The 217,588-nt window shown below is 52.7% G+C and overlaps 5 protein-coding genes and 2 long non-coding RNA genes across 15 annotated transcripts; 2 read left to right on the top strand and 5 right to left on the bottom strand.

Annotated features, from left to right (window-relative positions):
* Nucleotides 1-8,953: 8,953 nt before the first annotated feature.
* On the bottom strand, nt 8,954-15,975 carry FXYD2 (FXYD domain containing ion transport regulator 2). Of its 2 annotated transcripts, none has more exons than XM_019469032.2 (6): nt 15,834-15,975; nt 11,446-11,484; nt 11,188-11,262; nt 9,499-9,535; nt 9,281-9,311; nt 8,954-9,147 (listed from the first exon to the last, which is right to left on the bottom strand). In XM_019469032.2, exons 1-5 carry the CDS (start codon nt 15,850-15,852, stop codon nt 9,287-9,289), a joined length of 195 nt encoding a protein of 64 aa, XP_019324577.1. In that variant the 5' UTR covers nt 15,853-15,975; the 3' UTR covers nt 8,954-9,147; nt 9,281-9,286. The 2 variants fall into 2 exon arrangements, with proteins under 2 accessions (XP_019324577.1, XP_019324576.1); XM_019469031.2 differs by lacking the exon at nt 15,834-15,975 and adding an exon at nt 13,301-13,396.
* Nucleotides 15,976-24,021: 8,046 nt separating this feature from the next.
* Nucleotides 24,022-54,452, bottom strand: FXYD6 (FXYD domain containing ion transport regulator 6). 7 transcript variants are annotated; one of them, XM_053900428.1, is made up of 8 exons: nt 54,291-54,452; nt 29,593-29,655; nt 28,960-28,998; nt 28,779-28,853; nt 27,927-27,963; nt 27,195-27,244; nt 26,637-26,679; nt 24,022-25,339 (listed from the first exon to the last, which is right to left on the bottom strand). In XM_053900428.1, the coding sequence occupies exons 2-7, from the start codon at nt 29,648-29,650 to the stop codon at nt 26,651-26,653; spliced, it is 288 nt and encodes a 95-aa protein (XP_053756403.1). In that variant the 5' UTR covers nt 29,651-29,655; nt 54,291-54,452; the 3' UTR covers nt 24,022-25,339; nt 26,637-26,650. The 7 variants fall into 7 exon arrangements, with proteins under 7 accessions (XP_053756403.1, XP_053756400.1, XP_053756401.1 ...); XM_053900425.1 differs by having other exon boundaries at nt 28,960-28,995; nt 54,291-54,400; XM_053900426.1 differs by lacking the exon at nt 54,291-54,452 and adding an exon at nt 53,857-54,031 and having other exon boundaries at nt 28,960-28,995.
* An 18,349-nt stretch (nt 54,453-72,801) lies between these two features.
* Nucleotides 72,802-101,721, bottom strand: TMPRSS13 (transmembrane serine protease 13). Of its 2 annotated transcripts, XM_053900424.1 has the most exons (14): nt 101,189-101,721; nt 91,081-91,276; nt 89,970-90,074; nt 87,540-87,578; nt 87,322-87,444; nt 86,291-86,420; nt 83,945-84,037; nt 82,890-82,933; nt 81,436-81,598; nt 80,431-80,603; nt 77,418-77,516; nt 75,288-75,430; nt 74,996-75,148; nt 72,802-74,309 (listed from the first exon to the last, which is right to left on the bottom strand). In XM_053900424.1, exons 1-14 carry the CDS (start codon nt 101,207-101,209, stop codon nt 74,283-74,285), a joined length of 1,509 nt encoding a protein of 502 aa, XP_053756399.1. In that variant the 5' UTR covers nt 101,210-101,721; the 3' UTR covers nt 72,802-74,282. The 2 variants fall into 2 exon arrangements, with proteins under 2 accessions (XP_053756399.1, XP_019324571.1); XM_019469026.2 differs by lacking the exon at nt 87,540-87,578 and having other exon boundaries at nt 101,189-101,718.
* A 27,177-nt stretch (nt 101,722-128,898) lies between these two features.
* LOC109278737 (uncharacterized) lies at nt 128,899-133,163 on the bottom strand. The gene is made up of 3 exons (XR_002085812.2): nt 132,995-133,163; nt 130,428-130,541; nt 128,899-129,817 (listed from the first exon to the last, which is right to left on the bottom strand). It is a non-coding gene; the product is annotated as an uncharacterized LOC109278737 (long non-coding RNA).
* A 9,160-nt stretch (nt 133,164-142,323) lies between these two features.
* On the top strand, nt 142,324-153,853 carry IL10RA (interleukin 10 receptor subunit alpha). Its single transcript, XM_019469024.2, is given in 8 exon segments — nt 142,324-142,478; nt 144,259-144,379; nt 144,972-145,156; nt 146,048-146,214; nt 146,834-146,984; nt 147,827-147,948; nt 151,149-151,352; nt 151,354-153,853. Coding segments are annotated over 8 exon segments (1,737 nt in total). The 5' UTR covers nt 142,324-142,411; the 3' UTR covers nt 152,074-153,853.
* A 10,901-nt stretch (nt 153,854-164,754) lies between these two features.
* SMIM35 (small integral membrane protein 35) lies at nt 164,755-181,876 on the bottom strand. The gene is made up of 6 exons (XM_053900635.1): nt 181,794-181,876; nt 168,205-168,464; nt 167,896-168,012; nt 166,883-166,916; nt 166,093-166,225; nt 164,755-165,429 (listed from the first exon to the last, which is right to left on the bottom strand). The coding sequence occupies exons 1-5, from the start codon at nt 181,874-181,876 to the stop codon at nt 166,126-166,128; spliced, it is 594 nt and encodes a 197-aa protein (XP_053756610.1). The 3' UTR covers nt 164,755-165,429; nt 166,093-166,125.
* Nucleotides 181,877-205,136: 23,260 nt separating this feature from the next.
* On the top strand, nt 205,137-216,166 carry LOC109278574 (uncharacterized). Its single transcript, XR_002085726.2, has 3 exons — nt 205,137-205,274; nt 214,440-214,662; nt 215,416-216,166. It is a non-coding gene; the product is annotated as an uncharacterized LOC109278574 (long non-coding RNA).
* Nucleotides 216,167-217,588: the final 1,422 nt, after the last annotated feature.

Raw genomic sequence — 217,588 nt, 5'->3', positions numbered from 1 at the left:
CCTTTTTATTCCCATATTCCCGCCCCCCACCACTTCCCATCACCAGGGATTTTTTTGAAGCAAATTGCATGCGTTATATAATTACACCCGTAGATCTTTCAGTGTGCATCTCTAAAAAAATGAGGCTGAACCCTCATTCTCAGTCACCACACTTTACGTGTCCTGGCTGAGAAGGAGCTGTGGCCAGGTATGGCCCCCTCCCCCCACACATACACACGCACTGGACGTCAGGCTAGCCACTGCCTAAAACAGCTGAATTTGTGCCCCCTGGGTACAGAGGCATTCGGCTCACTGGGCAGCCTGTCCCAAAGCCCTCACCTCACGACCTGGCCAAATGGCCTCTCTGGGGCTCCTCGGACTATCTTGCTGCAGCCGAAGCCCCTGCCCTCAGTCTAGCTCCCGCGGGGGTGGAAAACAGCCGGATGTGCTGGTCTCCTGCCTAGTGTGGCACAAACCTAAGTCTCTCTTGACCAGCCTAGACCCAGCCCCCAACCCTGGCCGCTCCTCTCATCTCAGTTCCTATTTCAAGATGATGTAAGGTGCCCTCCTCTGCCTAGGAGGGAATGATTCCCCATCCTGCCCAGGCTAAGAGCGAGGGGTGTGGAGGAGATGTGGCTGAACCACCTGGATTCAGTCCACAGTCAGAGATCCACTCATGAACTGGGAGAACCATGTCTCGCTTTCCTCGTTTGTAAAATGGGAGCATAACACTGACCTACCTCACTGTGTGTGTGTGTGGCTGTGAATGTCCAAAGAGATGGTCAAGTGTTCGCTGTAGATTTGTTTGGGTAGGGGAGGATGCAGTACCTGCCATGGCCAGCAGGTGTCACCCAAAGACCGGCAGGACGCGGCCAGGTGGGCAGGGGGCCACTCCCTGGAGGGGATTATCTTTCCACATTAGATCCAGTTGGACTTGGGGGAAGTGGAAGGAAGTTTAGTCTGTGAGATTTCTCCTTATAAAAGTCAATCTGGGGTGCCTGGGTGGCTCAGGCAGTTGAGCATCCGACTTCGGCTCAGGTCACGATCTCGCAGTTTGTGGGTTCGAGCCCCGCGTCGGGCCCTGTGCTGACAGCTCGGGGCCTGGAGCCTGCTTCAGACCCTCTGTCTCCCTCTCTCTGTCCCTTCCCCGCTCATGCTCTGTCTCTCTCTCTGTCTCTGAAAGATGAATAAACGTTAAAAAAAAATTTTTTTTTTTTAAAGTCAATCTGGGTCTGGCTCTTCCCAGAGTTAAAAAGTGGAGCCTTACCACCTTCAAAGCATGCTCGCAGGAAAACCCCGCAATGAGACAGGCCTCAATAGCCCCATTTGACAGATGAGGAAATTGGGGCTTCAAGAAGCGAGTGACTTGCTAGAGGGGAGCAGCCACTAAAATGACAGAGCTTGGCCTTCTGATCCCATATTCCGGGCACTCTGCGGAGGCACATCCTCAGAAACCAAACCTCTATGCGGAGACCTGAGAATGACCGTCCTTGCCCCTGTGGAAAGCGTAAAAGGTATGGGTGCTCCCAAAGCCTTTGACGTGTGATCTGCCGACCTCCGAGTGCATCCTCCCTCTGTGAGGCTCAGATTCCACTGTTCAGTGAACTAGATCAGTGGCTCCCAAACTCAACCACACGACTGCACACGCGTGCACGCACACGTGCACGCACAGGCGGGGCAAAGGAGACAGAGAAATCCCAGGCTGCAGAACCAGGGATCTACATTCTACATTTCCCAGGTAATTTGTATGTAAGCAGCTTAGCGTGAGACTAGGGGCTGGCATCTGGGAAACGCTAGACTGGAAGAATCTTTCACGGGTTTATGTTCTGTCGTTTCATAAAGAATTTCCACTTAAGCTTGTCAAAACCCCTAACACAGTGCCCGGCACATCACTTGATATTCAAATACTTCAATATCTTGCTGAACGAGCGACCGAAACAGTATGCAGTCCCCAAGTCAATGAAAGCCTTGGTTGACATTGCTTCACCACTCAGTTAACATCCACATTGTGTTTTTGTAGCATTTTATGACATGTTTGTATACATGATCTCATTTGACCTCTAATGAGTTGAGTACTATAGTCCCCGTTTTACAGAAGAGGAAGCTGAGGTTCAGAGACACGAAGGGGTTTGCCCGGGGCTGCCCAGCTAGTCAGTGACAGACCCAAGCTTCGAACCCACGTCTGTTCTGCCCCACTTCCGGGGCCTCTCCCATGGCACGATGCCTGCTTGATAGCGTTTTCACTGCATGGTTTGAGAGGAGGGAAAATATCAGATCTAGAAGAGAGTCGGTCTTCCTAAACTGTCAGGAATTACCTCAAATTTGGGGAGAGGTGACATCAGGAATTTGTCCAGAGACCCCAGGGTCTGGAGACATCCTGCCTCATCTGCGGAAGGGGCTCGGTGCCGAACTCCAGGGAGGGTGGACAGGTGGCCCAGAACGTCGGCGCTCTACTCCCCGGAGAGGGCGGTTCGGGAAGGGCAGGAGCCTGCCTCCCCTTCTTCTGCCTGGCCTCCGGGGTCAGCCATCCAGCTGCCTTCCCACCGCCGGGTAGTCTCCACGGCCCCACAGACCCCTCCGTCCACAAGGCTCTGTGCAGGGAATCTGGGTATCTGCCTCCCCCTAGTGCCATGAGAGGGGATGGGGCACCGTGGGCCTCTGTGTTCCCTCGAGGCTCAGAGTCTCTGCCCTTATCCCACGCAGTGCCTCACACACTCACTCCCTGCCCCAGCTGTTTCCACCTCGGCCTCTAGAGGAGAACTACTGGAAGGGGATGAGCAAATGGAATCCTCTGACCCAGGCCCTTACTCTCAGCCGAGGGGCCCAGGCCCAGAGAGGGGCCCGCAGGGAGGCAGGGTGCCTTCAGCCCGGTACCCAGGTCTCCCGCTGCTGGGGCCACACCCCCGTACCGTCTGCCAGGCCCCTCCCCAGCTCCAACACCACCAGGAACGCACACGCACGCGCACACGCCCTCTCTCACGCACACACGTGCCCTCACACTCAAAAATACACCAAGGGGAAACCTATCATCAAGCCCCTTTTTTCACAAGCCCTCCCCGGTCCCAGCACTGGAGCCAGAGACCCCCCCTCCACTCGTCTCAAAGGGACTGGGGCACCCACAATGAGCTGGCCGTGGCCCAGGGGTGGGACCTCCTCGAGGGTGGACCAGGCCACGTCTGCGTGGTGCTAAGGTGTGTCTGAAGCCAGGGCCTCTGGTGGCACAGGCCTCTCCTTGAGACCTGGCGAGGGTGAGAGCGGCCCCGAGGACTCCTACCCCTTGATCCTCTTGAACAGTGTCCTGAGGAAAACACACTGAAGAACAAAGAGGAAAGCAGTAAAGGGCTGAGGAGCCTCGAGGGGTCCGGGAAGGGGCCACGGATCCAGTGTTAGCACCGAAAGAGCCTCAGCAACAATCATCAACAGCCTCAGCTCGTTAAAGACTGGTCGGGAGCAAGGAACCACGGAGAGTTAGGAACCGTCTCTCCACTGGGGAAACTGAGGCTCAGGAGGGACTTGCCCACAGTCCCGTTGGTCACAATTAGCTAAGCCAGGGTCTGAAAGCCGGGCTGGCTGGTCCCAAAGCCTGTGATCTTAACCACGATGCCAAGGAAGAAATGCTGGCTGTCCCCTGGACAGGTCCGCGGTAGGACTTCCTGAGTGACCACATGCCCACCACCCCCCAGCCACCTGCCCGGAGGGCAACACTCAGCAGCTCTCCTGGCCCCTTGGGGGAGCGGGAGGTGGTAGGGCCAGCTGCGGGTGGTCACTCGTCACTCATTCAGCCCTCTGGTCGGCCAGTCATGCGTGCATTCCACACACACTTCGTGGACACGTACTACGTGCCCGGGGCAGGCTGGGCTCTGGGGACTGGTGGGTGAACCATCAGATCGGGCCGCAGGGCAGACAGACGGGAAGGGATGGGGCCCCCCAGCAGTCTCCAGGGGTGCTGAGGAGGACAGGTCAGGAAGGGTCCAGCTGTAGCTGAGACCCAGCAGGGCCTGTCCCACGCACGCCCTGGGCAGGCATCTGAGGGCTGAGGCCACTCCCCGATGATGTTATTAACTGTGTCGGAAGCCTATGGTCCACGGACATGAGACCTGAAATATTATTCACTTCAGAGCGCAGGACACTCAACTCCCCACGCAGGCTGGGTTTGGCACGACTCTGTTCCTGATTGATAGGCCTTTCAGGAAACAAAGACCACGAGAGAATTCAACATGCTCCTGGCTCGGGGCCAAGCCGGCCTCATCTTCTACGCTTTGTCAAGTGCGTCTTTTTGTCTGCCTTCATCACTTACAGGGTGCCTCTGCTTTAACTACCAGGAAGAGGAAGCAAGTGTGTATTTGTGGGGTGTGTGTGTGTGTGTGTGTGTGTGTGCATGTGCATACAAACACCCAGCTCCCCCTGAGCATGGCTCTCCCGGGGGCTGGAAGGAGCAGGGGGTCAGCTACAGCTCCCGCACTTACCCTTGCCCTCAGCCCCCTGACTTTGAAGCCCATGCCTGGAATGTCTGTCTCGTGTTTGCATTTCCCAAAGCCAAGTCCAGAGACGGACTCGGCTCTTCTCAAGGTCACACAGCAGGCTGAGGGCAAAGCTGGCAGCGAGCCCCGTTCTCCGCCTTTTCCTGCACCGGCTGCACCGGTGACGGTGACGTTCTGGGGCCACAGCCTGCTGCCCCAGCTGGAAATTTCCACTCCTCTGCCCTTCCTCTGCCGCGCTCACCTCGGGGACTCCTCCTAGTGATACCAAAGAAGCCCTTTGGGGAAGCGACAGAGAGAATTTCTTGAAAAGGGAACCAAGTTTAGAGCTCTACAGACAAACAGCAGCCAGGAGACCCTGGGGAGGCAGGACTCTGGAAGGTGACACAGGGTCGGAACAGGCAGCCCAACAAGGGAGAAAATCAGACGCCAAATCAGAGCTTGGGGATTGCCCCACCCGCACCCCGTGCAGCTCCCTCCAGGCACGAGGCCGCCCACCGGCACCTGCGGGGAGAGCCCCTGACTCGGGTCGCCCCTGCCATCTCCCCGAGCCCTCCAGGGTTGAGGCTGAAGCCCCGAGCGCCAAGGTTCCGAGTTCTAAGAAGGATGTCTTTCCAAGCCTTCAGTCGCTCGACTGCAAACACGAAGTGTCCCCATTGCGGGAGGGAGGCCACCGAGGCTGAGCAGGGGGCTTCCCTCCACGGCTGGGTCACCTGGGTGCCCGTCTGGCTCCCGCAGGCTAGCCCGGGGCTCAGTACTGTCCTCCCAAGTGGCCCTGGCTCCAAGGCCCTACCTGACCCATGTTCCCAGCCAGGGACTCACCACCATGGCAGCAGCGGTGGCATTTGCGTCTGATCTCCCTCCAGCCTAGCGTGTGTCAGGTGGACGATGAAGGGGCGCTCCGCTGCCACCGCCCCAGAGGCCTCTGCTGAACCGCAGTTCAGAGCTCGGCTGCCTGGGGCCACAGATCAACAGGGAGGCCATTAATCTCTCCAGCGGCAGCCCGTCCCCCACCCCCGCCCACTGCCCCAGAGCTGGCAGGAACAGGAGGAGCCCCTGGGGGAGGACTCAACTCCCCTCTCGGCTCCGGGCCCTCTTCAGCAAGGCCACTACCCCCCCTCCACCCTGTCTGCCCAGAGACCCCACTGCCTCTGATCGAGGTGGGACCAGAGTACATGCTTACGGTGGCCCATTTACGGCACCCGTCCTGGATCAGCCTGGGAGAGTTTGGGGTTGCCGGGGGCGCAGGGGAGTCCCCCAAGGTTTAGAAAACCCAGAGGCCCATGCCAGGGGCACCCTCACTCTGGAAAGGAGGTCAATGCCTGCAGGATCCAGGGACCATTCGGTGCAAGCCGGCAGTCCCTGTGATGGGGAAGCCAAGTGCAGGGGGCCACCTAGCCAGAATGCCCAAGAGGGGATCTCCCGCCGCTCCCCACCCTGGGCTCTTTCTCGGCCCCCACCCCACACATATGTGAGCTCCCCATGCGCCAGTGTGCAGAGGCTGGGTGAGATCGGGCGTTGGGCACTCCAGCCTGGGGCGGGGGCGACGCGAGCTGATGGGGTCCCCGCCCTAATACTGCCTCTCCTGCCCTCATGCCCCACTCTTCCTATGCACGGAGTCCGCGAGGAAATGCCAGGGCGGAGCAGGCATGGGAACAGAGCCCATGGCCCTAGGATCCAAGGCCAGCACATACCTTTTATGCCCTGAAAGCTCCCTCTGGAGGGTGCTGGGGCGAGGCTGCCTCTGGGGCAGGGTGGCGCTGTCGGCCCGCGAAGCAGGTCCAGTTTTCTTGGACCCTCGGCGTCTCCACCCCATGTGTTCCCCCTGCCTCCCACCCTCCTCACCGCCCTGGCTGGGCCCACCTACCAGGCCAGTAACTTGCAGCTGGGCCTCCGTGACAAATCCACCTGGGGGCGGGCTTAAAAACTACCAACATCTCAACAGTTAAGTCAGAATTTCTGTGGCTGGAGTCGAGAGGAGCGTGCTCTGCCTCTCTCAGGTCCTGCTCATGCCATTGATTAACTCACACCATAGGATTAGAGGCTTCATGGTTACCTCAAGCACTGGGGAAGATGCACAGACCGCGTTGGATCCCTACCTTCCGGAAGGAGTGAGAGCTCCAGACCCACAGCCAAGAAGCACCCCCAGAATAGGGCAAGTGATCTACCTGCAGGATGTGCAAACAGAATGAGAAGAGCTCCCAGCTTTCCCAGGAAACCAGGGCACCAGGCAGACCGTTCAGGGGGGCCTACTGTCAGCCAAGGGCCTTGGAAAGACAAGAGTTGAAAAAGCCAAATTCGAAGGTTTGGGCTGAGACACGTGCTCCCCCGGGTGGTGATAATGGGAATTGCATCCCCTCGGACCAGGCGTTTTGTTGTTGTTGCTGTTGTGTGATGAAGAGTAATTCATCCAATTGTTCTTTGTGACTCAAACCATGTCTGAATTGTGAGAAATCCCAAAGTGAAGCGAAAGTCAGTAGCTCCCAGCCCATGTGAGCTTTGTGGACAGGGAAGGGAAAGGGCCCTGACCAGGAACAGGTCACAGACCTCAGAATGGCACTTGGGTCCATGGTTCTCAGCCCTCGCTGGTCTCCAGAACCGGCTGGGAGCTAGCTACGCATCAGTTTTCACCCACCCCAAGATTCCTATTCAATATTCTGGAGGGAATGCTGGGTGTCTGGGCTCTCTGGGGTGTGTAACCCGGGACCCAAAGGAGCCTCAGTTTTCACAAGGGTGGACGGTTTGCGGCCAGGGGTGGAGAGGGGAGCGGTTCACCTGGGACCATTACCCCCGTGGAATTCCCCTCCCAGCGGGCACCCTGAGAGGCCCGTGTTATAGAACATTCTAGAAGTGTAACTCCTCCCCACTGCTCGTATTCCTCCCCAGGTGGCCCACAGACCTGGAACACCCCCTCTTCCTGTCTGTCCTGCTGTTGCATGGAGAAGCTTCAGGAGGCAACCTCCTGTGGAAAGCGCCCCTGACCAGACCTCCCCCAATTCCCGTTCACTTCTCCCATCATCACCGGTAGCTCGAGTCCACGCCCCATCTTGTGTATGGAAATACTGAATTCTATTTAGGGGTATGGCCTGTCACATTTCCTTTGTCGTCGGTGGGCCCCCATCTGGAGCAGGTGTTGCAAAGACCTTGGCCCCGGCTTGTAAGCGGCCAGGCTTTCCTGGTCTCCCTGGAACGTGTCCTCCCGCCAGCCCCTCTCTCTTTTCCCTCAGCTCTCCAAGCCCACAGGGGGTCAGTGGGGCTCTGCCCACCACCCCCAGGGGTCAGTGAGAAGAAAGCTGGACCAGTCACCGGAGACCGGGTTTCTAGCTCTGGCCCTGATCCAGGCGGGCTGCGTCACCTGCACAAGTCACTGCCTTTCCCGGGGCCTCAGTTTCCCTCTCTGAAAAGTGAAGCTTGTCTGTTTTGCTAAGGATCTTCCGTGTTCAAACCTCCTGCGATTCTGCGAGGGTCGGGGGGCTTCAGGGCCTGGGGGCCGTGGAAGAAGACAGAGGACTCAGTTTGCAAATGGAACGGTGGCCTGCCTGCCTCTGGCCCCCAGACACACCCTGTTCATTTTAAACTCCACTAACGTGCTGCTGTCCGGGCTCCCCTGCCTGTTCTCTCCTCCCTGCCCTGGCATGCTTGCAGGCCCTGATGGGACACTAGGTGGTGCCATGATCCTTCCCTTCTGTAGGGGAGAGTGGAAGAGGGAAGACAGGCTCCTTCTGAAACGGCCAGAGGGGACCGTGCTGTGCTGCAAGGAGGCCACAGGCATCAGGAAGTTGGGCACTGGTGGGAGAGGCAGCCCGGCACCATCTCAGATCAAGTTGTCCATGGACGGCTGCCTGCCACCGTGGACGGGGCTGGAGGAAAGGGTACCAAGGGGCCCCACCGTCACTGTGCACCCCTCGGCCCTGGGATTCGCCAAGGTAGCACCCCTATACGTGGATGAGAATAGGCCCAATGGGCGTCCCCAAGCCTCATGAGTGGAAAGGGCGCGGCCTGAGCTCAGCGCCAAGGTCGGGAGGCGGGTAGGGAGAGAGTGTGCCAAAGCCTGTGCCAGGCCCCCCGGACCCGCCCGGCCTGGCACGCTGGCGCACGTGTGAGATGGCAGGGCACATGCTGTGGTCACAGACAGCTCAGGGCACGTCTGTGGGAACCCCCAGCAGAAAGCTCCAGTAGCAACATCCAGGGCCTGAGGCAGAAACCCAAGCAGCACCCGATCATCGCTGACCTTCAGACTTCCCGGCTGTCTCTCTCTCTCTCTCTCTCTCTCTCTCTCTCTCTCTCTGCCTTGGGAAGACAGGCTGAGTCCTCTGCCCATGGGGCTCGGGGGGCAAGAAGAGGCCTGCAGGTGGTCCTACGAAACTTCCTGCTTTAATAGGCACGGGCACCTGAGCAGTTCATTGAAAACCGGGAGAGACCAGGCTGCATTGCACCCCAGCTTGGAAGGGCGAGTTGGTCGTGGCAGGTATAGAGGAGGAGGGAGGGACGCCAGGGAAGGAGCCATCTCTGAGGCTGGCTTTATTATTAACAGGAGGTGGCCGAGAGGTGGGAGGAGGCCATGTGCACCCAGGGGTCACACGGAGCCTGGCGCTTCCTTCAGCCGAGGGCCTGGCAGTGCTGGGGACAAAGGTCTACAGCTCAGGGAAGGCTTCCCAATGACCCCAGTGCAACGGGGGCACGGCAGACTCTGAAAAGACAAAGATGGGATTTGGGCTGTAGTGGGGGCCGAAGCAGGGCCTTTTGTTTCATTCCTGATTCATCGACCTTTCTCTTCGCAGCCTTCCCTGGCTGGCCCCCTCCCCTGTCCCTCCCCAACTTACCCATCATTACAGCTCATCTTCGTTGACTTGCCTGGGGTGGGGGAGGGAAAAAGACAGGTGAGAGGTCAGAGGAGGAGGTGGTGAGTCCGGGGGGATCCCTGAGGTTGGGGACCCCCCTTCAAAGGCCTCAGAGACCAAAACCCTTGGCCTGGCCCTCCTTCCCATCCCCCTCCACCCCGTGTCCCTGCCTCACTCAGTTACCCTGGGCAGACACCCACCGGTGTTTCTTTCTGCCCCCACAGCGGAGTCTTTTGCCTGGAAGAGAGAAAGGAGGTGAGTTTCCCTCAACCGCTCGCTTCCAAGGAGACCCTCCCTTTCCTCCCTCCCTCCCTTCTGCCAAAGCCACAGGTGACTGTTTCTCTCTTCACATATGGCGGGGCCATAAGCATTCAGGGGCCCAAGCCGTTCGGTCAGTCCGTCAACAAACATTTGCCGCAGCGGATCCATGGTAGGCTGGGCACGCCGAGAGCAGTAGCCGAGCCTGGGCCATCGCGGTGCCCCCAGCACCAGGGCTGGGCACATAGTCGCCGCTCAGTAAGCTCTTGGAGGAGGATGACTGTGAGGCCAGAGCCAAGATCTCTGCTCAGGCCTGTCTGCCTCCTGCAGCTGTGTGCTCAACCACTATACGGGGCTGCCCTTGAGACACCTTCCGGATGAAGTGGGGAGACCGGCCATGTCTGCAGACCGAAGCCTTCAGATGGGATGGCACCGACCATGGACGGGTTAGAATCCCAGGACACAGGACTGATTGCGTTTCTGGGTGTGTTTCTTCCGGTTGCAGCAAAACAAGCCAATAAGCCTTTACTAAGTGCCTGCTGTGTGCCTGCTGGGGCCGGGCTGGGGCTGGGAGATATACAAGGACCCTTCGCTCCCCCAGAACACTCTATGCCTATGCCTGAATGCTTTCTTGGCTGCCATGTCTTTGGGTGATAGCCCTGGCTTTATCAGTGGGATCGTCCCCATTTAACAGATGTGCAAACTGAGGCCCGGGGAGTTGGGGATCCATAGTAAACTAGCAGTGGGTCCTGATGCCTCTGGCTCCCAGCCTCATTTGCTTTCCAGCAGTGGGCGGGGGGTCGGGGGGGTGGGGAGGGGTGGGGGGGGGGACAGCTGAACCCAGCTCTGCTCTGATTGGCTGTGGAACCCAGAGCAAATTGCTGCACCTGCCACGGTCAGTGGTTTTCATCTATCAAATGTGATAGTCTTGACCATCCCTCAGTGTTGCCCAGAGGATTCAATGGACTGAGATGGGGGCGCCTGGGTGGCTCAGTCGGTGGAGCGTCCGACTTCAGCTCAGGTCACGATCTCACGGTTTGTCGGTTCAAGCCCCGCGTCGGACTCTGTGCCGACAGCTCAGAGCCTGGAACCTGCTTCCGAGTCTGTGTCTCCCTCTCTCTCTGCCCCTCCCCTGCTCATGCTCTGTCTGTCTCTCTCTCTAAAATAAAGGTTAAAAAAAAAATAAACGGACTGAGATGTAGCTCATGCCAAGAAAGGAAAGTGACCGGATCTGGTCAAGGGAGGCGTCCATTGGAGGTTGGTTCCCTCCCCTTGAACCCCGCGGACACTGCGGTGTCCCAGGCTGGAAGAGCCTGCCCTCCCATCTCAGCAGCTCCTCCACTGGCCACCAGAGGGCGCACGTGAGGAAAAGGGAACTTGCTCTGGGTGGTCCAAGGACCAAGTAGGGAGGCATCCCGGGGTGCCTCTGTCTATCAGGGTGCCCACATCCTGCATGGGGCAATGGAGGCGAGCGGAAAGACTCACTTCCCTTCTGGGATCTGGGAAGGGAGTGAGAGGGCTTTCCCCCACCCCCACCTGGGGAACCAGCGCCCAGTGGCTTTGAGAAGAGATGAGGCTCCATGCAGCGCCTCCCCCCCCCCCCCCGCCAGCATGAGGCCAGCCCCACTCACTGAGGATGATGATGAGCCCCACGACAAAGGCCAGGGCAGCAAAGATCAGGCCTCCATTGCGGACGGTCTCGTAGTCTGAGGAAGGAGAGGGCAAGGAGGTGGGATGGGTCGCCCCAGGCACCCCTCCCCACAGCCCACCCCAGCAGCAGCCCCATGCTAACAGGGGAAGATGGGGGAACATAACTGGGGGATGCCGGGACCCGGGCATCCGTGCGTGGTGGGCAGAAGAGGGGCCGAGGAGGGACCCACCAGGCCTACCATAGTAGAATGGGTCCACGTCCCCTTTGGGGTCGCCACCTGCAGAGAGAGCCAGAGGCAGGGTGAGTCTGTCGCAGAAGCAGTGGAACTCACATCCGTCCCATCCGTCAGCCCCAAGTAGCCAAGTGGGCAAGAGGAGGCTGGTGGGCCTGCTAATGCCACTGCCAACGGGGACATCTGTCCTGGGCTGCTTCAGATAGAGTCACCTTGGGACCAAATACCAAGCATCCAAAGCAGAGCTCTGTGCTGCCTGTGGGGGCCTCTGGAAACCCTGCGGGGTTGGCTCTTTCCTCTCTTTGCTTCCTACAGTAGTAAGCAAGGCCGAGGGAGACATCTCCCATTAGACTCACCTCCACGTGACTTCTTAGTCCCTCTCCATGTGACTACTGAACGCCTAGCACATGCCTAGCGACATTCATGCAACGAATGGAGAGGCCCTTAACATTCACTGAGCAGAAGGGGAAAACTGAGGCCCGGTCTGGAGACTTGTTTAAAGTCCCCACCAAAGTTCGAAGCAGAACTGGGTCTTGAACTCAGGTTTCTAGATTCTTCTCGCTTATGTTTCTATCCTCAACGGGAAGCAAATCCTTTGAAGAGACATTAATACATAGTGTTTACCACATGCCAGGCCAAGGCTAACAAAAGATTAGCTCATTTAGCCCTCAAACAACCCTATGAAGCATTAATATTATTCCAATATAATCCATAAGAGGACGGAGGTACCGAGGGGTTAGGTCACATGCCATAAAGGGCGAGAGCTGGCATTCGAACCCAGGCAATGGGTTGCCAAGAATCGAGGTGCTTAACCCCTTTGCTACATTGCCTCGCAGATGGTCAGAAGGAACAAGATGTTTCAAGGTCGAATATGGTCCGGTCCCTTGCCTCCTGTGGTGTTTCCCCACCAGGGGTGGAGCTCTGCCCCCCAGCCCCGTAAACAGAGCACACTTGTCTTTGGGCAGCCGGGGGGCACCTGGCCAGAGCTTTGCTGCCATGGCTGAGGGTGGCCCCTCTGTCCTGCCCTGCTCCAGCCCCTTCTGGGCAGTAAGTAAGCCGTGCGTGAGGTAGAAGGAAGGCACAAGTTGTCACCTCCAGTGGCGTGCCGAACCGTGCCCTGGGTCACGGTGGGGGGCTTTGGGGCCTGGTGAGCCCGGTTATCCCCAGGGCAGCCTCCCTGGCCAGGTGGGGTCAGTGCCTGGGCCCACGGGGGTGACTGCGGGGGCCCGATCCTGCCCTCCTGCAGGAGCCCACCAAGGTTGTCTCCCAGGATCCGGTTCGGGTCTTGTTCAAGGTCACATGGGGGGTGAGCGCCAGAGCCACTACTGGCCTGGCGGCTCCCCTCACCACATCAGGAAACCATCCATTTGGTGAGCCCACCCCCCTCAAAGCCCTCATCTTTCCTAGGTCTGGCTCAAAGCCCACCGTGGTCAACAGAGGCCCCTGTTAGCCTCCAGGCCCGAATCACCCCCATGGCAGGATCCTTCCAGGGGTGTCCCAAACTTGAGGGGCTCTCACCCCAAAGCCAGCCTGGCCCCCTCCACCTCCTGCTCCGAGCTTGGATAGTCCCCCAAGATGCATTGTACCAGGATAGGTGCATGCCAGGAGGCCGAGACAGAAGCTCACCCTCACCCCCACCCCCCAGCGCTTCCCTGGCCGCCGAGGCTCTGCCTTCAAGCAGAGTTAAGGCAGGATCCTCTTTTCAAAGAAATTGTCTCGAAAAATCCTCTTAGGATTGGGTGGCAAGGGTCGGGGAGGGGCGCCGGGGACTCGGGAAGGCAGGGGGCAGGGGTGCAACTCATCCCTCCAAAGGTGGCCCAAGGAGAGACCACCTGCTTCGCACACGTTCGCACACACTCACCGTCGTCCGCCAATAGCCCTGCCATTTCCCTAGCGGCCTGGGCTGGTCTCCACTGCCCTCTTCTGCCTCTGCTTTGGGGAGAGTGCCGGGCCGTGGGGTGGCCAGGGGTGAGGTGGGGGCATTAAACATTAACAGTGCCGGGTAATATTTACCCCAGTCACAAGAGAAACCCTAGTGTGAGCGGAGGGGCTCCCTCCGAGGCACGAGGAGGTGAGGGGGCAGGCAGGGGCAGGGAGGGGCTGGCTGGGCTCCCAAATCCTCCCAAAGGAAATTTCCAGAGACAGGGCGGGGAGAGGTAGGCAGGAGACATCGTGGCTGGGGCTGTGGCGACGGGGAAGCGGCACTTTCAAAGTTACGTTCAGTGGATTCTACAGCTTGGGGGACGATGTCACGGGGCCCCCAGAGGCCCCCAACCCCAGCAGCCGCCCACCTCACCAACCACCGTGGAGATCACTGTTTCAGCTGCTATTTCTTACCCGGCATTCAGGGCTCCCCTGAGGGGGTCCCGAGGTGCCCGCCCCTCTCCCACCTCAAGGCCCGCGCCGAGCCCACCGTGCACGTTCACACCCCCACGCCTGCCCACTCCTGTTCTTTCCCTCATCCATCAAGGCTGCCTCTAGCAGCTCGCACCTCAGCCAGAAAGGCTCCAGCCATCCCTCACTAATCTCTCTCTTCCTGCCGCCTCTGGCATTTTCCTCCTACAATCCGGTTGCTTCCACACCAGCTGCCCAGGTTGCACGTAGGCTCCTTCAAGGAAGGGGCCAAGTCCTGCCACGGGGAGAACGTCTTGCCTTTATAATTTACAAAGGGCTTTCCTAATTATTATTTCCTTGTGCCTTGTGTGAGCTCCCATTTTACAGATGAGGCACAGAGAGGGTGGGGCCCTGGCCCGAGGACACACAGCCAGTGACGGGCAGAGTGGAGAATGACAGGCAGGCCTTAGGCTTTAGGGGTCAGGTGCTTCCCCACATCTCTGAGGCTGCCTCCCCACTCTGTGGTGGCCTCCTTCGCCCCGGGGACCCCAGGGCTGGGTACTCCATGGCTGTTCACATTCCCGGCTAAGTTCTAGTTCACTGCGCTGGCCTCCAGAAGAGGCTGATGCTCCATGGGGCCAAGGGACACAAGCTAGCAGTCAGTGTCCACCAAGGAGGGGTTGACCCCTGTCGAGTTCCTGAACCTCTCTGTGCCTCAGTCCTCTCGTCTGTAAAATGGGACTGTTCCCTACCTGAGGGATTTGTGGTGAGGAGAAAGGGAGAAAATGCACGTAGGGAGCCGGGCACGGGACCAGATACACAGCAGGTGTCACTATTGTCACTGTCGGATTTGTGCCGACTAGAGAAATAGACGGCATTGACCTTTTGTTGAACGTCAGCTGCTGGTCACAGGAAAGCCAACTCCCCTCCAGTGAAAATTAGCACGGGGTGAGACGGAGAGAGAATGTCATGACCTCGCAGACCAGGAGCCCCGACACCCATTCGGCAACCTTCAGCTTCCAGAACCAAGCGATGAATATCCATGAGGATATTACAACCCAGCTCGTGCTCAGTAGGGGCCGACCACGTGTCAGGCTCTTTAAACGCACTGTCCCACTGAGTGCGCGGTTGCTCCGTTCTACAGGTGAAGAAACTGAGGCTGGTCATTTGCTCCTTGTAACGGCCCCTGGAGGTGGCCGGGGAGGTGCCGTGTCTCCCACTGGGCAGCCCAAGAAGACTGAGGGGCATGGAGCTTGAGGGATTTAACCGAAACCTCCCATTAGTAACAAAGCCAGGGCTGGAAAGCCAGACCCCCAAGGCTGGGCTCCCAAAGCTACCGTCACTCTCCCACACAAGACACCGGTGCCCCTTCCTACACATTCTCCTGGAATCTTGGTGCATTTTGTCTGTCTCTGTAAGTTATTGCGGATTCCATCTGGAATAAGGGGTAAAAAAAATAGGTGGAAAGTTAGATAGATGATAGATAAATAGATAGATAGACAGACAGGGGAAAGAGTGAGAGATGGTTTCAGACAAAAGGGGAAATCAGAAAAACAAGTTGTCATCTGCATTTGTAACTCTAGTGTGCAAGGCTAACCCTGTTGCAAGCAAGTAATGAAAATCAAGTCGCATAATCATCGCAGCTCTGAGGTCAGGGAAGTATTATCATCATCCCCATTTTATAGGTGAGGAAACTGAGGCACAGAGAAGTTTAATACCTTGCCAGAGGTCAGGCAGCTAGGACGTGGGGAAAGCAAGATTTAAACCCAGCAGCCTGGCTTTAGAATTCCTGCAGATGAACAGGAGGAGAGACAGAAAGGGAGGCTTCGGGACCAGCTGTCTTCCCAGCCCCAGCGGCACAGAGACTCTCAGAGTAGAGATCACCACGTGCCCAGGACTCCACCTTGAGATGCCCTTGTTTAGAAACGCTGCCTGTCCTGGCTTCTGCTTCCCCCCTATCCCTGCACTTCTGGGGAGCAGGTGGTGCCCCTGAACGTGATGAGGTAGACACCTGCATCCGATTCTGAGCAGGGGGGAGGCATGGGGTTGAGGGGACTCACCCAGGTACCACCTGTCCATGGCAGGAGCTGCCGGCTGTGTCCTCGGTGGGAGAGAGCAGTGACGTGCTGGTGGCCAAGGACCTGGATGGAAAGTGCGGCCCTCCCTCCCTCCGCGCCCCTGCGAGCCCAAGCCCACAGGCAGGAAGAGACAGAGTCAAGGAGGAGGGACTGACAGGGGAGCCTTCACCTCGCGCCTGCCTGCCCCTTGGGGCGGGCTGGGGCGGGGATCCACGTGAGACATTCTCTGAACTCCACCGGGCACCTGAGGAAGGGGGGAAGCTGGGAGCCACAGCAAAGCGAGCCACAGCCTTCGGGCCCTGTGTGCCCGGGAGAGAGGCCACAGCCAGTGCCCTCCAAGCTGCCCAGGGTGCCTGCAAAGGTCACCCTAGGGGCCACTGAGGGAGATATTCAGGGCCATTTGTGGATCTCTGTAGGCCTTCACTCAGCTGAGCCTCCTGTGTCCTTAGGTAGTAGGCAGAGAAGGGAAGCAGCTGGGGGCCCGGGGGCCCGGGGGCCGGATGGAGCAGCTCCACGGCAGCCTGCCCTTCCTCAGCTGGGCCCCCTCTCGTAGCCCCCGGTGACTTCCCGCAGGCTGTGACATCAGACCTGCCCGCCCCACCTCAGCGGCCCAGCCGGAGACACCAGCAGCCCTCACGAGGCCTCGGGGAATGGCCAGAAGACAGCACTTCTGGTCCCAGGGAGATAGATACAGGGGGCCTGTCCCCAGCAGGAGCCAGGAGCCCACACAGGAGATACAGAGCAGCCCCCCAAGCTGGCTCTCCACCAAGTCTCTGTTCCCTGGCTCCAGTCAGAGGGCAGCCTGCCTCTCTGTCCCTCCTTAGCCATATCTCCTGCCCCGAGGGGACGACTGACGACCCTGCCCCACGCGAGAGCCACCTCCAAGCTGGAAGACCCCGGGGGAATGGAGAACCGGGGGCCTGGAGGGGCGTGACCTGGAGGGGCTGAGGTCTGTCCTGAGGGCCCTGCTCGGGGGGGCCCAGCTGCTCCCACGACCAGGCCGTGTCACACGTTCCCAAGGGGAAACCTGCACACTGAGCTCAGGGCTGCCGAGCAGAAATTCCCCAAGCGGGCCGCTTTGGGAGATTCATACATCTCGGGGCTAGATGACATTTCGGAAGCTACCTGGTCCAAACACATCGGTGGTTCAGAAAAGTGAAGATCGCAGCCGGAAGTCCCTTCCCACCCTCCCCCAAACACACACACACACGGACACAGTCTGCATTACCTACCGGACCCCAATGCAGTGAAGGAAGGCATCTGGATCCCAAAAGGAGACCCTGTGTCATGAACTCGCTAACTGGAAAGAACCTCCAAAGTCATCCCGCCCATCCCCATCACTTACAAAGGGTTCACTCTCCTACTCCAACCCTCTGAGGGCTCGGGATATAAACCAAACTCCTTTCTTTTACGACACTCCTTAATCTGCCCCTAACGACCTCTTTGACCTTGACTCCAACGTTCCCGCCTTTTCTCTCTCCTCCAGCCATACCAGTCTCCTTGATGGTCTCCTAACCCTCCAGGCGTGCTCCTGCCTCAGGACCTTTGCACTGACTGTTCCTGCTTCCTGAACACTCTTCCTCCAGAGAACTTCTGGCTAACCTTGCTCACATAGTTCTTCATAGATTGACTCAGAAGATCCTTCCTGACATCCCGATCTAAAATTTCACACTCTGAGGGGCAGGCACCTGGGTGGTTCAGCCGGTTACGCATCCAACTCTTAATTTCAGTTCAGGTTATGATCTCATGGTTAGTGAGTTCAAGTCCTGCGTCAGGCTCTGCCCTGACAGTGTGAAGCCTGCTTGGGATTCTCGCTCCCTCTCTCTGCCCCTCCTCTGCTCGTGCTCTTTCTCTGTCTCTCAAAATAAATAAATAAAGCTTAAAAATACATATATTAAAAATATAAAATAAAAATAAAAATAATAAAATTTCACACCTACCCTCTGCAACATCTCAAATTCCTTCTTAGTTGTTTTGTTTTGTTTTGTTTTCTCTCTGGCACTTACCATATCTGGTGAGTTACCAATTATTTTCCTTATCGTTTTCTGGTCTTTCTTCCAGCTAAAAGTTGAGCTCCAGGAGAGCAAGGATTTTTTTTTTTTAATGTTTATTTATTTTTGAGAGACACAGAGACAGAATGCGAGTGGATTGGGGCAGAGAGAGAGGGAGGCACAGAATCCGAAGCAGGCTCCAGGCTCCGAGCTGTCAGCACAGAGCCTGACCCGGGGCTCGAACCCACGAATCGTGAGATCATGACCTGAGCCGAAGTCGGACGCTCCACCGGCTGAGCCGCCCAGGCGCCCCTGGAGAGCGAGGATTTTTGTTTGCTGTGTTCATTCGTCGATTCCCAGTGCTTACAAAAGGACCTGGCCTGTGGCGGACCCCTGGCTTTGTTCAGCGAATGAGCAAGGCCCAGAGGTGAAATCCTTTCTCTAGAGGCACGGGCAGGCCTCGACCTTGCCTACCGCAGCCTCCTTCTCTGAAATCACTTGCTCCGTAAGAGGCGGCAGGAACTAGGGAGCCCCCACGGAGAGCCAGTGGGTGGCCAGCCACCCCCACACCTTGCCAGCACCTCCCCCGGAGTCCTCCTCGGGGACATCCCACCCCCAGCTCTCCGCCCGGAGCCCTGCGGCGATTTTGAGGACAGTGTTTATTTCTCCTCTCGGGGGAAGGCCGAGGCTGAGTCAGGAAGGTCCACCCTTTCTTGCTCACACCCAAGTCCTCCCTCAGACTTCTCCTCCGCCTCCAGCTGAGGTCATCGGCCTGGCTGACACTGGGGACAGGGAAGTCCCCCTCTGAGACGCCCTGCTCTTCATCAGGGAGCCCCCGGCTCCTTCCGCCAGCGGCCAGCGGTCCGCACCACGCTCAATCCCCTGTGCACCCCCGCTCTTCACTGTGGACTCTGTGATGCTGGGGGAAGGTCACGTCTCCGGGTCTCCTTCTTCCCGTCTGTAAAATGGGGTGGCAGCACCTACCTTGCGTGGTCGTTGTAGGAATTGAGAGGATGTGGGTAAAAGGCCTGACCAAAGAAAGTCCTGATATATGGTCGCTTCGCCAGCCTCACCTGAAATGGCCTTCCAGGAGGCAAGCACGCTCACTGGAATCCCTGCCCCGGGCTCAGACCCCTGCCAAGATGGTCCCTGAAGCAGGCTCCCAGAGCCCCTCCCCCGCCTGCCCCTCAGCACAATCTCTGCCAGCCGCCCCAGCCCCAGGACCTCCAGCCTTCCGTCCCACCCCTTTGCGACACCTACACAGCATTGCTGGTCGCTGCCGGGGTCGGGGTCGGCTGCATTTCTTTTCGTCATTCTCGGGATACGGAGCCAAAGGGGGTGGGAGTCCCGGAAAGGTTCCGGGGCAGGCAAAGACCTCCCAGCCTCCCTCCCTTCGTCTGAGTGTTCCAGGCTGGAGCCAGAGGGCGCCTTCCAGCCACCCACTGCCTTCCTCCCAAGCCCCACAGATCAAGGCGATCTTCGGGAGGTACGAAGAGGTAGCCCCGAGTCCCGGGTCCCTCTTCTAGCACTGTCACACCCAGTGGGACAATGTCCTTGGGTGCCATGCCTCCGTCTCCCTTGTCTTCCCCAGGCAGCCTTCCACCCGTGCCCTGAATCTTCAGTCTCAGGGCAGGAGTCTGGGTGGTCGCTCTGGAGATGGTAAGGTAAGGAGGTGGCACGCTGCAGCACTCTCCGCCTGGGGCTCCCCCTCCGCCAGCCTTCCCAAGATGGGGTTCTCCAGCTCCACCGGCCCTGCGTGTCTAGGGGCTGCACGTCAGAGTGCGCGGCCCCGGCCTCGAGGTCCCCAGCCAATCCTCCTGGTGTTGGCTCCCAGCTGGAAGGAAGCCAGAAACCGCTAGAAAGCTCTGTTTCCGGGCTGGGGTCGGTCTTCAGCTGCATGGCATGCACGGCCCCTTGGCAAGGAAGGTGGCGGCTCCCAGGACCCATCTGTGCTGCCCAGAGTTCCCGAACCCCAAGGAGCGTGGGTTCCTGTCTCCTGCCGTAGCCTCAGATGCCAGGGTCACCGGGGTCTTATAAGGCGAGGCCAGGGGAGGTGGGTCCTGGAGGGTCCATTCCTTAAGTCTTGGCTTCAAGATGACCTGAGCCGTGGGGCACACAGGTCGTGGGAGCTGCCAAAGGGCAATGTACTGTGAGAGTCAAGGTCACCGAAGCTTTCTGCTCCCTGAGCTGGTAGGGGATGGGGACGTCCACTTCTGTTTCTACAGCTGGTGACGAGGGCAAACCTGTTTGACCCACCTCTCCCACAGTGAATACCCTGGAGAGAAATGCATTCTTGACTTTTCTCAGAACTCAAGTCTGGGCTTGACCTAGACTAGAGGCTATTCTCCCCAGCTGCAGTCTTCACCTCCTGGTAACCCCATTCCCCCTTATCTCTGAAAAATAGCTCCAGGCTCACCACCTCCAGGAAGACCTCCAGGAGCAAGCCCACCCTCTCTGCTCCTGCCTTTCCTCCACAACCTTCTGGATTACACGGGCAGGGCCCAGATGGCTCATATCTGGCTTTATAATCATCTTTGTCCTTTATTTGGCTGAGCCTGGCCTGTGCCAGGCCTCAGCTCTTGGTGTCTGTTAAATGTCAGTCTGGTGGCCAGAAATCCCTCCTCGGTAACAGTTCCGTCCACTTCATGGATCTCGATAGTTCTGAAGAGCTTCTGCCTCCTGGATCTGCTCTGTTCCTTCCAGTGACTCGGCCAAGCAGGTTTTGTGGTCCCCATCTCACAGAGGAGGAAATGGCAGTGTTACGGAGGCAAGTCAGAACTCAGGCCCAGGTCTCACGGAAGGGCCACCCTGCTTTCAAAGAAAGGATGCATAAGGAAATGGTGGTAGTAAAAATGTTAACAACACAATACCCACGTGTAGACTCTTCAAAGGGTTTCCATGCCCGTCGTATCACTTTGACCTTGGGAGGGAACGGGATAGGGACCGGTGGACCCATCGCACAGGTGAGGAAACCGAGGCTTCCGTGGCTTTCTCAGGGTGATAACTGGGGCCCAGCTTACCCTATGGCTAGGAAGCCTTTCATTTTGCGAAGACGGTCACAGAGGTGCTGGCGTCTGCCTGAGCTCACACAGCTAGAGAGAAGAGGGGAATGCCAGAGAATGTCCTGAGCCTCCTCCTCCTCCACCGGCCTGCCTCCGAGCCTGGCTCTGAGGCAGGATCCCACTCCCCTGAGCAGTGCGGGAGACCCTCCCCGCAACAGCCCCGACCGGCCCACGTCCTCCATGACGTCCCATCCAGCATCACCTCCTCTGCCATCCCTGCCTCGGCAGGTGCCCCATTATTGTGCAAGCAGGCACAGGGCTGGAGCCGGCTCCATAAAATCAACAACCGGTTGGCTTGAGCTGGCTGTCTCTGCCCCCCTGGAGTTCAGCTGTGACAGCAATGAATCACACTAATGGCGAGAGGTGACATTCTTCCTCTTCGTGGCCCGGAGACAGGTATTTCCAAAGCCTCTCCCCTGGCTCAGGTAAACACACCTGATCTCTCTCTCTCTCTCTCTCTTCTGCTGGGGACAAGGTGGGGTGAACCAGACAGAGCTGGACCGCTCTCCCACCCTGGCTTTGCCCGGCCACCCCTGCCAGCCCATGATCCCTGGGAAGGCAGAGCCCTCCTCCCCAGAGGAAGGAGAGAAAGAGCCCAGTGACCTTGGCATGTGCTTCAGCCTGGCATCCCCCTCACCCACCCCACCCTCCCTGCTGCTTGCACTCTGCCTCTGACTCTCTTCCAAGAACAATTTGGCAAGTTCCAATCCACAACCTGCAAAAAAAAAAAAAAACCCAGAATGGGAGGGAGGGCCACAGCCTGGGGGACCAGTAGGCAGAATGACCTATTTTTATGTGGTATTAAGTAACACAAACACCTCTGTGCGCAGACTTGAAAATCTTTGGAGTGGGATCCCTGGGGAGGGGGGCAGTAGTTGGGAGGTAAAGCGTGCAGGACACCTGAGATCACTGTCCGAGGCCAGGGGATTCAGCATTCCCTTCCGGGAAGTGGCACAACTGGTCAACTTTCCCATATAACCAAGTTATACAGTTCCTATATCCAACCAAATGACAGACCTCAGTCACCTCTCTGGGGACGAAGTGGACGGGTAGACAAAGTCCTGCCAGCACAGAGCACTGGTCCAGAAGGAAGACACACACTAAACAGCAATCCGTGCCTGGATTCTGGAGTCTTCTTCCCTGGCCCTGCAGTGCTAGTCCAGAGAGGGGGAAGGGGTTCATCCATGTCGGGGGGGGGGGGGGAGGGGGAGCGGAGTCCTCGACTGGAGCCCGGACCTGGCCAGATTAGGCCGTCCTGGGCAGACTCGCAGAGTCCATTTTTGCCCGGAGGGTCTTGAACACTGCCAGATGGACAGCCACTCCGCTTGGGGATTGTCACAGCTGAGGGAACCCAGGACTCCCTCACACGAGGCCAAGTTCTGCCTCCTCTCACGTACACCTGATGGGTCTAAGCCCTTTCCTCTGCAGCACAGAGTGAGCCGGGCTTGGAGCTGGGCGGGCCCGGGCTGGACTTTGGCTTTGCCCCTCGGAGCACAAACTCAGGCCAGTCTCACCGAGCCACAGTGTCCCCATCCGTAAAATCAGGAGACCATCAGGTAGTGCCGTGAGTTCTGAACGAGTTGATCTATGTGACATCGTCTGCCCCGTGTTTGGTAATAGCATGTGCTCGATGTATTAGCTGCTTTATTTAGTTATGAATAATAATATTGCCATCATCTTGATCACCAGTTCCTTTGACTATTCGTTATGTGTCTTGTTTCCAGGCCACAAGACCCTCCCCAGAGCACAGGCTAGGTAGCGTATGCCCTGAAGGGCCAGCCAGGCTCCAGATGTGGTCGCACCGTGCCAGGCGATCCTCTCCCTGCCCCTGGACGTCAGCCCTCCCCTGCAGAAGGAAGCCAGGCCACATGGCGTGCCAGAGAGAGCTTTGGTGACAGACAGCCCAGGCCGGGTTCCTGGCCCTTCCATTTCGCAGCCGTGTGACCTCAACCAGTCACAAACATTTCAGAGAATCTATAAAGTGTGAACATCCTACCCACCTCAGAAATGAGACTGGGTTATCCGGGGGAAAGATGAGCGGGTGTTGAGAGTCTGGCAAAGAAGGGAAAACTATTTTCTAGAATGCCCTAGAGTTGATAACATGATTACTATGAGAAAAACCCGAATCTCCCCCATTATACTTCCTCATACTTATTTTTAGAGTTTAAGGTTTTATTTTTAAGAATGAACGTGGGGAGGTACCCACCATATTTTGTGTTCCTGGGGCCCCGGAGGGTCTTCATCCGGCCAAGCTCTGAAATTGCTGCCAGCCTTGTTAATTCCCTGACCCGTGAGCGTTCCCACAAATGGTGCTCATTAGCTGACTTAACAAACTTTCGGTGTGACCGGAGATGGTGTAGCCTCCACGATCACTGAGTTGACAGCGTGGAGCTTGATCTCAGCGATAAGCCCCAGGTCTTTTCAAAGACCTGGGGGGACACAGGGCAAAGGCAGGTGCGGAAGTGTCCCAGGGGCAGCCAGGGGGGTGACTGGACCCCCGAGTCCCTCAGGACCTGCACCTGCCAATTCTGCAGCCCGAAACTACTCACAGACTCTAGATGGACTCTGAAGATTTGGGGGGGCGGGGTGAAGGCGTTCCAGGCACTCTTACCTTAGAACGAGACACAGTCCTTGTCCACTAGGAACCGTCTCAGATAAAGACACACAAAGCACGTAGAGAGGACGGTGGGCAGCAGCGACCTCGGGGAGAATCAGCCTGCATCTGTGTTTATTTGGCCAACAGCACTTTTCCAAAGCCTGAATTGCAAGGTCTTTGGGAGGACACTGTGGGTGACCCCTGGCCCCTATGAGCCACTATGGACACCATCCACGTGGCCTCCACAGTTTTGTATTTTTTTTTTAAGTAGCCTTCATACTCAACATGGAGCCCCATGCAGGGCTTGAACCCACGACATGCGTAAGGTTCAGGTCCTGCCGCGGGCGCCCCGACCCGGGAGCAGGGGGAGGTGGGAGGAGGAAAGGGGGAAGGGGTCCAGGGGGAGGGGAGGAGCTAAGCTGGACCAAACAGCTGTCACCTCCTCCCTCTGACCAAGGACCGAGTCCCTTCGGCCCTACAAACGCTCCAGCTCTCTGACACAAAGGAAAGCACTTCAGAGCCACTAGGAAACAAATGGTGTTTTATTCCCTTTTGTTGTGGAGAGGATCGATCACAGCACGGAGGACAGCGGCCCGGTCACGGCGGCATGTCTGGTTGGATGCCACGAGAACACGATGGATGGGAGGGGCGGGGTCTGCTTGGATTTTCCATCCCGTGTGACCTTCGACCTCTTGGCAGTTCCCTCCGCAGCAGGGCTGTGCCCACCTGCCCCGGGTCTCTAAGCCACGTGTAGCCGCTGCACTTGCGGCTCTAACCAGTAACAGGTGGAGCAAAGGGCTTGGGAGCCATCGCTGCTCCCTGACCAACGGGACGCAGGCAGAGAAGCACAGGACGCCTCCTCTCCCTGCTGCTTTGCTGGCCCCCACAGAATGGAGCCCCTCAGCCACTGCCTACCAGAGACCTCATTCAGGGACAGGAGTCTGAGTCCAGAAGAGCCGGGCTGTAGCTGGGAGTCTGGGAAGCAGGGAAGGTAGGAGAGAGGAGCAGGGTTCCAGAGCCCATGGGGTTATTGCTGAGAAGATATGCAGGGGGCACGTTCCCCAGGGGCAGACTAGAAGCCCGGGGCCCGGGATCCCGGGCTGCTCTGCGACGGTGCAGGGCAGATGAGGACCCCGGGGTGGAAGCCCCAAGAGGGAAAGGACCGTGGAAGGGGCACAGCCTGCCTGGAGGCAAAGCTGGGCTCACCAGCTCCTTGCCGTGAACCTCCCGATTGCCAAGAGACCCTCAGAACAGACCTGGGTCCGGACTAGAATACAGAAGCAAGGTTCTTGTGAATGAAGTGAAGAGAGGCCAAGAAAAATGATCACGGAGGTGATGTAAACCTTCCCAAGTCCCAAGACAACTGGAGACCCCCGCCCACACCCCCTAGCCCTACACCCACCCCCAAATCAAGAGAAGGGACTGGTCTCTCAGGGAAAAAGCGGACTCCCGGGAGTGGGAGATGATGGGGGTGGGGGCCACAGGGGAGCAGGGAGGGGCTGACGGTGACATGGCTCAGCACCCACCCGGGAAAGCGAGTTCAGGGTCACTAAAATACAACATCATCCACAAACAAGCAGCCACAGAGATCACAGTCATCAAACACACACAGACACGTCACAGGACGTGGACGAGACCGCGGGCTGCGGGCAGGAGAGGCGGGTGTCAGGTGCATCGTTAAGTTGAGGATCGTGTTCCAGGGGACGGCAAAGGGGCAGGGGGACACACACACACTCTTGGCTTCTCCTGGGGAAAGATCTGCCTGCTGAAGTGGCCGGTGTTCTTAAGCATCAACACTTGCGTCTAAAGGTTCAAGCAGCTCCTTTCAGGTTCTGGGAGCTAAAGGGGGAGAGAATCCAAATTAAAACTCAACTCTGCCTCCTTTCTGGCGTCTTTACTGGCTGTCTCCCTGCCTTAACGCAGCACCTGTGCCCCCCTGAAACTCGCAGGAGACCCACTCCGAGCTCACGTCCCCGGTGACACAGGAGGACGAGGCTGAAATGCAGGGAAAGGGGGAGGGGCCTGGGAGGGGGAGGGGGGCCCAGGGAAGCGCTTCTCCCAGGAAGGCTAGAACCTGATAGACATGGAAAGAAAATTGTTAAACCCGGGGTTTCTATTTCAGGACACCCCCAGTCGTCGCTCACAATCCCGAGACCTAAGAGAACAGGGTTTCTGAGGAAGTCCTAGTTTAGGAAAAAAAGCAAAAAACAAAAAACAAAAAAACCCAAGCCTCCTTCCCTTGAGCCTCCCCCCACTTGAGCCAAGATCGGACCTGCCAGTGGCCATGAATGGACAGAACCCCGAGCCACCAGCCAGGACACCTGACTCCTGGATTGGCATCTAGGGCCACCTCGTGTGTAGGAGATCACTGACCTTCCCAAGCCCCATCTAGGAGATGGACAAGCTGAGCCCCGCGCTGCCCACCCACGAGGCTGTTGTGATAACACGATCTTGGATGGCTGATCTCTCTGACCTCAGTTTCTTCATCTATAAAGTGGGGCTCAATCCCACCTGCCCTACTTGCTTCTTCCGGTAGGCTCAGGCAAGTCTGTGCGGGGCAGCATTTTGAAAACTAAGACATTTAACGGCAAACACTCTCCCGTGTCCCTACAATGAACAACGGAAGCAAATGCTAAATACGGTGCCCCTTACAGCTGAGAACTGAGAACGGCTAACGTTGGCATCGGGGAAGGGGGAGATACACTATTCTCCCTAGTTCTGTGTAGAGTTAGCAAGTTTCATTCTAATGTGTTAATGTTTTTTAAGCGGTCCTAAGCTACTTTCTGAACCATCGCTAAAAGCCATTATCTTTGAGCTACCCTGATATTAGGAGGAGTTCACGAACTGTCATTCTCTCCCAAGTCCTGCCCCCATCGCAGGGAAGGTGACCTTCCATTAACCTGGCGTCTGGTCATACAGAAGCAGAAGCCCTATTCCCCAGCCTTTCACCGCGCATGTGTGGTGCCCTCAGATGTTTCCGTCCATCTGTCCCGTTGCCCTTTCAGACACAAGACTCGCCAGCCTGGCTCAGAATAAACGCTGTGCCCGCTGCAAAAGCTGGCCCAGCACCTCCCTGAGGAATGAACAGTGACGGAGACAGAGGAAGACACGGGAAGACAGGATCCTACCTTCCTACCTGAGGGCTGCACCTCAGTTCTCTGCTTTCTGGGGCTCCGTTGCTGGAAAAAAAATGGAACAGATTGCAGTGAACGGACCCCTCACCCCCACGGGCCACCCGCCGCAGCAGCCGTGCCCAGGCCTGACGCTGGAGGAGTCTGAACTGTGCAGCAAAGAGGGGGCTTGGCAGGATTCTGAGTCAGACAGACTTGCTGGTTATAGGAATTGGGTACATTCCTTAACTTTTCTGAGTCCCTGGGTTATCGAATGCGGATCGTGAGCCTCTGTCACGGGGCTGTGCGCACACGAAGGGGGCTCTATGAAGCACCTGTCTCGTGCCCGACACAAAGCACATGCCCTATAAACAGCGGCGGTCAGGGGTAGCAGCCGGTTTGGTGGAGATGAGGGGACGGCCCAGAGCAGGGGCCCCGGAGACCGCTCTCCCCGCACAGACACAGGAGCACGTCCGGTTGGCTCTAGGGAGGCCACGGTGTCTGACCACCATCCCTCCCGGAGCCGTCCGAGGACCCTCCCCCATTGCTTCTATCCCACCCGGGCCGGTGGTCGTGACCGCTACCATTTGCAGTGATGAGGTTCTCCACCTGCACCTCCTCATCGCCCGGAGCCCTGCAAGAGAAGGAGAAGCTTCCGTCGGCGCTCTGTGGGGCAAACCCGCTGTCCCTGCTGGGGCAGGGCCGTCTGGAGCAGGCCCCTGAGAGTCACTGGAAGGCTGTGGCACTCTCCACCAAGGGGCGCGTGGGGCCAGGGGCGGGGGCGAAGCTGGGATTGAAGGGGTGTCAGGGGAACTCGCAGGCACCCTTCAGTGCCGGCCCCACTGAGCGCTGGGAAGGAGTGGCTTGGGGCCCCCTGGGGGCTGGCATCCTGTCCTGCCAGACTTTGGGCTTCTGAGGTCCACTGCTGCCCCTGGTTTTTGTGGTAGAGTAATGGGGTATGGGGTGGGGGGAGAGGTGAATGACGGAGCCCGAGCTCCTCCTCAGCCAAAGAGCCCCATGCACAGGTGACCAGCAGGGACAGCGTCGCAGGTCCTGTAGAGACGAGATGGACCTCCCGAGAGGCTCTGAGGCCCTCTGCTTCCCTTCTCCCAAGCCCAACTGCCTCAAGGGCTTTCAGACGCGTCCAGCACCTTCTTGCTTCCCTCCCCTCCTCAATATACATCAGAAGAGAGCGAGGGGCTAACCCTCCATGCTTTGCCCTCGTGTTCGCCGGAACATGCCTGGCACACACCAGGGGGCCCCGCCCTGTCCCCTCCTAGCGTCACCTCCGATATCCACAGACAGGCCATCCTTACCGGGGCTTCTGATTGAAATTGCATTTGCATCTGCGACCTGAAAGGCAAAGAAACCACCCGAGGTCACGCTCCCGGCTTGAGTTCAAGGTCACGCTCCTGGTTTGACCACAGCAAAGCTGCCACAGGGGGCTACATAAAAAGCACAGTTATATGTAGCAATCCTCTGTGGGAGTAGGGTTCTTCTGAGGTCAAGGGTCAACATTCAAATGCCTGGATGATGGCCGTACCACAGTCTGCTTGATCGGGCAAGTGCAGAGGGCTCCGCGCGGCCCGGGCTCTCGTGTGCAGAAAACAAACGCGGGGGCACCTCTCTCAGAGCACTCTAAGGACAGCTCCTTGCTCTCTCCTGTGACTCCCCGACCTCTGCCTACTGGACACAGCACCAGGACAGCCACCCTGCCCTTTCTGATGACCTTGTTTTCATCAAACATTTATTTTATTCACTTTTCTTTAATGTGTATCTATTTTTGAGAGAGACAGAGACAGAGCAAGAGCAGGGGAGGAGCAGAGAGAGAGGGAGACACAGAATCGGAAGCAGGCTCCAGGCTCTAAGCCATCGCCACAGAGCCCAATCCGGGGCTTCAACTCATAAACAGCAAGATCATGACCTGAGCCGAAGTCAGACGCTTAGCCGACTGAGCCACCCAGGTGCCCCTATTTTGTCCATGCTGCCCTGTTTTACTGAGCACTTACTATGTGCCCGCACTATGTTAGGTGCTGGAGATAACAGGGAGAACGGACCATCTCTCTCTCCCCCCGAGAGAGCACGGCCGGGCTCCTACACCGTTCTCCACTCCCCCCGGCAGCTGCAGACATCACTCTACAGAGCCAACAGGGAACGAACAAACTTACTCAGGATAAGGAGAATCCCCACGGAGAAGAGCACCACAGCAAACACCAGTCCCCCGATCCGCAGAGTCTGGTAGTCTGCCAAAGGAGCAGAGGTGACAAAAGGAAGGGAAGAGCACGGCTTCCCGTCCCTGGGCGGGGCCACACCTCCCCCTCCCCCCCCAGGGTTACCATCACCGCTCACCATAATGAAAAGGGTCCTTTTCCTTCTCCTGCTCAGCTGCTGAAAAAATAAACGAGTGTGGGCAAGAGGAAGACAGCTGCATATCTGGTTCCCTAATACCCCACCAGTGTCACTTCCCACAAAGGGACTCCTGGGAGAGAGAGCCCATTAAGCAGAGGTGCCTGGGGAAGCACAGAAGGGCCTGCCCACTAAGGCCAGCCCGAGAGCAGAACTGGGTACCACTCAGAGCCCCGGTGCACAGCACATCTACATTTCTTGCCCCTTTGTATTGTTACATTACCCCCCAAAGGCAGGGTCTATTAGCCCCCTGTTACAGGTGGGGAAACTGAGACCAAGGAAGAACATGTGACTTGCACAAAGCCAGAATCTAGACACTGATGAGCGGGTCTGGCTCCCAAGGTTCAGGCAAAAAGTCTACAGGGATCTGGAGTGCTTGAGAGCTTAAAAGTAGAGCCTGCTGGACCCTCTGGGGAGAGGTGGGCGGGCTGGAACAGGGTCTGTGAATACATGCTGCCTTCCAGCAGTTTCTCTGCTGACTTCAACGGGGACAGGGGAGTCACTGATCAGACATGGAGAATCTGAGAGCCCCCCAGCCCTATGTCCCAAAGGGCCAGGACCTGGAGGGGTACTTACCACTGGCCAGGACGCTGGGAGCCAGCAGGCTGCACAGAAAGATCAGCACCACCTCCATGGCGTCTGGGGACAAAGGAAGGAAAGTGAATCTCTGCACAGGAGACCCCCCACCCCAGCTCTCGGCCGGGTCAGGGGCCGCGTAGGGCTCCCGGCTCTATTCTGAGTACCCTCCACACAGTAAAAGTTCAAGCCACAGAATGGAAGTGGCTGACACTTACTGAGCTCTTACAGAGGGCTCCGCACGCATTAATTTAGTTACTACAGCTGCCTACTATGACAATCAGTAGGCGCAATGACTGACCCGTTTTGCAGGCGAAGAACCACAGTTTAAAGAAGTTAAATGAGACTCCTGATAGTGAGTGGCAGAGCCCAGGTCCTAACCCCTCCACCACGCTGCCTCTCTGGGGCCGAAGCCGGAAAACCCCAAGGCTTTGGTGACGACCCCAGCTGCGCCCGCCTCTCCAGGCCATCCTTCCGGGACTTCCTGGCCTGGTTCCCCACGGCCAACACCCACAGTCGGAAGTTCGTTCTTCTAGGAGATTAAATGGGGCGGGTAAGCGAATGCCTCTCCAGCCCAGCCAGCCCGCCAGGTGGGGCGGGAGACTTGCTGTTCGCTGGTCTCCGTAGGGTAAACCCTGAAATGCCAACAGCTCTCCCTTAAGCTGCCCCCGACACCCTCACCTCTAAGGTGCCCGAGCCAATTCTTCCTCCAGTCTTAGTTCATAATCCTCCAGAAAGGCCGTTTGGTCAAACAAAGGCAACGTGCAGACCGGTTCTGAGTGCCAGCATCCTGACCTTCCCCTTCTGTTCGTGAGCTCATCGAGCCCCTGGACTCTGGGGCCAGGGGTCCCAGGATGGGCCATCCGGATGGAGGCAGCGGGCGGCCAGGGACAGATTTCAGTGGAGTCACACGCAAGTCACTCCTGGGCTTAAGGAAGTACGTTTGGTGAAGAGCCATCAAGGAAAGGCAGAAAGAAACCCACACCAGGAAAGCGCAAGGCTGTCTGTCTTCCTCCGGGGGTGGGACTGGCAGTGGTCTGACCCCCCCCCCCCCCAGACCAGTTTCTAGTGGCCAGGACCATGCTGGCCCTGAGGGATCGCCCCCATTACTTGCCAGTCCCCACGCAAGCATCCTCGGCTGCCCTTCACCTCTCGGCCACCAGGGGTCAGAACAGCTGCATCCAGAGTCGCGCTGAGACCCAGCCGGGGACTTGGAGAGAGCCGCTCAGTGTTCATCAAAAGGCAGTAATTTGCTTCTAATGCCATCTCCTCTATTATTTGTGATTTTTTCCAATTTTACATAAGTTTTACATTTTATACGTATAAAAATATATGTGTCACGCCCGCATACATAGTAATAAGATGAACACTCATAACTTAAAAGCTAGAACTTTACAAGCACCTGCTACATTTACCTACATTTTCCTCCAAGTCGTCCCTCTGCCTCACTCCCAGAGGTAAACAGTATCCCGGACAATGTAAATCCATACATTTTTTTCATCATTCCCTTGTTCTTCCTCAAAGAATTTTTTCTTAATGAAAGATAAAATTCACACATCATGAAACTCATCATTTAAAAATGTACAATTTTCGGGGCACCTGGGTGGCTCAGTCGGCTAAGCGTCTGGCTTCAGCTTCGGTCATGATCTCACGGCTCGTGAGTTCGAGACCCACGTCCTGTCTCCCTCTCCCTCTCTCTCTCTGCCCCTCCCCAGCTCATGCTTTCTCTCCAAGTAAAAACGTCCAAAAAAATTTTTTTAGTAAACACAAAGCACGCAATTCAATGGTTTTGGTATACGCACAAACCTGTGCCACCATCATCACTAACTCCAGAATATGTTCATCACCGCAAAAAGAAACCCCATACCCACTAGCCATCGGTCCCATTCTGCACCCCGGCCCCCAGCCCCTGACAACCACTGATCTACTCTCTGCACCTGTGGATTCACCTATTTTAGACGCTTCACATAAAACAATCATACGCTATGTAGCCTTTGGTGTCTGGCTTCTGGGATTTAGCATCACGTTTTCAAGGTTCATCTATGTTGTGGCCCGTGTCAGAACTCCGTTCCTTTTTATGGCTGAGTAATATTCCTCTGTACGGCTATCCCTCCCATTGTTCTTCAAAATCTATCCGTCATGCACATATTATCTTAATAAGATGCGGGTGGTGGAGCTTTTTTGAGCTTTGTAATGATCATACTATGTTGTTTGCAGTCTTCTGGGACTGGCTATTTTTGTTCAACATTGTTGCTAAGATTCACCCATTAGGACATGTAACCTTCGGTTCATTTCTTTCCAAAGTTGTGTAGTATTCCACTGTGCAGCTTAATTATCACGTATTGGTTCATTCTCCTCTCAGTGGAGATCTTTTTGGCTTTTCCCATTTTGTGGGATTATAAATAATGCAGCTGTGAACATTTTTATGCGTGCTGCACAGCGTAAGACACTTTTTCATTTTCTTTTTTTTTTTTTTTTGCCATCATTTTCACACGGAATACTTTTTACGTCGGAACCCAGTGCAAATACATCTTCACGTATACCAGGGATAACAACATCACAAAACAACTCTTAACCTTAAAATGAATGATGCCCTCTGACAGTTTCTGTTCTGATTCCCTTTTTAAAATAAAATGGTTAGACCCACTAACGGGTCATACTGCAGTAGGAAGATGTATATTCTACAGACAGGCCTAGGAGTGTGGTCACTGGGTCGTATAGTACAAATTGTCGACCTCACAGAATACTTTCGGATTGTTTCCCAAAGCGGTCATCCCCGTTTCGACACCCCACCACACCACCTGCGTGACTGTGCCTATCCCTCGGCATCCTTATCCACACTTGATGTGGTCAGCCTGCTTAATTTCCACCAATCTAGAGGTGTGAAATATGGTCTTAATCTGCTCGCTCATTAAAGGAGTCGGGCTTCTGGTCCTTCATTGGTCACGTGTCTTTCAGGTCTTCTGCTCACTTTGCAAATGGGTTGGGCATTTGCCCAACATCCCTGCATCCGAACCCGTGTCTCCATTGCTACAACTTGACAGCGATCTTCCCGTGCGGTAGGAGAAACTTCTTCTCTCTTCCTCTTCCCCCTCTTCCTTCAGGAATACCTTCCCTCCTCTTTGTCTTTCGCTCTTATATATACATTTTAGAATCAGCCTCTCAAATTCATCTGAAGCTGTTGGGATTCACACTGGAATTGAGACAGTGGATCTGAATCTTGAGTCTCCTATCCATAAAGGAGTCTTGAGACTCCTATCTCGAGTCTCCTATCCATAAAGGAGTCTTGAGACTCCTATCTCGAGTCTCCTATCCATAAAGGAGTCTTGAGACTCCTATCTCGAGTCTCCTATCCAGTCTGCCTTTCCATTTGTACATCCTTTTCAACGTCTTATATTGGTTTTATAAATGCTTTCATGTAGGTCTTGCACATCTCCCATGAGATTTATCCCTAGGTGCCTTATACTTCTTATTGCCATTTTAAATGCAATCTCATGTGTGTTTTCTAATTTTCGCTGGTACACAGAAAGGCAATTGAGTTGTACATATTGATCTTAAATCCAATGATCTCACTAAACTCTGTTAATATTTCTAATAATTTACTTACAGATTTCCCCTGGGTTCTCTCTGTCGACATATCATCTGCAAATGATACAGTACGGTTTCTTCTTTGCCAGTGCTTACACTGTTGGGTTTTATTTCTGGTCTTCTGTACTGCTAGGCCTTAGAGTAAAATGTAGAATAGAGGCAGTAATACAGGACACATACACACACATGCAATCTTATTACTGGTTTTTATTTTTTACTTGTATTTCATTTGTGTGTGTGTTTATTTTTAATTCTTCCCAGCTTTACTGTGATGGGACACCTAACATTGTGTTCGTTTAAGGTATGATGATTTGATGCATGTTTGTGCTGCCACATATTGCCACAATAAAGTCAGTTAATACCTCCATCACCTCACATAATTACCTTTTGTGTGCATGGTGAGGAACGATAAAGAAAATATGGCGCATATATATATATATGTATATGTATACATATATATATATAATGAAATATCATTCATTCAACCATAAAAAGAAGGGAATTACTGATTTTAAATAGATTTCTTCTAATGTTTTATAAGTCCCCCTGTAATCCTGGCTTTCCAAGATGTTTCTGTTTTACATTAATTATGAATGAATGTTCTGGATCTATAGCTTTTAACCTTTAATCCGTCAACGAAGTAAATTATGCGCATGGGTTATCTAATGTCAAATCATCCTTACACTACTGGGATAAAACCAATGTATTATTGTCTTCCTAATAAATCGTTGGATTTGGTTTGTTGCTATCTTGTTGAGGTTTTTGCGTTTATGTGCGTAAGATTGGGCCGTAATTTCTATTTTATTGTGTTGACCTTGCCCGGTTTGGGTATCATGATAGTCCTGGCCTCACAGAACAAGTATTTCCTCTCTTGCTATTCCCTGGAAGAGTTTGCAGAAGACAGAAATAATCTGCTCTGTGAACACCTGGTAGAATTGTATGACTTAGTCTTCTCTTTGTGGGAGGATTTTCAATTGCCTTTTCAATTCATTAATGGCCATGACACTCTTCAGATTTCTCTTCCTCTGGAACATATTCGATGAATATAATTTTTTATAGCGATTTGCCCTTTTCTGCTTTCAAATTTATTATCAGAAAGTTGCTTATAGCATTTTATACTTACCCTTAGAAATCACTAACTTCTGTTGGATCTGTAGTTATGTCTTTTTCTACATTCCTAACGTTGTTATTTGTGACGACTTTTTTTTTTTCATCAGCTCCACCAGATGTTCACTCATTGTATGTCTTTTCAAGAACCTGCTCTTGGTTTTGCTGATCCTTTTTACTGTGTTTTAAATTATCCTTCATTCTGCCTTTACATGTTCTTTGGGTTCATTCTATTATTCTTTCTTTATATTTATCTTCTTATGTTGGATACCTGGTTCATTAATATTTAGCTTTTCTTGTTTTCTTTTTTTTTTTTAATTTTTTTTAACGTTTATTTTTGAGACAGAGAGAGACAGAGCACGAACGGGGGAGGGGCAGAGAGAGAGGGAGACACAGAATCGGAAACAGGCTCCAGGCTCCGAGCCATCAGCCCAGAGCCTGACGCGGGGCTCGAACTCACGGACCGTGAGATCGTGACCTGGCTGAAGTCGGACGCTTAACCGACTGCGCCACCCAGGCACCCCAAAGTATAGTGATTTTAAATTACTTTCATAATTGACTGCTAACTGAAATGCACTGTGGTCAGAGAATGTGGTCTGAGGATACAGATGCCTCAAAATGTATTGACCTAATATATGGTTAGTTATTCTAAAAATTATACTCCATTTATTAGAAGACTGCGAATTCCTTCATTGTTGGGAAGAAAGTTTTATGTGCCTATCAAATCAAGATTATTAAACTGTGTTGTTTAAATTCCTACACGCTTTATTTTTTCTGACTGGCCCCTCAACAATGGAAATAGGTGCTTTAAAAGATACCTCTATGAGGAAGGATTTATATATTTATCCCTGTGTTTCTTATAATATTTAACAGAAAAATTAGAATTGCTATATTGTCCTATGGGTTGGATTAAATTCTATTTCACTTTCCACCTTCTTGTGTCCTTATGTGTTGTACGTATATTTTATCATCTTGTAAATGGCAAAGACCTAGATTTAAAAAAAATTTTTTTTCTTAATTCCACCTGATAATTTTCTATTAACTATCAAGTTTAGCCCATTAATTTTATTGTGACTATTGACATATTTGGTCTGATTTGTTTCTCTTTTGACCTTTTTTTTTTTTTTTAGATTTTTTTTTTCTTATTCACTTTCTCCCTCTACTGGTTAAGAAATTATACAAGCTATTTCTAGTCATTTAGTGGTTACCTTTGGAATTTTACCACGTGTGTTGGCTACAGACTGAATGTTTGTGTCTCCCAAATTCATATATTGAAACCTAATTCTCTATGGGATGTATTTAGAGATGGGCCTTTGGGAGGTGATTAGGTCATGAGGGGGAGTCCTCATGAATACCATTAGAGCCCTTACAAAAGAGAGCTCTCTCACCTCTCCCCCCAAGTGAGGCCTCAGTGGGAAGATGGCCATCTGTAAACCTGCTTTGCCAGCACCTTGACCATGGACTTCAGCCTCTAGAACTGTGAGAAACAAATTTCTGTTGTTTGTAAGTCCCCCAGTCTAAGGTACTCTGCTGTAGCAGCCTGAGCAGACAAAGACAGTCTTCGATTTAACAAAGTCTAAAGTTAAAACGTATCAGAGTTACTGGGTATAACACCCTTCCGGAAAAAGGCAAAAACACAAATCACCTCCCTCCTAATACATGTGCTATTGTACAAAATTTCAGTTCCGTGTGCAATTCTATGACATAGATATTAGAATGTATATTTCATGGAAACATGTTTGTCTAGATTCCCTCGCATGTGTGGTAGCCGGCCTTCAAGACGGTCCCCACTACCCCCTGGTATTGCATCCTTGTACAGCCCCCTTCCACACTGCACCATCTGTGTGACCAATAACATACGGCAGAATTGACATGTCCCTTCCAACAAACAATAGATTATAAAAGGCACTATGGCTTTCTTTTCTTGCTTGAGCTTGCTCCCTTGCTCTCTCCCTCTCTCCAACTGCTTGCTTTTAGGGGAAAAGGCGTCTGCCGTGTCGTAAGGCTCCTCCAGCATCCCTGCCGAGAGGCCCATGTGGCAGAGGACTGAGGGCCTCGGTTCAGAAGCCCCCCAGGAAGGAGACCTGCCACAAACCACGTAAGTGAGCCTGGAGGCAGATCCTCCAGCTTCCACACGATCCCCGCCCCTGGCTGACAGCCTGACTGCAGCCTCGTTAGTGACTCAGAGCCGAACCACGCAGTCCATCTGCTCCCTCGCTCCTGACCTCGGGAACTGTTTGAGAGAACTAATGCTGTGGTTTGAGGCTCATTTGTTATGCGGCAGGAGATAACCGATACGTTGTAGTTACTAACTGATTTCTTCATGATTCTTTCTGCTGAACCTTAGCCATGCATCAAGACCTTTTCTTCACTCCCGAAGAACATCTTTTCACAATTTTCTTTAACAAAGATCTATTACTTACAAACTCAGGTTTTGTTTACTGAAAATGTTTTCATTTCACCCTTCCGGCGGACAAACTCTTAGGGGAATCCCAGGAATTCTGACCTCCTAGTATTCCGGCCTTGGTGTGATGCCCTCCCCCTGAATGGGGACCGCTGCTGGGACTGGCTGCTAGCCAGGAGAGGGGCTGTTTTTTTGGGGGGGTTTAATGTTTAATTTTTAGAGAAAGAGAGACGGACAGAGTACGAGCAGGGGAGGGGCAGAGAGGGAGGGAGACACAGAATCCGAAGCAGGCTCCAGGCTCTGAGCTGTCAGCACAGAGCCTGACGCAGGGCTGGAACCCACGGACTGCGAGATCACGACCTGAGCGGAAGTTGGACGCTTAACCGACTGAGCCACCCAGGTGCCCCCTTTTTTAATTAATTTTCTCAATAGGAGAGGGATTTTTGGCAACAGGGTCCCTCCTAGGAGCAGGAAAGACACATGTTAAGGGTTCCAGGGAAGCAGTTACTGCCATGCCTTCCCCTCAACTCCCCCCCAGATCCCTTTCACAGCTGCTGAGGTTCAAGTCCATCCTACAAACACACACTGAATTCTAGAAAGAGCCACACTCTTCTGGGCTCTGCAAGGGATACGTGGGTAAACAAGATACAGCTTCAGCTTCCAAGGACTGGCAGGGTTTGGAAGCAAAGGGCTCGAGTACCTCAGCAAGTGCGAAGAGAGCTTCAGGAGACGTAAAGACTACAAAGGAGGGTCCATCGGGGCAGGGAAAGGGGGAGCTGGGATTACAACACCGAACCTGGGACGTTCCCATGGAGGAGCTGACATTTCAGCTGGACCTCGGAAGGAGGATGGGACTCTGATGGACAGGGGCAAGAAGAGAGAAAAGCCAGGGCTCCCTGGCAGAGGAAATAACATGAGCCAAGGCAGTGAGAAGGACAAATGGGAGGCAGGGATAACAAACAGTACTCAGTTCAAGTTCAGTTCGAGTTGAGCCTCGAGGCACTTCCTTGGATGGTGGCTGCCTGAAGCGGCCACCTCAGAAGGATTCTGAATGAGGTCCATCAGGAGAGGGGGCCTGGCCCCATTGGTAATGTCTGCGTAGCACTGGAGGGCCCGGGACGGCCATCTGCCAAGTATTGGCCATTTCTAGAGCAAGATACCCTCCAAACAGTGAACGATCCTGTTGAGCGAGGCATGAGGGGTGGGCGGTGAGAATTCTGAGAAGTCAGATTGTGGAGGCTCTCGAATGCCAAGCCGAAGAGTAAAGACTCGTCTTTGTGTTCCGAAGAAAACATTTCTGATCAAGTTACAGTGTGCTGAAAGAAATACGGTTACAGATTTGGAAAGCGACCAACTCCCTGTTCCTCCAACCTGCTGCCCAGGCCCGGCCTCCACCAGCCACACCTCAGCACAGGCCTCCTCGGGGCGACTCTCGGCCCCTGCGCCCACTTTGTAAAGTCTCGTCGGTACCGTCGGCATTGCCCCTGAGTCAAGTGGCCAAACACACACACACAGAGCCTCTGCAAAGACACACAATGCCCTTCTCTCACGGCCGCACCAAGAAACCCCAGAGGGGCCTCCCCTCCCTCCCACACGACCGCCCCTGTGTGTGCCACGCCCTCCCAGTTACCACACATTTCATCTCTCCCAGGAGGGAAGCAGGGCCGTCTGGGGCTGGCTAAGGGTGGGTGAGAGAGGGACAGAGAAAGAGGCAATAGAAGTGAGAAGTCTCATTTCCGGGCCACAGAGTCTAAGGAGTAGATGGAAGAAAGGAGGGAGGGATCTCTGGAAGAGGGAGAAGCAAGGCTGAGTTGGGCAGAGCTGGGAGAAAGGGTTCAGGAAACCACATTAGCCTCCAGATGCGCGTGCGTGAAGCCCCGGAACCCTGCCTGCGGGGAGCCTGAGGACCTGGCTCTCAGGACAGTGGGGGGAGGGGGCGGGGGGCGGGGTCCTGGCCCCCTTACTCTGCTGCTCCCCAGCTCTGAAATTCTACACCATCTAGACCACCCTTCCCAGGGGGGGGGGGGGGGGCGGGGGGGGGTGGAATAGGACCAGCCACGTTTTGCTTCCTCCGTGGCCCGTGGCATCTTAGGAGAAAGACTTCAGGTTTCCACTGGTGGTTCTTCTCCTCCTTTCCACGTTCACAGTCACCTCTATGTCGGTAAACAGCTGACATTTCAGGTGACAGCAACCCTTCCACGTTAATTTCGCTCCCCGATCTTCCTGCCTTTTGCACAGTTGCTTTCTGCATGTGCGGGAGAAAGCAATCAGAAGAGTTTCTCCGGCGATTATCTTTCCATTCTGAGTCACATAATTTCACATAATTGCTGGGTAAAAGCTGCTCAGAAAAAGAAGCCACTAGTTGATGATATAGCAACATATGCTCTATTATTTTTGATTCCATGCAGCAGCGAGGTAGATCAGAATACCCAGTTCTATTGTGAAAATAACTCCGAAACAACCTCCCTCTAACGCGCACAGCCTCCAAATTACAGTGGAACTTGATCATCTCACGCGCATGCCTCTCTCCCTCCGCCCCTAAAGCCTCGAGCCCTCGAGTGCATCTGGCCTGCCTGTCTTTCTTCAGGCTCAGCCCATCAGAAACATGCCCAGAGGGATCACTGACGCCGGAGTCCTGGCAGGATCCCCAAAGAAACATGAGCCCCACCCCCCACTCCAGACAGGACATGCTGGATGGGACCCGTTTACGGGGCCACAGAATGCCTGGGCCCCATTGTTTAGGCCGACTGGTCACCCTCGACTGTGTAATCAGATGCCAGGGGACACGACTTAGCCTGTGATGTATCCAGATCTCTGCAACAAAGAAGCCCGTTAAGAGAAGATTCCACTGTGTATAAATAGGACAAAGCCAAGATGTGAGGTTTACCAGATGGAGCTGGAATCACAGCATGCCAGGGTCAGAATGATTGAGATAAAAGCTCTTACTTCTTATTTGAGGAGCCCGAGGCCCCAGCAGAGCAGTGATGCGGCCAATTCACACAGCTAGCCAGGGCACAGAACTGTCTGCGGCTCCCGTCTGAGGCTCTGGTGGGCTCGGATAGGGAGACGGGCAGGCCAGGCCTGCAGGACAGGAGGCCACGAAGGCAGCCGGGAAGGAGATAGGAATGGGGTTGCACCAGAGCAATGAGAGGGGGTGGGAGGGAAGCACCTGACAGGCTCCTCAGCTCTCCATTAGAAGACCACCTTTGACTGAGGACATTCGGGGGGGCAGCGCCGGCTTCTGGAAGGCGAGAAAGAGAATCACGTCCAGAAAGACCTTCAGGAGGCTTGGAGCCCCACTCTTAGTCTCTCAACAGGGGGGCAAAAAACAGGAAGGCAAGAAAAGAAAAATTAACAGTCCTTTCCAATTATCCCAGCCATGCCGTGTGGCTGATCTTGGTGCAGGTGGCTATTACCTATAGCCTAGATCTGAACAGCCTGAGGCTCGGCGAAGGACCAAAAAGAGAAAAGGCCCAGGACTAAAAAACGTCAAAGACAAACTGGTCTGATTTACTGACAGAGAGGTGGGTTCTTCAAGTTCCTAAGACATTGGTAAGTCTGACTGTCAGGAAAACAGGACCGGACTGTCTGATCTATTTGTGTCAAGATCGTATTACAGACGGGGCACTGGCCCCAGCAGCCTTTTCAGGCCTCCTTCGCCTGGGATTCTGTGAAAGGGTCATGTGTGCACCTCATGAGTGGTACCGATGGTTCCGATGACACGTGCTAATGGATGGGGCTCGGGGAAGTGGCCAGCACAAGCCAGCAGATAAAGCCCACACCCGTGCTGTACCTTGAAGAGAACGTAGGTGTGATAACGCCTCCGTGCTGGAAAGACTGGAATGTTCTTGATCCTCTCGGGCACCCCTTCCACCACTGAGGTCTCCCTGCTTCCCCATCCACGCAGGGACAGCCAGGCATTCAGACACACCCCCACCCCCTTTCACACACAGAGACCCTGTCCTCCCTGCACCGCTCCTCACCTTTCTGCTTCCCACCCCGGATGCTTTGGCCTAAAGCTCTCTCGGGCTTTTATGTGCCAGAATAAAGAGAAAGCAAAGAACAAAAGGACAGTCATCATCTACTTGACAGCTGTGTCTGGAAGAGCTCAAGGGGGCACTTTTCCAGGCTCCGTCCTGCTGAGCCCAGAACTCCCTTGGCTCCTTCTCTGCCACGCGGCTGTTTGCAGGATGGGGAGGGCGGAGGGGAGGGGGGGGGCCGGGTTTGCTCCTCATCTCATGTTCCACGTGACCAGTGAACCTGGAAACGGCCAGGACCACACTGTGGCCCCAAACCGCTACACTCCGGCCTTGAAGCTCCCCAACCACAGGACCCCCGGCCCCTCCCCCAAGCTTCATCATGTGTAAAATACATCTTGGGCCCTCTTCGGGGAAGCTGCTCAAAATCCCCCTTCCTCATACAGCCTCGTGACATAGCTGCGGCCTCCCTACCCGTAGACGCCTCTGTGCAATGTGCAGCCCATTCCCCACCCCAGGCCAGGGCGCCTCGGCCTCAGGTTCAGGTTCACGCCCACGAGCCAAGGGCGACAGAACACGGACCTCCTGAAGAGGGACGTTCAGGCCCGGAGTTCTCCCCGCAGCTCACACATGGCCCAGTCCCCACTCACATCACACACCTCTCGGGGCGCAGCCTTGACGGGAGCGTGAAAAGGAAGGCGGAGGAAAGACGGGGGAGTTTTCGAGGTGGTAGGAAACGGTGAGCTCGGTGGTAGGAATAAAGAAGCAAGGTGCTGGCAATGGGGGGTCGGGGGCTGGGGACAGAGGCCTGCCGGCAACATAGGAGTCCTTCTGTGAACCCCATGGAAGGCAGTGTGAGGGATGGAAAAGTCTGAGGTGGAAAGCCCATATCCGAAGCCCAGTCTTGGGGCCTGGAGTGGCATAAGAGGTGATAATAATAATCATGATGAGTAGCCTAGGAAGTATATATTACCATCAAACCCATTTTAGAGGCAAAGAAACTAAGGTGGAGAAAGAGAGGTCCCCTGGCAGGTGAGAGCTGGATTCCAGGCTTCAACCCAGTTTTGTGGGCTTCCTGCTGGGAGCCCAGAACTCATCCCAGGGGAGGGCCACCTATACTGCGGCTCCCTGGAGGCAGGGGAGGGGCGGGGGGGGCACCTCCCCAGGCAGCTGCCACTCTGTTCTTGCTCCTCCCCCAGCCTCTTGGGCTGAGCTCTGCACGGGGGCCACAACAGAGGGCGCTCCTGTCTCAGGGTGAGCCTTTACCAACCAAGCTCCCCAGCGTCTCTAGCTTCATGCATATTCATACAGTGAACACACAGTGCCTGCCAGCTCACCCCGGAGGGAGAATTTATATTCCCTTGTTGGACAGAAAGCTGTTTACTCAGGAGGGTGATTTTTTTTTTTTTAAACAGATTACAGAATTGCACAGCTGATGAGGCTGCATTTGTGCCACACCAAGTACTGTTCTCAGTGGTTTAAATATACTAACTCATTTAATCCTTACAGCGGCTCTAGGGAGTGGCTCTGATTTGGATCATCCCCATCAGACAGATGGAGAAACTGAGGCCAGGGAAGTTAAGTAACTTGCCCAAAGTCCCAGAGCTAGAAAGTAGCAGAGCCTGGATTGGAACCCAAGTAACGTGGCTCCAGAGTCCCCTCCTTGAGCCACTCTACTCACCTGCCATTCTGCCTCTCAGTGGTTTTGTGGCCTTGAACAAGCTACTCTACCTCTTGGAGGCTTTGCTTCTGAAATGTAGAACAAGGGTAACGACATGTATCTCAGGAGCCATGAGGATGAGAAGACATCACTTTTGTGTGTCGACAAGTACACTGGTCGGCCCACGCCCTTCCCTTCTGAGAAGGGTATCTCCTTTCGGAGGGGAGAGGGCGCCTCCCCCACCCCAACCCTACAGGTCTCCTGGCTAAAAGGAGCAGGTCTGAGACGTCAGTGGTCCCCCAGGGACTGTCACTTGGTGGGAGCAAAGGGAGGAAGGGTCAAAGCAGCCAAGCTGTGAAGTTGGGGGGGGGGGGGTGGCGGGAAAGCCTGTAGGGGAGTCAGTTCACCTGCGGGAACAGAGGAGCAGGGAGAAGGGAGAGGGAGCAGGTCAGGGCTGGGTGTGCTCCAGCCCCCCCAGCTCCCACACCAGGGCTGTGCATCTTGTGGTTTGGCCCTGAACGGGGTACCTGCCTTGTCTAACCAAGCTGGAGTTGGCCTTCCGTTGTTTGCACGGGAAAGAGCTGTCAGGTCAGAGTCGGGTTCCAGGCCGGGCGAACAGAGACTGCTCATTAAGCATCAGCGGCTGACAGTATGACTACTGTCACTCCCCAACTCCTTCCTCAGCTTCCCCTCCATTTTCTTCTACCCTCTCGTGGGAAATGGGGAAGAGAAAGAGAGAACGGAGCCAGGGAAAGGGCCCTGGTCCCTTCCTCTCACTTCCCTCCCTTCCTCCTGCAGCCACCCTCCAACCTCTGAAGGCTCCGGCGTCCTCCTGACCGGTGGGAAAGGGCCCTCGGCCCTCAGAAGACACAGGCAGGCAGAGAGGGGGTCTGGGGAGGCCCCCCAGAGCCACTGCTTTCTCTCGCCCCAAGAAAAACTGCCAGTGTCATCCAGGGCCACAGACAGGCGGCATGGGGGAGAGCGGGTCTCACCGGGGCAGCCGGAGCTGATGACACGTCGGCCACCACAGGGCAGCCCCAACCCAGAGACACAGCAGCATGAGAAACAGAGGGCCCAAGGTAGCAGAAGAGGAAGGAAATCCCAGAGGAAGAGAAACTGAACAGGGGAGGCACCCAAAGGGAAGTTCGAGAGGAGGCTGACAAAGGAAAGACCCGATGAATCAACCAAGCGAGGTTGGCCAAGGGCAGTCCCGGCAGAGACCAAACGTGAGGAAGAGAGACAGAGAGACACAGGTGGCAAAGCAGAAAGGCCGGGACTGCTGTGAGACGAGCCAGTCTGCTCTGCAGAAACACCAAACAAGTCTTCGTGCCACCGTCCTCCCTGTGAGGCCCTCTCTGGGCCTCCACCCTACCCCTGCATGCCCTAGGCTGGGTGCTGAGACTCACAGGCACAGGGTCAAGCACACTCATGCCTCGGGCAGCCCTAATCCCCCTGCCTCTTGGGTTGAAGGGGCGTTGGGACAAGGTACACCAGGACAGAGACTCTTCCACCCTGGACCTCCGAGTGCACCTGCGGCTGCTGTCAAAGAAACGGGGAGCACCCTTCCTGCTCCCGATCCCCACCCACGGGGGGCCGAAGGGGCCGAGGGTGGCGATGGCGATGTTGATAACATCATTTGCAAGACAGCCTGCTTACCAGACGGTTTCACAAGCACCAGCTCAAAGGAGTATCACAACCACGTGTGACGCTGGGGAACCGGCCATTTTACGGACCAGAGGAGGTGAGGCCCGCCGTGACTCGCCCGCGGCCCCGCGGCAAACGGTATCGGCTCCTGAGTCTCTGGGGGGCCGAATGCTGACGGTGCCCTTCCAACTCTTGCTGCCTCCCTGGCCAGTGTGGCAATGCGTGGGGACTAAGGGAGATGAAAATACTGACCCTGACCCCACGCCCCAGCTGGGCTCATTTGATGGGCGTGCTCTCCCCCCAGGCCAGAGGGGAAACACGGGTAAGCATAACGCAAATTAAGTTAGATAGCTGTGTTTAACTTCCGCACGCACGCGTCATGTCACTTTCATCCCTCACAGCGGCCGGCTCAACTCTGCGCTGTCCACTATGACCGATGTCAGGGGAGGGCTGGGACCCCGGAGCCCCCTGGGAGGAGAGGGGAGGCCTGGCCTGTCGGCCATCGCCGAACCCCGGCTCACAGTTCTGCCCCTTCACCCCCAGCTGACGCACCCTCATGTCCCTCCTCAGCCCCCACCGCCCACAGCAGCTGCCGGGTACCCTGACGTTCTCCGGCCCGCGAACATCAGCGCCTTCATGCCGCAGCCGGACAGTGTCCCACACGACCCGCAGGTGATCCCGTCCATCAGAGCTTGGGGAAGCCAACAGAACTACCAGCCCAGCCCCCAGCAGCCTTTCAGAGCGGGCTGCCAAGCTGCAGATCCCCCCCCCCCACTCCTTTTTTTTCTAGAATGGCTCAGAATTAGATCAGGGTATAGAACTGAACTAAAGACCACCCCTCCTCAAAAACAGATCCACATCCACAACATTGTCCCACGGGAAGATGCTTTAACTTCACCAAATGCTTCTTTTCAAATACTATCCGATCCTAACGGTCGCGTCTATTTCAGCCTGCATTCTTAGATCAGATTGCTTTCCAGACCGCTGAGATCGGCCTGCATTTAGGCGGAGCAAAGAAAAGTAAGGTTGGGACGGGGTGTAACTTGGGAGAGAATGGCACTATTCTCCTTCCGGGAATCAAATTAATACGGCTTTATTGATGGCCTGCTTTTGCCTGGGCAACTTAGTCATCACCGAGGGTGCGACACACCCAGTCACTGCCTCCAGGAGCTTACAGTCTAACAGAATTCACAGGGTCCCCCCTGCCCCCCAGCCTCCACACTGCTGTCGGACCTGACAGCTCTTTCTAGGGCAAACAACATGGTCCCAGCCATGCTCACTCCTGCAATATCTCTACGATCTGGCCTTCTCTCTCTCCCCACTCTCAAAATCAATAAACTTGAAAAAAAAATACAATTTATATGAATAAATAAATAAATAAATAAATAATAGAAACTTTTTGGGGAGCCTGGGTGGCTCAGTCAATTGAATGTCTGACTTGATTTCAGCTCAGGTCATGATCCCAGAGTCATGGGATCAAGCCTTGCATTGGGCTCTGCAATGGGTGAGGAGTTTGCTTAAGATTCTCTTTCTCTGTCCCTATCCCCTTCTCATGGTCTCTCTAATTTTTTTTTTTTTTTAAAAAGAAAGAAATGTTTTACTGTGGCGTATAAATACCTCTAAGTCTATCCATTTTCTACCCTTCCGGTATTTTCTCCCATACTTTCAGCTAAGATAGTCGACTCCTGTTTCCTGCTGTTCCCACCGCTTGGAATGCCCTTCCCTAAAGCAAAAAGAATATGAAAACAGAGAGAGACAAACCCTAAGAGACTCTTAAGTACAGAGAACAAACTGAGGGTTGCTGGTGGAGTGCTGGGTCGGGGGTGGGGGAGGATGGGCTCCACGGGCAAGGGGCATTAAGGAGGACACTTGCTGGGATGAGCACTGGGTTTTATACATAAGTGATGAATCACTAAATTCTATTCCTGAAAAACATTAATTAAAAAATAATAAGATTTAAAAAGAGAGAGAGAGAGAATGCCCTTCCCTAATGTGCAGCCAAGGTTGAAAAATGCTGTCTTTGTCCAACGAGCTCTCCAGCCTACGGACTGAACTGTATGCTTCTTTCCCCCAGACTCAACGTGCACCTGTTGCCTGTCATTGGCACTGATCCGGCACACCGCACTTTCTGTTTCAGGCTCTCTTTAACAAGGCTCTCCTAGCTGAAAAGTCTCTGTGCCACCCCATGACTTGCAAGAAACTGAGGCCGGACAGCCAGCCAGTGAGTGCTAGCTGACAGACGGATGTTTGAAGGAGCACAGCTGTAATCGCCAGGCCCTAGAATTGTGTCGGGGAGGTGTGGGGGGCACCGAAAACCCAGCCCTATCAACAGCAACCGTGATGATTCACACGGATCGCACGTACCCTTGATGTTGATGTGGCATGATGAAAATAGCATTCCGCCTCTGTGATTTTCCTCCCCAAAACCCATAAGCCCGGTCGAGTCATGAGAAAAAAGTCAGACAAATCCGAGGTTGAGGGGTATCCTACCATATGGATGACCAGTCCTCCTCAAAACTGTCAAGGTCATCAAAAAAAAAAAAGGCAAGTCTGAGAAATTGGCACAGTCCAGAGATGCCTAAGGAGACAAGACAACTGAGTGGAATGTGGTATTCCAGACAGGATCCTGGAACAGAAAAAGAACATTAGGTAAAAACGAAGGACGTCTGAAGAAAGTATGGACTTTAATTAATAGCAATGTATTAGTAGGGCACCTGGGTGGCTCAGTGGGTTGAGTGTCCAACTTCAGCTCAGGTCATGATCTCACAGTTCGTGAGTTGGAGCCCCACGTTGGGCTCTGTGCTGACAGCTCAGAGCCCGGAGCCTGCTTTGGATTCCGTGTCTCCCTCTCTCTCTGCCCCACCCCCACTCACGCTCTGTCTCTCTCTGTCTCCAAAAATGAATAAATGTTAAAAAAATTTTTTTTTTATTTCAGTTAAAAACAAAACAGCCCCCAAGCCCATCCCATCACCTCCCACATCTGTTCACCCTCCTGGCAAGCAGGGTGCAGCCCTGTGCCCTGTTCATGACGTCTGACGCTCCTGTAACAGAGGCCAGGCTTTTACAGCTCGGAAGCACAGAGCCAAAATCCAGCAAAGGCTTTTAAAGCTGCATTTAAAACAAGTGTTTTGGGTCTAACCAGAGGTCACTGATGGATCTGCGGCCTCCAGAGGAAAATGCAACCTGTTCCCTTGATTTGCATTTTAAATGCCCGTCAAATAAACAGTAAACATCAATTATTCGGTTTAATAACCTAACTTGAAATGACTGGCCCCTTACAAAGTTCCAAAAAGGGGCTGATGAACAGAGAGCACTCTAAGCCTGGGATTAAGGAGACGGCAGAGGGCAGTGACACTGTCACAGGCCCAAGGGGCCTGAGTTAACTGAATTCCCTGCACTGCCCCAAGGCGGCTATAAGCATGACAGGGCACCTCGGGCCCAGACCATCATGCTGACACTTCCCAGGGTGGCCCCTTCCTCCTGAATCCCTCTCATTGTCTTGCGGGGCCTCCCCGAGTATCCCCCTCTCTGGGTCTGCCCCCACCCTCCTTCACTCACAGAGGAGGGCGCCCCCACAGCGGAGGGCGGGAGGCTGAGCCCACAGGTCCCTGTGACTCAAAGCTATTTCTCTGGAGCCCAAACCCAATCTAGCCTGGCTGCACAGGGGGAGTGGGAGGGACAAAGGTCCTTTATTATGTAGAGAGGACTTATTATTTCAACCCAGAGGCACCTTTATCTTTAACATGGAGTTCCTTTGGGGGAAGAGACACACAGTCAAAGGAAAAAAAGAATGGACCACGCAAAGAAATAAGGCCCTTTCCTTGGAAAGGGATACACAGAGTTCACAAAGCACAAACACAGCCCTGGTTTCTAAAAATTTCCCTGGAAAGACCCCAAGCTGACCCACCAGTGGGGGCCCGGTGCCTCGCTGGCCCCCGCTATCCCTGCCAACTGTGACGATCCTCACGATGCCATCCCAGCCACTGCCCCAAGAGCTCTTCCGGACAGGACAGCCCAGAGACACAGAGCAGGGCTGTGTGGCCGACTCTGGCACAGGCCAGGGACACAAGTTGCCCAGAGTCAGGGAGCAGGACTGTTGCCTGCCGGCTGCAAGCTCAGAGGGCCCAGGCCCCTTCCCCTAGGGGAACTCGATCTTGTTCCAGGGAATCTAGACGGTGGGCGGCATCGCGCAGGAGCCCGGGGCCAGCCCCCCCGCCCCGGGCAGGCTGGGCAGACGTGAATGAGTCAGGCCAGCAATGGGATCACCTCCTCCACATGCCCGCTGACAAAGACCCATTCAAGAGAGGCCAGACAAGCATTCCCAGAGGCAGAAACAGAAACTCAGAGCAGCTGCCAAGGCCAGAGGCCCACAGCACCCTGCCCACGGTCAGACCACAGTACCAGGCAGCTTGGCCAGGCCCCTTGCCCTTCCCCATCCAACAACCCAGCTCCTGGAAAGCACAGCTCTGGCCTGCACGTCCCAGCCTGCAGGGCGCTTTGAATGTACTCACATCGTCTTGTTTCGCAGTGGCAGGGGTGGGGGCATGGGGACAAACCCTGACCCCAGGGAAATCTGCCCTGCCTCCAGATGGCAAGGGTGGGTACACGTGCACGTTCGGAGGGTTTATACAACCTCGTGTGCCTCCACTCCAGGAAGCACACTGTCCCCTCCCTCCTGCCACAAGCCCTCGTTCCCCTGTTCCCGCTGAGCCAAGGCCCCTACCTCTTCCCACGTATGCACTGCCATAACTAGTGTGTGTCTCCTCCATCAGACTATGAACTCCCTGGGGGTGGAGGCACACGCTAGGCATCCTCGGGGCTCCAGCACTCAGCAAAGCAGCCGCTCAGGAAATGTCGATTCCCCACTGCATGGATGTTCCGTATGATTATCCCTTGTGGTTATGATCCAATCCCAGCTCAGAACAACCCCGGGCACCTGCATAGGCTTCTTCAGGAATTTAAAAACTTTCTCAGCGCCCCTCCCTTCCACTGCCTCATTTCTGCTCTCTGGGGCTGTGTCAAACCCCACTCACCAAAACGCTATGAGTCAGCTTCCCTCCGCTGACCTCAGACCTTCGGCACCCTCCAGACCCCGGATGGGGTCGAATTCTTGTTTTCTGGATTCTACCAGGGGAACCGCCCCCACTGCGACGGCGCATGGGCACCAAGGAACGCACGCCTTAGGGACACGCAGGATGCATTCCTGGGTCTGAGCGACTGGCAGGGAGGCAGTTCTGCAGGACAAGTGGGCTTTCAACACCTCCTGGTGGGCGAGGACTTTCTCCCATATGTTCAGTTCACACATGCTCACTGGACTTTCTCCAGGTGCCCAGCACCATGCCAGGCACCGTGTGGGGGACAGATCCTGCCTTTGAAGAGGTAAGGAAGGTGGAGGGGAGACGGCGGGCCTCGTACTCTAGGCGGAGAGTCAACAGGGCATTCAGGGGGCCCAGGGGGAGAAAAGCACTTCTGTTTACTGGGAATTAGGAAAACCTATTTGCAGGAATGAGCACTGGAGAGGAGCCTCGGAGGCTGATGTAACAACAGCGAGTTACTCCATTCCCATAATAATAATGTCATCACTGTTATTATCGTCATAGCAGCTAATATCTCCTGCTTACTACATGCCAGGTGCCGTGTGAAGCACCTTACACAGCTCACCTCCGTCATCCCCATGCTTGTGTGACAGATAAGGAAACCGAGGCCTAGAAAGTTAAGAAACCTAGGAGGCATCAGAACCCAGATTTGAACCCAAGTCCGCGCGCCAGCCTCTGTTCGGCAGGCCCGAGGGAGGGCTCGTTCCGGGTAGGACCTGAGCACAGGCAGACAGGAGGAGAACACAAGGCCAGGGATGCCCCACCTGGGGACAATGCCCGGTGCATGGCCACACCCAGGTTACGAGAGCCTCAGTGCTGATGCCCAGGCACCTGTCCTTATTAACGGACCACGGAGAGCCACGGGAGGTGTGACGTAGCCAGACTCCATCGGCGGGACCACCGGTCAAGTGGATCCGGGCTGAGAGAACAAGGCAAGGGACCGTCACAACGGTCTGGGTGCCAGACTGCAGCTGGGTGAGGCGAGAAGGGGTGTGGGGACCTGCGAGCACGTGCCCACGGGAGAGGGATGGCAGGTTACGTATGTGTCAAAAAGGGAAAGTGCGTGCACGTGTGAGCCCACGTGCGCATGAGTGCCGGGCCCTTCCGGCTGAAGATGGCTGCAGAGCCTTCCTGATGGGAGGAAAGGACGGGACAAGGCGACTGATCAAGGTGAGCAGGAGGGCTCTGAGAATGAGAAGCTATTCTTTTCACGGCTCTGCTGGGTCCTGAGATGCGGCCTAATGCATCCAAGGGACTCTGCTGACGTTTGTTAAAAGGAGGCCCAAGTCAGATATTCTGAGGGAACAGTCACATTCCCATGGCCCAGCCTGGTCCCCAGGGTCCCAGCCCCCTGCCTGGACTTCGTGCTCCGCCCCCCCAGCCGCTCTGAACATCTGAGTAACAAATGTGTTCCTGTGTGGGATCCAAGCTGACTTCAGACTTCCCCAGGTCAAGGTCTCACCTCCTCCCTCCTCTTCCAGAGAAGAGACGATGCTGACAATTGGTTCCAGACTTTTGTCTCAGCCAGAGAGATTTTGCTTTTCATCAGGCACAGAAAGCCCTGCTCAATTCCCGGGGCCACGGCCACAAGCTGGCCAAAGGCTCTCCCTCTCGGGGATTTCACAGACCCACCAAATGGTGGCCCCGGGTCTCATCCTCTGCAGAGAACACCTCTTTCAACCTTCTACCCAGCCTGTTCTAATCCTGGCAGAACAGGTAGACCAGTGTCCAGGAGGGGCTGGCTCCTACACCCCGAGAGAAGAAAACCCAGTTTCAGTGTCTGGGGCAACTCCCGTTGGACTGGGTGAAAGGGGAGGCTTTCTCCAAAGGAACCAGAGACCGGACCCTCTCTTGCTCAGCTCAGCTCCAACCCTGTATTATGAAATAATGAGCACAATTTGGCACCAGGAGAGAAAAGGGCTCTCAAGATTGTATAATCTACCAAAATTAGAGGAAGAAATGGTTTAGAAATCATGGAATCGAAACCCCTTATTGACAGAGGTGGAAACAGAGGTCTAAAATTTTGGAGGCTTTCACCTGCCTGAAATCAGTCTAAACTATTTTTGACTTTCACCAGAAGCCCAGTTTGCATCCAAAAGGGTATCTGTGGGATGAATGCACTTGCCCTTGGGCCAAAGCCAGGACTAGAACCTGGGTCTGTGCCTCCAGGCTCATAGCCTTTATGCTTCAGGCTCTCTGCCTCCAGGGACTGTGCCTGTCACGACTGGTTTGCTTCCTCCGGGGCGCTCAAGCACTGGGGCAGAAGCAGGTGGGTGATTTGTTAGACAGTGAGTCCTAGGGGCCGCCTGGCACAGTCTGTCCTCCAGATGGCAGCCAGCTAAGTCCAACAGGGCTGCGGGGCAGGGGAGCATGTGCTCTGGTTTATGGGGGATCCAGGTGGGCTGACTCACCTAAGGCTGCGGGAAGTTTCCAGGGTCTAGGGAACTGCTCCTTCTCCCCCCTCTCCTAGCCACACCCTCCAAGAAAATACAATAGAGCAGGCTCTTGGCTCACTCAGGTACCCGCCTTGGGCACCTGCCCTTTGGGGAGGGATAGCTCAGTCCACCAAGGATTGCCAGCAATAGAGAAAAGAAGGCAAGAGATGTGGGATGGGAGTGTGGTGTCACAAATCCTAGCTGAAAAGTCAGAAAGCCTCAGCCACCGCTGGGTGTGTGTGTGTGTGTGTGTGACTTCTGAGCCTGTTTCCTCGTCTTCACGACGTCCTGATTGGATGTTCCCTCAGGGCCCCTTGTGACCCTCAGAAATCTAGGATTCTCTTCTTCCTCACTCTAGTGTCCCTAGTAATTAATACACAGTAGGTACTCAAAACAAGTCACTGAATGAATGAATGAATGAATGAATGAAATGGATACTCCGTCAGTCCAAAGTGCAAGCAGAGGCCGGGAAGGCAATTCTTCCCTCTGCTGTCCACCCAGGTGTTCGCCCTGAACACCACCGAAGCCACGGGTCTTGGAAAAGCCCCAGCAATGCAGGAGGCCTTTGCAAACTGGCTTCCTCTCCCAGATGCACAGATGCGGCCGGAGGGGCCACAGGAAGCGGGGAAATGTGCCTAAAGGAGAGAGGGTGGCCTGGACCCCCAACAGGAGCAGATCGCCGGACGCGTGCCCTCTTACCGCCTGGCTCCTCTCCTTCCAGCCCCTCCTGGCCCTGTCTCCACTCGGTCCTCTTCCTGCCCTCCCTGCACCCCTCCCCCCCACTTGCTCCCTCGCTCAGCCCTACCACCCGTCCTCCCTCCTTTGTGGAGGCTCTCAGCCCTCTGCTGGTCCCGGGGCTGCCCGATCCTGTTAGCCAGGAAGACTCCGGGGGGCTGAGATGAGACCGCCAGGGTGGGCCAGGAGCCTCAGGCTTTCTCAGGGTCCGGGGAAGGAAGGGCTTTAAATTCTGGTTGTGTGCTCAGCCTCTTGAGGCTAGGACCTAGGGGAGGGGCTCCTCTCTGAGGGAAGCTGGAAGTTGCGAGTGCATTTCTCTCTACCTCCTAACCCGGCGTCCCCAGGGAGATGTTTCCTTCTGGCCTTCCCTGGGCCTTCCCTACACACACTCCCGCACAGAGCCAGATGAGGCAGGAAACTGCCCTCTCTCTTCCAGCTCGAGACTTCTCTCGAAGTACTGTGTGTGTGTGCGTGTGCGTGTTTTCGTTGGTGTGAGAGCACACGCAATGTGGGAGTGGCATTGAGGGTGCTGTGCAGGATGAACTGGGTGTGCACGCGGTGTATCTGCGGGATGAGATACACGTACCTGCAGTGTGTTCGAGTGCGTGGCACGACAGAACGCGTGGTGCGTGTGTGTGAGGGAGTGTGTGCGGGGCGGTATGCACGGATATGCACGGATATGCGTTTGGGGCATTTGGGGCACGTTTGCGGGGTGTAGTGGGGGGCAGCTGGAGCGAGGAAGCCGCTGCCTGGGTTCCAGGTGGGAGCTGTCTACCCAGGGTCTCCGAGCCAGTGAAGCCAGGGATAACCAGTCTCTAGGCAACCATGTTGGGGGGGGAGGGGACGCGATATGGAGGTGAGGAATGGGCAGGAAAAGGAGGGAGGCTGAGAATTGAAGAGGGGTTTCCATGGCAACTGCCAGGGAGGTCACGTGCGAAAGGCTAAGTTGCGGAAACAGATACACACATCCACGCATCCACAATATGAGGGCGGTGGGCCCCCGGGGCGGGGGTCCTTCCGTAGAAGACGGGAGCTGGGCACTGACCCATCTCCGAACCTGGAAATCCGGGCCCAGCCGGAGGGCCCAACGCCAAGGAGACAAAGGAAGTGGAGGAAGAAAGAGGCCACAGCCCCCCCCCCGCCCCCCCATGTGTGGGGTTTGGCAGCAGGGGCCTGACCGGGCCCAGTTCTCCAGCACCGCCGCTCCCTGCGCCCACCCTCGGGTGCTTTCCCGACCAGCCACCACTTGTAAGAGCCAGAAGCAAGCGCCAGGAGCCAGAGCCCCCTTCCAACTGTCCACGGAAGCCCAGCAAGACACAATGGGGGAGGCTCAGCCAGGGCCGGCCCTGCTGGGGAAAGGGGCTGGGCGTGAGGAAAGGAGAGAACCCGGGATAGGGGAGGCCCCCTGGAAGAAAACAGGACTGGATAAACAAGAAGGAGGGAAAACAACTGATGCAGACATTCTCATGAATCCACGCTGGGAACCCCAGCCCTTCTTTACCTCCCCACCCCCCCGCCGCCCCCCAGCCCCTTGCCCACCGTCCTGCCCCAGCCCCCACGCCACCCGAGCACCAAACCAGCCGTCCCATTTTGCATGGCTGCGTGTGTCTACACTCGCCTCCAGCCACGTCCCCGTCTTCACATGCCCACGCTCCACTCAAGTGTCCACGGCCGCCCAGTAACAAAGGGGAGGCTCCCGCTAGATCGGGGTGGGAGCTGCCCCTTCCCCTTCTCCAAAACACCGTAGCCCCACGCCCCGGGCAGAGGCGAGGGCGCTGCCGTCACCGGCTTCACCCGCACCGCCTGGCGGGCCTCCCCCGCGAGAGGCCACGCTCCCCTTCCGACGCCCACCCCACCACCCCCCCACCCCGGGTTTACAGCCCCCAGCGCGTTCCCGCCGCCCGGGCTGCCGGGGGCCCTCGGGGGCCGCTCACACCCACCGAAACAAACAAAACGCGGCAGCTCCCGGCGCCGCCGCGATCGGTCCCCACCCCGGCCTCCTGCCGTCCTCGGAAGAAGCGCCCAACTTTGCCTCCCGCCGCCGCCGCTTACCTGCACAGCGCGGGCCCCTCGGAGACAATCCCCGGAGGACGCACGGAGTCCGAGGAGCTGGGAGTGGCGGGGCTGGGGGCAGGGCGGTGGGAGAGGCTCTCGCGTGTTTCCCGCCTCCCCTCTTGCGCAGGGCTGGGGCGGGCGGGAGCGGCGCGGCCGGCGCGGGTGGGAGAGGGGGGCGGGGCTCGGCCGGGCCGGGCTCCGGGAAGGGCCGCCGCGGTGTCACCGGGGAGCGTGGCGCGTCCGGGGTGAGGGAGGGCGCCTCTCGGGGGGCGGGGTGGGGTGGGGGTGGGGGCAGGCCCCGCTCCAGAAGCAACAGGAGACGGCCGCCGAGGGGGCGGGCCCGCGCCCGGGATCTGCCGCCAGCTGCTGCTTTTTGGTTTTCCTCCGGGGACGGTGGGAAGGCAGCGAGACAAACACAATGACAGAGCTAGTGTCTCTCCGAAATAGTAAACCGAGGGGAACGGGGAAATAACCCAGCACCAGACACAGCAACCCACGTTAATTGGGAGCCTTGGCAATTAGGGGGAATGTGTACCGAAAGCATGAATGGCTGTGTCGTAGGCGCCTGAGCCCGCCCTGGTTGTAGCTGTCATTTTCAGCTGGAGCCAGGTGGGGGGCGCTCACCAGAGTGACAGGTGTGCTGCCTAGAACCTCCTCTTCAGGGCCCCTCATCCTGGTCCTGCCAGGTCGCAGGACTGCCCCCCCCCCCCAACCCAGTCCTCAGGGTCCAAATTTAAGATGACATCTGAATTTCAAGATGTAAATCCTGGCTCTGCGACTCTCCCCGGGAGGTAGCCTTGAGCAAATCGCTAAAGGAAGCTCCTGAGCCTCAGTTTCCTCACAGATGACGATGGCTGGGTTACACTCACCTCCTGAGAGGCTTAGCCCAGGAGCTCAGAGTGAGTGCTCAATAGTCCTGTACAAAGGCCCTGAGGCAGAAGGAGCAAGCTGCTCACTCCTCAGGGCTGTGAGCAGCAGGGCTTATAAGAGGGGACCAAGTCAGGCAGGGGCAGAAACTAGAAACACACAGTAAAGGCTGGCTGGCCACACAGTCGTAGCCAGGAAGTCACGTTGCCTGCCATGAGGCTGTCAGGGTGAGAGGGGTTTCCTGAGAGAGACTGGTTGTCCACACCTAGGCAGGACCACAGAGACTTTCTTACAGACCCTGGGACAGAGGGATATGGCCAGGAAGAGACCCAGCCCCACCTCCAACACCCCCAGCTCCCAGCCTCAGTATTTTCATCTGCAAAATGAAGGAGACTAGCTAATTTTTAACAAATGAGAAGTTCTCAAAATCCCAAGGCAGGACATACTCAAGAATTCAAAAAGGCTCTGCACAGATGTGGACACCATCAAGGATTACTGAGAACAAGTGGGTAGCCCCCCCTAAGGGAGACCGGCAGGGGGACAGCTCCGACCCGTCGAGCACAGGACCTTGGACAAAACGGACATGGTTCTGGGACAGTCCCCAAGTTCTGTGGGTGCCTCCGAAAGCTAAAACTCTAAGGCTGGCTCCGATCCTGCGAATCCACGGGTCTTGACGGGGACCAAGTAACCTTTCTGTCCCTGTCTTTTCCTCTACAAGTGAGAACTTGGTGACAGCTGTCCTCCATTGTCTTCTGCTTTCAGTGGGGGGGAGAGACGAAACCACTCGTCTCTCGTGTCCTTGGGCACGTGTCCTTGGTAGGTTCGTGTCCTTGGGCAAGTGGACTCATCCTTCCCAGATGCCCTTAAGTGCTGCCTTTGGGCCATTTCTCTGCGCTGCTTTTTCAAAGTCCCTACTGCTGGAGACACATCAAACCCAGGGCTTGGCACACCTGTTGGGGAAAAAGGAACCCCAAAGCCAGGTCACCTGGAGTACCAGCCCCTTTTCTGCCAGAGAACTCCAAGGTGTTTGGCCACACGACTTCCTGGGGACACCTGCCGCCACGGCTGCCTGGCAAAAGGCTGCAGAGGGAGAACAGGACCTCCGATCACTGGAGGAAGGGCCACGGCTTGCCTCTCAAATGGTGCTTCTTCACAGTCCCTCCAGGACCACTGAGGAAGAAGTGTGGGGCGGCGTAGCTACGATCCCGCTCAAGCTTGTTCTAGGAAGGGTAGCATCTCCCTCCAGGGGGAGAAAAGAGGCATCCAGCCCCTATGAAATGTGGGCGTGAGTCAGAAAGGGTCACCAGCTGTGCTGTTCTTTCAGCGCATTTATTGATGTGAGGAGCCACTCTGCCCTGGGCCAAGCTCCAGGATCCAACAGTGAAAGGAAAGTCAGGGTCCCTCATGGCTAATGGGTGAGATGGATATTTATCAACTAGTCCTACAAATAAGTGTGCAAGTAAAACCTGGTCCAGAGCCCTGAGGATGTAGCATTTGAAAAGCAAGCCAAAGGGTCAGGTGGTGTTAAAAGAGAGGAGGTGAAGGAGCCAGGAATTGGAAGGACAGACAGAGTGGGAAAAGATTCTGACATACCAACAGAAGCAACATGTGCAAAGGCCCTGAGGCAGAAGGAGCACGGCACGGAAGGAGGCACGGTGGCCCTGGAGCAGGGGTGACGGGTCACAGAAGGAGACAGATGCCAGATCAGGCAGGCCTGGTAGTTCCTGGGCAAATCCAGCTTTTATCCTCAGGAAACTGGGAAGCCACTGAAGGGCGGTAGGAAACCCAAGCGAGAACTGGGGAATGGGTAGCTTAGGATGTAGGGGCCCCCCCTCAATGAGGAGCCAGGGGCTGTGAGGAGAGCGGTGCCCGTGTAAGGCTGAGACACGGGCCTGGCCCCCAAATGAAGAGAACCCTGTTTCTCTAAAGGCGCTGGAAGCAAAAGGAGAGAGCCGGGCAGGGGTGCACGGCCATGGTGGAAGTAGGACAAGAAAGGACAGAAACCGTTTCTAAAACGCTCCCCGGGCCTCCAGAATCGGAGGCAAAAATAGCTCTTCAGCGTGTCGGCACCAGGGCCACGCCGCCACTGACCGGAAGTGGAGGGCCAGCAGGGAAAATGAAAGCGGCAAGACCAGGAGTCTCGGGGAGAGATGCCCCACCTCTCCTAGCAGGTACCCCTCCAAAGTGGCTTTTGAGGTACCGTTTCATCCTGGGGTGCAGGCTGTAGGCTCAGAGCAGCTCCACCAAGTGCTACTTTGGATCCTTTCACGCTCACTTTGTACCTTATTGTTTAATGTTTATTTATGTTCTGAGACAGAGACAGAGCATGAGCAGGGGAACTCCTTGGGGTCAGCCCGGCTCTCGCTCCATCTGAGACCCCCGTGTCTTGCCTGGTGACCCAACCAGCCAACCTCTCCAGATTCATTTTGAACACTTTCTTCCCCCACTCTCCCAGCGATCTCACAGCCTAACCCAAGCCTGCAGATCTGCCCCCCCACCTCCCCCCGCCCCCCCGCCACGCACTGGTACCCCGGGGGCCTGCACCACACGTGTGCCCTGCCATTGTTTTGTCCTCTTTCGCAAGGTGACGGGACGGGACGGAGTAGCGGTGTTGTTGAGGCCACAGGTAGAGGAGAGGTGAGCAGTGAGCCTCACAGGGTTCCCAGGCCAGGCCGTCTGCAGAGTTAGAGCAGGAGACCCTGGCACTGACTTTGGGGGTTGAAAAGCAGGACTTCTCTGCCGATGTGTGGAGCCGCAGGGACTGGGGAGGATGTCAGACACGGCAGGTTCCCCAGACCAGATCGTCGCCTTTTTCTAACCGAGGTGCCTGTGCTCTGTGTAAACTACTCATTTTCCAGACTCTCTAGGGGTGTCCATGTGACCCAGTTCTGGCCCAGGAGATAGCAACAGAATTATATTGAGTAAGAATTCTAAGAAAGACATGTGACTTTCGCCCCTGGGCCCTTTTCTTCTCCCTCTTCCTCCTCCTCCTCCCCCTCCCTTTCCACCTCCTCTTTCCCCTTTCCCCCCTCCTCTCCTCCCTCCTGCTTCTCTACCTCTTCCTCCTCACCCTCTTTTGTCAGAAACCTGGGCGTGATGCCTGGAGGTAAAGCAGCCATCCTGCCCTCCAGAGTTGCTGTCACCTGAGAAAATTCAGCTCCCATTACAGAAGATGGACCGTAGCTGGTTTTCTGTTGCACGCAGCCAACACAGTCCCAACTTGTCCAAATAGGATGGAACAGCTGGGGGGAGACAGCCTGGCATCATGGGAAAGCAGAAATTGAGCCCGAGCGAAACTTCCCCCCCCACCGCAGGATCTCTACCTGTCAATCCCAGCCCCACTCACACACACGTGACACATGCTAGCACGTCCAAAGAGAAACAGACACCAGCCCCTCTCTTCCTGGAGTCGGTCCCCCATTTTCCCCTCCCTTAGCTACCTGTACCTCAGGATCTTGATTTTTGAGAAAGGGAAGAAAGCAGAGGCAGGCAGAGTGGGGGAAGTCTGAAACAAAATTTCTCCCTGTCTTCCCACAGGAAAACTATAACATATGTCAGGAAACAAGGCATGCCAAAGCATGCAAGAGATTTGTTTCTAAGTGAAAAATCCACCCCAGTCCCATTAGTCTGGAGAACTAATTCTGCCTGATTAACTTAAACTTGTCTTGTAAGTGTGAAGTGTCGCCTCGAGGTGCCAATCTCTAATTATGAGCACGCCTCTTCCAGAGCCGCTCGCTCGCTCGTTATCCAAACGGGGCACATGACCACTCCTCCCCCCAGCCTTTCCACTCTGCAAATATGCACCCATTTGTCTCTTCCCAGCGAATGCAAATGGGAGAAAACGAGTGATGTTGCCCTTTGGAGATAATGACGTTGGAGATTCAATACATAATGGCTCCCTAGACAAGACCAGAATAGATCCCGGTTTCTGCTTTCCCCTGTGCACAGAGAAGCTGACAGCCTTTTAGCATAAGCAGGCGTCTGAACTCCCCACCCCTCCCTGAGTGCCTGGAGCCAACGTTTGCGGGGCGAGGCACCTGTTTATCATCACATACTTTCTTCCAACCCCCCCCCCCCCCCCCGGATCCAGGCTCAGAACAGAGGCCAGAAAGAACCACAGGGACACAGCAGGCGCCTCCATTCAGTCTTTAGACCAGCCCCGCAATCAGACGATCCCCCACGAGCCCAGTCACGTTTCCAGGCTGGAAAGCCTTGAATCCGCTTTTTCTCTGTTGCATCCTCCCCACCCAGCCCCTCCCCAGAGCCCAAGCGAGAGTTGAGGGAAGCAATAAAATGTTTTGGGGCTGGCTGGTTTGCTGAACTTTATAGGGAAATCATGCAAGGCCTGCAGATTAACTGCCACGAGAGGAGAACAACTTCCCTGCAGGGCGAACTCGGGGCCTGAGGATAAAACCTCATTTCTCCCAAGGAGCAGACGGCACCAGCCCGAGGCCCGGCATCCCGGGGCTGTGGCTGGCCTGTCGCGGGAAGGGGGTTCATTTCGGATGACAAGGGGCACCCAAGAGGGACGCCGAGCAGGTCAGCAGACCGCTTGCCTCTCTCGTCGGTTTCTAACAGACCCTTGGGTCCACTGGCTTCTCCATCTCTCTCAACCCTCCTTCCATTCCGTTCTCTCTTTGATGATGTCGTTCATGTAATTGCCTCCCAGACCAAAAGCATATTTGATGCCCACCGTTTAAAGCATTTTCTCTATTGATTTTCACTTTTCAGGTCTCGGATGGAACCTAAGATGTGGCTGACGGGAGGGGATAGGCCTACAACTCTCACCATTCTGGCCATTTATCCTAATATTAAACATTTATAGAGCCCTGGAATGCAACTCCTCCCTGGCACAGTGTTTAAAAGAGAGTGTGCAATTGTCTTCCTAAGTTTAACTCAGAAACTTCAGCTTCCGAATCGGGAGGAGGAACACAATGATTTTGACCCAGGGAATCACCTAAGCTGGGTACCGTTGGACGGTGAGTAATCTGAAGACAGGAAGGGTGTCTAGTTGATGTTTTCTGTTTGTTTATTTTGTCTTTTGGGGGGAGTTGTTGGTTTTATATTTTATGTTTTTAACACCCATTCCCTGACACCTGCCAATATAATTGGTGGATGATCAGTATTTACTGATGCAAAAGATTAGAGTGATACTGACAAGGGGCTTCTAGGCGGCTCAGTCTGTCGAGCGTCCGACTCCAGCTCAGGTCATGATCTCACTGGTTCATGAGTTCGAGCCCCGCGTCAGGTTCTGTGCCGACAGCTCGGAGCCTGGAGCCTGCTTCGGATTCTGTGTCTCTCTCTCTCTCTCTCTCTCTCTCTGCCCCTCCCCTACTCCCACACTCTCTCTCTCAAAAATAAATTAAAATTTTTAAAAATTTTTAAAGAAAAAGAGCTGTAACTTCTGCCGTAGGTGTTTGGAACACCTCCTCTTGGAAGCCAGCGCCTTAGAAGAAGTCAGACTACCCTGCTGGAAAGAGATGGAGAGAGACCACATGGAGAAAGGCCTGAGGTCACCTTGGACGTTCCCATCCCAGCCGAGGGCCACCCGCTGAGCGACCCTGACCACCAGTCACTCAGCTGGGCCCTGCCCGAATTCCTATTCCTCAGATCTTGAGTAAATAAAATGGTTCTTGTTTTTTTAAACCATTACTTTGGGAGCATTTTGTTTTGCAGCAATAGACGACTCAGGCAAGGTGATTAGGCCCCACCCCAGGCCCATGAATCTGATTCTCCAAGAACGGGGCCTGGGCCTCAGCTTTTTAACAGAACCTGCCTGGGACCGGGAAAGAGCTGAATACCCCCGTGAACTGCTTCGTACATGGCTCGCAGACTCAGTGGGTCTGAAGTCCCGGAGTGCACAGGAGCCCGGAGCAGGGACACACACAGCGAGAGAGACAAGGCCACGTCTTGGAAGAAACAGGGCACGAGAGAGTTCTGCGTGCAGAGCTCTGAACAGAGTCACAGCATGGATATCTGAGCTGGATGAGACCTATCTCCCAGGATTTCCATGTCATAACTGAGGAGTGAGAAAAACATACACTTTCTTAAGCTCATGGTAAATACTTAAATGTTAACTAAGCCATGTACTTGTGAATACCTATTATTAATGTCCCAATTAATCCAGGGTAAGAGAAAAGATTAGAATAAGAGGTGGAACTAATCTACTGCCTTCCTGGAAGAGTTGACCTTTGAAGGAAGAGGATGGAGGTTTGGGGTAGAAGAGTGAGCCCAGGCACAGAGGTTGGAATGAGATTGTGGCAAATACAGCGTGAGCTACTTGGCAGGTTTAGAAAGGCCTGCTTGGGGGGGAGGGGGGCGCCTGGGTGGCTCAGTCAGTTGGGCGTCTGACTTTAGCTCAGGTCACGATCTCGCAGTTCGTGAGAGGTCACGATCTCGCAGTTCGTGAGTTCGAGCCCCGCGTCGGGCTCTGTGTTGACGGCTCCGAGCTGAAGTCTGCTTCGGATTCTGTGTCTCCCTCTCTCTCTGCTCCTCCCCCACTCATGCTCTGTCTTTCTCTGTCTCAAAAATAAATTTAAAAAACATTAAAACATTTTTTAAACAAAAAGAAAGTAAGTAAGAAAGAAAGAAAGGCCCGCTGGGAGGGAATAGGGAATTAGAAGATTCCATCCAGGGTCAGTTTTCTTATCTGCTTCCTCCACCAGCCGAAGAGAGACAGGGCTGGCAGCCGCCCAATTGGGAGGGCCTATGATCCGGACTTCCTGAGTCCCCAGCTGCCCCCCTGTGCTGCTAAGAAAGCTGACTGGGACCTGGGAGAGAAGTGGCCCCCAGAACTATTTCTGTGAGGCCAAGTCTTCTCAACCCAGTGTTGGGGTTCTTCTCTCTCCCCTTGTCTCCCCTCGAAGCCCAGCCCCCCTTTTATCATTAGAGGAGGCCGAGATACCACCCAAGCGAGTTTATTTTTGTTTCCCTTTCTTCCCAAGAGCTGCTGTGCACAGAGCACATAACTTAAATGCTCCCAGCTGCCCTCTGCTGAGGATTGAACAAGACAGAAGGGATCCTGCTCGTAGTAGGAGAGGTCAAGGCCAAGCAGAGAGAAGAACTACCCCTCTGGTCAGGGTGGGCAAAATGAGTGAGGTTGGTAAATTTCTTTCTTTGGCAAATAATTCTCGCCCAGTGGACAAATCAGTAACGCTGTCTGCAGTTTCCACGCCAAAGAACAGGTTCTTTCGGACAAGTAGTAAGAGGCTAGTAGAATGAGAATTGGATAGTCACGATTTAGAATCCAGGACTGCTGGTCTCGAACAAGTTCAAGACTTTTCTGAGTGTCCGTTTCCTCATCGGGGAAGGTGGTGGCAACGAGAGCCTTCATTCCGTGGGGTTGTCGTGGGGACTGATGGAGAGAGCACACGGAACACACCTGCTGCGATGTCTGGCAAGGGCAGTTACTCAACGAACGTCTATTTCGTGACTTCCTGCACTAACTGCACCCGCTTTGACTAGCCCCACGATACGACTCCATCTTTAACTGACACCTGCTATGGACCTAGCAGATGCCAGGCATGAAACTAGGTGTGTTACACACCTTGTCACACAGCAACCTTGAGAGCTAGGTGTTCCTTACCCCCATTTCCCTGTGGCCCTCTTCACGGTGAGCTCCACCCCGTGGCAGCCGTTGTGACAAAGCGACAGAGGGAATGCAGAGACACAAGACAGCAGCGACTGCGGGGTCCAAGGAACACGCCCTGGGCTTCGGACCTCTGTACCTTTGCAGATCACCAGGACACCGGGTGTTCCAGGAGGGAGGAAAGCACCGCTGGCCGCCCCAGCTCTCGGGGACCCTGATCAACCCAACTGAACTCCCTGAGCTGGCTCGGGTAGTGCGGCCAGAGAACTGCGTCTCCAGGAATTGACACAAATGCCACCGCCAGCTGGAAGTGAGCGTTTCCCGTGAGGCTGGCACAGCGCTGATGAGTTCCCATGCATCACCTCCCTTAGCCCACACAGCAGCCCTGCGATGAAGATCCCGTGATCACCCCCATTTCCGAGACAAGGAAACCGAGCCCGAAAGAACTGAAGCAGCTTCCCTAGCATCTCTGAGTTGATAAGGGGCCGAGCCAGGACGAGAATCTGGGTGCAGATCGGATACATGCTTGGGGTTTTGTTCAGTGAAGATACAACCTTAGTGCCTGGCTTTCGGGCATCCTGGACCCTTCTTCCCATGAGGAGATCCTGCTCTCTGGGGCTCCCACCGTGCATAGTCCTATGTCACAAGGACACCGTCTCATGGCCACCTGCCACCCGCACCCCCTGCCCTGTGTGGCCCCAAGGCCCTGGCGCCCACCCCACCCTCTCTGTCTCTCTCTCTCTGCACGCCCAGTGTCATTAGCCAGGGACTGGCCAGAAGTTGTTCTCTTTGCCCTGGAAATCTGGTTAGGGGCGGTGCAGGGAGGTATTTTTCCACTCTGAATAAGCCATTTCTCTTGCTCTCCCATTGTGAATTTCCTGCTTTCTGCACCATTGAGATTAAATTTCTGTCTGTGATAAAAGAAGGGCGCCTTGTGGCTGCTCTTCCCGGGGACTGGTAAGAAATAGGGGCTCAGCTGGAGACATAGCCGCCTATCATCGTTATCATCATCATTTAATTTCTGCTAAGTGCCTCAGAGTGACTGCCCTGGACTTGGGAGTGCTTTGAGAGGACAAAGCCGAGAAGATGGAAGGAGTTTCCTGCCATGAGGACGCCTATATGCAAACCTCCACCTGCGAGTCAAATATCCCAAAGCCTCTCACGCAGGTGCATCCTGACAAACACATCCTCCGGAGTGCTTCTCAAACAGAAGTGCAGACCCAACGGCCAGGGGTTGAAACACAAGCTGCTGGGCTCCACCCCCGGGGGATGTGGGTGCTTCTGGTCAGGGGACCACATATGGAGAAACCGCATCCTCGTCCACCCACCAAGCTCTGAGATAGTCACACATGTGCTCAAGTGCACGTACACGTTCAGACATATGCGACCAGACACAAGGTCCTGCCACCCCTTTCTGCGTCCTTGGGCTCCACTCTCCCCACTCATTCTCTGGGCTCCGGCCTCTCCAGTCTTCTTTCTTTCTTCAGGCTGTACTCCTCCTGCCTCGGAAAAGGCAGGAATGTGGGGAATGGCAGGAGACTGTCCTGGCAAGATGGTTCCCACTGAGGGTAAAACCAGAGATCAAAGCTTTCTCTCTGCCTGCAACACGCTTCCTGCTACTCTATGTCTAGTTAGTGCCTCCTTACCCTTCAGACCTTAGCTCTAATAGCCTTTTTTCTTCTTCTTCTTCTTCTTTTTTTTAAGTTTATTTGTTTATTTTGAGAGAGAGAGAGAGAGAGAGAGAGAGAGAATCTCAAGCAGGCTCCATGCTGTCAGCTCAGAGCTCCGTGCAGGGCTCGAACCCACAAACCGTGAAGATCGTGACCTGAGCTGAAACCAAGAGTTGGGCACTTAACCGACTGAGTCACCCAGGTGCCCCTCTAATAGCCCTTTTCCAAGGAAGACTTCTCTGATTTCCTCTACTACCCTGGCCACCATCACCAGCCCAGGGCAGAGCCTCGTTACAGGTGGTCACATCTTCACGTAATTTTTCTTCACGCTGTTATGGTAGTTGTTTTTTTTTTTTTTTCTTTTTCAAGTATGTTTGACCCCGTGAGAGATGGGATCATGTTGAGCTTCTCACAGTTACAGCCCCACCTGAATGTCTGCCTCGTGGTAGATGCCCAGAAACATTTGTTAAATGAATAAATGAACGCCCCCCCACACGTGGGCAGCTCACATACACACACAGGTATTGACACGACAACACATTCACATGTGCTTTCATGCTGCCCTTAACATTCTTTGAAGAAGAGAGTAGCGCACTGGGACGCTGTTGGAGGTATGGAAGTTAATTCAGCTCTCCTGGAAAACCGTGCAGCATTTTGAATGGAAATGTAAACAAGCCTCCTTATTGAAATTTACCCTCAGAAGATCATTGTTTCGGAATGAAGCAGGTGCAAAGAAATTCACAGCAGCAGTGTGTATAACAGCAAACTCTGGAAACCAACTACTCCTCCTCGGATGTCCACTGACAGATTGATACATCTGTCCAATGGAATATCCTGCAATGGTTAAAGATGATAATACCCATGCCTTTGGGAAAGGTGCTTATCTCCTACTGTTGAGAAGATGAAATCAAGAAACAAAACAATCTATAAAATATGATCCTACTGGCATAAAATTGTAGCCCTCTCTATGGACGCATGGAGTTGTAGCATTTTCCCCAAATGCTAATACTATTTACCTTTGGAGAGTCGGATTTTTTTTAAAAAGTTTTTAAGTTTATTTATTTAAGAGAGAGAGAGAGAGAGAAAATGAGCAGAGAAAGGGCAGAGAGAGAGAGAGAGAGAGAGAGAATCCTAAGCATGCTCTGTGCTGTCAGCATAGAGCCCAATGTGGGGCTCAATCCCAAGAACTAGGAGATCATGACCTGATTGGAAATCGAGAGTCCGACGTTCAACCGACTGAGCCACCCAGGCACCCTTGGATGGTGGGATTTAAGGTGATTTTTACTTTCTTCTTTGCAATAGTACCTATTTCATAATGTTGTTGAGAGATTAAATGAGATAAAGCGTGTGAGGATGCGGAGAGTTTATCACACGATGCTTGTCACAAATAAACAGTTCTCTTTACATTATTTTTATAGTTTCCAGGATCATTTGGATTTTTAAAAACTCTCCTGTAGTGAGAGCTAAATTATAAGATAACAAAAACAACAAAGCTTTAAAAAACAGACCAGGCGGGGGGGTGGGGGGGGGCCTGGCTGGCTCAGTCCGTTGAGCATCCAACTCTTGGTTTTGGCTCAGGTCATGATCTCATGGTTCATGGGTTCGAGCTCTGCATCTGGCTCCACACTGTTAGCCCAAAGCCTGCTTGGGATTCTCTGTCTCCCTCTCTCTGCCCCTCCCCCACTAATATTCTCCCCCCCCCCCCCACACCGTCTCTCTCTCTCTGTCTCTCAAAATAAATAAATAAATAAACTTAAAAAAAAATAGACCAGGCTGGAAAGGGCCAGTGAGGGGACACCATGATAAATGATAGGTATATGTCTTCGACCTCTACCTCCAACCCCAGCATTTAACATGGTTTTGGGTATTAGTAAGTGCTTGTGACAATTTGTTGAATTCCACTGGATTTGGAGCATCTATTACTCAGAACTATTAGAAGGTTTATCAGAGAAGAACCTGATGGAGTACTGATCTCAGTCCCACCACAAGGCAGATCCCACCCAGACTCCACCGCTGACCTTGAGGGCGTCAGCCATGCTTCCCCAATGGGGCAGAGTGATCCTGTTTTTCTAACTAGAAGAAGAGCCCTCCCCTGGGATTCAGTAAGCCCAAGAAGTTAAGGAAATGCAAATCCCCGCTCTTCTTTCTCCCACCCACTGAGCTCTTCATTAAACTGCAATTAAATTAACATCTCTCTTCTTCAACAAGACCCAACCTCACCGCATACATAAACTGACGAGACTCTCGCTTCTTTAGATGAGACATTATTCACTTTTTCCTGAGTGTGGGCCGTTAGAGTCAGATGAAGACATGGTTCCAATAGCATTTCCGGGAAGTAACTATCCAAAGACAATACTCGCAGATTTCCATTTTTTGTCTTCGGCTGTCTAAGGTAGCAGTCCTCAAAGTGTGGGGGTCCCTGAGACGTTTTCAGGGGATCAGCAGGTCAAAACTATTTCCATAATAATACTATGATGTCAGTTGCCTTTTTCACTGTGTTAGCATTTGCACCACCAAAAGCAATGATGGGCAAAACCATTGGCTCCTTCTCATGAATCAAGGCAATGACACCAACTCATACTTGTAGTCGCTGTTGCCTTCACGATTACACAGTTGCCAGTTTCACTTAGGAACATCGAAGCAGCAGAGATTATTCATGACTCGAATGTATTCATTTGTTTAAATCCTAATCCCCAATACATGTCTTTTTAATATTCCGTGTGAAAAAACTGAAAGCAGTCCTGCTACACACCGAGATGCTAAGCTCGTTTCGAGAAAGAGCACTTGTAAGTCTCAGCTGCAGGCTGAACTAGCCACTGTTTTCATGAAACACCATTTCTACTTGAAAGATTGACAAACTATGATTACTCCAACTTGATAGTTGGCAACCATTTTCTCGAAAATGAGCAAAATGAGACTGTCACCTCAAAGAAAACATCTGGCAATATTTGCTACTAATGATATAAACTTACAATTGAAAATTCGAATTGTGGAAAATTTGGATCCTTCTCCACGAGCTTCCCAATCCTTAAAGGCTTTTCTGATGAGATCAGGGGTGATATGAACAGATACTATTTTTTATATTGTAACAGAATGTATCAACATTTGGAAGATGTTCATAACTCAGAACCAATATTTTCCAAATGAGCAATGTATGATGTTATACAATCAGGCATGGGTAAGAGACCCATTGAGAGTGCAACATAGACCAAGAGACTTTAAGATAACCAAGCACAAAACGTTCATTGACAGATTTCAGATTCCACATTGCAACTGACCTTTACAGAACTGCTACTTGTCAAGTTTGTGTCTAGTGTCACAGTAATCACAATCACTTGAAAGGGCTACTAAAATACTCTCACTTTTCAACTCCATCTCTGTGTGAGATCAGATTTTCTTCATATATTTCATCCCAAATAATATATCACAAAAGATTGAATACTGAAGCAAGTGTTAGAATCCAGCTAGCTTTCATTAAGCCAGATATTAAAGAGATTTGCAAAAGTGTAAAACACCTTTTTTTCTTCTTTAAAAAATAGAGTTAGTTTAACAAAATTATTATTTATGTTAACATGGGATTAAATACTTAGCTATAAGTGTAATGACATAGGTACGGGGTCTGTATACTGAAAACTATAAAACCTAAATGAAAGAAGGCAACAAAAATCTAAAGAAATGGATGACATACCATGTTCATGGTTTGGAAGGCTCAATAGTTAACATGTTAATTCTCTTCAAATGGAGTACAGATTTACCACGATCCCAATAAATATTCCAACAGGATTCTCTGTAGATAGAAACCAGCTGGTTCTAAAACTTGTGTGGAAAAATAAGGAACTAGAATACCCAAAATAATTTTGAAAAAAAAAAAAATTTGGAGGACTCACCCTACCCAACTTTAAGACATACTGTAAAGCTCACAGGGTGGCCTTGGTGAACGAACAGACACATAGACCAATGGAATAACATAGAGTCTGGAAACACACCCACACAAATGTGCTCAATTGACTTTCTGACAAAACGAAAAGGCAACTGGATGGGAAAAGTGCAGTCTTCAACAAATGATGCTGTTACAACTGGACGTCCATTCACAAACAAATGAGCCTCAATCTAGACCACAACAGTATCCAAAAGTTAACTCAAAATGGGTCCTAGATTCAAATAAAAAAGCATAAAACACCAAAATTCTTAACAGAAAACATCAGAGAAAAATCTTTGAGTGCTTAGATTTGGCAAAGTGGTCTTAGCACAATCCGAAAAGAAAAAAATGATAAATCGGAATTCAGCAAACTAAAAACTTTTGCTCTATAAAAACACAATTCAGAAGATGAAGAGACAAGTCACGTAGGGAGAAAATATTTATAAATCACATACCCTACAAGGACTAGTATCTAAAATAGATAAAGAACTCTCAGAATTCAAAGGAAGAAACAAACAATCCAACAAAGAAAGAGGAAGAAGATCTGAACAGACAGATGCTTAACCAAAGAGGATCTTTGGTAACACGTAAAATAGATGCTCGCCATCGTTACTCATTAGGGAAATGCAAATTAAAATGAGATACACCTCCACACCCATTAAAATGGCTACAATAGGGGCGCCTGGGTGGCTCAGTCGGTTGAGCATCCAACTTCGGCTCAGGTCGTGATCTCACGGTTGGTGAGTCCGAGCCCCGCGTCGGGCTCTGTGCTGATGGCTCAGAGCCTGGAGCCTGCTTCGGACTCTGTGTCTCCCTCTCTCTCTGCCCCTCCCCCGCTTGCGCTCTGTCTCTCTCTGTCTCTCAATAATAAATAAACATTAAAAAAAAATTTTAATGGCTACAATAAAAAAATATGGGCAATACCGATTCCTGGGAGGATGAAGAGCAAATGGAACTCATATTTTACAGGTGGGAATGCAGGCTGGTACAAGTCCTCTGAAAACAGCCTGGCGGTTTCTTATAAACATACGATCACCATATGACCCATAGTAATTTATCCTGGGGGAGTGAAAACTTAGGTTACGTGAAAATCTGTATACAATTATTAAAATCTATGCCCATCTTGGTTTCTGCCGTGATCTTATCAGGAAGGAATGGCTTTGACTCAAAAGAGAATTTATAGGCCTTTGTGCGATGTTTACAATGGAGACAGGCCTGAACTGTGTCTGTTATAGGGCTTTGAAAGCTGAAGAGAAGGGAGCATGAGCCTGACCCGGGGAAGGGGGCGGGAGTCTTGAGAATAGAGGTACAGAGGTACAGAGAGGGGCAGATTTTTAAGCTACTGCCTGTACCTATAAAATCCTCTGAGGGGCGCCTAGGTCACATGAGGTCGGCTCGCCCAAGATCACACAGCTAAGTACGTGGCGTAGCTGGAGTTTGTACCCCCCGGGTCCCTCGATTCCAACTTCTGTGCTTTTGCCACTAAACCACAGGGTAATCGGGAGGAATTCTAAGAAGATCCCCAGCCCCCTCCTTGTAGGAGAAATGAAGAACTTCTTTCGAGACTCGGGCCTTGGACAGGGGAGGCATCCTGTTATGTCCACATTTCAAGTCCCGCCGGCAGGAACTGAGCCATGGAGGACCAAAGACCAGGCCATACCCTCCCCTTCTCCAAGGACTCATCTAAGAAAATCTCTGTCTGGACAATCCAGGCGGCTTATCTGCAGAGAATGGTCCTCCGTGTTTGGAGTGGACCCATTGTAAGACCCGTATGAGCTTGCTGCCTGGGCTGGGCAGCAGATTTCCAAGGAACGGGAAGCCCGGGTCAGGGCAGAGGAGGTAGAGAATGAGCGGCATGCGACTCTTGGAGCCACCCACTCACACTGAGGAGACACGGAGGTGTCCTGAGGTGACAGCTCATTGTGGCACGGGAGGGCCTCCCAGGAACCATCCGCTTGGGACGTGGGTACAAGAGGAGTCAGGGGGCCCCCTCCCTTTCATAGCTCATAATTCATCCTGCGTTTCTCTCAGGTTCTAGAAACTGCAGGAGCTAAGCCTCTGGTCATGTGACTGTCCGAGGGGTGTGCCCAGCCTTCTCCGTGGAGCTCTCCCGCCCTGCCCCTCCCACAGCAGAGGCCTGGTGGAGAATGGAAAGATACAGCGAGCCAGGCGGCCGAGCCTATGAGGTCACAGCTAGGGGAACCCTACCCGACTGTGGAAAGCGGCTTTTAAAATCACACAGCTTGGATTCAGGTTCGGCGCCCCCACTCAGTAGCTGTGTAGTTTGGGGAAGCTTATTTGGCTTGCCTTGGCCTTTGCATCCTCATCCGTAAAATAGGGATAATAACGATGCCTACCTCACGCTTACAGGAGAGAAGAGACGTCAGGGGCTGAGCACAGCATCTGGCACATAGCGAACATTCAGCGAGTGTTAGCGTTTAGCATCATTATCCTCTTGATTCTCATTACAAGGAGCTCTCCACCTCTCCCAACGTCCCCCCATAGCACATGAGGACATCGGCTGAGCAATTCTGGGAAACAAAAGCCCTTGGGAATCTAACCAAACTCCAGAGGCAGCTGGATGGGCAGCGAGGCTGAGGCTCTAACTGGCTCTGTCCCCAAACAGAGACTGTCCCACCCCCCCCCCCCCGAGACACTCACTTGGCCCCGCCCTCCCTTTCCCAGAGGAAATTCAGCAGGCAATGGAGTTGACAAAGCCGGAGAGCCTGACTGGTACCCGCAGATGCCTGGGAACCAGGCACTGACCAGAGGACAGTGTCACCAGCAACCTCCCCTACCTCCCCATCCATACACACACGCACCATCTTCCTGGAAATTCTGGACCAATTTGGAAAGTCCCATCACCCCCTTCCATGATTTTTATGGCCTCTATAAATGTCCTGGACCTAAGGGGTATTTTTTTCTTTTCCTTTCAAAAGAAAAGGCCTTTTCTCTACCTCATCTCTCCTCCAACACCCACATCCCCGTAACCCTACAAGTCGCTTCTGTCCTAGGAAGCCAGGCAGAGAAGGAAAAGGGTCTGGTTTCTAAGGGGAAATGAAAATAAATGGCTTACACTTGAACTCTCTGCCACAAGGCCTGGCTTCTGGGCTGTGACCCATGAACGTCTGGTGGGCGCAGACAGCTGGTTGTCCTCCAACATGAGGGCTTGCTCTTGCCCGGGGACCGACCAAGGACTGCATATCCCTGTCCCCCTTCACCTGGGGGGCGCCTACATGTCGACACCCACAAAACGGGAGCGAAATTGACACATTGCTGCTGGCCCAGAGCATCCTCTTCTCTTTCCTCTTTCCCGTGACCAGAAGCAGGTGACAAAATCATGAGGTAGAAAGAATCTGAGCCCCTGAAAAATAATGCAGGAGGAAGCCACCCACTGATCAGACACCCTCCCTGGAAGTTTAGATCGATGAGAAATAACCTTTGGGTTAAGCCACTGAGGTTGTGGGGAGCCGTGGGATCTACGGGGGTAGCTGCGTTACCCCCACTGCTGGCACACTAAGCCTGGTGGCTGCCCCTCCCCCACGCCTTTTTGTCGGATGGAGCGAGAAAAAAATGGAAGGAAGGACTTCCCCTCACGTTGGTATGAGAGAGTAAAGAAGACACATCTGGGGCACCTGGGTGGCTCAGTCGGTGAAGCGTCTAACTCTTGATTTCAGTTCAGATCATGTGGGATCAAGCCCCACGTCGGGCTCTGCATTGACAGCGTGGAGCCTACTTGGGATTCTCTCTCCCTCCCTCCCTTCCCTCCCTTCCCTCTCTCCCTCTCTCTCTCTCTCTCTCTCTCTCTCTCTGCCACTCACCCACTCAGCTACTGGCCACTCATCAGCAGGACCACAATGACGGAGGTCAGTATATCAGATGCAGGAAAAGTAGGTGCACAGCTAGGAGGGATAGATCTTCCAGAAGCCAGTGGGACCAGCTATCTGAGTGTCTTGGAAATAGTGGAGTAGGCTTTGGGGCTTTCTGGTAAACATGCCTCTTGCTGGGCTGACAAAGGCAGAGGCAGAGGAAGAGGAAGAAGGGAAAAAGGAAAAAGGACGAGCACTGGATCGTCCTTCATCCACCCCATCTGCTTTTTTGTGAAGGTTTACCTACTTTTTAAGATTCATTTCAAACCTCACCTCCTCCGCGAAGCCCTCCCTGACCTCTCTAGGTGCAACTGGGAGCTTCCAAGCATGGCGTCCACACTCATCCACCTTCCACCGGGTCACAACCAAGAGTTCCTGAGGACACTGTCATCATCTTTGTACTCCGGGGGCCTGGCGTGGGTACCCAGGACAGAGGAGGTGCTGATATGGTGGGGAGGTGGCCGGCTGGCTAAATATATATGCGGAATCCACAGCAGAGGAACCCAAACTAAGAACCCAAACTGAGGCTGTCTGGGCACTGGTTGGGGAATCTCAATTTTCTACGAAGGGGATCCCTAGAACATCCAATAAGACATTTTTCGGGTCACACAACTTTTATTGCTGAAAACTATTGCTGGGGATGCCGTGGACATGAACGTTGCCCTCCCGGACCCTCGACCTCGATAGCATGCAACCAGCCCCCTCGGGCTCTGCCCAGCCTTGCTCTTCCTGGGCGGTCTAGCCCCCGGGCAGCCACCTGCCTGAGCTGGGCTGGGCTACCCTGCTTGGACCCTGCCTCTGGGAGTCCTAGTATCACCAGGCGAGACCCAGGAACGTGAGGAGAACTGGACGGGCCAGGAAAGGCTGAGGGAGGCCCAGACCTCGAGCTGACACGGAGGCCAGGCACACTGACAACTTACAGGAGCACAGCAACTCAGATCCTTCACGATGGCTATCTGGAGGGCCTGGGGACAGCGTCCACCCTCTCTCGATGGCGGCGTTCGTGTCCGTGCTGTTTCTGAAGCAGCTGAGAAACTGAAAGGCGGAGGGGCTGAGAGAAACTGGCAGGTCCGGGACAGCGCTGGGTATGAGGGGTATCTGTCCACCTGGACTGTCCCCGGGCTCCGACGCCCACGGAGAAGCAGCAGCAGCCATTTCTTCACGCCCTGGGTGTAGCCCTTGGACGCAGCGACAGTCGTGGCTCTCTGTGATGACCTGCCCGCCAGCCCACGCGAGCACGCAGTTCCCTAAGCGCGCCAAAGGGGCTCCTTCCTCGGGTCCCTGGATGTCAGGAACACTCAGCAGGACTCTGGAATGGTACAGCCCCCAAGAGTCTCTTGGAATGTTTGGGGTGACGGATGTTAGCTCTTCAGGCTCCTGGAAGTTTTGGAGAATCTTTAAAAATACATCTACTTCCATTTCTTGAATATAAAAATACAATAAAAATCTGCCCCAGTAGCCTGTGACCACACAAGGCCAGCTGTCAGCCTGGGCAGCCACCGCTCAGTCAGCCCTCCACACCCAGGGCACCCGCAGGAGGCCTGAGAAAGGGCAGGATGCTTGTAATGCCGAGGGGGGACACCTTCCCGCCGAGGACGGCCCCGGTACTCCGACGACACCCGCAATCCATCCCAGGACGGCGGCGATGCTGGTGGCTTCTCAGTCTGGGCTAGTCTCTGAGCCAGGGCCCGAGGAGCAGGAATTTCTGATGTGATCTTCTAGGCCCTTCCTCTGGGCGCTGTCTGGGCTCAACCTCCTCCATCCGTGACGGACGCCCTTACAGGAAGGTCCACAGCGCCCAAACTGTTATCTCCAGGTGCTTTCCAGCCTGGGGTTTGGAAAGGGCTGACAGCTCTCCTGGTTTCTGGAAAACCTTGGGAGAGCAACTACACACACACACACACACACACACACACACACACACACGTGTGCACATTCACAGAGGCAGTAGACAGCGGAGGTGGGAGTGACGCAGGTGCCTCGGAACCTTTGGCCCAGATGACACTGCAAATGGCCCAGTCACTTTGGCCAGAGTCTTTACGCAGCCAGGGCTGTGAGGTGGGACAGGACAGCTGCTTAGGATTTCCGGAAGCGCACCTCACTCTGAGGAAGAGAACAAGGGAGAACAGGGTGAGGGTGGGCCAGGAATACAGAGGCCGAAGGTGGGGGTCCAGAGCCTAAAATCCAGTCCAGCTGTCACGGACACTGTTCCTCGGAGACAAGCAGCAACGAGGAACCATGGAAGCAGAGAGACCGACCGGACTGGATTTCCAGAGCGGCCACCCAAGCTCTCTGTTCTGCCCTCGCTCTGGCAGAGGAAGGAGAGGGGAGCACGGAGCTCCTGCTTTACAGCCAAGACAGGAGGCTCAGGGAAGGTAGGGGCTGAGCGGGGGCAGCAGAGGAGGAGGTAAATCTCCCTCCTCCCCCATCTCCATGAGACTAACCTCCTGCCAAGGAGGGAGGCCGCCTGCACACACCCCTCCAACTGGCTGTGTGAACTCACACCCTGGCCATTCCGGGGAGAGGACGGTGCTCCCGGGGCCGGCACCCAGCCTGGGCCCACCCCTTTTCAACCCCTCAGAGGAAAGAATCTGAGGGACAGAAACACGGGCAGCTGGGGTCGGCCTACCATTCGACTGCTGTCCCGTCCCAGTCTTCTGAACACCCCAAGCACAAGGGGGTGAGGGGAACTCTGCCGAGCCCCTGGGGAAAGCCCGGGCCCTCTTGCAGGCACCCCACCTTTGGGAGCTCCCAGCCTGCCCCGCGCAGCGCCCCCTGTAGGCTCTCACCTCCATCTTGCTGTAGATCCAGGGGAGGACTTCTGTCACTTTGGTATACACACCGGGCTTGTTCCTCTGGCCACAGCCTGTGCCCCAGCTAGTGACTCCTGCCAGGTACCAACGACTGTTCTGCTCACAGACCAGGGGCCCCCCGCTGTCTCCCTACAGGGGGTGGGGGGGGCGGGCAGGAGGGAGCACACATTATCAGCAGGGGAGGGGAGGCGGTCCTTGGGCAAGCGACAGTGGGCACCAGATTCTCACTCCAAACCCAACACCCCAGCCTTCTCCCAGGCAGCCTCACCTGGCAGGAGTCTCTGCCTCCCCGAAGGTCCCCAGCACACATCATCCTTGGGGTAAGGTAACTGTCATAGACCAAGAAGTCATTGCATTTCTTAAAGTCAATGAGGTTGACCTGCACCTCCCGGAGGAAGGGGGATGTCTTCTCTTCAGTGAAGTAGAGTCGAGGAAAGAGAAGATGGGAGGGAGTGAGACTTCCGGCAGCTTCCCGGCCTTCTAGCCGCTCACCCCCCCGACCCGGACTCCCAGCTTCCTGGAAGCGGAGGGCACCATTCCCACGGCTGGCCCCCCAGCACGTACGGACGCACACACACTCCCACACACGTAACAGAGACATACACGTACGTACACGTTCAAACTCACAGCCCACGAGGCTGCCTGCACGCTGCACAGCGCCTTTCTGTACTCAAAGCACCATCAGATCCACCATTTCATTTGGTTTTCAGGAACTAGGTGCCCGGAAGAGGCGCAATGAATCCGTTTACAGTTGGAGAAACTCGTGGCCGAAGTTGCGACGTGCCCACGGTCACACGGCTGGTCAGTTCTGGGGCCGAGATCAGGACCGGGCTGCTCCCGGGCCGGTCACCGCTCCATCACACTGAGCAAGGGACCAGCGGCTCTGCCCCCGGCAGCTAGCCAGAGTCTAACAGTGAGGCCAGCCAGGTGCTCTCGGGCCAAACGTAACCGATCTTTCGGAGCCGACATCGGACGAGGCCACTCCGTCCGTGATGGCGGGGAAGCCACCTTACTCTTGTTTGAGCATAAACGAAACTAAGGGAGGTTACTGCGCAAACCACCAAAATACCAAATATCCCCTCTCCCAGCCAGTAGGAGTGGCTACCGCTTATTCACCCATCAGAGCTTTCGACTCAGTTTATTCTTAACTCCTAGAGGACACTATTAAGATACCCAATCGTGGAATTACTCCTGCTTCCTGAAAGCATCCAGTCTGGACAAATGCTCCGTTTCTCTGAACCTGCATCCCCAAACCACCCAGGTCCTATGATAAGTCCTGTCTAGCACTCTGTTAGTAAGACTTTCACGGTTCTCCATGGTACATGTCCCCCCTCAGTGCAATAAGCAAGGAACCCAAGGTGTTCACAACTACGGAGGGCTTCCCGGTGGGCTTGGCTGGAGGGCACTGTCGCACCAACCGCTTTGACATATACTTGGGGATATACACCCCCACCTTGGGTTGGTTTACAGGCTTTTACTTTGGAACGCTCTGCGCAAAGCTGTTTAGGGGGACGCAGGCACCTGGTGTGGTCTGCAGCGATGGAAGGACCTGAGCCACGAAGCCTACGTGGTCTGAACACAGGCTGCACAGTGTTGTCAGTCCTGGAAATAGTCTGTCTTTTCCCGTAAGGTATGTGAACGAAGCGCTGGTGCCTCCTCACCGGGAGGTGGCACCTAAGAGTTCGGAGGAAATAAATGTCCAGGCCCGTATGTACGGACCTGTGTATAAACACGCCTTGTGTCTACGTACAGGATAGCTTTCTGAACTTCCGTAGCTGTATGCAAAAGTAGCTGAGATTCGTTAAGCCTGTGTCAACAGCTGGGATTTTTTTCACTCGTACATTTGGGACTTCTCCTTTCGGTTGACTAACGCTGCCCGTGCCAAGACGACCTTTTTCTCTTTTTTTTTCACTTTTAAAAAGAAATTCAGAATCATTTCAGTTGAATGGGGGCTTTTTCCATGGAAGAGTTCATCCAATGGATACAAAAGTAACAACTGAGGGGCCGCGAGCAAGCCGCGCGGTGTGAGGCGGGAGAACCGTGTTCTAGCCTCCGTTCTGTCTGTTGGAAACTACCGGGGTGACCGTGGGCAAGTGACTTAGCCCCGGAGGTCTTCGGTTTCCTCATCTGTAAGATGGGGAGATGGGGTCGAGGGTGGACTTCGCGAGATTAAAAGTTTCTGTTACGGGCTACCAGAGAGTCCGCCTTGTGTGGGAGTGAGGTGAACACGCAGACATCCACACCCAGGCCCCTGAATCCATAATGCCCAAACCCTCATCTAGATAGGCCCTCCTCTATATACCCCAACACATCACCTCCACTCACTCCGTACAGATGCGCACGCACACACACACACACACACACGCGCGCACACCCCCCAGCATCTCTGTCCCCTCACCATCTGTCTCCTTGGTCTTGCCAAAGCCTGTGATCCAGCAGGTCTCATTGAGGCTGAAGGTCTGTCCATGCATAGGGAGGCAGGCAGGGTGGACATGAGCTGCAAGGAGACCTCGAGACATCAGTGCGGGGACAAGGCCGGAGATTTTGGTTGGGATGGCAGCTCCGAGGGACGGGAGTCCCAGTGTCCTAGGACCCTCCTCCTTGCCCCCAGACTGGTTCTGAATCTTCTGGGCCCTTGAACTGACCAGGCAAGAGACTCGGCCCCTTCATCTTGACCCTCCAGCCTTCAGGGTACTCCCAGAGTCCCTCAAGCATTCTGATTTCAGTGGGTGCCCTGTGGACAGAAGCATAGGCCTTGGAAGCTCCCCTGTGCCAAGCCGATCCTGGGTGGCCACACATCTCTCCCTTCTTAGAGCGGCTTTCCTGGCTGAGCCTCCTCCGTGCCCGTCCATCAGAGCAAAGAGCAGCCACAGGCTAAGTTGCAGGCATTCTCCCCATGGCATCTCAGTGATGTGTCCAGCCTGGTCTGGGGAGAGCACCCACTGGGTGGTCAGGGCCTGAGGCACTCCCTCCAGGTCAGACAACCTCTCTAGGCGGGAAGAGCACAGCCCTAGAGGCACAGACCGCAAAACCACTGCTCACTCGCTCCCGTGCTCAGAAACATCTAGAAGGTGTTGTTGGAGATCACTTCACAAGCTCTCTCTGAGGACTGGCATCCTGAGGTAGACCAGGGCATGGACCACCAAACCCCAATTTGCAAGAGGAAATTCTCAGGTGATAGAATGTTTGCAGTGTCCTCAATTGTTTGTTATGCTCACTGCAGCCTCCTGCATCTGGAACAGTGCCCAACCTGTGCAACGTGCTCAACAAACAGAGCAAGGAAGAAAGGAAGGACAGACACGGAGGAAGGGAGGGCGGGAGTGAGAATCAATGCTAGATTCTTCCATAAAGCGGGCTTTAAGTTTTGGTGTCTAACACGTTCGTCTGCTGGAGAGTAAACAAACAAAAAATAAATGAGGGTTAAAAAAAAGGGGGGGGGGCGCCTGGGTGGCTCAGTCGGTTAAGCGTCCGACTTTGGCTCAGGTCGTGATCTCGCGGTTGGTGCGTTCGAGCCCCGTGTCAGGCTCAGTGCTGACAGCTCAGTGCGGACAGACTCAACTTTGGATTCTGTGTCCCCCTCTCTCTCTGCTCCTCCCCCGCTCATGCTCTGTCCCTCTCTCTCTCTCAAAAATAAATAAACATTAAAAAAAATTTAATAAAAAAAAATAAATGAGGGAATGGCATCAATTAACCAAAAAAAGCAAAACCTAATTTCTTAAAATATGCTCATTTTTAAGATGTAGGGTCTTAAAAACATGTCACACTGTTATACATCCCGCTCGTTTTTATGGGGGGATTACATGTATCAGTGAGTTTTCGTAAGTTTTCACCGATGGTACCGTGACTTCAAGGTGCTAGGCCTGTCGAAGGAGTTGGAGAAAATGCCTGATTTCTAAACCCAAACTCAGGGCACATGGTCTGACCAGAGGACTACATAAATCTAAGCTGTGCTTCTCAGACTACACGTGTGCTTCCTGCCCAGGGGCCTATCGGAGTCCGGAGAGGGGCCTGCCACGGTCTGAAAAGCACGTGCGATATCGTAATACCTTTCGTTTGGTTTTACAAATTACTTAATTTGATTTGGAATTCCAAATAACATTTAAGGGGGGTTGGGGCGGTTGGAGATCTGGAAGCTTAGCCAAATGGAGTCTGGGTTCGGCAAGGTCGGAAAGGCCCATCCTGGTCCTGCAGACCTGACTGCCCCCCTTTTGGGTGGGCGTGAGGGGCAGGGCAGGGCGGGGGCAGAGGAATGCCCCCTCACCTCGCAGTCCCAGGCTCCACAAACAAGGCTGGAGGACAGGAAGAGGGCAGGGAGGGCTTGCCCGCTGGGTGGCTGGGTGGCTGGGTGGTGTGGCTCTGGACCGGCCCCACCCAACTGAGCTCTGCTGTGGTTTCCTCCTCCTCACCCCACTCTGATGACCCAGTGTCTGAGTCATGACCGATACCACCTCTGTAATTAATGTGCCAAGAAAGACCAGCTCACGGGCTCAGAGCACCAGAAAGGCAGGACTAACCAGAGAGCCCTCGGAGGCTTCTGGAGAGCCTGATGCACTCAGCTATCCTTCAAGGAAGCCCCATCTGTGCCACCGTGGCTCCCCCAGCCGTCCTCATCATCACGTCATCGGCCTCTGGGGACTGTCTGTGTGGGTCACCCATTGTTCGATTTGAATAGAATTGAACTGCAATTGTGCAGCCTGTTACTTAGCAGCAGACACACTGTAAGTACTTGGTAAGTTTGCACAGGAGAGAGTGAATTAATGAATGAAGCCTCCTTTGATCTCCTGACAACTCCGAGCACGTCCTTCCTCTAGTCAACCCCGTGGCAATCCACTTTTGGAATGTGTTCTCCACGGCCGTCATAGCAATCGGCCAGCGGAGAGCCCAGGGCAAACGGCATTGCTAGGGAGGGGGACCCTCCTGGATCCAGTCCCGGAGCGGCCACTTACTACTTCATTGCCTTGGGTAATCTTCTCTCTGGAAAGTTCCATCTCCTCAAAGGTAAACCGAAGCGAGCAAGAGTACCTGCTCTACAGGACTGGCTGTGAAGAGTTTAGTGTTACCGCAGATGTAAAACGCCTACCACGGTGCCCGGCCCCTAGCAAGTGCTCAATAAATACGCATGAAACAATTCAATCTATGTACTTGGACTGAGACCAGTATCCAAGCCTTGTCTCTGTCACCAGCTTGCGATGCGAGATGTGTCATTTGGGACAACCTTATTTCTAGCCTCTGGGCCTCAGTTTCCTCAATGGTAAAGTAGAGGTGTTGCAATAAATGACCCCTAAGAGCCTTTGACCGCCACCGTGCTGAGGCTCGGGAACCCCAAGAGGGGTGCACGGAGGCCACAAGGCTGGGCCCTGAGGGTCGCCTGGAGGAGCCGGGGTGGGTGTGACCGGTGTCGATCCACTCACCAGACAGGGTCAGGGGCTTGGAGAGCCGCATGAGGGCAATGTCATAGTCGTCCTCCTCGTCCGTGTAGTTGCCATTGATGATGATCTGGGAGATGGAGGCCGCCGCAGGCAGCTGGAGCAGGTTGCTGGTACCCGCGTAGACCTTCCAGCCCTCCAGGATCTTCTCCCGGGTCCTGCAGGAGCCACAAGAGACCGTGGTCTGGTGGAGCCCAGTGGCAGCACCTGCTACACCCAGGGAGCCGCGGCCGTGGCTGCAGCTTACAGGCAGGAGGATGGACGAAATGACCTCTAAGGGGAGCCGTCTATCCCAGCCCAGGGCTCCAAACAATCCCCTGCCTCCACAAGTCCCTCGTGAACCGGCCACTCTGCACCTCCCAGTAATAAAGAGAGGGCACGGGCACAAGCTGTGAGCATCTACCCCCACCGCCTCCTCGTCATGCCACCAAGTTTCCTACAAGGTGGACAGGCCACACCTCGCACAAATGGATCTGCCAGAGACTCACTCGCGACTGGGGAAGCCAGTGCCCGCCCCCCCCCCCCCCAACGCCCTTTCCTGCTCACCGGCTCAAAGGGACAAGCCTGGCTGGTGACGGTCAGAAGCTGACTGTTCCACCCTCCCTACAATCCCCATCCCTCACTTCCCGGATCCGCGTTCCCGATTCCTCGGGCTCCCCTCCTGTAAGTTCCTGCTGCGGGAAGCAGAGGCCTCTTCAGGGGCAGGTTCCCAAGCCCTTGTGTAGGCCCGCCTCACCCTCCCTGGGGGTCATCAAGGTTCTTTTCTCATTCTGGGCCGAGCTCGGAACCAGAAGCCCCAACTCACACTCCCCAGGACGAAATCGCAACCACAAACCACGGCCCCGGCCGCACCAGTGGCGCCTGCCCTCGGGGGCCGGGGTCACAGCCCAAGCCCTCCTCTGCGGACCGACAAGTGAGTCTGCCATCGGGCCCTCCTGGGGATCCCCAACCCGGGAGGCACGGCGTCACCGCCCCCCCTCGGGTACTTACACAAAGAAGCAGTGAGCGGCGGTGAGCACCCACTGGGCGTCGATCAGCGTGCCCCCGCAGATGTGCGTGGTGCCATACTGCAGACTCACTTGCCAAGGCCACTTGCTCTCTGGGGCCAGCGCCCCTCCCACGATCCGCCCGGTCATGGCCCTCAGTCCACAGTCTGGGGACAGGCAGAAGAGACAAACCGTGACCTCTGCTGTCCTCAGAGCCGCCACCGTGCTCCCTGGATCCAGGGCGGGCTCGGGCAGCCTCATCCTGAGGGCACCCACCCGCCCACGGACACTGCTTTGCTCACTTCATCTGATGTGGCTCGGCTGCTTCCTGCCAAAGCAGAGCAGTAGGTCAGACTTCTGGGATCACCCAGCACGAAGTTGCATCCTAGGCAGGTTCCTCTTTCCTGCCACTCACTCCTTCTCTCCTTGGCAAAGGCTTACTAAGTGCCTGAAGCTTTGGGCACCGTGCCAAGCATCAAGGTGGTGACGGTGAACCCCAAGGCTGCTATCAGGAGGTCGGGGAAGCAGACCAAGTCTGACATGACCCTGAATTGATGGGCATGGTGACAGGGACCTCTATCATTTGCAGACAAAGGAGAAATGAACTTTCCCTGCTGTGCGGGTGGGTCTGTGCCCACATGGCTCCCCAGTGGGTCATTCAGGGCTACTGGGGACCCTGTATGGATCCCAAGGGAACATTTCCAGAAGGAGCGAATCGTGCCCCCAAAATTGTGGACAAGGAGGGCAGTCCCCAAGTGTGTTCAGACACGTGTCCTTTTTTCTTCGAAAGGGGACAGAGTGAAGGACCAGCAGCGATCGGAGGGGGTGGGCACTCCGTCTGTAGTCCCCGTGGCTGCCTGCCCAGGGGAGCATCCCTACCTGGTCATTACAGAGAACACAGCACTTGTGGGCTGATTCATGGCTTGGGGTTTGGGGTCAGACCCGAGGTTGGATACTGACTCCCCACCTACCGGCGGTCTGCATTAAGCAAGGCAAACATTTCGGCCTCTTATCAGTGAGCGGACAGTAATGGCATCTGCCCCGTGAGAATCCCACGCAATCGTGTTTATCGAGAGCCCGGTGCCTTATGGCACAGAAGGTACTCAGTAAATGTTGGCCCCAGATCTAGTTCCGCGTCTACTGATATGGGAGCTTTAAGCTGGTCCAGACTGGCTCTCCCAGTCCTTCCCACCACCCAGAATCCATGAGATTTGAATGGCTTCCCTTGTAGGAACAAGGTTGCTGAGCTGGGCAGAGTCAGGACAAGGGCAAATGCTACCCTGAGACTGTCCCAGTGCCTTACGGGGCCTCCAGCCCTGAAGCAGTCCTGCTAGTTAAGACCATCTTCCTGGCTTGGACCCCCAGGGCTGACCATCGCCCCCAGAGAGGTCCCACCCCTCTGCTCCCTGACTCCCACCCCACACAGGCCACAGTCCAGGAGGAAGAGCATCTTCTTACGGGAACACTGGAGAGAGACATACTGCTGGGAAGGGCATTCAGACCTGCAGGAAGAGACGCAGAAGATGTGAAAAGGGCACATTAAACACCTCCTCCAGGAAGCCTTCCCTGGTTGACTCTAAGTTCCTATCCCGTCTCCTTTGCATCAGATAGAGATTCTGATGTCCCTCCCAGAGAGACAGACCCTTCTAGTGCTTTCTCCAGGAATGGGGATGGCTCAGCGCAAACCATCCCCACTCTTGTCCCCACCCCTGTAGATGGCACACATTTGCATAGATCCGTGTCCTCTGAACTCATGACTTCATTGCCCCAGCATCTTTCCACAGCTGAACAGGTGGCCTGACCCTCCCCTGACAGTTCCTCAATGCTCTGCCGGCCCCGTAGCACGCAAAACACCTACACAAAGCAGGCATCCAGGGTACGGCTGATCCACTTCCCTTCCTTCCCCCCCCCCCTCCCCTGCCCTCCCCATCCCTTTTGCTCTGGAAGTCTTGTTTCTTCTTTCCCCTCCCCAGGGTAAACACTGCTAGCTGCTGGAGCCTCCCCTTGAGTGGGGGGTGGGGTTGCGACAAGGGCAGAGCCACAGTGCAGAGATGACAGAGGGCAAGGCCCAGGAGGGGGCCAGTGCTTGGCAGTGGAGCCTCCCTGTCCCTGACCACAGGCACCTGGCACTCCTGCTCCTGCTCCCTACCCTGCACCTGCTCACCCCAGTGACGTTTCTCCCCCGCCCCCCACCCCAAGCCCCCTCCCTGCAGCAGCTTCCAGCTCAAACACCTGGCCGCCTGGTGGCCCCAGGGTTCACTCGCGGTCTCCGGCAACCGGATAAACTCTGTGCCACCCCTGACCTTGAGGTGCTCTCGGCACCGAGCTTCAATCGGAACTTTCAAGTCAGGAGACAGGTGGCAAATGAGGACTGTTTCTGGGATGCTCCTGACATTCGCGATGGGTTCCCGGAGGCTGGGTCCCAGAAAGGCCAAAGGAGAGGGGGTCCCCGACTCAAAGCGCTCCGCCGTTTCCCTGCGCACAGGCAGGCAGCCTGGCCTGCCCCACCGCACCTGTAGAGGCTTTCCTGGAGGGTAGAGTTGTATTTGGAGATTGAGAGGCTGCTGGTGAGATCCCTGTGGGCCACCTCGGTTGTCCGGTAAGCACTGTAAGGGAGGGGACGGAAAGAAGAATGAGCCCCCCTTGAGACAGACCGCACCCTTCCCAGTCCCCGGGCATGTGTTAGAGTCCTGCTGGGAGAGGCCAGAGGCGGCTAAGGCCCAAAACGCTCAGACCCGTCCCACGTAGTCCACCACTGTCCCCACTAGCCCTGTGCGCCAGCCCAGTGGTTTTCAAAGTGTGGTCCCATCCCACGCCTGGGTGGCTCAGTGGTTGAGCGTCCGACTTCGGCTCGGGTCATGATCTCGCGGTCCGTGAGTTCGAGCCCCATGTCGGGCTCTGTGCTGACAGCTCAGAGCCTGGAGCCTGTTTCAGATTCTGTGTCTCCCTCTCTCTCTGACCCTCCCCCGTTCATGCTCTGTCTCTCTCTGTCTCAAAAATAAATAAACGTTAAAAAAAAAAAAAAAAAAAAAAAAAAGTGTGGTCCCATCCCGGACAGCAGCATCAGCACCGCCTGGGAACTTGTTAGAAATGCAAATTCCTGGGTCCTCTGAACCCTAGACCTACTGAACCAGGAACTCTGGCCCCGTGTTTTTAACAGGCTCTCCGGGTGATTTGGGTGCACACGCAAGTTCGAGAAACACTGACCCGGCCCTTCTCTAGCCAAACTGTGATCCACGGGCCAGCGGCAGCCATACCCCGGACCTGCTGGGCCAGACTCTGCCTTTTAAAGATCCCCACGTTATGGGTTTGTACCTTAAAGTCTGAGAACCTTGTAGTCGCTTACCAGATCTCAGACCACAGTGTCTATAGGCATCACCTCGGGGCATTTATGAAGCAGGGTCTAAACCCCAATCCACAGATTCTGATTTTGGGGTGCATTTTAACAAGCACCCCAGGCGATTCGGATGCGGGGAATGAATGGATCACTATCGGTGTGGCACTTCTGCGCACTTCTAGAACACGATACCCCTTGTACGAGAGTGGGCCTTTGTGCGTGCCATTCCTCTCCCTGGGGGTTCCTCCGTTCCCTGCTGTCTGCCAGGTGCACCCTCTCCTTTGCCCTTATCATTACACATCACATTGTACCATGGTTATTCGTTCGAGCCTCTCTTGCCCACACCATACCGGAGATTCTCTAAGGGCAGGGATCTTGTCTGGGGGCCACACGGTCTCTGGCCCATATTAAATCTCAATTACATTCTTTGAATAAACGCCACTATCTACTGAAGCCCCAGGGAGGCTCAGATTTGCATAAGGCCTCACAACTCCATGATGAAAGATGTGTATTATCTTCCAGCCAGATCCCTTGGGTCCCTCTCTGATGATCAGAACTCTGAGGCTGAAGTGAGGGCAGAAAACAGGTTCTAAGCCCCAGCCTCCGAGCCCCGCTTCTCAAGGTGCTTCTTCTACAGAGAGTCCTCAGCGACATCCTAAACCCCTCTCCCCACGGCCTCACACACCTTGGTGAACCCCCCAAAGCGCAGACCAGCAGGGAGGACGGAGCTGGCTATGTGGCCTGCAAATAAGGGAAGGATGGGGGACCCCTTCAAGCAGGAAGGCTGTCCTAACCCTACTCCCCGCCCCACCCACTAGCATCAGCTTTGGTTGGAAATCTTGAGAGCCAAAGATTCTAAGACTTTACCTGGCCACACCTGCCCGTCCCCTTCCCCCTTTGATGCGTTCCAGCTCAAGCCACAACGGCTGTAGCTCAGAGCCCCAGCCCCTCATTCCCAGCCGTGAGGAGAGGACAAGACAGGCCCCAGAGCCCATCCCCCTCACAGGGCCACCGCGACCATTAAATGCGATCACTGGACACAAGGCCACTTCGATGCAGAGAACCGGGCGGGAGTGACCTCCTCCTGCAGATCTACAAATGATTGCTTTGGCCTCGTGGGAACAACTTACCCCCAGGCTTGGGCTCCCGAGGCCACTGTCTCTGCCTAACTCAAGAGTGTCCTGAGCTGGTGCTCTCATCCCGGGTCCTCGAGGATCTTTTTTATCTTCTTTTTTTAATGTTTATTTATTTATTTATTTAGAGAGAGAGCAGGTACAAGCTAGTGGGGGAGGGGCAGAGCAAGGGACAGAATCCCAAGCAGGCCCCGCGCTGTCAGCACAGGGCCCCACACGGGGCTCGAACTCACAAACCGCGAGATCAGGACCCGAGCCAAAATCAAGAACAGGACGCTTGGCGGACTGAGCCACCCAGGTGCCCTTTCAAGGTGCCCACGATGAGCCTGAGAGGCCCCTGCAAAGAGCCCGAGGCATCCCCGAAGCTGGGACCCTGGGGAGAGGTTTACCTCATGAAACCCAGCTGCTGGCACGTCTTCTCTGAGTAGGAGTCGTTCCAGCTGTCACTGCAGATGGGAAGCCACTGATGGGAGGATCCAGAGTAGACTTTAAGCAGAGACTTGTTCCAATCGAACCTCACTGCCAGGCAAGAAAAGGGCAGAGCGGGCTTTCAGCACCCAGGAAGCTCCAAAGTCTTGAGGAATGTCCTGAGTGAGGCTCTGAGATGCTCCTGTCCTAAGGCTCCTCGCTGGGGCCTGGGGAACGTCCGGGAGCCAGATCCGGGAGGTAATGATCACTGGCCAGGGCTCAGAAGCCCCAGACACTCAGTAGAGGCAGAGCCAAGGCAGGGGCTGGGGCAGGGCAGACAGCCCTCCATGCCACAGGACCCAGGGACCTCTGCTGGGAAAACGGGGTGAGCAATGCCAGGAGGCAGCACCCCAAGAGGGCAGTGACATGCCCGAAGGAGAGAGTGACAAGGGGAATAGGGTCTGTGATCCCACTGCGTGTTCAGTCACAGAGAGACGTGCTTATGGGCAACGATACGCGTAAACACACAGGCGATACACACCCACAGACACCTGCATCCGGGCTATACATACACAACGCACCGAAAAAGCACTGAGGATCAGGGCTCAAAGAGACCTTTGTGCTCATCGAGGCCAGCTGTTGACAAACTGACTTTATGAAACCACAGGGGGTGCCAAGTCAGGGGTCACCTGCTGGGCAAAGAGCAGGGGCATGTGGACCCCACACCTGCCTCCGGCCAGAGCAGCTCCATTTTGTCTGCTCCTCGGGAGTAGGCAGATTCTGAGAACTACTAATCTCGTCCATTTCACAAATTAAGAAACTGAAGCCCAGAGAAGGTAAGTGACTTGCCCAAGTCACACAGCACCCCAAGCCAGGTTTCAGACCCAAGGCGACCGTGACCAGAGCCCAGGTCCTCCGGCTCCCTGTCCACTGCCCCCTATTCAAGCTGATGGGCGGTTTGCAGTGTGCACTCACACCCTCTCACACACGCACCCGTGCCCAGCGTCCTTACCACAGCCCAGCTCATCACTTCTCAGCTTACAGTCCACCACCCCATCACAGCGCACGGCATGTATGGGGCAGCTCTCCACTGGCTCCTTGTACTTGATTCCTGTGTGGCCCCGCCAGAAGTAGACTGGAAAACAGTGAAGCAGACAGCCGGGTCACTGCCAGCCCCCGGGAGACCAGACGCTAAGCAGCCCCAGGCCCTGGGGGTTCTGAGACACCGACCTGCAATCCCTCTTGGACTCTGGGGCTCTCTTCCCCCATCTGTATGGAGAGAAAGCCTGCTCAGGAATGCTCCAGAATGCTCTGGAAAGCTCCTGCAAGCAGGGTAGCACCAGGCAGACTCAAGCAGCCACCCAGAGAGAGAGAGAGAGAGAGAGAGAAAGAAAGAGGGAGGGACAAAGAGAGAGACAGAGAGGAGAGGGAGGTGTGGAGGCAGGTACTGCTTTGGAAGCTCCCATGCCCTACATGGGCCAGAGCGGTGACCAGAGAAAGCCCTCCTCCAGCATCCCAGAGCCCCCCTCTCAGAGCCCCTCTGACATCCCTTCATCTCTGCTCTGTGGGTCATGGCAGAGACATTTCTGTCTCCACAGTCCCCACACGCAAGCAGTAGCCATCCTGTCTTCTCCAAGGCCATTCCTTAGTCCCAGAAACTCCTGGATTTTCTTCCTTCTCTTTCTCCCCTAAACAAGCGATGTCTCCTTTGCTCAGTTCTTGCCCCATTACTTGTCTTTATGCCTGTAAATGTCTTTCCATTCAAAGAAAAATTCTAGGTGGCTGATTCCCAAATGCACAAGCTTCACAAACCATGTGTGAAAGTCAGCCTCGTGACTCCCTCTGTCTCAAACACCAACCTCTTCTCAAACTGGGAGTCCCATCCCTCCTGCCTGGAGACAGCCTCCCTCAAGTGCCCAAGAAACCCGAGTTCTAACTCCTCACCCTGCCCCTCGTCTTCAATCTCCTCCTCAGCCTGACCCCCTGCTTCCCCCACTGACCCTACCACCCAAGGTGAAGGTCACCCTTGTGTGTCTGCTCCTTCCAGGCCCCGGCACCAATGCCACCTAATGTTTTGGACTTGCCCTTCCTCTCTGTGCCCTGGTCTTCCCCCTCCCACGCCCTGGGCACTGAGGCTCCCGGGAACCCGGGTCAGTCCCCCTCTGAATGGAGGGGCCACCTTGACAGTCAGGGGACTTCAAGAAACGTTGTGAAACCACACCATGACTATAAGCCTATCCGGGAGGGTGCCCTTGGATGCCATCTCATCCCCTCAGGGGTCATTCCCCTCTCAGAGGATGGCCGGGGGGGGTTCCCCGGAGCACTGCCCTGTGTGGGAGGGGCAGCAAGTCCTGGCTGGAGGTTCACATGGACACCATGTGGCAGGCACCGGGCTGAGACCTTTATGTGCGTCGTGACGGTGACGCCACCACCTTGTCAGGCATGTGGGGACACTGAGGCTTGAAGTTAATCCATTTGCTGTGGTCGCACAGCTGGTAAGTAGCAGAGCCCGGATGTTATGGTGGGCGGGGGGGCGGGGCATGCCCTTAACCAACACACTAGCTCCCCCTGCGTCATCTCCTTCCTGGAGCAGCCTGGCCAGCCCGTGTCTCCGTGCAGCGGTCCAGCCGGCTCCTCACCACATGTGCTGCCTCTTTAACAGAAGCCTAACCCCCGGCCTGGCATTTCAAGCTCTCTACAGTGGGGCCCAGCCGTACCCAGACGGCCCCCACGGCCCCAAATAGTATTTTTCCCTCTCTGGCTAAGTGGGTCCCTTCCCTCTCCCCACGCCGACCTTGCCCACCTGCCCCCTATGTTTCCTGCAGCTGCTTATCCTGCTCAGATCCCCTGTCAACATGCCCTCCCGTCTTCCAGGCCGTCACCTGACCCTTCGTGAGCTGGCCTCTACCGTCCCAGCCCACGCAGCTGTCACCTGTTCCTGACGGTCACATGTGACCTTAATTTTCCAGCTATGTCCCTCAGAAGACTGTGATCACCCTGAGGACAGTGTGGCCTGATGTGTGCTCCCTCCTAAGGTCCCACGCTGTGCTGGGCCCACGGTGGGCTCCCCAGCAGAGAGCCCCAGACCCTGTCCTGGGTATCTTTTCTAAAGTACATGTGTGGGGTATTTTGGGGGGGTGGGGAGTTTAAGGAAACCTAAGCCCCTGAGCACTTTATCTCATTGTCTGAAAATGCCTGACTTTCTCTACTCTGTTTTTTGTTTTGTTTTGTTTTGTTTTTTTTAGTTTTTAAAAAAATAATGAGCACTTTTAGATTTCGTGCCCTCATCTCATTTATTCCCCATAACCCAGTGAAGTCTTTATGAGTGCGGACAGGGCACAGAGTAAGTCAAACGAGCTGAATGAATTTAATCCCATCCGAAGATGCAGAAGCTGAGCTCAGAGTGGTTCACTCTCCCGGGGAAGATGCCCAGGAAGTAGCACAGACGAAGCCCGGGCCCGGTTCCCCTTCACCCCGTGTCCTCAAAGGGGCCTGCAGGCCCTGTGGTCCAAGGCCATTTGCAGGAGTGTCTCCGGGGGGCACGGTAGCCAGTGAGTGTGCGTTCCCCACTCAGGACTCCCTGCGCCACACCCCCATCCGGGGACCCCACTCCAGCCTGCCATGGCCAGAGCCCGCCCCTGCTCCCTCCGTGAAACTCACAGAGGATGATGAGCGACACCACGAGGGCGATGAGGAGGAGGATACATCCGATGAGTGGCAGCCGCTTCTGGCCCTCCTGCCAGGTGAACTTGGGCAAGCTGACACCTAGGGACAGGGCAGGAGCAGGGGGGGGTAAGGCTGTTGAGAGGGGTCCGGTGGAGCGGAGGAGGGAGAAGGAAGCAGGCTGGCCTGGGAGGGCCCCCTTAGGACCCCTGCACTCCAGAATGTGACCCCACCTCACCTGGTACCTGCAGCTCCCTTTCACTGAGCACCTACTACGGGCCAGCCAGGCATTCGCAAGCGTTCTCTCATGTAATTCTCAAGGCACCCGTGTGAGCTGCGCGTTACCAGGCTCATTTTAGAGGCGGGGAAACTGGGTCTCACAAAAAGGTAAAGAACTTGCTCAAGGTTACTTGGCTAGTGAATGGCAGAGCAGGGATTCAAATGAAGTGTGTCTGATTCCAGAGGCCACGACCCGAGGGTCCCTCACCAGCCCTTGAGGAGGGCAAGACTGTGAAAGGGACCCCAAATATGGACAATTCTCCGGGCCAGTCTGTATTGTGGTGGTGGGGACAGGCCGAAGTCTAGGATAGGAGGAGGGCAGCCTAAGGATGGGCAGGAACACTGTTCTGTTAGGGGCAGAGCCAGCCCCAAGGCCCATCTGGCCGCTGTGACTTCCATCCAGCACCTGAACCACAGAAGCCAGTTTGGAGAGTTGGGGTGTGAGAGCGCCTACCTGGTCAGAATCTCTCCCTTTCCTCCTCTACCACAGATGGACCCGTGATCAGGACCCTATTCTAGGGCAGACCCTGGCCTCCCGGCAGACCCACGGGGCAGCCTGAGGAAAGAACCCCGGTCTCTAACCGGGCTCTCTAACCCCACCTCTCCAAATCTGTCCTCTGACCCAGGGCCCCCAAAGTGACAGCTGCTTCGTTGGACCTGGTTTCTTCTCCCCTACCCCGCTGGCCACAATTTTCCACGGTCTCGGGCTTGCATGGGATGGCTCCTTTCGGCCCCTACCTCCCCGGGCGCCCCCCCCCCCCCCCCGTCTGACTCCCCACCCATCGACTCCTTCCCTGTGCTCTTGCCTTCCCCGCAGCGTCCCCCTTACCTGGGCTCTCCCTGGTGGCCGGGGCCGACCTGGCAGGAGATGCCCGGATGGGCACGGCCCCCACTGGTGTTGCTCTAACAAGGTACACTCTCGTCGGAGAGGAGGCCGTGGAGGCTGACCTGGCGGACAATGACCTGCCGGATGCTGACCTGGAAGGGGATGCCCGGGCTGGAGACGTCCGTGCGGGGGAAGCATTCTGGAAACAGAGAGAACCCACCCAGCTCTCAGCCCTGCTAAGCCAGCAGATAAATGCCCCAGGCCAAGTGGCCAGGGGTTGAGCAACACCCCGCCCCCCCCCCCCCCACCCCCTGGCAGGGAAGCATCTGAGAAGAAGAGTGTCTCAGGATGGAGTGCAAGTTCAAAAAGCCTACTCTCCCCAGCTCCCTACACCCCTCTCCCATCACGGGAATCTACGGAGCGGGCAGAGGGCCGTGGGCCATCCGCTTGGGGCTTGGGGGCCCTTGCTTTGGCTACCTGGGTATAGGGACCCCCTCTCTGAGAGTCGCTCAGGGAGGTGTGGTCCCCGGTGGGGGAAGTAATCACTCTTTTGGCCCCTCTTTACTTCTCTCACCCCACACCCTTCCCCTGTCTTTCGTGGGCCCCAGATTGAGAAAACCACGTTCTTACTACGAGCTGTCATTGAAGAGTGTGGAGAGCACTCACTCAAGGAAAAACCCTGGCCTGCCTTGTAGCCCACCATTCTCAGTGACCCCAGAATTCGCTTTCACTCACACACCTTCACCCACACGCACTCGCGTGGGCGCACATGTACCGATTCACCGGCGCGTCAGGGAGACGGGAGAGGCAAAGCCAGAAGAAGGTAGGGGCTGGGGTAGGAGTGCGTCCCTCTTGCACAAGATCCTCAACTCTACGCAGCGGCCGCTGGAGTCGTCTGCTCTAACGGACGGGGACAGAGGACTTCCCGTGCTCTCAGAGCTTTAGATGCATTCACTCACTTCACCCTCACAACAGCCCCGTCACCCCCATCTTGCACAAGGGAAACAGAAGCAGAGAGACTGAGCAATGCGATCATGCCGTCATAGCTGGCGAGCAGCGGGGCCAGAGGGGGAGTCCAGAAAGTCCGGCTCGGCGGCCAACCCGACCACGAGGCTTTGCTGCCTCTCTGAGGAGGGTGACAGCGCAGCAGCTGGTCTTAGGAGGCCATCCGTGAATGTGGGGCCTGTTCCTTCCTGGAAAGCGGAGCCTCTGGGGTGCTCCAAATCTAAGAGGGAGCGGGTGGGCAGTCCTGCAGGGCCCCCGGTCCCTGTCACCTCCCTCAGGCCCCTTGTACCGTCTCTACCTCTTAAGCCCCGTCCGGAAGTCCCCAGGGGCAGCAGGGGGAGCTGGGAATTGACCTGCCGCAGGGACCGCACCTGCCCCTCGTCCCAAGTTCTGCTGAGCACTGACTGGTCTGCTCAGGAAGGCAGCCCAGGAGAAGGAGTGGCAGGGGGCGGCAGGGGGTGGGGGGCACAGTCGGCAGGGCTGTGTGGAGGGGACAGGCTTGGGACCGCTGGGACCTGTTCGCCACCCTCACCTGCCACCATGCTTAACATTTGTCATTAGTAAGCAAACCAGTTAAGAAAAAGTCCTCCTCGTTAGCACATCGGCCCAAGGCAACACCATCATCTCTACCCCGCGGGGGCTTCTTATTTTCCTTTTTTAAAACTCCCTTTTCTAAGAGTCAGTCAGAGGTCATTGGTTTGGTCACTTCCTCATTGTTCTCGAGGCTGCGCGATGAATTCAAAAAGGAATCTCCAGTCCCTGACCACACTCGGGCTTCCCGGGCTTCCCACAGGCAGGGACCAGGAGCCATTATCCCAGGGAGTTACCGGGGTTAATTAATGGATGTGGGTAAATACACGTGGACCCAGGTGGCCCCGCCAGCTGAGCAGGGACACACTTGTACGTGTTCAGGGACCCGAAGATGGGCTGCAGCCGACACCGCTGAACCAGAGCTCGGATTCAGACACTAGACTTCCATAAAATGAAGACAGGTGAGCCCCTAGACGCTCCAAGGGGAACAGGACTTGGGGTGGGGGAGGGGGCAAGGAGAGGCACTGAGGGTGTGTTGAAAATACAGCATGCGTCAGCTGACAGCCGATGGCTTCGGAGGCAGGCAGACCCGGGTCTCGATCCTGCAGCCAGCAGCGTGACTTCAGGCAAGCCACTGAACCTTTCTTTTTCTTAGTCTGCAGGATAGGACTAATGATGCTGAGGATTCAGTGAGATAAAATAGAAAATGTCTTGCCTGCATCTGGCACATGGCGGCTGGGCAGGAAATGACCATTTCTCTCTGCCTTCGCCTTGGCCCACACAGCACCCACCTGGATGAACGTCAACAGCCACGAGGCATGACCAAAGGGCCGAAAGGTGGCGGGAGCTCATCTTAGGGAGATAAAGTCCAGACGAAGGCCCTCCTAAGACCCAGACTGTTTAGAGCCCCCTGCCTCCCACCAGTGGTGGCCTAAGCCTTAGCACCTGCCCGGGATCCTGGCACTGGGCAGCTCAACTGGCCTGCCAGGCTTCCTTCCCTGCTGTGCTCACACAATAAGCCTTCCCTACCCTTGGGGGCCAATTTCCATTACGTGAGACAATAAAATAATTAGGTCACCATGCAAAGCACTTTACAATTTACAAAAAGCTTCCTTGTCTGTGAGCTTGTGAGGTCCTCACTCCATCCAGGTCCCCGAGAGTTTGGTGTTTTTAGAAGCCCATTTGACAGATAAGGAAACCAACGCCCAGGGCTCAGACTGGCCAGAATCACACAGTCGGGATTCTGCCCCAAGCCTGCCTGTGTCTGAGCTCCCCTGCCTTCTCGAGTCGGTAGCAAGAGCCCCGGCACAGTCTTCTCCCTGCACCTGCATACAGGGCGCTCATTCTGCATTTGTGACATGGCCTGAGAGCTGGGCCCTTGCAGGGCTGGGAGCACCATGGGGAGCCTGGAAGTGGGGCTGGTGGTTCCACAGGGATCTCAGTCTTGTGGAACTTCTTTCTGGCAGGAATCACGGGTGGGTGCTGCACTCGCCAGGACCTGGTGGAGCCAGGGGACAGGAGAGACAGTCTGCCAGTCATCAAGCACTCCCCACGCCAGCAAGTGACTCCGGGCCAGTGACTTAACCTCTTTGTACCTCGGATTCCGTATTTGTAAGGTGAGCCAATGACCCTGCTTCACAGCGTTGTTTGTTATAGACGCCATATGGAAAGTAAGGACTTGGGGACCATCAGCTGTGACAGTGGGTGTCTGTTTGTTGAAGACGACGGACTTGAAATAGAAAAATGTGAGCTCAAATATGACTGCATCCATTCCCGAACGGGCTGCCTTGGGCAAGTAAGTGAATACTTCAGTCTGTCTCCACACGGGTAAGATGGGACCGATCTCGCCTCCTTCCCCCAGATCACCGCAGGATACACATGAAAGAACCTGGTCTGTAAATGTGTGGCACGCCACAACAAATGTGGCAGCCTGTTAGGAACTTAACTGGATCCCATCTCAACCTCATCAAAGCTCTTTACAGCTGTTAGTGTGAGCCCCACTTAACAGATCTTGAAACCGCGGTCCGGAGAGGTTAAGAAGATGCCCAAACTCCCATCTCAGGTAAGTGACAGGGCTGGGGTCCCGGCCAGACCTACTAAGAGCAGGTAGAGTCTGGACCCACGGTATCACGAGTGTCCCCAGTGACTTCCTTCCCTTCCTTGAGGCTTACGGTGTGCAAAAAGCTTCCGCACTCATTATTTCATGTGATTCTCACAGGGCCTTGCTAGCAAACCGGGCAGGAACCACGATCCCCAGTTAATACATGAGGAAACTGGGTGCAGGGGACTAGAGAGCATGCCCAAAGCCGCTGAACTGATTGGTGGGCTTGCAGGGACTTATCATAAGCCTCTGATTCTCATTCAAGAGTTCAGGTTGTCCCCACCTGAGCAGGACCCCGGGGCCCTGGTCCTGGTACCACATCACCATGGCAGGAACAAAGGGGGCCACAGCAGGTGGAGGCCCAGAGGGGGATGATGGGAAGGCTAGGGGGAGGGAATGAGACCAGAGGGGTAGCTGGCGGGGCGGGGGGGGGGGGGCAGGCACAGCGGGAAGCCTGGAGCAGCGAGAAAGGCAACGGGGTGGGGGGGGGGGGGACTTCCTGAGCCTTGCCCAACCTTCTCCCCAATGTTCCACCTGCACGGTAGGTCCCAGCATGCCCACCCACGGCCTTGGCGCACAGGAAGCAGCCAGAAGACCCCCTGAGCAGGCAAGCGAGGGTCTAGGCAGGAGACTCCCATGGGTCCCTCTTCTCGGAGTCCAGAGAGAGCTGGGGCATGTAAAATGGGACTAATCTTGGGCTCGGTACCCAAGGGGGTGAGTAGTCCCCGGCCAGACTCTAAAGCCGCTGACTTTGAGCCTCAGCCCAGCACAAAATCTGCCCAGGGCTGGGGAGTAGGCTTGTGGGGATTGACAGGGCAATATCCAAGAAAGAGCTGGGGGTCCTGGGAGTCCTGGCCTCCGTAGAGCAAGCCCTCTGGCGCCAGAGCCTGGGGGAGGCACGAACAGAGTCTCGGGCCCCGAAGACCAGGGCAAGAGAAGAGGCCTGAGCCCCAGCCCCACAGGAGAGCTCCCATGTGGGGAACGTGAACCCCAGCAGGGACAGCAGGGTGGACAGACAGCCCCAAGACCCGAGGAAAGCAGCCTCCACAGGGAGGCTGTCCGCTCTACCTCCCTGACTCCGAACCTCAACCCGGACCATCACAGGAGGCTGGGAAGAGGTCTCCAGGGGCCACTGGAATAGAAGATTCCACCGCCATCCTTCTTTACCCATTTCACGGCCTGCCGCCCCACCCTGCTGGAAGTTCTTCCTGCTGTCTAACCTGCGACAGCAGCAACTCATTTCCTTTCCTCAATTCCTGGAGAGCAACTGCTGGCATCCAGCCTCCCTCCTGGTGGCCTGGCCTCACCCTCAGAGCAGATGCCTGGAGTAGGTGGGGGAGAGGGAGAGAGGAGGCTTCTTGCCCAAAGTCCCAAGATACAAGGGGCTGAGCTGGGACCAGAACCGGCCCAATCCTGGCCTTTGCCAGTGAGCAGAAGACCCAGAATGGAACGCAGATGGCCGACTCCAGGCTCTCCCCAGCCCGCACGCAGGGCAGATGGACAGGGCGCAGCCAGAGCGTGGCTGACTCTGGACCGTTTCCCTGGCCGAGCACTGCCAGCCACTCTTCCCTGGCCCTGCCTCTCCCCGCCCTCCTCCCCCTAGGGTGCTCTCTGAGGTGAGCCCCTGGGGTAATACAGTCGTGAGCCCTCACTGTATCACGGACCAGGCCTATACCCCAGGCTGTCGCCGCCACCACCTGCCTGGGCCTCTGCAGTCCCCAGGGGTCCCTACTCACAACAGACCCCTGGGGGTGTCCTGGGGCATGAGGTGGCCTGGCCTGAAGGCCGGCGGAGCAGGGATCCACGGGAAGGCAGCGAGCGACAGGCCAGGGAGAGGGCTGAGAAGAGCAGTCCCCAGCTCTGGGGTTCTTTCCAAGCACTTTCCTGAACAGAAGTCAGTAAGAATTATTATTCCCATTTTACAGTCAAGGAAGTAGAAGCCTGAAACATTTGTGTGCTCTCCCCAGAGTCACTTAGGTACCTCTTAGAGCAGAATAGGGACTAAAACCCAAGGCCCCTTGCACCTGGCCTGCGGCCCTCTATTCCACAGCTTCACAGGGGCAGATTCCCCACCCCAGGCGTGGTTTCTGGCGGCAGTCTCTGTCCCGTGGGCCCTGACCTTGTGGGGGATGGCCGTGAGTGAACAAGAGCCCGAGCGGTCCCGCCTTTGACCTCTCTGGGCCTCCTGCAGGCCCAGCCGGCAATGCCAGGGAGAAGAGCCTAGGAAAGGGTTCCCTCGAGACCCGAAGAATGTCCACCTGGGCGGCAGGCAGCAATGAGGACATGACTTCGTGACCCAAGGCCAGGTCCGTCAGGGCCCGTTCAAGTCCAGCCCAAGCTGGTGGGGCCTCCCTCCTCTGCCCTGGCCCATCCCTTCATACGGCCTGCATCACCTCACTTGAGAAGGTGATGAAGGCCCAGAAAGGCAATGGGATTCGTCTAAGGTTATACAGCCAGTCAGGGGTGGTGCCAGGACCCGAACCCTAACCTTCTGGCTCCCGTTCTTCGGCTGCTGCACATCAATGTGCTTTCCCACCGCCCCTTACCAGGCTCCGATGGGGAAGGACTCCTCACCAGACTGAGGCCCCTATGGGAGCTTCTCTCTCGCAGTGAGTATCAAGCATGTTCAGAGCGGGAGGCATAGGCAGGCCCCCAGCCTGGGCTAGGCAGGGAGAGATGCCCCCAGTCCCTACGGGAGGCATTAAAAGGTACAAGGAAGCGAAAAGGCCCCCTGGCCTGTTGGGAGGCTGGGGAGCCCCTGGGCCACGGCAGGGGAGGCTGAACCCATTCTACTGTGGACTGGACTGGACTGAACTGGTCTCCAAGGAACCGGTCTGAACTGGGACGGAATGGATCATGCTTCTTCCCCATCCTTACTGCTCAACCCAGGCTTCGTTGTTCCTCCAGGTACACGGGGCTCCGTCCCACTGCCCCCTCTCCCTGAACCCGGAGAAATCCCACAAATACAGGCTCCCCTCAGAGCACAGGCAGATTCGCCAGCACCTCCTTCCAAACTGGGGAACCCCTGGCATCACACTGGGCTCCAGACTAAGAAGCCGAGTGGAGGCGTCCCTTGTCCCAGGCCTGGAAGACCCAGGGGAGGCTTGCTCTGCTCCCGTATCCACATGACCTGAAGGACAGCGGCATCCCTCTCGGAGTCTCAGCTCCCGATCTAGCAAATGAAGGGAGCAGACGATCAGCTGTTTTCAAGCAGTGTCCCCGGAGCATTAGAGGTTCCGTGGAAATGTCTCAGGGACCATTGTAGCAGGGAAAGGGCTTGGGGTCCTTCACCCCACTTCAAAGAGAGGAGATCCACTTTGCAGTTTGTACAATGGGCCCCACATATGATTTCATTTGAACCAAAGGGGCTGCGGCTACAAAGAACTTGAAAATGACCGGCCTGGGTGAGCATTAAAGAGTCTTCTAATTTACGGTGCCTCATGAAAAAGCCTCGGGGATCCCCGTTAGACCAGAATCAAAACACCTTCTTGTCCATTCATTAGTTTATTCATTCATGCATGTGTTCATTCATCAAAGACTTTAAAGAACATCGGGGGCCCGTTACTGCCAAGCAACTAATATTTGATTGCCCAGGGGCTGGCGGCCTCAGTTTCCCCCCATTTCCCTCCCACGCCAATGCTGGGGTGGTGACACAGTTCGGGGCTGGTACTTAACGGAGGCTCTCCGATGGTCCTATCAGAGGAGGCACACTCCACATGGTCCTGCCAAGGTCCTGCCAAAGCCCCGGGTTCCCTGTGCCGGCTTCCCTCACCCCTCCCTGCAGCACCCTTGCCTGCCTGGCTGGGCACAGTCCACCCCGCTGTTGCTGTACCAAGAGGAAGCTGTTTTGCCAAAACAACACACTTACGCTAAGTGGCTATTGTTACATCAGTCGGCCTTCCCGCCCAGCACCCCAACCTGCAGCCCCATACACACACTCCCACACATTCTCGTTCACATTTGCCAAGTCACAGGGACAATGCGGGGGCGGGGGGGGGGGGGGGGGGGGCAGGTGGGACAGGCCAGGTGAAAGGCTGCTCAGCACCAATGATAACATGGAACACAGAGGTCTCAGGGGAGGGCAGCATGCCTAGAAGGGCAAAGAGCAGGTGCCAAGGGTCCGGGGGAAGCCTGCACTATGGGGTTGATGGCACGGTGACCGGAGCCTATTGGCCTTCCGTCTTCAGAGCCTGCCCAGCCCCCTGAGGGGAGGGTACCTCATCCTAGACCTGACCTGGGACCACCAGCTGCTCTCGAGTCCACAGCATCTGTGGTCTTGGACTGATTGGCTGAGAACCTGGTCTATTTTAAGAAGACCCGTCTACACTGTCTTATTGTTTTATCAATGGGTCCATTCGGTTTTCTATAATAAGCATTGCACTTCTGTAAGCATGAAGAACGTGACACCTTTTGGAAAAAAACCACAAAACACACACTATTGTTCAAGAACAAATGCACATATCCAGTGTGGTGCACCTCCGACCCCATTCTGTATAATTCCAAAGACCGTCACGGAGCCAGAAAGGGGCCAGAGGTGGCGGGGGGGAAGCATTTGTCCAACCCTCTTCTTTGGTAGGTGGAAAACCTGAGGCACGGAGAAGAGATATTTGTACACGTTGTTAGGGGAGTCAGGACTAGCCCCTAGAGGATGATGACACCGAGGAGGAAGCGCCTCCTCTGAAGACAGAGAGGCTGTGAGCCTTCTCTACCTCCTGTCCAAGGTCCCCCTGAAGACCCAACCGACATGCACAGGAACTTCATCAGGCTCACGTCCGTTGGCCATCATCTGCCTCACCACTTTAAGGAGCTGAAGGACAAAAGCCACAATGTCCATCTCCCTGCGGTGAAGCCCTCCGAGAGAAGGCACGGACTTAGCCAACCAGTTTCTCCCAGTCTGCTCCTATTCAACGAATCGATCTGAAATAATCTGCTGCAGATAAGATTAAGAGCCCCCGGGAGCTCCCCCTGCTCCCCACCTGAAGCTCACTATCTTGGAGGTTCTACCCTAAACAAGGGGGTGACTTTAACCACCTTAAATGAGGGAAGAGTGGTCCAATTCTTTCATTCCAAAGTAAGTTAGGACAGGCTCCCACAATGAACAGGGCACCTAACACACCTCTTAACACCTCTTCCATCGGGAATGAAAAGTCTGTTCTCGCCACTGTGCCCCTCCAGTGACCTTCCATGGTGGTCCCTACCTCTGGAAAGATGAGCGTCATAAGCAGAGGTCACCTCTATGACCCTGCCCGGGGACTGGCCCTACCCTCCTTCAGACAAATCAGCCCTTCTCATCCTCTGTATTTAGGGATCATCAAGGGCAGGCTCCCAGAAAGTCACCAACAAACATGCCCCATGGCTGTAACTGTGGGTCCACCTTCCCCACACCTCAGACAAAACTCCATTCTGCCCTATGCGTTGCCCTTACTGCTCACAAGAGGCTCCAGTGACCCGAGACGCCTGGGACCCAGTGACCTTGGTGAGGTGGAGACAGGAACCAAGGAGAACAGTGCAGAGGTCAAAAGGGAAGCACGGGAAAGAAGTCAAGAGGGGGCTGGAAGAATGGCGGAAAAGGTGACAGTGAAAGTTGCAGAAACGTATCTTGGGTTCAGAATGGCCCACAAGTCAACTATAAGCCAAAACGTAGGCTGAGCTGATCCTTCTCAAACCCAGAGCTGCCCCATCCTTCCCAGAGTCTCCGATTCTACTACGTCGGCAGAAGAGGATGTCGGTAAAGAACAAAAGAAGGTGGGGAGGAGGAGAAAGCAAGACCTAAGGAGAAATTAGAACACAAGAAGTACGTCCCTTGAGGAAAGAGATCTGAGGCACAGTGGAACAAAATCTCCGGACGCCTTCACGTGTATATAACTGGCTTTTCCACAGACGACATTCTAGCCGCTCTCTACCACCAACAAGAACAGAAGAAGAGGTAAGGAACCTGAGTTGTAGCAGAAGGAATTATGGTTAGACATAAGGAAGCCCTTTCCAAGCATGGATGTTATGAAGCCTGAAAGTAACCAAAGGATAATGACAAGTCTCCTTGAAGGTCCCAAATACTCATAGAAAGTCACTTTTTTCTAGGATGGCTTAGGAGTCTAGTGAGGGGGTTGGCCAGGATAACGCCGAAATCCAGTTAGAAGGCCAAGGTTCAGTGATTTCTCAGACCAGCAAAAGTGATGATCTAACAGCATTAATGCCCTGGCCAGGGTGCTCCCAGGACACAGAGCAAGCAGGAGCCCAAACTTCAGGCACAGCCCGGTGGTGCTTCCTGAGCGGATCCCAAATCCCGTCCACTCCTCCCAGGGGCCCCTCCTAGAAACCAGGATAAAAGGAGGCCAAAGTAGCTTCAAATGAGGAAAGGCACACTCAATCTGCCCCCAAACCAGAGGCATACAGGTGGCGCCCCACCTACCTCCCAGCCCTGTCCCTGCTTCCTCACCGCCGGGAAGTTCTGGCCCAAGGCCCGGGGACACTCACCCGGCTGCCGTCCCTTTCCATGGTCTCCTGAGGGGTGAGGCTTCCAGACTCAGCTGATGTCTACAGGGAGATCCATGTTGGCCCCTGGCTTCCCCGGCATGTGGGCAAAAGGGGGCTGGAAGGCTGAGGGCCAGCCCCCGCCAGATGGGGCGGGGAAGCGGGTTGGGACCTGTGAGGTAATCTCAAGTATAAACAACACCACAGAACTGGCCAGACCTGTCCCTCTCCCCTCCTCCGAGGCCATCCCAGTTACTCAGTGAATACCAAATACCAAATTCCAGGAGTGTGAAGCTGGCTTTACCTCTGAAACTTCCCCCACAGAGTCAGCTATGAGGAAACAAGGGGTTCCAGGATGCTTCTTTCAGAGGGGGATTCTGAGAGAAAAGGTCCAGGCCCTGTGAGGGCTGTCTTAGTCCCGTCAACCTGAGCCCCTAAAACAGATGCTCCCGGGCCCTCTGAGGTGTATGACCCTGTTCCTGTAGGGAACGTCCAAGGCCAGGGACCAGAGCCCCACCCAGGACAGGACAGTGTCAACCTTCACCTCCAAGGACCATGTGTCCAAAACCCCAAATCAAGGCACCCGGTGCGGCAAAATTTTCATTTGCCGAACTTTTTCTCCGTGAAAACTCCTACCAAAGAAGTTAAAATCAAACGGCTTCTAATTATGCACATAATGTATCGCCTCTATTGAACACAATAAAACGTTATGAGACGGCACGTCAAAAGCCAATTAAAATAAAACATAGAAGTATCTGAATGGAAACCGTTCTAAGAAGTAGCGAGCTGACTCACGGTCTCCCAGCTGCGCCCCATGCTGATCTGTCAAAAGAAACAGAAAAAGAGCTGCCTCCAAAGGGGTGCTCAGCACACCCAAGCCCAGCAGAGCTGCTACTGAGAAGTTTCAGGTGGGCTTTGGGAAGAACTTCCCAAAAGCTGAGCATCTGGGGGCACGAAGGTCCTGGAACTGCAGACTTTTTACAGACTGAAGGAAGCCCAGGGACCATCCAGTGATTCGAGCTGCTGGTTTTACAGACGGAGAGACAGCCGGAGAGGCTGACGAATCTGCACAACTCACATCTAACAAACAGCAGCGGCGATAATGATAAGGCGCTGGCGACCCTGCCGAATGCTTTACATACAGTAACGTGGGTAACGCATCTTTACAACAATGCTACTCACCCATCCTCCACTCGGTTACCCGACAAACACTTCGGTGCCTCGTAGGAGCCTGGCACTGCGCTGGGGGCTGCGGACGTGGGGAACAGAGCGGGCAGACACCCCGCGCCATGGCACTCGTATGGGGATAAAAATAAACAAACAGATAAATGATGATGATAGGTAGATAGATAGATAGATTATAGACAAACAGATATCTATGGTAGATAGATAGTAGATAGATAATAGACGAATAGACAGACAGACAGACAGATAGGTGATAGAACAGTATATTAGAAAGTGAGAAGTGCCACTAGGCATTTCTCCAAGGGATACGGGTGTGCTGTTTCAAAAGGGCACGTGTTCCCCAATGTTTATAGGAGCACTATCGACAAGAGCCAAAGCATGGACAGAGCCCAAGTGTCCATCGACAGATATATGAATGTATGTATATGTATATGTGTGTGTACATATACATGTATATATACACACACATATATGTACATATATATACGTATATATGTGTGTAATATATACACACACACATATACATACACATATAGTGGAATATTATTTGGCAGTCAAAAGAATGAAATCTTGCCATTTGCAACTACACGGATGGAACTGGAGGGTATTATGCTAGGCGAAGTTAGAGAAAGACAAACCTCCTATGATTTCACTCGTATGTGGAATTTAAGATACAAAACCGATGAACGTAAGGGAAGGGAAGCAAAAATAATATAAACTAATATAAAAACAAGCAGGGGACAAAACATAAAAGACTCTTCAGTAAAGAGAACACAGTAAGGGTTGCTGGAGGGGTGTTGGGTAGGGGGATGGGCTAAATGGGGAAGGGGCATTAAGGAGGACACTTGTTGGGATGAGCACTGGGTGTTCTACACAGGGGATGAATCACTGGATTCTACTCCTGAAATCATTATTATACTATATGCTAACTAACTTGGATGTAAATTTAAAAAGAAGAAAGAAAAGAAAGAAAGAAAGAAAGAAAGAAAGAAAGAAAGAAAGAAAGAAAGAAAGAAAGAAAGAAGAAAAGAAAAGGAAGGAAGGAGGGAAGGAAGAAGGGAGGGAGGGAAGGAAGGAAGAAGGGAGGGAGGGAAGGAAGGAAGAAAGGAAGCAAGGAAGAAGGGAGGGAGGGAAGGAAGAAAGGAAGAAAGGAAGGAAGGAAGAAGGGAGGGAGGGAGGAAGGATGGGAGGGAGGGGGAAAGAAGGAAGGAAGAAGGGAGGGAAGGAGGAAGGAAGGAAGAAAGGAAGGAATGAAGAAGGGAGGGAGGAAGGATGGGAGGGAGGGAGGAAGGAAGGAAGAAAGGAAGGAAGGAAGGAAGAAGGGAGGGAGGGAGGGAGGAAGGATGGGAGGGAGGGAGGGAGGAAGGGAGGAAGGAAGGGAGGGAAGGAGGGAGGGAGGGAGGGAGGAAGGAAGGGAGGGAGGGAGGGAGGGAGTGAGGAAGGGAGGGAGGGAGTGAGGAAGGGAGGGAGGGAAGGAGGGAGGGAGGGAGGGAGGGAGGGAGTGCTATGAAACAAAATAAAGGAGCGAAGGGGATCAAGAGGGCTGGGAGCAGAGTTACAGTTTGAAACAACCCTGATCTCAGGGGTTCACGTAACTGACACTTGAGCAAAGACTTAAAGGAAGTGACCATATTCTCCCCATTTACCTGCAAGAAAACAGAAACTTCTAGCACAGAGTGGAAACCGTCAGCTCCAGCTTCAGGTGTCTCGAGGAAAACCTAATTCCGAGGCAGATGGGGGAGAGAGATTTCGGAGGGCCCAGGCAGGGACCCTGGCGTTTTCCAACCTTGAGTTATTTTCGGTGTCACACTCCTGGCTCTCCAAGAGAGCAGAACTTAGCCGCAGGCCACGTCCCCTTCCTGCTGTCTTGAGCAGCCTGTCACAGCAGAGGGACCACCACATGGTCATCCGGTCCTGAAGAGGCACCGGATCATGTCCCCAGCGCCTCCTCTTCCCTCTGTCCGAGGGAGCACCCAGCCCCCACTCTGGCCACCGGAGAGCTACGAGGCTGCTGCTGGGCCGTGATGTCCATCACTCCGTGCCCCCCTCCCCACTCCGGACCACCGGCCTCCTCACGTCACCCTCCACCTTTTCCCCCGAAGGCCCCACCAGCCTCTGGGAAGAAAGAGCTCAGACTTGGGGTTCTGGGCCAAGTGGAGCAGGTGAAAACCCTGACTTGGAGGTGAAGGCCAGTTACATGAACTTGGAGGTCTTCAGACCGAACGTCTGGGAAGAGGCTATGACACATCAGACCAGAGCATGTGTCCGGCACCCGGTAGGCCCTTTCTTGCTGTTTTATCAGAGACACAAGTTGGCCTGTCCCGGGGTCCTTGCTGACCGAGCCACCGACCCCTACAGGATCCCTGCCAGCCACCAGGCCCATTCATTCCCGGTCATTTCCCACCTCCTGGTCATTTCCATCTGAGGCGGAGTTTTACATTAAAAAACAAAACAAAACATCAGCCATGCAAACAAGCATGGGCCTCAAGGCAGCCAGAGGAAGACACCGCACTCCCTATTCTGAGACTAAAGTCCAGGCTGTCTGCTTTCACGGCTGCCCCAGCTGCCACCACGGAGGCCTCGGGAGCCCCATCCCGGGGCTACGGATGGAAATAGGGCTCTTGGCCTTTATATTCTTGCCTTGTTATCGATGCTTCTCTTTCCTGAGTCCTCCTTCATCAGCTTTATTCCGGATCACTTCCTGAGCTCTCTCCGTGGAAGCCCTGAGCACCATTCCCCACTCTGCACCCCAGTTTGGAGCTTCTCCATCACTCAGAGCACAACAGAGGGGCTTCTCTCCGGGCCTGAGGGGGCCGGGCACAGACAGCATACTCAGAGGCCAGTCAAGGCAGAGAGGAGACACTGAGCCCACCCTCAAGGGGATGTCGCTGGGAGAAACCCCCTGAGCCAGAGCCTGTATGCCCCTGTCCCTAGGCCTGGTGGCTCTCTCTGAGCACAGAGCAGCTGGCTCACTGCCCCGGACCCACACCAGGCACTCTGTCAACGGTGCTCCTGGATTTTGTAAAGGGAGGCCAGGTAGGATGGGTTTGTTTGTTTGTTTTTTCAAGCCGAGGCAAAACAGGCCAGAAGACTAAACCAAGTTCCTGGTGCCCAGCTGGCCTCTCAGCCACCCAAAGGAAGGCTTACAGGGGTTTCTGCTGGTGGGGCAACTCTGAGGCTCCCTATTTCCAGCAGATTTGGGGCCTCTCCTCTGGGTGATGGGGACAGGAGAGGGAGGAAGGACAGGCACACCCAGGAGGGGAAGCCAGAAAATAAACACGGGCGGGAAGCGTAAGGTTGGCCAAAGGACCACCTGATGACCCCACAGCCGGTCTGCACCTCGGAGAGTCTCGAATAGTGAACCACGGATCCAGTGTTTCTCTTAGTCATGGGCTCGGCCACCCCTTTTTGTCTCATTCGGGACCAGCCCAGGACAAAGAGGAACAAAGCCCCATGCTTCTCCCTGTAATCGTCATTGGGCTCATGGTGACATCAAAACTCCAGACTCGGATGGGACAAACTAGGTCAGAAGCCCCTCGCAGAATCCCCGGCTCCCTCGGCACACACTGGTCCCCACCCTGTTGAACAGCGGGCAGCCGGCGGGCACTGGACGATGGGAGACCGGCCCTGCCCCCCAAGGGGCCCCCGGGGCCAGCGCAGCCGAGGCCTCCCAGGTGAACCCTCTGGTGGCCACCCACCTGTCCCAGCTGGCTCCCAGGGGTGGGAAGGGCCACCATCTGGTATTACTTAGGCGCCACCTGTTTCCAAAGAAGGACTGGACCCAGCTGTTCTTCCTCGTGACTCGCCCACACCCGTTTCTCTGGAGTTCCCAGTTCCCCTCCACAGGGACATTCTGCAAAAGTCAAATCCCACTTCTTCGTGACTCTCCTCTCTCCCTTGAGGGCGACGGCGTGGGGAGCCTGGGGAGTCTGCACTCTGCCACGGGAACGCACCCACCTCCTTCACTTACTCCAAGTCCCCTCACCTCCGTGGATTTCTCCAAAACAAACCCCACAGACACTGTGGCCCTCCTGAAGGGCGGGCCCAGAGCCAGGGCCCCAGAGCCATTTTTCCACGGGCCCCTCCTTCAGACAACACCAGCCAACTGCCCGTTGGGCTGCTGCTATTTCCACAGAACTGAAGCAGCTACGGACAGACCGGCAATGCCGACAGGCATGTGGGGCTTAAGCCCAGCAGAGGCGAACGTGAGCCCACGTGCACACAGCTGGAGCCAAACATTCACAGCCTAAGTGGGGGTGAACGGGAAGCATGCAACTGTGAGCACGAGACTCCCACACTCAGACAGGAATGCCTTTACTTCCCTCTGATCCGTCTGAGAAGGCTTTCTGGAGGAGGGGGTAAGATTCCAGAAGGTTCTAGAAAGACAGGCGGTACCACAGCCTGGCATTCTGGGGCTGTCACGGGGAGCTTGATGGGCCTGGAAGGAAAGGCACATTCAGAGCAGTGAGTGTCGAGCGGTTTGTAGAAGGGACTCGGAGAGCAGATAATTCTGGAATCCCAGCTCTTCCAGGCACTACCTCTACATCTTTGGGCAGGTTCCTTCCTATCTTAGAACCTCAGTTTCCTCATTTATAAAAGGGGGATAATTGTTGCTCTCAGAAAAAGTACTCATGTTCATTCAATGACAGTCGGCACAGGACTTGGTACACAGCGTCCACCAATAAGGAGTAGCCATTATGATAGGTTACGATGTCTAAGTTGGGTTGAACAACAGCAGTGCCCTGAGCAGGTGTGGAGAGCGTTACGACGGGTGCTTTGAATCGGAAGCCCAAACAGAAGGGTCCTTAGCTGGTAGTTGGGCAGAGAAAGCCCCAGGCTGAGACTCAGGACTGAGTTACTGTTGTAGCTAAGAGAGCTACAACTTCTAGCCACTTCTTCCCAGGGCCCCCAGAGCTCAGACAGTTCCTCTTTCCAAAGTGAGGTCTCCTTCAAGCCCAGAGAGCCTGGTAATCTCTAAGTAGAGAGATCTGGCACCAGAGAAGAAAGCCAACGAAGGTAATCAGGTGGTGTGGAGCTCCTTGCCAAAGAGCTGAGAACCGGAGAATCTGACAGGAACAGAGTCGCAGTTTGAGGAGGAAGAAAATACCCCCAAATACTGTCCAGAGACACAGGAACAGAAGAACGATCAGAAACCAGACAGAAAGCAAAAACAGGTGCAACGGGCAATAAATAAAATTTTTGAGCAGAAACTATACACATATATTCATGGTTAAAAATAACAAAGGCACCAGGAAATAAAAACTCACATTTGCAAAGCACTTCTGCACTCATGCATTATTTCACTTTGTCCTCAGAACACAAGGGCACAGCGGTTAATATTACCCTCTCTTTTTGCAACAAAGCAGCGAAGACTCAAAGAAAGAAACTCCCCACTGTCAACAGCTTATAAGGATAGAACTAACTAAATCTCAAATCCACATTTGCAGCCCCCACATCTCTGCTCCTACCAAGAGGTGTCAGTTGTGACAGGTATCATGGGTCACTATCCTTTTAAATGTTCTTGAATATCAATATGCTCTTTTAATGATAAAGTTGAACGTGTAAAGTCTGTGCATCCTTGTTAGAACCTTTATATTCTTTTCCGCCAAGAGTCTTTTAAAGGAAATACCTTATTTTGGTGCAAGTCTTCTCCTAGTTCAATTTTTTTCGGCTGCCCCAGATGTGTTTTTATCAGAGCAGATGATCAGGTGAAGTCACCGAAGGTGAACCCCCACAGGTCCTCAGATTAATCACGTTGTGTTTTGCCAACTGTCACCAAGAGACAGACATTTCTATTGTCTGCTCAGTGAAAGGGAAACGTTGTGCGTTTTGAATTTTTTGCCTTTCAAAGGTGAATCATTTCCAAAGTTACAGAATTATCCAGACTTTAAATCCAGTTACCATGAGAAACGTTACGTATCAGAGCGTGCCTCTGCATTATTCCATTTCTCCTATAGGTTACTCAGAGTTGGGAAAGAAAACATTCTGGTTCATTGGCTCTCAAACGATTCTCAGTTTAGAACAAATTAATACATCCCAAACAGCTTCAAAGTCCCTCAATAACTGTGAGCAACATAAAATCCAGGAAGATATGAATACTTCCCTTGAACCTGTCCCTATTGCCAACATATAGCTCTTCTTAGGGACAATGCGTCGTGACCCAGGTCCAGCCCCGGCTTGGCCACTTCCCAGAAGTGGAACCTTGGCCAGTTACTTTACTTAAATCCTCTCAAATGGGATCCAGTAAAGATAACGTGGGCTCTGCCTGCTCCTTAGACACCAAATGGTACCGTGAGGCGGCGTCTAGAAAACTCTGAAGTGCTCTAAGAACATCAGATGTTATTACTGTAAGCTTTAAAACTATACAAACAGGTCTCCACTCAACATTTCTGATCTCTACTCTGTGCCCTTTTGCAACACATCAGAATTCAAGTCCAACCTTCCAGGAGTTATAGGTTTATATTGTTTTTTTCTTCTCAGCCTTAGTTTTCCCCCACTGAGGCGTCCTGATGTCCCTGGTAGTTCCTGATAATGCCCCCAATCATGAAAGCTCGGGGGGGGCGGGGGGCAAGACAAGATTTCCAGAGAATGCCCAAAATCATCCCAGAAAATACCCAGATTCCACTAGCCTTTGGGCTATGACTGCTCTTTGGACCGCTTGCTAGAAGGCTGCATTCAAAACTGGAATGACTCCAAGGCACCTGGGTGGTTCAGTCGGCTGAGCGTCCGACTTCAGCTCAGGTCATGATCTTGCAGTTTGTGAGTTCGAGCCCCGTGTCGGGCTCTGTGCTGACAGCTGGGAGCCTGGAGTCCGTTTCAGATTCTGTGTCTCCCTCTCTCTCTGCACCTCCCCCCACCCCAACTCTCTCGAAAGTAAATAAACATTAAAAAAAAATCTTTTTAACAATTCACAAAACTGGAGTGACTCCTACATCCCTTTCTTGCGTAAAAACAGAAGACTCAGGCCCGTGACTCTATGGTTAGTGCATGGATCATCTTGCTGAGATGGGTTCCCTTCCACTTAGTGAATCAAAGCCCACTCACTCAGCCCCTAAGATCATGCTTAATGCGTATACATCTGTAAACAATTATTTACTGGGTACTTACCATGTTCCAAGTACTGCTCAGGCCACTAAAACAGAGCAGGAGAAGCTCAACATTGTGCCTGTCCTCACGGACCTTACCCTCTATCCTTGCCCTTCTCACCTTAGGACTTGGCTACTAGAAAAGAATAGCTAATGTCTATTGAACCCTCTTTATGTGCAGAGTTCATTGCCACCCCAACCTTATAAACAGATATTTTTACTCCCATTTTACAAAGGAGGAAGCAATCAAGTCTCAAAATGCCCAAGACGTGCTGGAAATGAGGTTTGAATCCAAATCTGTCTGACCTTCTGAAACTGCTTTTCAGGCGACAGTGTCCCCATTCAATGTCAACTTCAGCCATATAAATACTCGTGGTCATTCGGTCTTCCAGAAAATTCACGAGGCTTGAAATAAGGTCTGTTCCCTCAGAGCATCCTGGAGAGTGGTTTCCAACTTTCTCTGTGGTTGGTGCTCTGTTCTAAGCTGGCTCCTCATCTAAACGGCAAAAGAACATCATGTTAGGAATGCAGAGTAGACTACGGTTAAAAACATAAAATAAAATAACAGCCCAGTTTGGAATTCTGCCATGACTTACAAATTTACTATCAGAATCTGTTTCTTCATCTGTAAAAGAGAGAGAAGAATACCCATGCCATGGGTTATAACATCCCTTCTTTGTCCCGTGGAATTACAAGGATTAGAGATAGTGCTCAATAAAAGGGTAGTGTGTGCCGTGATATACAACTTTTCTCTTCATCCCAATTTTTTCAGTCGTCTTGGATATTGGAGCTTTTCAATATATTTACAACGTCCACATCAAGCATTGAAAACTGGCTGCTCTCTAGCTGGATTAAGACGATTGTGTTGGGAATACCCATGTTGCTCTGGTATTTCTTCCTTGTTACCACACTCATAACACGCTGACACCAGGGGTGTGAGGGCCCCCCTCCCCCCCCCCAAGCACTTCTGTGACACCGGCCGGATGTCCCACATGCTCTTGGGACTTTTACGGATGCTTCCTCACATAGTCATGATCAACTATTACCTCCATTTCCAGCCCCTCTCCCCTCTCCAGAGGATGGGGGACAGGGCTAAAAGTTCCAAGCTTCTAATCAGGGCTTGGTCTTTCTGGTGACCAGCGCCCATCCAGGAGCCATCCAGGAGCCCATCCGGAGTTGCCTCGTTAGAACAAAAGGTACTCCTATCATCTAGGAAATTCCAAGGGTTTTAGGAGCCCTGGGTTAGGAACCAGGGTCAAAGACTAAAGACTGGAACAAGAGATCCTCCTAGCACCCCTATTTACAAGGGTTTCGGTGAGCCCTATGTCAGAAACTCAAGATATAGATTTCTCATTATTTCCCAGCGTATTTCATTCACTTTGGATGGTATTATTTTGATCTGAGCTAATTGCCAACATCTAGAAATCCAAGCAAGTCTGGTCTCCCTTCCAAGACTGGCCTGTACTTTGTCCATAACGTGCACTCGATAAGTACGCACTGATTGATTGATTGATAGGACTCTTTTGCGTCCCTCTCACACCTAGCACATATCTAAGCAATCAGTTAGTCAGTCAACAAGTCTTTATTGAATCTCTACTATGTGCAAATCAGGAATTACTTAATACCTAAATTGCTTCCACTGATATCCCCATCACAAAAAAATATTACTGTGGGGGCGCCTGGCTGGCTCAGTCAGTTACGCAACTGACTTCAGCTCAGGTCACGATCTCACGGTCCGTGAGTTCGAGCCCCGCGTCGGGCTCTGTGCTGACAGCCAGAGCCTGGAGCCTGCTTCGGATTCTGTGCCTCCCCCTCTCTCTGCTCCTCCCCTGCTCGTGCTCTGTCTCTCTCTGCCTCTCAAAAATAAATAAACGTTAAAAAAAATTTTTTTTAAATATTACTGTGGAGAGGATCTACCTCATTAGGGCCACACGAGTATGAACCAAGATGATGTGTGCAGGGCCACTGCACGGTCTAAGTGCTCAGTAGGTACTCACGATCTGACTTACCGAGTGTCAGACCCAGAAGGAACCTCAGAAAGCCTCTTTTCTGAATCATTCCTTTAAGTTTCTGAGTCTGGGGTAACCCACACCGCCACGAGGCATCAGAGACTTGGAGAAGCCGGGAGTCGAGAGACCTGCTTCCTGCATTCGGCCTTCCCTCCCAAGCCTCAGCCCGCACCCTGGGGTCTAAAGGCTGCCCGAGGCACCTTTGGTTTGCTACAGGCTCTGGTACACAAAGACGAAAGCTTCGAGACAAACCACAGGGTTAACCGGCCAGCTGCCCTCGGCCCTGGCTGGAACCACGATGGCCCCACCTTCTCTGAGTTCCAGTTTCGGAGTGAGGAGTGAGGAAGACCAGAGAGCCCTCCTGGGCGGCCACCACCCCCCTCCTCCCAGTACTGGGTGCCCTGGCTTTCCACTCACCCCAGGCGTCCAGAAGATCTAGTTTTCCCAGTCTGCACTGGGGCCAAGGCCAATGTGATGCAATGCTGCCCCAGTCATCAGCCCCAAGTTCAGTTTAATTATCCACATGTGCAGATGACACATTCAGAGGGGCTCACGAGGGGTAATTACCCCGGGTGGGGCGACAGAGCCCAGGTGACTAAGCGAATGCTTTGCTCTAGCTGCAGAGAGCTGGAGAGAAAATTCCCAGGAGCCCCTTCCGGGCCTGGATCCTGTCTGGCCCTCCAGGACACCATTCCCATGAGGTCTCGTACAACACCCCTGTGGCCTCCATGGGACTAGCATCCCCAAGGGGCACAGGACACGGGCACAGACGGTCTGAGCTGCCTGCCTCAGTTGCGCATTTCCAAAACAGAACGGAGTTCAGTCCAGACGCGCGGGCTCATAGACCATTTCACGGTCTTACCTGATTTGTCTCCCCTGAGGGGCTGGCGCGTGGTAAGAAGGAGCAAATTCATTCATTCATTATACACACACCGACATATCTGCACACACACCATGTAACCACTTTGTTGAGCTAAGATTCACATACCATACAATTCACCCACTTGAAGTGCACAGTTTAATGCTATTTGGTACATTCACAGTTATGCCACCGTTACCACAATCAATTTTAGGACATTTTTCTCACCCCCAAAAGAAACACCCGACTCATTAGTGGCACTCTTCATTTCTCCCTAACTTCCCTCCCTCAGCCACAGGCAGCCACTAATCTTTCCGTCTCAATAGATTTGTCTATTCTGGGCATTTCCTTAAACGGAATCACACAATATGTGGTCTTTTGTAACCGGCTTCTCTCACTCATAATAGTTTTCAAAACTCATTCAGGCTGTAGCTTGTATCAATGCGTCATTCCTGGGGCACCTGGCTGGCTCCGTCGGTAGAGCCTGCAACTCTTGAACCTGGGGTTGTGAGTTTGAGCCCCACGTGGGGCGTAGCGATTACTGAAAAATAAAATCTTTAGGGACGCCTGGGTGGCTCCGTCAATTAAGCGCCTGGCTCTTGATTTCGGCTCAGGTCAGGATTTCACAGCTCGTGGGATCGAGCCCTGCATCAGACTCTGCTCTGCCAGACAGGAGCCTGCTTGGGGTTCTCTCCCTCTCCCTCTGTCTCTGCCCCTCCCCCACTCCCTCCCGCTCCCCTCCCCCTCTCAGTAAATAAACTTTTTAAAACATCTTAAAAAAAAAAAAAACTTCATTCCTTGTCATTGAGGAATAATACTCCTTTGGAGGATTATACCACACTTAATTGATCTATGTTGCAGTTGGTGGGCACTTAGGCTATTTGGAAATAACCACTTTTTGGCTGTTACGAATAATGCTGCTATGAACATCCGTATATACGTGTTTGTGTGGACACACACTTTCAGTTCTCTTGGGCATATACCCAGGAGTGGAAATGCTGGAGCGTATGATAACTCCATATTTAACCTTTTTTGAAACTTTTCCACAAAAAAATGTTGAAGGCTTCCTCTGTGCCAGCCCCAGGCTGGGTGCTGGGCATTCTTCTTCTTCTTCTTTTTAATGTTTATTTATTTTTGAGAGAGAGAGAGAGAGAGAGAGAGAGAGAGAGCGTGAGCAGGGGAGGGGCAGAGAGACAGGAAGACACAGAATTGGAAGTCGCGGGGCTCGAACTCACGAACCGCGAGATCATGACCTGAGCTGAAGTCAGGCGCTTAACCGACTGAGCCAGCCAGGTGCCCCTGGGTGCTGGGTATTCTGAACACATCTGGTGAAAATATCTGATCAAGTTCTAGTGAACAAAACAGATGTGATTCCCGTCCCCATGGAGCTCAAATCCTAATAAGGAAGACAGGCAGCAAGCAAGTAAAAGTAAGGAAACAAAATCATCCCACACAGCAATGGAAAGAAAACCAATGAAACAGGACAGAATGAGGGAGCTGCTTTGGATGGAGCAGCTAGGGAAGGCCCCAGATGATGAAAAAGATCCAGCTGGGCAAAATGGAGGCCGTGTTCTAATTAGAAGAGCTCAGTGAGTTTGAGGAACCAGAAAGGGAGCATCATGGTGGCAGTACAATGAGCAAGGACAAGAGCGGTCCTGGGGCCCCAGGGATAACAGGCAGGGATCTGAATTTCATTCTACGTGCAGTGAAGAGCCATTGTGTCCTTTTAAGTAAGTCGGGGTGGGGGGAGTAGTGGCATGATCTGATTCTTTTTAAATTTATTTTTATTTTTTGAAGTAAACTCTACACCCAACATGCGGCTTGAACTCACAACTCCGAGATCAAGAATCTCAAGCTCTACTGACTGAGCCAGCTAGGTGCCCCACTTTAAAAAAAAAAAATCAGATTTAGGGGCACCTAGGTGGCTCAGACGTTTAAGCATCTGACTCTTAGTTTCAGCTCAGGTCATGATCTTGCGGCTTCGTAGGTTCAAGCCCTGCATCGGGCTCTGCTCTGACAGTGCAGAGCCTTCTTGGGATTCTCTCTCTCTCTCTCTCTCTCTCTCTCTCTCTGCCCTTCCCCCACTTGCGCTGTCTCTGCCTCTCTCAAAACAAATAAATAAACTTTAAAAAAAGAAAGAATAAACACCTATTTTAAAACCCCGATTTAGTGGATTATAATCTATTTATAATAAACTTCACTTTTCTAGAGTATAAAGTTTGATGAGCTTTGATACATATTGTAGTTGTGTAGCTGCTATTGCAATCAAAATAGTATTTCCATCTCCCCGCTTTTTTCAATCTATCTAATGCTTTTTTCAATCAATCCTCTGTCCACATCCGTGCCCCTGGCAACCACAGATTCATTGTTTTGTGCTTCTCCCGAATGTCATATAAATGTAATCCTAAATATGCGCTACTTAGCTGTGGCTTCTTTCACTTGGCATGATGTTTCTGAGATTATTCCATGTCGGCATATGGCAAGAGTTTATTCCTTTTTTATTGCTAGTGGTATTCCGTTATATGGATATACCACGATTTGTCCCTCTACCAGTTGACTGACATTTGGATTGTTTTTAGGGGTTCTTAGGAATAAAGCATCTCTGACTATTCACGAACATCATTGTATGGACGCATTTTCATTTCTCTTGAGTAAGTATCTAGGAGTAGAATCGCGGGGTCACATGGGAAGTTTATGTTTAAATTTACAACACACGCCCAGCTGTTTTCCCAAGGGATGTTGCCACTTTGCATTCCCACCAGGAATGCATGAGAATTCCGGTGTTTCTGCATCCTTCTCGACACTTGGTGTTGTCAACCTTCTTTTAATAGTGGCTGTGCAGTAGTATTTCAATGTGGTTTCAATTTGCATTTCTCTCTAACATCTAATGATGTTCGGCATATTCTCATGCGCTGAATGGCATTTCCATGTGTTCTCTGGTGAAGTGTGTGTTTGAATCTTTTTGTTCCCCACTCTTATTTTTATCGAGTTGTTCATTTCCTCATTATTGAGCTGTAAGAGTTCTCTATATAGTCTGAAGACATTTTTCACACTCTGGATATATGTGTTCAAGTATTTCCTCCAATCTGTGGCTTATTTTTTAATTTCCTTAACAGTGTCTTTTAAAGAGCAGTTTTATTTTTATGAGATCCAATATATCAATTGTTCCTCTATGGTTTGTGTTTTGCATTACTTACCAAAAGTCTTTGCCTGACCCAAGAGATTTTTCTCCTATTGTCCTCTAGAATTTTTATATTTTTAACTTTTACATTTAGATCTATGACCCATTCCAGGTTAATGTTTGTGTATGGTGTGAGGTAAGGGTCAAGGTCCATTTTTTTTTTTTCATGGTGGATATCCAATTGTTCCTTTGTTGAAAAGATTATCTTTACCCCTTGAATTACCTTAGCAGCTTTGCTAAAAACTCGATTAACCATCTGGACGTAGAGATCTCTTTCAGCTTCTCTGGTGAAAAGTGAGAGAGGCTGGGGAAGGGAATGGCCAAGACAGAGGCAAGACAGAGGAAGGGATACCATTGATTGAATCCAGGCCTAGTGGGTATGTCTGGAAGGCATCAATTAGGAGGCCAGGCAATCAGAGGTAGAAAGACCAAGAGAGTAGTAAAGGACAGAAAGAGGGAGAGAGAAGAGAAAGGTGCCCTTCTGTCATTGATAGGAACAATGATAGCAACACAGGCCAGAGCTTAGAGCTTGGGGATAATTAATAAATGGGCCCTGGTATAAGCAACTCACCATAGATGAGAATCAGAGCACAGAAAAGACTTTAGATTATCTACAGCAAAGGTTCTCAATCTTGGTCTCATAGCAGCATCACTGATATGTAATCCTCACCCAAACAAATCTCTGGAAGTGGAGCCTGGGCATTGCTAATTTCAGAGTGCTTCCTTGGTAAATTTTTAAGTCTTTTTATTTTATTTTAATTTATTTTTGAGAGAGAGAGAGAGAGAGAGAGAGAAGGAGAGAGAGAGAGTCCCGAGCAGACTCCACACTGTCAGCACGGAGCCTGATGCGGGCCTCAAACTCACTAACCGTGAGATCTGAGCTGAAATCGGACGCTTACCCGACTGAGCCACCCAGGCACCTCTGGTAATTTTTAACTGAGATCCCCCATTCTAGTCCAACTTCGTCTTACAGAGGAGGAAGTTGAGAAGCAGAGTTGCGCAGAGGCTAGGACAGGAATTCCTGGGACTCAGGGGGTTCCCCGGATGCAGGATTTTCAGTTCTAAAGCCAGAAGAGTCCCAGCACAGGGGACTTTCGGTGCCAAAACCAGGAAAGTCCTGGGTAACCCGGGCTGAGTTGGCCATTCTACCTAAAATGTTCAGCTCCCTATTTTCAGTAGCTCTTTCCACTTAAGATGATAGAATTGGTAATCAGTGAATCCTGGGCAACCAACTGGGCATCTTGCTATTTGATCAAACGCATCACGTGGTAGAGCTTTTGTCTCTAGCTGTGCCTCGGGACACGACATCTCCCCAACTCAAATCCAAGCAGTCAGTCAATTAGCCTCCGAGGGGCCGGAAGTCGGTGTGGAAGCAGGTGGTCTCAGCGGAGGCCCCACCTAGCTTCTCCCAGACTTGTTTCCATGCCGGCTTCCTGCCTCGGTGGGGCGCCAGAGGGGCTGAATTCTCCTAAGACAAGCTTTCACATCACCACGGACCTCTGCTCTGTAGCTCTTAACACAATAGTAAGCTCACTTTTGTGTGATGACCTGACTGATGTCTGTTAAGATTTTTAAGCTTAGGGAGGACGGGGCCGTGTCTGTTTCAGCTCACTATCGCATCTCACCACTTAGCGCAGTATCTGGCACGCAGTAGGGGCTCAACAAATGGGCGAATGCACGCACGCGTGCACGAATGAATAATGAATATCCTTACCTATCACCATGCCCAAGGAAAAACACTGACTTGTACCTGTACACCACCAGGAGGTTTCAAACCAGGAGGAGCTACGTGTTAAGTCCTCGCCCGGTGGGGCCCACACTGTTAGGATAAACGAATCCATATTCATCCGAACCATAGAGATACAGGAATGATAATGAGGGTGGTGATGGCCTCGTGGAGAGGCCTCTCTTTGCTACCTGCTTCCTGAGACACGATTGCTTCTGCTCAATCCATATTCGGCCCAGGCACCTCCCTGACTCAGTGACCTCTGACATCTTTATTAATAGCTGTGACATTCAGGGCTTGCCAGGCAGGGCCTCTGCCACATTCCTAGTGCCTCGGTGCAGATGGCACACGGGTTTATCAGCAACAGCCGATCTTGAACGTGCCCGTGTTCTAGTCACGGTACTGGAAGCTGGGGAGGCAGTGGCTGGGGAGGGGGGGGGGGGCTGTTGAAATAACAGCGACGCAAGAGGGGTAATTCCTGGCCTAGCATGTTTTACCATTCTGCTGGTTGGAGAGATAAGATACGTACTTAGAAAAAGCTTATCAGACAGTGGGGTGGTTTGTAAGAAATGCCAGAGACGTGGGTACAGCCTAGCTCCGCCCAGACATGTTTCCATGCCGGCTTCCTGCCTCTGTGGGGTGCTGGAGGGGCCGGATTCTCCCGAGACAAGCGGTACCCAATTCCGGAGGAGGGAGAATATAAGATAGAACTATGGGCTGGGCTGGGGTATTCTCCACTGCGACCCCCAGCGCCCCCGTTTTCCATGCTCAGACACCCATCTCTGGCCCTCACTCCCATCCCCCACTACACTGGGCAACTCAAAGGAACAGGACAGGGGTGTCTTTGAGGAAATGCTTGCAAGGTCCCTCTGGACCAGACGCAATGTCTTGGGCCTCACGGACACTTGTTAGAACGTTGATGAATGTAGAATGAGTGAATGAGTCAAGAAGACTACCCCAACGGCACCCACCGCCTCAGCTCTAATGAGATCATACAGTCTCCCTGGGTGTCGGCCCACTGAACTAGGGAAGAACACCCAATGGATGACGTCATCGTGGTGAGTCATTTCCTGGGAAGTAGCCTGGAGGGTGACCTCCCCCTTTGCTCGCTGAGCCTTCCAGCACTTGGCTTAGGGCGCCACCTGGTGACACCCCGAGGTAAAGCGCTCCTGCTCACTCTACCTCCTTCCCCAGGCTGGCCAGCCTCTGAACCTTCCAGGCTGAGAATCACCAGAAACCAGGACCCCAAGGTCCCAGTTCTGCAAAACAGCAGAATCAACCATCTGCCACCTCTCCCTCCTGTATACCAGCTATGTGGCCTTGGCCCTGAACATTTTTCTTTTTAATGTTTATTCACTTTTGAGAGAGAGAGCGAGAGCAAGTGGGAGAGGGGCAGAGCGCGCGAAGAGAGACCCAGAATCGGAAGCAGGCTCCAGGTTCCGAGCTGTCAGCACAGAGCCCGACGCGGGGCTCGAACCCACAGACCGTGAGATCATGGCCCTAGCCGAAGTCGGACGCTTAACCGACTGAGCCACCCAGGCGCCCCCCTGCACATCTTCTTAAGGGAAAAATGACACCTGTAGCCAGCTTCTTAGATGTCCCTAAAGCATCCAACTGTCTGGGGTTCCCCTATGCTTCCTAGGCCAGGTATCGGGGGGCGGGTGGGGGGGATCCAGGGACACTCACCACACCTCCAGGGATTCTGGAGGAGGACTTAGGTTTCCCAGTATTACCTCCAGATCTGCACTCTTTCTTCTGCTGGCGTCGCAGCTCCTGCTCACTGCTCTGGGTTTTACGTGTTGCTCCCTTTCTGTACCAGTGCCACCTACCAAAGGCTGTGCATGTAGCACACTTTACAGAAGGTTTAGACACAGCAAGGGGGGAATCAAGCAGGAAGTTACACTGGCACATAAGTCAACACGGAGCCAGCAAGGGAGGGCAAAGGTCAACATGATGTCATACGCAGACCTACCTCTGTCACGGGAAGACGGGCGCCGGGACAGCTCAGGTCAGATCTGGACAAGAGGGCCGCGTGGACAGGACGCCCTGTCCCCATGATGTTTACATTGTAGCAGAAGCAGATGGGCAATAAACACCTGGCTTCTGTGGCTGTAAATGTCAGAAAGAAGATAAAGCCATAGGAAGCGGCTGGCGGGAGAGGGGAGACACTGTACAAAATGATGTCAGGGATGGCTTCTCCAAGAAGGCGAGCCAAGGCCCTAAGAGTGAGAAGAAGACAGAGAGAGACAGGGAGGAGAGTGGACAGTGAGGAAGAGCGGGGAGAGGACTCAGAGAAACGGTCGGGAAGAGACCCCAAACGCAAGGTAACCAAGGTAACTCTAAAGGACGGGAATATCAACGTACAAGCTCAGCTGGGTGTGCAACGAGGGGTACAGCGTGACCCCTCATTCTCAGCAAGTCGATCACACGAATGTTTTTTTGGCGAGGGGGGGTTTTTCCTTTTTCCTTTTGTTTCTCTCCTGGTTTTGCTAGAAATCAAGGGAAGAACTGAGGTGGTCACCCATGGAGCAGAGCAGAAAAGACACGTCCGAAAAGAAGCTGAGAGCTGAAGGCAGGCGATGGGGGGGGGGGGGGGAGGGGGCGGGGAGCTCACCGCACCCCCGGCCCCCGCCCCGGCAGGCCCTCTGGAGCAGGGCTTCGGACCCTAGCCCACCTTAGCCAGGTCCCGGGGAACAAGGAGGCGCGGCTGATCCTTAGGATGTAATTCCCACGTTTAACGTGCATTTGACAAGCACTTCGCTCCCCACGTTGCGTTTCATCTTTGCACCGAGGCACCGCTGTTAGTTCCGCGTGACAGATGAGGAAGCCAAAGCTAACAGAGGCTGTGTAACCTGCCAAAGCTCACGTAACCGCTAAGCGGGAGAAAGCAGATTGGATTCAGGTCTGACTCTAACCCTGTGCCCCGAACTACGCTCTATGTATGACATACATGAAGGAGTTTAAAAAGGGATGTTCCGGGGCACCTGAGTGGCCCAGTTGGTTGAGGATCTGACTCTTTAAAAAAAAAAAAAAATTTTTTTTTAAACAGTATTCATTTTTTGAGAGACAGAGAGAGAGCACAAGCAGGGGAGGGGCAGACACAGGATCCGAGGCAGGCTCCAGGCTCTGAGCGGTCAGCACAGAGCCCGACGCGGGGCTCGAACTCATGAAACTCAAGATTGTGACCGGAGCTGAAGTCAGATGCTTAACCAACCGAGCCACCCAGGCGCCCCAAGGATCTGACTCTTGATTTCAGCTCAGGTCATGATCTGGCGGTTTGTGAGATCAAGCCCCGCCTCAGGCTCCACGCTATCAGCTTCTCTCTCTCTCTCTCTCTCTCTCTCTGCCTCTCAAAAATAAATAAATAAACTTTTTTTTTGTTACATGAATGTTCCTCCTGCCACCCGCCCCGACATCCAGATACGTCCTAACACATCCGGACACAAGAAACTCTTCACTCCTTGGAATCCACCAAAGCAGTTGGTCTGGTGAAATGTGAACGAAACCCAACAGAGCTGCGGTTCTCACCCAGGGCATATGCGGCAATGTCCGGAGACATTTTCGGTTGTCACAACTGGCGGTGGTGAGGTTCCACTACCCTCTAGTGGGTAGAGACCGGGGTGCCGCTCCACATCCTACAGTGCCCAGGACAGGCTCCCCAACAAAGAATTGTCCAGACCAAAATATCACGAGTGCCGAGGTTGAGAAACTCTTGTACAGGACGTGTCGTCGAGCAAAGGAGCTAAGTGGCCAGCATGACATTATCTTGATGGTTCAGCCTCCGTCGGGGGTCAGTTTCTCAGCTTGTGGAACCTAGAAATAAGCTTTTGTGAATTCTCTGAGATGATGAGGTCCTAAAGAAATGATTGGCATCAGCACCACCCGTCTAGGGCTGCTGTGGTGGCACCCAGGGACAGACACTTGAAGCAGCCCTTCTAGAAAGATCCAGACCTGGAGACAGTCTGAGTCACAGGGGTAAAACCAAAGGGAAAGAGCCCAGGAAGGAAGCCAAATACCACCAGCCGAGACCACTGAATTCTCCGAAGCTGCGCTCATTAACTTGTCGCAGAGAAACCCGGGGGTCGCCCAGTCTAGAATTTTCTCATTGGCATAGAGATGAGTTCTCTCCCCACAAGCAAACCCTCAAAAAACTAACTGCTCGTTCAGTTGAAGGGAATCCTCACAGGAGAATGAACTTAATAGGCTCTTCTGCCTTTAAAAGTACCTTCCTCGGGGCGCCTGGGTGGCTCAGTCGGTTGAGCATCTGACTTTGGCTCAGGTCATGAGCTCACAGTTCATGAGTTCAAGCCCCGTATCGGGCTCTCTGCTGTCTGTGCAGAGCCCGCTTCGAGTCCTCCGTGCCCCCCTCTCTGCCTTTCCCCAACTTGTGCGCTCTCTCTCTCTCCCAAAAACAAATGGACATTTTTTGTTTCTTGCTTTTGTAAAGTGCCTTCCTCATCCCAGGACTGATCAAGCCAGACCCTTCTAGAAAGATTCTAGTACTGAATATAGGCTCCCTGCTTCACAGTCCCGGGGAGACCTGAATTCCACACTGCCAACGCCCTCCTCACTGACACGTTCCTCCTGCCATTGGCACATCGACCTTCCTGCAGCCTGAAGCCAACAGGTCTCCTTATTTGCCCTGAGATGTGCTGATTTTCTGGTTTAGCCCTCGGAAGCCCCTCTCCTTTGCTTTGCTCACCAGCGGTAGTTCATGGGCGTGCCTCTGGGCTCTGGCCCTGTGCCCAGTCACACGTCCCTTCCGAGACTATACTAGTTCCTGGAGTGTGCACGTTGACGTTGCCCCTGAGTCTAGGGTTAGTGACAAGGCAGGTCTCACAGCACAAACTCTCACGCTGGGCAAAGTCGAGGTGGAGTCCTGGCCATACGCCGTCTGCGTAACCCTGGGCAGCAGATTTAAACTTCACCGGGCCTCGGTTCCCTCGTGGGTAATCAAGGCAGCCAAAAACAGTCCTGGGGGGTGGTGACGATCCTATGAGGTAGTTCATAGCACAGGGCCTGGCGGATGGCGAATAAATGTTAGCTACCGCATGGCCGCCACTCGGAAGGGGGCCCAGCGGGGGTAGCTGGCCCCTGACATCACGCTGCCCACACCGTACATGCCCAGCACGTGTTTCTGACTCGGGGAATCGGCACGGAGCCCCTTGTCCACGACTCGTTTCACGCACACATGCTTGTGTAACCAGTGTAGATTTGAGACAGGAAGGCAGAAGGGAAAGCAGGGTGGCCAGGGGGAGCCTGAGGGTCCTGGTGTTCACCCAGCCTCTGCCGCCTCCCAGCTGTGCGACCCCAGCAGGCTACCTAACCTGCGGGCTTCTTCCTCTGACAAGTGAGGAAACAGAGGCAGTCGATCCTAGTATCTTTTATTGAACCCAAGGTATCCCAAAGCTTATCGTTTCAATGGATCATCAATTTTAAAAATGAAGGGGATAGTTTATATTCTTTCTTTAAATTTCCGTTTCAGTGTATTTGAGAAACAGAGAGAGAGGGGGGAGAGCGCGTGGGCACACGTGAGGAAGAGGGGCAGACAGGGAGGGAATCCCAAGTGGGGTCCGTGTTATTAGGGCAGAGCCAGACACAGGGCTCGAACCCACGCACCGTAAGATCATGACCTGAGCCGAAATCCAGAGTCAGACGCTTGACCGACCGAGTCACCCAGGCGCCCGGACAGTCTTTTCTTTCCGTGCCATCTTGGAAGTCCAGCGCGTATTTTCAGTGCAGACTGGCGAGATTGCAGGCGCGCAGCAGGCACGCTGGGGAAGCTGCTGCCACCCCAGACAGTGTAGCCCTAGGCTGCTGTAAAAATTAAATGAGTCCACGGAGATAAATCGGTTGGTCCCAAGTAAGTACACGAAGGTTGGTGTTATGACTTTACTTGAAATGGGTAACACAGGGGTGGCACTTGAATAACTGTGTCCGAGTACCTTTTTAATATTCTTTTTCACATTATATGGGCACACACGTGGGCATCGCATGCGGTGTGATGCAGAAGCCAGCGCACAGCCCCTAAGTCCAACTGCCCGGGTTGGATCCTGCCTCTGCCACTTACCAGCTGTGCAGCCTCGGGCAAATGACTTAACATCTCTGTGCCTCAGCTTGCTCCTCTGTAAGGGGGGTTGGAATAGGACTCCCAGGGGGCACCTGGGTGGCTCAGCGGGTTAAGCGTCCGACTCCGGCTCGGGTCGTGATCTCGCCGTCCGTGAGTTCAAGTCCCGCGTCCGGCTCTGTGCTGACCGCTCGGAGCCTGCTTCGGATTCTGTGTCTCCCCCTCTCTCTGCCCCTCCCCCGCTTGCACTCTCGCTCACTCCCCCAAATAAATAAACATTAAAAAAAACTTTTTTTTTAAAGAATAGTACTCCCATCACAGGGTGATTGTGAGGATGGGATGAGGTAAATAAAGCACTTACGACGCTGTCTGTCACACGACATAACAGTAGGTGTGATGGCTCTGTGTCTGATAAAGAAAACCCGAGGAGACAGAGAAGTTGGAGGAAAAATTCAGCGAGTCTCTTCCACCCAAACAACCACAGTTGACATTTTTCTCCAGCTGTTTCTCTATAAAACACGGGGCCCCACCCGGTTCCTCTCTTGGGAAGTTATAAAGTGCCATACTCCCCTCTGCATCCTCCTTTTCTGCCCTTGAAATCTCTGACCCCAGAAGCCACGCGAAGAGCAAAGGACACTCCCACAAACACGAAGGAAAAAGGAAAGAAACAGACTTATTAATGCTTCAAGGCAACGCTTCCCTGGTCTGTGGTCTGGCGGCAGAGTCTTCTGGATAATTGGCATGGCAGCTTGCTTCCACCGAATGTCAGCTGAGATGGTACTTTGGATTGGGTCCTATCACAGCACAGCAGCTCCGTGCGTCAGAGATGACACAGCCACATGTGACGGGCCCAGGGCCCTCTCACCACGCTGGACAGTCCCGGTGCACCTCGGTGACCCAAACACAAACGCAGAACGTGTGTCCCTGATTACAACCCCTCCCGCCGGGCCTACGGCTCCCACCATGGGCTCCCCCTTGTAAGGCAGAGGTTCTCACACGCGAGGCTGTGCTCCTGAGAATCGCCTGGTAAAGCTGCTACGATGCAGATTTGACCGGGTTGACTCTCTGCAAGTGTGATTTAGTAGCTCTGGGATACCCAGGAATCTGCATTTTTATACCTGCTGCAGGGAGGGTCCTGATGCAGCCAGCCCACTCGGAGAAATCCCGTAATGGAAGGACGATAATTCTCTTTGTAGTCCCCGGGCATCTACAGACACAAAGACGGAGCCACATACCGTGATAGTGACAGCCACAGGGAGAGAGCCCTGTCCCCCTCCCTGAGTGCATCACCCACAGTCCCCTCCTCTGAGGCTCAACGTCTGCCTTCAACCCCAGCACAGACGGCACCGTTCACGGTTTTTAAAATGGTGTGACTAACACAACCCAATGGTAATGAAAAGAAAGTATCACATCTGGAGTCAAATCTTGACTTTGCAACTTATTAGCCGTGAGACTTCAGGCAAAATGTCAAATGTTCCCTCTTTGAGTCTCAGTTTTCTCATCTACAAAACGGACACAGCAACGCCATTATCTCTCAAGATGGCTATGCCTTTAACTTAGATGATGTATGTGAACAAACTTAGAGCAGTACCTCCTGCATAGCACATGCCCATTTGTATATTCGACAACTATTTATGAGGTGCCGATATGTGCCAGGCGCTGTGCTAGCTTTGGAGGCGCAAAGATGACTTGGAGGAGATGCCCTTCTGCAAGGTGTCTTCCAAGTTCTGGAGGAGGCAGGCATTGGCTCCACCACGAGCTAGAAGAAAAACCAAAGAGGTTGGCGGAGCGCGGGGGGCGCTTCCCACAAATACGAATATCCTTCTTTTCCTCCAGGTAATTTGCTACGAATCCAGAAGTTGGGGAGTGGTCCACTGAGACCCAGTTGTCCCCTCTCCGGGGTTGGCCACGGAAGGGACATGGGCACGACCCTCAGTCAGCCGTCCCAAGTAAAACTAGTCTACGGCAAAACTCAAATCGGCCAAGTGAGCCAGGGGATGAGAGCCTAGTCAGGACGCAAAACTCTTGCCTTAAGGCACATCAAAGACCTTTAGAATGTTTTTGCACTTAGTAATCCCAGTTCTTGAAATTTCCTCTAAGGAAATGATCTTAAAAAGAGGAGAAACTTACACGTGAAAATGATACATCAAAAGCGATTTTTTTAAAAATGACATGCCCTTTAGCCCAGTAATTTCACTTCTGGAAATCTATCCTAAGAAAATAAGCAGAGAACCACTCAAAGGTTATGTTGTATAAGGACGTTCATTACAGTGTTTTAAGCAAGAAAATTCTTTAGTCTAACATCAAACAAGAGAGAAACTGGCAAGGTAGACTCTGGTGTTTTCAGAAATAATATTCAAACATTGAACAACCAGTCAATGAGGGCTCTGAAGGGTGTGCCATAACTGGGGTTAACCTCTCAGCTGCCAGATTATGAAAAGGCTCAGGAGGGATGTCCCAGGCAGCCTGGAGTAGAAGACAGATGGAGTATGGTACAGATAGTTACCTCTTATTTACAGAGCTCAAAATTCAAATAGGACTCAGAGGAGAAATACGCAGTCATGAAAAATGATCAAGACATACGTATATACGTTTGTTGAGATTCACCCAATTATACACTTAAGACCTGTGGATTTTACTGTATGCGATTATGTCACAATTTTTTAAATTATTGTGGTACGGCTTAGTGGCTAAAAGCCTGTATTCTGAACTCAAATAGAAATGCCAGCACCACTAATTCCCAGGCAAGTTATTTACCCTTTCTAAGCCTCCACTTCCTGCCCGTAAAGCAAGGATGATGATAGTTTTCACATCGGAGTCTTGTTGTGAAATTAAGAAGGATAATTAATGAAAAAACATTAACACAATGCTCAACATTTAGTGTTAGCTATTAATGTTAGCTACCATTTGATAATATGGAAAAACATATATACTATATATCACATCACATATGATATACATATGGATCATAGACACATGTAATCACATACAGATGTATCTTATGTATCTCATATATACATGTATGTATACATAGATGCATATACATGCAACCAAAGATATATATATATATATATATATATATATATATATATATATACACACACATATCATATGTATACAAATATACATGGATGAATTTTAAAGGCCAAATACAGGGGCACCTGGCCGGCTCAGTGGGTTAAGTGTCCAACTCTTGATGGACGAGATGTCGGCTCAGGTCATGATCTCGCTGTTCAAGACATCAAGCCCTGTGTTGGGCTCTGAACTTGGCATGGAGACTGCTTGGGATTCTCTCTCTCAAAATAAATAAATAAACTAAAAAAAAAAAAAAAAAAGGCCAAGTACAGATTATGCTTATGGTACAAATAAAACCATATGTATTTTTTTTTAATGTTTAACCTATGCCTCAAACAGAGGCAGGGATGGAGTGACCCCACAAAGACGGCAATATAAGCTTTCCTGACTTCTCTCCCCCTCACGAGAAGAACAACTAATAACTATCCATGGGCAAGACATCACTGAGAGAATCCTAGAACACAGAAATGAGGCTGAGGCCCCTCTGCAGCACAGAGACTGAGACAGAAGGCACTGGAAGGGTAAGGGAAGCCGCTATGCTCTGACCTCACCTCCAATTCCCACAGGCCAGTGAGAGTTCCTCTCTGAGCCTATGGTTCCCCCAGAGTGAAAAGAGAGCCCAGGATGGACGCCCAGCCCCTCCCCCAGCATCGTGGGTCACTTTGTGGGGGTCACAGGGAAGATCACAGGGGAATCTGCAGAGTCTGACCACTGGAAATCAGATTGCAATGGAGAAGAGGGAGGAGTTTGCAGCAACCAGCACGTGGATTTGGGCAGAATGAGTTCCTACTAGTAACACCCAAGTAGTAGTCCCAACCACGAGCTTTGCTGCACAGTCTGACCAGGAAACTCGGCAGGGGATAAGTCCGCCTGATTTGGAACCTCCAAAGAGCCTTGTTGGCCTTGGAGCCTAGTCTGCCCCTGCACCTGGGCAGGAGAGCTAACTCAAAGTTCTGCCCACTGCTGAACACAGCCTGCAACCCTGCTGGGCAGGAAACCCATTCAGAGTTCCTGGGAATCTCCGTAGTCTGCCCTGTGGCCCCGATTACAGTGGCACTTGAATGGAGAACTGGCCAGTGGCTCTTTCCATCTGCAGAGCAAAACCAGTGACCCCATCTGGCCAGAGAACTCAGCGCACAGTCTTGCCTGATTTGGATTCCCAAAAAAGCCACGCAGGTCTTGGGTCCCTTCTGCCACGTGGCCAGGACAGGGTAGCTCACTTGTAGCCCCACCTACCAAGTAAGGTACCCAGTACCACCCGGCTAGGAAGCTAGAGAACCCCAGACAACCACAGAACCCATCCTACAGCCTCCCATGGGCAGGGACCCAGACCAGTAATCCTACCCATCTGTTCTCAGCCCGGAGCATCACACCCCCCACCATTGGAATTTGATGCTTTTCGGATTACAGGTTTGGGGGAGGAAGAGCACAGAGGTTAAGTGCTATTCTCATCATCTGACATCGGGGGCAGGTGTGACCTCTTGCTGATATTGACCTTGATCACCTGGCTGAGATAGTGTTTGTCAGGTTTCTCCTCTGAAGAGCTACTCTCCCCACCCCCCACCCCCACCCCATCCATACTGTTCCTTTTGGAAGGAAGTCGGTATGTGCAGCCCACACTTGGGGAGTGGGGAGTAGATGCTCACCCCTCAAGTGAGGCTGAAGTGTCTGCCTGAATGATTTTGAATTCTTCTACACAGGAGATACATCTCTTCTCCCGGTTGGGATTGCTCACATTTTACGCAGAGTCTGTCGTTGCTATCAGCCAGAGCACCATTCCAACCCGAACTGGATCTTCCCAATTCTAACATTTGTTGGACACTTACGACGTATGGTGCACTAACCTGGACATCTTTTGTGTATCTTATTTCGCTTCATCCCTACAGTAACCTCGTGCAGTGAATACTATCAGATCCATTTCGTGGCCAGAGAAACTGAGACTCAGAGAGTTCCTCTACTCGAGAACCCCCTCGTATTCTTCTGCGTGCTTTTCACGCCACACCATAAAAATGGAGTGCATTCTCCAGGCACTCTTGGCTCATCCAGGTCCTGTTCTGCTGGGTGAGCCCTGTTCCGAATCTTCTCATTCACACGTTTCCCAGCCTTTCTCTGAGGTTCCCTGTCCTCTCTCCCCTGCTGGACCTGGTTGTGTAGTCAGTGGGTGCTCATGTCGGCTTGCCCCAGAGCCCACCCCAGAATCAAGTCCCACACGATTCCCCCCTGGTTGCCTGAGTGCTTGATCACAGATGGCAAGATCCTGACCACGAGAGCAGCCCCAGGGACCGAGGGAATCACCGGTGCTCACACAGCAAGATCCCCCCCTGCCAAAGGACAAAAAGAACACCTCACACCCAAGAAGACCTGAGAGCGTCAGAAGCCTGTTTCACACTCTGAACAAAATCCCCCACCCAGATGCTAAAAGGCGAGAGAGCAAGGAGGGAGTTGAAGACATAAAAGCCACTATGGTTGGAAAAGAAACCAGACAAGATAATTTCTGGGCAGTTAAGCCACCTGCCCCCACAACGGCCCCTGGAGGAGGGTATCACTGAATAAAAGACCCGGCCAGTTCTGGAGAGTTCGATCCCTCAATGCTCAAGGTTTTATTCCTCCTCACCCTTACCCCTAGGTCTCATATTGGGCACCACAATGGGGGTAAAGACAGGATTCGGGGGCAGAATCGCATCCAATTTGGACAAAAGCCTTCAAAGGATGACAAGGTAGGGATTTATATTCTCACTTGACCGTAGAAATGGAGGCTTAGAGATGTAAAGTCATTTGCCAAACAGTACAGCCAGTTGGCAGGTTGTGCGACCCCCGCCTTGGGCTTTTCACACAAGTGATTTGATGGAAGAGACCTGGGCCACTGCCATCACAAAAGCAGGAAAAAAGAAAGGAAGAAAAAAGAAACAAATAAACAAGCACGTAGAGGCAGCTGGCAACAGTGGCTGATAAAGGGGCAGGTGAGAATTGTTGGTTACAACAGTGCTCCGCAAAGTTGGGGGTCATTCAGGAAGAATAGAATGGCTAGTGTCGTCAGACAAGGTTCTCTGTAGACACTGTTGGATGCTCTGCAGGAGGGAGGAGACGGCAGAAACAAGGCCAGATGGGTCCACACTCCAAGAACACGCGTCTCTTCTAAATGCCATCGCCTGGAGCTCCGTGCCTGGTGTGGGGTCCGGTGTAAGAACCCCTTGGTGTCACGTGCCTTGAGAATCCATTTGGATCAAGCACTCCGGACAGCAGGACTGGAGCCGGAGCCCCGGGAGAGGAAACTAGAAACCTTAGGGTTCTGCTTCTAGGCAGACAGAGCTCCGAGGCTTGCCAGCTCTGGGCCTACCGCCTAAGCACAGAGTGGAGCCACACTAAATGTTTCTTGACTTGAGTTAGGTGCTCCTGAAAGGGACGGAGGCACAGAGGGGTGTCATTCTCCCAAGACCACACAAGCCTGTAAGTGGCGGAAGTGAGATTCAACCCAGGTCAACAGACTACTCAGCACATAAGCCCCAGTGTGCCTGCCCCTCCACCCTCCACTATCTTGCCTCGAGGACCAGAATAATGTCATTTTTCTCATCCTATTCCCCGTAACTTCTGACACGATGTCTGCCACACGGTAGGCTTGACCAAAGCTCAGAGGTCTGCCCAACACTCACTCAGGGGGTTTCCTTGCTAAACCACACGCCATATTGGGCAGGAAATGGAAAGATGGGGTGTGAAGGCAGAGCAGTGAGGCAGGGCCCCTGGATACCGAGTAGTGGCCATGGGCTAGGATTGGGGTAAAGTGTGGGGAGGTGACCTATAATACTGACTGCCACACAGCCCCTGAAACCCATATCCCTCTTCCCATGGGCTCCACCCCAAGCCCAGCACATCGCCCCAGTGCTGGTGGCACCCAACTCTGCCATGTCTCTTCTGCTAGAACACTCTTCCCTCCCCTGTTTATCAGTTACCCCAACTTGGCCCTCAGATTCCCAACTCAAGCAGCACCTCCTCATGGAAGCTTTCTTGGGTCTTTCTCACCAAGTCAAGGGTCAATCACAGACCCTCCTAGCACTTACCACAGTGGCAAGCTTCCATGTTATTTGGGTGATTATTGGATTAACATCCATGTCCCCTTCTAACCCACAAACTCCAGAAGGGCTCCCCTCTGCTTCTCATACATTCCTTGCATCCTGCAGGGTATGGTATTGTGTGAATGCTCAATAATCATATGTTGAATACAGGAATGACTGAATTAACATAGAAACTAATCACCCTCTGTGATTAGGATGGAAAATGGCTCCCCAGAAGGCAGCCAGGTCCTAACCCCCAGAACCTGTAAATGTCACCTTCTATGGAAACAGGGTCTTTGCAGCTGTGATTAAATAAATGCTCTTGATCCAAGATGTGGTGTGTATATATATATATATATATATATATATATATATATACATACATATATGTATGTATACATATATGTATGTATACATATATGTATATATATGTATGTATATATATATATACACACATACATACAATGGAGCATTTCTCAGCAATCAAAAAGAATGAAATCTTGCCATATGCAACCACGTGGATGGAACTAGAGGGTATTATGCAAAGTGAAATTAATCAGAGAAAGATAAATATCATATGACTTCACTCATATGAAGACCTTAAGACACAAAACAGATGAACATAAGGGAAGGGAAACAAAAATAATATAAAAACAGGAAAGGGGACAAAACAGAAGAGACTCATAAATATGGAGAACAAACTGAGGGTTACTGGAGGGGTTGTGGGAGGGGGATGGGCTAAATGGGGAAGGGCATTAAGGAATCTACTCCTGAAATCACAGTTGCATTGTATGCTAGCTAACTTGGATGTAAATTAAAAAATATAAAAATAAATAAACAAATAAATAAAGGCTCTTGAGGCAAGGAGATTATCCTGGATTATCAGGGAGGGACCTAAAAGCCATCACATTTAAGTTCTTAAGAAATTTTTGTGATGGGGCACCTGAGTGGCTCAGTCGGTTGAGTGTCTGACTTCGGCTCAGGTCACGATCTCGCGGTCTGTGAGTTCGAGCCCCGCATCGCGCTCTGTGCTAACAGCTCGGAGCCTGGAGCCTGCTTCAGATCCTGTGTCTCCCTCTCTCTCTGCCCCTCCCCCGCTCATGCTCTGTCTCTCTCTCTGTCAAAAATAAATCAACATTAAAAAAAAAAAGAAATTTTTATGATAGGAAGGATTCTCCCCTAGAGCCCCAGGAGGGAGGAAGGCCCAGCCCAGCACCTTGATCTCAACCTGGGGAAGCTGATTTTGGACTCCTGGCCTCCAGAACCGTCAGAGAACACATTTCTGTTGTTGTCAGCCACCACATGCGGGCTAATGTGTTACAGCGGCCCCCAGAAACTGATACACCTCCCAAGCTTGACCTGCCTCTTCACTGTGACCCCCCGGCCCTCCTCCACTAGCCCCCTCCATGAGCAGACACTTCAGATTGGGGGGAGGGAGATGAAAACAGAAAGGGGGTAATCAAGAAGAAGGAGAGGAGAGGGTAGCACAAAAGGCTGGAGTGTGAGTGGGTAGGGGGAGTGGATTTGACTCAGATGCTGGAACCAGGGCCACAACTGGCGAAGAGGAGCCCCGTGTTCATGCCTCCCCTCCCCTTCCCCAATGAATATTCTCAAGCGGAAGTGGGAGAGGCTGAAAGTTCTCAAGTCCTTCCTCGGCCTCATGCCCCCCACCCCGCCCCCTGGCCACGATCCCCATGGAAGAGCCAACCTACAGCCGGGCGAGCCTCACTCCCTGGCCTCCAGCCCCACACTGGCCTTGCCCAAACACTGCCATTTACACCCCCACCCCAGGGTCTTTGCACTTGTTGTCCCTCTGCCTGAAATGCTCTTCATCCGCATATCCACGCGTCTCATTCCCCACCTGCTTTAGGTCCTTGTTCAAATGTCACCTACCAGATGAGGCCTTCCCTGATCACCCTATTTAAACTGCGATCCCTCACCCCATTCCCTCTACCCCTTCCTTATTTAATTGTTCCCTGTAGCACCTACCACCGTCTGACATACTACATATGTATCTAACTTATTAGTTATTTACAAGTCTCCTCCCCCGCCTCCCCCGGCATGAATACTCTATGCGGCAGGAGTTCAGGCTACTTTGCCTAAAAGTAGGCCTGGTACATGGTAGGTGGTCAAGAACTATTTGCCGAATGAATAAACATTCTCAGAGGGCCTTTCTCTGGGGCAAATGGAGAGGTGCAGATGGGAACAGGTGGCAGGGAGCAGGATAAGAAAGCCTTTGCTTTGGAAGCCGTCCGCCCAGCCACCTCTTCCATAGATCTCAGTGCCAAACACAGACCCCATCGGAGCCTTTCTTTGTTTTTAATGTCTATTTATTTTTGAGAGACAGAGGGAGGGAGAAAGAGAGTGAGCGAGGGCAGGGGAGAGGCAGAGAGAGACAGGGAGACACAGAATCTGAAACAGGTTCCAGGCTCCCAGCTGTCAGCACAGAGCCCCACGCAGGGCTCAAACCCAGGAACCATGAGATCATGACCTGAGCCAAAGTTGGGACACTTCACCGACTGAGCCACCCAGGCACCTCCCCACCCCTCGCCACAAATCGGAGCCTTTCTTACCATTCCTAGTCATTGTCATACCCAGGGGGCCCAAGAGGCACCGCAGAGTCATTACAGACCCCACCCTGGCTGCTCCCGGTTCCAGGTCTCTCACGGGGACGGAAGTGTGGAGCCACAGGGGCCCCGGACTCCTGCCAGCAGGCTCCAACCTGGCTCCGTGCCTGGCAGCCCCCAGCTGGGCCCGTAGCTGGAATCGTCCCATCTGCTGCTTTTTGTCTGTGGCTGGCAGGGATAGGGGGGGAAAGGAGGAGGAACATGGTGGAGCAGTCACACAGACCCGGGCTGTACCATTGGCTGCATAACCTTGGGAAAACCATATAACCTGAGACTCGGTTTCCCCCCGTGTCAAAGGGGAAAGACTGCATCGTCTAGGATCAGGGGAAGTAATGGCAGCACACTAGCTTAGCATAGTAATGAGTGCCAGGTTTCCTTACCTCCTCTCTCTCCAGCTAAACAGCTTCCAAGGCAAACACCCTACCTTTTCCATTTTTTGTACCCCAGTGCTTAGCACAGTGGCCGACACAAAGCAAGTACTCAATGGATGTTAGCAGATTTGAGCTACTGACCCACGAGGGAGAAGGACCGTGAGGAAGGTGTGGCAATTATGGATTTGTCATCAAGTGGGATATCAGAAGAGCTGAGTTACGGACTTAGGCCTTAATATGCGGTGACCACAGTTGGACTGGGGAAGGAAAATTAAATGGACAAGGGGAAAGAATAAAGTCCTGAGCTCAAGAGCACAGTGTAACAGAAAGAGGCTACTGGACTGAGAGCCAGAAGTATCTCATTATGTGGTTGAACAGAGAGCCTCTCCTGGGACCAGTGGGTGCACAAACACCCAGGACTTACGTGGAAACCCTTCTGATAATTTATAAAGCAAGTAGTGACCGCTGATGAGAATTTCATGAACCTCAGAGCATTTGTTTCCTCCAGCCTTCTAAAACTGGAATTTCTACAAATTTGTACCATGAAGCATGAGTCACCTATGTGGAATTCATACCGTGCATCAAAGTTACAATAAAAATGGTATATATTTCTGAACATCTATCACTCAATCAAAGGATTTTTGTGTGTTAGAAATTTATTTACCAAACCAAAGCTTTAAGAAATGTAAAAACAAGCGTGCCATACCCAAGAATGCTAAAAAAAGCTGCAGAAGAAATGCTAATTTTCCTCTCACAGGTCCTGAGAATTTTCCACGTGGGGTTATTCGGTGTCCTGGGAGCAGGGCTGGGGGCAGGAGGGAAGGGCAGGATAGTGCAGGCAGGAAGGATGTTGGCTACTGGACATCAGAGAGGCCAGCAGGATCCCTCTGCATTAGTCACCCACAGTTGGCTTATGAAAAAGAGCTTGCAAGAAGGTGCAAAGAGCATTAACTCACTCGTTCTTATGTCCCAAAAGGTCAGATGGCCACAAAATGAATCTGAGGGTGAGGTGTGAATCTGCCATTGTCTAAATGAGCTCTTCTTCTCTGACTTTCATTTTCTTATAAATTATGAGAACTTCCCTAGGACCGGAGCTTCCCTCTTCCGTGACCCCCTCCCACACACCCATCTGCCGGACATGTGGGCACACTCACCACTCGGTATCCCCGGCCGGCCTCTAGTTACCATTTCTTGTACTCGTTGTCAGTTCTGTGAAAGAGGAAAGACTGTGTTTCTAATATGACCTGGGACAGAAGCTGCGGGCAGATGAATTGACCTCCATACAAGGATTTCAGGATTCCATGGGGACATGGGAATCTCAAGATATGAGGGACTGGGAGGAGACGGTTTGGGGTTGTGAGCTGATCAAGGTATGCTTGGACTGGCAGTGAACAAAAAGGAGACTTGATCAGATAGATGGATAGATCGATGGATGGATGGATAGATAGATAGATAGATAGATAGATAGATAGATAGACAGACAGATAGATGGATGGATGATAGATAGGAGACCTGATCCAATAGATAGGTAGGTAGGTAGGTAGGTAGGTAGGTAGATAGATTAGATAGATTAGATAGATTAGATAGATAGATAGATAGATAGATAGATAGATAGATAGATGATAGATAGGAGACCTGATCCGATAGGTAGGTAGGTAGGTAGGTAGGTAGGTAGGTAGGTAGGTAGATTAGATAGATAGATAGATAGATAGATGACCTAGTCCAATAGATAGATAGATAGATAGATAGATAGATAGACAGATAGATAGATGATAGATAGGAGACCTGATCTGATAGAGAGAGAAATAGGAGACCTGATCCGATAGATAGATAGATAGATAGATAGATAGATAGATAGATAGACAGACAGATAGATAGATGATAGATAGGAGACCTGATCTGATAGAGAGAGAGAGAGAGAGAGAGAGAGAGAGATAGGAGACCTGATCCGATAGATAGATAGATAGATAGATAGATAGATAGATAGATAGATAACCTGGTCCAATAGATAGATAGATAGATAGATAGATAGATAGATAGATAGATAGACAGACAGACAGGAGACCTGATCCGATAGATAGGTAGGTAGGTAGGTAGGTAGGTAGGTAGGTAGGTAGGTAGATAGATTAGATAGATAGATAGATGACCTAGTCCAATAGATAGATAGATGATAGATAGATAGATAGATAGATAGATAGATAGATAGATAGATAGATGATAGATAGGAGACCTGATCTGATAGAGAGACAGGAGACCTGATCCAACAGATAGATAGATAGATAGATAGATAGATAGATAGATAGATAGATAGATAGATGACCTGATCCAACAGATAGATAGATAGATAGATAGATAGATAGATAGATAGATAGATAGATAACCTGATCCAACAGAGAGAGAGAGAGAGAGAGAGAGAGAGAGAGATAGATGACCTGATCCAACAGAGAGATAGATAGATAGATAGATAGATAGATAGATAGATAAAAACAATACCAATACCCTACATGTGTATTATACCTTGGATTTGACGAAACGCTATCTATCTAAGCTGGTCCTTCTGATAATATATCGGAGTTATTTATTACAGGTTTAAATCCCCTGAAGGTCCATACACCTGATAAGGACAGTGTTTGACTAATTTTTGTACCCCACGGTGCCTAGTGGAGGGCACCTAAAAATGTTTGCTTACATTATTCCTGTCAGCATCTCAATGAAGAGGTATCGTCCTCATTCTACAGCTAAGAAATCCGAGACCTGAGACCCAGTCACAGATGACAGCTAACAACTGGATCTTTGAACCCCTGTCTTAGGTCTTCCCATCAAGCAATTGCTGCCAGCAGAGATGTAGTGGGACACAAACCTTTAAATACTTGAAATTACAAACCGACAGTTGCTGGAAGGGAGGTGGGCAAGGGGGTGGGCTAAATGGGTGATGGGTATTAAGGAGGGCACTGGTTGGGATGAGCACTGGGTGTTGAATGGAAGTGATGAATCACTTGATTCTCCACCTGAAACTATTACACTGTACGTTAACTAACTGTTATATAAATAAAACCTTGGAGAAAAAACTAAAATACTTGAAACTAAATACCGTAATGCAAGGAGATACAGGCAGTTTCTATACCACAAAGTAGTCATTAAGATTGTCTTTAGGTGGGAGCCTCCCTCTGTCCTGGGTGAACCTCCTGGGTCACGTCAATGTAAAGTAAGTGCACGTCCCTCATTTTGGGCAAAGCCCTGGACATCGGCCGTGGGTCCAAGGAGGGTGTCTCCGGTGAAGTGTTCTAGGTATTTTTGGGCAACGTCAACTGAGTATCTCCTTCGCAGAACCATGGCCCTGCAAAGTTAGAGAAATGGTTCTCCCCAAGTCTGAGTCTGGGCTGTCCTGTCCAATACCTGTAAAATCATTATTCTTCCTCCCGGTATTATTTACAGAGGACCGGGAGCCCAGACAAGGGCAGGAGAAGCAGGCAGATCTGGTCTTCAGCCCGACCCCACCCCCACCCCCACCCCCACCCCCACCCAAGGAGGAATGACTGTGGCAAGGCCTGGACTGGGCCTGACATGCTACCACCACCTGAGGCCACACAGCTACTGTCCCACCTGTACTGTTATTTAAGACTAAGGCAGATGTAAAGAAATATGCAAGGGGCGTCTGGATGGCTCAGTCGGTTAAGTGTCCGACTTCAGCTCAGGTCGTGATCTCTCGGTTTGTGAGTTCGAGCCCTGTGTCGGGCTCTGTGCTGACAGCTCGGAGCCTGGAGCCTGCTTCAGAGTCTGTCTCCCTAGCTCTCTGCCCCTCTCCCACTCGCGTTCTGTCTCTGTCTCTCAAAAATGAGTAAGTGTTTAAAACAAATTTTTTTTAAAAGAAGAATGCTATGGGCACTACGTCCACGCATGAAGTAGAAGCCTCAGCCCAGAGGCCACCACTGTGAGGCACTAAGAGCTGAGCTGTGAGGTCCCCCGATGGCTCTGGGCATGTGAGGCTTCCCTGGAGAACTCCACAAGTGATCCAGGAATGAGACTCCAAGAGCAGGTAGACTTCCTACATTCGTGGGATGGGGGCTCAGGCTGCTGTTGATTTCAGAATTAAAGGGAAATGACACCCCTAACAACTGGAGAAATCAAGGTCCTCTGGGCCACGGAACGAATACCCAGCTGCCTCTTGAAGTGACATGGGGTATTTTTGTCAATGTTCTGTTCTTAACCTGCTGCACCCCAAGTTCACAAAGCAATGACAGTGGACTAGGACCTCTCCCTCCCTGATAAGAGGATTGCCTTAAAAGTCACTTGCAGGGGAGAGGTCCCAAGTACAATCGAAGGCCCCAGTCCCTAGAATGCAGTGGGACTCAGCACCATATACAGCCTGGAGGAAAATCAAGTGCATGCAGACACAGAGAAAGGACTGGCTCCCTCTGGCCAGTATGAGGACTTTCTGCTGAATATTTCTAACCACCACACCCCCTGTCATCTGGGGAACCTCTGACAATTGTCAGCACGCTTTGCATCCAGCCTTACAACAGGCCAGGAAGGGTTACAATGATTCCAGTCTTGTCAGTGGCTAACAGAGGTGAAAGCACTGGCCCAAAGATACACGGCCGGCAATGGCCGAGCCGGGGCTAGAACTGGGTCTCCAGTTTCCAAGACCCACAGTCTTCTCCCAGGAGCCTTGTGAACCTTGGGCACTGACCAAGCACAATGTCCCGGCGTGAGGTTGCAGGCGTGAGAAAGCTCTTTGCTCCAACTCTGCTGATTCAAGGGAATTAGCAGGAGAGGTTCCTCAACTGGTAAATCAGTATTTCTTCCTCTTGGGGCGCCTGGGTGGCTCAGTTAAGTGTCCAACTTTTGATTTCGGCTCAGGTCACGATCTCATGGATCATGAGCTCAGGCCCCACATTGGGCTCTGTGACGACAGCAAGGAGCCCGCTTGGGATGTTCTCACTCTCTCTCTGTCCCTCCCCCCTCTCAAAAATAAATACATAAGCTTAAATGTATATACGTACACATATACACGTGTACGCATATATATACACACATATATATCTTCCCCTTTCCTCTAGGCTGATGGGCAAGACACTCTGCTGTAGCCTTCCTAGTGTTCCACAAGCTTAGCTGCTGTGGAATGTCAGGGAAAGAGACTTGAACCTCAATCTGAAGACCGGGGTTTTGATTCTGCCATTAACTAGCAAATCCCTCAGCTGGTCCCCTCCGTGCTCTGAGTTTCCTCTTCTGTCTAAAGTGCAAATCCGCATGTCCTTTGCCTGCCCCAAACCTTTCAGGGATGCCTATCACCTACCCAGCTGATATTCAAACAACTCCCCATTCAAGTCTGAGTCACCATCTAAACCCATTCAGAGAAGGGGGTTCTGTCCTTTCTGAGCCCAGCCAGGAGGGAATTAGGCAGACAGGGAGGGGACACACGGACATCAGTCAGGTTCTGTAGACAAGAGCCAGAAGGCTTCTCCTAGAGCCGGGGCTGGCTTTCGGTGGCCCCTTCACCTCACCTCTATGGCTGTCCTCGACCCAAGGACTACCAAGTGTCCTCAGGCAGACTTCTTCCCTCTGTCTGCTTCTCAGGGTCTGTTCCCTCTAGGGCGCTCTCTGTTATGTGTGGCTCTGACACAGCAATCACAAGGCCTGGAACTTCCCTAGTCACTAGTCAGGGACAGAAACTGCAAGTCCTGCCTATAACCACAACTGAACATGGGCTTCCTACCCTCCCAGATGTCCACCCTCCCGCCCAGGGATGCCCGCTGAGAAGCGTCATCCCAAAGACCAAGATGAAGTAAAGCGAAAATGAGACAATGGAACCATCCAGAGCTCAAAACTTGCCCTAAAACTTTCCCAGTGTGGCCATGGGGACAAGATGCGTACCCAGCTCCACCCACAGCTTTTCTGGGGCTTCACCACACTCCCTCCACCCACAACCCTCAGCCCTGAGCTGTTCCTCTTCCCCCCGCCCTCTCTCTCTCTCTCTCTCTCTCTCTCTCTCAATTCACCACACATTTGTCTTCCCCAACAGCTCTTCCAAGATAGGAAAGGGCATTGTTTACACAGTGTTGGAAGCGTGAGTTCTGGGGAGACCTGGGCTGTAGCCTGCCACTCACCGGCTGAGTGATACAGACAAGCGACTTAGTCTCGGACCTCACCACTCCTCTAAAAACACCGGTAACGAAGCCAGTCTCGTAGAGTGGCAGTCAGGATTCAACGAGACAACGTCTGCGCATGAACCAGGATAGCCAACGCCAGATGGTGTAACAAAAATCCCCAAATCTCAGTAACTAGATACGACAAGAATTCACTCCTCGCTTCGGTCACAGGCTCACACAGTTTGGGCGTCTTTACCGAATCGTTCTCCTCTGAGATGTGATTCAGGGACCCAGGTTCCCTCCACCCCCTTGGAATCCTCCACCGGACCCCCTCCAGCGAGCTGACAGAATAACAAAGGGAAAGTTACAGGCCAGGCCAGGAAGTGGCACCCATCAATTCAACTTTACATTCGTTAAAACCCAGTCACATATTCCACCTAACTGCAAGGGAAGCAGGAAATCTAGTTGCTACGAATAGCAGAACCTTAGAGCAGAACACCAAGAATACGTAACTGCATACAAACCAAAACAAACACATGAATTTCTTTTTAAAAAAAAAAAAAGGTATGGTGGGGGCGCCTGCGTGGCTCAGTCGGTTAAGCGTCTGACTTCAGCTTAGGTCACGACCTCTTAGCTCATGAGTTCGAGCCCCACGTCGGGCTCTGTGCTGACAGCCCAGAGCCTAGAGCCCGCTTCGGATTCTGTATCTCTCTCTCTCTCTCTCTCTCTCTCTCTCCCTCAAAAATAAACAAACATTGAAAAAAGAAAAGGTATGGTAATCACATGTCTGACCTAATTCCTGTTCTGAGTGCTAGGAGGCAGCAGGACACATGGGGATAGCCTATATTCGAATGCAGGCTCTGCCTGAGCAACACAGTAATCTATGTCAGCCATGGTGACTCTCATCTTAAAACAGGAAAGCTGACTTACGCATTTTACAAGGTTCTTCAAAAGCGCCATGTTCCCCCATCTCTAAGTGGACACTGCCCTCTGTCCGGAACATCCTCCATATCTGCTCTTCAACCCAGCTAGCTACCTCCTACAAATCCCTCAAGTATCAGCTTGGATGTCACCTCCTCCAGGAAGCGTTCCCTATCCTCTACTCCAAGTTATGGTTGGGTGCCCGTTTCCTGTGTAACCACTTTGGCCTATGCTTCCTTCCCGGAACACTTCCCATGGCATATTAAAATCTCTGTTTACTTTCCGTCTCTAGCTAAATTGTAAGGTTCTTGGGGGGAAGGGACCTTGTTCTGATCACTGTTTTCTCCTCAGCCTTAATACAGGATCTGGCCCAAACTGAGTGTACAGAAAAAAATTGTCATGTGAATGAATTAAGAATCCTGACCCTCCCTCACAATGGCAATGGGGTAAGACTTTTAAACTCTTATAACTGAAAAAAAAATAAATAAATAAGTAAAGACAAGCTCAACAAGAAACTGTGGTGTACTCCTCCTTCAAAAGGTCAGTGGGAACTGAAAAGTCATTTCAGAAGGCAGCCACACCCCTTGGGTCATGCCTGGATACTTTTGGCCACTTAATCTTCCAGTTGGGCAACAGAGAGCGCAGACAACATTCTCGCACATTACAAACCCTGGAACTCTTTCTCCCAGCTGATCTGAGGGTGTGGCAACAAGAGCTGTCCGCTTAGGGTGGCTCTCTGACTGACACCGTGTCCTGCCTCCCTATACCACTCTCCACTATCCACATAGCTGGGGCATCCCTGACCTTCACTAATCATCATCAAAAAGTGAGGTCTTACTAGCCCTACAGTAGACCCTCAGCCCAGAAGAGGACTCCCTCCCCAAGACACCCACATGCTCTTAAGCAGGTGTCACCACACAACCAAAGTGAAGTGGACAAGTTTGTCTCCCATGCTCTCACATCTTCAGTGCACCTGGAGTGAAGTGTCGTTTGAGTCAAGTGATACCGAAGCATGAGTAACGGACAATATGCTACCAGTCCCCCAGGAGTTTTATAGGAAGGCAGGGAGGGAGGGAGGGAGGGAGGGAGGGAGGGAGGGAGGGAGGAAGGAAGGAAGGAAGAGAGAGAGAGAGAGAAAAAAAAGAAAGAGAAGTAGAGAAGAGAAGAGAAGAGAAGAGAAAAGAGGAAAGAAAAGAAAAAAGAAAAGAAAAGAAAAGAAAAGAAAAGAAAAGAAAAGAAAAGAAAAGAAAAGAAAGGCTCTAAATGTGAGATTTCAGGCAAGAGACGGAAGCCAAAAGCAGCTGAAGGAGGCCTCGGACACCCCTCCCAAACTATTAAGTCGGGTAGAGGACCGCCTACTTTACCGCTGGCTTGGCTTATAACCCTACACCCAGGCACTAGGGCCACATCGAGAGTCACACACGTGTCCTAACAATGTTGCCTGAGCGCCTGGGGCACTCTCCTCCCTTCCCCAGCTCTGAGCGAGCGCCTGGCCTTGGCCACAGCTCCAATCCCAACCCTGTTTGTCCATCCCGCAAAATCAGCTCTGACACCCTCACCCCACCTTCCGCACCCCCGCCCAGACTGCCCGGGCTGGCTTTAACGCGATCGCGCTGGGCGGCCTTGGAAACCGGGAGCGGAGGGCTGGGAAGCGGGGAAGGGACGCCAGAACCGCGTCCCCTCCCCGGGACAGCCCTGTGCCCCCCGCCCACTCCCCCACCCCCGCATCCTCCCCACCCGAGTGGGCGGGGAGCGCAGAGCTGCGGGCTCGGGGCTGAGGGCAGCGGCCCGCGCGAGCATCCGGAGGCGCGGCCTCGGGGGGAGGGGGGCGGGGCGTCTCGGGGCCCCGCCCCTCTGACGCAGCCTGGCGGAGTGCGGGCGGGGCAGCCCGCCAGCCCCGAGCGCTCAGAGGCAGAGCCGCGGAGTCGCGGCTGGACGCGCGCAGCCCGGCTCCGGCCCCCGGAGGATGCGGCGCGCCCAGGATGCTGCCGCGCCTGGTAGTGCCGCTGGCGGTGCTCCTCAGCCTGCGCCTCTGCTCCGGCGCGCACGGTAAGGATCGCAGCCCGGCCCTCCCCTGCCCGCTCCGCGCTCGCCCGGCTGGGCTGTGTGCGTGTCCACACGCGACCCCCCGCCTTTCGTCGCCCCTACATTAAAGTTGTGCGCTCCACGGGGAACCCCGTCTGGCTGTCCCTCCGGGGAGAGGGGAGTCCATTGTCCAACACCCCCCCCCCCCCCGGAAGCTCCCTCATTCCGGCAAGCCTGAGTCTTAGGCTCCCCGTTGTGGAAGGGTAAGAGCATTAAATTGATGGGGGGTAAGGGGGTGGATAGAGAAGTCAGATAACACCCCCGCGCCCGGCTTATTGTCCATCCACTTCCAGGCCGATCAGAAATTTAGCCTTGGCCTTTTTTGTTGTTGTTCTCGGCCAGCTAAGACTGCTTCCCCCCCCCCCCCCCCCCCCCCCCCCCGGGGAATGACTTTGATTCCCCATCTGACTCCACCTTCCCTTAGAGGTCCACTTAACCTGTTTCTTCCCCGTGCCATGCCCTGGCTCATCCCAGCTCTTTCCCCTCACTATCACCTGTGGCTCCATCTGATCATCCCCTGCTTCTTCTTTAGCCCCTAATGTGCTCCCACTGCCACCTGCCTCCCCCTACCTCCTCCCACCCCTTAGCTCAGTCTTCTAACCCAGCCAGCTGTCCTGGAAAGTTTCTGCAGGGGAGGTGAGACGAGCCTGGAGAGAGAATGAAAGGGCAGCGAGGTGGCGGCAGGGAGAGCAGGGACTGAAACCGCGTCTACACCAAAATACAAAGTAAAACATGCAGTCAGCCGTTCACATGATCGAGAGCTGAGTCGGGGACACGCAGCCCAAACACCACAGAGACCCGCTGCATTTTTCACTTTCCATCCAATGTTCTGAAATCGAAACACAGCCTTGAGGATCAAAGACTTTGTAAGAAAGAAAGGGACAGGGGAAATATACTCTGTGCGAATGACAACTCTAGAAGAAGTATTACTACAGATGGTGAGAAACTAGAGAACAAAGGAAGCCTGGGAGAGTGGCTGGCAGACTGAGAGACATTAAGGGATCAAGGAGGAGAGAAGAGGGATTGACTGGGTATTGGCCTTGACCTACCTCATTGCACTTGAGTGGCAAGACTCTCAGCATAGGTGTATTTATTACATTCTTACAAACGAGAGGTCTGGTGAAGTTAAGTAATTTGCCCAAGTCACCCTGGCAAGTTCATTTGAGGCCTCCTGAAGTTGGAGTTTCCCCCTGGTGAATGGGAGGAGCAAAGGGCGGAAGATGGGAGTTCGGCTGTGGCGTTGAGTATCTCGCCGTGGAGCCAAGGGTGCTGGCTCTGGGTGGAAATGCCGTCAGCCCTGTGTAGAACCAAAACTGCTTCGTTCTGTCAGCCAGCCTAAAGCCCTTCTAGAAGCGGGGGAATGGGGCAAGCACTCAGCTTGGGACTGCCCAGGAGAGCTGTGAAGAGAAACAGATGCCAACAAGCAGGACATCTGTGTACCCCCAAGAACTGCAGAGAGGAGGCCTGGGGCTGGAGCCAGACCCATCTGGATTCACCCTGACCCTCACTCACTCCATTGGCCTTGGGCAAGTCACCTAACCTTTCCGTAAAATTGGAGTACTAGATGCCTACCCTGGAGGGCTGCTGGGATAATTAACTGACACAACATAGAAAAAGTACTTAGCAGAGTGCTCAGCTCAAAGGACTCGATAAATGGAGGCTGTAAGATTGATGGCCACCGTCAGCCTCGTTATCCCCGGGAGGCGGGCTCCACCAACTCTGATATCCACACTCTTTGCCCCAGGAACAGAACTTCCCAGCCCTCCATCTGTGTGGTTTGAAGCAGAATTTTTCTCCCATATCCTCCACTGGACTCCCATCCCGAATCAGTCAGAAGGCACCTACTATGAAGTGGAGCTTCTGAGGTATGGAAAGGGGAGATGGAGAAAGGAGAGAGGTGGGTGCGGGAGGGGGTGGAGCCATCCCCTGCAGTTTCCTGGCACGGGAAGATAAATCGGTCTTGTCATCGAAGTGACTCCAGGAAGGACCCTGGTGCATATCCATCAGTTGACGAGTACTGATTTGAGTCTCGTGCGTTGAGCAGTGCGCTGGGAGCTCTGGGGTGAAAAGGCCAAGGTGTTGCCTTTACCCTCAAGGTTTTTTCCATCTTACTGGAAAAACAGGAAGTGCATCCATAATATGGTCGGAAAACAAGTAAAAGCCCAAAGGACTGCAAATGTAGACGGGAGAAAGGAGAAATGAGGCCGTGTGGCAGTGGGTAGCAAGTCTTCCTGGAGGAAGGGGATGTCCGTTAGATGTTCCAATCTAAGAGAAATTGGTATGCGGTTCCAGAACCAAGAGAGAGATTCTTGCAGCTAGATGCCCTGGGCCAGAGAAAATGCCCTGAGGGCTGGACCATCGTTGAGCTCTCTCCCCGGGCCCCTTGCTTTCCTCTTAAAGGAGGTAGGTTTGAGCACAAATTTCCCTACTGATGCTCTGATCCGGATATCTCCCCAGGTATGGAAGAGACTCCTGGGAGTCCACCCCCAGCTGTAACCAGACCCTGGTGCTGTCCTGTGATCTCACTATTATGACCCTGGACCTGTACCACGACAGTAGCTACAAAGCCAGAGTCCGGGCAATGGCTGGAAACCGGTACTCCAACTGGACCAACACCAACACCCGCTTCTCCCTGGATGAAGGTGCTTTTCGAAACTCCCCTGGACCTGGAATATGGCTTTGGGGGTCCCTTCCTGCCAGAAACTCTAGTCTAGAACTCTACTCTGCTCCCATAGCTTGCCATCCAGCCAGGCTTCCTGGCCGGGCACCGCGTTGCCCAAACAACTAGTCAGGACTTTTGGGAAGATTTAGATGAAAGTAGCCAAGTTGTTCAAGATTTAAAAGGGAACTGGAGTTGTTTATCCTACAGAAGAGAAGTCTCGGGGCGAGTTGGAGCAGCTGAGTCACAAGGGCCAGACCTGTGTACTTATAGAGTTCTGGAAGAGGAAGTGAATCCATAAGCTCTCAGCATGGGGCAGCAAACAGTAGGCCGAATTAGATCTAGTCCTCACCTGCTTCAGGCTGAATTCCCAGGGGTCAGGGTGTGAGGCTTGGAGGCAGGGAGATGCTGATGAAGAGTTGGGGGTCTCTCTTTCTAGAGGTCAAAGGGTAAGCCCCAAACTTGATGGGATTCTTCTATTCTGCAAATTGGAACTGACCATACACTCTATGTGTGTGGTGAGCCCACTCTCCAGAATTCAGAGCCAGGACCAATGGTCTCTGAGGTCACTGGCTCCCAAATGCCGGCCCGCAGGCCAGTGTTCAGCTGGCTGCAGAAATATTACCCGGGTAGCGTGTTTAAAATAAATGTTTCCAGGGCCCAGTTTCAAAACTTGAGATTCACTGTGTCTTGAGTGGGCCTGGGGCATCTATATTTTTAATGTAGCCCCCAGGAAGTCCTGATGTTCTGCTGGGTTGCAAACCAGTGGCCCAGGTTTTAGGGCGGGTAACGCTGGACTCTAGAGGCCAAGCACGGGTGGGGCACCCAGGCCCTCCCCAGCCCGCCGGCCTCATGATTTTGCCTCCCCGCTCAGTGACTCTGATGGTTAGCGTGAAGCTAGAGGTGGACAACGGCATCATCCTCGGGCGGATCCAGCTCCCCAGGCCCAGGATCGCCCCTACGGGCGACACTTACGAAAGCATCTTCCAACACTTCCGAGAGTACGAGATTAAGCTGCGCAAGGTGCCGGGGAACTCTACGGTATGGACTTCCCCGGGGCCGCAGCCCCTGGGCTCCCTGGGCCTCCCTGTCACCCCGGGCCGGCAGGACCTTTTGTGCACCCGTGGGGGACTTTGCTGGCAGAGTGGAGGGCGGTCATGGGGCGGGGAAGGGAGTCGAGAAGCCCTCGGTTAAGATGCACCTGCCAGGTGGCAGGGAGGACCCTGCCTGCTAGCACCAGGCACCATGCCACACATCTGATAGCTGTTAGTTCCGACACCCTTGCAGGTGGATATTTTACTCCCTTTTGAAAGTGGGGAAATGAGGCTCCGAGAGGCTATGTGATTGCCCATGGACACCCCGTATGTGGGATGTCTGGAATCTGCCAGGAAAGAGGAGGCTCTTTCCACCATTTGATTCCAGCCCCTTCTAGAAAGGTCCTCAGTGTCCCGTAAAATGTTCCACTTCTCTTTTAGTACGAGATAAATCATGTTAATCACAGAGATCTTGGGCTGCATTGATGATAGCGGGTTTGTGATGTTTGAGAAAGGACACTGAAGAAAGGTCGGCCTGGAGCATCTCTGACGGCTCCCCAGCTCTCGGCTCCCGCAGCCCATGAGCCAGGGATATTTTGTTTATGGCTGTGTTGCTTTCGTTTCAGTTCATAAAGCAGAAGATAAACCGTGAAACCTTCAGCCTCTCACCTCCTGGAGAACTGGGAGAATTCTGTGTCAAGGTGAAGCCATCTGTGGCCTCCCGAGTGAACAGGGGGCTGTGGTCCAAGGAAGAGTGCATTGTGCTTACCCGACAGTGTGAGTCTGCGGCCAGGGCTGCTGTCCGGGCGGGGAGGGAGGCAGGAAGGGCCTCACACAACCAGAAAAGCATCGGTTGAGGGCTGCCGATGCCATGGGCGCTCCTCCCCACAGCCCTGTGGGTGAGCTCCTATTGTCCCCATTTTAGAGACGCGGGAACTGAGGCTCTGTGGGTATAAACAACTTTCTAGGACATGGTGGCAAAGCCAGGCCTCTTGCTTCTGCTTCCACTTGAGCACAGCCGTGCTTCCCAAGAACCCACCCCCACCCCAGCCTACCTCCGCCACCTATGGTCTTTCCCGTTTGTTACATTCCTCAGCCGTCCTTCCTTGGAGCTGGGCACAGAGGGCCTTCTAACCCTGCCTCCCCCTCCGAGGAAGCCGAACTGAGCTGCCCCCTGCCACAGCTGCTGAAGCCAGGCTCTCCGCAGGTGCTGTGTCCTTCACAGTCATCTTATGTGGGGAAACGGAGGCTCAGAGAGGCTGTGTAATTTGTCCATACCCTCACGGCTAGTGAGTGCTGGAGCTGGGACTTAGCCCAGGTCTGGCTGCTCCCAAAGCCTCCATTCTCACCCGCTGTACCACCCTGCCCCACCGTTCCACGTGCCGTAGCGTGAATCGAGCGCAAAGCCGGAAGCCGAGTCAGTGTGCCTAGTGAGGGAATCCTTCAGGACAGAGGTTGGAAGGCCAGGCAGGGATTCTCAAGAATCCAGAAACATCTAGCTGTATAGCCTAGAGGAAGCCTGGGGGATCACCTGGGCCCCGCACTCGGTGGCTCCCGGGAGCCACCCCTCCAACGTCCCACAACTGCCGGGCCACAAACACATCTCTCTGGGCCTACAGATTTCACCGTGACCAACCTCATCATCTTCTTCACCTTCGTCCTGCTGCTCTGCGGAGCCCTGGCCTACTGCCTGGCCCTCCAGCTGTACGTGCGACGCCAGAGGAAGCTGCCTACCGTCCTGGTGAGTCCCCAGGAGGGGCCACTATCCCATCCTCCCTAGCCGCACCAGGGCTCCAGGAGGCAGCGGGCTCCCCCCAGACGGTCCGTTCCCTCAGCCTTGACGTTATCAGCAGGCACCTTCCTCAGGGACCACGGGGACAGAGGCAAGGCTTACATGCAGAGCCCGGTGCTGAGAACATTATCTTCTAATAGCCCTGATAAGATCCATACTGAGTAGTCCCAACCCCCAAGGTGTTTTTGTTACTATTTACTATCATCGGCCATGGATCATCCCCTGTGCATTAGTACCTCTGAGGCAGGTATTATCCTCATTTTATCTTCCCCTATGGGGAGGCATAGAGGGACTGTTCCACGCACAGGGGTCACAGGGCCAGGAAGAGTCAGGCCGAAGCCCAGTCTTTCCCCCCACCTACCGGCTGGTGACGACGAGTGCTCTGGAAGAGGAAGAACTCAGGCCTAGAAGCACCCACCTAGTGCTGCCACCAGAGTGGCAGAGAGCAGAGCGGGTGGTAATGCCGAGGGGGTCATGGCCAGGGTCTCTGACCCTCTTCCAGAGCGTCTCGTGCAACGGCTGCACCTGTGCGAGTAAGCCAGCATCTCCAAACTGTCCCGCCCGTCCCGCCTGGGATTCAGGCTGCTCCAGAGCTTGCGGCCACATCCCCCCAGCCGCCATCACTGTGATAGCCGTGGGCTGTGCTGGGGAGGACCGGCCCCATCAGGGAGCCAGGGGCCCTAGGAAAGGCCACAGCTGGAAGGGTATCCCCCCACTCAGAAGGATCCCAGGATTTCTGGGAAAAATAAGAAGAGAGACACAGGTCCTCTGGAATGATTTTGAGTAAGAACTCCAGGAAGTGGGGAGGCAGGGAGAGAAGCGACTGCCTGCCCTACTTAGAGCCTTGTCCAGGAAGCAGAGGACCGTGTTCCTGTGCCCTGGGTACCTTAGGAGACTAAAAAGTTCTCCCTTGTGTCTAACTGAAGTATGTCACTCATGGCTCCTTCTCTGTACTCTGGGGAGATTCAGTTCTATAAACGTGTATACACTGGCCTGTTTAACACGTACTTGGAGCATATCCGATACGCAGGGCCTGGGGCTGGGATGGGGGAGGTTTAGAGGTGAGTGTCTCATGGCGGCTGCCCTTCGGGCTGGAGAACCGGAAAGCAGAGGGGTGGGGGAGGAGTGGTCCTGGTAACTGCAGCGGGGATTCCTAGCTGGGCATCAGGATGAGCGTCCAGGAAGAGATGAACAAACCGGCAGTGGCCCCTGGTCCCAAGGGGCTTGATCACAGCCTGTTGGGGCAGCGGACGTATATGTATTCTTTTCACTCTAATGCGACCCAGTGAAATCGACACAGATCCAAAATGCCAAAGGAGAAGACAAGCAACCTCTGGGGTTTTGCTCCTCTGTGACATCTGGATCACAGAATTGAGCTCTCCTTGAGAATTTTTGCCTCCTCAAGATAAAGGCAACCCAGTTCCCTTCATCAAATGATCACGGCCATTACGAACTCTACCAATAACTTCTGGCACCTTCTAGCACCTTCACACTCACTTGCTTAGTCCCACTCATTAGCTGTTTTGATCTGATCTTTGGACAAATGGGGATTTCAAATCAGGCCAGCAGAGTACAAATCCCAGGTTTGTTCTTTGCTGCTGTGACTTTGGGCATGTCATTTAACCACTCTGAGGTTCCATTTCCTCCTCTAGGAAATGGAGAAACAATACTTCCTTAGAGATGGGAGCATAAAATTCGATTCACCGAACATTCACCGAGTGCCTTCTATGTACCAGGCACGGTTCAAAGCATTCTCCATGCATTAACTGCAACATGACCAGACAGGTACTGTCCTTATTGCCATTTTACAGGCAAGACACGAAAGCACAGAGAGGACAAATAATTGAGCCAAGGTGACACGGCTGGCAAAGGCAGAGCTGGGATTTGGGCCATGGAGTCTGGTTCTAGAAACAGCTGTCCTTCATCGCCAACCTATAGGATAGCAATAGGAACTCAACCAGTAAGGGTTGCACTGGAGTCAAAACTTACAAAGGGAATTAGGGCAGATGTGCAACAGTGAGTCCGTCAGTCAGTCAGCAAACCTTATGAGTGCCCAGTGTGTGCCAGCTCAGCTTAAGCGCCAGGAACATTGTGGCAAACAAAACTAGGCAGGTCCTGCCCTCAAGGTGCTTGTATTCTGCTGGGTGTGGGGAGTTTGTATCGTGGGTCTTGGTAGGGGGCGGAAAATAAACTAAAAAATAATTCCAGGAACCAAGTACTAGAAAGAAGTAAACTAGGTTAATGCTGGGGCGCCTGGGTGGAGCCCTGGAGTCAGTCGGTCAAGAGTTTGACTCTTGGTTTCGACTCAGGTCATGATCTCACATTTCATGAGTTCGAACCCTGCATCAGGCTCCACACTATCAGTGTGGAGCCTGCTTGGGATTCTCTCTCTCCCTCTCTCTCTCTCTCTGCCCCTCCCCCTCTCGCTGTCTCTCAAAATGAATACACTTAAAATTTTTTTAAAAACTAGGTTAATGCAGAGACCGTGTGGAGCACTGCTCTAGCCAGGATGATCGGGAAGGCCTCTCTGGGGAGAGCTGAGCTGAGCTGAGACCTGAGTGTTAAGGAGGACACAGCCGTAGAAAGGGCTGAGAGAAGAGTGTTCCGACCACAGGGCATGGCATGTGCAAAGGCCCTGAGAGCACTGAGCTGATGCGTTCCAGGGCAGAAAGAACCCCAGTGTGACCCAGACAGAACAGCAAGGGGGAGAGGGGTTAAGGGACAGTTATTTAAACGTGAGTTACAGACTTACGGGCTATTTGTAGGTGGGTTACTATGTAACACATTCCCTATTTTGGGCCATCGTCAAAAAAAAGCTTGGCACTCACTTCTAGATGTATCCAAAGGAATCCGGCCTGTTCTCAGGTGTGGAAGCTGTGCTGAGGGAGCTGAGAACATTCTCCGCTCCCTGCAGGCTCCCATCCCACCTGCCTTTCCACCCGGGCTGTGAGCACACAGGCCTGAACCAAACTGAGAATTGCATTAAGAGGAAAGGTCGGTTCTGAAATGACGACAAAAAGCACAGGGACCCCTCGGTTACAGCGGAGCCTCCCTGGGCTCTCCTCCCGGACCCGGGGCCTCACCTGCAACGCTGGAGTGGGTTGCTGCAGGTGACCCTTGTTTTTCTCACTCTGCCCTCTCCCCTCCAGGTCTTCGGGAAGCCCCATCCGTTCAACTTGGTCCTCCAGCTCCCCTGCCCAGAGCCCCAGGACACCATCCATCCCCTTGACGAGGGGGCCTTCCCCAAAGTGTCCCCGGAGCTGAAGAACTCAGAACTGCACGGCAGCACGGACAGCGGCTTTGGCAGTGCGAAGTCATCCCTGCAGAATGAGGGGTCCCAGTTCCTCCTGCCGGTCCCCCCACCCCCAGGCGGCGGGGACTGTGGGAAAGGGGGCGCCCCGGGAGCCGGAGAGCAGCCGCAGCGGTGGCAGCAACAACAGCACAGACAGCGGGATCTGCTTGCAGGAGCCCAGCCCGAGTCCTGGCACCGGACCCCACTGGGAGCAGCGGGTGAGGAAGAGCAGCCAGGGCCAGGACGACAGCGGCCTCGGTCTAGCCCAAAACTCAGAAGGGCAGCCTGGGGATGTGCAGGGGGTCTCAGACTTGGGCCATGTCAATCCCCCAGGGCCTGAGGTGCCTGGGGAGGAAGACCCAGCCTCAGTGGCATTCCGGGGCTACCTAAAGCAAACCAGATGCACACAGGAGAGAGCAACCACGGCAGGCTGCCTGGAGGAAGAGCCCGCCTCGACAGATGGCCTCGGCCCCAAGTTCAGGACATGCCTGGATGCCGAGGCAGGCTGGCCCCCGCTGGCCCTGGCCAAGGGCTATTTGAAACAGGACCCAGGAACGACTCGCCCTGCATCAGGGACCCCAACCGGACAGTGGAGTCGGCCAACTGAGGAGTGGTCACTTCTGGGTTTGACCAGCTCCAGGGACCTAGGAGCATCTGACTGCAACTTGGCCCATGACCTGGCCCCTCTGGACTGTATGGCAGCCCCAGGTGGTCTCCTGGACCGCTTTGACTCAAACCTGGTCACTCTGCCTCTGATCTCCAGCCTGCACTCGAATGAGTGACTCAGGCTAAGGGGCTGCTTTTGATGTCAGCCGTGCCCTTCCTGGACCAGGAGGAGGGGCCGCAGGGGTCAGAAGTGACTCATGAGGCCAGTGTGAGCACTCTTCTGCAAGTTCCGGAGGTCCGGCCCTCGCCAGGCCCAGCAGGGCTGCCTGAGGTGCCCAGGGCAGAAAGAGGCTATCTCGTTATACTGTTGCAGGGTATCCAGATGGCACTGGCCGGTTATGCAGACAGGGCCCCAGAGACTCTGGCAGGACCAGGAAGGGCAGGGCGGAGATCTCCTCCCTTCTAGGGGCTCTTCCTATACTGTAAAAGAGTCTTTGCTCGGGGAAATCATAGGGTTTTCTGGAAATGTGGTGAGGCCAGCTATGGTGGTGAGGGCACCAAGCTGAAGTCGGTTCAGACCCAGCCCTCCCTCTCAGGCTAACCATGTGCCAGGGCCTCCAGCAGGATGCAGTGCTGGGAGGGTGGGAGCTTCAGAGCCTCCCTGCAGGGTCATTTCTAGAAGGAAACAGGAGGACCCGGAGATCAGGTGTGGTCTCTAGGATGGTCACACGGAGAATCTTCCAGACTGGCAGTCCTCCCACGTGGGGAGCTTGTCACAGAAGATCTTCAGATGAATCTGCCCTGGTCAGCCAGTCTACCAACCACCATTATGGAGCCACAAGGGGACGAAGCCCCCGTGTCCAAGCCACTCACTACCCCACCCTGTGGCCTCCACCATCTTGCTGACAGCACTGGAGAAGCCGTGGCTATTTGTACCGGTCACTGGTCGAAACTCAGCCCTCCAGGTTGTCGGTGGACTTGGGCACCAGCTCGCCTGCCCCAGAGGGTCCGGGTTGGGACCTGCACTTGGGTTTACTGCTAACATCCAGCTCCAGACCCGCAAGACATGTCACTGCTCTCTCGGGGTTCAGCTGTGTGCGCTGGGACCAGCCCCAGTTGGAATAAGGACTCAGTCTCCAGGGGGCCCCTCCCCGCTGGACGTTAACCAAGCTGGCCTCGGGGGTGACTCCGGCCCGGTGTGAGCCTGGGCTGGGAAGAAGCAGACCGTAGAACCCACGTCTGCAGAGAACCAGCTTCCTTCTCACGCTGAGGACTAACAGATTTAGCAAAAGTCCACGGTGTCGCGCTGAGAGAACCATCAGAGAACCTGGGCCCAGAAAGGGGGCGGCTGTGGGCCCTGCGTCCCCACACTCGGGGTTAAGATTCTGTCTTCAAAGCCAGTTTACAGTCTATGGGCAAGGAAGCTGGGAGGGGTGACAGGCCTGACAGCCGCCCCCGAAGAGTCGCCACTCGGCCCTACATCTTTCTGTGGCATTCCAAGAATAGACAAGCGGCTCAGAGAATCCAGCCAGAACCGCCCCTGCTCCCCCACCACACTCTACCAAGAGGTTCTCAGGTATCTGATGACTCCCTCTGCACACTGAAGCTTGAGGAGCTCCTCAGGGTTCCCTCGGAAGGTTTATTTATTTATCTTGTTCCCTTATTTATTGAAGAGAGAGCACCGTACCATGAAAGAATTCTGGGTATTTCAAGAACCCGGTTCTGACCCCCCTGGTTCCAGTTCTGACCCCACTGTGCGTAGCATTTCCTCATCTGTAAACTGAAGCGCCTCGGATTCCTCATCTGCAAATCTAGAAAACCATGCCTGATGCGTTTCATTCACAGGGACGTGAGTTTCCACCGAGGGGGTGGGTATGAACGGGTCTTAAAAGAAAAGCTCTGTATGTCAGCGGTGTATGTTTTTTTTATTTCAATAAATTGTCAGGACCACAGGAACCTGGTGAAACCAGTCAAATTTCTGATGACACGGTGGCTGGTGGGAGACTCAAGTTGTTGCTCATGGAGGTTGATAAGGAATAAAATGTGTGATGTCGCTTTAGCAGGGACGAAGACTTAGGCTCAAATGGGACACAGGTCTGAGTCCTCGTGCTAACATGACGTAATGGGTATGTAATGTAAGAGATCATGACACTGTATGTAAGTGAAAGAAACATTCCTTTGGAAAGCTGAAAAGGAAACGTAGAAGACAAAGGTTTTTTGTTTTTATTTGTTTGCTCTTTTTGAGAGAGCATGGGGGTGGGGGCAGGGGCAGAGAGAGGGGTCAGGGGATCCGAAGCGGGCTCTGCACGGATAGCAGAGAGCCCGACGCGGGGGCTCGAACTCAAAAACCATGAGATCATGACCTGAGCTGAAGTCAGACGCTCAACCGACTGAGCCACCCCGGTGCCCCCAAGGCAATGTTTTGAGTGTGGATTCTGACCGCTTGGAAAAGAGAGCAGACCTTCCTGGAGCCCCGCCACCTGACCCCCTCAACCTGGAGGTGTGACCCACGGGTGCTTCTCATAAGTGCGGAAGCCATCTGCATTTGATTCTGAAAGCAACCTTCTCTTTCCACGAAAAGCCACACGTGGGTTTGACTCTCTCCCCAGGCTCAGCCCGGCAGATGGAGCAAACTCAGGGTCAGGGCCAGGGTCTCTGGTGCACTTTGCCCTTTGTCACAGCCTGGATCCTCGAGGAGGTGAATGGGGACACCTCATCTCCTTTCCCCTGGGTTATCTCCAATGACGCTTCTCCCCAATCCACTCTGAGAAAAGCAGCCATTCTGGGGAAGTGCTGATCCTATCGTCTTCAGAGAACTTGACTAATACCATGCCATTTGGGACCTGTTCAGACTTCTGCCCCGGAGGCCTCCCTGTCCTATTCCTAAGAAGTGTGGATTTGGCCACTTACTCCTGGAAACGAATGCTGCAGATGGCTTCAGCCCCAAGGAAAAGGCCCCCGAGCCAAGGAAAAGGCCCCCGAGGCAGGCTGGGTGGAGAGCGGCAGAGAGGTGAATACACAGATTGAGAGAGTAAAAGGAACCAGCAACCGCGGACAGTTCGGCTGGAAGAGACCAAACCCAGAGCAGCTTGAAGAACGGAGTCCCAGGATGTGGGCTCGCCTGCTTCCCTTGTGACGCATGAGTGGGAGTTTGTGCTGGGTCCCCTCTGCTTTGAAGCCCCTCTCCGCCTGCCCAGCCCGGACAGCCAGGGCTCGTGGGGCAAACAGCGATCTTCCAACAGTCGGTGCCGAGATGCTCACAGGCTGCTCGGCAATTGGGATTCAAGTCCCCAACAGAAGGCCCTCTTTGTTCTTAAACTGAGTAATCTCCCTCAAGGGCTTTTCCAGGCTGAGGAATGTGTGATTCTGCGTTTCTGTGAGCTAACGGAACTTCCTCTTACCCAGGAGACGGGGGAAATGGACCCACGTTGACTGAACAGGAAATTCTATTGAACTGTTTTCCCAACTTTCTAAATAGCTGTGTCAAAGAATCTGCCTTGTCTTCCCCGAAGATCTCTACCCCTCCTCACCCCACCTGCAAGGCACACACTATCACAGAACACACACACGGTCACGGGGGTCGCGAGGGTGGTCATGGCCGCAGAGCCCACACTGACCCGCTGGGTGGAAACTGTAGGAACCCCACGTGGGAACGGCGGAGAGAAGGATGCCATGGGCCATGCCCAACCGGGACAGAGCACTTGTGACTGAGAGAGGGAGTGTTTCGGGCAGCTCGGGCAGATTTTCTGAAGCCCCAGCCTAGAGGACACCAGGTAGTAGGAGGCATGACTCATCCATTTCCTGTAGTGCTTCTGGGTTTCAGGGTTTCTTTTAAAGCAAATCCACAATTTAAAATTAAATGCATTTTTATTAACCATTCACAGCACCTTTCCTCACTAGCCGCTTCATCTTAGGTCCGCATGGCTCCCATAAATATTCGACAAGGGTGGGGGGGACCCGATAAACACTCTTGACAAGGAAGGGTTGGGTCAGTGTTTTAAAAAGATAACCCTGGCCAAAGCACATGGCATGAGTCAGAAGGGACAAGGCAGGATGTACTGAGACCTGGCCAGAAGCACTTATAGTCAGCATTTCATTTCTTCAAGAAGCATTTTTAAGCACCTACTATGTGCCGGATATGGTGCTCAGCCCTGGTCCGCAGTGAACAAAAGAGGTGCAGCTTCATGGAGGAAGCCATCTGGTTACGAAGATGAATATCAAGCTAACAGACTGACAGATACATCATTACAATCAGTGATAGGCGCCCTGAGAGGAACAAAGATGGAAAAAGGGATGGCGGAAGCAAGAGGAGGGGAAGGAAGAGGCAGCTGTCTTCTTTTGCTCAGGCTGCCATAGAAAAATACCACACCCGGGTTGGGGGACGGGCTGAATAACAGACATTTCTCATAGTTCTGGAGGCTGTAAGTTCAAGATCAAGGTGCCAGCCAATTTGGTTCTTGGCGAGGGCTCTCTTCCTGGCTTGTGGATGCCCCCTTCTCCTTTGTCCTCACTAAAGGAAGAGGGAGAAAGAGGGGAGGGGAGGTGGGGTGGGAGGGGAGGTGGGGTGGGAGGGGAGGGGAGGTGGGAGGGGAGGGGAGGTGGGAGGGGAGGGGAGGGGAAAGAGAGGGGGAGGAGAGGGGAAAGAGAGGGGGAGGAGAGGGGGAGGAGAGGGGGAGGAGAGGGGGAAGAGAGGGGGAGGAGAGGGAGTAGAGAGCGAGTGCGTGCTCCCATTAAGCGAGCTCTCTGGTCTCTCTTCCTCTTCTCGCAAAGACACTTATCCCACCATGGGGTCCTCCCCCTCATGACCTCATCTAACCCTAAAAGCCTCCCAGAGGCCCCACCTCCTAATACCATCACATTAGGAGTTAGGGCTTCAACACGTGAAACTGGAAGGGACACATTCAGTCCACCACAGGGTTCAATGACAATCCGATCCAATGACAATACTGAACAGGGACAGCAGGAATGGAGAGCAGGTGACCGATTCAAAAGGCATTCTGCGGAAGGAACTGGCAAGACTCAGTGGCAGGCTGCAGTGAAAGAGGCACTGATCCCAATCAAACATGGACGAGAAAAGCGAAATACGCACATGGGAAGGAGACATGGTGGGGGGGCGCAGTGGGGGGATGAGTTCTGGCGCCCTAGGACAAGTCACCCAAAGAAGTCCTCCGGCAGTTGGCAAGGCAGGCCTGGCAGTCGGTGAGGGCTCAGAGCTAGGGATTCAGATGTGATGGCCTTTGTGCTCATGCTGCCCCCACTGGATGGGAGAGCCCACACCTGGGTGTGGAACTGAGGACACAGATATGGTGATGGCCACACACTCCCCCCCCACCACCCCGCAGCCAACCTGCAGCTGAAACACTCACCTGTTGACCCCCCGCCTAGAGGAAAAGCAGGCTACCAGCCCTTTGCCCTTAGAGTGACAGGAGCCGTGTGTGTGCTCGGCACCCATCTCGTAGACCCCAGGGGAGCCTCATCAATGCCTCATCGTTGCTTAGACGAAGGTGCAGCTGAGAGTTTTTAGTAAATCAGCGGATCCGTAGAGCTGATAAGCTCTGGAGTGGACATGGGGGGGTAGGGGCCCGGAGCACACTGGTACAGGACTGCCAAACGCCTGGGTAGAGGGTGCACCCATATACCTCTACCTACACAGGGAAGGAAGGGTTGGTGGAGGTCAAGGCCTCATGATGGCTCTGGGGAGAAGAAAAGCATTCTTCAGGATCCCGGTCACCGTGACCCTGGTGGTATTTCTTGCCCTCCACCGCCTAACACTCCCATCTACCTATACCCAAGGGCAGTTTTCCAAAGTATCACCCACATCAGAATCACCCAAGTGTGCTTTTCCTAAGCTTCTTCCCAAGGCCCAGGGTTTATGGATGTGAATTCCCAGGGTCCAGCTTAGTAAACAGGTGACAGGTGTTGGGAGGTGCAGGTGACCCCCCCCCCATACACACTAAAATGTAAAGGCCACTGCTTTAAGGAATTTGATGATTGGATGTCTATTCTGTTAAACTCTACCCTTCCCCCCCACTGCCCCTAGATGGTGTCACCCAGACCATGCCTTCAAATGCCACCTGGAGGCCGAGGACTTCCAAATGTCCCAGCAGGACTTCTCTCCTGAACCCCACCTCCTCAGCAGCTCCATGGAGATGTCTGGCATGCACCTCAAAATTGTAATGTCCACAAAAGAAGGTCGGATTCCCTCACACGCTCAATCTTTCCCATCTTCCCCTCCTGAGTAACGATGCCACCATTCACCCAGTTGTTCAGGACAAAAACCAGGAGTCACTCCTTCACACTCCGTATCTAATCCATCGGTTAGGTCCGATCAGCCCTACCTTCCAGATATGTGGTCAGTCTAATCGCTGGTCCCCACCCCCACACTATCTTCCCGGTCCAATCCATTACCACGTCTCACCGGGACCACAGTTCATCCCCTCACCGTCCCTCTGCTCCCACGCCTGCTGCCTTAGCCTCCGACGGTGGGATTCGTACCACGTGCGTAGTCTAGTACGGCAGCCAGCATGATCCTTATAAAATACAACTGCCCTGTGGAAAGCCCTCCCCTTTGCTCTTGGGCCAAAGGAGAGGCAAAGTCCAAATGAGTTGGTATCTGCCAGCTCCCCGACGCCACCTCCTGCACTCTCTCTCTTGCCCATCCTGCTTTTAGCTAATCTCCATCTCAGGCCATTTATTCGAGTGTCTTCTCAAACACAGCCTCCTTGGGGAGGTCTCTGCTGAACCCCTATCCAAGTTTCCTCCCCATCTCCCTTCCACCCCTCCCTACCCCTAGCTTTTCTCCTCCAGAGCACTTATAACCTGAAATTATATGACCTATTTATGTGTTTATTTGCTCACAGCCTGTCTCTCCCGAGAAAGATCTATGAAGACAGAGACCTCCTCTCTTTTGCTCACTCCCGCAGTCCCACAACTAAGAGCACACAGCAGACATCCCTATTTGCAGAATGAATGAGCAAGTAAATGATTAAGGGAAAACGTACAATGGAAGGTGTAAGTATGGTCTTAGCCTAGACTGTCCCTCCAGAAGCAGAACCTTGATTCAAGGACTGTGGGCAGGTAGTTTCTTTGGAAGGTGATCACAGGGAACAAGAGAGTGAGAAACCAGGAGAAGAAAAACCCAAAACAAGGACATGCTACCAAGCTGGCTGTGCTGGCCTTGATCCCACTGGAATGTTCCTTAAAGAGTGTGGAAGCGTCTTCCAATTGTCCCCTGAGCATTGACAGAAGTCCTGAGCTCCTGCACTGGTCGAGGCTTCCCCCAGAGGTGCTGCGCTCTCAAGCTGCTGGTGCGTGGGGCTGTCTGGGCTCCCCCAGAACACGAGGAGCCAGGGCAGAGAGAAAGTGATGTGTAAGGGACACTGGAGACGAGACGTGTCGGCACAAAGCTGTAGCCCATTGACAACCGGCTGGAATCAGAGGTGGATCCAAGGATGGGAGGCACAGCACAGAAGCCCCTGCTGCCCGACCTGTGATGGAGACGTTCATGGGGGTCACAGAGGGGTGTTTGGCCCAGCTAGTGTGTTCAACGCACATTTTTTGGACTGAATTAAAAGGAGTAAAATGAGATTTATTAAATTATGCAAAATGAGGTTGGGAGACTCTCCCAAAACTTGAGATTATAAGATCCGAGCCCACAGTTCAAACCTGGGGCCGAGAGACAACCCGGGTCGTCTAACAGGTGCTGAGGGCACAACGCACTGGAGTGAAGGAAACAGGACCCTCACACGGAGGGAGTGTCCACCAGTCCCTCAGACTAATGGACAGGACCACAGCCAAGTTTCCACGGCAAGGCTGTCAGTCTGGAGACGGCCCACAAAGAGGAACAGGGCCACAGAGCCACCAAGCGGAAAGAACACTGGGCTGGCCCGGAACTCAGGAGACCTGGGTTCTCGGACCACCCAGCTAGGTCACGTCGTATCAACGCGGGGCCCTCAGTCTCCCCAGCCAAATGCAGAGAGTATGCTTCCCTCTGACTTCTCTCTTCCGTGCCCCGGGCATACTGTTGTCACTGAATATACCACCACATTTAGCGCTCGCTTCACTAAGAGCTCTAGAGAGCAGAAACGTCTCTGTATGCTTCACGCCCCGCCGATGCCTAGGTGCTCGGTAAATGTGATGAATAACGAAATGCACAAACGCACGGATTTCCTCACAAGGAAAAGCACATGACAAGACGGTGAAGGTGCCTGATGTCCAGACGTATCATGGCAATGCTGGGAACGTAACCTACAGCTGCGTGCTTCCTTGGGACACACTCGACTGAGCCCAAGAGAAAGCAGGCGATACCCATAAATGTGATTTAAATTTTGTCTGCAGGCCTGTTGTCTCCTTAGCTGAGTCGCATCATACCATGATTATGCCCTTCCCTGCAATTTGCACCCTATGGCTCTCAGGTACTGTAGGAACTCGGGGCTACAGACCCAACAGGAAGCCTAATGCAAGGGGATGTGGTCAGGAGGCAAGGCAAAGGACCGTGACGATATTCAGCATTCAGTCATTCACTCCTTCAGCTAACACTCACTGAGCACCTGCCACGGGCAGGCCCTCTGGTAATACAGCGGGCGATAATGGAGATCCTTCTCCTCCTTGGCTAAGTCATCTCTGCAGCATGCACGCACGCACACGCACAGGTGTCTCCACCTACCTCCTCCCCTGCTCCCCTCCCCCAGCACCGTGGCACTGAAGTCACCCACGCTCTGCAAAAGCCTCACAGCTGGAAGGGAACTCACCGTCCTCAGGTCCGATGGCACCTGGGGCCCACCAGCTACTGGGGCTACAATGAAACTGGAGGCTTCTTACATTTTCCACCCATCTCCCTCCCAAAGGCTCCCAGCTTATATATGAAAAGCCTTATCCTAGGCTCTGGGGAGTGGGGAGACACCCACCCCCCACCACACACACACGGTTCTGCAGGGAAAAAACCCAGGAGACGGGGAGCCCACCAAGGCCTTGACATCCAGCACCGCCCCACCTGTTGTTTTGTTGGCCTGTTTGCTACTCTGGGCAGACAGAACATTTTCACTTCTGGTCCCCAAATGTGAGAATTCACCAGGCCACTGGCTTCCTGTTTTGTACCAGATCTGCTTAAATACCACTGCTTCTAGACAGCTTTTGATCACTAAGCAGTTTTTTAAATATGGTAATGATACTCCCGTGTGCCCCCACTTTGAGGTTCTCATACCACTGGGGCAGAGAGAGAGCACCACAGAAGCTGGCCCCGCATGGCCACTGGCATGGAAGCAAGATCAGCACGACTGAGAGAGAACCTAGAGGGGAGCCGAGACCCCTCCTCACCTGCCCAGCCTCTTCCTGGTTTCGACCCTTCCTTAAGGTAGCCCTTAAACAGACAAAGTCACCATTCGTGTGTGCTCTGGGTCCAGACCTGGACCTGATGATGGCCACAGGGTTGCACGTGACTGAGGACGAGCAAAGAAAATCAAAAGCCTTGGTTTTTAGAGCACCCAAAGCTAGACTGGGGATCAAGCAAAGCCCGAGGTTCCCCGAAAAGACTGAGCAATATTCCCTATGATTTCCTGAGACATTCGTGGCTATGGCCAGAGCCATACAAGCTGCCACAGAAAATTCAGAAAAGGTGTCAGGCCTGAATTTTGCCTGCGGCAAAGTACCCATCAAACAGGAGGGGAGCTCAGCTAATCTCAAGAGAGACTGGGAGGCCCCCACGGTGCCTGGCACAGTTCCTGGCCTATTAGAGAAGCTGTGTGAATGAATGAATGAATGAATGAATGAATGAATGAATGAATGAATAGAAGGGAATAATCAATAATTCAGTTAAGGAAGCCAGAGAGTATTTGTAATTAAATTTGAGAAGACAACAAGACCCACCAGTGGGGAAGTGAAAACAGAGCTGGCATAAAGAAGGGGCAGAATTTGATGATTTGGAGGCTGAGGTTGGAGGCTGGGGCGGGGGGGGGGGGGGGGGGGGGGGGGTAAGAAAAAAATAAAAGGAAAACTAAGGAATGGGTCAATGAGAAGCTCAGAGCTGAGGACAGGGCCCTTTCTCACCACACCAGAGGACCCGGGAAAGAGATCAGAAGCTAGTGGGAGGGGCCTGCTTCCTGGGGGACCAGGGACTCAGGGAAGCTGCCAGCTTGGACCGAGGCTCAAAGTGGCTGACAAAGGATTATAAAGAAAATACATTCTTGCTTGGCCTTAAGCAAATCCTTTCACCAGACCCTGATCCTCTGTTCCCTCCCCTGTAAGGATGAAGGGAGATTGTGCGTACAGAGCCCCTGCCCGCCCTCACAGGTGCTCAGCAAACGTTAGTTTGCTGATAAAGAAGTTTCGGTTGGGAATGGTCCAGTCTTAGATGCTGGTCAGAGGCTGAGTAATATTTTGGATCCTAGACCACTGGAGTCTAAAGGGGCTACAGGAGTCACGTTTTACCGCCCACCTCCTAAGTTAGAAAATCAGAACTATATACTTTGTATTTGCATCTTTTATTGAACACCTACTATGTGCCAGGTCTCACGCTAGACACAACACAGAGAGAAAAGCAACAACAAAAACAGACGATCCTTTTGCTCCTTCAGGTAAGAGAGCAGAGCCTTAGAGAAATAGTCCGATCCCTCGATTTCCAGATGCAGAGACACAGATCCATGGTGAAGTGACGAGCCCGTGGCCCCACCCAGCACGGCAGGGCAGGCCAGGGCTGGACCCTGTTCGACAGTGTTCATTCGTCAGCCCACTAAGCCTGTGGGTCAGGCTCCATCTGTGAGGCCTCCAACTCTACTCAGGCTCCGGGACAGTCAGCAGCTGTGCAGCCTCAGGTAAGGCAGGCTAGCTCTCTGAGCCTCAGTGTCACCAGAGGCAGTATGCGGCCACTACTAGACTCCCCACGCCACAAGGCTGCCACAGGGTTTAAGTCGCAGCGACGCGCGTGAAGATAATTTGTCCTCTGCACATTGTGCTGTGCAAGCAGTGTGGCTCTTCCGGTCACTGGGCGTCTTTCTCTAGGACAAGGCAGCCCTCCGGAGCCACACTGGGGGGGTTCCTACTGTATTCTGGAGCACTTCCTACGTGGCCTATTTCCGGCAGTTACTAAAGACCTATGGGACAATAACCCTGCCCACAAAGGGCTCACCCTGGTTGGGGAACAGCACAAATGGAGGACACACGGCCACCTCCCATCAGGATCTAACGGGTGACAATGAGCCGGGAATCCTGAAGGAAGCCACAGGGAAGAGGACACTTGAGGCAACCCTGGAGACTAGCTGTGGCTAGGAGGGGGTCGCAGGGAGGGAGAAGACATTTCCGGAAGCCCTGGCAAAGGCACTAAAGAGGAACAGGGTGGCAGAGGGACCGGGAACGGCCAGCCCATAGAACTGCTGGCTCTCCTGACTGCATCCTGGCTCTTGGGGCTGGCAGAAAGGATCGTCAAGAGGAAGAGGAGGCTGTGGGGGAGGCCCCGGCAGGGCCATGGGTCTGAGTGCCCAGCCCACCCGGACCAGTAGCCAGGTTTCCAGGCATCTGTTCCCTAATCGTTCCTGAATACGCTGGAAGCCGCCACTTCAGGGCTCTCAAAAAATTCAGGTCAAATCCTTGGGTGAGGCCCGGGGTCAAGGCTAAAGCTGTGTTAGCCCCGAGGACTGCGGAAGTCAGGAAAACAAGAAGGAGGCAGAGGGGACAGGGAGCACGTCAGAGGACCCTAAAAGAGGAAGTAGCCCGGTCTCAGTTCCCCTGCCAAGGATGGGAAATACCCTCCGTTCTCCCAGCCCTCAGCAGCTGCTCCTGCCTCCCTACCTGAAGCCACCAAACCTGGGGCAGGACCGCCTGGACCCCGGGCCCCAACCTTTCATGTTTCCCCAAAGTTGCTGAGGTTGCTGAGGCCCTGAGCACATTCAGGGACCTGTACGGGCTGCAGACCCAGGATCCATGCTGAGCAGGGCATTGTCGAGAGTGTTCTTGAGGCTGGACACCCCATGAGTTCAGGAATGGGGCCCAGCCTCAGAACTGAAACCCAAGAAGGATGTCAAAGTCAGCCCACCCAAACCTCCTCACTGCTCTCCCACCGCTCTCCCAATAAAGCCCTCAAGGGAGAGAGGGACACAAAGCCTGTGAAGGCTCGACCTGACTCTCACCAACTCAGGGATAGGAGAGTTGGGGCCCAGATCAAGACCTCCAAATCTAGAGATCTGGTTTACTAAGTCAGAGCTTGGCTACGCTGAGAGCATGGCCCCCGGATCCTGGCAGGGAGGGAGGGCACAGGGGCTGGTAATGCCCCCTCTCCTTCCTTCCTTCTTTCTCAATCGGCTAGAACCCAAAGCAAGAAAGAAACCATGCCCTGAGGAAGCAAGGACAGGAAGACGAATAATATGACTTCTCTCCTCCTCGCCTATCACTGTCCTGGGCTCCGGCATCGTATTGGCCTTGGTCCTGGGACGTCGGCAGGTTGTTTTCACTCAGGTTTCAGCACTGGCAGGGCCTCTCTCGGGCTCTGCTCTGTCCACAGCTGCCCCAGGAGCTCAGTCTCTCTGGATTGAACGACTCTGCATTAAAGGCCTGCTAAGAAGACACCCCAGGGCAGCCTCCACCTCAGGTCGAGTAGGGCACAGACCAGAGGAACAAGTAATGACTCCCAAGGCAGACAGCTCTACCGTCCATCAGCCTACACTTGGTTCGTGACTTCCCTCGCGCATTAGCTGGGTTTTTTGTTTTTTGTTTTTAGCCTCGCCTGGTTTCCTCCCCGACTCCTACCATTTCTGGTCTGCCCTCCCCATCACAGGTCAAGCCTTGCACAGGAAATGCAGAACACAGGGAGAGTTCTCCACCACCAACGCGTGCCCACCCATTGCAGGAGCCTAGAAAATCGAGTAAGATCATGTTTCTAGACTATTTTAAGTAGTGACCTCCAAATTATTTGGGAGGCACGGTGGCTGGTCAGCAGCAGGGAAAACAGACCCAGGTGGCGGACAGGGGCACGGGAGGGTTGAAAAGCACCAGAACTGAGCACAGAGCGGGGAAAGGCAGGGCAAAGGCCAAGCTCAGCCTTGAGCTGTTAGAGGAAGTTGGTTTATGGTAGGAAGGTTAAAAACAGTATCTGGAATCACCTCCACTCCCACATGACTTTGCCTGTTGAAGATCTGACTGGTTTTCCGGCCTCTGGAGTCAGCCCTTTAAGGGGAAGTGACTGGGGATGCCCCATGCAGAGCACCCTTCTGGGTCTGCAGGCCCTGGTCACACAGGGCTGAGCTGGGAGGGCTTTGTTCTCCAGGACACCTGGAACCCCTCCACAGGCTCAGGAACCCCAGGGACACCTAGGAAGGAGTCTTTACTCTTAGGCAATGCCTGCCATTTTGGTTTGTATGAGAAAGCCACTGCTACTCTACCAGACTTTCTCCAGAGCCCAGACCCCTCTTGGGGGTTCTCCCAGGTGCACCCAGAGTGACTCCTCACTGTCTACAACAAGGGACCAGGCCAGACCTTGAAGACCTAGGAGGGTAAAAGTAGCCCGGGGACCCCGGAGGAGCAGGTGCTGAGCCGGGAGCCTCCTCCTGCAGAAAAAGCAAAGGGAGAGCAACAAAGAGATGAGGCTTGGAAAGAATTCCTCTAAACCACTGCACCAGGCGAGGCTTTTCCCAGGCAGGAAGAGAAGCTGAGAGAAAAAGGGGGGGGAGGGTCCATGAGGAACTGCTCGAGGGAGAAGGTGGATGGGAAAAAGCAACTGCAATGTGGAGGGGGAGGGGCTTGAAGGCAGGCGGAGGGAAGATGTGACCCAAGGGCCAGCCAGCTACGAAGCAGAGATGGCTCCTAGCCATTCAGTTCAGAAGTGACACTCTGGAGCGGTGCTTCTTGGAAAGAGTGACCACCTAGAACCTTTGGCTCAGAGCAAAGAGTTGAGATAGAAAGCCTGATTCTAGAAGCTGCCATCTGATTAGAAACAGAACCTCCCCAGGAAGGGAAGGCAGGACACGGGTTGAATGCACAGGTGGAAAGGAATTGTCTGGTGTTGGCAGGTGGTGGGGACAGTGTGACGCTAGGCCTTGGTTCCTGAGGTCACCTCCCAGAGACCCCACCCCTCAAGAAGTGGGGAGGGATGAAGACAATCACCTCTTGGTTTCCGAGCAGTGCTTGGTGCTAGGCTTGGGTGCCTGGACCATCTGTGGAACTGACCAGGACAGGAGATTCACCCAGGAGCTCACCAACCTTCCACTCACCTCTCCAGGCCTCCAGAGGCTGACACTCCCCCATCAGACTAGCCTGTCGGAGAACTTCACGTAGCTGCCGTCTGAACTGCTGACGTGGCCACTGATGGTGAAGGGTGGACCCACCTCCGGCTCCTTCAGGTTCCTGAGAAAGATGATCCGATCGGCTTTTGGGGGCTGAGAACCTGATCTCTCCTTGGGACCACAACTCCCTAGACCAGCGCATGGGAAGAACTTCCCGGCAGTGACTCCCAGACTGACTTACGTTCCAGAACAGGAGTAGGACCATTACTTGGGGCCAGAGGAGGAGGAGGCCAGCCCTGTGGCAGAGAGTGGACAAGACGGCTCGGGAGGACTTTCTGACCCCCACTCCCCAAATCCCTAGTGGTCTTCATTTGTTCCTTTCCTTTGACGTCACACTGTGCCCGAGGTTATCTGATTTGTAGTCAGGCCTGTGTCCACCACCAGCTGTGAAATGGCTAAAGACAGAGACCACGCTCACTGTACCCCTAGACACTAACTCCACAGCCCCTGTGACAATAGATCCTTCCTGAATAAATGATGAGTGAATGAAGGAATCGATGACTGGTCCCTGCCAGGGGGTAAATGCTAAGAGGGTCACCATCAGCATGGTCTTACATAATCTGGTCCAAGTTCAAGTTTTCATTCGTGACACTTTGTAAACAGACCCTGGCTCCTTCCTTTTCTCTGGTGTGCTTAGGGGGATGGGGAAGGGACAAGGAAGAGAAACCCTAAGTTTTGGCTCCGTACCTAACCCCACCCCTGCCGTGGATCTACTTACCGGATCTGATACAAGTTGAAGACAAAATTGGGCCCTAGGAAGACAGTCAGAAAAGAGAGAGTTAGTACCTCCAGGGAGACCTGCCCATCAGCTGTCTGAGAACATCTGGTGCTCCCTCACCCCATCTGGGAGGAGGGGGGTGGCTGGGCTGGACCTCAGGATGCTGTGGGAGGGCCCCACGCCCATTGGTGCACCCCATCTGCCCAGACAGAGCCACCAGTTTTGGGGGGCAGATCCTGCCGCTAGGCATCCCCCCCTCCATTACCGGTACTGATTACCCTGGGAAGGAGACAGTCCTAGCTTAGAGTCCAAAAGAAGGAGAGCTGGGCTTGAACCTGGACTACGCCTGTCTCTAACCCTGTGACTTCGGCCCTCCACCTCGTCTATAAAAACCAGAGACTAAGAATCCCATCCTTACATGGAATTTTAAAGAAAATCGTATTAGGCGAAAGCACGTTGGCACATAGTAGGTGCTCAACAAACATTTATGGACGCTGTGGGCATCCGCTGCAGACCTGAGAAATGTTCTCTCCCTCTGGGGATTCCCGCATGCCCTGCCAACTCTCCCCGGTCCTGTGGGAAGCACAGATGTGGCTCAGAGCTGGGGGTCCCGCAGCAAATTCCAGGAGACTCCCAGGGAAGCTGAAGCAAACTCGGGAGGGGGGTGCCCAGGACCCACGGGCAGGGGAAAAGAGACACAAGGAGCCCGAGTGGGGCCCCTGGCCTCGGGCCCCACACGGGCCTTGGGGATGGACTCCTGTGGGCTCTGAGGGAAAAGAAAGGCAGCTACCCGCTGGGTAGGAGGAGCCCTCACTCCCTCAATAAAAGCCCAGTACCCCACACCCCCCCCTCCTCAAGCGCTCAGCCACTGCCACTCAAGTCTTCAACTAATGCAGCCACCACAGGAAATATCTTTGCATGATGCCACGCTGAAGGGTGTGCAGCCGCACCCGAACTTGCCCACTGCGACAGGAGAGGAGGGGCTGGGATGGCAGGGTCCGGCGCTCACTCACCCTCCCAGCAGTACCCACGCTGGTACCACTTGGCCAGGCTGTAGCCCAGGACGGACACGAGCAGCAGCGAGAGCCCCACACCAAGGATCAGGCCCAGGGTGCTGATGGAGTCCTCACCTGCAGAGACACACACGGCACCCTTGGTCGGCTGCCCAGAGCCCTCTCCCAGTCCCCCGCCCCATGTTCCAAGTCTCCTCCCCTCCCTCCCCGCCGCCCCCTAGGAGTCTTGACCTGAGCTAGCTAGATGAGCCAAGTCATACTAAGACAGCAGAGTCTGATACTGGAGATTTTGAGAGTTAGCCCGTTTACCCAAAGGAACAGCCCTTGACAACAGAGATAGTATGGAGCTGGGAGGGCCTCTTGAAGCCACAGGCCTTCTGCTTGTTGGAAAAGGCACTGCTGTTTGGGGGGAGAGGCCAGGAGGTCTCTGTTCAGCCTCACTGGGCGGTGGAGAAGGACAGCCCAGAGACCTCAAGACCTTCGGTACCCTCCCTGCAAAGCCTGTGGCCCCAGTGGCAGGGTGTTTACTTTTAAACTGTGTGCTGCTTATACTTATCGCTTCTTCTTCCCTTTTTGTGGTATGAGCTAAATTTATGTTTTATTTGTAAAGCCAAACCCAAGGGAGAAAGGGAAGAAGAAGGGAAGGTGGAGGGAGGGGGGGAAGGGGAAGCAGGGAGTGGGGGCGGGAGGGGGGAGGGGAGAAGAAGGACCGGACACCTCCCGGGAAATGACGTGGGCCTGAAGCAGAGAGGGACGCCAGCTTTCCAGGAAGAGGCTGACAACAGGAGCACCACGGAGAGACCCGTCTGCCCGGCCAGGGAGGGACGAGAAAGGCCAGTGCCATTCTTGCTGGATGAGTGCCAGGAGCGTGGAAGAATCAACCGACCCCCCCATCTCCATGGCCCAGGGTCCCGAGGCTCCGGTGGGGGGAGAGGGGCGGGGTGCCAAGGGGCCAGGAGGTTAGTGGCTAAGCACAGCCTTCTGCACGGCAGGCTTGCTTCCGAAGCCCAGGTCCATTATTTGCCAAATGTGGGACCTGAGCAAATCCCTTTCCCTCACTAGATTTCAACTTGCCTTTATGGGGAAAAAAAAAAAAAAAGGCATGAGAACGTATACCCATGGAGTCGTTGTGACGGTTAATGGAGGCATCATACGGACAGCACTCGGACGACTCCGGTGAACGTTAACGACAACATTATTGTTGTCGGTATTATCGTCACATGGTGGGACTGTATTTTTTAAATACTTCACGATTTCCCCTGCCCTAGCCTTTCCTTTCTCCCATGCCCCTTCTTTCCAGAAAAGCATCCCGGTTATTACCAGTGAGCATCTACTCAGCAAAGAGAAGGGGAGAGCCCAGTGCAGAAAGAAAGGGCCCGTCCTCCTAGTTTTAGATTTCAAAAGCCCAGGCCCTTAGAAAGATGGGACGGATTCACAACTTGGACAGGAGATGAGCCAAAGCAAGACGGCCCTCCTCGCCACACCAGGGAAAAACGTCTCCAGCCTGGGGGAGGGAAGGGAAAAAGCGAGATCCAGAAAAGGGGAAAAAAAGCACGGGAAAATATTGAAAAGATGTCAACAGGGTCCCAGAGAGAAAGTCCTTGTTCCCTGAGCCAAAGGCAATAGAACGTCCAGGCAGAGTTGTGGGATCTGAGAGCCAGAACTGTGCCCCAGAAAAGACAAGAGCCCAGCAAGGAAGAGTTTCGTGGAGCACCTCGGCGGATGGAGCCTCAGACGGCCTTGAAGTGTTGCTGTGTCCCCTCGTGGCACGGGAGCAACCAAATGGTTTGTGTGTCCCCAGGAGAAGCAGAGGGGTCACGGAGAGACCCTCGAAGGAGTGGAAGGAGTCACACAGCTGGGATCTCAGGGATCTCAGGACCCCACACAGCTGATACTCAAAGCCCAGTGCAGGTGATGGCCATTGCCACAGGTGCCAGCATGAGCAGATGGCACCCAGGGCAATGCATCCTTCCCCCACTCTCTAAGTTCCCCCAAAACGGGGCGACAGGGATCCCCAAAGCCACTAACGGCACCTTCTCTGTGCCAGGCTCTTGTTCTAGACACTTATATTCTTTTCAATGTTTATTTTTGAGAGAAAGAGAGAAAGCGAGCACGAGCGAGCAGGGTAAGGGCAGAGAGACAGGGAAACACAGAATCCGAAGCAGGTTCCGGGCTCTGAGCCGTCGGTTCGAACACGCGAGCCGCGAGATCACGACCTGGGCCGAAGTCGGATGCTTAACCGACTGAGCCGCCCAGGCGCCTGTAGACACTTGTATTACGGCAATAAGTAAAACGTAAAAATCCCTGTCCTCAAGGACCTTATATTCCCGTGGAGAGAGACAGACAATAAACAAAGTAAATACATAAAGTATAGCATACCGATACGTGGCAGGGAGAAGGAAAGAAAGCAGAGGAAGAGACGGAAAGATCTGTGGGGATGTGAGTACAGTGTTAAATAAAGCAGTCAGGGGCAGGCTCGTGAAGAAGGGGACAGTTGAGGAGAAGGTGCCACAGAAGCTGAGGAAAGGAACACGCCACGTGGGTAGCTGCAGTAGAAACACGCGAGGCAGAGGGGGCAGTGGATACAACCGAGGCAGGGGCACGCCAAGCAGGTTCCAGGAGGGTCGAGGAGGCCCAAGTGGCGGGCAGGGGCAGGAGTCACCAGAGGATTTGGAGCAGAGAAAGGACACGACCTTGTATTAAAAGGACACTCTGCCGGCTACCGTGCAAAGAACAGACTGGAGCGGGGTGAGGGGTGTGATGATGATGATGAAGGGAAACCAGTCCAGAGGCCACCGCGAAGCTCCAAGCAGGAGACGCTCATTGGAGGAAAGTGGTGCGAGAAACCCAGAGGCCGAAGTCGGAGAGAGGCCATCCGAGGGGACAACAGAGAACGTGCCGACGACCCAAGAGCTCCAGTCTTCGGGAGCGAGGGGGAGCGACCCAGAGGTGAGTGGATGGGTGACTCAGCAACGTGGTGTTCGTGGAAGCTGAGATTTGCAAGGGTTTCATCACAGAAAAGTACCGGGAGGAAAGCACCAGCAGGGAAATCACAGGCCTTCCGGAGACCCGGCTGGTGAGGAAAGGAGATGCACCAGCTCCGTGGCTGCGATTCTGTCCCCACCAACGGTGCCTTCTGGCTTAGGTAGCTTCCAGACACAGTTACCACTCTCTTTCACTTCTTCATCTCTCTGGGATGCTCTGGAACTAATATTCTGTACCTAGTCTCCCTTTGGTGTACCTTTCCATTTTTCTTAGACTTCGCGCACACAGAAACTGCACAGAATAACATGGTGAACTTCCATGGACCTCCTAGGAAGCTTCAAAGAATCCTAAAGTTCTGCCATTATGGTCTGTCACCTTAATTTCAGAGTAGCCTTCTCCCACCTCTCCCTCTAAGACCCCGTTCTCTCAAATTTGATGTTCAGCTGCCCTAGGCATTTTTTATGCCGTTTCATTTTTTCCCATTAAATGTGTTTGTGTCTGTGTATCTATCTGTATCACTGTTCTGCTTTTCAAACTTTACAAAAATGATGGTAGGGTTACTTCCACTTCTGGCCGTGGCAGAATAAGAGAGACCGGATTTACTCCCCTCCGCCCTTAAATCACTAGAACACCAGACAAAAGTAGGTAAAATAATGGAGAAAAGGTCACGCCAGAGGATGATTCCCAAGAGGCAGAGATGAACTGAGGTATACTCTGTGACTGCCCAGCTTACTGCCTGGGGTCGGCTCCCACCTCCAAATACCGGGAGGTGAGACCCAAAGAGAGTCCAATAGTCCAGGCTGAGGGGGAAAAAAAAAAAAGCTGGCATCCAGGAGACCACCACAGTTCAAATTTATGGGACCAGAACACCAGAGAAGAAGGCTGGCTGCACAGAGAGATCTCCAGAAGTCTGCAAAGGGGTCCCCTGGTGTCTCTGGCTGTGATTTGTCCTTTAAACTTGCTTGGGGGGGTGGGGGTGGGGGGGGGCGCCTGGGCGGCTCGGTGAGTTGCGTGTCCGACTTTGGCTCAAGGTCATGATCTCACGGTTCGTGATTTCGAGCCCCACATCAAGCTCTCTGCCGTCAGTGTAGAGGCTGCTGCAGATTCTGTCTCTAAGAAATAAACATTTTTAAAAACATAAAAAACAAATTTGCTTAGGGCAGAGTTGTGGTTTTCAAACTCTTATTTAAAAGAAATCCATCTCTGCTCCAAGGCCCCTACTCCTTAGTTTTCTACTACAAGTTTTAAAGTTACGTTTTTCACAGAACAGTAATCTGCCCGGAATTCATGTCTTTGGCTACATTGCAAGGTAAGGATCTAAGTTTTATATGGAAAATTATTTTTCCGTACTTTTCCCTAATGGTCTTCGCTGTTGTCACTTTCGCGTATGAAGTTTTCCGTACACGTATGTTTCTTTTCCTGGGCTTTCTGATGCCTTCTATTGGTCTGAATGTCTATCACATTAACACCCCTACCTTATCTTAATTACTACGGCTTCAGAATAAACATGGAGGCCATTTCTCTCAACTCCCCACTCTTATCGATAAGAGACAGATTTGTGTATGGCTCAGTGGCCATATAGTCAAAGGCTAATAAGGAGTCCATATTACAATATTTTATTAGTCTGATCACACAAGGACCGTGGGGCTCTAAGGAAAGAGATGCATTCAAGACTACCCTTGACATCTTCTTTTCCAACCTACTTTACTACTCCCCTGAGTCAGGGTGACCGGCCCAAGTTCCCTACTGGGCTGGGTCAGTGAGTGCCAAAAGACCATGGTGATGGCTGTCCTGCTCCACTTCCTCCTTCCATGTGTCTGGAGCAGTAAGGACCCAGTCTATCCATCATGCGTCCCTCATTTAGGCTCAGGCACTCTCCTTACAACAGTTCCCTGTCCTTACAGGCCAGAGCATGCTAAGATTCTGGATTTGGATTTGGATTTGGATTTGGATTTGGATTTGGATTTGGATTTGGATTTGGATTTGGGTAAGGAGGAGGGGGGAAAAAATGCCCCAAGCATCTTCAGCCAAGTTCCCGCCAAGTTTGCAAGTTAGACCGGTGGGGACTTAAGACACAAAACCTCTAATATGATATTACTTTATCTTACTTTAACATGTACCTCCCGTTTCTTTATGGACATCTTGGAGATTTTGTGTCATCTGTGGTAGGGCTTCTGTATCTCTGGATATGGCCAAAAAGTCATCAATTCCTTAAAACGCCTTTTAAAAAACCTGTACACACTGACTTCACAAACAAGCCTATGCTTGTCCTTATCTAAAATATTGACCTAGGAAACTCAGGTTTTTGGTAAGGAAGAAAACTGGCAGAAAATATACTTGGAAAGGTGAGGAAGAAAGAGGAAAAAGTGAGAGAGGAAAAAAGAATCTGGGAACAAAGAAGAGTGAGAAGTATTAAGGAGGTAGGGATGGAGAGAGAAAAAAGAGAATTAAGAGAAGATGAAGAAATGAGTGAATATATAGAGTTTGGGATGAAAATCGTAATTTCCCTTTTTGAAAACAGAATCATGATGAAGAATACAGTCAGCTGCCATTATGTCAGACAAATATAATGTCGGGACTTAGCCACCCAAATCAACGGCATAGCAACCACACATGCAAAGCGTAGCATAAGTATATAAATGAAACCAAATGCAAAGAAGGGACCAAAACCCCAACCTAGAACAGAACGTTACTCAAAAAGTAGGATGAAACTCTTCAAAATAGTTTCACTCTTTAGAAGCACTTACTAAAAGCATGCATTAAAATAAAGGAAGGTTACAGGGGAAGAAAGATTAAGGAAACAAATTGAGGACCATATAAGATCACAATGGAGATGATATATTCAACAGAAACAGCAAGGAATAGAATCGATATTATTAAGAAGCACACTGGGGCGCCTGGGTGGCTCAGTCGGTTAAGCGTCCGACTTCGGCTCAGGTCACAATCTTGCGGTCTGTGAGTTCGAGCCCCGCGTCGGGCTCTGGGCTGATGGCTCAGAGCCTGGAGCCTGCTTCCAATTCTCTGTCTCCCTCTCTCTGTGCCCCTCCCCCATTCATGCTCTCTGTCTCAAAAATAAATAAACGTTAAAAAAAAATTTTTTAAAAAACTACATTACTGACATAGAGACAACGCCTAAGAAAAGTATGGAGGTTTTTGGACACTGACCCTTTATCTGATATGTCATTTGCAAACTCAACACCCAAAAAAACAATAATCTAGTGAAGAAATGGGCAGAACACATGAATAGACACTTTTCCAAAGATGACATCCAGATGGCTAACAGACACATAAGATGCTCAACATCACTCATTATCCAGGAAATACAAACCAAAACCAAAATGAGATACCACCTCACACCTGTCAGAATGGCTAAAATTAACAACTCAGGAAACAACAAATGTTAGCAAGGATGTGGAAAAAAAGGGGAATACTTTTGCACTGTTGGTGGAAATACAAACTGGGGCAGCCACTCTGGAAAACAGTAGAGAGTTTCCTCAAAAAGTTTAATAGAACTACCCTACAGCCCAGCAATCGCACTACTAGGTATTTATCCAAAGGATACAAAAATGCTGATTCAAAGGAGCACATGCACCCCAGTGTTTATAGCAGCACTATCGACAATAGCCAAAGGATGGAAAGAGCCCAATGTCCATCAACTGATGAATGGATAAAGAAGATGTGGTACAATGGAATATTACTCAGCAATGAAAAAAATGAAATCTTGCCATTTGCAACAACGTAGATGGAACTATAGTGTATCATGCTAAGTGCAATAAGTCAGAGAAAGACAAATATATGATTTCACTCATTTGTGGAGCTTAAGAAACACAACAGATGAATACAGGGAAAGGGAAGGAAAAATAAGACAAAAACAGAAAGGGAGGCAAACCATAAGAGACTTTTTTTTTTTATAAGAGATGCTTAAATACAGAGAACAAACTGAGGGTTGCTGGAAGGGAGGATGGGGGGGGGATGAGCTAGAAGGGGAATGGGCATTAAGGAGGATACTTGTTAGGATGAGCACTGGGTGTCATATGTAAGTGATGAACCACAGGGTTCTGCTCCTGAAATCAATACTAAACTTAGGATAACTCACTTGAATTTAAACAAATTGAAAAAAAAATTAAAGAGAAAGAAAAAAAATAGAAAAGCATGGAGGATGGGGAAGAAAAACTCAGAGATTAAAGCAATTAGAGAAAAAGCTAACAGTTATGGAAGACAAAGATAACCCAATCAAAGGAAAATTGGTAATTCTGAGGTTGAGCACCCAATAAATTAAATAGAAAATATTTGCAAAAATAGAGGACACAAGAGGGGTGGCTGGGTGGCTCAGTCGGTTAAGTATCCAACTTCGGCTCAGGTCATGATCTCACGATTCGTGGGTTCGAGCTCCGTGTCAGGCTCTGCTCAGAGCCTGGAGCCTGCTCTCTGCCTCTGTCTCTCTCTGCCCCTTGCCCTCTTGCCCCCTGTCTGTCTCTCTCTCTCTCTCAAAAACGAATAAACAGTAAAAGAAAAAAGGTTTTTTTAAAGGACACAAGAGAATTTCCCTGAAAAGTCTGGGTAGCATATGAAGACTGAGAGTATACTAGGCTCCAGGGAAAAAATTGATTGGAAGCACTCAAGATCAATGTATATTCTAATTAAAGTGCTGTTCCAGTTATTAAGCTATCGTGTCTCAACCTCAAGGCCAGTCCCCACATTCAGCTTTGTGACGATGCAGTTGGGACCCTGCAAACCACATTTCTCCTTTGCCAGCTGGGGCAGGTTCTGCCAATAGGGAATGATGGGAGGAGACTGAACGGCTAGGGGGTAACTACTTCCCACCTGTCTCCTTCCTGCTGCACTGTCCTGTCTGCTTCTCACCGTCTTCTCCTGGAGTTCCTCCTCCTGTCAGCACCACCCACCGCTGCCTCATCCCAGCTGTTTCTTCCACAAGCCACTGGGTCTGCTTTGCAATTTTTCAAATTCATAAAACCAGCCTCCTTTCTCCCCACCCGCCACTCCAGAAACATGAGCACCAGACTATCAAAGCCCCCTCCCCCCGAGGTCTGAGGTTCCCCTCAAAGCTCTGTTTTAACACCTCCAAGTTCTTGCCTTTGGTCTCCCAGTCAGTCCAGAGGGTAGCGGCTGCCTCTTGTGACTGCTACCTCCATGACAACTTCGCGTTCTCTACCTGCCGCTTCAGTTACCTACTTCGCAATCCTCTGGGATAAACTCTGTTACGATACTTGGTGTGATTTCTGTTTCCTTATTGACCCCCCCCCCCCCCCGACGGGCAGAAATATAAAAATCTCTTGGGGGAAGAGCAAGAGGATAGAACATCGTTTAGGCTGACCTCAGACTTCTTCACAGAAACTTAGCCCACACCAAGTGAGTTGAAAAGTCATGATGGGGCAGCCCGACAGGAGGCGTCAGATCCCAAGCAGGGTGATAAGAGGATGGGGACAGACAGCGGGTGGGTAGCAGCATGAGCAAGTGAATACATCCAGGGAATTAACCAAATAAATAAACATATTAATAATCGAGGCCGGATTTCTCACTCTTGGATAAAGGAGTTACACACACAAAAAGGGAGAGATGTAACATCTCTCAGCCCCCTCTGGTGCTGTGCTGAACTGGAGCTATTGATACAAATTCAGATTTTCCACACACGAAAAGATAGAGAAATAAATGGAAACGCGTATGTATGTAGCTCGGTCCTCTAAGAGGGCTTGAGAACAGCAGTGCCCCAATATCAATGAACACATCTAACACCAAAATCTTGGTTTCTAAATACCAGTCTGTGCTCTAGGAAAGCAGGGCTCTTTGGATAAAAGGCTGATTCCAGGGCTGGCATGCAAAGCACAGGACGAACTTGTAAATCTTCTGGTCTCCTGCTTCCCCACAAAAGAAAAGGGCCTAAAGAATAATTGGGACGTGTCAAAAGGACCTGGACAGGGGTACCCGACTGACTCAGCAGCAGCACTTGCAACTCTTGTCCTCAGGGTCGTGAGTTCAAGCCCCACCTTGAATGTAGAGCTTATTTTTAAAAAGGGGAGGGGACACATAAGCCAGCTTCTACTGGCCAAATCGTGAAAACTTGAGCATCAAAAGAAATAACAGCAGTAACAACCCCTTGAAAAACATAGAAATCTACATCCATATAGATATTAACTAATTAATTAAAAGTTTAGTGCATAACAGGATATGTACGCGGTTTCAAAGTCCCTCCTCACAAATACTTATTAATTACAAAGAGAAAGAGGAGTAAGTTTAAAGAGGGGAAGCCTGGCAAACACCACTCTAATCAAGCGATAAAGCAAACATCATCAGCAATCACACACACACACACACACACACACACACACACACACACACACACACACACACAGTGCATCCTTCCTGCCAAAGATGCGGAGCCGGAGTCTAATCACAAAGAGACATCACACACAAACCCACATGGAGGGCATTTTACCCAAGAGCTGGCCTGCAATTGTCAAGTGTAACAGTCACAAAGTGCAAGAGGCATGCTCCGGACTGAAGCAGATTACAGAGACAGGACAGCTAACCGCACCCTGTGATTCTGAACTGGGTCCTCCTGCTATAAAAGCCATGGCTGAGCAACAGACAAAACCGGAATCATCTGACAAAAGTAATTAATACTGATACTACTTTTCTGATTTTGATCAATCACTGTATCATGGTTATGTAGGGCAGCATCTCTGCAGGAAAACATACTCTAGAGTGTTCAGTTGTGACGGGGGCATCAGGTCAGTAACTTACTCTCAAATCATTCAGGGAAAAAGTTGTGATTTGCTTCATATGTCGGTATATTAGTTTCGACTTTCCTATAAGCTTGTAATCATGTCGAAAAATAGTTAAAATTTTTAAAAACACAGTTGGCCTCTATTTACTGGTTTATAAGATGGCCAAGGCATTTTAAAAATGAAAAAAGCAAAACTTAAAAGAATGTGGCATGTCTATGTATATGTCTCACACATGTTTGTACAAATATATTTATATATTTTGATTTTCAAAGGAATATATTTTTTCTTACGTGTGTATACTTTGTACATACATTTGCACATATACATTTATATACTTTTGGTCTATTTTTCGCAAGAATATATTTTGTTATGCAGGTACACACAGTTTTTCTGGAGAGATGCAGAAGAAAAAACAATGGGGTGACCTGGTGGAGAGACTGGGTGATGGTGGGAAGATGCTTTTATTTTTTATATCTTCCTGGATGGTTTACCTTTTATTACCAGGTATGTATATTAGTCTAATTTAGAAAAAAAAAAAAACAACAGCAGAAGTCTTCTGGAAAGTGAGATGATGCGCCATTTTTGTTTCTATTTTTTATGCATTCAAATGAATGAATAAATATGTTAAGCACTGGCACGCATACACTTTTAAAAGTGTCTGTAATTAGGGCGAAGTTTAAACAAGGATCAGACATCTTCAATTAAGTCAAGTTTTGAACAATTTTGGCAGCAGAAAGACTTTACCCGGTGTTTTATTTAATTTTGGCTTTTTAATTTAGAGATCTATCCGAGGAATTTCTCTCAGTGACCAGTTAGCAAGGATTCTAGAACGTGAGGACTTCAAGGCAGTTACCACGTTGCTAAGAAAAGAAGCCTCTTTTTTTTAATTTATTTATTTTTGAGAGAGAAAGACAGAGCCTGCGAGCACGGCAAGGCAGAGAGAGAGGGAGACACAGAATCCGAAGGAGGCTCCAGGCTCCGAGCTGTCGGCACAGAGCCCGACGCGGGGCTGGAACCCATGAACCGCGAGATCATGACCTGAGCCGACGTCGGACGCTTAACCAACTGAGAGCCACCCAGGTGCCCCAACCCTCTCATTTATTAATTTAAGTCTGTGCTTTCACTGATTATCTCCCCAAAACCTCATCCTGTAGATAGGGTTTCAAACCTACCCTCCTTTTGGTTCTAAGACCTTTGAGAAGCATTTTCCCAACTTAAAAGATTTTAGAGGTAGTCAGTTTAAATAGGGCTTAGATGAGACAAAACCCCTGCGTGTTCTCTTCCACCTTTGTTTACGTGCTGCCTTATTAGTACAGTCAAGGGGCTTTTCCTACTGTTTTTGTTGTGTTTGGCTTCCTGATAACGTCCGTGTAAAATCAAGAAAGTCTAGAGTAAGAAAGTCTACTCAAACACAGAAAGCTTCGAAGAGATTTTAGTTTTCAATGATCTCATGATAAGAGATGAAAAGAAAACCTCCCTCTCTCGAGGCACTTACAGGTAGAAGTTTCAAAAGGCACTTCAGATGAAAGTTCACATAAGTTTCAGGAGACCGTCAGACAGCAAGAAATCACTTACAGAACTCTAGAATCCCTTGGCAATACAGAACAGAGGTTAAGAATTTGACTGCTGGTGCCTAACAGACATGAGTTTGAATCTCTACTCATCATGTGTCTTTGAGCCAGGTACTTAATGTCTCCAAAATTTAGTTTATTTATCTACCCAATGGAAATAAAAGTGCCTACTGCCTGAAATTAATATAGATTGCTTTGAAATAATATATGTCTATCACAAAGAGCACACTTAAAAGTAGCAATTATAGTTGTTGTTGTTGTTGTTGATTACTTTTTTTAATAAAAATCATCACTGTCTCAATCTATATTCCCTACCTCACGATTCCAAATCTGAGTTAAAGCAGGCTCAGGGACCACAGTGTCAAGGGTAGAAGACCCTGGGTAAGACCAGGTTGCAGTCATGAAGGTAAGTGGCAAGGAGCGTTCTTCTGAACTTTTCCTCTGGTCCCCCATCAAGCTCCACGTCAAGCCCCAGGACCACCCTCCCATACCTGGCATTCTCCGCCCGCATACAGCATTCATTCCCACACTCAACAGTATTTATGGAGTCCCTACTCTGTGCCAGGGGCACTGGGCATAGAGTGGTCAAGACAGACAGGATCCCTGCTTTCACGAGTTCGTGTTCTACAGGGAAGACGTAGGCTAAATAACCATCCTAGTAATCAGTTGATCAAAAACACACATTCTAGGAAATATGGTGTGTCAGAATGCCATCAGAACAGGAGGACCTGAGCTATTCTGGGAGGTGAGGGAAGCCTCCTCAGAGGAGGTGACATTCAAGCAAGACTGAATCAGAAGTTAAGAGAAGCTTAAGGCAAAGAGAACTCTGGGTGCAAAGGGCCTGAAATACAACACAGCAAGGGAAGTGCGCAATAGAAACTGGAAAGGCTAGTTGTCAGACTAGAGTATGTGCTGGTGTGGGATGGGGTGAGAAAAGCAGCAGGAAGTGGGGCACAGAGAGAAAGGGGCACAGGAGGAAATGGAAGAAATAAATGGGGTCTTGTAGTACACGGTAAGGATTTTGAACTTCAGTGTTAAGATGGGAAACCAATCAAACATTTAAGCGGTGTAATGTCGTAACCAAATCTGTCCTTTCTAAAAACCATTCTGACTGATGTGTGCAGAATAAATTAGGGGAGAGCAAACAGACAGGCAGGGAGACCAGAGAGAGGGGGGCTTGAGTAATTATCATCTTGGCTATGGAGTACACGGAATCAGGAATCCGAACACCCAGCAGTCGAACAGGTAGCTTTGCTGGAAGAGGTACAGTATTAAGGCTTATGTTCAGTTAATTAGGAGACTAGATTGGGCCAAAACAGTATTTGATTGCCTTGGTCCAGGAGCTCTGTAGCAGCCTCTTTAAGGTTGTTCCAGAATAAAGAAGTTAGAGACAGAAAATTCTAGCCTGACAGCATGAGAAGATCCACTGATCCTTCTCCAACGAAACTGATGAAAAACTAAAACAACAACAACAACAACAACAACCAAAAACATGTAAAGCTCTGGAGATGGTTCTAAGGGCAAACAGCCAAGGACAAAACACCTACGCAAGAAAATCTACGAAAATTTGGTAAGAAAGGCAGCGATATGTGCTATTTGAACGAAGACCACTGCCTCCCTCCCCTCTCTCTTGGCTCAGCAGACACTCCAGACCCGACTGCTGCATCCAGAAACATAGGGCTCCCTCTCCCATCGAGCCCAGTTAGAGGGCTTTCTTCCCAGGAGGAACAGGACCTCAGCACTTCTCATCCTGTCCCTAGCCACTGTTGCTGAGGCTAAGTTCTGGGTGAGTGCAGTTGAGAAGTGGACGGGCACGACATGCTGAGAATATGGGGGGGTGGGGCGCCCTGATGAGGAACAATAAGGCAAGCTGAGGGCCAAGCACAAGCTGGCATTACCCCTACCCCCCGGGCGGGATATGTGTGACATCCCTCAGGTGCTCCTGGCTGCCCAAGGATAAAGGAAAGGACCGAAAACAAACGGTTAAACTCCAGTCTCCACCAGTTTACAAATGCCTCGGCAAATTACGAGAAAACAGCAATCTTATCAATAGCCTAATCTCCAGAAACCTACAGACTCAATTTCCTGGGGCCCCAACATCACCCCTCCACAGTGACAGGGGGAACAAAGGCAAGAAGGAAACCAGCAGGTAAAATTCAAGTTTCTTATAACCTGCAGCCCCGTTGACAAATACTTGAGGCAAGTATGGAGTGGAACATTTCTCCAAGGACTCCCCACTGTCTTAATGTTGTTAATGCTTTGCTAGAGGGAAAAACCACCTGAGCTTGACAACAGCTAGGCCTCCAATCATCTGTAAGTCTGTAGCCTATGAAAGACTCTTTGGAAACTTCTCTTTTGACTTTACTTCCCCCAAAGTCCACGGTAGGTAACCAGCCATTCTACACAACGCCAGGGCAGCTCTTCCTGCCCACGGGTCCTATCCCGGTGCTTTAATAAAATCACCTTTTTGCACCAAAGACATCTTCAAGAATTCTTTCTTGGCCGTCAGCTTTGAACCCCATGAACCCCACCGTCTCCCCCAAACCTCATCCCCCCGATTACTCTTGGCTCAGTTTTTGAGGGAGAGCTTCCACACCAGGAGAGGCAAACCAAGAGGACCTCAGGCTGCTGGTGCTTGGCTCCCAGAGGCAAGGTGGCGCTCAGAGAGGGATCTGCCATCGTCCCCATCCCCAGCTCCATAGCCTTGGCTCAGATTCTCCCCAGGGGGGCGGGGGCATAAAATAGCTCATAGTATTCTGCCCACAGGAGCAGACTTCCTTTGCAGCAGAACCTGATGGGAGTTCAAACCTAAGATCTGCTCTCTACACAAGTGGAGTCCGCAGAGAAATGCCAATGGAGAGAGATTCAGGGACTTACTGAAGATAATACAGCTCGACTGCAGGCTAGCTAGCCTGCAGGACTAAGACAGCTGGGAGAAACCTTTGCGGGGCCCAACCATATTTCAAACACAGACCTCAGACACTATTCCTTCCAAGGAGCCACAATTTGATTGGATTCATTTGTAGGGCAATTTACACCTCTGAGCGTGTTGAAAACAATAGAGCCATCAACTAGCCATGAGTGGAGCTGAACAGTTGGGCGTGGTCAAGAAAAGCGAGGAAGAGAGCGTTATAAACACCAGTCATCCCAGGGTAACTGTGGTTGTACTCGAAGCTGCGTCTCCCTGAGGAGCAAATGGCATCAGAGGCTGGACGCTAGGAGGGAAAAATAGGCTTCACTCAAATAATCCAGCCATTCACTAAGAAATAAAGAAAGAAATAGGGACTCCTGCAGGTTAAGCGTCCAACGCTTGGTTTCGGCTCAGGCCACGATCTCACGGTTCCTGAGTTCGAGCCCTGCGTGGGGATCCTTGCTGATGGCGAGGTGCCTGCTTGGGATTCTCTCTCTCTGTCCCTCTGCACTTCACCCAATCTCTCTCTCTAAATAAATAAAACTTTAAAAATAAAAAGTAAAGGAAGATATAACAATGCCCCACAATATAGAGAATACTAATAGGGCAACAGAAACTATATAAAAAAGAGTCCAACTGAAATTGTGGAGGTGAAAAGTACAAAAACTGAAATCAGAAGTTCATTAGAAGGGCTCAGCAGACTTAAACCAGCAGAAGAATTAAAGAACTTGAATCGCGAGATTGGTAGAGATTACGCAAACTGAAAAACAGGAAAAAAAAAAAGAAAGAAGAAGTATGAACTACGCCCAGAGAAATAGAAGACACCAAAAAGTGCATCAACATACATGTAATAGAAGTACAAGGATGAGAGGCAAGAAAAAGCAAAGAAAACATTTTTTTTCACAATGGCAGAAAAACTTCCCAAGTTTATTGAAAAATAATCTATACGGCGCGCCTGGGTGGCTTGGTCAGTTAAGCGTCCGACTTCGGCTCAGGTCAAGATCTCACGGTCCGTGAGTTCGAGCCCCGCGTCGGGCTCTGTGCTGACAGCTCAGAGCCTGGAGCCTGTTTCAGATTCTGTGTCTCCCTCTCTCTCTGCTCCTCCCCTGTTCATGCTCTGTCTCTCTCTGTCTCAAAAATAAATAAACGTTAAAAAAAATTAAAAAAAAATAATCTATACATCCAAGAAACTCAATAAACCCCAATATGATAAACACCAAGTGATCCACAAATATGCTATGATTTAAAAAAAAAAAGGCTGTAAGTCAAAAACAAGGAGAAAATCTTGAAACCATCAAGAGAAAAATGACTCGTCACCTGCAAAGGACTCCCAAAAAGATTAGCAGCTCAGTAGAAGCAATGAAGGCCAGAAGCAGTGAAATAACAATATTCAAATTGTTCAAAGCAAAAAAAGCATCAGCCAAGAATCCTATATTTGGTAAATCTATCTTTCAAAAATGAAAGCCAAGTAAGGATTTTCCCGGATAAACAAAAGCTAAGACAATCTGTCATTAGCAAACCCACCTTACAAGAACTATTAAAAGATGTTCTTCAGGCTGCAAGGAAATGATCCTACATGATAAGGTGACTCCACACAAAGAAAACAAAGGTAATTATGCACCAATAAAGGTAATTATGTTTAAAGTATGAGTGCACATTTCTGTCCTTCCTTCTTTTAACTAATTGAAAAGCAACTGTAGGAGTTAACATGTTGGGCCTATAACATACAGAAATGTGATATTTGTCAATCACAACACAAAGGAGATGGGTGGGAGCAAAGCTATATTGGGCTAAGGAAATGACTGCAATTCGTAAAGTAACATGACAACATATACTTGGGTTTGTAACGGTAATAGATGTGATGGGTATAACAATAATACACAAAAGTGGGGAAAATGGAATACAGCTATATAGAAATAATATTTCTATGTAGTATGTAGAAATGTACTAGGTCACTACCATTAAGCTAGTGTAAATCTGAAACTGATTCTGGTGAGCTAAACTGTGTATGGCCAACCCTAGAGCAACTACTTTAAAAAACTGGAAAAACAGGGGCGCCTGGGTGGCTCAGGTAAGCATCTGACTTCGGCTGGGGTCATCTTACAGCTCATGAGTTCAAGCCCCATGTCAGGCACTGCGCTGACAGCTCAGAGCCTGGAGCCTGCTTGGGATTCTGTGTCTCCCATTCTCTCTGCCCCTTCGTCACTCGCGCCTCTATCAAAAATAAACATTAAAAAGAATTTTAAATCGTGAAAAAACATTAAAGAAACTAAAACGCTACATTAGAAAATATCCATTTCGTGCAAAAGGAAGCAGTAAAGGAGGACTAGACAAGCAAAGAGACACAAACCACACAGAAAGCAAAAAGTGAAAGGGCTGACATAAATCCAACTGTCTCAATAACAGCATTAAAGAGGAGTGGATGAAACAATCAAAGAAAAAGGCAGAAATTGTCAGACTGGCTTAAAAATACAACATGGTTCAACTGAATGTTGTCTACAGGAGATAGCATTTCGATTTAAAGAAAACAAATAGTGGAATACAGAAGGATGGAAAAAGATCGTACCAAGAGCAACTAAAAGAAAGCTGAAGTAGCTACACTCATATCAGATAAAACAGACTTAAAAACATTACTAGAGATAAAGAGGGACATTGCGTAATGATCCAAGGGTCAATCTATCAGGAAGGTATAATAATTATAACAGAGCACCAAGATACATAAAGTAAAAAACCGGAAGAAATGAAGGGAGAAATGGACCACTAAACAGTAATAGTTGGACACGTCAACGTCCTACTTTCAATACTGGATGGAACAATTATTTATGAAAATAAAGACACAACATACCAAAACTTACGGGGTGCAGCGGAATCAGTGATTAGAGGGAATTTTGCAGTTGTAAATGCATACTTTAAGAAAGAAGAAAGATCTCAAATTAATAGCTTAATCTTCCACTTTAAGACAGTGGAAATGAAGGACAAACTAAACCTAGATCAAGCAGGAGGGAGGAAATTCTTGAAACAGAAAACAGAAAAATAGACATTGTAAAGGAAACCAGAAGTTGGTTCTTTGAAAAGTCCAACAAAATTGATAAACCTTTAGCTAGATTAACCAAGAAAAAAAAATTACTCAGTTACTAAATGCAAATGACTAAAATCAGAAATGAACAAAGGGACAAGCCCAAATATCTTCGCTTCAGAGTTAATAACCGTTCTTTACCAACTCTGCCCCAAAAACAGAAGGGAAGGGAATACTCCCAACTCATTTTTTAAATTTTTTCAATGTTTATTTATTTTTGAGAAAGAGACAGAACGTTAGTGGGGGAGGAGCAGAGAGAGAGACACAAAATCCAAAGCAGGCTCCAGGCTCTGAGCTGTCAACACAAAGCCAGACGTGGGGCCCGAACCCACCAACTGCAAGATCACGACCTGAGCTAAGTCAGACGCTTAACTGAGTCACCCAGGTGCCCCTCAACTCATTTTTTAAAGCCAGTATTACCCTAATACCAAAACCAGACAAAGATATCACAAGAAAATTACAGACAAATATTCCTTATAAACACAGACACAAAAATCCTCAACAAAATACTAGTAAACTGAATCCAGCAACATATAAAAAAGATTATATGCCACATCCAAGTGGAATTTATCCCATGAATGCAAAGTTGGTTCAATATCTGAAAATAAATTAATATAACACATAATGTCAGTAGAATTTTTAATTACATGATTATCTAATAGATGCAGAAAAAGCATTTGACAAAATCCAACACCATTTCATGATAAAAGCACTCAACAAACTAGGAATAAATGGGAACTTCCTCAACTTGAAAAAACCCTTTATGAGAAACCCACAGCTAATATGAGATTTAATGGTAAAAACAACGAATGCTTTCCTCCCAAGATCAGGAACAACACAAAGATGCCCATTCTTACCACTTCTATTCAACACTGTACTGGAGGTACTAGCCAGGGCAGGAAAGGCAAGGAAAAGAGATATAAAGCATCCTCGGGGTGGCTGGGTGGCTCAGTCGGTTGAGCATCTGACTTCAGCTTAGGTCATCATCTCGTGGTTCATGAGTTCGAGCCCCGCATCGGGCTCTGTGCTGACAGCTCAGAGCCTGGAGCCTGCTTCCGATTCTGTGTCTCCCTCTCTCTCTGCCCCTCCTCTGTTCATGCTCCGTCTCTCTCTCTCAAAAATAAATAAACGTTAAAAAAATAATTTAAAGAAAAGAAATATAAGGCATCCAGATTGGAAAGGAAGAAACGAAACTATCTCTGTTCACAGATGACATCATCTTACATATGAAAAAATCCTACGGAATCCACTAAAAAATTATTAGAAGAAACAAGCTCGGCAAAGCTGCAGGATACAAGATCAATAAATAAAACTGTTGTATTTTTATACACTTGAAATGAAAAGTGCAAAAACAAAATTACAGGGGTGCCTAGGCGGCTCAGTCAGTTAAGCATCCAACTTCAGCTCAGGTCACGATCTCATGGTTGGTGGGTTCCAGCCCTGCGTCAGGCTCTGTGCTGACAGCTCGGAGCCTGGAGCCTGATTCCGATTCTGTGTCTCCCTCTCTCTCTGCTCCTCCCCACAGCTCTCTCTCTCAAAAAATAAACAAACATTAAAATTTAAAAACAAAAACAAAATTACAAAACCCATCATTCACAATAGCATCAAAAAGAATAATGCGCTTTGGATAAACTTAATTAAAAGTAGTGTAAAACCAAACTCTGAATATTCCAAACCACTGTTGAAAAAAAAAGAAAATCTAAACAGATGGGAAACATCTCACGTTCAAGGAGAAGATTTAATTCATTGTTAATGGCATGTCATGGCAATACTCCCCAAACTAACCTACAGATTCAACACACACTATCAGAATTCCAGATGACCTCTTTGTAGAAATTGACAAGTGGATTTTAATATTCACACGGAATTACAAGGGACCCAAAATAGCTAAAACAGTCCTGAAAAAAGAAGAAAAAATAAGATCCATACTTTCTGATCTCAAAACTTACTATAAAGCGATGCAGCCTTGCACAATGATAAATATATAGATCAATGGAATATAGCTGAGAATCCAGAAATAAATCCATGCAACCATAATCAATCATTTTTTACAGAGATGCCAAGACGATTTAATGGGAAAAGAACTCTTTTCAACAAGTTGTGCTGGGACAACTGGATAGCCACATGCAAAAGAACACAGTTGGACCCTTACCTCACACCACATACAAAAATTAACTCAAAAATGGGTCAAAGACCTAACAGAGCTAAAACTACACAATTTTTAGACCAAAATGAAGGGGTAAATACAACCCTGGATTTGGTTAAGGATTCTTAAATAAGACACCCAAAGTGTGAGTGAGCATTTCATGAGCGATGAAAGAAAAAAATTGGACCTCATGAAAATGAAAAACTTCTGTGCTTCAAAGGACACCATCAATAAAGTGAGACTACCCACAAATTGGGAGAAATTATGTGCAAATCATCTATCTGATAAGGGATTTGTATCCAAAACATATAAAGTACTCTTACAACTCAGGGGAGCCTGGGTGGTTCAGTTGGTGGAGTGTCTGACTTCGGCTCAGGTCATGATCTCACGGTTAGTGAGTTTGGGCCACGCATCAGGCTTGCTGCTGTCAGCACAGAGCCCTCTTCGGATCTTCTGTCCCCCCCCTCTCCCTACCCCTCCCCTGCTCATGTTCTCTCTCTCAAAAATGAATCAGCGTTAAAAAAAAAAAAAGAACTCTTACAACTCAACTATAAAAAGGCAAACAAATCAATATAAAAATAAGCAAACTATCTGAATAAATATTTCTATAATGAAGATATACTCAGGGCCAATAAGCACAAGAAAAGATTTTCTCAACATCATTAGTCACTAGGGAAATGCTCATCAAAATCACAGAGAGATACCGATTCACATCCCCTAGAATCACAGAGTCAGGTTAGTGTTGGTGAGTTCGTGGAGAAATTAGAAAGCTCAGGCAATGCTGACAGAAATAACATGGCGCAGCCTCTTTGGAAAAGAGTCTGGCAGTCCTTCAAAGCAGAGTTACCACGACCCGGCAACCCCACTCCCAGGCAGAAGCCCAAAATGAAAACATAACATACCCACACAAAAATAGGTACATGAATGGTGACAGCAGCCCTGTTTCTAATAGCTGAAAGACATTAACAACCCAAATGTTCATCAACGACAAACGGAAAAACATAATGTGTTATATCCATACAATGGAGTACTATTTGGCCATAAAAAGGAATAAAGTACTGATACATGATAAACTACTTGGCTGGACCAAGGGAAAGGAGTCAGTCACCAAAGTCCATATTATACAGTTCCATTCATATAGAAGTCTTGAATAGGGAAATCCACTGAGGCAGAAACCAGTCATTGGTTGCTTAGGGGTACGAGGTGGGAGGGACGGGAAGGTAAGGGGGTTTATAGATAAAGGGTATGGGATTTGGTGGGGGGGGGTCTTTTGAAGTGATGAAAACGTTCTAAAATCGACTGTGACTATAGTGGCAGATACGTGTGAATACACTAAACACCACCGAGTTACACACTCCAAAACAGCGACTTGTATATTATGTAAATTACATCTAAATAAAGCTGTTTTTAAAAAATGAAATGCCAGCTTACATTTATCTCTAATTATGCCCTCTCGCAGCTGGAAAGAAGAGGTCTCTAAATCCTTAAACTCGAAGAAATGCACTAACATGGATTTTGTATGATCCAGGTATCGTGCAGGCACATAACATTTCGAGCCCACGCAAGAGGCTGAGGTGCCAAAATCGTTACAGTTAGGGTCCCACCTGTTCATGTTCTACGAAGAGGCGTCCCGGTCACTGGGAAATCCGCCAGGATTGGGGAGACGCAGCTATGACTCTTTATGCAACACAGTGCTCCCTAAACCACGCAGATGAATCGACCCAAAGCCACCCAAGTTTGCAAATGGTTAGCCCACCCACCTACACCATGATTTTCCCTCCAGATTCTCCTCCAACTCCCAGTTACCAATTTATTTTGACCAAAAAAAAAAAAAAAATTCCAATTTGATCAATTAGAGGGAAGCTCTAACAGGTAGTTGGGTCTCTCTAGGTTTTAGCTTCCTGTGGCCAGGGGCTTAAAAACAAACAGTAAAATTAGCAACCGCATCAAACAAAATCAGACCGAAGAGTTAAAATTCAAAATTTCGGTATAATGAACCCTAGTGGCAAGACCCAGGCTTCAGTACTCGGATTAACGGTGAAAGCAGCCACAAAGGGCAGCCAGGGTACAGCTTTGGCAATAGAAAACGAGATGTTTAGACCTCCGTGGACTTTTGGTAAATCTGGTTCCCTTTGCTTCCCCATACATCAAGTTTTGTGTTGTTTTTTTTTTAATTTTTTTTTTAACGTTTATTTATTTTTGAGACAGAGAGTGACAGAGCATGAACGGGGGGAGGGTCAGAGAGAGGGAGACACAGAATCCGAAACAGGATCCAGGCTCCGAGCTGTCAGCACAGAGCCCGACGCGGGGCTTGAACTCACGGACCGTGAGATCATGACCTGAGCCGAAGTCGGCCGCTCAACCGACTGAGCCACCCAGGCGCCCCCCCATACATCAAGTTTTATGGAGCCTACACTTCGCAGTTGGAACCCAGAGTGCCCCCCACTTGTTTTCATTGTTCCTGTTATCAAACAATGCTATAAAATGATGCAAACTTCAGCTCTTTTCTCTCCATCTGTTTAAACTCATTCTGAACTGTGAACCCTAAAATTTACACCCGACCCTTGAACAACCTCAGGGCTAGGGGTGCGAAGTATCATTTTTGACTCCCCCCAAAACTTAATAGCCTATAGTTGACCAGAAGCTTTACCGATAACATAATTAACACGTGTTTTGTACATGTGTTATATACGTACATATGTATATACATATATATGCACACGTTGTATATAACACGTATAGATTGTATTCCTACAATAAGCTCGGCTTAGAAAAAAATATGTTAAGAAAACCATAAGGAAAATACGTTTGCAGCACGGTGCGGCAAAAAACAAGCAAACAAATCTATACAGACAGTGTGACCCTAGGTCCCTCAGGTCTGTCTCTTGCTGCAACAGTATTTGGACGGAACCCATCCAGGGACGTCCCTTCTTCCAGCCTCCAACCACCCACCAACCTCCTCCATAGGAGCTACCTTCCCGACCACCTTCACTGCCCCCTGCCTCCGGGACCAGCCAACACCAGCTTTTGAGCTTTGTCCCTTATCTGCACCAGCTACAAGAGCTCCCAGATTTGCAGAATTATTCCACCCAAGTGCCAGCCATGGTCAGCCCCAGTCTACCTGCATCTGCGGGCCTCCTACCCTCCCTCCCTCCCAGCTTCTATTTCCACCGTGACGGTGTGGCTCTGGACGGCTGGGGCACTTCCTCCGCCAGTGGGCAGAGGACCAGCGCCAAGGCACTGAGAGCCAGCCCCTCGATCCCAACCCCGCATCGCGGCTGTGCCCTCTTCCAGGACGAGCAGAAGCCTCCCAAGACTGACAGGGCCAAACCCTGAACTCAGTGGAAGCCGCCCCAACCCAGGAGAAAACCCCCAAGCAGGCCCTTCTGGATCTGCAAGCCCCGCCCACACACACTCTGGGTCTTGCCGGAAACCCGGATCCTAGAGGAGCAGGTGAACCTCGCCAGGAAGATGGGGTGCACTTGCCTGAGCTCCGGGGGCCGGGCTGCGCAGCGTCTCTTCCAGAGACTCACCCTCCTGCCCCCTAGCAGCCTCCGGAGCTCACGGCTTTTGAGGGGCCCTTCTGCACCCCCTGGTGTGGGGGCTTCTGCCTGAGCCTCTCCCCGCAGCCCCTAGGCAGCTTTCTAGCCCTGCCCAAGCCATTAACCAAATGGAAACAGTATAGCTTTTGGCAGGAGAAAAAAAAAAAAAAAATCTGCATATAAGAGGACAGAGGCTGGTCAAACCTGTGTTGTTCAAGGGTCAGCTGTATTTCTTTTTTACTTCAATTACTCCAAATTAAAGCCAAATTAAAAAGACAATTCCATTTTTAAAAGACCAATCCAAGTCGCAAAAGGATACATTATGATCCTATTTATACACACACTGGTGCGCATGCACACACAGAAAGGACACTCTAATTGTGTGGGAGTGGGGTAGGGGTAGGAGTGAAGAGAGATTTTCAATGTTGCCTTTGTATTAAGTGAACCACATAAAATTGCCATTTTTGTAAGTTAAGAACAGATATCAGCAATTTCATAAAATTTAATTAAGAAAAAAAAACACAATGATACGTTTACTGCCCCTCAAACTTTAACCTTTCTTCCATTCTTTTGATCCAGTGGCCCGAATGAGCAGACAGATTTCAGACGGCTCTTCCTAATTCTTGGCCACCAGAGTACTCGCTCTAGTGATATGACATTATGGCGTGAGAGCACCAGGCCATCTGCAGAGTGAAACATTGTTACTTTGAACAAGATCAAGTTTCAGTCCTTGCCTGTATCAAAGTGGACATAAAAATATTGACTTCCAATGGCTATTGTGGAGATTGAAAGGAGGTATGTGGGAGAATGGGAGGTAGTAAGATACATACACGTACTGATACCTAATAGATATTCAGTATGTTACTTTCCTTCGGAAGGTCAAATCTGGAACAGCATTAGAGTGAGCAGCTTTGCACTGATCTATCTTTGCATTTGACCCCCAGGACAGAAACCAGCTAGGCACCAAGCCACATGAGCCCACACAGCAATCACCACCTGACGACAGTGTTCAAAAGCCTGCCTTTGATTCCAGTATAAGAATGAGGGTAGGCAGAAATGGTCTCCAGACGGATCACCATCTCGCAGGACCTACAACAAGGCTGAGCGGTGGGGCCCTTGCTCTTTAAGTGACGCCACATGATTTGATGCCACTCTTAGATTAGATGGATACAGTCTCTTTCCAAAGCGCACAGGAAGATAACCATCACCCTTTATGGTAATGGTAGGGTTTATGGAGGAGGAAACCTCAACAGCTTCTTAGTCCTGGTAACCAACTGCCCAGGCAGAAATACAATCTTGACATCAGCTGGTTCCCTGCCTACTCAGCCCTGGGCCTCAATACACCCCTGTGTAACACAGACCCCAGCTCAAGGCTTGAGTCAAGGTTTCTCCAAAATTTAGGCAAGCCAGGGCAAGTGGAGAGCAGATGCCCCCAAATGCTTCAGAGTCCCCTAAGGATCCTTCCAAGAATGGAGCTACCTGGAACCCATTCCAGACCTGTCTACTCAAACTCTGCAGAGTGGGAGCCCAGGAATCAGTAATTTTCAATAAGCCCCCAAGGGAACTCTCTTATAGGCAGACTGCCACCATTTGGGTGTGAAGGACAGCGCGATGGGTCCACCAAAGTCTATTATATGAGGGCATAGGGGGTTCCCAAAGAAAATCGTTCTGGTTACTTCACACCGAAGAGGAAGAAGGTGACGAAGTCATAGTGAATATACTTAAGGTTGGACACAAAGAGGTTTAGGTTTGTAAATGTATTGTTTTCAGTGAGCCTTTAAGATAAACAGCTATTTAGGTTTCTTGATAGATTCTAGTCCCAAGAATACTTGGTTTTAATACTTCTCTGAGCAAGATAAAGTCAATGAGAAAGTTAGAAGCCAGCCCCATTTCTAATAAGCGAACGTCAGGAGCACGCAGACTACTGAGAGCTAGCCCCCACTTCCTCACGTGGCAATCTTGAGAGAAGGGATCCAATGGGTATCTGATGACAGAGACAGAGAAAACATAGACGGAGCCCTGGCCCTGAGCTAGGGTGGTAAGGTTGACATTCTAGGGCCTTCGTGACAAATGACACCCAGAAGCTCTTGTGGTCTGAACAGAGCCTTGATGGTGTCCCAGTAGAGCCAAAACATCATCTAGGGGGAGGCATACATCATACATCTGCAGCCAGTCTCAGCCAGTTTGAGGTATAAGCTGTGGTCACTCACCTTAGGGGACTCAAGGCCAAGGTGCCATTACATCAGCTTAAGTAAATGACTGCCGTGAGCTGGGGATCACTGTAGCCCTCCACCCCCACCCCGGGGCACCAGTTTCAGTGCCTAAGGTTTGCTGGACAGGGTCTGTGTCTTGGGACGTGTGGAATGGCGACAGCATCCCTGAGTGTTTCAAGACTTGTCAACGGTGTTCTAGGAGGTGGCTCTTGGGTTCAGACGGAACCTGGCCAAGGATTTCCCCACCGCCCCACCACATCGGTCTTCCCCAGAGCATGGGTGCACCCACGGGCGCTCAGGAGGGGATTATGCCGGTACCTGGTGCCATGTTTTTAATAGTCATGCATGTATCTTAATGTGTTTAAGGAGAAATTAACACAGCAGGTCTGGATTTTGTGGAGTTCGTGACTTAGGACAAGTTTCAAGAAACAAGAGATTTAATTCTTGCAAGTGAGCCAGGTTTAAGAAAAAAAATGAATAACAGTATAAGTGGCTTGGGGGTAAGGCACAGGTGACAAAGTGGCTGGAAAACCACAGCTCTGGATTAAGCTTATGAGTAATGGCCGAACACCAGGCCAGCCCAGAAGACAGAGAGATGCCCTCTGGGAAGGAAAATGTCCTCAAGGAACAATATGCCACAGGCCCTGGGTAAGGTTAGGGAGGGGAAACCACCCCTCACATTTCCTTCCGCCCACAACTCATGCCTGCCTCCAAGCTGAAGAGCTGCAAAAAAGAACAAGTAAAAACCACAGCAGTTTTGTCAATAATCATAACGTGCTACTTTTGTAACAAGTATTATTTTAGCTTTAAAAAAAAAAAAACAACAGTGCCGTTTCACTCAACTTTCCATGGGACATTGCAAGCAGGAGCCGTTGGGGCAACAGGAGACAAGTGTCTCCCTGATGCTGTTAGCAGGCTCGGGACATGAGAGCCCTACCTCAAGGGCAGGAGTGTGGCCACTGCCCCGGCATGAGCTGCAACGGGGACGACGCCACGGTGAGCCAGAGAAGGGAACAGCTCTGGCGGGGGGAGGAGGTGGCCGAGAGGGCAGTCCACAGAGAGTGAAGGTAAACCGCCCTCGCCCTCTGGGAGCGTTTCAAAGGAAGCTGTAATCCTGTATTCTTGCATGTTTGTCCCACCTTTCTCCCGTGTGTGTGTGTGCGTGCGTGCGTGCGTGCGTGTGTGTGTGTGTGTGTGTGTGTGTGTGTGTGATTAATGGCCATTTATACTAGAGCATAATACAAATATAATTTATAAATACATAAATATCCAAGTGTATACTCAAAATGGCTTATGGGTGGGAGGTGGGATCAAAAACCGGGCAGGATCTAACTCCACCTGCCCGGATTGCCGTCAACACTTCCTCTGCGTAAACTGTATCTCCCCGACCAGATGCTGAGGGAGGGAGGGAGGGAGGGTTTGAGGAGCTGTTGGGGGCACCCGTCCCACTGAGTTCACACTACCTTCTGCTGCATCAGGGTCTCTAGGGACTGGAGGACCCAGGCTTCTCAGGAGCAAAGGGTTTAGGGAGGCTCTGTAAAGTCCATTCAGAGTCCCAGAAGGAGCACAGAGCTTACCTTCCGAGGGAGGAACCCTGGAGCCCCAGCACACACTAGTGTGCAGTCCTGGGTGAGCCACTGGGAACTTCAAGCTCATCTTCCGTCAAATCAAGAGCTAATAACTGATATATATATACCTTGTGGCACTGTTGAGAGACTCATACGAGGGAAGACAAAAGGGCTTTGGGAAATCACACAGCATTTTCTTTCTCCCAGGTATTATCCTAGGCATGGGGTGGCCCCAGAGGTCCCAAAGCTCCAAAGCCTGCAAAGAGCAGGTGCTGCAGGGCCAGCCAGGGGTACCTGCGCTGAGGCCCCTGCCCAGACAAAGCCAGGCCCCTGCTCGAGTGGACCAGAAGTCATGCACAGCCCAGGCGAGCTAGAGCACTGGCTCTCAGCCACTCATACCGACCATCAGCCACCTCTGCTGTCTCCAGGCTCCCGCAGCTTCTGGGAAAGTTCAAGGGCAAGGAGGCCTTCGCTCTTTGACTCTTCTTGTTGATGTCTGCCAGATGTTTAGGGGGGGAAGGGAGGAGGGGAGACAGCTGACACACACACAGAGGCAGGTACTCATTCTGAGCACCCCAGGGGTCCTCTAGCCTCAGAGGTGATCCTTATCACCCAAGCCTCTTGCTTCCTGGCCACAGCACAGGCTGAGTCGTGCATGTTGCAGAGAACACACTAAACTTGGGCTGTTTTGTATGGTTGCAGGTTCGGAGGCTTTGGGGTTTTCTGCATCTGGCCTTGAAGCATCTAGAAACACTTGAATCCTTGGGTGATCCCCCCCCCTTTTCTCTCTCTTGTAGCCCTACTCACCCTGATGTGTACGAAACCCCACACCAGAGGCTCCCAAACCTTTGTGCAGCCTTTGGAGAAAATGTCTCCACTGACCTCCCCTGACCCATTCCCATCCTATTTCCTTAAGTCCCTGCCAAAGAACTCGTCCAGGAGCAGAAATATGCTTGCACTCCACATACTTCACCATTTCTGATCCTTGCCATTAGGGGAAGCAGGAGAGAGACAGAGCGAGGAGGCTCTACTCTACATTTTTGTGACGATGGTCAGAGGCTCATCTCTGCCTGTGTCTGGGGCCAAGAATCAGGGCAGGTCAAAGCCACTGCTTTTCACTACAGCTGATGGCACGAGAAGCAGGGAAACTGCCCTTCCCAGTTTTGTAAAGATGACGTCAGGCCTTTTCCTCTTCTCTGCTGACACCCTGAAATACTCCGTGAGCTTCTCGTGCACAGACACACGGCTGGCTGCTCGTCCATGTTCCCGTCTCCCCGCCCAGTTCCGTACCCGGAACAGGCAGATGCCGCAGCGAGCCGCGAGGACAAGGTGCGGCTGATTCAGCTCTATCCTTACGGGGCTCGCACAGTGTCTAACACAGCAGATGCTTCGTACTGCTTGCTTGACGAAAGCCGCTGGAATGAGCGGCCACCCCTCTCCTGGCCCTGCCCTGGCTGAGACGCCCAAATTAAATACAGGCTTCAAGCCACCTAGGAAATCTTGCAAATCAGTGCTGAGTCTCAGAGACCTGTTGCACGGGTGACAGCCCGAGATGGAGAGGTCACCCAGGTGTGAGCGCTCCCATCAGCCCAGGAAGGGGGTAAAGGTGAGAACGTGCTCTCACCACCGTGTCGACATAGACAGGGTCAGAAAGGCGGTCAAGCTCCACCCTACCTGTGCGTATGCCTTTACCATCAAAACACAGCAAGACAGGAGAGTATCAAAGCCAGCCACATCATTTGTGGTTTCACTTCCATGGTGAATCATTGCCCTGTGCAGGTGCCCAAGGAAAGCGATCTCGGGGTTAAGTATCTGGTCGAGCTGACAGCGAGCCAGAGGCAACAGGGTGAAGCAGCGAGGGCTCCGAGCATGAGGTCCACCCGCCAGGGTACAGCACGCCAGGTATCCTTGGGCCAATCATGAGCCTTCTGTGGCGGGAACGGTTTACCTGCCCTTCACCCGGGTGCGGCGAGGTGTGAAAAGTGCTTGGGCCACAGAAAATGCTCCACACCTGTGAATTATTTAAGGTGTTAACCTGGACGGAGTTACAGACGCCCCGTGGAAAAACTGTGGGCCACTATTTGCATAGACTGGGTGTGAAAAGCCATCCCCAGCCCCCTCCCCCAGCAGAGCAGTGCGGCCTCCCTGCCTCCAGGAGAGCCCCGGACTCTGGTTTCCTGAATCTGGTCCCGAACCACTGCCGGAGGCTCCGGGGCACCCGCGAAGGGAGGGAGAAAGCAGAAACTCTTTGCTGCCCGAGGGAAGCCAGCTGCTGAGGGCAGGCAGGAAATCTAAAAGGAAACAGGGAAGATGTCGCAGATGTGTCTCCCACGCACAGGGGGATTTTCCATGCAGCTAATAAGCTTAAGCCTCAGATCTCTCGCTTATGTGCACCCTTCCAAGCCCCTCTGCCCAGTTTGGTGTTCGTGTTCCAAGAAGCCTCCAAAACCTTAAAGCTTCCGGCCCCACACAACCTGGATCTGCCCAGACTCCCTCCCCATCTCGTCCCCAACCCAGTAGCCAACACCCTCTGCCAGCCAGCATCCTCCCAGCGGACATTCACCTGCCTAGCCAGCTTGGGTTCCTGCCTCCAGGCCCCGGCTCACGACATTCCCCTGCCGGGACTGCCTTTTCCCTAACTTTCTGGCCTGATGAACTCCTACTCACTCTTCAAGACCCACAGCAAATACTACCCACAGCGGGAAGCCTTTTCCCAAGTCGCAAGCAGAATCAACACTCGCCCCCACTGCACTCGGCATGTCCCTCTGTCACAGCACAGACACGCCACACGGAGACTGCAGTTTTGACGGTCAGACTCCCTGCCCAGACTGTCTGCTCCCCCACAATATCCACGTGGGCTTGTCTGACTCTACCTCCCCAGAGCCTGCTGGCTCAGAGCTGGCCCCACCTCCACCCCAGGTTCTCGGCAAATGCTTCTTACATCAATGAACCCACGAATGGCCCTCGTGCTAGGGACAATGACAGAGTGATTCTGAAAGGTGAGAGTTGAGTCCTGCTGTCCCATCTGCAGCCAATGCTCTCACATCTAGCCACCCCTCCTGGACACCTTATTGGCCAGCCCTGAGAAACCGTTCCTGGAGCCTGTGCGCCCTCCTGTGGCCGAAACGGCCACCAGCACCTCCTCTACCAGCATCTACACAGATGCCTGATCCCCACCCAGCGCGCTGGGTTTACCTGCGTCTTACTCACATGGAGGCTCAAGTCTGTAATTCCTTGGCCTGGAAGGGACTACAATAGGACTCATCTCACCCGTGGTCTCAAACACCCTGTCCGCCTTGGAGCCAGTTCCCCCAACAGGGACGGTGGGCTCCATCCATTCAGGAAGGCTCAGAGAAGAAAAGGGAAGGCCGTGCCTGCTTCCTGTGTCTCTGGTCCAACATGCCCACCTGTGGCTTCCGGGGCCGGCCCGGCAGCCTGCGAGTGAGCACCTCCAGGCCCAGCGCCTCCAAGACACCTGGGAGTCGTGCCAGGGAGGGTGGGCAAAGTCACACCCCACCTGCTGGTTTCTGAAGGAGCCCGCCAGTGGCTCTATCCCAACTGCCTCCCTCCATCTGTACCACACGGTGCCACCCCCCCACCCCAGTCCTGCCACCTGAAACCAGCAACAGCAAACCCCTGTGCTTTCTCCAGACTGTGATGCCAGTCACTGAGGCGTGCTTTCTGCCGGTGTCCCCCACCCTCCGTCCCGCCAATTAAATATAGTCAGTTCTCTATCTTCCCTACTCCTGAAGAAGTCAGAGTCTGAGACTACCCACCCACCCCCACACTCTACCCAGTTCACTTACATCCTCCTTTTCGCACCATTTTATGGCTGCCTACAAAATGCCACTTAACAATCACCTCTCCCAGGAAGTCCTCCTTGATTACTCGATAATCATATGGCATTGTTTTGATGCACAGGAATAAGAGAGACAGCCCCAGACCTCGGTGGGGGAGACAGAGGGGCGGAGGTGATATTACAGTGGTTATTACAGGGCAGCTGGTGCTTTAAGAGGTGAGCAGGGGGGCTCTAAGGGCACTGAGGGCTGCACAGACCCGATTCGAGGGTGGTGTCACAGAAGTGTTCCCGGATGAGGTGACATGTGCAGAGTTGGAAAGGACGACTAAGTCATCAGCTGCCATGCAGAGGAGGTGATGAAAGAAGGCGCTCTAACCTCAAGGAAACGAGAGGCAGGAGAGGCGGACACTGAAGGTTCAGTGTGGTCAGAGGCTTTGAGGGTCAAGTCGTGGCCAAGGGCAGGTCACCAGGGGCCTTGCTGCTGAGAGAGATGCTGGGAGCCCGGTCCAGGGCAGGCAAGGTGGGGAGGCAGCCCAGTCTGGCAATCAGCTCCATGCAAGTAAGGAAGGGGGGACAACCCTGGGATGCTGATGTGGGCAACAGGGGACGGCAGTCCGCTCACAGCAGAAGGCAATTTCGTTCTGCCCTGTTGGATTCCAGGTACCTTTGGACCTTCAAGAGAGGTCTCCTGGGCAACGGAAATACAGATTTATCGCTTAGGACAATTCTCTGGACTAGACAACTTAATTCGGGAGAGAGCAGCACCCAGGTGACAGATGCAACCTTGGAAGTGGACCAAGTCCCCAGGGAGAGGATACAAGCAAGAAAGGCAGGGCCACAGTGGGAGCCCGAAGGAATGCCAACCACCAGGTGGAGGAGACAGAAAAGATCATCCAACCAGGAGGCGACGGGAATCACGGTAGCAGAAAGTCTCCGGGGCGGCAGGCAAACTCTGCAGAGAAGTGCGGCGAGGCCATCGTGCACTTGGCAGTGGTCACAACACCAAGGACGTCAGGCCTCGGCGGGAGCAGTCCCGGCGGAAGGAAGGAAGGGAGCGAGGCCAGACCACGTGGGTGGCAGCGAACGTGGGCAGAAGGGGTGCCCGAGAGCGGGGCACCACAGAAAGACCACGTGTTTCCACGAGAAGAGGGGGCTGACCTCTCTCCCCCTGGCTGAGCAGTGAGGGGAAGGGAAGCCATCTGGCAGTGGTTAGAGCTGGACATATAGAGTCCAGGGAGTTGACAGGAGGAGGCCTGGATGATGCTACACGCCGTAGAAAGGGGTGCTGGAGACCTGGATGGCTAATTAATGCTTGGAGAGCGGGGTTCAGAAGGCTTTGAAAGGATGAAGAACTTTCTGCTGCAACCGAAGGAAAGATACAGAGGGTTTTGGACACAGATTCGTCTGTGGTTGTGCGAGGGGTGGAGAGAGGCAAGGAACCGAAGGTCTCTACTGCCCCTGTGCGGTCCCAACATCGGTTGAGAGGACTGGGGGAGCGGGCAGCATGCTGGGGAACCTGAGAGCCCTGAAAGTTCGACAGAGCCACCATGGGGAGAGTGCCGGTCATGGATATGGAGAGGGATCGTCGGGGGCGGGGACAGGTCTGCCGGGAGGTCGGAGACAATGCTGTTGCTGTGGTCACGTCCCCAAGGCTGAAGTTTTCCAGCATCCCAGGTGCAGGCGTGAGGAGGTGGAGGGCTGGCATTTGGCTGGCCAGGTGTTGGCAGGAGAGAGGTGTGCTGAGGGCACTGGCCTTGGGGGCTGGGTGGGGGAGGATAGAGGGCAAAGCCAAGAAGGGGCTGCCAGGTTGAGAGAGACTGGACGGTCCGGGAGCTGGATCTTTAGGACACTGAGGAGCAGGCGTGATGAGGACGAGGGAGTGGGAGGGCGGGAGGACAAGAGAGCAAGGCGGGAGGACGGACAGCTCGCGCCTGAGTTTCACCAGGCCAAGAAGACACCGAGCCGCGGGCAAGATGGCGGGCAGCGGGGCTGAGGTCTAGGTGAAGGTTTCTCAAGAATTGGGGAGGGGGGCGGCTAAGGTGCCAGTCAAGGAAGCATCCGTTCACGTCACCCAGGGAGTGGGGCTGGACTCAGAGACGTCAGACTCTTCCTTGAAAGAGTGACGGGGTCAGCACTGGGAGACACGACAGGAGGGGCCACGGATGGTTCTGCCCGGAGGCTCGAAGTCCCAGACGCGAAAGGGTTTTATTTCACGTGGCCTTGGGAGGTGGAAATGTTTAAGCAGTGACAGCAGTGAGCTGGAAGAATACTGCCCCCTCGTCTTCCCTCCTACCTCCTCGAACACGACGAGCGGAAGACTAACCACTGGCTGTGGACAAAAAGCAGCCAAGGGTCCTCAGGTTTGAGTTTGGGAAAGGAAAGCGGTCTTTCAGAGAAACGTTGAGAACACAGAGTCTTTCTCCCAGAATGGAGAGGAGGAGGAAGGGGAGGAGGAACTCAGAGCAGTATGGAGAGAAGAGAGCTGCGGTCAGCCTGCATCTAGCACTTAAATTTGGATGACGGGGACAGAAGGCCAGGGGACAACTGGCCAGAATCTAACTTCAGAACAGACTGAGGCCCCTGAGGACAGAGGCCTGGGAATGCCTGCCGGACGGCACACCCTTCCCATGGGTTTCTAAACTGAACGCGCCCGGGAGAGGTTACGGCCCCCACCTCCCCCAAGAAATCCCAGTCACAGGTCTCAGGACCAGCCAGGCTCCAGCCCCCCGTGCCTAGAACTCCAAAACAGCAGCAGACCAAGCTCCTGGGGCCACCCGTGCCTCTCCAGAAAGAGCTGCTGTTGCCCAGCTGGATTGTCCATCCAAGGGAACGGCCTCCCCATCACTCCCCAACCACATCCGGCTTGCATGGAACCTTGATTCGCTCCACCCCGCTCCTCCCCATCCAACCTCAGACACACACACGTGGGTGCACACACGCACACACGCTCCAGTCAATCAACTTGGCACCAACTCCCCCCCCCCCCCTTGCCCTCCCGGCAGTCTGAGGGCATGCCGTCACTAGGATGATTAAGAACAGAAAAGGAGATGAGCACTCACCCTGGCGAAGCACAGGGCTCAGGCCTCCCGCCCGACTTCCCACTGCTCAAGGCACAGAGACCTGAAGCATCTATGTCTTAAAGGCAAGGCCTACACACGCAGCCATCCGTCAAAACCAATGGTCCCTTGCAAGGGGCCAACCTGTTGGAAGGGAGGCAGATGTGAATCAGGCCCGAAGTCACTCCGATCTCCCTTTTTCCAGTAATCCCCCATAACCTCTGCTCTGTGGCGCAATTTTTGTGGAATTAAACACGAACGGCTTCAAAATAAATAATTACATTTCCGTCTTCAGCTGATCCAAGCTGATCATTTGACAGCTGGCCACAAGAGTGGAAAGATCACAGGCAGGAGATTAAACGCTATTGACCCTATGGCCTAGCTGGAGGCTGGTTCTCCCCAGTTAGAACTGTTGTAATGGTTTTTAAAAATATCTCAGGCACCCGTGCCCTGGGGGGCCAGCCACTCTGCTATGGGGGCTGTTACACTGGAGGCCAAGAGAGGAGGGCCCCAGAAGCAGAGGGGCCACCCTCCTGGGCTCCCTTCTGCCAGGTCCCTCTCAGGGCTTCCCTGTAGCCCCCTGGGTGGTGGTCCACTGCCCCCTTTCCTAGGTCTTCCCCTCCTTCCATTCAGGTCTCTCTCTTCCTAGCCCAATCTCAGGTTTAGTGTTCATCCCAGGGCCAGGGCTGGAAAGGGACCCATGGAGGAGGTGACGCAGGCCTGGGCACCTGTGGGCAGGGTCTGGCAGCCATGACATGGGCACAAGGAGAAACGACAGACCTCAGGAAGGGGTGCCCAATGTGTGGGTGAGAGGCAAGGGTCAGGGACCAAAGTGGCATGAGTGCAGAATCCTGGAAGAAGGGCTTGAAATAGGGACCAAACCAGAAACCCACTTGCAAGAACGTGAAAAAACTCACACATTGAGGAAACTCGGGTATAGGCATGTCTATTAAAGAGAGTCGGGGAGGGATGCCTGGGTGGCTCAGTCAGTTAAGCGTCTGACTCTTGATCTCAGCTCAGGGCATGATCTCTTGGTTCGTGGGCTCGAGCCCCATGTTGGACTCTGTGCTGACAGTGCGGAGCCTGCTTGGGATTCTGTCTCCCCCTCCATCTGCCCCTCCCCTGCTCTCTAAAGAAATAGATAAATAAAACTTGGGGGGGAAAAAAGGGACAGAGTTGAGGAGCCAAGAGTGGGGATTCTCTCTCTCTCTCCCTCTTCCTGCCCCTCCCCTGCTCTCTCTCAAAATAAATAAATAAAACTTTTAAAAACAGAGAGAGAGTTGGGGAGCCAAGAGCTGGGGTAGGGGTAGGGCTGGGTCCACCGCAGACTCCAGGACAGGAGTACAGTGTGTGTTCTGCCTCCGGGCGAGAAGGCTCTGGAATCTGACCATGAGCCCAGACTTAGGGACTTGGGGAAGAAACGGGGTGTGGACGCCCTTCTGCAGAAGAGGTACTAATGACTTCAGAGTATCCCCCCACCCCCAACTTCCCTGTCCGTAGAGCAGAGAACTGTGCTTCTGAGGTTTCGCTGGTAACTCTAGGGAAGCAGGAGAGGTCAAAATAAGGGACTTTACAGTTTGAACAGACATGTCGCCAGAGGCCCAGGCATCGTTGGGGTGAGGCTGCTCTCACGGGGCCAGGTCCTTATCTCAGAGGCAGGGCCCTCCCAGCGCCAAACCCTCAGACTGGTTTGGGTCCTGGCTCTGGTACGTACTGGGGCATCACCTCCCTCATCTGCGTCAACGAGTGGCCTTAGAAGGCCCACCTCACGGAGCGCTTTAAGGCTTAAATCAGAAAACCTGTGGAAGAAGTTTGCCAGCTGCCAAGCACTGCACAAACGTTTGCCCCCAGTGATGAAAATATAAAAGGGGCATCTGGGTGGCTCCGTCGGCAAAGTGTCCGACTTCAGCTCAGGTCATGATCTCTTGGTTCGTGAGTTCGAGCCCCGCGTCGGGCTCTGTGCTGACAGCTGGGAGCCTGCTTCAGATTCTGTGTCACCCTCTCTCTCTCTCTGCTGCTCCCCAGCTCATGCTCTGTCTCTCTCAAGAATAAACAAACATAGGAAGGAAGGAAGGAAGGAAGGAAGGAAGGAAGGAAGGAAGGAAGGAAGGAAGGAAGGAAGGAAATATAAAAATAGGAGTTCCATTCCCAGGACAAGCAAAATGATGGGCCTTTGGGTGCACCGGGGCCCATCGGGATGCCCCAGTCCCCGGGCCTTCTAGATGTAGTTCTAGCTCTATTCCTTGGCTGCTCTGCCTGGAAAAGCAGTCTGGATGGCCCCACTCACTTCGGGCCCAGATGAAACCTTGGAGTGTCTTTGGGAGCCTCTGGATTTGGGGGCCCAGGGGGAGGTGCTCAGCCCCTGCTGGGTAAGATGATCAGTGCCCGCCCCCCTCCCGCCCCACTCCCTGTCTGGCAGGGAAAGCGGAAGGGGAATACCGGCCCCATGAAGCAAGCGAAAACCCTGCAGGCCCAGAAGGTGGAGAAAAATGCGATTAGCATTTTATCTCTGCACCCCGAGCCTGGGAGCCGCGTCTGCATGCCCGCCTCTGTGGGACGAGGGGCAAACGCAGCCAGGACCTTGTCTGTCCACTCCGGTGCCTCTCCCCGGGGAGCCTGCCTAGAGTCTGCGCCCAGAGCCCAGACATCTCCTCTCCTGACCGCCCTGCAGAGCAGGGAGGCGGAGGGAGGCTGAGGCTTTCCTCCAGCAACAGGAGTCCCAGCCCCTTTCCGTGCTCCGAGTGCGAACACCCTCTCCCACTTCCCCCACAGCCCTCTTGCAATTAACTCCTGGTGCCGATGACAGCCCTGGGAAATGTTAAAATAAGATGTGGTGGCTCTGGAAGGCATGAGTCAGGGTTGGGCAGCAGCCAAAGCTGCCACCAGTCTCCCTTCCCCAGCTGCCGGCAGCCCCAGGAAGCATTCGTGGTGGAGACCCAGAGGTGGCTGCCTCACTTCCCTCCCAAGCTTAGGGTCCTCTGTGCCCCTGGGTCCCAGGTGGGGCACAAGCAGCTGCCATTGGCTGGCTGGAGCCCCACCCCCGGGGCCTACAGAAGGTCCCTCTTTTCTTCACCTCTAGCAAATCCCCTTCTCCCCTCTCTTCCTCTGGTTCCCTGCCAGCTCCCGGTCCCCTGGAATGCTGGTTCCAATCTGGCTTCCAAATCTCCTTTCAGCCAGACACCGGCCCTCACATCAGCTCCCCTCCTGCTCGGCTGCCCTCATTCTTTGGATCCCTAGGCTGACACTCCCGCCGGCCCTTCATCTTCCCTTACTGATCCCAGAACGAGGGACGGAGCGAGCACCTCCACGCTACAAATCCAGCCCCGTGTCCTGCAGATGCAGCGGTCCTGGCTGCAGGTTTGGGGGAGTCCAGCGAGGAGGCCCCCGGGCCAGCAGAGCCTCCCAGAGATGCCGCCCCCCCCCCCAACCCCGAGAGGCATTGGCCGGTGCCAGCACGTGGCCCGAGCCCCGCTTGTCCAGACCCGGGGCTTCTCACACCGCCTTCTCAGGGGCAGACGCACACCGCCCACGTCCAGTGGGGGTGACTCAGGCTGTACTTGGGCCCCGGCTCCGAGCCCAGCATCGCCCCCACCCCCTCCGAGAAGAGAAGGGTGAAGAGACCAGGCTCTTGGCCTCCAGAGCCTTGCCGCAAACCCCGGACCCGAGCCCGGCTTCCCATCTACGAGGCGGAGGAAGGAACGCCCGCCTGGCGAGACCGTTGGCAACGCCGGGTGCCATATTCACGCAACGCGTTCAGCAGAGTCTGGTAAGTTCTCACTCGACACGTAGCATTTCTTGCTGCGGTTATGCCAACGTATTGATTTTTTAAAATAGTTACTCCAGGGACCAGCGGGATGAGTCCCCACCTCAGGTGACCTCCTTCCTGGCATCAGGGTCCCATGGAAGCCAAATCAGTAACTGGGCACCAAATGAACACACAATCAGATCAAGGGAAGGGGGTGGGGGGGGGGGGAGTGTGAGGGAAATTTTCTCTCTGAAAAGGCCCCACAGCCTCCACTAGGGCTCCACCACAGTTCCTCTCCATCAGGAACCTACCAGCATCCCCCACTCCCAGGCCCTGTCCTCTGACCTGGGTTTGTTCAGAGCCATGCAGCTTATTTCCTGTGCACCCGGGATCCCCCCTGTGACGACACCTTCTCTGTCTAGACGTGTGTCACCGACTCAAGCCAGAGTAGGCCCCTGCTCCCCAGGCCTCTGAGATGGCATTTCTCTTCCCATTATGAGTTGGCTTCAGAAAACCAGCCCTCAGTATTCAGAGGCTTCACCGCTTTTGCAGCCCACGGCCCGGCTGCCAGGGTGCAAGCGTGTGCCGCTTGCCACGCACAGGGTGTGACGGTTACGAAGGGCTTCACCCCACGCACTGCCTCGGCCCCGGTTTATTATGACCCAGTCTTCCCGCTCTGCACTGTAAGGTCCTTAGTGACCACCCGGCACGCGGGCTCACGGTTCTGTTCCATCGCAGGGAAAAGCAAGTCGAGAGAAGCAGCCAGGAAGGACTACTGCGTGAAGGCAGACACCCCTTTGGTTCCCAGGGGCCGGGACCACGGGTCAGCCTGGCTCCTCTCCAGACCCTGCCTGAGGGCCCCCTGCCCAGCAGAAGCAATGGTGACACCGCCTCTGACCCCTTCCCGCGGCCCAGCTGGGGGGTCGGGAATAGAGACCGGGCAGCTGGCTGGGGCTCTGGCCCCTTTGATTCTGCAACTGAGAACCGGGCAGATGGTGGGGGCAGAAGGAAGGCGGGGCCAAGTGCTTTATCCAAGCAGGCCTCTCTCCATCCCTCCCTCCCTCCGCACCACCCCCCCCACCCCTCGCCCTCTGTCTCGTCCACATCTCTGTGCTTCTGCCTTCTCACCGCCTTCTGTTTTCCTGTCCATGGCCCTCACTTCCCGTCTCAATCCTGATCTTTCCATTTCTTTCAGCGGGGAAGGAATTTCCTAGATACCTTTCTTCTCTCCTTCTTGTTTTCTGTTTCTCTTCCTCTCTCCTCTTCATTTTTCTTCCTTCATTCCTAACTCTGCTTCATTCTCTTGCTTCCCCCCCCTCCCAATCTGTTCTTCTCTTCTTTTCCCTGCCACAGGAAAATACTAAAACGGAAGAAGACAACCACGAGCCTCCCGTCCACGTCACACACCCTGCCCCCCAAACACACAGAGCCCAGGATCCCACCAGAGGGCCAAGCTGGTAGTTCCACATGCCGTCCTCAGAGGCGTCACCAACAAAACCACTAGCCTTCTCCGTGTCAAGCCCCGGGTGGACCCTCAGACAAGCACATCCTGACCGGGGACAGCCCAGAAATTGCAACTCAGAAATGACCGGACTCAGAAATGATGCCCCCCCCCCCCCCCCCCGGAGCCTCAGTGACCCAACACCTATCCCAGCCTTGGCACCTGCTTGGCACCCACGCCCCCTCCTGCCCCACCAGGCTCCTCCCCTGCCCTTCACTTTGCTTATCTTCGCACCAGAAGATGAGAACAAGGGCACACCCAGCCTCATCAGGCTTTCCCAATTACTTTTGCCTGAAGCCCCATGAGTAGGAGCCTGCCCACAGCCTAAGACGGTTCAGAAGAGGAAGAAAACAAGGGGAACCTACACTTTGGGTGGTTCCCAGAAATACGATATGGAAAAGGTCTGGCCCCTGGGAAGGCTAGAGACTGGACAGGAGACACCAGTACTGCCTTATGAACTCATCACGTTTGAACTCATTGCATTTCCTTCAAGCACTCACTCACCTGGGCCCTGCCTGGGCGAGGGGTGCCCGCAGCCCAAGACCCCCAGAAGCCTGACCAAGCAGGATAGCTCCACCCACCGCTCTCACGGGCATCTCTGACTCAACCTGCTCGAATCCAGACTCTTTATCTCCCTCCCCACACTCACCCCTCACTGCCATCTGCCACCTCGGTCAACGGTACCACTACCCGCCCACAGTCACTCAGAGAGCCGGGGCTCACCCTGGATCCTCCCCCTGCCGTGTTTTCCAAACTTATTAGTCACCGAGTCCAGTTCACGTGTAGAATTTCCCTCTCCTCTCCTGTCCCCTTCACCTGGGTTCAGGACCTCATCCTCGCTCACCTGGACTTCTGCAAAAGCCCTTCTTACTCGCTCTTCCCCAGTCTCTCATTCCACCACTGCCAGGGAAGGGCTTCCGAAATTAACCAAACAAGTCGTTGTCCTGCTTGGACAGCTTCCACTGGCTCCTTACTGCCTAGAGCCAGGATGTCCAAACTACTTTGACTGCTGTGTCTAATCAAACAGATGCTGGTATCCATCCCTAACGGGTGTATTTTTATCTATGTGTCTATGCACTCACATGTGCCATCATCCCCCGGCAATATCGAAAAGACCACAAACCTTTAGGGAAAGAATATTACTGACATCAGGAGATTTGAATCTATGTTGCCAATTACCTTGGTAATTTTGACTATTTCTGGTCTGGCTTCCACTGGTTACAATTGGATTGTTACCACTTTTAACTCAGGATGGAAAGAGGACAAGGGGCCCTTTGAGAGCAGGCTGGGGTGGGGGAGGGAGCAACAGCCTTGCCAAGTTCTTGCTGTCCCGCTTGCGCTTGGGTGACCCACCCTCTCTCCAGCCCCCAGTGTCTTTCCAGGAAACTTGTTGAGACCTTGTCCATTGTGTGAGGGTCAGCTAGTTAAAGTCAGATAAGAGCACCCATAAATCCACTGCAGGAACAGATGTAAATATGTTACAATGTGCTAACAGTGAGGGAGGACGGCAAGGAGCCCTTGTCGATTTCATGGAACCTCTCACTCCATTTCCCTCCCACCCTCCCTGACGCAGGCAACATGCACGGCATAGGGGCTAAGTACAGGCACCAGGGTCAACGCGTACAGTAAATATTCGAGAAGCTCCAATTCTTTTTTTAAAAAAATTTTTATAAATAGAGGCTTCGATTTTTTTCCTCCTCTCCCAGTGGATCATCTTGCATAATCCCAGGGCTCAAAAACCCTAGTTTGAGAACTTCTAGTGTATACAAAAGGTCTGCGTCCAAATTCCTCATTTTGTGTAAAGGTCCCCGCCAAAGAAGATGTCTTGTAAATTTCTCATAATCGGGGCTATGGAGGATTTATGTTCCCAGCACGAGGCTGGCGTGGAGCAGGTGCTCAGTAAATATTTGTGGATTTAATAGCTGGTTCCCCAAACGCATACAGTCTCCTCTCTGGGCTGTGAATGTTCTTTTCCCCCTTAGAGCCCGGACTCTTTCACTTAGCAAGTCCCTGTTCAGCCTCATAAGCTCAACTCAAATGTTACCTCCTCCGCGGAGAGTGCCCCGACCTCGGGCTCTGTTTGTTCTTTCAGTACAGCATCTTCCTGCGGATCAGAGGGCGAGGTCTGGGCCAGGTCACCCCCACCCACCCAGTCACTCGCCACCCACCTCTCCACCCTGGTCAAGAGATGTGGAGGCAGGGAAGGCACTTCATCTGAGTGTCCCCAGTGCCCAGCACACTGTAGGTTCTCAGTCAATGTCTGATGAATCAGAGATTCACAGAGCCAGGAATGAGGTCAAGGGATGGTCCAGGCCAGAGACTTCCAGGCTCAAGAACTTTGGTTCAGGGCAATAGGCAGGGAGAGGATGAGGGCCAAGGGAGATGGTGCGGGGAACATCCAGGACCATGTCTGCATGGTGAACCTCATGAAGTCTGCTCACTGATGGCATTCCATGCGAGACACGAAGCCTACTTGGAGAAGTAGGGACCCCGGGCGAGGGAGTGAGCACTGGAGGCACCGTGGCGGCACCTGCAACCCCAGGGAGGCCAGGGAGCCTCAAGGAGCCAAGCAACCTCTCCCCCCAAGCATCGCTCTGCGGCCAAAAGCACTCAGTCAAGGGAGAGGCACCAGCACCATCAATAAATGATGGAGTGGGGGACCTGCCAAAGCCCGGACAAAGGCAATCTAAAAGCATTCCTGCTTCCAACTGGGTCAACCCAACGAACTCACTTGTTAATGGACCCCCATCCACACCGGCAGCCACACAGAAGCCTCAGCCACCCCCAACCCCTCCCCCAGGGGGCCCTTCTGGTCCTGCGCCAGCATCCTGCACCAGCTTGGGTCCCAGGCCGGCCCGACCGGTATGGGCTGTGGGCTGTGGGCTGTTAGGCCAGTCACCTCCGTTCTGCAGCCATCATGGGAACCGGAAGACGGAGCCTGCAAGGCTCTTAGGACGACAGCAGCCACGGTACCCACTGCAGGCAGCACAGGGCAAAACGCGAAGTGCAAAGCCAGAGAGAACAGGTCTCCTCCTTTTCTCCATCCTCCCTGGCCCTGTGGACCAAGCAGTGATTGAGGCTTTCTCCATGTTTCACCTCAACTACTACGACCAATTCTTCCCCACCTCCCTCCTCTGCCCTGTGCGGCTGCCAGAATCATCCTCCCCTGTGGCAGGAGTTGTGTTTTCAGCTACTTTTACCCAAGCAGCATTTAAGCACCTTTCATGTGCACGTGCCAAACTGGGGCTGCAGGTATAAAGATACACGCAGCCCCTCCTAGGAAGTGCTGCGCAGGGTCCCTAAGTACTTAAGGCTGTTGTACAAGGTCACTAAGCTGGGACTCGAACTGGTCACCACCCCATCTCCATCGCCCCTCGCTTGCCCCCCCTTCCCTCCCAGCCCACCTTCAGCACAAGGACTAGCAGCAGAAGTCCCAGCATAAAAAAGGCCGTCCAGGGCGATGACAGAAACAGGCAGAGGATAGGACTCAAACATCTCCAACCATCTGGCTCAAAGGCTTTGGTGGAGGAAGTGCCTTTTGAGGGGGCGGGGGGGGGGGGGGGTCACTTCCCTGCTCAATATTTCCCTTTACGTGGCAGTATGAGCAAGCTCAGAGCCTCCCCCCCCCCCGCCCAGGAGGGCCTCCCCCCCACCCCCCCCACCCCCCAGCAGGCCTACCTCAGGAGAAACCAGCCCAGGACCCCAGACAAACAGCCAGCCAGTACCGGTCCAGCCTGGACTTGAAGGCCAAGAGCAAGAGCCAGCACAGCCCCAAGCCTCCAGCCTGAGACCACCAGTCCCAGGCTGCGAGGAAAATAAAGCCCGCTCCCAATGCGCAATGGCCACATTGCCTACCCCCTCCCCCAGACATCATCTCACCCAGATGCAGGACGCTTGGTGTAGCTGGCGTGGTACAAGTTACATTGGGGCAAAAAAAAAGCCAGAGCCAAATAGGAGTAGACAAGTGAATTTGCTGCAATAAACATAATCTAGGTCAAGGATCAAAACTCCTGTCCACAGAGGACACGAGCTGCCAGGACTTAGCTGTTCTGTGTGTATAATCCTCAAGGACACAGGGCAACTCTAGAGGAAAGAGGAAGAACACAGAGAAGAAAAAGACACAAGCCTGGGAGCTGCCGCTGTGTTCCTTTCCTGGCGCGACAGTGACAAAGGCCCACAAATGAGGTGGCTTAATCGATAGAGACCTAGGGTTACATAGTTCTGGAGGCTGGAGGTCTGAAATTAAAATGCTGGCAGGGCCAGGCTCCCTCTGAAGCCTCTGGGGGAGGATCCTTCCTTGACTCCTCCAGCTTCCGGTGGCCCCAGGTGTTCCTCCACTGTGGCTGCACCTCCCCATCTCTGCCCACCCCCCCCCCCCCATATCAGTCTTCCCCCAATCCCTCCGTCTTCACATCTTCTTTCCTCTGTGCCTGTCCATCCCTGTCTCTTCTAATGAATCGTGTTGGATTCAAGGCCCATCCTTCCCCAACAGGACCTAATCTTAACTAACAACATCTACCTACGCGGACCCTGCTTCCCAATAAGGTCGCATTCTGAGCACGCGGGTGAACATGAATTCCTAGAGGACACTATCCAACCCAGCAAAAAGCTATCCCGCCCGGTTGTCAACAAAAGGCAGAAGAAGAAAGTACCATGTGAAGGGGTTTGGGACGGGTCAGTTCCAGGTGGACGTCTTAGTGGCCCCGGCCAAGTCACTCCGCTTCTCTGAGCCTCAGTTCTCTGATCAACTGCACAAGGTCGTTTTGAAGGTCACGTAAGAAAAAGCTTGGTTACTGCAAAGCTCTGTGCCGGGAAACACGGGTGATGTTTCCCTCAACAATGCCAGGTAAGACCCCACAGGTACTCCGCCTGCCTCCTTTCTAGGTCCACGGTTTCTACATTCCAGAATACCCTCTGCAACTGTGGGGCCAATCTCGCATGAGCCACGAGCCGGCTCCCTGGGTGAACTGGGAGCACCTGTCCTGATCACACGAACAAGCCCTTGCCAACGTACCTCTGCAGAAAGTCAAAGCTGGATCATGTTGTGATTCAGGGCTTCTAGACGGCACCCTTAAGCAACTGGGCCACAGGGAATCGGGGGTGTTGTCCTGTGAAGCCTCCGCCTGCTTCACAGAGGCAGTGAGGTGCAGAACGAGCCCAGAGAAGGAGCCCAGCACAGCATGAACAAAGCCCAACGAAGCTCTCAGAACCGAGAGGGGGCGCAGCTGCGAGATAGTCCGGCCCTTCCCCGAGCGGGGCGGAGGGACCTACATCCGGGTCCTTGAAATTCACAAGGCCTTTACTCAAGCTAGTCACTTACCTCGCCTGCCTGCGCTCAGGGGTGGGCGGAGCCTCCCGACCCATGTTGCTCCCCCAAGTTCCCCACCCGCGTTGCTCCCCGGTGTTCCCAGCCACCTCGCAGGGCAGACCGTGAAGAGACTCACAAGGGGTAAGGGTCCCTCCCTCACCCTCACAACTGGCAGAAGATGCGGCTGGAACGTGAGTTACCAACTCGTACTGTTCATGAAGCTTTAAAGAATGAACGACGTGCACAGAATACAGGGCCCACGGTAATCAAAAAACACATTCTAAGGGTGACGATTCATTAACCCACAACTGAAATCATCCTCATTTTCCTTCACCGGCAGTATTTCCATGGCACCTACTGTGTGCCGCGTCCTGCCGTAAGCACTGTCTCGATGTTAAGTCACAACCCTCACAGCCGCCTCAGAAGGTGGGGCTTATTTATTGCCACCCACTTAAGAGATTTGGAAAGTGAGACAGAGAAGGGTTAAATAACGTGCTGAAGGTGACATAGCTGGAAAGTGACAGAGCCATTAAAGATGTAACGCCCACAAGGGGCTCCTGGGTGGCTCAGTCGGTTAAGCTTCCAACTTCGGCTCAGGTCATGATCTTCCGGTTTGGGGGTTCAAGCCCCAGGTCGGGCTCTGTGCTGACAGCTAGGAGCTTGGAGCCCTCCTTGGATTCTATGTCTCCCTTTCTCTCTCCTCCTCCCCTGCTCACTCGCTGTCTCTCTCTCTCTCCTTCAAAAATAAACATTCAACAAAGAAAAGATTTTAAAAAAATGTAACACCATACATGGTGATTATTCCGTGTACAAGCTGGGAATACAAATGTAATAAAGTTTTCATCTATACAATTTAATTTCTTTTTTTTTTTTTTTTTTTTTTTTTTTTTTTTTTTTTTTTTTGGGACAGAGAGAGACAGAGCATGAACGGGGGAGGGGCAGAGAGAGAGGGAGACACAGAATCGGAAACAGGCTCCAGGCTCCGAGCCATCAGCCCAGAGCCTGACGCGGGGCTCGAACTCACGGACCGCGAGATCGTGACCTGGCTGAAGTCGGACGCTCAACCGACTGCGCCACCCAGGCGCCCCTACAATTTAATTTCTAACCATGCTCTTGAAAAAAAAAAATCATGCAAGTCCTATATGTTCATGGTCTCAGATGCATAGCAGTTAGGACGAAAGGCAATGTCGCCCACCCCATCAGCCTCCCTATTTCTTTCAACCACAAGCAGTTCCAGGGTAAAGTTCAGAGCATCTTCTAGAGACACCTGAAAAGAAAGGCTGGACTCAGCAATAATGGGAAATTCAGTCTTTGCCTAATTTGTGGGGAGAAGGCCAAATGGCAACGTATTTTTCTGAGACCAATTTCAAATACATGGGCAATGTGGAAACTGTCCCCAGGGATGGCCCAGAGTTCTGGGGCAACGGGGGCGTGAGTGGCTTTTCAAGGGCCCTGGAGAACTGCTGAGGCCCTTGCAGACCCTCTCCATGGCCCATGCAGGACCCAACCATGCATGAAAAAGTGGAAAAGGCCCAGGTGTCCTAGGTGACACAAGCCTGGGGCACAGCCCTCTCTGGGCCTCAGTTTCCCCCTTTGTAAAGATTTTTTTAATGTTTGAGAGCAAAACAGAGCACAAGCGCAGAAAGGGCAGAGAGCGAGGAAGACACAGAACCTGAAGCAGGTCCAGGCTCTGAGCTGTCAGCACAGGGCCTGATGCGGGGCTTGAACCTGTGAACTGTGAGATCATGACCTGGGCCGAAGTTGGACACTTCTGACTGAGCCACCCAGGCACCCCTCCCTCTTTATAAAACGGAGGTAACGCAAGCACCCACATCCTAGGGTGGCCCTGAGGTCTGAATAAGGTAATGAAATTTCTTTACACAGGCATAAAAGCCTGGCTCACAGGAACACGTTACATATTAGCGATGTTTTACTTCCGCGGCTTTATTGAACCAAACATGCCCTGTTGTTCTGTCAGATACTCCTGTCTGCCCCCACTCCCTACCCTCAGCCTGAGGGGGATTGATCCCAGCAAGGACCACAAGACAAGGTCAGCTCCCACCCGAACACATCAGCCACAGTTAGGGATTCTCGATGTCCCCGGTTCCTCTTTGGTGCAGACATGTGAGGCTTCGTTCCACAGCGTTGGGGCCTAAACCATGTCTGGGAGAAGGGTTGGTTAGCAGTGAAAATCCTCTCCCAAAAGTGAGCGAATCCACAGAGAGCCACACTTGCACACCTCACGGTGAGCCAAGGCGTCCCTTCTGTCCCCACAGACACACACTGCCTCCCCCATCCGCCTCCTTTCAGAGCCACTTGGCTCGGATGCTATGGGCCGTTGCTGGCACATACCCACCGTCTGCGTCCTTGTCCACAGAACTTCCCGGGAGAGGTCCCAACAGAAGGGTCTGTCGCTGAAACCGAGCTCAAATTACTTGGGCTCAGAGGAAAGAACCATAGGCTCTGCTGGCTGGAAGGAACCCCAGAGGTTCATCGATGGCAAGCTCCAGTCTCTAAATTCAGCTCACTCCAGAAATAACAGCCTCTACCCACTCCCAAGCGTGGGAAGAGATCGGGAACAGCATTTCTGAAACTTCAAGGTACATACGAATCTCCCAGGGATCTTGTCATACAGATCCTGAGTCCGTAGGTCTGTCGGGGCAAGGGGGAGGTGGGGTGGGGGTTCTGCCTCTCTAACAATCTCCCAGGTGATGCACGGATGCTGGTGGCTCCACAGACACACCTGGAGCAGGAAGGATCTGGAAGGCCTGCTGCCCTCAGAAGCTCCTGCTTGCATAGCAGGCGTGCAGGGCGTGGGCAGACTGAGCTTCGCAAGGTACAAGCTATGTATTTTTTCCAACTACAGATCGAACCACAGTGCTCTTTACCACCACAGAAAATAAGTGTTGGATGGATGAGTGGATGGTTGCCGATACGAAGGTCGAATGTGCCATCAGAACAACTGGCAAATTAATACATTGTCCTAAAAATTGCATATCCAAGTAAAAATGTCCTGGGGGAAAATGAAGGAAGAGGGAAGGAAGGCAGGAGAGAAAGAGAGAAAGAGGGAAAGAGGGAAGGAAGGCAGGAAGGCAGGAAGGGAGGGAGGGAGGGAGGAAGGAGGGGAAGGAAGGAAGGAAGGAAGGAAGGAAGGAAGGAAGGAGGGAAGGAAGGAAGGAAGGAAGGAAGGAGGGAAGGAAGGAAGGAAGGAAGGAAGAGGGAGGAAGAAGAGGTCGAGTGGGGAGCTAAGGCTGCCCCTGGACGAATGGGGGGTGTCCAGTGGTAGCCCCCTGCCTGGGCCCTGGGAGGTGTGGGCTCCCTGCTCACTCCAGCCTCTGTGCCTCCCCCTGTAGATTCTGCAAGCCTCTTCCCCAGGTATCACAACATCCCTGTCTCTCCTCGGGCTCCCAGACCCACCTGGAAGCTGGGCCCAGAGCTGAGCCAGCAGGGTTGAGTAATCCTCCCTCCAACACGTCACACCCAGCAGCACTCTTGTGCAGCGCTCTTTCCTGTTCATCACCTGAGTGCCCGGCAAGGCGATTCAAAACCTGGGGCCAGATGTTTAGACTGGCATAGAGAGGATTCCAGCCCAGGGAAAGCCTGTGCAGGACGGCCCATCGGCCCCTCATTGTCTGACTGTGGAAGTTCTTTTGAAAAGGGAGGCACCTGCCTAGGTCTTTGCAGCCTGTCCCTTGAAGCCACCTGTTCTAAGGTCATAGCCACTTCACTCCAAACTTCCAATTCTAAAGCCCGCTGCCCTAACATGCACCCCAATGTTTAAAGCAGCACTAGTGACAACAGCCAAAGTATGGAAAGAACCCAAATGTCCATCGACGGATGAATGAATAAAAAGATGTGGTACACGTATATAATGGAATATTACTTGGCAATCAAGAAGAATGAAATCTTGCCGTTTGCAACAACATGGATGGAACTAGAGGCTATTATGCTCAGTAAAATCCATCAGTCAAAGACAATATCATGTGATTTCACTCACGTGTGGAATTTAAGATACAAAACAGATGAACGTAAGGGAAGGGAAGCCAAAATAATATAAAAACAGGGAGGGGGACAAAACATAAGAAACTTAAATACAGAGAACAAACTGAGGGTTGCTGGCGGGGTGTGGGATGGGGGGGGAAGGACTAAAGGGGTGATGGGGCATTAAGGGGAACACTTGTTGGGACGAGTACTGGGTGTTACGTGTAAGTGATCAATCGCTAAATTCTATTCCTGAAATTATTATACACTATGTGTTAACTGACTTGGATTTAAATTAAAAAAAAATAAATAAAGTGGGGTGCCTGGGTGGCTCAGTCAGTTAAGCGTCCAACTTCAGCTCAGGTCACAATCTCGCGGTTCGTGGGTTTGAGCCCCACATCGGGCTCTGTGCTGACAGCTCCGAGTCTGGAGCCTGCTTAGGATTCTGTGTCTCCCAATCTCTTTCTGCGCCTCCCCCACTCACTCTCTCTCTCTCTCTCTCTCTCTCTCTCTCTCTCTCTCTCTCTCTCATTCTCTCAAAAATAAATATAAAAAACCCCTTTAAAATAAATAAAGCATAAAACACTCGTAATGAATGCATGAATGAATGAATGAATGAATGGCTGGCTCATTGCCCTAGATGGGAAAAGGGCTGGTGCCATACTGGCCCAAGAGACCCTCCAGACCAGCCTTGGGTCTCTGCCGCTCAGAGACAAGTCCAAGGCCACACCACACTGAGCAGCGGTGGTGGAGCCATCAATCAGTTAAAACTATCCTCCCGCTCAGACGTCACTACAGTCATCCAGGCGCCATATTTCCCCAGACCGTGGACTTAGGGCCTCAGACACTTGTACTACCATCAGCCCGTCCACATGGGGAACCAGATTCAAGTCCCAACTCTGCCAAAACCTCGGTGTGATTTGGGGGCCGGTCACTTCATGTGCACGAGCTCGGATGTCCTCGACTGGCGACACAGAACGTCCCTCACACGGTTGCACGTGGACGGCAAGCGTGCCATCACTGGAAGGGACGAGGCACATGTCCACCCTGGACTGGTCTCCAGGAGGCATTGAGCGTCTGGATTGGTTCGGAATCTGGCGCTAATTTACCGTGGGATCTGAGCTGTGTGGCTTCGCCTCTCTGGAATTTCGTTTCCTCAACCACAAAATGGAGAGATGGGAGAAGACAGTCATCCAGGTTCCTTCCAGCTCCCTGGCTCTGTGGGTCAAGGTTTCACCTTGTATATCCCCTGGCCAGGGGCCAACTCAGGCCAAGATATTCAAATAGGTAATAACCGGTGAGGCGGGGCGAGAAACCCTTGGGAGGGATGCTGGCAGGGACGTTGGGCACGAGTCCCGTGCGGGCCAGGCCCGTGCCGGGGGTGGGGGGGACAAGGGACAGGGTAGAAACCACCCCATGGGCTTTCTGATCCTGTTGCTCCACACATGGCAATGAGCCAGTTCCACTGAGCGCCCCACTCTCCTCCACCTCCCCGCAACCCCAGTCAAAAGCACCCACACATGGAGAAGTCACGCAACCTGGAGA

This window comes from Panthera pardus, unplaced genomic scaffold, assembly GCF_024362965.1.
Source record: "Panthera pardus isolate Hobbes unplaced genomic scaffold, ASM2436296v1 HiC_scaffold_12, whole genome shotgun sequence".
Lineage (NCBI taxonomy): Eukaryota > Metazoa > Chordata > Mammalia > Carnivora > Felidae > Panthera > Panthera pardus.
Note: the sequence above shows the minus strand (reverse complement) of the source record. Positions and strands in the feature narration are given on the sequence as shown.

Coding starts and splice junctions, on each gene's coding strand:
- FXYD2 (XM_019469031.2), bottom strand. CDS start 13,325: ATGGCAGGGCTATTGGCGGACGACG. Junction 9,536..11,187: donor GGGGCTCATCATCATCCTCA/GTGAGTGGGGCT, acceptor TCTCTCTTCCAG/GCAAAAGACTCCGCTGTGGG. Junction 9,312..9,498: donor GGGGGCAGAAAGAAACACCG/GTGGGTGTCTGC, acceptor CCCCCACCCCAG/GCAAGTCAACGAAGATGAGC.
- TMPRSS13 (XM_053900424.1), bottom strand. CDS start 101,209: ATGGAAAGGGACGGCAGCCGG. Junction 87,445..87,539: donor GAGTCCAAGAGGGATTGCAG/GTCGGTGTCTCA, acceptor ACTGTTTTCCAG/TCTACTTCTGGCGGGGCCAC. Junction 84,038..86,290: donor CAGCAGCTGGGTTTCATGAG/GTAAACCTCTCC, acceptor CCTCCCTTACAG/TGCTTACCGGACAACCGAGG.
- FXYD6 (XM_053900428.1), bottom strand. CDS start 29,650: ATGGAGGTGGTGCTGATCTTTCTGTGCAGCCTGCTGGCTCCCAGCGTC. Junction 27,964..28,778: donor GGGGATTCTCCTTATCCTGA/GTAAGTTTGTTC, acceptor TTTGCCTTTCAG/GTCGCAGATGCAAATGCAAT. Junction 27,245..27,926: donor AATTTCAATCAGAAGCCCCG/GTAAGGATGGCC, acceptor CTTCTCTTGCAG/GGCTCCGGGCGATGAGGAGG.
- SMIM35 (XM_053900635.1), bottom strand. CDS start 181,876: ATGGCAGATCCCTCTCTGAGCGCCACCTTGCCTCTGGGAGCCAAGCAC. Junction 168,013..168,204: donor GTCAAGGGCTGTTCCTTTGG/GTAAACGGGCTA, acceptor GTGTCTCTGCAG/GTGAGGACTCCATCAGCACC. Junction 166,226..166,882: donor TTCAACTTGTATCAGATCCG/GTAAGTAGATCC, acceptor CATCTTTCTCAG/GAACCTGAAGGAGCCGGAGG.